The sequence below is a fragment of the Rhinopithecus roxellana genome, chromosome 2, assembly GCF_007565055.1.
Source record: "Rhinopithecus roxellana isolate Shanxi Qingling chromosome 2, ASM756505v1, whole genome shotgun sequence".
NCBI lineage: Eukaryota > Metazoa > Chordata > Mammalia > Primates > Cercopithecidae > Rhinopithecus > Rhinopithecus roxellana.
In genome coordinates this window covers 167656685-167924907 of record NC_044550.1, presented here as the reverse complement: position 1 = coordinate 167924907, position 268223 = coordinate 167656685, and the positions used below count along the sequence as shown (strand labels likewise).

The following is a 268223-nucleotide window of genomic DNA, read 5'->3' as shown; positions in this document are numbered from 1 at the left end:
CCCATGACTGGGGAGGCCTCAGGAAACTTACAATCATGGTGGAAGACATGATGGCAGGAGGGGTGGAAAGAGGGGAGTGTCACACTTTAAAACCATCAGATCTCGTGAGAACTCACTCACTATCATGAGAACAACAAGGGAGAAATCCATCCCCATGATCCAATCATCTCCCACCAGGTCCCTCTTCTGACACATGGGGATTACAATTTGATATGAGATTTGGGTGATGACTACATCACCATGGAACCTGAAGAACACGTCCAAGGAGGAGGGCTGCCAGCCATGAGTGTTGGAGCTCTGGCTAAATGAAGAAAGCACCAAAAGGGGTAGGTCAGTATAGGGTGTTAGATCCAAGGTGAGGAAGGTGACCCCATAGAGATGTCAGAGGCCAGGCAGGATGAGCAGGCATCCATGCATGGAGAAGGCCTAGCACCACCTGTCAGGACCTCAGTGGACCAAGAATAACATCCTTCTAAGGGAGAGAATGGCAATGGAGATGGATGATTATTTATATCCATGGGGATTTATCAGGTAGGCAAATATATTAAAAGCAAAGGAGAAAGATTTCTTGCTGTTGGAGAATCAAGTTACAAATATGGAAAGAGAATCTGGAAAGACCCTTGTGGAGGGGATTGTGATTGGAGGTATTGATAGGAACTCATGGCATTCAGTGTCTAAATAGACATAGAAATATAGATGAAAAATATATGTGCATTATGTATACTTGCAACTGGATGTGTATATACACACATATATTCCTCAGTTTTGTCTATTGAGAGAACCTGAGGGCACTGACACTCCAAAAGCAGTGAGCCTACATTGTACCCAGGTTTTGGATTATAAATGCCATCTCAACTAAAAGGAAGATGCACCCTAGGAGAAATGGGTGATTCTGGGACTGAGACAGAAAGGAGCCTGGAACATCTTGTTACCTAGGAAGTAAGCACCCAAACAATGACGGAACCATGCCAGAAGAACCCAGAAGCCATTGCTGGACATTTCTGGAGTAATCTAAATACAAATAAGTAATAAAGATTAAGAATTATGGCCCACAGAATAAAACAGGAAAACAGGAGTCCATGGTGTCATTAATAACAATACATTGAAGGTTTCATGAGGAACAGGATATTTATATAAAAATAAGTATCAACTGCAGAGGGAAAAACAGTAAAAATAGTAACTTTACAATGGAGAAGGTGGGCCGATGCCACTTTAACCAGGTGATGCAGGTGAACATCATCAGTCATGGGACAAATTGAGTTCTTGTGCATCTGATAGGATGCAACCTAGACAGCACAGTGCCATTTGTGTGATATTTCTGCCAAAGATGCATATCCTAATTCTAATCAGGGTGAAATGTCAGATAAATGCAGATTGAAGGACATTCTATCAAATCATTGTCCAGTCATCTTCAAAAGAGTCAAGGTCACAAAAATCACAGAAACCCTGAGGAAACATTTCAGACTGAAGGAGACTAAGGGAGCTTGGTATCTAAAGGCAATGTGTGATTCCATCCTGGCTTCTTTTGTTATAAAGAACGTTATTGGGACAAAGGATGAAACCTGAATGTGGTCTGAGGACCAAATGGTAAAAATGCATGCTGTAAACATCATGATTTTGATGGTCATTCTCTCTGTTAGTTGGAAATACTCAGTAAAGTGTCCAGGGGTGACAGGCATCATGCTGGCAACTTACTTTCAGATGATTCAGGAAAAAAAAACTATTTGTACCATTCTTGTAACTTTTTTGTAAATTAGAGATCATGTTAAATATATATAATGTATAAAACTTAGATCATATTACTCCACTGTTCAGATTACAATTTGAGATGAGATTTGGGTGGGGACACAGAGCCAAATCACATCACCATGGGACCTGAAGAAGTTGTCCAAGGAGGGGGACACCTAGAGATTGGATACCTTTTCTGGTATGCTTTATATCTCATGTTCCTATAACCCACCCCCTCCCCCATGAGAAAGTCACAATTCAACCAGCACTGACACGTTCCCTCCTTCTAGTAGAGTTAGGCAGGTGATTGAGACATGGTTATGGTTACACTGTAACCTTAGTGCTTCCCTATCACCTTTGATATGAATATAGAGTCCTGATCATGGTCCCTGAGTCCTACATGGCCTGGCCCACCTCCTGTCCCAGCCCCGGTGCCTGGCTGTGTTTCAGCTACATTGGCCTGCTGGAGGTTTCTGGAACATGTCTAGTGCTCTCCTGCCTCTGGGCCTTTGCACTTGCTCTTTTCTTTGCTTGGAGTGTGGACCCCCCAGATTTCCACCTGGTGTTCCCTGTGCAAATGTCCCCCATCAGAGAGGTCTTTGCAAATAGCTCCTCCTCCTGGTCAGTCACCTGCATCCCTCCACCTGCATTAACTTTCTTCATCATGCTTTCACTACTTGATATTTTAAGATGGTAATATGTTTTGGCTGTGTCCCCATCCAAATCTCATCTTGAATTCCCACGTGTTGTGGGAGGCACCCAGTGGGAGGTAATTGAATCACGGGGGCAGGTCTTTCCTGTGCTGGTCTCGTGATAGTGAATAAGTCTCGTGAGATCTGATGGTTTTAAAAATGGGAGTTTCCCTGCACAAGCTCTCTCTTTGCCTGCTGCCATCCATGTAAGACGTGACTTGCTCCGCCTTGCCTTTTACCATGATTGTGAGGCCTCTCCAGCTATGTGAACCTATAAGTCCATTAAACCTCTCTTCCTTTTGTAAATTGCCCAGTCTCAGATATGTCTTTATCAGCAGCATGAAAACAGACTAATACAGATGGGTTTCCCTGTGTGTTTGTTTCTTCACTAGAAAGTCAACTCTCTGTGGGCAGGAACTCTGTGTTGCTTCTCTCTACTCCCAATGCCTAGAAGAGTTCCAGCACTCTGGGGACGGGTCACTGATTACTCCTGAGTGAGGAGTGCCAGGCCCCTGGCGAGGGCCTTCCCTCATCACCTTGCAGCAAGGTGGGCCTACCTATGTTCTCATTTTGAAGATGAGGAAGTTGAGACTCAGAGAAGTGAAGTGATTCACCCAAGGACACACAGACAATACCCAGAGGAAGCAGGATTTGAACTATCAATGAAAAAATTAAAATAAAAAACAGCACATTTGTGAAAGGTGGCAAGACAGGTTTTATTCAGACTCCTGCTTTGGGGGAGATTCCAGGTCAGACAGAACTCAGCCGCAATTAAAGAGGACTGAGGCTTCTGAAGGGAGAACAGAGAAAGAACCAAGAGGGATGCTGGGGAAGTGAAGAAGGGGGAACAAAAAGGGCCTGGGGTCTATGTGGAAATGGAAATTACAGAAGGGGTCACTAGAGAATTCCTGAAAACAGTTTGGTGCAAGCTGGGTTGGGACAATGCACATTTTGTGGTTTGGTAGCATTGCATTTTCTTGAGTAAAGACTTAGTACAAGGTAGGGGTGGGGTCACCTTTAGAGACACAGCATAGAGCAGGTGGAGCCAGCCTGAAGTGTGGTCAAGTCTCAAGCATGGTGTCCGAGGGAGCGATTTGTGCCTTCTGAGAGTTCACTGTTCACAGAACCCAAGCCTTCAAACTCCAGAGCAAGGCACAAGGAGGGGGATTTTGCAAATTATTTTTCAAAGGAAATCTCAGGGGCAAAGGAGAAGCCCATTGTCTATTTCTTTTGTATCTTGTCCTCTCACAGTGCCCATCAGAAGGCTGTGCCCAGACCCCTGCTGAGTAGTTGGCAGGGTGGCCACGCATACTGGAAAGCACATAAGCTTGAAGGCAGGCAGAAGGGAGTTCCAACCCCAGCCCTGCCACTTATCACCAGGTGACACTGAGTAAGTGACTTAACTTTCCTGAGCCTGAGTTTCCTAATCTCAATCGTGTTACCCACCTGGCACCTTGTTGGAAGGTTTACATAAACCAAAATGTGTACGTGCTAAGCACGGTATGTGGCCATAGGCAGTACTCAGCAAGTGGGATGATAAATCCATCATGGGCTGGGTTTTGACACTGTTCACCCGTGCTTAGCAACTAGAGATTCCAAGAGATGAAAGATCAGGGAGGAAGGACCACACCATCTCTGCTGGAGGCCTGGAGGGGAAGATCCTGGTGACAGAGGCCGGATTCCAAAGTGTCTCTTCTTTGACATCGGTACCAGTCCCATTCGTGTTTTGCATGAGATTTGCCCCCAGACCCTGTGGACTAAGCCAAGCCCCACAGGGGTGGTGCTCCTCCCTCCCTGCTCAGTGCCCAACGCTTCTGCTTCAAAGCCTCCATGGAGATAGGCTTTCTCATTTGGCCAAGGCAGCCAATTCCAGTGGAGTATATGATCTCGTCCACAGGCTGTTGGCTCAATGTGGAGAAACACAAAACCATCTTGAAATGCGACTTTACAGTTTTGATTTTGCTTGTTTATAAATGTATACTGTAAGTGGGCTGCCATCGCCTACAATCTGGTCTCTTCTCTGGCATCTAATTACCTTTAGAGCATGAATATCAACATCAAGAAGATGTTTTTTCCCCAGCCAAAGAGCAATTGGAAACATTTGATACCCTTTTCACCATTAAGGATGGATAGGGAGGGGAGGTTATAAAATATGTACTTATTGGCTCGGAGCGGTGGCTCACGCCTGTAATCCCAGCACTTTGGGAGGCTGAGCGGGGTGGATCACCTGAGGTCGGGAGTTTGAGACCAGCCTGACCAACACAGAGAGACCCTGTCTCTACTAAAAATACAAAATTATATGGGCATGGTGGCACATGCCTGTCATCCCAGCTACTCAGGAGGCTGAGGAAGGAGAATTGCTTGAACCCGGGAGGCAGAGGTTGCGGTGAGCCAAGATCATACCATTGCACTCCAGCCTGGCAACAAGAGCAAAACTCCATCTCAAAAAAAAAAAAAAAAAAAAAAAAAAAAAAAAAAAAAAAAAAAAATTTACCTATTGCACTTTTTGATAGTCTTTGCATCTAGCTGGGAAATAAAGCTCCACCGTATTATGTCCTGTCAAGTTACCATCCAATCACTCAACAAATATTTATTGAGCGCCCTCTCTAGGGCAGGCAGCACTCTAGATACTTGGTCAGTGGACATAAGAGGTGATGATCCTGTCATTGACAGCTTGGCACAGGTGGTACTTTCCTCCAGGTTCACCTTTCTCCTTTGCTCTACCTGGTGAATTTCTATTATCCTTCAAGACTCAGTTCAAACTCATCTCCTCTGGAAGGGTTTCCCTGTGTGCTTTCTCTGTGTTGTCGTAACACTTTGTACATATCCCTTTTATTGCACTTCATTACCTTGTTCCCTACATTAATAGACTATTCTGGGGGGCAGCTGTAGTTTTACAGAAAAATTGAGCAGAAAGCATAGAATGACCACATACCGTCCTCAACACCTCCTCTCTCAGACTTTCCCGTATATTAACATCTTGCATTAGTGTGGTACATTTGTTACAATTGATGACTAAATATAGATACATTATTATCAACCAAAATCTATAGATTACATTAGGGTTCATTGCTTGTATTGTACATTCCATGGGTTTGACGAAGGTATAATGACATGTATCCACCATTATAGTATCATACAGAATAGTTTCATTGCCCTAAATATACTCTGTGTTCGACCTATTTATCCCTCTGTCCCTCCCCTGAGCCCCTGGCAATCACTGATCTTTTTACTGTCTCCATAGCTGTGCCTTTTCCAGAATGTCCTATAGTTGAAATTTTGCAGTATGTAGCCTTTCAGATTGGCTTCCTTTACTAGCAATATGTATTTAAGATTCCCCCACATCTTTTCATGGCTCTATAGCTCATTTGCTTTTAGTGCTGAATAATATTCCATTGTATGTATGTACCACAGTTTGTTTATCCATTCACCTACTGAAAGACATCCTGGTTGCTTTCATGTTTTGGCAGTTATGAACAAAGCTACTGTAAAAGTCTGAGTGGAGGTTTTTGTGTGGATGTAAGTTTTCAGCTTCTTTGGAAAATACCAAGGAGCATGCTTGCTGGATCTTATGGTAAGAGTATACTTAGTTTTGCCAGAAAACTTCCAAACTGTCTTCTGAAGTTGCTGTGCCATTTTGCATTCCCACTGGCAACAAATAAGAACTCTACTTACTACTCTTTATTTTATCTGTTAACTGCTCTGCTCCCACCACCACCTACCCTTCAGATTGTGAGCTACCTGAGCACGATGGCCAGGTGTTATCATTGCATCTTCAGTGTTTCACAATGAAATGTTTATGGTATTAATTATTTGTCGAGCTTAAATTTTAAATTGCAGAATGATCTCTCAAGTAATAGCACATACCTCTGGACGCTACTTTGGTAGTGGGGAGGGGATTTAGAGGCATATGTTACGGCCAGTGGAAGGCCTAGCTTTTGTTCTGTGGATATGTTATTATCTACAGCATGTTAACATCAAGTTTAAATAATGTTCAGAACTAGAGTCCAATCACAGTCTTCGAATAACTTATCCTTTATATTTTCATTTTGTAACTTTTACTATTTTGTTAATAAACTGTTAAAGAATTGGCCATCATGACCATGATAACTACACTTATCAGCTGTCACCTAGATCCCACAAAAGACTTACACATCTCAGCCATAGCAATCTTTTGGCAATCCACTAGGGAAGACAGACAATGGAATAGGTAAGGGCAATGGAGAATCCAAAGCTGTAACAGAAGGATGCATTAAGGACCATGGGTGCCCAAGGAGGACTCCTAACCCAGTTTGGGCTTGAGAAGGTGCAGTGGATTAGATTCCTGTTCAGCAAATACTTGCTTTCTCCTTCCCTCTCCTGAGAATAATAATCTTCCTTGTCAGACCCAGCCATGGGACTTGCTACGGCCAATGGAACATGAGTGGTCATGATGCAAGCAGAGGCTTTTAATGTGCTCATGTGGTTTTGTCCTTTTTTGCTCTCCTACTCCACCATGAGGAAAGCATCTCCTAGGTACTTGGTGCTCCCTAGGTTAGGGTTCTGGAAGGAGAGACACAAAAGCAGACCTGAACCCACACCCTAGGCCAGAGCCCTCTCAGCTGACCTGCAGACCTGCGAGTGGGAAAAAAATTTATTAATGTTTGGGAGTTATTTGTTACACAGCATAATCAGCAATAGTGACTAGTACAGAAATCCTCCTGGGGAAGGAGGAACAATAAGAAATGTTATCCAGATGGACAGGCAAAGGTTAAGAGAAAAGCTGGCTTAGTGCAGGGAGCTGTGAGTACAATGAATAATATTTATAACTGGCATGAGGCCACTCGATAATTTGCTACAAATGAGAAGGAGATGGATGGAAGGCAGACTAGAGCTGGTAACAATCACTATGGTAATCACTGTTAGTATCTAAACTGCTTACTCCTTCCGGGCAATGGCTCATTACTGGTGTGCCAATCATGATTATGCTGTTCCTAACTTTCCCAGCCTCTTTGCAGCTAGGGAGTAGCCAGTGACCCAGTTCTGGCCCTTGAGACCTAAACAAAAATGTTCTCATGGATTTCTGGGAAAGGCTTTTCTTTCCTGATGAGAGATGTCAGATGTGGTTAAGGCAGTCTTCCCCCTTTCTCCTGGCTTAAACAAGGATGCAATTGCCTGCGTTCTAACAGCCCTCTTGCATCTATGAAGAAACGTCCAGAATTTCAGAGACATTGAGCCCATCAATTTTGAGCTCCTGAACTGAAACCTGCAACTACCTACTTCTAGACATCTTACTGTATGCAAAAAATAACTCCTTCTCTGTTTAAGCATAAGGAGGACTTTGTGTTAGGTATCATGTTCTGCATTAGCTCGCTTTCCTAACTAATATAATAGCTAACATTTACAAACACCACAAGCCTGGCACTGTGTTAAGCATGTCATAGCTATTATGCCATTTAACCTTAGGAATAATCCTATGGAAAAGTTGTATTATTGCCACATTAGAACTTTTCCCAGAGGTCACATCTGCTAAAGGCTCTGCTACTCCAAATCTACCTAACTCCTGGGGTGCAAACCCTAGTCCGGCTGTACCTACTCCAAAACAGTAAGTAAAAGCTTTACTCCACCTGGATATAGGCTGAGCCAGAAATCACGCTGAGAAACACAGATTTGGCCCAAGGTCCTCAATCCCTTCCAATGACAAGGGAGAAAGTTGTGAGTTGGGGCTGAAGATCTCGGGGTTCTGGGGTCCCCACAATATTTCTGAGCTCCCTGCTGTCAAGTGGGTCACTGGGATGAGTAGAAAGAATGTTGATTCTCCAAATATTTCTGGATCCTGGGGTTAGCCAGCCTCTCTCTAGAAGCTCTGACAGAGGAGAGGGTTGGGTGTGTATGCAAAGGCCTCTGTCAGAGTCAGCTTAATGATACTATTTAAACAAGACTTGTCTCCACTTGCTTCTGCTATTACTGGTTGATTTCACCAATCAGTTTAAGAACCAAACACCTTGGAATAGTTAAGAAGAAGGTGAAGCAGTAATTAAAAAAAAAAAAAGAAGCCGGGCACGGTGGCTCAAGCCTGTAATCCCAGCACTTTGGGAGGCCGAGACGGGCGGATCACAAGGTCAGGAGATCGAGACCATCCTGGCTAATACGGTGAAACCCCGTCTCTACTAAAGAATACAAAAAACTAGCCGGGCGACGAGGCGGACGCCTGTAGTCCCAGCTACTTGGGAGGCGGAGGCAGGAGAATGGCGTGAATCTGGGAGGCGGAGCTTGCAGTGAGCTGAGATCCGGCCACCGCACTCCAGCCTGGGCGACAGAGCCAGACTCCATCTCAAAAAAAAAAAAAAGAACAAAAGCATGTCCTTTGCAACAACATGGATGGAGCTGGAGGTCATTATCCTAAACTAACACAGAAACAGAAAACTAAATACCACATGTTCTCACATATAAATGGGAGCTAAACAATGGGCACACATGGACATAAAGATGGAAACAATAGACACTGGGGACTCCCAAAGGGAGGATCATTAGAGGTGGGGCTGGAGTTGAAGAATACCTATTGGGTATGATGTTCACTATTTGGGTAACGGACACGCTAGAAGCCCAATCCCTCCAGTACACAATTACACCTCTGTAGCATACATGCACATGAACACCTTGAATCCAGAATAAAATACATTTTTTTAAAAAAGAAAAAAATTGAATCAATATGTATGCATCATGAAATCTTTATTCCATTCTGATCAGGCACTAACAGAATGAATTTTTCAAAATGAGAAAGTTTGTCTTCTGAATTTTAAGCAGAGGACACTTGAATTTTGATGCTGATAATAAAATGCAGTATAGTGATATGTAATTCATCACTGTTTTAATTTTCTGACTGGTGGAAATTAGGCCAAAATAAATGCTACTCTCTGCTTTAAAAAATGCAGGTGAGCACTATCCATAATTCACTCCTTAGTATGCATTTCGTTTGCTTCTATTATCTTTGTAATGCCTGGGCAAAAAAATGCTCTAAAACGAACGTTTTGTTAGGGGATGTTGAATAAATGTTGCAGAATGAATAAATGTGTGTATGAATGAGCTGCATTCATGGAAGATTGTTCAGAAACCTATGGGTGGGCTCCTCAGAGTTGTACCCAGGGGTGTGCGTGCAAATACACGCACATGCACACACATACACATACATTTTCAGAGGAGATGTGGAGCTTTCTAGGTCTTCTTGGGTAACAGAAGCAAGACTCAAAAGGTTTGAGAAGTTAAAACAAAGGGACCAGTGTAACAAGATTACATTTAACAAGGGCAGGTGTTGGACTCTGAACATTTGTTGAAAACTGCCCCACACATGGAGGCGATGAGGGAGGTGAGGCTTAACAGACTCACGTGTGAAAAAGACAGGGGTCCCCTAAGTGGCCAGCCAGCTCCTGCACGTCAGGGGTAGGACCTGGCTGCCAAGAACATTAATGAACTCCCAAGCTGCTTTAATACAAGCACGGTTTTCAGAGGCAGAGAGCCGATAGGACGTGAGTCAGACCACACCTGAAGTCTGGGACTCACTTCTGAAAGAAACACGGGCAAAGTGGTGACCAAACCAAAAGCCACTTGACAGAAGAAGGGACAAGGTGGAAAGGCAGGGCAGAAGAGGTGGCTGCAAAGGAGCGAGAATACTGGCAACAGCTGGAGGGCAGGAATTGTGTCTGATTCGTCTCTGTATTCCCAGCTTCTGGGATGTCTTTGAAGCTTTGTAAAGATTTGCAGAATGAGGCCAGGCGTGTTGGTGGCTCACGGCTGAAATCCCAGTGTTTTGGGAGGCAGAAGTGGGGTGGGAGGATGGTTTGAAGCCAGGAATTTGAGACAAGCTTGGTCAACATAGCGAGACACCATCGCTACAAAACATTTTTTAAAAAATTAAAAAACTAGCTGGGAGTGGTGGCACATGCCTGTAGCCCTTTGCTCCTGGGAGGCTGAGGCAGGAGGATCACTTGAGCCCAGGAGTTCGATGTTACAGTGAGCTATGATCACACCACTGCATTCCAGCCTGGATGACAGAGTGAGACCCCGTCTCTAAAAAAGTTGAAAAGAAAATGTGCTGAATGAACAAACTGGGGTGTCCCAGATATAAAGAGCTTTCCCATAAAGGAGAGAGTTCCCAATCTGTGGGGGTATTTAAGTACACAATAGACAGATGTTTGCTGGGGTTGCTCTAGGAGAGTCAAGTGTCCAGCAAAGATAGGGATAGGAATAGATGCTAATGATAGAGACAGGAGGCAGCCAAATGTCCCGGGTGAAACCCCAACTCCAAGACTAAAACAGCCTGAAGTCTGAGAAACCAGATTGCTGGTCCTGGATGAAGCCTGCCCTTTCCCAAATGATTTTCTCTAAATGCGGCCCACCTGCTTACCGGGGGAAATGGGTAGAGCCAGGGGAAGTTCAGGACATTTGCAGGGGAGAGGAACCTGGCTTATGTGGTAACCTGGGATTCAAGTTTGTGAGGAGGGAGGTTGTTGGCAAGACCCCCTCTCACTTTGCTGAGAGTTTTTCTTTCTTTTTCCTTTTCGCCCAATAAATTCTGTTTTCCTCACCCTTCTATGTGTCCAAGAGCCTAATCTTCCCTGGTCGTGTGACAAGAGCCTGGTTTTAGCTGAATTCAGGAGAAAGCTCTGCAACACTAAGTTCTATTGAGTCCCAAGGATTTTGTTCCATAAGGCTAGATATTAAAGCCCTCCCCATGTCTACATCTCTGACATCTATTTCTCTGTTATTAGTGATGTCCAAAGAGAAGGGAGGAGGAAGGATGAAAGGAAAGACAGAGAAGGAAGGAAGAGAGGAGAGGGGAAAGAAGAGTGACCAGCACAAGGGCTTGGAGATCCGTGAAAGCTGTTTTCCTTTCTCCTCACCCTCATAGGGAGGGATCCACACCGTTATGGGGTTTTTGTTGTTGTTGTTGTTTTGTTTTTTTTTGTTTTTTTTGTTTGTTTTGTTTTGCCTTTTTTGCATCCCTTCATCACGGCATTCATTGTAGTGTATGGTAATTGTCTCTGAATGAAACAGCCTCTTTCCTGAGGCCTGGGTCTGTTTGTTTCATACCATCTTGTCCTTAACACAGTGTTTGGTAAACAATACCTGTTAATAAACATTTGTTGAATGAATGAATGAATGAATGAATGAATGAATACTGCACTCTTTTTTTTTTTTTTTTTTTTTTTTTTTGAGACGGAGTCTCGCTCTGCCACCCAGGCTGGAGTGCAGTGGCCGGATCTCAGCTCACTGCAAGCTCCGCCTCCCGGGTTTACGCCATTCTCCTGCCTCAGCCTCCCGAGTAGCTGGGACTACAGGCGCCCGCCTCGTCGCCCGGCTAGTTTTTTTGTATTTTTAAGTAGAGACAGGGTTTCACCGTATTAGCTAGGATGGTCTCGATCTCCTGACCTCGTGATCCTCCCGTCTCGGCCTCCCAAAGTGCTGGGATTACAGGCTTGAGCCACCGCGCCCGGCCCCTTACTGCACTCTTTCGACTTGGTTAGAGACATGTCTTGTAGGCTGGCATGTACTTCACACAGCACTCTTAGATAGAGTTTGTATGTTATTCCTTTGAAGGGAAAAGGACGCCAGACAGGAGAAAAAAAAAAGACATTCTGAAGAAGTAAAAACTACCCTTGTGGGTTTCAAAAATGTCTGGGCTATTACGCCTGAAGCTGAAACATCAGGTCATATTTACTTTTTCTTTTCTACAAACAGCTTATAGGTTTTCTGAAAAACAAAAAACAGACAACAAAACCTGTTGTTACTTTCTGCGTGCCTCCTTTCCATGTTTTCTTTTTGTAATGAAATCTTACGAGCATCTGTCCCTGAAATTCTGGCTCTTGATAATCTCTCTTTTATTTGCATTGCTCTTCAAAGTTTATACAAATTATACATTGATCTTGTACCTTGCGTAAGGTTTTAATTAGCAAAAGGCCTATAAGTATTTGAAAAAATTTCAATGAGGACAGGGCTATCCTAGTCTCTATAACAGTTCTTGCAGGTAGGGTGATGCCTGACACATAGTAGGTGCTCAATAAATACTTAGAGAATGAATAAAATATGTGCTGTCTACCTCGATGAGAGATATTATATCATAAGCACATTACTAACATTACTAGTTAATCTACCAACACCCTTGTGGTTAAGTGTGATTCTGTTCTTAAGATAAACAAGGAATAAGATAAAGGAACTAGCCGATGGTGGTAACTCAATGAGTCAGAATTCAAACCCAGTGCTGCCTGACTCCAAAGCCAGGCTGTCTCTGCATCACAAGCTACTAAGGGGACAGTGGCATGTGGCTTCAGTGACGCTCATCCTGGGCATCTCTAGTAACCTGCCCAACCCCTTCCCTCCCCAGCTGCTCTTGGGGCCAGATCTCTGGCAGCCTGCTTCGAATGACTTTGAGAACAAAAAAGTATGTGTTCAGTGGATGGCTGGATAAAGGGTTAGGTAAATGATAAAGACATGACAGTAAAATCAATGGATGGATACTTAGTTACATACAAACACACGCTCCTTCCCCTGCCTGTAATCCTGGTGTTGGGAGGCAGAGGTAAGGGGATCACTTGAGCCCAGGAGTTCAAGGTTACAGTGAGCTACGATCATACCACTGCACTCCAGCCTGGGTGACAGAGTGAGGCCCTGTCTCTAAAAAACTTTCTTTAAAAAGATTTGCTGAATGAACAAACTGGAGTATCCCCAAATATAAAGTGCTTCCCCTCTTAACAGAGAAAAGGCTGTACCTACAGTATCAGCCTGTCCATTTCAGTCTGGCAACGCATCCTTAAAAACAGATTGGCCTCTAACTCTTCCTTGCCAATTCCACCCCTGCTGCCTGCCCCACCAGGATGATAAAGGCCCTGAAGTCTTGAAAGCAAAGCATACTTTTGTGCTACAGTTTTTGCCCAGACCTCATTAATTCAGGAAGATGATATACTTTAGCCAGTGGAAAGATATCGAATGCGTGCAAAGCCTCTTTAATTGTGGGTTTCCTTTCGCTGTCTGCTTCCTTAATAAATTTGGAAACTATTTTATGTAAATTATATTCTCTAAATGAGGCTGTTGCATTTTCCTGCTCTAGGAGTTGGAGCAGAGATGGGGCAGAGCAGGATGGAGAAAAAAAACCGCCTCATGAAAATGTTCCTTCCCTAGGAGGCGGCATTGCCCCTGCTTTTCGAGTCTTGGCCAAATTCCTCCTAAGGATGCTGCGTGTCAGTGTGAGCCTTGAGGATGGGCAGGCAGGAGAAAAATGGTGAGGCAGAGATCTTGGCACCAGGAGTAACTTTGAGGGCAGGAAGTATAAACTAAGCCTGGAGATGCCTGGGGTGGGATTGGATGGCTTTAATAAGGAAGATGTGTGGGCAAGAGGGAATGAAACTGAAATGGAGAAAAGGAGATGTTGATTCAGCCGGCAAGGCAGAGCTGCAGCAGCAGCCCAGTGGGTGCAGGAGCCCAAAGGGTGAGACGGCTCCCTAAGCTCCTTCTCCAGGTCACACTTGGCCTCAAAGCCAGAGTCCCTGCCCCGCCACTCTACTTTTCCACCTGGCTGGTCCACACACACTTGTGGCCTGATGACTTTTCCTGAGACTTTGGGGCTGAGTTGCCTGGGTTCCATTCTTTTTTGTTTTTGTTGTTGTTGTTTTGTTTTGAGACAGTCTTGCTCTGTCACCCAGGCTGGAGTGCAATGGCGCGATCTTGGCTCTCTGCAACCTCCGCCTCCCAGGTTCAAGCAATTCTCCTGCCTCAGCCTCCCAAGTAGCTGAGATTACAGGCGCTCGCCACCATGCCCAGCTAATTTTTGTATTATTAGTAGAGACGGGGTTTCACCATGTTGGTCAGGCTGGTCTTGAACTCCTGACCTAAAGCAAACCACCCACCTCGGTCTCCCAAAGTGCTGGGATTACAGGTGTGAGCCCCCACATCTGGCCTAATTTTTGTGTTTTTAGTAGAGATGGGGTATCGCCATGTTGGCCAGGCTGGTTTCTAACTCCTGGCCTCAAGTGATCTGCCCACCTCAGCCTCCCAAAGTGCTGGGATTACAGGTGTGAGCCACCATGCCCAGCCTTTTGGGTTCCATTTTTTTCTTTTTCTTTTTTGAGACGAAGTCTCGCTCTGATGCCTAAGCTGGAGTGCAGTGGTGTGATCTCGGCTCACTGCAACTTCCGCCTCCCAGGTTCAAGTGATTCTCCTGCCTCAGCCTCCTGAGTAGCTAGGAGTACAGGCGTGTGCCGCCATGCCTGGCTAATTTTAATTTTTGTGTTTTTAGTAGAGACAGGGTTTCACTATGTTGGCCAGGCTGGTCTCGAACTCCTGACCTTGTGATCTGCCTGCCTCAGCCTCCCAAAATGCTGGGATTACAGGCTTGAGCTACTGCTCCCGGCCTTGGGTTCCATTCTTGCTCTGCAACTTACTAGCTGTATGACCTCAGGTATGTGTCTTAACCATTCTGTGCCTTGATTTTTTTTTTTTATATCAACGAAATGCATATGACAAGAATACGAGCCACATAGGATTGTATCATTTATTCTTCCTCAAGCACTTAATAGTGCTTGGTACTTAATGAGTGCTACATAGGATTGGCTATCATTATCATCATCTTCATCATTATCTATCTTTATCAATGACAGCCTGTCACCCAAGCCAGAAATTTCAGAATATTTTCCGGTGGGGAATGGATTTTCCACTATATTCCCATCCTCAATTTCCTGAAACTTTCCCTCCTCAAGACTAAGACAAATAAAAGACAAACTAAAGAGGAAGGAGGCAGATGTAACATAGAGAAGGTGCTTGCAAAGCTTAGACTTGAAGCACATAAATGAAAGGTCTGACTCGTTGACCCAGAGTCCACTCTGACAACATCACCTGGGGGGGCGCAGCAAATTTCCTTCAGCCCTCGCTTGAGCAACAGAAGCAAAGACAAATGACAACCCAAAGAGGACAGGACCCAGGGGATCTCCAGGGACTTCAGTGGACCAAGAAGCAGAGGAAGGAAGAAGGGAGGAAGAGAAAGAAGGTCTTCAGGGAGGAGATTTCAGTGCTGACTACAAGAGTGGCCACGGCCGTGTGTAAGGAAAAGAGGGCTGAGATTTCATGCTGGCTATGGGGCTGGGATGATGGCTGCTTCTGGGGTAGCTGCCTCTGCCTCTCCTCCCTCTGTTTACCCTGTGTGAGTAGAAACTTGAAGTAAAAGGACTGCTTGCATATTTTTCTGGACTCTGTGGGGGGATTTACTGGAAAAGAACAAGTCTGTTGGTTTATAGATACCATCACCCAGTCCCTCTACAGCAGGGGATCGAGGGCCTTGCAAGGCTGATTCCGAGCCACCAATAGAGGCCTGTGGGTCCGACAGGAGGCAGCCAATATGTGAAAGTCCCTGGGCTATAATCAGGGGCTTTATCAATGAAATGATAGTAAATGAGACATTCTGGACAAAACAATTTGGGGTGTATAGGGGCATATTTAATATCTGCCAACATACAGCCTCTTTGTTGAAGTCCCTTACAAGGGCTAGTTATTCAACTCTAAGTTTATTTAAAAATAAAAATCTAACCCATCATGGGCTACTTTTGGGGTGAGGGTAACCCAAAACTATTCGCTGTGATGCTCACAGTGAGACCTTTGTGTCTTGACTTTGAACTTAGAGCTGCTGCAATTTGCCTGCCTTTTTGATGTACAATTATGAAAACTAGTGGTTGGCTTAAAACCTTCTGAAATTAACAGCTAAAGACTTAGCTTCCCTGGGAGGGTAGGGGAGAACCCCTGCGGTGGGGTCAATGCCCGGTTATTGATAACTTATGCCTACAAATCAAAGGAAGGTGAAGACAAGTAATAATGGAGACCTAAAAATATATCAACAAAAATAAATGCATTGTGAGGAAATTCCAAGCTCTATTAAATGCACTTTTGGTGAAAGAAGCCCTGCAGAGAATTTCTTAATAAACTTCAAAGAGGGGAGGTGTTTGGTCACTGGAGTAGCCTACATAAGCAATCGTGGTATTTGCGGAATGTCAAACTGTAGAATGCCAGAGATAATCATCCAGCTCCTACCACAACCATTTCTTATGCTAGAACAAGGTTTTGGACAGTGGCTTGGGGTTGACTGAGACTCATATCCTCACGTTAGAAGATCCCGTTAATGTCATAGACTCTCCCACTTGGAAAGAGTGTGTGAGTGTAGACACTCCTGCATGGAGCCGAGGCTTCCAAACTTCAAGATCTGCAGCCAGAGAGACACTGTCCGTATTTTAGACACCTTGGTAACTCATTCCAAAGTCCAACAACACCTACATCCAGGAAATTCTTCTTCATGTTTAGCCTTAATCCCTCATGCTTCAATGTAAGCTCATTTCCTCTCCTTCAGTCCAAAACAGAAATAGGGAACAGCTGCTCTCCACCACTGGTTCATGTGCTTGAGGACTTTCATTTCATCCAACCCCCAAATCTTCTCTTCTCCAGAATAAATATTCCAAATCCCAGAAACATTCTCTGAGATTTACCCAAGCCAGGTGCCCGATTACTTTCTAAGTGCTTCCTTTAATTCCAAACACTTGTCCAAGGTACCGTCTCAGCCTTCTCTCTTGAACAACACACATTCGTTGGGTGATACGGAAGACTGAAAGTAACCAAGCTTCCTTCCAAAATCTAAAGAAGACTTCTCACCACCTCCAGATGCCTTGGCACTGCCAGTCTGAAGTTTTTTCTGTCTAGTTTCATCCTCAAAATCCCCATTGCCACAATAGCTGGATTTTTTATGACTAACTACACCAGATGCTGTGCTACACACTTTATATGGATCATCTCATTTAACATGTTGATATGGTTTGGCTGTGTCCCCACTCAAATCTCATCTTGAGTTGCAGCTCCCATAATTCCCACGAGTTGTGGGAGGGACCCAGTGGGAGATAATGGAATCATGGGGGTGGTTCCCCCATACTATTCTCATGGTAGTGAATTAGTCTCATGAGATCTGATGGTTTTATAAGTGGAAACCCCTTTCGCTTAGCTCTCATTCTGTCCTTGCGTGCCACCATGTAAGATGTGCCTTTCACCTTCTGCCATGATTGTGAGGCCTTCCCAGCCACGTGGAACTGTGAGTCCATTAAAGCTCTTTTTTTCCCTTTATAAATTACACAATCTTGGGTATATCTTTATCAGCAGCGTGAGAACAGACTAATACACATGTACAACAACTATGATGGATGTGTCTTTATCGTTTTTCATAGATGAGGAAATAACCTTGCAAGAACTCATTACTAATAAGTGACTGGGATTTGAACCCAAGCTTGTCTGACACAGAACTGAGGCTCTTGCCACAATGCCAGGCTAACAGGTGGTTCCTGCTCCATAGAGTTCCATCAAGACAGAGATAATGAAAGGGCCAGAAATAGACCACAAGGAAAGCATCTCTCCAACTCTATTTCTGGAGTGCTGATCATGTCCTGTAGCTTTTTAATTTCATGCTTTGAAGCTGCTATGAAAAAACAACAAACTCCATTATCACATTTATGTTTAATTATCTCTATACACACTTGTCTGTCCATTACTCCTTGACTTGCTCCAAGGCGGGGACTTCAGCTTTGCTTTTATATTTTCAGCACCTAGCACGTGCCACCTACTGAGTAGACACTGGAAATATGTTTAGAATATGACTCACTGACTGGCTAGCTTAATGGATGAATGAATGAATGAAATACACACAACTCCACACATACTAGTTACTCCAATTCTCATATTTAGAAGGGCTTACAGATACATAGGGATCTCTTTGAATAAATGCTACTCTCCTTACTCCTACTTTCGCCACAAAACTATTTGGGGGACATTAAACAGTTGGAAGATAAACATTCTAATCTCATTTTTCCCTGCAACTCAATATGTGATCTTGGACAAATCATTTGTTTTCTCATCTGAAAAATGAGGGAGTTTGGCCTGGATGATATTTAAGGCTCTTTCCAGTACTAAATTTCCATAATTCTATGGCTGCCTACCTACCATAATCACACTTATCTAAATAATCACAAAAAAACACTACTTCATGCTGGAGAAACACAGTCATAATAAACTAAGCAAAACCAAATGCCCTTCAATATCCTGTTGTGAACTATAAAATGCCCCTTAAAATCACATTTTCCCCTTGAAACAGGATGCAGGAAAAATATTTTCCTATTAAATCCTTTTAAAGTGCAAGGGAAAGCATTTATTCTGTGATTTGCTGTCCAACTCAATAAAAAGTGGAGGATTCAGCCATCTTAATCATGGAAGATACTGTCAAAAAAGCAAAGGTGGTGGAAATTCAAGTTGGAAACCAAGATGCCATGCCAACAAAACAATGCACACGTTCTCTGGAGGGGATTTCCAAGTGTGTATCAAGCAGTTTATTTCTGCCATTATGTGGGGGAAACCAGTAAATGGGGTTTTATGAGGTGCTTTATGAAACTCCTGGGGTGGACGAAGTCAGCCCTGGGAAGAAGTTGCACCAAACTTCCCAACCTGGGGGCCAGGAGAAGGAGGGGAGAGAGAGGCCTTGAACTTTGGTGACTGTTGATCACATTGTTTTGAGTTGATGCCTCTAAAATAGGGTGAACAGGGTGGGATAAGTACCTTAAAAGAGACAGAAAGGACTAGAAGGTTTCAGAAGAACATTGCCTTGTGTTTGGATATTGGTGTGTCTCCTACTAGGTTAAAGCCTCAAAGGGAAAAGGTTCTGTTTTCTTAATTTCTGTAGACCCTTGGAATATCACCAGAGCAGGCCTACAAACATTGTTTGAGAAATGGAAAAGAGTAGGTGGATCGCTCTGTCTTCCAGGAAGACATAAAAGGGGTGTCTACCCAGCTCATAATCACCCTTTTATTGGAGCTACCTCCTTGTGGTAGACTGAATAATGGCCCCCCAAAAATGTCCAAGTCCTAATCCCTGAATGTGTGAATATGTATTTCACTTGGCAAGGGGCACTGAGGTTGCAGATGGAATCTGTGATGTTGATCAGCTAGCCTTCAGATAGGAGCTTATCTTGGACTATTTGGGTGGGCCCAATGTCATGACAGGCGTCCTTAAATGTGGAAGAGACAGGCAGGACAGTCAGTGTCAGAGTGATGCAATGTGAGAAGATGTCCACCTATCATACCTGGCTTCGGAGAAGGAGGGTAGGGCCATGAACCAAAGAATGTGGGCAGCCTCTAGGAGCTGGAGAAGGCAAAGAAGTAGATTCTCCCTTACAGTCTCCAGAATGGAACACAGCCCTTCCAGCTCCTTGATTTTAGCCCAGTGAAACCCACATTAGACTTTTGACCTCTATAACTGTAGGATAACAAATTCGCATTGGTTAAGCCACAATGTGATCATTTGTTATAGCAGCAATAGAATATTAACATATCCCCTCCCCACAAATCCCCTGCCAGAGAGTGTATCCTGACAGTCACATTGGACCCATATGACTCAGATGCTAAAGCCTAGCTGACCAGACCAGGGGAAGGTCTGTCTCAAGCTGGGCCAGTTTGAGACTTGGGATTGAGACAACAAGTTAGACCCTTTCTGTGACTAGGGGTATATTAGTGCATTTTCACACTACTGATAAAGACATACCTGAGACTAGGAAGAAAAAGAGGTTTAATCGGACTTACAGTTCCACATGGCTGGGGAGGCCTCAGAATCATGGCGGGAGGTGAAAGGCACTTCTTACATGGTGGCAGCAAGAGAAAATGATGAAGAAGCAAAAGTGGAAACCCCTGATAAACCCATCAGATCTCATGAGACTTATTCACTATCATAAGAATAGCATGGGAAAGACCGGCCCTCATGATTCAATTACCTCCTCTTAGATCCCTCACACAACATGGGAATTCTGGGAGATACAATGCAAGTTGAGATTTGAATGGGGACATAGCCAAACCATATCATTCCGCCCCTGGTCCTTCCAAATCTCATGTTCTCACATTTCAAAACCAATCATGCCTTCCCAAGAGTTCCTCAAAGTCTTAACTCATTTCACCATTAACCCAAAAGTCCACAGTCCAAAGTCTTATCTGAGACGAGGCAAGTCCCTTCCACCCATGAGCCTGTAAAATCAAAAACAAGCTAGTTAATTCCTAAACACAATGGGGATACAAGTATTGGATAAATACAGTCATTCCAAATGGGAGAAATTGAACAAAACAAAGGGGTTACAGGGCCCATGCAAGTCCAAAGTCCAGTGGACAGTTAAATTTTAAAGCTCTAAAATGATGTCCTTTGACTCCAGGTCTCATATCCAGGTCACACTCATGCAAGAGGTAAGTTCCCATGGTCTTAGACATCTCTGCTCCTGTGGCTTTGCAGGGTACAGCCTCCTTCCCAGCTGCTTTCATGGGCTGGCATTGAGTGTCTGTGGCTTTTCCAGGTGCCTGGTGCAAGCTGTTGGTGGATCAACCATTCTGGGGGCTGGAGAAGAGTGGCCCTATTCTCACAGCTCCACTAGGCAGTGCCCCATAGACTCTGTGTGGGGACTCCAACCCCACATTTCCCTTCCACACTGCCCTAGCAGAGGTTCTCCATGAGGGCTGCCATCCTGCAGAAAACTTATGCCTGGACATCCAGGCATTTCCATACATCTTCTGAAATCTAGGTGGAGATTCCCAAACCTCACTTCTTCACTTCTGAGCACCTGCAGGCTCAACACCAAGTGGAAGCTGCCAAGGCTTGGAGCTTCAACCCTCTGAAGCCACAGCCTCAGCTATGTTGGCCCCTTTTAGGCATGGCTGGAGAGGCTGGGGTGCAGGCCACCAAGCCCTTAAGCTGCACAAAGCATGGGGATCCTGGGGCCAGACCACAAAACTACTTTTTCTTCTAGGGCCTCCAGGCCTGTGATGGGAGGGGCTGACATGAAGGTCTCTGACATGGTCTTGGGGATTAACATTGGGCTCCTTGCTACTTATGCAAATTTCTGCAGCCAGCTTGAATTTCTCCCCAGAAAATGGATTTTTCTTTTCTATTGCAAAGTCAGGCTGCAAATTTTCTAAAGTTTTACGCTCTGCTTCCCTTATAAAACTGAATGCCTTTAACAGCACCCAAGTCACGTCTTGAATGCTTCGCTGCTTAGAAATTTCTTCCACTAGATACCCTAAATCATCTCTCTCAAGTCCAAAGTTCCACAAATCTCCAGGGCAGTGGCAAAATGCCACCAGTCTCTTTGCTAAAACATAGCAAGAATCAAATTTGCTTACATTCTCAATGAGTTTCTCATCTCTATCTGAGACCATCTCAGCCTGGATTTTATTGTCCATATCACTATCAGCATTTTGGGCAAAGCCATTCAACAAATCTCTAGGGAGTTCCAAACTTTCCCACATTTTCCTGTCTTCTTCTGAGCCCTTCAAACAATTTCAATCTCTGCCTGTTACCCAATTCCAAATTCACGTTCAAATTTTCGGGTATCTTTTCAGCAATACCTCACTCTACTGATCCCAATTTACCATATTAGTCTGTTTTCATGCTGCTGATAAAGATATACCCAAGACTGGGAAGAAAAAGAGGTTTAATTGGACTTACAGTTCCACATGGCTGGGGAGGCCTCAGAATCATGGTGGGAGGTGAAAAGGACATGGCAGCAGCAAGAGAAAACAAGGAAGAAGCAAAAGTGGAAACCCCTTATAAACCCATCAGATCTCATGAGACTTATTCACTATCATGAGAATAGCATGGGAAAGACCAGCCCTCATGATTCAATTACCTCCTCCTAGGTCCCTCCCACAACATGTGGTAATTCTGGGAGATACAATTCAAGTTGAGATCTGAATGAGGACACAGCCAAACAGTATTAAGGGGTATCTCATATATTAATAAATGTAGGCGTTGAGTGGGGCTCATGTTCAGCCGTAGGAACAGAGAAGCAGAGAAAACTGACTTGAGGAGATGACAATGACGATGAGGAAGAGAGAAGCAGAGAGAGAGAGTTCTGGCAGCATTCTCGTTTTTAGCTTCCCTCTGAGGTAACGTATGAGTCTGCAGAACACAGTCCTCAGCCAGGTCACTGCCTCCCACTGGCTCTGGTTAAAGGGTGAAGGCAAAAGAGCAAATGTCCTCAGTTGGTAGATTGCTTCAACCAACTGAAAAATGCAGACTGGCCGATGTTGCCTCAAAACCACATGACTAAGGCTGCTTCCATGGAGAGGTATAAAAAGGAAATCCCTACTCACAGAAATCAGGAGTGGTTAAAAGGGTTTGTCTGCATTTTTTAGACAGAGGCTCAGAGAGGTGTAGTAACTTGCCCAGAGTCACACAGTTGGTGGGTTGGGCGGCTGAATTCAAACCCAAGTCTGTCCATTTCTGAATCTCAGGTTGTAGTGGTGTTGTGTTTTTGTTTCCTATTATTCATCCTCTGTTAACTGTTTCCAGGACTTCTGTTTTAACTGGAAAGAACTCAGAGATCTGATAAATATCCCTTAGGTACCCTATAAAAATTCCATGGGTATTACAATACTCCAGGCTACCATTGTCCTGAGAGGAAAAAAGTCAATGTGTGATATAGTTGAGGCTGGTCTAGGCTTACAGTGTGCAGAGGCCTACAAGCCAAAGGCAGGATGGGGGTTAATTGGGCAGTGATGTCCCCTTCTCTCTTCTGAGGGCTTTTGTTCGCTAGTGTCCACCTCCGAGTAGCTCTGGGAGTAGATAGCAGTGACAATGGATGCTCAGCTGCCCTTTGGCCTCCATCTTTGCCTGCTGGCTGGGCTTGTGCGATTCCCAACCGAATTGTGACTCTTGGCTTCAAGGATATTTGTGGAGCTCTAAGACCATCCTGCATGGTCAGAGTAAAGGAATGCTGACAGGATGGTCTTAATTCAGGGTGGTTTTAGTTCTGATAGATTGCTGCCTCCAAAGCCGGACTCTTGGGCTGTGCCACACTGTGTGCACGTCATGCTGAGCTCCCCTGCACTTGCTGGGCTTTGTATTCCTGAATACTAATTTGGAGCAAGAGACAACTGAGTCTTCTTGAGGGCTAGAAGGGAGGAGTGGGGGTCATCCCCAAGGCCATTGCTGATAGCAGGAAACACCACAAACTGAGAAGCAGTTAGTTTTTAACCCTTGTGTCTCACCACAACCAAACACACACATGCGCATGTGCACACACACACACGTCTTCCCATGTGAAAATCAACAAAAAGACATGTCTTAACTTCCTAAGTCAAGCTTCTCATGGTGATTGCCTGAAATATGACAAGTAAGAGTTCAAACCACAGGTAAATGCCCCATCAACTTTGCTCTTTCTAACCTGACCTCTTGAAATTTAGTTGGATGGATTCAGGATGACAAAAGAAGAATCCTTGACATCTTGGCACCTGTTTTGTGCCTGTGCTGACTCTTGTTATCCAGTGGCTCCTAATGTTGAAGTTCTGGAGGCAACTTGTTGTTCACTATCCCTGGGACTGATTTGGCTGTGTGGGCAACTGTCCCCTTCCTCTCTCTGCACTTACTTTAACTGCTTATAATAGAATGGGCTTTCTTTTATTCATTTTTGAGACAGAGTCTTGCTCTATCACTCAGGCTGGAGTGCAGTAGCATGATCTCGGCTCAACTGCAACCTCTGCTTCCCAGGTTCAAGTGACATGCCTCAGCCTCCCGAGTAGCTGGGACTACAGGCGTGCGCCACCATGCCCGCTAATTTTTGTATTTTTAGTAGAGACGGGGTCTCGCAATGTTGGTCAGACTGGTCTTGAATGCCTGACCTCAGGTGATCCACCCACCTTGGTCTCCCAAAGTGCTGGGATTACAGGCGTGAGCCACCGTGCCCAGCTGAATGGTCTTTCTAGACTGAGAAGGGCAACTCCTTGGGTGCAGACACTCCAGATGCCACAGCCACTGCCAGAACTGCCATAAAAGCTCCTATCTTCTGCATTCAAATAGCTCCTAAATAGAGAAGTTGGAAACAAAAGTTGAGTACGTCTACCTTCTCTGAGTCACACATGGAGAGTGAAATACTTGTTGCATGGACACCCTTTCTGCTGCACTTTTGATGAAAAGAGCCCATTTTGGTGTGCTTTTTGGTTAGATTCAGTTCATTCTGGCCTCCAGTTTTCCTTGTGGGACAGGGGGCCTGGAATGGAAGAACATTCCATGCTCATGGATAGGAATAATCAATATTGTGAAAATGGCCATACTGCCCAAAGTAATTTATAGATTCAATGCCATCCCCATCAAGTTACCAATGACTTTCTTCACAGAATTGGAAAAAACTACTTTAAAGTTCATGTGGAACCAAAAAAGAGCCTGCATTGCCAAGACAGTCCTAAGCCAAAAGAACAAAGTTGGAGGCATCACGCTACCTGACTGGTCAGTTGTGATTCTCCAAGGGGAGATCAAAGAAGAGATGGGGAAGGAAAGAAGAGCACCAGGCTAGGCAGCTGCAGGACTTATCAACCACAAGAAAGGTACAGACCCAGTGAAGCTGAAGGTGGCTTACCTGCAGGGCTAAGAACACAAACAGGGGCTGAGGGCCACACCCAGGAAGTAGAGAACAGGTAATTGAGGAAGGATGGGCAGGGAAAAGAGTTAGGGTGCACATTAATTTCCTATGGTTGCAGTAACAAATGACCACAAGCTTCATGATTTAACAGAAATTTGTTTTTTACAGTCCTGAAGGACAGAAGTCCAAAATCAAGGTGTTGGCAGGGCCACGCTTCCTTCAGAGACTCTCGGGGAGAATTCTTCCTTGCTTCCTCCGGTTTCTGGTGGTCATCAGCATTCACAGGCCTGTGGCTGTATCTCTCCAGCATCTGCCTCTGTCTTCACATGGTCTTCTATTCTGTGTGTCTGTTTTAAAGATATTTGCTATTGGATTTAGGGCTCACCAGGATAATCCAAAGTCATTTCTTCATTTCAAGGTCCTTAATTTAACTATATCTGGAGAGAATTCTTTTCCTAGTAAGGTCAGGTTCATGGGTTCTAGGGATCAGGATGTGGACATATCTTTTGGGGGGCCAACATTTAGCTCATTACAGGGTGGGAGGAGACAGAAAGTAGGATAAAACAAGCCAGCAGGCTAGGGCAAAGGGCTCAGGATCCAGAATAAGAATCAGGTAGGAATGAGGTAGTGGCAGCCCCTCCTTTAGGTACCCTCTGTGTATTAGTACGTTTTCACATTGCTATAAAAATACTACCTGAGACTGGGTAATTTATAAAGGAAAGAGGCTTAATTGACTCACAGTTCTGCATGGCTGGGGAGGCCTCAGGAAACTTAAAATCATGGTGGAAGGTGAAGGAGAAGCAGGTACCTTCTTCACATAGCAGCAGGAGAGAGAGAGTGAAGGGGCAAGAGCCCCTTATAAAACCATCAGATTTCATGAAAACTCACTCACTATCATGAGAACAGCATGAGGGAAACTGTCCCCATGATCCAATCACCTCCCACCAGGTCCCTCTCCTGACACATGGCGATGTAATTCTGATCACAATTCGAGATGAAATTTGGGTGGAGTTATAGCCAAACCATATTACTTCAACAGGTAGTTGGCGGACAAAGGCCACACCTCAAAGGGCTGGACCGTGACAACCTCCTCTTTGCTTCCTGCCTTTCCCTCCCTTTTTGTGTACATCTGTTTCAAAGCTAAACTCCTGGGGGCGCTGCTGGAAGAAACCCACCTTGGGCTGAGCTCAATGGCTCATACCTGTAATTCCAGCACTTTGGGAGGCCGAGGTGGGTGGATCACCTGAGGTCATGAGTTCGAGGCCAGTCTGGCCAACATGGTGAAACCCTATCTCTACTAAAAATACATATCCCCCCCAAAATTAGCTGGGCATGGTGGAGGACATCTGTAATCCCAGCTACTTGGGAGGCTGAGGCAGGAGAATTGCTTGAACCCAGGAGGTGGAGGTTGCAGTGATCCGAGATCACGCCATTGCACTCCAGCCTGGGCAACAAGAGCAAAAGTCCGTCTCAAAAAAAAAAAGAAAGAAAGAAAGAAAGAAAAGAAAGAGAGAGAAAGAGAGAGAAGGAAGGAAGGAGGGAGGGAGGGAGGGAGGGAGGGAGGAAAGGAAGGAAGGAAGGAAGGAAGGAAGGAAAGAAAAAAGAAAGAAAAGAAAAGAAAAGAAAAGAAAAGAAAAGAAAAGAAAAGAAAGAAAGAAAGAAAGAAAGAAAGAAGAAAGAAAGAAAGAAAGAAAGAAAGAAAGAAAGAAAGAAAGAAAGAAAGAAAGCAAGCCCAAAAGAAATCCACCCTGAATTCTTTTTTTTTTTTTTTGAGACGGAGTCTCGCTCTGTCGCCCAGGCTGGAGTGCAGTGGCCGGATCTCAGCTCACTGCAAGCTCCGCCTCCCGGGTTTACGCCATTCTCCTGCCTCAGCCTCCCAAGTAGCTGGGACTGCAGGTGCCCGCCAACTCGCCCGGCTAGTTTTTTGTATTTTTTAGTAGAGACGGGGTTTCGCCGTGTTAGTCAGGATGGTCTCGATCTCCTGACCTCGTGATCCGCCCGTCTCGGCCTCCTGAATTCTTTATCTAGGTTCCCTATTGGGAACAAAAGTTTCTTCTTTGAGCTTCTCAACCCTAGAGTCAGAGTCCTTTCCAGAGTCCCTAAGGGGGAAAAATGGTTTTCAATGAATTTCATTAAGTTTACTTCCTAATGTGAAGGCATATGTTTTTGAAGGCCTTTCCTCTTGCATTATAAATTCTACCCTGCCATGGTCACAGTCTTCCAAGGTTTCTGCCACTCCGACCCTGCCAGCCTGGTCTTTTCCACTGGTTAGGTTTAGGCACAACTGTTCTTTCCTCTCCATGCTTCATTCACTGAGGAATAATACTATTAAGATGGTGAGTGTAGAATACATCTAATATTCTTGTTTTGGTAGATACCTCGATATTGGTTGTCATCAGTCAGGACAGGCTAATGATGCTGCAGTTAACAAACACCCACAAATCTGTGGACAATTCTCAATCTTAGTACATGTCTGTGATGGTTAATATTGAGTATCAATGCCAAACAAATGGAAGAACATTCCATGCTCATGGATAGGAATAATCAATATTGTGAAAATGGCCATACTGCCCAAAGTAATTTATAGATTCAATGCCATCCCCATCAAGTTACCAATGACTTTCTTCACAGAATTGGAAAAAACTACTTTAAAGTTCATGTGGAACCAAAAAAGAGCCTGCATTGCCAAGACAGTCCTAAGCCAAAAGAACAAAGTTGGAGGCATCACGCTACCTGACTTCAAACTATACTACAAGGCTACAGTAACCAAAACAGGATGGTACTGGTACCAAAACAGAGATATTGACCAATGGAACAGAACAGAGCCCTCAGAAATAATACCACACATTTACAACCATCTGATTTTTGACAAACCTGACAAAAACAAGAAATGAGGAAAGGATTCCCTACGTAATAAATGGTGCTGGGAAAATTGGCTAGCCATATGTAGAAAGCTGACACTGGATCCCTTCCTTACACCTTATACAAAAATTAATTCAAGGTGGATTAAAGATTTAAATATTAGACCTAAAACCATAAAAACCCTAGAAGAAAACCTAGGTAGTACCATTCAGGACATAGGCATGGGCAAGGACTTCATGTCTAAAACACTAAAAGCAATGGCAACAAAAGCCAAAATTGACAAATGGGATCGAATTAAACTAAAGAGCTGCACAGCAAAAGAAACTACCATCAGAGTGAATAGGCAACCTACAGAATGGGAGAAAATTTTTGCAATCTACTCATCTGACAAAGGGATAATATCCAGAATCTACATATAAACAAATTTACAAGAAAAGAATCAAACAACCCCATCAAAAAGTGGGCAAAGGATATGAATAGACACTTCTCAAAAGAAGACATTTATGCAGCCAACAGACACACGAAAAAATGCTTATCATCACTGGCCATCAGAGAAATGCAAATCAAAACCACAATGAGATGCCATCTCACACCAGTTAAAATGGCGATCATTAAATAGTCAGGAAACAACAGGTGCTGGAGAGGAGGTGGAGAAATAAGAACACCTTTACACTGTTTTTGGGAGTGTAAACTAGTTCAACCATTGTGGAAGACAGTGTGGCGATTCCTCAAGGATCTAGAACTAGAAATAACATTTGATCCAGCCATCCCATTACTGGGTTTATATAACCAAAGGATTGTAAATCATGCTGCTATAAAGACACATGCACACGTATGTTTATTGTGGCACTATTCACAATAGCAAAGACTTGGAACCAACCCAAATGCCCATCAATGATAGACTGGATTAAGAAAATGTGGCACATACACACCACGCAATACTATGCAGCCATAAAAAAGGATGAGTTCATGTCCTTTGTAGGGACATGGATGAAGCTGGAAACCATCATTCTCAGCAAACTATCGCAAGGACAGAAAACCAAACACTACATGTTCTCACTTATAGGCGGGAATTGAACAATGAGAACACTTGGACACAGGAAGGGGAACATCACACACCAGGGCCTGTCATGGGATGTGGTGAGGGGAGAGGGATAGCATTAGGAGATATGCCTAATGTAAATGACTAGTTAATGGGTGCAGCACACCAACATGGCACATGTATACATATGTAACAAACCTGCACGTTGTGCACATGTACCCTATAATTTAAAATATAATAATAAAATTAAAAAAAAACTGAGTGCCAACTCGATGGAAGGATGCAAAGTATTGTTCCTGGGTGTGTCTGTGAGGGTGTTGCCAAAGGAGATTAACATTTGAGTCAGCGAACTGGGAAAGGCAGACCTACTCTCAATCTGGGTGGGTACAATCTAATCAGCTGCCAGCATGGCCAGACGAAAAGCAGGCAGAAGAACATGGAAGACTAGACTGGCTTAGTCTTCTGGGCTACATCTTTCTCCCGTGCTGGATGCTTCTTGTCCTGGAATATCAGACTCCAAGTTCTTCAGCTTTGGGACTTGGACTGGCTCTCCTTGTTCCTCAGCTTGCAGAGAGGCTATTGTGGGACCTCACCTTGTGACGGTGTGAGTCAATACTCCTTAATAAGCTCCCCTTCATATATACATCTATCCTATTAGTTCTGTCCCTCTAGAGAACTCTGACTAATACAATGTCCCTGGTTGGCTATGCTCCGTGTCATATTTACTTAAGGACTCAGGCTGATGGAACATTGGAACATTAGGGGTTGTCACGGCAGAGGGAAAAGAGAGCATGGTGAATCATACATTAGCTCCTAAATTTGCTGCCCAGAAATGATACGTTGGTTTTCACTGGCAGCCTACATCTAGTCTCCTTGTATAGGAGTTTCTGCTGTAGGGAGTAATATTTAGGGATGCCAATACAGTTGATCCTTGATGAGTCCTCCACGCTTCACAGTTGGAAATTCGTGTATAACTTCTGACTCCCTAATGTCTTAACTAATAATAGCCTACTGTTGACCAGAATCCTTATCAATAACATCAACAGTTGCTTAACACATATTTTGTATGTCATACGTATTAGATATTGTATCCTATCCATAAAGTAAGCTAGAGAAAATGGTATTAAAATAATCAGAAGGGAAAATAAATTTACTATCCATTAAATAGAAGTGAATCATCATAAAATAAAGGTCTTCATCCTCACCATCATCACTTCCAGTAGGCTGAGGAGCAGGAGGGGTTGGTCTTACTGTCTTAGGGGTTGCAAAGCCAGAAGAAAGTCTGAGTATTAGTGGTCGCATGCAGTTCAAGCCTGTGTTGTTCAAGAGTCGACTGTGTATTTTTCAAAACAGTGTCTGGCCCGATGAATGTTTGCTGAATGCATAAAGAAAACATAATTTGTGTACTACATCCAACTGGGCAGTTGAGTACTACATACAACAGCCCAGGCATGGTGGCATGCACCTATAGTCCCAGACACTCAGGAGGCTGAGCCAGGAGGATCGTTTGAACCCTGGAGCTGCAGTAGTATACTCTTATATTTCTGCTCATCCTTTTAATCCACATCCCCTCTCAGCTTTATGGGGCTTAATATAGTTACTAGTCAACTGTCAACTGAAGTCACTTTGCTCTTTGAAATTAAAGAATAAACACAAAATTTAAAAAGCACAACCCCATATCCCACGGTCTGTGGAAAGTTCAGCAGCCTCCTCAAGATCTTTGTGACTTATCTAGGAATTTTATGCACTGTGGTCACTTGTGGATTTACAACCTGATGTTTTGAGCTCAACTTGGGTCTTATATCCACCACAATCTTCTCTGCTCTTGCAAATCCAGACAGAAAACTTAGATCTTTGTCCTTACCCTTCTACCCAAAATGTCCAACTGCAAGAAACATGCTGTTCACACAAGGCACCACTCACTGAAGGCTTGATGTAGTTCAGCCTCCCTCCCACTCAAAGATCCTTCCCAGTTACCTACTTTGTACTTTCCTGGCCCCCTCCCTGGGTTCTGGCTTCTCTTTTTCTCCCCCCAATTCAATCCCCCTCACTTTATTACGCAGGGCAATCTCCCTTTCCTTCGACTCTGCCCCAAGCTTAACTGTGCATAGCCAAAAACAGATTAACGTCTGGATTAAACAAAGGGCCATTTATGCAAGATAGAATCATTGGCAGAGGTTTTGTAATTTCTTTCTCTTTTTCACAGTAGGTGGAAGAAAGCTGTGTGGAAATTCATTTTCCTTAAACTGCAGGAAGTGGCTACAGTTTGGGTTTAAATAATCTTTTCCTGGCTGGGTGCGGTGGCTCACGCCTGTAATCCCAGCACTTTGGGAGGCAGAGGCGGGAGGATCACAAGGTCAGCAGATGGAGACCATCCTGGCTAACATGGTGAAACCCCGTCTCTACTAAAATTACAAAAAAAAATAGCCGGGCATGGTGGCGAGCGCCTGTAGTCCCAGCTACTGGGAAGGCTGAGGCAGAAGAACGGTGAACCCGGGAGGCGGAGCTTGCAGTGAGCCGAGATCGCGCCACTGCACTCCAGCCTGGGCGACAGAGCCGGACTCCGTCTAAAAAAAACAAAAACAAAAAAAAAAAAAAAAACAAAAAAACTTTTCCTTCCTCCTTTCTGGTAAATATATACTTTCTTGACATCTATTTCTGATACACTTTATTTAACACAGTGGTTCTCAAACTTTTGGTCTCAACTCTTTTGCACACTTAAAAATTATTAAGGGCTCTAAACAATTTTTGTTTATATTGACATTATCGACATTCACTATATGAGAAATTAAAACAAAAACTTTTGATGTTTTTGAAAATCTTTTTTTGAAGTCTGGCTTAATAGAAAACAGCTGTTCTGCATTTATTCCGTTGCAATATCACAGTCTAGCAAACTCAACTGTATGCAACTCATGAGAAAGTGAGAGTGAAAAGGCAAATAACATTTTAGTATTACGAAAATATTTTTATCTTGATGACCATTAAAACCAGTTTTAATACACATTCTACTTGTGCATCCTCTTTATGAAAAAAAAAATCTTGAAGAAATCAATGACATTTTGAATATCCTTAGGCCAGGCATGGTGGCACGTGCCTACAGTCCCAGCTACTCAGGAGGCGGAGCCCGGGAGGATCGTTTGTGCCCTGGCGTTCCAGTCTGTAATGAGCTAGGATGGCGCCTCTGAATAGCCACTGCAATCCAGCCTGGGCAACATAGCAGACCCCCATCTCAAAAAACAACACAAAACAGAACCATGAACCAAAAATGCAGAAGAAACTCATTGACTGACTTGTCAATTTTAATAGCTATGGCTCAAGACGATACAATTAAAAACTATGCATGAAGGAAGGCATTAGGGCCACTCTTTCACCTTTGTCTCCATCTAAAGTTCCTATTCATCCTTCAAGTCTCTGCACAGGTGACGCCTTTTCTCTACAGTCTCTTCCACCACCACAAATATGAGTGATTATAATAATAACATTATTAACGATTACTACCATTTATTGGCCACTTACTAGGAGCCAAGCGACATCAAAACACAGCCGGCGTCAGCTCACTTAATTTTCACAGTAAACTCCGAGGAGGATGCTGGCTTCACTTTACAAAGAGGTGACTGAAGGTTGGAGAAGAAAAGCCTCTGGCCTCTAGCTCTATGCCTTGCACACCTGCTCTGTGTCAGCACTTATTGCACACCGAGGGTCACCGTCCAAGTGCCTCTGTCCTGCTCAAGGTGAGTCCTTGCAGTCAAAGGTCAAGGGTGGCTCGCCTCCACGTTCCCCGCAACCAAACCGCCCGCTCTCAGTGAGGTAGCCACCAGAAAGGAAGGAGCCTCCCAGCTTCCCGGTACTCACGCTCCTGGAGCCCACACGCCCCAAACAGGCACAGGAGAGCTCGCTGAGCTCTCCACGCTGCTAAACCCTCCAAGCTTTGCTGGGAGACAGAGGTGCCCGTGAGCTCGTCGCGGGGTTCCTCCTCCGCCAGGTGCGCCAGCTGAGGCCGGAACCTTTTTCCTGCCGCCGAGGTAGCCGGGCTCAGGCCGGAACCTTTCTTCTCGCGTAGCAGTTGCCGGTGGGGAGGCGTGCGGAGCAGGACCAGTCCTCCAGCGGCCGGGTTTTCGCCGCGGTCGCCGGCTGCTTACGTGGGCGGGCCCAGTGTGGGGCTGCAGGTACGGGTCGCTATGGCCGTAGACATCACGCTGCTATTCCGGGCCAGCGTCAAGACCGTGAAGACGCGGAACAAGGCGCTGGGAGTGGCGGTGGGCGGCGGGGTCGATGGCAGCCGGGATGAGCTGTTCCGCCGGAGCCCCCGGCCCAAGGGCGACTTCTCCAGCCGGGCCCGCGAAGTGGTGAGCTGGTTGCTATGGAAACGGCGGGTTGAGGAGGGGGCAGTCCTGCGACAGGTACCCCGAGCCCCAAACCAGACCCCGTCCCGTAAGCGTTGTGTGAAGGGGGTGGCCCCAAGGAGGACAGGAGAGTTGGCCTCAGAGACCCGACAGCTTTTTGGGGAAGGAACAGCCTTATTTTGAGGAAGGGGGACGCATATTGGGGAACAGATTTCTCCTGCGGCGGCGGGGGTTGATGGACGAGGAAGGAAACCCTCAGAAATCTCTATCTGGAAAGTGCACGGGCGGCTTTGTGAGGTCATGAGTTCGCCGTCACTGCAGACTTGCACTCAGGGGAAACCTCACTGTCCTTCGCTTCCTGTTGCAGAACTGAGCACACCGTATTTGCCTGTTCTCTTTACTTATCTGCCTCCCATCCCCAGTTGAGATTAAAAACCCTATTCAACCGAACTCTTTCTTCCCTTTGTCTCCGCAATAAGTAGGACTCAGTTCCTCTTGAGACGGGTTTAGGGTCATCTTTCGCAAACACAGTGTTACAGTCATCTCAACTACTTTCTGTTCCCTGATCAGAGCAGGTGTCACTTCATCTCTCTGGGAACAGGAACCTTTTCCTTAAGGGCAGGGACAGTGTTGTTTTCATCTCACAATGCATGACTCATAGCATTGCTTAGTAAATGTTTGTTGAATGAATGAATGAACAAAATGGCTGTCTTTCCCATTAAACAGAAAACTCCATGAGGGGAGAGATGTTTGTCTTGTTCCCTTTTGTGTCCGTGACAACAAGGAGGGATCTAGGTTTTGTGGGGCCGAAAGTTTATATAGTTATGTCTGCCGTCTTTAAGAAATAAAAATCACCAAGAAAGATTCAGAGCTTTGGAAGATGGAAGTGAGGGACCCCGAAGCTAAAGCCTCATTAATTTCACAGTAAATCCTACTCTGCTTGGCATACACTTGGCACTGCATAGACACTCAGATATTTTTGAATGAATGTATGCATGCATGCATTAAGGACAGTTAGCAGAGGATACTTAAACATCAGAAAGGGGTTGGACCAGATGAACACACTCTCCCTATTGATGAACATCTATGAAGCACCTACTTTCTGACCAGCCTCATGTTAGAGTAATATGATGTAAAAGGAGTAGTGGAGTAGACGGACATAGACATAAAACAAGTGCCATAAAGCCTTGCAAGTGTTGTGTAGGGCACAAAGAAGAATGTGGTCAGTTCTACCTGAGGATCAGAAAAGGCTTTATAGAGGTGATGATGCCCAAAACAAATCTTGAAAGAGGATTAGTTGGCTGCAGTGCAGAAGGGCATCTCAGGCTGAGAGAATAGTATGCGCTAAGATGTGGAGGTGTGTAAGAGTCTGACATAAGTTGGTTCAATAAACATTTGAGTGAGACTGGTATGTGGGACTCTCATAAAAATTGGACCGGGAGAGATCTTAAAAGGGCTTTGTATATCACTGCAGAGTTTGAATTTTGCCCTTTAGGCCATCAGATGTTATATGGTAGAGAAACTACCAGAGAAGGAGCCAGGAGACCAGGTTGTTGTCTGAACCCTGCAACTGTTAGCTATATGATTTCATTAAGCAAGTTTTAAGATCTCAGTTTATTTACCTATAAATGGTCCTTTTTTTTCTCCTCCTCCTTTTAAAAAACTACCTTAGTCCTCTATATATAACAAATTAAAGTGGAAGCCTCCTAGGTTGAAATGAGAGGAAGAGAAACAGGACACTCTCCCTCCCAGTTTGGCCCAAGCACTTCCTGCGGTTCCTTTTGTAGAACTGTGGTATGAATATCACAGTATTGGCATTGTGAGGGTACCTTCTAACTCTGAAACCACTGATTTATAAACACTGTGCTAATTTTGAGTCCTGCTCAGGGAAAGGGGGGATTTGGGAATGGTCGAGACAAGAGGCACAGTTGAGTTGGCAAGCCCTTTGGATAGCCCTGTGATCACTTCCACCTCTCCCTGAGTGGTGAAAATGTGCTTTAGACTTTTGAGTTAATGGGCCTCAGGGACAGTAACAGTCCCATAGGGTGCTGAGTTCCCTGTCACTGGAAGTAATTAAGCAGAGTGATGACTGCTTTTCAGAGATGTTTGAGAAGAACTTTGTGTATATGTCACAGGTTTGGACCGCGTGACAGTGAAACTTCCAATTCTGCTATGTATTGATGTGAGTAGGTGTCACATTACCTTAAGTGAGTACATGGGCTGTGTTGTTCAGGGACACTGTTCCCCTGACGTAGAGGAAACATACATTCTTTTAAGCAATTTTGATTTTATGTTGTCATTGCTTTGCGTATTATCTCCTGTTCTTCCAACCGTTCCCCACTCCCCATCTTCTCTTGTGGGAAGTTTAACTAGAAGAGCTAGTGATGGATGTCCTGTGCTTTCACTACGATTAGATGTGTCAAAAGTTTGCCTGTTATTTTGTTCGGCCTGGATTCCTTATACAGAAAAGTCTGGTCAATACCAGAAGCACATATTCTAATTCAGGTTTAGCCCTGGTTGTCGGACTTAATGAAATGTAATAAGTTATAGTATGCCTTTTGGTAAGTGCCTTCCTTGAAGCATTTGCTGTTACTTCTAGGATGCATTTTATTTGGTTCGATTTCTGTTCTTCCATTCCATTCCTCTAATATATGCCTGATGCCAGGTTTCCATCTCACTGAACTGTTGTAAAGGTTATATTAAGTTTCATAAAATTGCATTGAAACTAAATCTTCCTTCCCTACCTCCTACCAATAGACTGATTTCTTCTGCATCATTCTTTTAAACATTTATGTTCAATTTTGCTAAATTTATATATACTCAAATGCATGTCTACCCATTAAATTACAAATGGAGAGTAACGACTTTTCAGATTATTTGGGGGAGGAACTTATATTATTCGAACAACTCCAAATAATAATGAATATGTCACTCTGCAATGGGAATTTGATTAGTTAACTCATTTGAAGTGTGGGACTAATGAGGATGGTGGGATTGGAAAGAGACCTGGGCTTTGGGTTCAAATCTGGCTTCTGCTACTTAGAAATGGGTGAACTTGGACGAGTCTGACTCTCATTTTCCATTTCTATAAAATGGACATGATAATACCCTACCTAACTCACAAGCTAAGTAGGGTAGCTTCTGAGTTACCCTACTCACGTAGTCTATATGTATATATTTTAAGAAACCAGACTAATTATTATTATTCCCCTCAACTACCTCCCCCTCCTCATGTAGGCCATTTAGACATATTTTCTTTAGTGGCACCAAGGTATATTTTCCAAACCACTTAGTTTTCTTGCACTTTCATTCCTTGCTTGTAAAGGGGAGCCAAGTTAAGTGTGTGAGGAATGAGTGAAAATCCTGAGCAGGTACTGATGAATCAGTGATGGTGCAAAGTACTGTCTGCATTTGTAAAAGACAGTAGCATTTCTTTGCCAAGGTGAAACTCTTTCAGTGATGGCAGATGTGTGGCAGGTATGCAGCTGTTACTTTCTTTTCTTCCTTGTAATCATGGAAGCCAATGCTCATTTCTTCATGGATCCCTAAAGCTCGGAATCCTTTGCAACATTGTCCCCCAGGAGTCATTACCTGTTATTAGGCTTGCCATTCAAGTTGAAATCTACTTGGCATATGGTAACAGTAGAATCTGTATGCTTAAAGCAGACCCATGTTGGTTTGTTTGTGTGTGTGTGTGTGTGTTTTTCACTCAAAAGGACCTTGAGTTCATTTTGTTAATAGATAAGAAAACTAACATCTAAATAAATGAAATTATTTGCCTTAAGTCATAGCAGTTGAGGTCATAGGACAGAGCCAGAACTAGAAGCCAGGTCCTTTGACCTGGTTTAATGCTGCTGTCCCCGTGTCCCCTACATCTTCCTATAATTTTTAAACCAGAATTTCTTTTTGGGTTAATTCTGAATACTGAATGGAACTTGGGGCAGAAAGACTTGGATTTGAATGTGTCTTATCTGCTATATAAACTGGGGGAAGCCACTTAATTCAGTTACCGTATGTCTAAAATAGAGTGAGTAATGGCAACCTTATAAAGTTGTTAGATGAAATAAGAAAAGGTATGCAGATGCCTACATGAGTCTGAGTTCTTTTGATTGCAATTAGTAGTAACCTAATGTAAACTAACCTGAACAAAGTGGAAATGCCTTAGCTCATGTAACTGGAAAATCCAGGGATAGAGCTTCTTTCTCTAACTCTTATCTGTAAAGCCCAGGAAGGAAATCTAGTTTCTGCTTGATTCTCAGCTCTCTCTTGTAGTAGTAATTATGGCCAGAGGGATGTTTCTTTAATTGGTCAGGTCTATGTCCACCTCAATCTGTGGTTAATAGGTGGCTTGGATACTATGTAGCCCTCACCAGAACCATGGAAAAGGCAGTGCCCTGTCTGGGAATAGGGAGTAAGGAATGCTGGGCAAGCAAAAGCAACAAAAACATCCCTCACAGTGCCTGGGACAGTGCCTGATGTGCCTTCACCTTGTCTGCCTGGCTGTATTTAACTCCGTGGGGAATGAGAAGCTAGAAAATGCAGGAGTTTACAATGACAGGTTCTGGGGTGAGGATAGGCCTGGAGATGCCTCACAGTGGCAGCTCTTCTGTTCTCTTACTGACTTATAAAGGTTACAGGTGCCAGGGGTGGTTACCACACAGGTAACCAAGAAACCTGTCAGCACCGAACTGCTGTGCAGAGGCAGCAGGGGCTACTGGAGAGCACTGGACAGGAAAGCAGGAACCCATGTTCTAGCCGCAGGTCTGCCAGTAAGTGGGCTGCTCATGTGATTTCTCTGGGCCTCAGTTTCCACATTAGTAAAATTGAGAGCTTAAACTAGATAACTGCAGAGATTTCTTGTAGAATAAGGACACTTTGATTCTAAATAAGGTAATAGTGATCCTGAATTGCTAGGAACTCTATTTTCAGATTAGGCATGCAGATGAGATTTTGTTCTTGATAATACATTCTTTTGTGGAAGCTAAACTTCATTTTTTATTTACTTATTTTTAGGAATTGATTATCTTGAATCTTTGGCTGAAATTCAGAGTTCTTGGAGTGGCCCAAAGCCAGATGATCTGGTTCTGCTACCTCTCTGGCCTCACCTCCTCTCCCGCTCCTTTTGCTCACTCTACTCCAGCTACTCTGGCCTCTCATTTTCTCACATGCATCACGCACATTCCCCCCTTAGAACCTTTGCATCCCTCTACCTGGAACACTTTTCTCCCAGATTCCATATGGCTTGATTTCTCAGTTCCTCAGGTCTCTGGTTAAATGTTGCCTCCATGAGGGCTTCCTTGAATGTCCTGCTTAAAGAGGCATCCTTTTTCTGTCCCTTCCCCTAGCATATCGTATATCCATTTATTTGTTGTTTGTCTACTGGAATATATGTTTTCTGAAAATGAAGAACTTTGTGTTGCTAGCACTGAATCTGTAGCTTCTAGAACAGTGTAGGGATGCAGGTGCTTAGTACATACTTCTTAAATTAATGAATAACTGTTAATCTACTGTGTCTCTCTCAGTTTTTGGGCTAAGTGATCTCTGTCCAAGGCTCATTGCAGTTCTAAAGCTGTGTGATCCTCACATGATTCTTGAATATTACATGATGCACATTTATACTTAGTCCAGTATTAGGAGTAAACATTCAGTATATAGTAGCTTTTATTTTATTACTAAGATTCAGTTCCCCCCTCAGCACGTGTACACTCTAGTGAAAAGGCAGGCACAGGTACACAACAACTCAGGTATGAGTAAAAACTGTAACTTTTTTAGCATTGATTCCCCAGAACCTCCTTGATTTCCTTTTCTGAGGCAGTGTTGAGTTTGTGTGCCAGTGTTGGAACCCAAAGGTTGAGCTGAGACCACCTGGGTTATAAATTTTACCCAAGGGTTGAGTATAATCATAGTTAGGGGATTTCAGTTGAGGGAGCATGATTCAAAGAAGCAGTATCATGCAACAGGTACAATGATTCCATGAGAGGCAGAAAGGACAGGAGATAGGGCCAAACCGTACAGAAGTAGGATCAGGAAACAATGCAGATTTAGAATGCAAGCTGTGAACACAGCATGAGTGTGCCGAATAATACAGATTTCTTTTTAAATGTGGCAGGAACCTTTTAGCTAATGAAATAAGGAGCAACTTTGGTAAAAGCTGGAGTGAGAGGTTTGGGGAGAAAGGTTCATTCGCCAGCCTACCCTTCTGTTACCTTCGCCCTCTCCTTGAGGAACCCCAAGGAACCAACCAGAGGGCCCAGAGACACACAGTTTAAAAACCACTGCTTTAATGCTCTCCAGGGCCTCTTTTAGCTTCATGATGCTATGTTTTTATGGATTGCAATAACTAAGTGTACTGTAAGGAGAGCTCAGCACTGCAGAGTTTTCATGAGATTGTGAGTCCTTTGTGTGGATTACACTTCTGAATTTTGCCCAAAACTTAGGAGGACTGTAAGTTTTGAAATGTATTTATTCAATAATTAATTTATACCATCATCCAATAAACACTGAGCATCTGGTGTGTTAGGCATTGTGGGGCCATAAAAGAAAAGTATGAGGCATATGTCCCTGTTCTTTGAAAATATAGATAAAGGATACCTAAATCTCTTTGGGGGAGAATCAGTGGAAATCTCAAAGTGATCATCAAACTTGGCCTTTAAGGAGAAAAACCATTCCACCAGATGTAGGTAGAAAGGATGGATGTGAGCAAAGGCAGTGGCGCACAACAGCAGGGCAGTTTGGGGGCCAGCGGCAAGACTGGTGTGACTAGAGCCCTTTTCTAGAGGAGATCCGGGTGAGGGTCAGAGTATCAGGGGATGAGGTTGTGCTGAAGTGGGTTAGAGCAGGGGTCCATAAACTGGCCCACAGGCCAAATCTGGCCCACTGCCTGTTTTTGTAAATAAAGTTTTATTGGAATATGTCATTTTAATTTGTTTAAATATAGGCCAAGGATGCTTTCGTGCTATAGCAGCAGAGCGATAGCCTGCAAAGGCCTGCGAAACTTAAAATATTTCCTGTCTGACCCTTTAGAGAAAAATTTGCCAACTCTTAAATGAGAGCATTGTTAGCAGTGCTGAGGAGTTGTACTTTATGCTCTGGGCTATGCAGCAGAGGCATGAATGGACCATGTTTGTATCTTAAACTATCCGCAGTGTTGCTGATGGGTTTGAAATGTAACAAGACTGACCTGTAGAGCTAAGTAGGATGCTGTTGCAGGTGAAACTGAGGGGCTGGTGACAGTAGGGTTGGGTGGGAGAAAATAGATGAAGTAGGTATTTAGTATTTAGTAGGTAGACTCAGCAAACTTAGTAAAACTTAGTAACTAATTAGTGGAAATAGAAAGAGGAGGAGGTAGAGTAATTCCCAGTTTTCTGGTTGGAAAAGTTAAATGGTAGAAGATTACAGTAACAGTGTTTTCAGGGTTAGAGTTGGGTGCCAGTTATTCATGCCTCCTTCTTAATTCTAAATAGTAGAGAATAGATCCAAGGAGCCCAGTGGACACTGAAGTTTTATTAAGACAGCACGTGGTGGATAACTCCCCAGCAGCAGTGCTTACTGATAAATCTGGATTGGAGAACATAGCTGGAACTCAGTGGGGTCCTTCAGCTTTGCCATATTTAGACCTTGGAGACAGTTGAGTACAAAATAGATACCCAGTGCATACATACCTATGCCCAGCCAGTTGCATGGAGATTGAGACCTGTCTCAGCAATACGGCCATCACTAGGCTGGGCCTTATGGTGGCGAGAAGTCCAAGGGGGTAGAGACTCAGGAGGGCCTGTGTGGATGCCAGGTTCTCTCCTGTTATTCTCAGTTCTGCTTTCTTTATTCTTGCATGAAACTCATCTTGGGGGTAGTGATTATATCACATGTTGTAGAAGCATGATTCTCAGGGATAGTTGATTCATTTTCTCCTGCATTCCATGAAGAATCTGGAGTGTGTCAAAGAGTTCCCTCTTTCCTCACTTTTGAGTTGGCAGTTGACCAGTTATTATGTGTATCACCTACTAGGGTAGGGCTTCAGAAACATGTCTTCTCAGTGTGACATTTTTAGTGAATTCTTCCCGTCAGGGGCTGGCTTCATTTTGGAGGCCCAAGAACCAGATTTATTTACATATTGGGTCTAGAACCATCTGTCAGGGCAGATATCAGCCAAGCTCATATCAACCTGTGTGTAAGTCAGAATACCAGTTAATTTGTTGTAAGCACTATAAGTAACGTGCAGAAGGATACAAATTTTGGAAACTCAGTCATTTTTGAGCTTCTGCTATAGGTCAGGAACTCAGTTAAGGACTTTATGTGCCCAATTTCATTTAATTTTTCTCTTTTTCAGGGGATAGAAATATATTATTGAGTGATTTTATAATATTGATTGTATTATGAATAATGTGATTGTTGAATTCACATAAACTTGATGTTTGTGGTCTCTTACTACATGGAAATCCATATGGGCTCCCTCTGGTGGGTAAAGTGTCAGTGAAGTCTACAAATATTAATTACAGCTTATGGTATGAAAACCATTTTATGTTTACAACGTATTACTTATAATATTGACTTAAAAAGAGGCACCTTCAAAACTCCTCTACAAGAAAGTGAATAAACCAGAGGAATGAAAGTATGGTATATTGAATGAACCCAATAACTCAGATATGGAAAGCTTGCAGCACAGTTGAAATTTTAAACTCGGTAATACTTTTTTCTTTCTTATAGACTTTCAGATCCTCAAAGTCTATGAATACTAAAGTTTGCCAGCTTCCACTTATCACCATCTAACATATGTCTGTTTGTCAAAATGTTCTTATCATGGAATTTGTAAGCTGTATTTAACCAAGAGAGAGACACTTTCCATTTCACAATATTGTAACATTTCTATCTAATTTATAGTCAAATGATAAGAAAACTCTGGTGAAATGAACACTTGCCTTTTCTTGGACATTTTCTCCAGCAGTGAATTCTGTAGTCTTAGCAGAAGTAACAGGCTACAGCATGTCTTAATCAGAGGAATTGAGACAGGAATTAAAAAGTGTATGTTCTGAATTATAAATAATTTTGGCCTTTGCCAGTAACTTACTGTGTGATCTTGGAGAACTCACCTAACCTCTCTGGGTGTCACTCTTCTGGTTTTTTAAATGAGAGGTTTTGACTAGATAATCCGTAAGGACCTTTTCAATGAGATGGTTGCATGACTCAGAACTCTTTCTGAAAGTCCCAGATATATTTTTAAATACTTTTTGCAGTGATAACTGCTCATTACCTTGTGATATTTTCCCTGATTCTCTGAAAGAGTGAGTTTTTTGTTTTTTTTTTTTGGTTTTTTTTTTTTCAAAGTTAGCATTTGGTGTGTTTTCACAAATGTATTTGATTCAAAATTGGTTATATAATTTTATAATGGACTTCTATCAGCAGGGCACATTTTTGAAGTTGACTATTTTAAAATCTGATTATAAAATTAGTAGGTGCTCATTAAATAGAATAAGGAAGAAAATAGTTCACATTTAGTACTACTGTCAGGAAATAACCACAGTTAAAATTCTGGTGTTTAACTTTCCAGACATTTTTTCTATTAAATAAAATCAGGATTTTTCTACAATACTGTTATGTAATCCCTCTCCACAGGCCCTCCCCCCTTCCTTGGGGGAGTAGAGAAGGGTTACATAACAGTATTGTAGAAAACAATATATTTTGGAAATTTTTAAATATCAGTATCTATTGCTCTTACCACCAGTTTATTTGGCTGCATAGCTATTAAAAATAGTAACAAAGAATTGATTTATCTGAACCCCTGTTGAAAGCTATTTAGACTGCTTCTAGTTTATTAGTATTTTAAGCAAACTATATTTTTTACTAAATTTGTTTGAAATTGATCATAGCCTCTTAAAAAAGACAAAAAATATAGTTTGTTTTTTCTTTAATCTTTTCTCAAATGTAAAAATTTGAATGTCCTAATATTGATAAAAGGAAAATTATTGCTACATTATTTGAAAGTATTAAATGTTTTAGAACTTATTATCAGTTCTGGTTGAGTATAGAAAAAGGCATGTAATTAGAGGCAGACTACTTAGGAAAGCTTTGACTGACCTGGGAGCAGATCTTTGAAGAGCAAGTCAAGTGGATGGATGGTGAACATGAGCCTGATGTGCTCATTGACAGTAAGGAAACCAGCGTAACAAGGCCAGTGGGGGCTTCTTACTCAGCAGTGTGAAAACGGGGAGGTGCTATGGCCTGAATACAGAGGCTTTGAGAGCCATTGTATAACATTAGTGGGCAAACGTCAATGGTGATCCTATATCTAATTAATGACCATTTAGAATATAATGAAACATTTACAGTAGCAGCCAAAAGAGTTTCTAGTAATAACCTTAAAAAGAAATGTAAATGACCTAGTTGAAACAAACTGCAACATTTTATAGACAGATACAGAAGATTTGGGCAAATAGAAACATGTATTGTATACCTGGAAGTGAAGAAAAGTGTTGTCAACACATCAATTATTACTTTAGTGCTCGCTTTGGCAGCACATATACTAAGACATTTTAGCACCAAAAAATAATATATGCATATGTGAATTTTTTAGTGAAACCCATTAGTCCGGGGTGTGTGTGTGTGTGTCAGTTTTATCCATGCTAAAGGATGTGTTGTAAATCAGTAAGAAAAGGAAGATTTATTCAGTGATTGTGCATAATTGGTTAGCACTTTGGGAAAAAAAATAAATTTTTAGTTCCTTGTTTCATACATACATTAAAGTAAATTTCTAGATGGACTAAAGATTTAACTGTAACAACAAAACTGAAAAAAATGAAGATAAATGTTGACATACTTTGTAGAAGTGGGAGGTCTTTCTGAGTTTAAAAGTTTGGCTGGGTATGGTGGCTCATGCCTGTAATCCCAGTACTTTGGGAGGCTGAGGTAGGTGGGTCGCTTGAGCTTAGGAATTCGAGACCAGCCTGGGCAACATGGCAAAATCTCATCGCTATAAAAAAAATACAAATATTAGCCTGCCGTAGTGACACACACCTATAATCTCAGCTACCTGGGAGGCCGAGTTGGGAGGATTGCTTGAACCCGGGCAGCAGAGGTTGCAGTGACCCAAGATTGTGCTATTGCACTCCAGCTAGGGAAAAAAAAAAAAAATAACGAAGTTTGCAGGAGCAAGGGTTGTTTTCTTTTCTTTTCTTTTTTTCACGAAGCCTTAGAAATGTTCACAGAACAGCAGCAGCCTTAATAATACAATGATAATGATTTTGATGATGATAGTGATGGCAGCTGTCACAAGTGCCTTACAGAGAGACACTAGCATTATTCCCAAGTATAGAGAAATTGTTAGGTAAATGTGATATACTGAAGAGTATGTCATGACATGAGAATTATATATTATTATATGTAATTAATATATGCTTATATTATTATGTTAGCTTAAAAAAATAACTACCCAAACCAGTTACAATTAAAACTATGTATGCAAACCCAAAAAACTCTAGGCATGGAAATGACTGGAAGGGAATACACCAAAATGTTAACCATGGCTTTTTCTGAGTGATGGGACTTGGGTGATTTATTTTTCTGCTTCTATCATCCAGAATTTCTTTAATGAGCACAGATACTTTTGAAATGAAAAGCAAAACAGAACAAGTGAAACTCCTGGCAGACGAGTTTTTATTTGCTGTGGTAGGAAATGGAGAATTAATAGCTTTTGATTAGAAAAATATTATGAGTAAGCAATATCTAATTCTATATTAAATGTGCAGTGAAGGGGGTGGGGGCTATTTTAAGGAAGTCTGTGGTAAAATCTTTTGTAAAGGGAATAATTTTCCTGTATCTCAGCTGAATTTCCAGTCTAGACTTTCTTAACCTATATGAGAAAATGATCCACAAATGTTGCATTGATGTCTTAACTTTCTGGTTGTTATTCTAAAGCATAATAAATGATAATAATGGCTACCACTTGTTGAGCACCTACTCTACCTGGCCCTTTGTTAAAAGCTCTATAATTTATTTGACTATCCTTTCAAGTTAGGCTCCTTTATTCAGAAGAAACTGAGGTTCAGAAGGTTAAGCTATCTCCCAGGATGACGTCCCTGGTGCTGTGAGATGAGTAGTCATGGCACGTGTGTGCTGTGCTTCTCGGGTTGCCTGCTGCCTCCCAGCTCTTGGGCATGCACAGGTGTCCTGTGGCAAGTGTGTCCCAGGCTGGGAACTGTGCTCCACTTGGCATTCCACAGACCAAGCCTCTGGGGACTTGCTCCTTAGTGTGTTATCACATCATCTGCTGTCTTTAAGGAGCATATTTTGGTGCATACATTATATATTTGAAAGTGCTTGACTAGCTTTTGGGGAAATACGGCTGCTTCCAAACCAAACTTTTTCTTTTAATCAACAATTACCATGTGACCATGCATTTTTTTTTTTTTTTTTTTTTTGACACGGAGTCTTGCCCAGGCTGGAGTGCAGTGGCCAGATCTCGGCTCACTGCAAGCTCCGCCTCCCGGGTTCACGCCATTCTCCTGCCTCAGCCTCCCAAGCAGCTGGGACAACAGGTACCCACCACCACGCCCGGCTAATTTGTGTATTTTTAGTAGAGATGAAGTTTCACCATGTTAGCCAGGATGGTCTCGATCTCCTGACCTCTTGATCCTCCCGCCTCGGCCTCCCAAAGTGCTGGGATTACAGGCGTGAGCCACCATGCCCAGCTGACCATGCATTTCTTAAAGATAAGTGTTGAGGTTTACTTTTGGGGAAAAGGGAAAAGGATTTGCGGTTTTAGTTAGTAAAATCATTGAGAGGGAAGGAGACCCAATTTATGGGTTATAGACATTCGAAAAATTGTAATTCCCTTTTCTGTTGTTGGGATACCAGTTTTAAATTTTATTTGTTCATTAAACAGTCAGTTCCATGGAGATCTCTGGAGCTGAAATGGCTTTTTAGAATTGCCCAGTTGAGGCAAAGGGCCAGGGCTTTTTAACCACTGCATTGGCCAGCCATTGTCTGTGGGCTTCTCCCAGGGAAGGGCTCTAGCATTGGGTGAGGCACCTTCCTACTGCTTGAGATTCACTCGGCTGTGAGCCAGCAGCAGGCAGTTCTCCTAGTACCTGGGGGCCTCACTCCAAAAGGTGTGGTTTAGCCACACAACCTGCATTCGTTCATTTTTTGCATTGCCATAAAGGAATACCTGGAGCTGGGTAATTTATAACGAAAAGAGGTTAATTTTGGCTCATGATGCTGCAGAGTGTACGAGAAGCATGGCATCGGCGTCTGCTTCTGTGAAACCTCAGGAAGCTCATAATCATGGCAGGAGTTGAGGGGGGAGCAGGAGTGTCACATGGTGAGAGAGAACAAGAAGAGAGAAGGGGGAGGTCCCAGACTCTTTAAACAACCAGATCTTGTATGAACTGAGCAAGAATTCACTTATCACCAAGAGGACAGCGCTAAGCCATTCATGAGGGATCAACCCCCATGATCCAACACCTCCCAGCAGGCCCCACCTCCAGTATTGGGGATCACATCAAGAGGCTGATGTTTATGGGCTGCATAGTGGGGTTTCCTTACCCCCTGGCTTCTGATAGGGGTCAACTAATGGGAGGCTCCAGCAGGAGATGGGAAGGCTGGAAAAGAGGAGTTGGCTTGGGAACTGGGTAGAGGCTTTGCATCCACAGCCTATGACTGAGGTTAGGTGTCTGTCCACCAGCTCTAGAATTTTTCCCCTGTATAAGTCTAGCATCCTGGGGGTTAGGATGATTTAGCTAGTAGGCTAGAACCAGCCAGCAATGGACAAGGCAGCATTGCAGCCTCACTCAGGGTGACCCTGAAAGACAGTGGCAAAGAGAAGTCTTCCCCATGCCCAGAACTTGGGCCAAATCATCACTGCCTTTTAATTTAAGGTAGTTTTTAATATATATATGTGTGTGTGTGTATATATGTATATGTATATAATTATATATGTGTATACTTTTTTTCTCTACCTCTCTTCCTTAGGCTCAGCATTACAGTGAGAAAAGTCAGGTATTTTAGGCTTACACAGATTTTTCTCTCAGTGATGTGGCAGTTCATACTTTCCCTCCAAATATAACCTGGTAAATGACTGTGTGGCATGTTGACTGTAAATCTGAACTGAAATGGAATCTGTAACCCATTATCAGATTCTGAATCTGATCTGCCTTGTCCTTCTCCAGTTTTTGTTTCAGTGGAAATGTGTGTTTTTATTCTGTCAATGGACAGTTTGCATACCTAATATTAAAAGAGAATTATATAATGAACACTTGATGTAAAAGAGACTAGTTAAATACTTCAACTCCAAAGGTTTCCATTAAAGTAATAAGGAAATTACATTTAATTTTAACTGGTAGGAAGATTTTTAAAATGTTACTGCTATTAAGCATTTATTACCCACACTCAACCCTTTTTTTGCAAGTGAATTCCCAAAGCACACTTCATCTTTATACAGGTAGAAAGGAAATATTCTTGCAAAATATATGTAGTTTGATGTCTTCTTCTTAACTGTGGAGAGAAGCATATTTTTCCAAAGAATAGAATGTGATGGTTGATTGGAAACTTTTTGGAGTTACAGGCTAACTCTACCTCTTGAAATAAGAAAATATATATAAATTGGTCCTCAGATGAAGGCATTGTGGGGTACTTTGCAGCCCTAATTGGCTCCAGACACAGAGGCAGTGATTTGTAAGCAAGCAATGACAAGAGGAAGTTAAATCAAAATTAAATTAAGAGAAGGAAGAAAAAAGAAGAGCTATCAAGGAGAGGTGATGAATTTCCTGAAAGCTTCTAAATACCTATCTGTGGGTAAATGATGGAAAATCTGTGAATATATCTTATTTATGTCAAAAGATGAAATCTGGAAACATTTCAGTCCTAAAAAAATGCCTTATTTCTACCTATCTTTGAAGTCTTTTTTTATTTTTTCAATTTTTTTTTTTTTTTTTTTGGAGATAGAGTCTCACTGTGTTGCCCAGGCTGACCTCAAACTCTTGGGCTCAAGCATCCTCCTGCCTCAGCCTCCTGAGTAGCTGGGATTATGCATATACACCACCATGCCTGGCTTCAGAAGTCTTTAAAAATATTCATTACTTGGCACAGTTCAACCAGTGCAAGCATATTTGCTTCTATACTTTTCCATTGACTCAACTGCAATAAAATCGGCATCTTCCATGGTACACATGAAGTGGTATATTGGGATGGTTGGTTTTCCTGTTTACATTTTGACATTTTGTTGTTGTTCCAGCTTGTGTGAATAAAAATTTAGGAATTTGAACTCACCAGAGAGCTCCTCTACCCTGACTGCAGTTACATCTATCATTCTCCCTTTTCCTGTCCTCCTCTATCCAGTTAATTACCAAGCCCAAAAAGATACACACTGTGTTCCGTTCCCCTCACAGCACAGAGCACAGTTCAGTACATAGTATTTGGAAATGAATTAAGTGAATAAGCACTTGCACTTTCTCTCCATCTCACGCATTCTGCTGCTACCATAGGAGTTCAGACTCCTACCATCTTGTGCCTGAGCTGACACAGTAACGGTGAGCCCTCAGTCCCTCTCCACGCTAAGCCACTGTGCGGAAAATGTTGCTTTCATCATTACTTTGACTCAGAAGCACTCATAGTGCCACTCATTCTCCATGCAAAGATTCTGAGATATTTGGTCTTTATAAAGCTAGCCTAGCCACCTTTCCAGTGTTAAACCCCACACTTCCTCCATCATCCCACCAGTTTTCACCACACTGCTCTGTTAGCAGTCCCCTCAGCTTCTTGCCTCCTTCTTTGGTTCCTGCTGTTTCTCTTGCCTGGACTGTTTGCTGTCCTTCACTTTCTCAAATTCCATTGGTCTTGAAAGGCACATTCTAGCCTATACTAGTCTCCTCCTGAATTGAAAGCATTCACTGCCTGTATTCCTTACTATGGAAATATGTATGGCCTGTGACATCCCTTGCCTTATTATTTTGTGTTTTTATTTAATAATAACATTGTCACTTAACCTTTTAGCTGCTATTGTGTTATCTCTCAAATGATATTGTTGATTTTGGGGCTTATTTTCGGCATGGGGGATGGAAAAGGAGAGAGCAGGACTCTATTTTCCTGCTTCTTTGTATTTAGCACAGTGACTCTTGTACCCAGTAACATAGCCTTTAGACGGAACAGACACCATATTTTCTTGGTCTTTGTATTCCCAGTGCCTTGCAGAGCATCTGGCCCGTAGTAAGGATTCATACATGGCATTTGAATAAATGAACAGAAGGCACATCTCAAATATTTGTTTAGTACTTTTACCCCCAAACTAAAAGAATCAACATAGGTAATTTTCCATCTTTTAAAAGCCATAAAAATCCAGTTTTCCATTTAGTTTTTTTCATCATTAACAGTTCTCCCTCAAGCACTTCTCCTTTGCCTGCCTTGAGCTTCATACTGAAATTTAAATCAATTTCCTGTCATTCTTTTCCCTGTGAAATTGGAGAACAGCTGTTTAGTCACCTCCTTATAAATAACCCTTCAATAAGTTAAATTGCCTCTAGGATTTGCTTTCTCCAGATTAAATTATCCCAAAGTCTTTTCTTTTTTCTCATAAAGGCCTTTTCAAAAAGAAACATTGGGTTTTTTTTTTATTTCTTTTTCTAGCTCTTTATAAAACTTTATTCTTTTCATAAATGTACCACAGGATACCCCTATATGGGCCTGACTGATGCTGTCTGGAATGGAAAGCTTTCTTTCCACATCTGGAATCTCATTCTCCTGTTTGTGTTGTAGAGTACCTTGTTAGCTTTTCTTTTCTTTTCTTTTCTTTTCTTTTCTTTTCTTTTCTTTTCTTTTCTTTTCTTTTCTTTTCTTTTCTTTTCTCTTCTCTTCTTTCTCCTTCCTTCCTTCCTTCCTTCCTTCCTTCCTTCCTTCCTTCCTTCCTTCCTTCATAGCCTATCAAATTTAATTTGCAGTCCACTCTCACCCTCTCCCTGTTTGTCTCCTTTTTCTGTACATTTCTTCAAATGTGTAGCTTGATTTTCTTCCCATAAACACTAACTTGCTTTATCAGAAGTCTTATGGTTATAAGTTACAGAGAACCCAATGCAAATTAGCTTAAGTGATCAAAGGAATTATTGATTTATATCACTGAAAAGTCTGGTGGTATGACTTAACCTCTGGCATGGCTGGATTCGGTGAACCAAACAGTGTCACCACAGGTCTGGTTTTTCTTACTCCCTGTGTTCTTTCTTGCACACACAGTGTTGGCCTCTCCTTTAAGGCACCTCTAACGCCCTTGTGTTGTGGCAGCCACTGAGCTGCAGCACTTGGCAGACCTCACTTTCTCATAATTAATGCCCCTTCTAGAGGAAGAGAGAGGCTCTTTCCTTGACTGGGATTCACTTTCTCTTACGGGCTCAAATTGAGTGATATTCTTATCCTCAATCCACTCCTGTTGCCAGGGAAAGGTAGGACCCAGCTCTGCATCTGACACAGAATATTACTTCCACTCAATACATTTTTAGCTGAGAATCAGGGAAGAATTGTTTCCAAAGGAAATTTGGGGAACTGTTCCCAGAAGGAGGGTAGCAATGCATGTGGGTGGCCAACAAGAGATGTACATTGCATTAAAAATTGTGCCCATTCACTCTGCTTTAGACATTATAAATATCACTTTGAACTGAGGGTATCTCTGAGAATGAATTATTCATTCACTTGTAGTCACTTACTATTAAGCACCAACTATATGCCAGGTATACACCTAGGTTAGGTATTGGGTGTACAAACATGAGTGAGACAATGTCTGATTTTGAGAAACGCATAATCTAGGGAAAAAATAGACTTAGAGGCACATAACTAAAGCATGTTCTAATAAGTGCTGCTATCAAAGTGTATATGGACACAGGTGGAAGTGAAGACCTCAGTGGGAGGGGTTAAAGGGAGAGGGCATAACAGGAGAGGTGAGTTTTGAGTTAAGCCTTGAAGGGTAAAAAGGGATTCCCCTAGAATGGGAAAGGAATGGCATTATCTTGAAGGCCATGGTGAGCTATAAAAAGTTTTCAGTAGGAGACTAACGTGATTAGGTATGTATTTGAGAAAGATCATTCTTCTGGCAGTTGGTGGATTCGGCAGAGGTGAGAAGGACTGGCAGCAAGGAGGAGGACCAGTTGAGCTGTTGCAGTAATCAAGTCTAGTCAGGATACTGCAGGGACCTGAACTCAGCTCATTACTGTAGAGCCAGGGAGTAGACTCAAGATATATTTGACAAGAGCTGGGACTTGTTCAATGTAGGAGATGAAAATCAATGGTTATAGATGACTTTGAGGTTTTCATTGTGGATAACTAGGTAGGTAGTTAAGATGAGTTCCGTTTTGTAGTTTTTGAGGTGCCTGCTGAACACCCAAGGGACACGTTTCCCAGGCAGTTGTAAATATAAAAATGTACTGGAGGAAAGATTTCTAAGCCAGGAATTTAGAATGGAGAAGACATCAGAATGTAAATGGAGATTGAAGCCTTAAGGAAAGAGTGGAATCGCCCAAGGGAAATTTCAGGTGAGAAGAAAAGAGGGCCTCAGAGTAGTCCCTGGGAAAAGACTACATTTGAGAAGCCAGCAGAGGATAAGAAGTCCGAGGAGGCAGCTATGGAGAACTTAGGCCTGTGGATCCCTCCAAGTAATAGGCTTGCTTTTGCTTGGATTAGAAGTAATGTCACCCAGAAAGATTTGTGCCCTGATGGTTAAAAGCATGGACTCTGGGCTCTATCACCTGTGGCTGATCTGTGGGTAAAATATGTAACCTCATTTCCTCATCTATGTAATGGGAATAAAGTAGTACCTAATTTTGGAGGATTAATGTGAGTAAAGCACCTTGAAAGTGCTTAGCACCTAAGAAGTGCTATAGAGTGTTTGATAAACACATGTGCCAGTAAACACGTGTTTGTACATTTCTGTCTCTCTGCACTCACCATAGCTACTGGCCAGTTAATCCGAAATCCAAAATTAGTTTATTTGGACTTAAATAATTTGATTTTCTGGAAACTCTACTAGTTCCAATGCAACAATGCAAGTATCTGAACTTCTTGAAGGTTTTCCAGATTATTTACTAGCTTTTTTTTTTTTTTTTTTACTGACGATTAATTTTTCCTCTGACTTTGATATACTTTTCTTTGTTTCTTCCACACTTCACATGTTTTTTTATTGTTCCTAATACTTTATAGCATACAGCTTTTATTTATTTTTAGAATTTACTTTCTCAGAATTATTCCTAAAGTTCTGCAATGCTCTGTGAGTTGCTCCTTTGCATTTCAGTCAGTTTCTAATGTGTTACTTTTATCAGGCTACTTTTCTCATGCATCTATAGGAATTGGCAGTATTCTCGACTCCTTCCCATTATGGTCAGGGATATGAACTTACTGTCCTCTTCTTTCATTTTCCCAAGTAAATGTCTTGAACCACTGATTAGATCTGTGTGCCCACAATAACATAAGCAGGCACGAAGCTTAAATCTGATATAAAGGAGAGGGCTCTATAGTCTATTACTCCATTATGCTTTTTTAAGTGTCTAGATTAAAATAGAACAGTATTCAGGTTGTGAGTATGTTGCTGAGTCTCTAACACTTATTGAACCAGACATCATGTGTGTTCATTTTTAAATGATGGGGTGGGTCACTTTTATATTTATTATGAACACAAACACTGATGCTAACAACTGACATGTGAAAGGAAAGCAGGCAATAGTGATGAAAACCATTTAATGATTAGTGAGGAAACAAATATTGTTTAATGAAAATAAAAACCATGTCTAAAGGGCCTAATGCTGACTTTTGGAAATATAACCATGTTGCGGTCTTTTGTGTACCCTCTGTCCTGTACAGTAGATATTGTTTAAAATTGCTTGGGAACTGGAGCTTGCAATTGTGAGCCTGGAATGTCCTGCAGATAATTAAGTTGTGGTCAGGCTTTGGAAAAATAAAAAGTTCTCGAACTATGATTTTATAAACATGCTACAATAACATTTCTTTATATTTAACAGTTTCTTATAGAAAGTTGATACTCTCATGAGGCATTGATTAAAGGTAAAACATCAAGAAAGAAAAAATATTAAATTAAAACTTCACTTAGGATGTTGACAGTTGGCTTGTAATATTAAACAGATGTGTATGTTCCTGGGGATATTCTTCTTTCTGAACTGAATTGCTAAGTTGTATTTTTTTTAATGACAACTACAAATTTTTGATCAGTTAATAATTTTAAATACCCTTTCTACAATCTTCTGTATTCTAACTTCATCTGTAGTTTGAGCCCTCTCAATGATATAATGATTGGTGAAAGCTTTGCTGCTTCTTAAGTCTTTCATTTTCTTTCTTTCTTCTTTATCCTCCCCCCTCAAAAGCTTAACTGGGCTCTTCTGATTTCATGATGCATACTTGGAGATTGATTCCTTGAAATAATTTTAGGATCATTGGGTGGAATTCTACCCTCGTAGATTTATGTCTGTAGTTTACTTCCATATAAGCTTCACTTTGGCATTTGAGTGCACAAGTTGACCTACATTGTGGTATTGTGTTTGTGTGGTCAATTGTAAAGGCTTCATAATACGTCTGTATAGCCAGCCATGCAGATCGGCCTGTACCCCATGCTGTGGGGCCAAAGAAATGTCAGTGAGGGGACCTAAAGGAAACCAGGCCTTGGAGTCAAAAGAGATTCAGTAACTTTTTCTTTTTGCTATGAGGATTTTGCCAGACTTTTGCGTTTTACTGGACAAATAACAGAGTCTAGTGAGAGTTGTAGAGTGGGGTGGAGGTGTGGATTAGGTGGGCGAGTAGTCTTTGGTAAATGAAGTCAGGTGGGATTTTATAGGATGTGGTGAAAATGTTTTGCATCTTCAAAGATTGTTCAAGTCTTTTTGGAAGACTATATAAATTCTACAATGTTGTTTTTGGAATGATGAATTTTTTTTAGATACTGAAGATCATTTTGATTGTAAGTCCTCAACATGTGGACATCTTATGTTTTCTGAAAGATGTATTTCACTAGGCAGGAGTCTTTGATTAACCTGGAGGAAGTTTTGTTGCTTTGAGTAGATTTATTTATCTTGGAACTATGTATTGTTTGCACAGTCTTCTTTTTGGAATCAGTGTTTTTTTTTTTCTCTGCAGATTCCATTTGAGAAGCTTTGGTTTGGGGCCTTAAGTATATGGAAGGCGTTTTCAGTAAACACAAACAAAGGCCAGCTAGACTGTCTGAACAAATGCAACGACATATTTTATAATACAAAACTTTAACTTCAAGAATAATGAATTCATTTTTAATAGCACATTACTTAAAACTAGCTATTTGTTCTTTACATCTAATAGTATAGCTTTTTAGGTATCTTATTTCTTAAAGTCTGTATAGAAGCAAAAATATTTAAAGTGCATTTTTATGTGAAAGGATTTGATGAGTACACATTTCATGTCTTCAACTTTTGTTCTCTAGCTCACTGTTTTAGAATTGCACTTACTATATTTTTTGTGTGTGGAAGGAAGGAGACCAAATACCTGTGTACGACATCTTAACAGATTTAATCAAATCACTGTCATATTCTCCTGGAATTTGAGATGCTCCTTAACAGCACCCTATTGGGAAAGAGTTGGTTATTTGAGCTGTATGCAAAAATACTGTTTAATTTCAGCATAATTTGTTACGAGCAACCATTTTACTGTAAGAATCGGAAAAGCAATAAAATGTATCTGTTAAGGTTTGTACCAGTTAGCTTGTTTCCGGGATTCATGTTTATTTCACTTCAATTCTCTTCCAATGTTTTACTGTGAAGGAATGTTGCAAGTATTTTAAATCGTTCATTGTAACTGGAATTTGTAATTATGAACAGGTTTAAGTAGAAAATGCTGTTTCGTTTTACTATTATTACTGCATCATAAGATAAATGATATTCTTTTATAGATATTTTGGCTTGGCTCACCAATCCTAATTTCAGTATCATGCCTGACTTAGCAATAAGCTGCTGGGATCAGCTACAGGGAATTGTATTAGGCAGGCTTTATTTTTCTGTATCAGTGTGGTATTGCGGTTTCGTCCACCTTTAAGTTAGAAAAGCATGGTTTTAGTATTTCAGTTTTCTTGTTCAATAATTCTACCATGGGGAAAGGGAAAGTAGAAAGTTTTCCAGAGTAGATGATGATTCAACAATTACACCATTTGAACTACTCGTCCTTTTAAAATCTCATTTGAGCATTCCCTTTTTTGCCTATATAGCATTCGGTTCTTCGCAGCTATTTTACAGCTAATGATTTGGTTCTGTTAGGGAGAAGGTAATACATGCTTATTTTTGCAGCATGTTAATTCTATTAACTATTCAGTAACTGACTCAGGAGTGGATGGCACCTATTGGTCCCTAGTGGTCTGAAATGGAAAATGCATCTCCTGAAAATTTCGTTAGGACTTTCCATAAAGCTTAACATTTGACTAGAAACAAAAATGTTAGCAGCTTTAGATAGATTGATTAGGTTATTTAAAGTGTTCCTTGAGCTACAGATGAAGTTAATAATTTTCTTAATCTCTTATTAAAAATAGATGAACTATGTATAAAAACTTGAGTCCTAGATTAGCACCTGTATTTCAAGTCACTTAGGGAATGGAGGAAAATTCTGTAAATGCTTGTGTGTTAAGTATATTGAGTAAACTGTCAGGATTTTTCTCTTTGTCATCTTTTTGTCAGCTTTATCATGCTTAATTTTCAAGAAAATAATGTGTTTGTTACTGTGGTCACACTGTGATTTTGCATTGGCTTATGTATGATATTTTATTGTCTCTGTCCTAGAAAATTATAGCAGTTTTTATGAAGAGTGGTTTGTGGGTTCACACAACCCACTTGGAGTGCCATTTACTATAATTCTCTTCTAAAAGGACCATAAAACATCATGTAAATTGTTTAAAAAGGGAAAGACCTTTTTTGAGACAGGCGAAGAAGAAATCTTTCCAGGCTTTCTTTTGTTTCTTATAGTCAGTTTTATGATTTTAAGCTCCGAATTTATTTAGAGCGCTAATGTCATAAAACAAAGTACACGTGTGTATAAGTAAACTGTTGTGAGCTAGAGCTGGGCTAGAACTGGATGTTGTTGATGCAGTTAATATCAAATTCATTATTTTATAATCTTGTAAGATATGTTTTCTGTGACTTTGGAAATGAAATTAAAGAAATTAAGGAAGAAAGGAAAGGAGAGAGGAAGGAAGGAGTTAATTTATAGCTTGTATATCTTTTTTTTTTTTAAACCCTTATGTTTTCTTAAGTAGTGATGTGTTTATAATCTACATTAAGGCACAATTTTTGGTAACCAGTCCTGTGAAACTCACATTTAAATTCACAAATAGATTTACTTAGAGAAATTTTCTTCCTTGGGAGTTTTACCATTTAGATTGGCTTGTTGCACTCAGTTTATATACACCCTTTCGAAGAAAGAATTAAACAGCACAATAACAAGGCCAAAGTTCTGTCATAGTGTTCTATACAAATGCCTTATTCTGATATTATCTTGGCTTTGTACATGAGCTCTAAGGAGAGTAAGAATGGAAATTGTTAATAATTTTCTACAGCATTTACATGGTTCTCTGTGCTTTTAGTCACTTAATACAGGTATGTCTTACGTTTAACAAACCGTTATAAGAAAATCCGTATATACCTGAAATATAAATTGGGGCAGTTGTTCATTTTGCGTAAAGATGTAACACATTTATAATGTATTTAAGTTTTAAAGCCACTTCCTTAGCACATGCGAGATCATTATATTTGCAACATTTTATAAGAACACTTATGGGCCAGGTGTGGTGGCTCATGCCTGTAATCCCAGCACTTTGGGAGGCCAAGGCAGGCAGATCACAAGGTCAGGAGTTTGAGACCAGCCTGGCCAACACGGTGAAACCTGGTCTCTACTAAAAATACAAAAATTAGCCAGGCATGGTGGCAGGCGCCTGTAATCCCAGCTACTCGGGAAGCTGAGGCAGGAAAATTGCTTGAACCCAGGAGGCGGAGGTTGCAGTGAGCCGAGACCGCGCCTACACTCCAGCCTGGGCAACAGAGCGAGACTGTCTCAAAAAAAAATAAAAACTAAAAAACACTTATAAAGGGAATGGTGATTGCTATATTCATGTAGGTAGTGAAATGAACATTTGTCTCTGTAAAATATTATCTTCTTTTGAAATTAGTGGTTTTTAAAAACACAGGATTACCTGTGTGGTTTAGAAACTCTTGGTTTTATAACAAGAAGAGGTTATAAGTAAATCACGTTTATGCATTTTGTAAAGAGTGTTAGTAAAATTGCTAGATTTTCTTGAACATGGTTATAAATTTTTTTGTTTTAATTATAAAGCTTTCTGCATACATGTGTGACTTTATGAAGAATGTCAACTTAGGTTTTAATTATGTGACTATAAATCCCCCTTTTCCTTATGTGTGAAAACACACCACCAACAAAAAACCAACTTCCTAAAATATACAAACTTTTGGGGATTATTCTTTCTTCTACACTGTCTTCATATTATTTTTCTGACGTTGGGGTGTTTCTATTTAGTATCACAGTAGCTAACTGAAGTAAATTTGGGGAATAGAAAATGAAGCTATAATTGGAAAGGAGATTTTGAAAAAACAGAAGCACCTGATGTCATGATGTCGGTGGGAATAAGGGGAAGAATGTACTGATAAGCCCCAGTACCGCTGGTTCGGAACAGCCCTGGGAATTCTATAGCTATTTTCCAAAGGATTATTTGATTGATACAGTCGGGACTTCCTGTGACCAAATCTCAGCCTGAGAACCAACTTTCTGTGATAAAGTATACTAAGCAAAGAAGACTGTGGCATTGTAATCGATGTTACTGAGTATGCCACAAATGTTCATACAAATTTTGTGTATTGTCAGTGCTATTGCATAAATCGTTTTAATATGGGATGTTTGGAAATAAGATAGGCACTACACTGAAGGGACCAAATACTGAATTCTCCAAGTTAGATACTATTTTTCACTATGAATTTATAATATATTGCTATATAATAGCAGCATTATTACTGCAAGTGATACAGAATGTTACGTTTAGAGTTTTTCTTTTTTTTTTAATTGGAAAATAGTTTTAATGTTAGCACAGACAAAATATTTCCTATTTATTTATAGTTATTAAATAAAAATACGTAGCACTTTAGTCAAGAATGCATTGTTTTATAAATTATTCAGTTGCAAGTATCTATCTAAGATTACTTTGCTTACAACTTAAATGCAGAATGTTGATGTTTCCTTGTTTCTGTTTTTACTTGAGTCAGCTAGAAAATATTTTTCATGGACTTTGTATATAGCTAAAGATTTTTTTCTTATGTGAAAATCATCAATATGGCCAATTCCTGTTGGAAAAGAGGCATAATTTTTCAATTTTTTCCTCCAAAGCTGCAACTTCAGAAAATATGTAAGAGATGTAGCAATTAACCTACATGCACATTTATAATACTAGAAAATGGGCAGCTAGTTATATTCAAAGACAGGATCTGATAGGCCCAAATTGCTTAAAACATCACAGTTATTGAAGATATACCCCAGGGAATTTGAGAAACCATTTAACAGATGAAAGTACATTTTGAAAAGTCTGACCTTACAGGCAATCATAAAATGAATCAAAACAGTGCTTTTTTCCCCCTGAAATGTACAGAGCCCATCTGTGTCTAATCCAGTAATTATAGACTGTGTTCAATTACCTTTTCAAACTTGGAGCAGACTGGAGACTAGGCAGTGAACAAACATAGGGTTTTGTCTAGACCTCAATTGACCACAGTCTAAAACTTGAATTTATATCTAATTTTATTTTTTGTTTGGTTTGATAGTTCTTAAAGGATTCATTTTTGCTACTTGGTGTTTTGCCTTCTAGATTTGAGAAACTGCCTTTTCTCGTCACAAAAGGTTTTGTATCAGCTATAGCTTATGCTGTAATCAGATGCTGTTTTCGGAATACTTATTCTTGTCTGCAAATCAATAATTTGCACTGGAGAAAAGACTGCATGGGGTGGGGGAAGGGATTTTACCAGTGAGTAGTATTTTTTTTAAGTAGCCTTTAAAATGTTGCTGCTGACTATAACTCTTTTTTATGTGCTAGGAAAAAATAATTTATTTTCTTCTTAAATTTAGAAAACTATAGGTAATTTCCAGTTGCTTTGTACACTTAATGTCTCCAAAAATATGTGTAGACTGCTAAAGTACGTCTGTCTCTCTTTTATCAAATGTCTTATAGTTTTTTCTGGGTACACATTTTTATTTCATTTACTAATCAGACTGGTATCCAATATAAGAGACAGTGTATGGTATTCAAAGTCCATTTCAAATCATTTCTCTTAATAAAGTCAATTTATGATCTGATGAATCTTTGAGTAAGAATTAATTACCATGAACCACCACAGCCAGTTCAAAGTATTTACATTTTATCCGGGAACCTTGGCTGTTCAAGTTTTTCTTAAAACACAAGGCAAACAAAAGATGACCACAATTTTTAGAACTGCTTATGTGGTAGTCAAAGCCTTTTTTTCCATTATTTAGTATTCGCAGTTATTCACATTACAATTAGCACTGGAAATAAATGTTTTGAGGTATTATTAGAAGTAATCATTGCATATTAAGCCATGAATTTTTCTAGAAATTTTACAACCATTCCTAGTATGTTATATTAATAAGTTTTATTCTTTTAGGTCTCACTATCCTTTGGAACTTTTAAGGACTTTGTCATTGGGGAGAGAAGCAGTTTTATTTGGTTGCATGAGTGTACTTTCTGAGAATTATATGGAGAAAGTGAAACTTAAAGAGGATTACAAGTACCTTATGTTGAATGTTTTCATGAGACGTTTACTTGCAAACACTTGGATAATATGATTTCCTTCCCTCCTTCCAAACTATATTCCAAACAATAGTTTATGGAACTATTGTTATAATTAGCCTCCGTTGTGTGCTTCTTAGGATCTTCATAGAGAAGGCAAAAGATTAGTCTTCCTATCTGAGAACTTGAGAGACCCTTTGAATCCTCTTTCATATACCCCCTTATCTGATCCAAAGAAAGCATTCTCTAGTCTTTCTCTTTTTTTTTTTTCCCCCACAGACCAGAGCCCCCTCCTAGTTCCTGCTTTCATTACCTAATGTATGGGTACTTCCTTTGGTGGTTTGATTTTATATTCGTTGATTCTTTGATTAACCTGTTTATACCACTTCCACTGGATTGTAAGCTCCTTCAGATCAAAGACTAGATGGATGTTATCCTATCCCATTGTGTTACTGCTTAAAACACAGTGCCTGGCTTGTGACAGGCACTTGCTCCTTGTTGACCAAATGAGGACAGAGTGGATCATCCATTTGGGATCTTAGTATTGAAAGGTAGGAGTGAAGGATTTTTAAAAGTTAGTAGAAATCACATCTAAGTAACATATAACTCTCTTTTTCGCCATAACCAAATAACTGAACAATAGAACTTTTTAAAATTTCTCACTTTAAATTTTTTTAATGAGACCAATGATAGAATGAATTTTATTCATGAATAAAATTTATCCATTAAATTTTATCCATTTTCCATGGAAGCTGCACTATCTGTTGCTGTGCTTAAGAAGTTGATAGCTTTACTTACGGCAATTTTTATGCAACTGCTTTCTCCATCTGCTGTGAGAAGACTGAGAAACATTTTTCTGATTCATATATCTACTATATCTTTTTCTTCGTGATTCATAAAGAAGCCTTCAGAAAGAGTCAGTAAACAGTATTGAATACTCACTACTTTCAAGGTGCCGCTTGATACAGTGAAGCCGTAATGTACAAGTCCTGGCCATGTGGATTTTGAAGTGTGTGGTTGATGATCACGTCTCCTTTAGGCTGGATTCTCACCTGCAATGGAAGGTGCCCTCTCAACAGTTCTTTCTCCAGTACTGACTCTTAACATAATTGCATGTCCTTACCCCCACTGAGGTCTTCAGTGTCTTTATCACACCCTTGCCCTCAGGTTAAAAGGGGGAAGAAATCACATCATTTATAAAAGCAGTGATGGAACATCGGTCTTTATAAGAAAAAAACAGAAGTTTGTGATTGCCTGATCACAGTCAACTGGCAATTCATTACTGCCATAGCAAGGAGATATCCCAGACCTCTGGCTTTGCTGTCAATATTGAGTGCTGGGGTGGTTTTGACTCAGCATTAAAAATTTCATCAGCCGTGCTGTTTTGTCAGGTATCTGTTTAAGATGTAGCAGTGTGATTTTTACTAACTTGATTTTAGAGGTTTTCAATGTGTCACATTTAAATAATCTACTTATGACCTTTGAAAATATCACTATACCTTTATGTTGCTCACCAGGGAATGTGGCCCTTAAAAGCAATCATAAGATCCAAGAACAGAGCAGTGAGAGCCATGACCATAAGATGACTTCCACGAAGCAGTCTAACTCTGTTGGTGGAAATCCCCCACACTTTCCTTTCCTTCTTCAAACCTTTTTCTCTGTAGTTTGATTATGATTGGCTCCTGGCTGGATGAAGTGGTGCTGCTTCTGGGATAAAACTGTAATCAGGCACTTGAGTCTACTTCTACTGGAAGATCCCAGATGAATGGGAAACCCTATGAGCTCTGGCTTGCCTAGGCAAAGCTGAGATTTGAGATCCAGACCAGACAGAAGCCCATCCTCTATCTGAATCTCCACTCTCAAAATACAGGTACTTCTTTACTTAACATAGAATCAAATTTCTGAGATTTCCTAAAGAGACAATCAGGGAAGGATTTCCTGTGTCTGTCTCCTCTCATTCTTTGGGAAGTCTTAAAATTTTTCAACTTAGACTGCTTCCTTCTTTAAATTCGAAATTGAATGCCCTTATGTCTGTTTGATATGTATATTATTATTATATTCCTGGATTTTATTCTCAAACCCAGTTGGAGTTTCAAGACAAACAGTTGGTTTTCTGTCAGCCCACAAATTGAGCAATGGTTGGTCAATTATGGTCTTCTGTTGATTGAGGCAGAGTCACATGTTAAAAGTATATTTTATTAATAGCCCACAAAACATACCAACTGCCAGCTTTTTGCCATGTCTAACTTAGAGCAATATTTAGTGACAATATTCCCAGTTTTCATTTGTAGATTACTTAAATGTGTCATCCAGAAAGTCACTTTAAGATACGTTGGTGAAAAAACCTTCAAGCTTAGATATTGTGTAATCTGCTTAGCTACTTACCAACTCATGCTTCCCAGAGTATTGACTCACAAACGTGCCTCAAATGCAGAAAAGCTAATCTAGTTTGGTATTATAAAGGACTGTTAATGTCCTGGCTGTTTGCTCTATGATGTGCTGGTTAATCAGCAGTAGATGATTGTGGCAGATACCTATCCTTGGTCCCGAAACCACCCTTCTGTCAACAATAGTACCTTCCTTCTTCTTGGGAACTGATCCCCCACTCTGGCTTCAATCAAGTGGTTTCAGTACAAGCTGCTGTGTTTCCATAATATCTTCTACCCTCGAGGTCACAGACCAGAGGTAGCAACCAGACTCAAATCAGGCCAATCAGAACCCTTTCCTAAGGTTTTTTAAAGTTGAATTAGAAAAAGGAATTATTGTTAGTCCAGAGGCCTGAATTTCAGCAAACAAAGCTCAGGAGCTGTTGGTGGCCAGTTTTCATTGCTGAGCTGCAATGAGAAAATTAAGGCTAAAATGCAGACAAAACAAGTAGGAGTTAAGAGAGTTCTAGAGGAGTTTTAAATATCTGGTTTAGTTGTTTCAGAGACTAGCAATATCCTTGACCTTCCCATCTTTTGATCATTTAAACTAGTGGCTCTTGCAATTTTGCTTCTAGGGGATATTTGCCAATATCTGGAGACATTTTTGGTTATTACACCTAGGGGGCTGCTACTGGCATCTGGCAGAAAGAGGCCAGGGATGCTGCTAAATATTCTGCAATGTACAGTTCTCCCACAAACACCCTCGCCTCCACCCCCAAACAAAGAATTATCCAGTCCAAAATGTCAGTAGGGCTTAGGTTGATAAAACCTGAACTTTAACCCATCCTTCATGTATTACCTTAGTATTTTTCAAATCTTCTCTCCTTCTGCTTTGGAAAGCTAACTAGAATTAGTTTATGTTTAAGAGGACCTTAACCTAGGGGCGCACACACACACACACACACACACACACACACACAAATCATGAGTGTTGTTTGGTGATTGTACATATTTTCAGTCCCATATTTAAGATTTTTCAGTTTATAGCTGCCCTAGTATACAAATATCCCATCACCCAGGTTTAGAAGGACTATTGATCTCCCTACCATATAGATTCAAATAGATATTTCTAGGCTGCCTTGGCTACCTAAACAATACATATTCCAAACTGTTGAAGCAAAGGCTATTCAGGGATTGCTACTAGAATTGCATCAAAATTATGCTGTCCTCCCTAAGATTTCTTTTACGATTAATATTCAACTCATATATTAGAGATGAAATCACTATTTTTAGGAATGATTATGATAAAAATCAAATATTCAGTTTCATAGAACAAAACATAGCTGTCGTATGAAGTCCTTGATAAAGTATTGCTGGCACAAGGAACTGTGAGGGTCCACATTAGCATAGTCTGGACAAGCTACATTCCTCTTTGAAACTGTCAGAATGCATTGTACCTTTGATTCATTTTCCAACCCACATACAAGCCATGGCATGGATTTCTTGTTTTAAATTTTTTAAATTTTACTTTAAGTTCTAGGATACATGTGCAGAATGTGCAGGTTTGTTTTGTTAGGTATACATGTGCCACGGTGGTTTGCTGCACCTGTCAACCCGTCATATAGGTTTTAAGCCCTGCATGCATTAGGTATTTGTCCTAATGCTCTCCCTCCCACTTGTTCCCCACCCCACAACAGGCTCCAGTGTGTGTTGTTCCCCTCCCTGTGTCCATGTGTTCTCCTTGTTCAACTCCCACTTATGAGTGAGAACCTGTGGTGTTTGGTTTTCTGTTTCTTTGTTAGTTTGCTGAAGATAATGGCTTCCAGTTTCTTCCATGTCCCTGCAAAGGACATGATCTCATTCTTTTTTATGTCTGCATAGTATTCCATGGTGTATATATGCCACATTTGCTTTATCCAGTCTATCCTGGGCATTTGGGTTGGTTCCATGTCTTTGCTATTGTAAATAGTGCTGCAATAAACATACATGTGCATGTGTCTTTATTGTAGAATAATTTATAACCCTTTGAGTATACACCCAGTAATGGGATTGCTGGGTCAAATGCTATTTCTGGTTCTAGATCCTTGAGGAATCTCCACACTGTATCCCACAGTGGTTGAACTAATTTACACTCCCACCAGCAGTGTAAAAATGTTCCTGTTTCTCCACAGCCTCTCCAGCATCTGTTGTTTTCTGACTTTTTAATAATTGCATGTCACGGATTTCTTGATGGACAGATTGATGAAAATAATGTTAGTGAATGAATTGACAAGGAGGATCTGAGACATTTATCAGGTGCCTGCAAGTTAATTATCTAGATTAAGACCCAGATTTAAGATTACTTATATTTTACACACAATCTGTTTTTCTTAACTTTCTTTAATTTTTTTTTTAAAAAAAACTATGACTGGGGATGATCTGTGTTTCTCTTCCTGCCTTCCTCCATTGCTTTGGTTAAACTAAAGTTAAACTAGCAGAGTATTTTGTGAAGCTGAGTTTCTCTTTCTGTCTCTCTCTTTGGCACACAGATGACGCATAGTAGGCACCCATTATAAAATGCTCATAAAATGATACGTGGTGATTTCCTGCAGTCCCCTAGCTCTAAATATTCTCTGTAGTCCAGTAACTCCCAGATTTATATTTCCAGGTCAGACCTCTTTGAAACCCTACACTTGGAAACATCTATAGATGTCTTCCTACCTGACATTATTTCTGTTACCCGAGGATCTAATAGACAATTTCCTTGCTGTTCATCACACATGCTTGATACACACCTGTCTTAGGGCCTTTGTACTTACTGTTTCCTCTACTTGGAATGTTTTTCCTCAAGTATTTGCCTGGAGATATCTGTCTGCATAACTTTTACTTCTCCTCCAAACATTTTCTTGTATGTCATCTTTTCAATAAGTTCATCCTGACCACCCTGTTGAAAATTAGAATTCACTTTTTCCCTACATGCTTCCTAGATTTCCCTTACCTTGCTTTACTTTTGCTTTTTGTCCCGTAACACTTATCACCACTTACCATACTTTGTTAACACACTTACTCTTGATTTTAACATATTGATTGTACTTATTGTTTATTATTTGTCTAAAATATGGCTGGATTGTAACCAAAACCCATGATCATTTAAATAAGGGTCTTTTGATTCCAAGTTAAATTTTTGTTACGAGACAACCTACAGAATGGGTGAAAATTTTTGTAATCTATCCATTCGACAAGGGTCTTATATCCAGAATCCACAAGGAACTTAAACAAATTTATAAGGAAAAAAAACCCTTTAAAAAGTGGGCAAAGGAATAAACAGACACTTCTCAAAAGAAAATATACATGCAGCCAACAAACATATGAAAAAAAGCTCAACATCACTGATCATTAGAGAAATGCAAATCAAAACCACAGTGAGATACCATCTCATGCCAGTTAGAATGGCAATTACTAAAAAGCCAAAAAACAACAGATGTTGGCGAGGTTGTGGAGAAAAATGAATGCTTTTACACTGTTGGTGGGAGTGTAAATTACTTCAACCGTTGTGGAAGATGGTGTGGCAATCCTCAAAGAACTAGAGGCAGAAATACCATTTGATGCAGCGATCCCATTAGTGGGTATCTACCCAAAGAAATATAAATCATTCTGTTATAAAGATACATGCATGCATACATTCATTGCAGCACTATTCACAATAGCAAAGACATGGAATCAACCTAAATGCCCATCAATGATAGACTAGATTAGGAAAATGTGGTACATATACACCATGGAATACTATGCAACCATAAAAAGGAACACGATCGTGTCCTTTGCAGGGACATGGATGGAGTTGGAAGCCATTATTCTCAGCAAACTGACACAAGAACAGAAAACCAAACATTGCCTGTTCTCATTTGTAAGTGGGAGCTGAATGATGAGAACACATGGACACGTGGTGGGGGAGCAGCACTCACTAGGGTCTGTCAAAGTGGGGACTGGTGGGAGGGAGAGTGTCAGGAAGAATAGCTAATGGATACTGGGCTTAACTCCTAGGTGATGGGATGATCTGTGCAGCAAACCACCATGGCACACGTTTACCTATGTAACAGACCTGCACATCCTGCACATGTACCCCAGAACTTAAAATAAAACTTGAAGAAAAAAAAATTTTTTGTTGTTACACAGTAGTTCCTTCTTGTTAACTTCAAAATAATCCTGACATTTTAGAATCTGGCACTCCTGGTCTCCAAGTAACAAACTTCATATATATATATTTTTATATAATCTTTGTGCAACACACACAAAAAACAAGATTTTCACCGAACTTTTGGGATGCTGTCAAGTGAAATACAGGATATGTGCCATAAATGGGAGGCAAGAAGTGACAGTTCAGAGATAGGTTGTTGTATTCTAGAGAAGCAAAACTGGGAGATATGGTGAGGTCCGCATATGACATACTTAAGACACCACGAACAGACAAAAAACAAAAACAAAATAACGGTGGTTTCAGATATGAGCCCTAAGTTGAAGTCCTAAAAGCAGGTGCTTTTCACATGGGCACTTCAGTGTCCTGTGCACTAGGGGGAGTGTCAGCCACGATGCATTTTATTTAGTGGTGATTAATAATTCTCCTGAGCACTGATAGAAAGCTAGCTAGTATTGAAGTTAAAAACATCCTATATTTGGACTCAGAATGCCTTTTACTTTTGTGTTAGGATAATAGCTAAGGTCATTTGTTCTGAGGTTGCCTCTGTGGCATGGTGACCGATCAGTGGTAAGCATGCAGTAAATATGGAATGCTTCCTTTCCAGGCTAGAACATAAGGGACTAGGAGACTTGTATATTTTTCTAGCTAGCTGCCGCTTTGTAACTTTTTTTTTTTTTTTTTTTTACTGTGAATACTGTGAATATATTTTATTTAGTCATTTTTGTTTACAATTGAAACTCTGGGAATTTAAAATTAACATCTTTGCCTGTGAGCTTCTTAGAGACACCAGAAAATGTTTCAACCTGTGTTCCACGTTGTTCTGCTGGGCTTTGTCCAAATGAATCTTTTTGAGCTGGCTGCCATCCAGTTTCACGTGGATTCTCTTGCCCACAATTTCACTTGGGAAGATCAAGTCCTCAAGGATTGCGTCGTGCACGGCTGTCAAGAGAACGCTCCTGGGATGCTTTTGCTTATTTTTTGTGTGGCTCTTTCGAATTGGCTTAGGCAGAATTCTCCTCTGAGTGATAAAGACGATATGCTTTCCACTGAACTTTTTCTCCAGCTTGCATACTAGCCGGACTTGGATTTTCTGAAACGATTTCAGTTGAGGAATGGGAACAAAGATTATGATAGCTTTCTGACCACCACCAACTTCAATTTCCTTGGCTGCCTATATAATATTCAGCTCTGTGAGCTGAGCCTTGAGGTCCGAGTTCATTTCCAGCTCCAGAAGAGCCTGGGAGATGCCGGACTCTTAACAGTACACTGTGAAGTATGGGTTGTTTACCCTCATAATTGCATGGCTGACTGAGAGCTGCTGCCGAGCATCAGGAGGGAGTGTCATACTGCACATTGCAAGCAACGCAGTGTACTGTGTTGCCAGCATTCTTTGGAACTCATCTGGCTTCTCGCCACTGGGCTTCACGAGCTTGGCGCTCCAACCGAACATGGCCTTCTCCTTGCTGAGCACAGGCTTAGGAAGAGCTGCTTTTTTAAAATTTAAGTGTTATTTGTATTAACATACAGTAAGCTTGACCTTTTTGCTAATACAGTTCTATGAATTTTAGCATTTTATGTACAATAGTCCCATCCCCCACCTTATCCATAGTTTAATTTTCCACAGTTTCAGTTACTCGTGGTCAACTGTGGTTTGAATTTTATCCTCTCACTTCATCACAGAAAGAAAGGTGAGTACAGTACAATAAGATACTTGGAGAGAAAGAGACCACATTCATATAACTTGCGAGAATTCTTCTGTTTTATTATTATTGCATTTATTCTCTAACTGTACCTAATTTGTAAATTAAACTTTATCGTAGGTATGTATGTATAGAAAAAACAGTATCTATAGAGTTCAATGCTATCTTTGGTTTCAGGCATCCACTGGGGGTCCTGTACTCTCTCCCTGTGTGTGTATGTGTGTTTTGTATAACCATTTCACAATTAGGATGCAGAACAGTTCCATCTGCCTTCAGAAACTCCCATGCTGTCCTTTTGTAGTCACCGCCACTCCCCTGAACCCACAAACTGTTCTCCATTGCTATAATTTTGTCTTTTCAATAACATCGTATAAATGGGATCGTATATACCCTTTGAAACTGACTTCTTTTAGTCAGCATAATGCCTTTAAGGTTGATTCTAGATGTGTGTGTATCAATAGTTGCTTCTTTATTACTAAGTACTATCCGTTATATGGAGGTACTACAATTATCTATCACCTGTTGAAGGACATTTGGGTTGTATCTAGTTTTTGGCAATTATCAATAGAACTGCTACAAATGTTTGTGTGCAGGTTTTCGCATGAGCATACATTTTCATTTCTCTAGGGCAAATACCTAGGGGTAAGATTCCTAGGTGAGTGTATGTTAAATGGTATAAGAAACTGCCTTACACAAATGTTCATAGCAGCATCATTCATAATAATCAAATAGTGAAAACAATCTGAGTGTTCATCAGCTAATGAATGGATAAATAAAATGTATATCCATACAATGGAATATTATTTGGCAATAAAAAATGAAGTACTGATACCTGCTACAATATGGATAAACCTTGAAAATATGCTAAGTTAAAAAAAAAAAAAAACAGGAACAAAGGGCCACCTATTGCATAATTCCATTTACACATAGTCTCCAACTTATTAAGGTTCAGGACATGATTTTTCAACTTTCACAGTGCTGTAAAAGTGATAAGCATTCAGTAGAAACCATACTTGATTTTTTGTTTTTGTTTTTTGAGACAGAGTCTCTGTCACCCAGGCTGGAGTGCAGTGCTTGATGTCAGCTCACTGCAACCTCCACCTCCCAGGTTCAAGCGATTGTCATGCCTTAGCCTTCTGAGTAGCTGGGATTACAGATGTGCACCACCATGCCTGGCTGATTTTTTTTTTTTTTTTTTTTTTTTTTTTAAGCAGAGATGGGGTTTCGCCATGTTGGCCAGGCTGGTATCGAACACGTGGCCTCAAGTGATTCGCCTGCCTTGGCCTGCCAGAGTGCTGGAATTATAGGCATGAGCCACCGCCCCCAGCCCATACTTCGAGTTTTGGATTTTGATTTTTTCCCAGGCTAGCGATGTGCAGTGTGTCACTCCCTTCTGATGCTCGGCAGCAGCTCTCAGTCAGCCATGCAATTATGAGGGTAAACAACCCATACTTTACAGTGCACTGTGTTGTCAGCATTCTTTGAATATGATTTTGTCCAACTGTAGGTAAATACTTCAATAAGTGTACTGAGCACACTTAAGGTAGGCGAGGCTAAACTGTGATGTTTGGTAGGTTAGGTGTATTAAATGCATTTTTGACTTCCCATATTTTCAATTTATGATGGATTTATTGGGACATAACCCCACCATAAGTGAAGGAATCACTGTATATGAAATGTCCAGAACAGGCAAATCCATAGAGTCAGAAAGTAAATCGGTTGCCCAGAATTGCGGGTGTTGGGGGAAATGGGGAGTGACCACTAATGGGTATGGGATTTTGGGGGTGATGAAAATGTTCTAAAACGGATTGGGGAGATATGATTGCACAACTTTCGAATATACTAAAAACCATGGAATTGCACAATTTACATGGATGAATTGTTTGCTATGTGAATTAGAGCTCAATAAGGCTACTATTTTTTTTTTAACTGCTGTTTATTTTCTATCGTAGCTGTACAATTTTGTGCTCCCACCGACAATGTATGAGAATTCTAGTTATTCCACATTCTCACCAGCACTTGGTATTGTTAGTATTTTAAAACTCATTTTTAATTTAGTTTTTTGTTTTCTTAGTTTTGAGTTTGAGAGTACTTTGTACGTTCTGAACAACAAGTCCTTTGTCATGTGTATAATTTACAAATATTTTCTCTTAGTCCCCCATTTAACTTCACTTTTCCTTCTCTGAAAGTAAATACTTCTTGCTGAGTTTCGAGTGGTATCAGAGCTTTATTGTCTGTGTACTCCTGTGTCCTGAGTGCCTCATAGAGTCTGGCACAGAACAGATATTCAGTTAATATTTGATGGATGAATGAATGAATGAATGAATGAATGCGCTATTTTCACTGATAACAGATTTTTTTTTTCTGAGAAATAATAAATATATAAGAAGTAAATCTGAGTAGATCATTTTCCAGATTAAAACATTTCCTTCCAGGCATCTCTTTAGAAAAAAAAAAATAAGTAATATCTACTATAGATTAGAAAGCATGGCATGATCCAGCTTGATTTGTTGAACATTTCATGTTCTCCTCCACCTCACAGCCTTTACATATGCTGTTCCTCTGTTTCAGAGAGCTCTCATGGTATGCTTATGTTTTTGCTTCATAGAATTTTATTTGTAAATATTTGTTTAGTGTTTTTCTTCCTACCAGGTGTGTAAGTCAGTGACCTTTACACATTTTTATTCATGTATCCCCTAAAAGAATTTTGAAAAAAACCTGAGTAACCTCTCATATGTATCTATCAATCTGACATCTGTAATTCTTCATTGTAAGTTTAAATAATTGCAAAAGATATAATTTTCAGTGCGCTATAAAACTTGACATTTTAAGCGGAACTAAAAAGTTCCACTCTTTTAAATGTATCTCATGGAATCTGAATAATACCATATTTGATATCCACCATCATTTGTTGAAAAAAAATTCTTAAAAAAACTTTACAGTCATCAGTTTTACAACCTTTTTCTCTTTGAACTCACATTTCCATTTCATTTTCCCCACATAATGTCCTATCCCAGTTTATGCTTGGAAATGTTTTCTTAATTTTTATTAAAGTAATTTTTGGGGAACAGATTGTTTTTGGTTACATGGATAAGTTCTTTACTGGTGATTTCTGAGATTTTGGTGCTCCCATCACCCAGAAATCTTTTATTGATCATTTTATCATATTTTTTTGCCACAAAAATAGATATGCAAATTGAAATTTAATTTTCAAAAAAATTTCCAATGATGACCGAAAGTCTCTAAGTGTTGTATGTTGCGTTGTTCCGTGTTGAGTTACCTTTGTAATTATTACTAGTGTATGTGGATTGAACGACAACAGTAAAAATACACTATTTTATCAGTAGAGCCTCTCAAGGTGTTGCATGGGTTTAGTTTTTGCTACCTAGGTTGTGTGCAAGTAGACGAATATCACTTTTTTAAAGAATATGACAAGGTTTATTATCAATTTCATTCTTAGCTTTCATTTCTTAGAGACGTAAGAGCTGAGAACCCTCGTTTACATAAACAAGGAGATAAGAAGGGAGCTTTTGTTAGGGCACTGCCACTACAGTCACTTCTTGGAACTTCCTCTGAATTACATGCCAAAACTGCATTAACTTTTTTTAGTGACCTGTCAGACGACAACTCAGTTAGATCCTCTATTAATTTTGTTGGATGGAAAAAAATTGGGAGCCTTTGACTTGTGAGAGGCTCTGTTGTCCAGTCATTAGAGTCATTCACGTTCTCAGCTTCCCCAAGATTTCTGAGCGTCGTTATGTTTGAGGTTTTTATATCTGGGACGGTGCAGCATAGTGGGGGCGGGTTTGGTGAGAACTCTGTGTTCCGAAGTAGGAGAAGGAGATTGCATCGGGCATGTGGGAAAGTAGAGCCGATGAAATGTGGGTTATGGCAGGTTCTCATGCAGTGCTGCGTAGGAAGAAGACAGATGAAGGTTGGGGATCTAGACATCAGTTCCCTTAAAATTACGTGTGCCCCACACACCTTAGCAATTCAGCCTCCACTTCCAGGGATGCCCATCCCTCCACTGTGTGGACTGCTGCTGAAAGCTACAACAGGGCAAAGAGCTGTGTGTGTGTGTGTGTGTTTTCTTCAACACAATTTCCTCAACTCAAGGCATCTAGTAATAACTCAATAAATTATTTTTTCACTGATAATGAATACTGGGAAAAACTTTTTATGTAAAATTTGACTCCAAACCTGTGAACCTTTTCAGTTTCATTTGAAAAGATATAAAAGGGAAAGTTTTATCCTTGAGTAGTCTTTTATGCCATGAAGTTAATTTTCAAGAACAGAAATATTCTTTTACAAGTAAAGTTTTTATTGACTCCTAGCTTCTTGCTAACTTAGTAACACTGCCAATTTCCCTAAATTCTTTTTCTCTGTTTTCCCAATTACATTGTTTTAGGTAGTTTTTACTGTTTTTCAAGTAGTAAGGTTCCACTCAAATTCTTTACTAAAACAATGTTAGGGTGTTTTTGGTACATTTTATACTAATGTAATTTTCACAAGATTAAAAAATAGTGCTGTTGTTTGTTTCCCTTTGGCCTATAGTGCTTTCGAGGTATCTGGCAGATACTTTTAGGTATATTACACCTAATAGAAGTCTTTGTGTGTACATCGAATGAGTATGTTCTATGCTGTTTAGACATATTAACTGCAGATTGACAGCTTCATCTTTCTGATAATGTGCAGGTTCTTAATGCTTAGGAGTATCCTGGAGGTTTCTGTTTTTCTGAGAAAATCTAATACAGATTTTCAGTTGCCTTTTAAAATGCTATACTTCTCTAGGAAATCTTACTTTAATGTAGCATCTGGTTTTCTGTGAAGTTACAAGTTTGAATCAGAATTTCCAGCTGTGGAATCTAGTTTTATGGAGCCTGAATTGAGAATCAAAAACTGGGTTGTGTATTTAAATACCAGAAGTAAATGTTATCTTTCTTTTTATAAAACAGCATGGCAATTGTATTTAAGTATTTCCAATTTGCAGAATTATTGTTCATGAACTGCTTCCAGAGAAGCAAGATTAAATAACATCTGAACAGCTTTAAGTGAATAGGTTACATTATATTCTTCTGTTAGTGTCTTGTGAACCTAAACTCGGTGTCTCCACAGCAGAAGATAAGAATCATAGAATGTTAGAATGCAAAACAGCCTGAGAGGTCATGTAGTGTGACTCCCCTCATTTTCCAGATGAGGAAACTGAGGTCTTATTTTCCCTCGTGTAGAAAAGATATTAATAATTACTAACGAGTGAAATAATTGGGTTTAATTGCATTGGAATAATCATGCTGTTCACTGTTTTAAAATGCAGTCATTCTGACAGACAGTGAGAGGGAGTTGGCAGCAATGGTCCCAGAGTGTGGCCTGCCTGCCTAGGAGGCTGGGAGGGGTGCTGTGAGGCAAACAGAATGAGAAACCATGTAGCAAAAATGTGGCTATGTTTTCAGAGATGCTCCTAACTTTTAACTTTGTAACTCCTTTTTAAAGCTGTTATGTTAAGGAATGACAAAATCAGACAAAGGTTTAGTGTATAAAAATACTCTGGTATAGTTTGGCAAAAAGATGTTCATTACAGCATAATTTGTCCTTATAAAAAATTAGAAGAAACAAACTAGGTGTCCAACAACAGAGAAGCTGTTAAATTATGGTAAAATTTTTATTGTATTTTATTTTTTTTGAGACAGAGTCTTGCTGTTGTTGGCCTGGGCTGGAGTGTAATGGTGCCATCTCGGCTCACTGCCACCTCCATCTCCTGGGTTCCAGCAGCTGTCCTGCTTCAGCCTCCCAAGTAGCTGAGGGTACAGGCACCCACCACCATGCCCGGCTAATTTTTGTGTTTTTTAGTAGAGACAGGGTTTCACCATGTTGGTCAGCCTGGTCTTGAACTCCTGGCCTCAGGTGATCCACCAGCCTTGGCCTCCCAAAGTGCTGGGATTACAGGTGTGAGCCACTGCTCCTGGCCAAATTATAGTAAATTTAAACAATGAAATGTTATGTAGCCATTAAAGGTAATTTTTTAGAAGAATTTGTAACTTCAAGGGGATGTACTCATTACGTTGTTGAGTATAGTAAGTAAAATATAGAAATTACATGTCATATGGTTTGCTTATGTGAGGGCCATACGCTCATCCCTTGGCATCCTCAGGGGATGGGTGTCAGGACTGCCTGTGGATACCAAACTCTGTGGATGCTCAGGTCACTGATAAAAAGGTGTAGTATTTGTGTATAACCTACAGACATCCTCCTGTTTATTTCTCTGGATTACTTATAAAACCCAATACAATGTATGTACTTCGTGAATAGTTGTTATGCTGTTTTGGTTAGAGAATAGTAACAAGAAAAAAATCTACACATGTTCAGTACAGGTGCTATTTTCCATCCGTGGTTGGGGAACCCATGGCCTCACAGGGTCAAGTTATATGCATAAAATGGAAAAGAATATATTACAGTGATGAAAGAGTTTCTTTCTTGGTGATGTTATTATGGACTGATTTTATTTTCCTCCTTGTATTTTGCATATCTCATAAACTCTCCACTGTAAGCAGAAAATAAGGTTGGAGAAAAGAAATTTTAAACGTAATTGAAGAGCTAAATTTTTTTGTGACACCAAGTGATAGAAAACTCTGAAAATCCCATTGGAGATAGAATCATAGACACATAGTCCCTGATGCCTGTGCTGGGATAGTCACACACAGCTGCCTCACCTCTGCCCCCATGGTGAGGATCCCAGTGGTTAGGGACAGTGACCCATTTGGAACATGAGCAGTTGGGTCAAATCCACAAATAAGTGTTTTAAACAGCAGTCATTTTATTTGAAAAAAAAAAAAAAGTCGGTTTGAAAAGCCATTTCCCCCCACTGAACGAACATTCCTTTATTCTTTCATTTAGCAAGCAGTTTGGAGTGCCTACTAGTTAATTCCTCTGACTTGACGATAACATTCTGCTACTAGTGATTTTTTGCCCAGTGATTGTTGAAATTTTCATAAATCTCCTTGACAGAATGTTCTATTGTATAAGTAACTTGACAGTTCCTGTTCTCACCTGGTTCGGGTTTAATGATTAAGTTGGATTAGCTATTGAATAATGAATGTTTGTGTAGAAGCCAATCAGTGAATACCTGTGAATCCAAAAATGCAGCTTTAATCAGTGCTAGGCTTGGTAGGATCCATATTGCTGTTTCTTTGCAGTACAACATGGGCAAGCAGCTGTGCAAATGAAATGCTGTTTTTCTAAAAGGTAAGTTTTTCCAGAGCACAGTATGGTTTTCTTTGCTTTCAGAATTCTTTGAAAAATCTTTGAATATTTTGAAGTCCTCCATTCCACTTTATAATTTCAAATTAATAACTTCTTACTACTGTAATTTCATACGTTTTATACTACCCCCAGGAAAAAAAGTATTTACTTACTTCACATTTCTGATATTGATTTCAGTTGGTCTCATTCCACATTACAATTATGGCTTTCCATTCCACAAGGTATGGTTTAGAGTTGTGTTTCAAATTTGAAGTGGGTTGTGCATTAATAAAGCTACTGTTTTTAATTTGAAAGAAAAGATCTTTTAAGGAAAGTTTGTTAGGCACTAGGATAAATTTTTGAAATGTTTGTCTTACGTAAATTCATGATAGCCTCAAATTGTTAGTGTTTGTACACCAGTGAATTAGTATCACGAAAGTGTTCTCCTTGGAGAGATTATGAAGTCTTTGATTTTGGATTGGACCAATGATAGCCCAAACACAGGTGCTTATTTTTATTTACTTATTCAGTAAATATTAATGGAGTACCTATTATGTGCCAGTCTTTGGGCTGAGGATTGAAGATACAAAACAAACGAAAACCACCAGTGCTACTGTGTTCTAATTTAGTGTTTTAAGATGTAGCAAGTCTCATAGGGACACCTTTCTGATATCTTGGCAGTAATATTATTTTGGGCAGTTTATTATCATCATTGATCTTATTATCCAGTACTATTTTGCGAAGAAAAGTCACTGCAAATCTACTTGCTTCTTTTTGCTGGCAGTGCCTCCCTTCAGAAAAAAAAAAAAAAAAAAATCTAAAAAGAAAAAAAGCTTTCAACTTTAGGGAAGACATACATACATGAGTTGTAAGTTTTTCTTTATGAAAAACAGCATGCACCGAGTTTCTGTGGAACAAGAGTTCCCCTTATCTAGAAAAGGATGACTAAGTTTGAATTTCCTAATTAATATAGTTATTAAAGTCTTATATGACTAATTTTAGTACATAGGAAAACACAACATCGCCCATTTACATGAATTGGTAATCATCCCTTTCTTTGACAGACCATAGACCTTAGATGGAAACACCTGTGAATACATTCTCTCTGGACAGAGGCATATTATCTCCTTACATTCTTGTGTCTTGGAAGGTAAAGTTGATGTTAGTTTACCTCTGCAGGAACAAGATAAATTTTATTCTAAATACAGTTGATACATCTCAGGAAAATAGGACAAGGTGATTCTGAGGATCGGCGAACAATTTTTTTATCAGCAGATCTTATTTGTGTTTAGGGCAGTGATAACATGGTAGGCAGTATGGACAGGAGTTAGGTGCGAAGATTCTAGAGACAGATTAACTGGGTTTCAATCCAGTTCTACTGTGTACTAGCTGAGGGACATTGAGCACAGTACTTAACCTTTATGGGCCTCAGTTTTCTCCTGTGTAAAATCGGGATAATCAGTTTTCTCATGTATAAAATAATGACAACCTTATTAAGTCATTAATGAGGATTAAATGAGTTAATGTTTGTAGGACAGTATAAAGCTCTGGTGCATAGTGTTACATAAGTGATTTTGAGTGAGTGAATAGACATTTAGTTATTCATTGCTGTTTTCGGTGTTAATCACATGCTGTAATAAAGTAACAGGTTCTAGTTCCAGGGCCTGATCAGTCAGTGATGATTAAGTACAACATTTCTCCCCCTGGTTTTTCTGCCATGATGGTGCATTCTAAGCGTTTGAGAAAACAGAAGTCTGTGCTCCTCCTTGGCATATTGTCCAGTAATCCTGGGAATTCAGCCTGTACTTCTGAGAGTAAACTGGAGGTCGAGCTATCCTGACCCCATACGAAGGAGACCTTCTTGTACTGGGGAGTGTGGGAGTCATCTTGTCTTCCCCTCGCCCCTGGTCCTGGAGCCGGAGGGGGATCCTGGGCAGTGTCCGCCGTGGGCCAGTACAGCCAATCCAGGGCCTAGATTTGGAGCCGTCATCCTCACAAACTGCTCTGGTTGAAACGCCGGCTTTGTGGGGTTTGTTTCACATAAACCATTAAGACGCCCACCCTGACATTGTCTAGGCACTCTACTTAAGTCTTCTTTAGATGCAGGCTAGTTTGTCCTGGCCTTATGAAGGAGTTCTCCCGACCTCCTTCGACGGGTATGTAAGTCGCTGCTTCCCATGCATATCATCTAGTTATTTCAGGCATCTGTTCTTTTTTGCATCCTAAGTGCTTAAGGCTTACAGAATTTTAGTCTCCTGCATGACACCATAGTGTAACATGACTGGTGGCAGTTTTTTCCCCAGACTCATGGTGAGACAGCTGTTTAGCATAGAAAGGATTAGAGAGAAGATGTCAGCCTTTCTACCCACGGTTGGATTGGGCAGCACCATCCAAGGCTTAAGAATGACATGCAGAAGCTCCTGATTATAAAATAGCACAAATATGTTAGGCCTAAACTTTTCCTCCTTAGCAGAAAGGCTTGGGTAAGCTCAGTAGGTGGTGTGGGAGAGTGGATGTTGCATTAGAAAGGGTAGAGACTGCAAACACAGGGCCACAAGTGAGGAATCCAAGAGTGAGGCTGATGGGGTGAGTGAAAGGGAGTGAATTTAGGAGCCCTTAAAGATGTAGAAGCTGGAGGACTTGATGGCAGGTTGGCTGCAGTGGTTCAGCAGGAGACAGTGATCAGCTGTGAGGCTGTTCTCATAACCAAGACACAGGATCTCACTGGACTGTGTTTGGAGATGGGGGATTATCAGGTTGTGAGAGCCTCAGTGATTTTTGGGTGCCAGTTCATCCTGCTGCCTAGGCCTCTCCCTTACCTCACCACTGGCGTTGCTGTTTAAGAAATCAGTGTTCATCTCGCTTATTGGCAACCTTGGCAAGTCCCTCGGACACTCAGTTTCTTCATTTTTAAATGGAGGATCTTATATTATTTGCTTTACCTTTCTCTTGGAAATGTAAAGAATTTATAGAAAGAGAGAAATCTCGTTTTTGAAAGTGTATATGGAAAGTGTAAAGGTGCCTTAATGAAGGTACATTATTTGAGGAAATATAGTTCAACTATAGGATTAAAAAATTGCATTATCTGATAATCATAGATGTTCTTATTCACCTTCCCAGTATTACAAACATGAATAATTTTTAGAGCCTGTAATGGGAATATGGACAGATAGTACCACTGCTCTGCTATTCTATTTTGCATTTTAACTTGTTCGATTTCTTTGCACTAGGATTAAAAACTTGAGTTTACTCAACAAAATTCATTTGCCTAAAAATGAATTTTATTAGGTCATTTTCCTGTTTAAAAATTTGGTCTGGGGGAGGTGCTGGAGATGGACTAATATAAGATTATCTTTTTTTTTTTTTTTTTTTTTTTTGCATTTAAGTATACAATTTAAATATAAAAGAAAGCAAGCCAAGGCAGGAGGATCTCCAGAGGCCAGGAGTTTGAAACCAGCATGGGCAACATAGCAAGACCTTGTCTCTCCAAAAAGAAAATTAGCCAGACACACGTGCCCGTAATCCCAGCTACTTGGGAGGCTGAGGCGGATGGGTTGCTTGAGCCTAGAAGTTTGAGGCTGCGTTGAGGTATGATCATGTCACAGCACAGCAGCATGTGTGATGGAGCAAGACCTTGTCGCAGAAAGAGAGAGAGAGAGAGAGAGAGACAGAGAGAAAGAAGAGAAGAGAAGAGAAAAGAAAGAAGAAAGCTGCCATCTTATGTCTCCATCATTTGTAAGAGAACATTTTAACATTGTTGGCTTACAGAATTCCTTCACTAGACATTCGAGGTCTTCCAGTATTAGTCTAGTACTTACATATGCCAGGCACTTTTCTAGGCCCTTTGCATTTCATCCTCACACACACTCTGAGGCATGTACTATTATCTTTCCCATTTTACAAGTGAGGAAACTGAGGCAACGGCAGGTTAAGTAAGTTTGGAATGCTGTATAGTTCGTGAATGTCAGCCTGTATTAGGTCCAGGCAGTCTGATTCCAAAGTCCATGCTTAGCCACTTTTCTGTGGCTCCTACTTCAGTGGCTGTCAACCCTGATAGTACATTGGAATCATCCGGGGGCCTTATGAGGCAGGATGAGGAAGGGATAAATAACTTCTTCTGCAGGGCCCTATATGAGACCACTCAGATCTTCCCTCCTCTGCTTTCAGGTTAAAAGTTACTCTGTCTCTGTTTTCTAGACCTTTGTAATCTCTTCTTGCCTTAATTTCTTGGCACATGTGGGGCTCCTAATGACCTTTTGCAATTAAGGACACACAGCTTTTTGGTTTAGCGCTGTAAGACAGGCACCATGGAGATAGGGAGATGCTTCCCACCTGTATGTAACCTGTGCACAGCATTTTACACATAACCTGGTGCTTGACTGTTAATTCCTCAGCATGTGATTCAATATATTGTTATTTTTGCATCAGGGGAAGAACATGGATAGTTAATAAGATAGATCTAGGATTAAATAGCAAGTCTAACATATCTGAGCCACACTGTTCTTACCTATAAAATGGGAGAAGTGAGAATATGAGAGGACTGTTGTGAAGATTCAGTGAAATATGGAATGTGCTCTGTAATGTAGTCATCAGAAATGAATGCTAAATACATTCCCTTGTAAGTGAAGCACACCGAGAGGACTTGGATATGAAAAATCACTGGAAACTGTTCAGTCTTCAGTCAGATGCAAGAAGCCAGGGAATTTGGGGAGCTGGAATAGACCTAGGGATCAGGGAATGCAGCCTCTTCATTTTATCAGCAAGGATTGAAGCCTGGAGAAGGAACTTGACCAAGGGTACACTGTGAGCCCAAATAGATATACTGTACAATATGTAGTGTACAAATAGTGAATACATACTTTCTTGGTGCTGTGATCATTATTAGTTTTTACTTCGTAGCATTTGTCTTCTCTGTCACCTCTGTGCTCATGTATATGTTATGTAACCCTCAAAACAATGTTGTAGGCCTAGCTTACCTGGCCCCAGTGTAAGACTTTGGGATGAAATCCTTAAGGACACTACCATGGGATATGGGCCTATGGAGGAACTGAAAATAACATATATTTACCTTGTTGACTTTTCTTGCATGAGAGGGAAAAGAGTTAAAGACACTCAAACCATGCGTGCTTGAAAGCCCACGAACCTCTTTCCAGTTCTTCTGTTTTCCCAAGAAAATGAGCCTGTTGCATCTTCATAATTTCTTGCATGTATAAAGTTAAAAACAGAGGGGAATGAAGATATTCCAACTACATTTCTAGTAGAACACCAACATTTTGTTTTTGTAACCATGTTGTAAAAACTTCAAAACAGCATTATGCTCTGCAGTTATTTTTAAACCACTATTAATATTTTCTATTGATGCTTTAGTATAAATTTTTAGATTTCTATATTGTTGATTATTATAATTTGAATTAAAAGTGAAAATTCATGATATGTACTTGGAGGACCAGTTGCTGTGGAAGTGTGCAGCCTACAATGAAGATAACAAGATGCGTCATTTGAATCAGCATTTCTCCCACCTAACAATATTTCTCCCAGCTAAACAAAAACAATTTTTTTCTATCATAGAGGAATAGTTTTTAGAACTACCAAGGTGAATATGCTGTAGTGTCTATTAAATACAGTGGAAACTACCTACAATTTACAATTCCTAATCACTTTCTGTCTCTTTCTGCAACTCATTACATGTACCACGATGCCTTGATTCCCTTAAGTGCCTAGTAAATTTTCTCTTTGTAGGACTGTGGAATTAGCCATGGGCAGTGTGGGAGGAAAATGCCTTTGCCTTTTCCAAAAATTGAGGTTGTGTAGAGAAAATGATAATGTGTAGCATTTTTAGTGGTGCCTAAACGTGTGTAGAGAAACACCTACTTCAGGCCTCTCCAAAGACTTTGATTGTCTGAAAGCAGAAATATTGCAGTTTGACTTTACTTGGTGTTTACAGTACACTTTCTGAGCACTTTATGGATATTTAATATTTTATGACATGATCAGCAATATCTTTTTTTCCAAATAAGTGGGTTTTTAAAAATATAATAATGGGAATCAGAATGTGGCTAACTTTTAAAATTATTTATTATGCAGAGAAAAATCTGAAGCCATGAATTTTAAATCTCATGTAAGTTAAATTTGGAAGTATGCAGATTTGCCCGGAATCTGAATTTCATAAGCCTTGAAAACTTTGACATTTTCAAAATATTTGAGGAGTTTGTCATTACCATCTCTTAAATACACACATTTTTTTCAGACTACTCGGGAAGAGAGTGGCTAAGCAGAGCATTGTAGAGTGCCCCAGACATCCTCGACTGGTTTCTAAATCTGAAATAAACTTCTTAGTCATATGGTGATAAGCAGAATTCAGAACATGTCTCTTTTTTAAAGCATGTGAAATAGAAAGTGATAGTCATCACAAAATGAAATTTGATTTATGATGTGTTGATGGATCGTCATACTAAGGCACGCTGAAAATTATTTTCAGTTTCCTAATAAAAACAAAGTGAGTTCCCCTATGAGTGATTCTCCTAATTGTTATTGTTAAATGCTTTTCTTTATGCTTTTTTTCTTGCTCACACTCAGATAATCTACAACATTGTTTGAATGCTGTGTTTCACTTTCTTTTCTTACGAAAGGTTTTCAGTGAGTATAGTCCCTGAGCGAATCCCTTCCCACAAAGGACTTAACTTTCTATGCGCACAATTCAAAAGTCAATTAAATGTGTGTGATTCATTGATCACAAAGAGTACCACCTTGAGTTAAAACACTTACACTCTGTGGAAAATTCTTTCTGTTTAAAAGAAGGTTCTTATTTCTAAGAACGAGCTCTGATTTTAATTAAATAAAGAGCATTTTATGCAATTTTTCTCTAAAGCTTAAGATTAATTTCTATGGTTACTAGGAATATAAATCTCTAGATTGCTTTAAAACAAAGATTTTTGTTCGGGAGAGAGTTGACAGCTCCCTATAAGAGAAGCTATTACTTAATTTTTCTTTCCTGAGTTTAAACACGTAAAAATATTTGTAATGATACCCCAAAGGCATCATAAAAATGTAAAATAATTATACTCTAAAATATCTAAAATTACAGGAAATAGACCTCATTTTAAAAAATGAACTGAGATTCATGGCTGGGTAACCGGGGTGTGACATACTTCAAAACCAGAATCTCTTGTCAGGATACTTTTAGTTTTTTAATGGCTAAAAAAAAGAAGTCTTTTGTCAATCATAAAAACTTTAAAATATGTTCATTCTATTAGGAAATCTTACTTTTTAGTTTCATTACCTGTAACTTATATTACACTGTGGATGCACTAGATAGATCCCTTTGAGAGGCACATTTCAGTCTTTAGAATTAGATGGCATCACTAGGCTTGTGATCAACTATATCACAAGACGACCGTTAGACTGTTTTTAATGATTATTTTTTAAAAGTACATAGCCATTTTCTAAGCAGCTTCGAAAAAAGGCAGCATAAATCGTTTCCAGTGTTTTACTTACCCAAAGTATGCTTCCTCTTTCTTTAGATAATGTTAACTGGTAAATTGTTCCCAGGTTAAAGGTTTGTCATATTTTAATAAATGTAGTGTAAAATCTATAGTAGAGACACTTCAAGGAAAAAACCCTCAACATTTTCAGTAAATGAAATTAATATATATCCTTTTTCCTACGTTAGTATTATGGTATAATTTCTTTTGTTATATTTATTTACTAAAACTTTAATTGAGCCTGATATAGTAAAACATCCTCATGTTTTTAGGAAAAGTGAAATTAGATTTATAAAATGTCCAGAGTGAAGTTTTGAAAGAAATGGCGTTTTGTATATAATATGGATGAATGCTGTTGAGGCTAGACATGCTTGTAGTTTAAAACATACCTGATCTGGGAATGCTTTGCATTAAATGAGTTTATATTTTGAGAGCAAAACGGGGAAAGAAAACACTTTCCCGCTTTTTTTTTTTTAAGAGACAAGAAAATTAAGTTGAATGCATATATTGAAAGTGCTATAAGCTGAGTGTTTGGACAACAAAAGTAAACACTGATTATTACAAATGTACATTTGGACCACTTTGCTTTTATCTTTCAAGCAAAACATTTCCCACAGTTTTTGTGGGTTTTTATTTAAGTTGGGAAAACTTTGGAAGTTTGTGTGAAAGTATAAATAAGTTTGGAAACGTAATGATTAGAGTTTGATAATAAACATGCAAAAGCAAATGGGAAACTCTATTAAAGTCAGATGTAACTTTTAATAATGTTTTCTCTAAAAATGTATTTGCAGAGAGAAGAACAGTGATTTATGTGGATTTGAAACAAAGACTTTGGCTGTAATTTAAAATAAAGGTTAAATGTTAATTATTCAGCATGAACATGGATGAAGTTTTTTGTTTTTAAGAGTGTCCTTAGTGATTGTTATAGGAGTCTCTGTGCCCTTTTCCAATTATGGGCACAGAAATCTTGCACGTATTTATAGATTCCATGTAAAAAACAAAATCCTTAGTGTCCAATAAGTTTTAAGCTGCATTTTACAAAATAAGCATCTGTAGAGAATCTTTTGGAGAAAAAACAGGAGGGAAAATGTTTTAGTTTGTGTAATTATTGAAATATACCACAGTATAGAGAATGAATACAAATTTAAAACCTTAATCTGAAATTTGTTTTAAATCTCATTGTTATAAGATTGACCTCACAATTGCAAATCGGCATTTTGTGTTCAGTACAACTCCAATTCTTAAGGAAATTTGTCTGTTCTACTAGAGTAATAGTGTAAGTGTAGGAAGATGCCCCCTTTGGCTATTGTTACATATGGGCTGTTTTGAAAATAGTGGTCATGCTAATATTTGATCAGATAATGCTAACTAATGCTGTAGAGCTTTCGAAAGATTTCTTGAACATTGTGAAGTTTTGCTTTCCTTTCCTAGGTACATGATTATGTGTATCTCTTAAAAGTGTATATGTATTTGTGGGGGGCAGATAGTGTTACATTTTTATTATAAATTTATTACTTACAAATTGATATGTGATTCTGAGTGAAATTCATTGCAATAAGAATGAAAATTTTTTGTATGATGGTGTTTCAAATGCTTTACCTAATTAATTGTCTGAAAAACTGTTAAAGGGGATTACATTGCATGTACTAGTTTTACATGTAAAGCTTTCACAGTGAACTGAATTCAGATACAGGACCTTATTTTTTTTGTTCAAAGAAAGTACGAACTCATGTAGAATGAAAAGATATAATTTGAGTCTCAAAATCAAAAGCTTTAATATACTGCTCAGGACCTATTATTTTTCTAGTAGTTTTCACACATTTTTTTTCTAGCAAATGTTATGAAGTGATTATTTTATGTTAGTTTGAATACTTAAGTAGCAATCCATTTTTAGCAGATGAACCCTCATTTTGTAAAACTAAGCTGTTGGCAATTTGCTAGTTTCTTTAAATTCTAGAAACCACTAAGTTTTACCTTTTCATTTTTTTCCAGGCAAAGAAGATGTTGTTATTAGACCATTCTGTAACTTATTTCTTGAAATAATATTTTCTGGCCGGTGTGGTGGCACATGCCTATAATCCCAGCACTTTGGGAGGCTGAGGCCCGCAGATTGCTTGAGCCCAGGAGTCCGAGACCAGCCTTAGCAACATGGCAAGACCTCGTCTCTACCAAAAAAAAAAAAAAAAAAAAATATTTTGCATGTGTATTGAAGTGCTTTGAGTTTCTTGCCTTGTTTACTCCAAAGACGATCATAATGACTTTCCTTATTATGGGAAAAAGGAAAAAAGGAATCTGTATATTTTTGAGGACAGGGAATGATGAAGCAAGACCCTGGCTTTTGCTTGGAATTTGGACATTTGTATTATTGGTCAAGGCCAACATACTCTGCATTTTATTCCCATTCACTTAGTTGAAAGATGACTTTGGAAGCAAGGCCATATATCTTGTTACCAAACCCTCTTTCTCAGAACTTCAAGATAAAATGAACATTCATTCTTTTGCTTTTGTTTTTGCTAAAAGAGAAAAAATTCAGTTTGAGTAAAGCAAAAACATTTCTACTTTTGGGGTTTAAATGTTAACAAAGCAGTTGAGAGTAAATTATTGACATCTATCAAGCAGAATGGTTGTTGAACGTATGTTCTTGCTATGCGCTGCTCGAAGTTGCTTTTGCTATTCTGTTCGCTGATGTGAAGCAGAAACTGAACAAGGTAACGGTTTTGATGGTGAGATTAGAGGTAGCCAGGCTGACTGTCTCCTGGCTCTTAGAGACCCTTATAAGCTCAGGGCCACCCCCTCCCCTTGTTTAGATATTACTTGCTCTTTTGAGTTTCAGATTACAGAAGCAATTGATCTGCATGACCTATCTTAAGAACTTTAACTTTGCAGTGGAAACTTAAACCAAATGTATATCCTCAAGAGACAAATCATCTTAAAACTAGGCTGTTGTCATTTTAATGTACGGTACTGCTCACTGAGGAACAGTGTGGTGGAGAGCACCACCTAGTGGATGGGACCCATACTTGCTGGGCTGGGTAGGAGATTTCATCTACATTGATGTAACTCTTGCCCTTGTCTTGCAAATAAGTGATTTTTAATCTTCCTAGCACATGTTTTTAACTAGCGCTAGGACCCCAGGAGAATGAGATTGGGAGCAGTTGTGATATGTCGGTTTTCTTTGTAGTTTTCACACTTCTATAGGTGTATGTACTGGTGATTGACATCTCCACGTTTTCTCCTTATAAGCTGATATTATAATTCAAACAAAGCTTTTTTTTTTTTTTTTTTTTTTTTTTTTTTTTTTTTTAATGTCAGTAGGGTAGTATTTAGTCTTTGGGGATTTTGTGTTTTTGAGTGCTCATGTTCAACCTCAGTAGTAAGAGACGGCTTTGGATAGAACCTGTTTGTTGCCACAAACTATGCTATGCTGATAATCTGTTCACCTCACGAAAGGAGGAGTTGCTGCTGAATATAAACTGTAGGTCATAAATTATTGCCTGCTTATTACAGAGACTTTGTGCCTTTTGAGTGTACTAAAATATTTGCAAAAATTAGATGAAACAATTCCACATTTAAAAAAAAAAAAACAACTTTTAACACATAATGACCACAAATTTTAGGTACAGCCATTCCTTGATATTTATTTTAGAATGTCAAATTCTTGATAAAATGTATCACCCCTTCGTTTGTTGAATGTTCCTAGACATTTGTTGAGCTAGGAACTATGCCAGGCTTTGGGAATCCAAAGTGAACAAGACATAGTTCTTTTTGGACTTAGAATTTTTTTAAAGTTTTAAAATTCTTCAACACAAAAAGGAGTGAACATATTCCTGAGATGTGGAATGTACTATGATGGGGTATAAATGCATTTGTTTGCTTAATATTTTCCGACATCTGGCAAATGCTTTTGAAGAAACTGCTAAATAAAATTGGTGGATTTGTTTTCATGGGTTTGGCAGGTAGGAGGCGACAGAAGGCTGCAGATAACACCTCTTTGGTTTCGTTCTTCACTGAGTTTTATCCTCAGAGAGCCCAAGTTTGGAGGCATAGAGTGAAGAATTTAAGAGCACAGGCTTGGAGTCTATTCCAGAGTATGGACCCTGACTTTTCAACTTGCCAGGTGTATGCCTTTGGGCTAGTGTACTCATCTGTTTTCTCATTTGTTGTGAGGATTCAGTGAGATAGTCTATACAATGGGTTTAACACAGTATCCGACACATAGGAAACACTAAATGTTCAGTATGGGTTTAACACAGTGTCCGACACATAGGAAACACTAAATGTTCAGTATGGGTTTAACACAGTGTCCGACACATAGGAAACACTAAATGTTCAGTATGGGTTTAACACAGTGTCCGACACATAGGAAACACTAAATGTTCAATATGATTTATGATGATGATGATTTGGAAGTTTATTATGATGATGATTTGGATGATTCGGTGTAGGTGGTTCTCATGGTGCACTCAGTCTTTCCCCACCACCTGCAGGCCCCAGATCCCTACTTAGTGTGACTGGTTAGTGCGACCATGCAGTCAAACCCCCACTGATGGCCAGCAGATGTCTGCGAGTGCTGAGCTGGAAAGTTCTTCCTTATGCAGATGATGTTTACAGAAAGAGTGTACCCTCGTGTGTCTCGTGTGTGTGTGTGTGTGTGTGTGTGGGAGGGTGGGAGGGGAACACTGTTTACAATCAGAGGTACTTAACCTGATCTGCATGAACCAAAAGCCTCTGAAGCTCAAGATGACAGGCAGAAAGTTTTTTGTTTCTGTGTATATGTTTGTTTCTTTTATAGAAGAGATCAGATTCATAGCTTTTGTCAGGATCTCAAAGGCATTTGTGCCCCTAAAAAGGTCAAGAACTATATTTTAGATGTCCATGACTCTGTGTAAGGCCACTGGAGAAATTTAGAATACAGTCCCCTCTTAGAAAGTGAAACTCAAATATGAATTTTGCGCTATTTGTTTTTGAAGATATGTAAATAATTTTAAAGATAGAGTTGATATTTTGAGGAACTCAAATGTGAGTAAAATGTTTTTTCTTCTCGCCCCTCTCGCCAAGGTTCTGAAGAATTTTAAGAGCAAGAAAGAGTTAAGAATACAGGCTATGGAGTGGACCTAATTTCAAATACAGCTCCGATACTTCCTAATGAGTCCTCAAGCCAGTTAACTTGGCCTTTCTCCTCTGTAAAAGAGGAGTGCTGGGGGTGCCTGCCTCCTAAGTTTCTAATGAGGATTAAATGCAATAATCTGTAAAAAGCCCTTAAAATTCTTCTTGGCATATAGTAAGTACTATAATAGTGCTTGCTGTGATCATTTTTGTTGCATATTCACTCAAAAACATTTCTAATGTATCCACATTAGTTGCCTGTTATGAATTGTCAAGGTAATTCTTTTCTTGTCTGTTTTACCTCCATCTTATTGGCATGTGAATGATATTTTTAATTTCTTATGAGCAGACTTTCCAAAGTTCTGCAGCTGAATTGCCCTAAGTCAGATAGCCTCAGTAACTGAGAATCCCAAATGTACCTGGAGCCTTAGAATGATTTTGGAAGCTTTGGAAAGCATAAAAGTAGAAAGAAACTGACGGGGTTGGTGGTAGGAGCTTTCGAATTGATTGAACACCCCAAAATTATCTAGAATTTCTGAGCTGGAAAGCATTTGGGGGATCTTTCCATCCGACCTTTGAAGCACACAGGTGAGAACTGTGCATCACCCGGTGACTCCAAGGTCATAGAACTAGCTGGGGGTTACCATGTGCCTGGAGTTGCCTTCCCCACCCTCTACCTGCGTGCTGACCATCCACCACTCATGCTTCTAAGAGAGCAAAGGGGATATAGGCTGCTCATGGAATTCTAGTATAAGCAGTGATCCCAGAAAAAGTGTGTGGTGAGTCAAAGACTGTTCCATGCAGGAAAGTACCAGCAGCATCGAGAAAAAGGAAAACTTAGGGAGCAGGAGAAAAGATACGGAGGAGAGCGCGTAGGGGGCAGGGCAGGGACAGGCTGCACGCTGTAGGTGCATCCCACAGAAATCTAGTGGTAAGAGATTAACTGTGTGTGCTTGGCAGAAAAGAAATGCCTGTTTCATCGTGCCTGCCATCCACCCAGCATGTGTGAGCTCTGGGGTGAGGGTGAGGGTGAGGGTGAGATGGGGCTTGCGAATCTGCCATTCCCATCATTGGTTTTGTTCCCTAGGGCCTCTTCTAGTAAGAGTATCTTGCTTACTGCCTGCGAGTCTAGCATTTTCACTGCCATCTTGTCTCCTAAACTCAAACCAGCTGCTTCCTCTGATGCACAGCTGAAGAAATGGCAGTCTTTTCCAACACTGGGCTGGGGGCACTGGCTGCTTTGAACCTATTGCAAGAGTGTGTTGAAGTCCAGAGTGGCCTTGTGGCCTTTTAAAATTGTCACTTGAATTGTGTATGCTTTTCACCTTATGCACTAAAGTTTACCTTGCCCTAGGGGTGAGACTGAAATAATGATGAAATGAAGAAGAAAACTTAGAGTAGTTGAGCACCTACTGTGTGCCAGACATAGTGTCAGACTCTTCACAGGTGTTATTTTCATCAGGGACTTGTAGTCTTCAGAGTTATTATTGTCTCAAGTTTATACCTCAGAGATGAAGACTGGAAGAGGTTAAGCGACACAAGGCCATGTCACTAGTAAGTGGCAGAGTTAGGATCTAAACTAAGTCTTTTTGACCTGGTTTCATCCTGTGCAGTATGGAGACTCAGAAGAATGCAGCATGCATGCACACCCTCCCCACGCAGCCTCCAGACCAGATGGGGTTTGGATTGAAACGCAAAGCAGTGCAAAGTTGGGTTGGATCCTTGGGTTGGAACTTCTTGTTCTGTTCTCCCTCCCCTCTTCCTCTCTTCTTTATTGCCTCCTTCCTTAATGTGCCTGGCCCATGCTGGGTCTTACATATTTGTCAAGTGAACAAATGAAAGAAAGTTTTCCAAGCACACAGAAAAGAAAGTAGTGATTATTAACCAGCAAAGATTCAGAAGCCTGAGCCATGTTCTCCCAGCCTATTGTGTAGTTTTGGATTGGGTTGTTAGGCAGGTAGGGGAGGAGAATATTTGTTTCTAGACGGCAGTAGTTAGCAAAGCCTCTCCATGATGCTTTTGTGGAGGAAATGTTTTTAAAATAGACCCTTAGGGCGTTTGTGACTAGTTGAGCTGGCTGTCTAAGGGAGGGTTCTATGGTTCTGTGCTACTTTTTTTATCCCATTTTCATCTCGTTTTTTGAATGATGATTTTTATTTATAGATCTCTTTAATGGCATAATGAACAGAATTGCAAATGACAGGAAGCCAGGAAAAATGTGCATATAATGAAGACCTAGTTTATCAGCATCACTCATGGAAAAAGTCATAGAGTGTGGAACAAGGGAGGCAATGGGTCGCATTACTGGAAGCCCAGAGTCTGGAACAAGGGAGGCAATGGTTCTGTTTTCCTTGGCACTTCCTGCTGACACAGAGAGTACTGATTCTATTCTGGAAAATGCATTTTATTTGGGAGGCCCATGAACTATATTCAGAGGTAGTAAGTATGGCCAGAAGCCACAGATGTATTTCACATAAAAAATTCCTGAGAGCAAGGGCCGGGCACGGTGACTCACACCTGTAATCCCAGCACTTTGGGAGGCCAAGGTGGGCGGATCACGAGGTCAGGAGATCAAGACCATCCTAGCTAACATGGTGAAACGCCATCTCTACTAAAATTACAAAAAAATTAGCCGGGCATGGTGTGCGCCTGTAGTCCCAGGTACTCGGGAGGCTGAGGCAGGAGGATCACTTGAACCTGGGAGGCGGAGGTTGCAGTGAGCCAAGATCATGCCACTGCACTCCAGTCTGGGCAACAGGAGCAAGACTCTGTCTCAAAAAAAAAAAAAAAAAAAAAAAAAAAAAAAAATTCTTGAGAGGATTGGGAATGATTAGCTTGGAGAAGAGAGAAGACTCAGGTGGGGTGGATCATAGTAGCTGACCTCAATTCAGAGTAAGAAAGAGCTTTGTACTACTGTCTGAGGTGAAATGGATGGCCAGGGAGAGGCAGTGGGTGCCCTATCATGCTGCTCATTTGGCATAGCAGGTGTCTTCTAGACCCTTGCTAGTCTTGAGAATCCAAGCAGGGAGGTAGTCACTGCTCTGTGTGTCATCTAGCCTGTTCTGGGTGAATAGTAAGGTCAGATAAACTGGGAGTGGACAGAGCTTCAGAAATAATGGGAATGTGTTCAGTAATGCCAAATAATTGTAGTTTGGGGAGCTAGAAGAATGAGAATGAGGATGTTTAATTAGAATGAAATTAGTAAGTTGGTGCTGGAAGGAGTGAGGAGGAAGAGTTGAGTACATTTGCTTTTTCTTTGGGTGTAAGAGTCCTAGAACTCTTTTAAAATGGAAGTTGCATTGAGTTTAATGGGAAACTTAAGCACTATATAGTGCCACTCAACTTTTGAAATTAAATCATGAGTTCTTTGTGTCATCAACACTAAGATTCTAGGTTTTTGTTTTTTTAATTTCTGGATTTCTTTAAAGATGATAGGGGCTTAATATTAGAAAAGAAGCAATACATTCCAGGTAGAAAGTTAGTTGCTAATATGAGCAATTAGACTGCTAAATCCACCTACCTAGTGTTAACCACCCGTGTCCCCCTGTTAACCAGCCCCATTGTCAGTTACTTGAGACTCCCTGAAATAAGAAGGTTGGAACTGGAAAAGTCAGTCTCCTCTTTTGTGCACGTGTTTTCTCTCCTCTGTCTCTTAAAAAACATATGCTGAATTCTGGAAGCCACAGTCCCATAAGATTTGTATTGGTTCTCAGCAAAACTCCAGACTAGGTTATTTAGCTACTGATTATACTTTTCCTAAGTTAAGATGGCCTTATTTATTTTTTCTGATAAGATTTCCAGACTGATGGAATAAAGAACTTGATATATTCAGCTAACATTTATCACTTATAGCTTGCCTCAAGGAAGGTGGAAAGTGAACCCAGAATACCATATTTTAAAGCCTACTTGGGCATGCAATTTTGAGTAGAAGTTGACTGATGGGAATGAAGACATTCTGGGCAGAGAGAAGCAGGTGCCAGAGTGCAGGGCAGGAAAGAGGAGGCTTGCTTAAGGAAAGGCTCTGTGGTCTGGCATGCAGGTGGTTGCAGGAAGTGCAGGAACAGAAGCTGGTGGGTGGGGCCAGCTCCTTTAGCCAATGTTTAACAAGGTGAGTGGATGGGACTGACTGACCAATTTCATTTGTGGAGTGAAAAAGAGAGAAGAGTCCAAAATGGCCAAGATATTCTAACTTGGAATCTAGAGAGGATGAAGGCTTTCTCTTCGGGGCCATCAGAACAGGAGGGACTAGGAGTCAGCCAGAGGGTGTGAGTGGCTGCATGAGGATACCGTTGGGACATACAGCTTTTGAGGCATCAGTGGGACACACAGTGGCACTGTCTAAAAAACAGTTGGATACACTCAGCTTGAACACAGGAGGGAGGCAGCAGCCAGGTGGACAATTCATGTAGACAGTAAATAAAGCTATGGATTGGAATGAGTGAGCTCAGCAAGAACATGTAAAGAAAGAGCCAAGGGCTGAACTTATAAGAAGTTTCAGAGATTAACAAAGGCAGAGGGGGAATGAATGAAGGTGAAGAAAAGGAGTCATAGGTTTTAGAAAAGAACCTAGACAGTGGTGTTCTGGAAACTGAGGGAGGCTAGAGCTTCAGGAGGGGACAGGGAAGGAGGGGGCAGGAGCAGGGAGGAGAGCCATCTGAGTTTGGTGAGGCCTGGTGAAGAGTGTCCCCCTCAATAGGAATTAGGGGGAAAGTGATAGGAGATAGGCCAAGCCACAGGAGTTGCTTCCTCAACAACTGCTGAAAGAAAAGAAGAAAGCGAGAAAGGAACAGTTCCTGTATGTATTCCCTCAACAAACTCGCTGCCGTGGTCCCGAGCACAGTGGAGTGTCTGTGGCTGTGCTAGCCTCTTTTGTGGGCGATTGGTCACTGGGGAGCTTCTCTTGCACAGGGATAGGCCTCAGACAGTCCCCACTGTGACCTCAGCAGGTCAACGTGCTCCAGAGGTGTGTTATTTCTAAACTTTTAGCTCTGACTTAGTAATTGCTATTGATGCATTTTTCAATTAAGACTGAAAGGAGTTAGACTCAGAATTTAGTCAGTGGGCTCCAGGTTAAACTTGATCCTTGTGAAAATCACTGTAACTTATCAGTAGTTGGCAAATGTTATACAGCAGTGGGTTTTCTGGCTGTGCCTTTGGCTGCATACTAACTGAACAGCAAGCTGTGTCCACTGATTGAATGAAAAAAAAATAATGATTTTGTGTTACGGGGAACTTTTTACAATATGCCAGAGGGACCCACTGGAGTCTCTTTAATCTTGAACAATGCTTGTTTCTTGCAGAGGCAAATTATGCAAATCAGTACTTAGTGTTCCATAATCAATCAGGTCTTTGTTGGAAGTGTTGTGAGTGCCAGCAGAACAGAATTTCTATCATCCTGGGAAGGGTGAGGGGGGTTGCAAGTCAAACCACTGCTGTGATTGGCAAAGGACACTTGCCGACTGCTTTGAACTCTCCCCACAGTCAGAGTGCAGTCGTTCTTTGAGAAGAATCCCATCATTTTGTACCAGGGTTTTTGTCTTACAGTATATCGTGCTTTGGGTAATTCACAAAACACCCACGAAGGAACAGCTAGCAAGGCTGTTCTGTGGGTGACACATAAAAACAAAGCTGGGCCTGCTGCCTGGGATGGCAGCTGGCAGCCATGCTCCCAGAGCTCCCTTTGTGTGGAATCTGCCTAGAGTGCAGTGTTTCAGAATATTCCTGGACTCAGCTTATCTGCGGTGCACATGTATGTTTAAAGTCAATCTCATTTCAGCTTCATCCTGCACAGAATGGTGAACCTTTATTAATCGTTTGATTCCAGATCAAAAGAAAGAATCAGAGAAATTTTTAAAGTCTTTGGGAAAAAATTGTGCTGTTTTTGAGAGAGGTCCTGTTGTTACTGCTGCTCTAATGCTTGTGTTGCCATCTAGTGGATAATGGGAAGTATGTGGCTGCCTTAGTATGTTTGGAGTTTATTGGATCCTATTACTGATTCTTGAAGGGGATAGAAAATCAATTCAAAAAGTTTTTTAAACAAAGAAAATCCCACGTAGAGCATTAAATAATTATTGAGGAGCCACTTTGGGCTAGGCAGATGCTTCAGCAGCTTATGTCAGACAAGACATGAAAACAATTCAGAAACATACAAGATGGTGACATCTCTGCAAGGGGTATATTTACAAGATGGATCCTTAACCTGGCCTGGAGATAGCAGGGAAGCCTTTAGGAGGTGTAACACCTGAGCAGAGCCTCACGCGTAGGACTGAGTCAGAAGACAGGATTGGGAAGTGGGGAGGACTTTGCATCTGGAGATGGCAGCAGAGCGTAGGGCACTGGTGGGCCTTGGGCATGAGGATGTGGACTTATCCCGGGTTAAAGGGGAAGGTATGTACAGTTTTAGTCAAGGAAGTATGTGGGAAGATTCACCCTTTTTGATTGTTTAATAATATGTTTTATCTGATTATAAAGATTATACATAGTAATTGTAGAAAAATTTTCAAGTGCAAGAAGTATTAAGAAGAAAGCAGTCTCCAAATCTTACCACCTACAATCACTGATACCTTGATGAGCAGTCTTAAATTCCCCTCTACATGTGTATACAGCTCTAGGTATGCATTTCCTGTGTTTTACGCAAATGGATCACACCATACATGCTTTGGGCAACCTCTGTTTTGTCCCAGTTTTTCCCCTCTAGGTAATATGTTTATGGGACTTTCATCCATGTTAGTAGTTCCTGGTAGTGAGTCCATGTCAACTGTGTAGATCCACTTGTAGGACCAGCTCTCACAGGAGAACTGTTTGCCTATTGGGATGCTGTGTTGTTTTGTTTGGTCTTTCCTAGTAAAACCTTTATGTGTATAAGAACAGGTAATGTAAGAGAATCTTTTTTTCCCCTGTCAAATGCATCTCATGTAGGGACCATACTACTGCTGTTTTATAATGAATTTGCTTTTATGGTAGATGGGTTTTATGGAGAATTTCAGTGTCTTGATGATCTAGGGAATTCGCCTCATTAAAATATAGCTAGTTAAAAAGTAAACTTGATTTATCTTTGGAGAAAGAATGGGATGAGTCAAATGAATGCCTGTAGTTTTAGAATGGAGTTTAAATAACTTGTTTGGTTAAGTATTAGCCTAATGAAGGAGCTGATCCTGGATTGTGGCTGTTAGTTCTGTGCTGGCCCATAGCTATAGACAGTGCCTTTTACCTGAACAAGTTAGATCTCACTATGTCCCTTCTACAGGTCCGGTAAATGCGACCTTCAGTGACTTAATTCTACTCAGATAGGACAGCAGGGTCATCTTTGTAGGCAGACTTGCGGAAGCTGAAGGCACACAGGCACTCGGTTTGAGACACACCAAACAAAAATTTATTTTTGAATTTATTTCAAGCCATTTATACAGAATGTGTTAGTTTACTGTCTTCTCATCTGCAAAATGGGGTAATAATGATATCTACCCTAAAGGATTGTTAGGAGAAACAAATGGGATGCAAGGATTTAGATTGGTGCCTGCCGTATAGTATGTAGCACTCAATAAAAATTGACTATTAACTTGTGCCACTACTATTTTTAAAAAATAGTTTTCACTCACTTACCTTTTGTAGTGAAGCCCAGGGAGATTAAGCAATTTGCTCAAAAATTCAGCTGGTAAAGGTTAAAACTTTAGTGGAGCTTGTAAAATATATGCCTTTCTTCCCAGTTCAGCGGAACTACCTGAAAGAAAAATACAGGAGTCAGCAAGAAAAAGCCAAGTGGAGAACCTGGCTTTAGAGTTATGGCCCAATACGAGTGGAGCATGGACCAGAGTATACCCTCTATGCTGGCTGGCCGATCTGAAAAGAGGAGAGGACAGGGCAGCATGCTCTCCCTTCTCCACATCTTAACACAGGTCTCTCCTCTTCTTTCTAAGAAGACTGAGTAAAGGTTGGGAGATAGGCCAGGAAGACTGGTAGAGCTGAAGTCCCTCCACACGATGCATAGCCGTGGGGAATACGGAATCCCTTCACAGTAAGTGGCAAGCAGGGAGTACAACCCAGGCACCTTGGCCAACTCCCTGGATTTCATGCCCATCTTTCTTTTGTCCACCCTGATTCATCTAAGCCCCCCCACAGAGTCTTTTGCCCAGAATTTCTCGTCTGCCCTCTACCCTATTCTAAGCTAAAAACTGGATATAGATTAATTCAAACGGGAGAATGAACAATCCTGGGCGTTGCTTTCATTACTTGTTTAAACCATGTTTTCAGGTGGCTTGATGATTGATACTCAAAACGCACTGGTCTTTCTGACCATTCTTTTTCCTTGCTTGTATTTGTGGACCTTCTTCTCAATGTCCCTATGGGCTTGCCAATCCAAAGCCCTGCATGTCGTAAAACACAAGGAACAGTAGTAGCCAACTTCAGAGGAGACCGATGTCCATCAGTGAAAACATTTTTTTTTTTTTTTTTTGCCGATCTTTCTGTATCCAAGTGTAGTTAATTTTTTTAAAAGTCAGCATATACAAATACTCTCACAAATACTTTCATGAAGTTCAGTTTATTTCTGTGAAGAAAAATTCAGACCTAACTAAGCTAAACAGAACATGAACACTGTGAGTCATACAGATCTGTGATCAATGCCAATTCTTCCATTTATTAGCCTCATGACCTTGCATAGGTTTGTTTCCATGTTTACTAGGTGGGGCAGGAGGAGGTAATCTAATTCATACGATCGTTATAGAGGAGTGGAAACCACAGAGCACACATCAAGCAGTTTATGCACTACCTGGCACACACGTGGAGTGTGCTCTGTAAGTAGTGATCACGATTGGGTAAAGTCAAGCGTGTACTGCATGTTGAATAGAGACGCAGTACAAAAAGAAAAAAACAGGTTGATGTTGATATTGCCTACATGGAGGCTTTTTCTCAGTTCCCAGGTGCTTCCTTGCAAATATAGTACTGGAAAACTATAGTTGTGACTTGCCAGGATTCTGTGTGAATTTGGCAGTTAAGAACTCAAGACTGGTACTTAGACTGGCTGGATTGGATCCAGGCTTCAACCCACATGTCCCTGAGGAAATTCCTTATCTTCCCTCTGACTCAGTTTTCTCGTCCATAGGGCAGCCATGATGCTGTCACTGCCTCCTGGGCATTGCTGGGAGAAGTGGGTGAGTAGCACACGCAGAGCTCTTTTGGATCCGCCTGCCTGGGCGTGAGTTCTCAGTGAAAGTTTTGTTGTTGTTGTTGGTTTTGAGTGGCATTGATCCTGTTAAATGGAATTTAAGCAAAGATTGCAAGTACTTAGAAATAAAGTAGCCAGCGATTGTTGGGATTTAGTTGTTAAGTAAGAGTTGTTCCTAGTTTAGTAGCAGAAAATCTCTACCTCAAAATGACTAAAAATGTTAAAAAGAAGAAAGTACTACATGAGTTTTTTGTTTTGTTTTGTTTTGTTTTGTTTTGAGACCGAGTCTTGCTCTGTCACCAGGCTGGAGTGTAGTGGCGTGATCTCGGCTCACTACAACCTCTACCTCCAGGGTTCAAGCGATTCTCCTGGCTCAGCCTCCCAAGTAACTGGGATTACAGGCATGTGCATCACCATGCCTGGCTAGTTTTTTTGTTTTGTTTTGTTTTGTTTTGTTTTGTATTTTTAATAGAGACAAGGTTTCACCATGTTGGCCAGTCTGGTCTTGAACTCCTGACCTCAAGTGACCCGCCCACCTCAGCCTCCCAAAGTGCTGGGATTACAGGCTTGAGCCACTGCCCAAGCCCCGAGATTTTTTAAAATAACATGTTATTATGGAAGATTTCAAATATATACTTAAGTAGAATAGCACAAGGAACCCCCCATGTAAGCATGTACTCACCTTCAGCCATGAGCAACTGAGGACTCATCCTGTTGCATCTGTTACCTCCCCCTGTCTTATTGTGAAGCAAATCCTGGGCATTGTATAATTTTACTTGTAAGTTGTTCAGTGTATATCTCTAAAAGATAAGGATTCTAAAAACAGAAAGATAAATGAAAACATAATCCTAATACATAATATCATTATAACACCTAAATGAAATTTATTATTTCTTTCTTTTTTTTTTTTTTTTTTTTTTTGAGACGGAGTCTCGCTCTATCGCCCAGGCTGGAGTGCAGTGGCCGGATCTCAGCTCACTGCAAGCTCTGCCTCCCGGGTTTACGCCATTCTCCTGCCTCAGCCTCCCGAGTAGCTGGGACTATAGGCGCCCGCCACCTCGCCCGGCTAGTTTTTTGTATTTTTTAGTAGAGATGGGGTTTCACGGTGTTAGCCAGGATGGTCTCGATCTCCTGACCTCGTGATCCACCCGTCTCGGCCTCCCAAAGTGCTGGGATTACAGGCTTGAGCCACCGCGCCCGGCCTGAAATTTATTATTTCTTAATATCACTAAATATTAAGTAGGAGATTCTTTAGTGAAATAACAACAATATACAATGGACGTGAAAATGACTTCAACATCAAACGAAACTAAAAAACACCAACATAATTTAACAGTACTGAGGGAGCCCATACTAGTTCAGCGTAATGGTTAAGGGTTAAGGGTTCTGGTTCCAGCTCGGTCAGTCTTGAGCTTTGGTTTCTTTCCACTAAGAATATCTGTTTCCACAGGTAATCAGAGTTAAGTGAAATAGCTCATTTACGTTAGTATAGAGGAGACATTAAATAAATATTACATTCCTTTCCTTTTTCTTTTACCTACAGTTCAATTCTTGTTTTAAGCTACACTTTATGTTAGAAATACAGAATTCTCTATTCTTTGTCCATACCCTTCCTCTCTGGTGGAGACATATTTAATATGGTGGGGTAATCAAACCATAGCTCACTGGTGAAAACTCGTTTCCGTGGTAGACCATCAGTCTAATGGAAGACTGTTCACTTGTGAGGACACATGATCTTGTGAAGCTGTTAGGTTGCCCAGTCTTAGTAGATTTCACATGGTGATGCTGTACCTTCTGAACACACCTCACTGACTTCTCTAGGAGAACTGTTTATTTGCACAGACCTCTAGCTTGTCTCTCTTCATTTTTAAAATTCACTCAGTTATCTAGGTGCAGTCTATGTGATAACATTTGATACCTTTTTGATACACCTAGTACATCAGGATGTATCAGATCTTGAAGCCCTTTCTGTTGGATCTCCTTTTATTTTCTCCTCCTCCCTTTTACCCCCCTTTACCCCTTTCCAACATTTAGGCACTAGTGGATATACAGAAATGAACAAGACAGAGATGCCAACCTCAAGGAACTTACTTGAAGTCTAGTGGGTATCACAGATAAATACTTCTAATGTAATGTGGAAAGTGCAAACAGTTATCTACAAAATATAGAGGGAATTATTAGCGAAGGCTGCATAGAGGAGGTGTCATTTAAGCAGAGCCTGGAAGATGGAATGGGGTTGGGATAAAGGAAGGCTTTCCAGGCAGAGGAAGAGCAGTTACAAAGACACAGAGCAGTGAAAATGGTGTGTTCCTCCTGCCGTCCAGGCCTGTGAGGTGCCTCAAAACATGGGTTCAGCATCCAAAGCACTCCCAGTTTTTAGCCCTTGCATCTTGTTACCTACTTGGTCCCACAGACCAAGTTCACCAATGATCCCTTTTTTCCCTGTGCCCTTTCCCCACATCATTCAGTGAGATCAAAACTGTTAGAAATTGACACTAGTCTTAGATCCTTAAAATACACTTTTATTTTACTCTGATTTCCATATCAAACTTTACACCAGAATGGCCTTTCTCTTTTTAGAAGAGACATTCTCTTTATGTATATACTTATTCCTGCTTTATCATATTAGGTGACTCTTCCAAAATTAGCACTACATATGGAAACATTTAAAGTCCAAAACATAGGCCGGATATGGTGGCTCATGCCTGTAACCCCAGCGCTTTGGAAGGCCAAGGGGGTAGAATCACTTGAGCCCAGGAATTGGAGACCAGCCTAGGCAACATAGCAAGACCCCATATCTGCAAAAAAGAAAAATCCAAAGCGCACAACTACTTAACCTCTCTAAAAATGTGAAAATGTAACGAGCACGTCAGAATTGTATGCGCTAAAATATGCTCTCTTTGCCAGTTTATTCTGAAAAATAGGACTAAGCCTGACAGTAAATAGATTAAGCTTGGCCAAGAGTCTTTATAAAGGTAATGGTAGTCATGTGATTAAACAGTCAAATCATTCTCTACAGAGATAATTGTGTTATGCTATTTGGGGACTTAGGTATGCCTATGTAGATAAATCAAAGATCTGTTGAACTTTTTTCTTTGTTGTTGATTTGTCATGATTTTTTTTAAAGAAATTAATTGAAAATTCAGAGCTCTCGAATTTCTAAAGAAATCTTAATGTTCCTTTATTGTTTCGTTCTTAGCATTTAAAATATCATACATTGTGTTCCTGTTAAGTATTGAGTTATTATGCTGATGTTATTTAGTCAGTAATTACTTAACACACCTCTTATCAAGAATTCCATTTAATCCTGAACCAGCTGCACTCTGTTTTAATAACCTCATTTCATAGAAGTTTCCCATTACAGAGCATATGAAGTTGGGATCACATTTGTTAGACTAACTGCAACCTCTTGTATAATAAGTATGTGTTTGTGGGCTCCTGTGGGGCTTGCTTGCTCCTGGCACTCATCCTCAGGCACCATCCCTCCCTTGTAGAATAGAACTAACTAAAAGTAGGGGTGGCAGCTGGATCTAACCTGTATAGTAGATTCCTCTGGACTTTTCAAAACTTTGTATGGAAAACTTTATGACTTCTAAAAAAAAAGAAAAGAAAAGAAAACCTGTTGTGGATAGTAAGGCTCTTAGTTTCTCATTGCTGCTGGTGTATTAGTTTCTCATTGCTGCTGTAACAAATTACCTCAAACTTGTGGCTTACAACAACATAGATTTATTGTCTTATAGTTCTGTAAGTCAGGTGTCCAAAATGGGACTCCCTGAGCTAAAATCAAGGTGTTGGCAGGACTGTGTTCTTTTCTGGAGGCTCTAAGGAAGGCCCATTGCCCTGCCCTTGCCAGCTTCTAGAGGCTGCCCACATTCCTTGGCTTCCTTTCCCCATCTGCAAAACTAGCAACATTGGAATGAGTCTTTCTCACACTGCCTTACTCTCATTCTCCTTCTGCCTCCCACTTCCACATCTACCGAGCCTTGTGATTGCATTGGGCCTACCCAGATAATCCAGGATAATCTCTCTACTTTAAGGTCAGCTGATCAGCAGCCTTAACTCATCTGCTGCATTAATTCCCTGTTGTCATGTAACACCATGTAGTCACAGATTCCAGCGATTAGGAGTTGGACATCTTACAGGGGGATGGGACTGGGGAAGCTGGAAAACCATTATTCTGCCTACCATAGGAGGTATAATCCTTCTGGGATTATTCAGTACCGACTATTTATTCAATATTTAGGAAAAGTTTTTGAGGGTCTGCTTTGTGCCAGGAACTGTGCCTGACAAGCTCTGGGGAAAGAGAGAGGACTCTCTGCCCTCTCCGAGCTTGCAGTCTGGTGAAGGGAAATCCATCTGTGAACTAGTCATTGTTACCATGAAGGAGCAGGTGCTGAAATAGATGCACCTGTAGCATTTTATGCGGGAATGAGATCTGACTGCAGCTGGGAGTGTAGGGTGAGTATGAGGAGGAAAAGAGAATCTTGAACAAGGAGGAAGAATTTGCCTGGGAGAGAATGATGGGTTGGGCATTCCAGGGAAAGGGAGAACCGTATGAATATGCAAGTGAGGGGAAGGCCTGGGACTTGGAGGCCGAAGTGGTGCAGGATGGAGGCTGGAGTGGTGCAGGGTGTGCGGCAGGGACTTTCAAGGCTGAGTTGTGAAGGGCCTTGAGTGCTGCATTTGGGAGTTTGGACTTTTTCCCATTGTTTAGACACTGAGATGACTCATTGGCTGCCCTTTGGCAAATCAGTCTGCAGAGCTGCTTCCTTTAACTGCAGTGTATTTTGAAACCAGAATTCACCACTGTCGAATATATTCTACCCACCCATTTCCCTTGCTTTGCTCATTTATACTGTTCACCTGGCCCCTGGAAGTAGTTGAGTTTTTGACCCCTGGTAGGCAGGGGAGGAGGTAAGGAGATGGAAACCACTGAAGGTTTTAAAACAGAAGAGTAGCTTGGTAAAATCTTGTGTGTGATGCAATTAACCCCTTGCTTGCATATCTCTTAATTTTTTTTCCCAACAGACTTAAAAGTCAGATTTCTGACCGGGCGCGGTGGCTCACGCCTGTAATCCCAGCACTTTGGGAGGCCGAGGCAGGCAGATCGCGAGGTCAGGAGATCGGGACCATCCTGGCTAACATGGTGAAACCCCGTCTCTATTAAAAACACAAAAAAATTAGCCGGGCGTGGTGGCGGACGCCTGTAGTCCCAGCTACTCCAGAGGCTGAGGCAGGAGAATGGCGTGAACCCAGGAGGTGGAGCTTGCAGTGAGCCGAGATCGCACCACTGCACTCCAGCCCTGGGTGACAGAGTGAGACTCTGTCTCAAAAAAAAGGAAAAAAAAAAAAAGTCAGATTTCCTGATGCAGCCTAAGTGGAAAGCAGGAACAGGGATTGTAAGGCAGGCAGCGGTGGTGCACTGGGAAACGCTGAATTTGGACTTAGTCCTGAGCTTTTGAAACCAAGCTCACATACTAAACGTGTAACCTTGGACTAGTCACTTAGCTTTTCCCAAACTGGTTAATGAGAACAGTAGGTATCATAGCACAGCAGGGTTATTGGGAAGAGAAATAGCCCGTGTACGTGAAAGTGTTGAGCAGTGTCAGGGATGGTGGACAGTCTCTCAGTCCTGATTTGCTATCTGTGAAATAAATGAATATTGTGACCATACTTAATTGTTTTTCTTTGATTTGTTTGCTTACAATGCCTTAGGGTATTTTTCTGAATCACATTTATAATAAGAGTCTAGACTATGTGGGAAATTTAGCTGAACCCAAACTGACATATCTCCAGACAAACCATGGATGTTTCTTTTGTGATCAATGCTATTTTGTATTTAGGCATATATTCATTCCACAGTGTTTATTGATCACCTCTGTGCTTCTTCTTGTGCTTACAACTGTAGGGGAAGCTGAGCAGCTCCTCCTTGCATAGTTCTGCCACTGACAAAGAAGTGTGTATTTACAAGTTAGGTCAGAGTACATGGCCATGAATAATTGAGTGCCAAGAGGGTGGTGTGCAGAAGTCCTTTTAAGATCAGAGCAAAGTGAAAATTAGCCTGGGTTGGCCTTGACAGAAAAATTTCCATGGAAGAGACGAAAGTTCAGCAGACCTTGCAAGGCTGAGGCCATGTGTGTTTAAAACGAGTGCAAAGTGTGTGAGTCGGAAGCTGAAGTAAGATGTCGTCAGAGGACCAGCAGGCCACTGGCTAGTAATCATTCTCCCTCTGGAAACGTGTTTGTCCCCGTTGACTGTGGTCTGAGCTTTCTTCCCACCACTTTTTATTTATTTGTGAATTGCTAGTTCCATGCACAGTACCTGACAGGTGCTTTAGAATAGGTTTTTTATTATACTAGAAACAGCCATCACAAACACAACGCTTTGTTCCTATACCTTTGAGTTCTTTTTCTTCATCCATGGAAATAGCCCAGAGGAAAGACAGATATTTGCTATGTGGGGATAAATTGTTACCCCTGAATCTTTGCTTTAACTCTGCTGCTCTGCATGGACCCTATTTACAAACCCAACAGCTTCAGCTTTAGAACTGTCCCTTAGAACACTTGAAAGAAGGAATACTTGCTGTACAATTTTAGCTATAAGAAAAGAAAAGGAATTAACCTTTATTGAATGCATGCTATGTAATTACTGGACATGCATTATCTCATTTCATCTTTAAGTTACTTAGAAATCACCTACTTGTAGTGTCACAGGTCCTAACAATTAGAGGTAGAAGGAACCATCAATGAGAGACTGAGGCCCAGGAATGGTAACTAATTTGTGACTGTAGGAGAGTCTAAAACCGACGGTGCTCAGTTTGTAGCTTCAGAATCTTTCTGCAATTTGCATTTTATTCTCTATTGATTTAAAATTCATTACATGAGTGTAACATATCTATATAAACTGTTGGCTTTCTTTTTTAATTTTAGATTTCTCACATTGGCAAACTGAGAGATTTTCTTCTGGAACACAGGAAAGATTATATTAATGCTTATAGGTAAGTACACATTTTTTTACTAGGACTTTGGTGACTGTGTTCTTTTCTATGCCTGTATTTCTGTTGTGCTTTTTGCCCTCACCTTTTTGTTAATAACTCAGAGTGGTAGTGAGGAAGACCAGTTCGGCAGTGGAAAAATCTCCTCAAAGCAAAAGGCTCTGCTGTACTGCATGTCCTCAAAGTCATGAAATCACAACAGTAATATCTTCCAGTCTATTTGTATCTCTATATATACCATTATCTCCTGTCAAATGAAACTCACTCCATGAATACTTACAGAGCTGTATTTGAAGTTGGGGACACATGTATTTGTATGCCCTGAACCTGTGGAAGAACAAAGTTTTCAAGCCTCTGCTAAGCTATTTTTGCCCATCTCTTGCTGTCCCAGTCTGTGACACCAGTTTTGCTGTTTTGGTGACGTTCTCATGAGCACATTTCAGTCCTTACCCTCATGTCGCTGGGTCATGACTCCCCCACCAATTCCCAGTCCTCAGTCCTGATGGCCATTTTCTTCTTTTGTCCTTCTCCTGGGCTTTTGACACCTGCTAGAGGCAGCTACACACTCACTTTGGCATAACCTTCATTTCTTAGGGCACTTTTGATGAATCCTTCTGTTCATCCCCTAATGTTACTCATGGTGACATTCCTTCTGGTGGCTAGGTCCAGTTTCTACTCAGTAGCCAGTCTTTTTTAGACTTTAATTGGATTATGTCACCACCTGAGTAAACCCACCATGAATACTACGTTGCAATTAGGATTAATACCAGCCTCTACACTGCGGTCTCCCTGCTCCTGACCTAGCCCCTGGCCTCATTTCAAACACCGCCTTCCCACCATGGTGCTCCAGCCATGCCAGCCTTCCTTGAAGGTGCCATGCCCTTTCCTGGTGCAGGGCCCGGGCGTGTGCTATTCCTTCTCTTCCCATGGTGGTTTCCTTTTCAAACTTAAAGGCTCAACTTAATACTCCTTCTTCCGAGAGGCCTTCTCTCACTACCCTTTATAAAATAGGTCTCTTATGTTAGTTTCTCCACCCTGTATATTTTCTTCAGTAACTAAACACAATTTGTAATTATTTAATAATTATAGTTTATTATCTGTTTTTGTCACCAGGCTGTACATGTCATGAGGTCAAGGACCTCGTCAGGTTTCCATCATGTTTCCGTAGTTCCTCACCCATATTTGGCACTCAGTAAATACTTGTTGAATGAATGATTTCCTCCTAGTCCTAAAGTCCATGACTAGCACAGCAGTTCTCAAGTGTGGTAATTTTGCACCCCAGGGGACATTTGCAACGTCTGAAGACATTTTTGTTTGTCCCAAGAGGAGTGCTGCAAGCATTTAGTGGGTAGAGACCAGGAATGTGCAAAACTCTGGACAACTCTCCACAACAGGGACTTACCCAGCCCCAAACTGAGGAGGTGCTGACATTGAGATCCCCTGCTCCAGCTTGACCCCTCACTCCAGATTAAACTTCCTCGTTCGTCACAGGTTTATTGAATTCTAGATGCTTAGGGCACATCGGGGAATAAAATACAAGTGTTCCTGCCCTCATGGCGCTTGCATTCTCGTGGGTTGGCAAAGACAAGCACTACGTATATAGTACATTAGGTCATAGGTCCTACAGAAAGAAAAGGAAGAGTGGAACCAAGGTAACAGGGATCAGGAGTGCTGGGAAAGCTCGTGATTCTTACACAGAGTAGTCAGGACAGGCCCCATTGAGGTGGCATCAAAGCCTACTCCTCTGTGAAGTTTGGAACCTCTGATAGAATCTCTCAGTTCCCTCCTCACCTCACCTCATCACCTTCTTTCCACCTGTCATAGAGAAACCCCTCTCTTTGTTTTTAAGGATACTGTCCTACATGTGTATAAACTAAAGGGAAGAAAAGAGCCAGATGACCAAAAATAGCTGGGAATCATGAGTGCAGCGGTGCCTGAGAAGCAGTGCGAGCACATCCTCTGTCTCATCACTCACACCGCCTCTCAGGTACTACTGTATTCATGATTCCTGGCCAGTTTTCATCATCTGGCTCTTTTCTTCCCTTTAGTTTATATATGAAGCGGTGCGAGTGCATCCTTTGTCTCGTCACTCACACCGCTTCTCAGGTACTGCTGTATTCATGATTCCCAGCTATTTTTGGTCATCTGGTTCTTCCTTTTAGCTTATACGTTTGACCTTGCTTGCTCCTTAAGCCACAGGCACTGTCACTTCATTTCACGTCAGTGCCAAACACAGGGAGAAAGTCTAACCAGGGATCAGCCAACTTTCTGTAAGAGCCAGATAGTATAGTTTAGGCTCTGTGGGCCACGTATGGTTTCTGTCGCATATTTTTTTGTTTTGTTTTTTTACAACCTTTAAAAACCTTTAACCATTCTTAGTTCTCAGACCACAGGGAGCCATGCCTGCAGGGTAGACTTGGGCTACAGACTGCAGTTGACGTGACCTCTGCTTCCTCACCTTTTACTCCGCGCCAACCATATAGCTTGGTTTCCATCATTTTTCTGAAATTTTTCTCCTAATGCTCATCTGTGACTTCCTAATCACCAAATCCAGTGGCTTTTCCTCAAGGGGAATATAAATAGACTAGTATGGGACACACTCTGGTGTGTCTACCTTCTTTTACTCCACATGTTTTTGAGGTTCTTGCATGTTGTGTATACCAGTAGTTTGTTCCTTTTTGTCGCTTTATTATTTGTAATATTCCATTGTGTGAAGTTACCACAGTTTGCTTATCCATTTATCTAATAGAGAATACTGGACTGTTTCCACTTTGAGACTATTAGGAATAAAGCCTTTGTGAGTAGCATCTTCTACAAGTCTCTTTGTGGACATACTGATTTATTTCCTTTGAATAAATACCTAAGGGTGAAATTAGTGGGTCATACAAATGGTAGGTGCATGCTTAGCATTAAAATAAACTACCAAGCAATCTCCCAAAGTGGTTTTTCATTCCTTGTAGCAATGCATGAGAGTTATAATTGCTGCCTATCCTTGCCAGCATTTGGTGTAAATAGGCTTTTCGATTTTAACCGTGATAATGTAACCGAGCACAGGCTCGGCTGCTCACTGCTTGCAAAGCCAATAACAAGGACAAAAGGAAGGTGACTTCATTTCCAGAGCAAGCAGTGGGAAGGCAGGAGCGGTGCTGAGTACTACGTCTGTGTGTCTTTCTGGTGCTTGTCATCTCAGGCTGGCGACATGTCAGCAATGGCCAGGTTGTAGACTACCCGCCTTGAGGTAATCTCTGGAATTTTGCAGTTAGATCTCCATGCTCAGTCTATCTCAAGTTAGCCCCTGGAACTTCCAGGTAAGCCTATAATTAGATACATACAGTTAGGTAAATATGTATGTGTGGTGTTTCAGAGAAAGTATGTTTCAAGGCTGTATTCTTAAGACTAAGCAGGAAAAAAAGGGTTTCTGCAGTAAGCCTTAGGATTACATCTTGAGACTAGGCAGAAAAGAGAAAAAGGAATAAAAAGTTTTAAAGTGTGCTTTCAGGCTATCCTGTCCAATTCTGGTGATAAATGTGAAATGGCAAGTCACTGTACTTGAAGCACATCCTTCTCTAATGAGAATGGTGTTAAGTGCCTTGATGGTTTTTTCTCAGCTCTTCTGCTTTGCCACAGTCTTTGATCCTGTTGACCATCATCAGTTTCGTGAAATTTCCTATTTCCTTGACTTCCACTGCAGTATTTTTTGGCTTCTCTCACCACTCATTTTTGCTTCTTTGTCCTTCATCTATCCTATAAGAACTCCATGGCTCCATTTCAGGCCCTTTTCTTTTATTTGTCTCTACTTTGCTTAGGAAAAAAAGTTCTACCTACCTAGCTGCCCTCCCACCCATCCTCCACCCATGCCCACCTTATGTTTCCATCCTGAATGTTTATTCTGTATTAGGTACTCTGATAAGCACCAGTTAGTCATATTTTATCTCATTTGGTCCTCACATCAACCCTATGAGAGAGGTACTGCTGTTAAGCCTGTGTGGCAGGCAGGCAATGAAAGCGTAGTGATGACATAACCTGAAGATCACAGCTGGTGAGCCTCTGAGCCAGGGCAGGCCATGGAATCCTTGTCCTTCCCCACCACACATTCTTACTACCTACTGTGGCTTCCTCTCTCACCAGTATGCCAGTAATGAAACCACCTTTGCAAGGGTTGTAACAGTGAGAAAATTATGACAGCAAACGAGATCTAACCTAATCAACTCTGTCTTGCCTTTAACCTCCCAGATGCCCTTGATCATTACCGGTCGTAGGCCAAACTGACTTTGGGAGGAAGTTAATTTATAGTTTTAACTTTGAAATAAACACGATAACAGCCCCTCCTGGAAATAAACCTCCACACATGTCACATGTTCACATGCTTCCATCCTGAGAGACCCATTTCTCACCACCACCTTCTCAGTAGAGCCTGCCCTGGCCCTGCCTTCCTATCTGAAAGCCATCTCTCCCACCTCTGAATACTGACAGCTCTTTTTCTGTGCTTTTCTTATGGTACTTCTCACATGTGCCTGGTAGAAGAGTTATTTGTTCATAATCACCTCTACCGCATTTCTTGAGGTGAAAAACTGTCCTACTCATCTCTGTGTGTTTATAGTGCCATGATTTGATCAATTTGATTAATTCATCAGTTTATTCATTCTGCAGTTATTTATTGAGTGCCTACCATGTGCCACAGACTATGCCAGGCATGGAGTATAAAATAGTGAATGAACACAAACACGTTTGTCCCTACCTTCATGGAGCTGCTAAAGTATTCATGCCAACAGGTAACATTGCAGATATGACAGGTACTGCAAAAACAGAGTACAGGTAGCTTTTTATTTTTCCAGCTTTTAAGTTCTGGGGTACATGTGTAGGATGTACATACAGGTTTATTACATAGGTAAATGTGTGCCATGGTGGTTTGCTGCACAGATCATCCCATCACCTAGGTGTTAAACCCAGCATCCATTAGCTGTTCTTCCTGATGCTCTCCCTTCTCCCACCCCCCACCCTCCAACAGGCCCCAGTTTGCATTGTTCCCCACCGCCTCGTGTCCTCCCATTTATAATTCTCATAATTCAGCTCCCATTTATAAGTGGGAACATGTGCTATTTGGTTTTCTGTTCTTAGGTTAGTTTGCTGAGGATAATAGATTCCAGCTCCATCCATGTCCCTGCAAAGGACATGATCTCATTCCTTTTTATGGCTGCATAGTATTCTACGGTGTATATGTTCCACACTTTCTTAATCCAGCCTGTCATTCATTGATGGGCATTTAGGTTGATTACGTGTCTTTGCTATTGTGAATAATGCAGTGATGAACATATAAGTACTTGTCCATGTATCTTTATAATAGAATGATTTATATCCCTTTGGGTAGACACCCAGTAATGGGATTTCTGGGTCAAATGGTATTTCTGCCTCTAGGTCTTTGAGGAATTGCCACACTGTCTTCCACAGTGGTTGAACTAATTCATGCTCCCACCAACAGAACAAAGATACAACATACCAGAATCTCCGGAATGCAGCTAACGCAGTGTTAAAAGGGAAATTTATAGCACTAAATGCCCACATCAAAAGCTAAAAAGATCTCAAGTTAACAACCTAACATCAAAACTAAAAGAACTAGAGAGCCAAGAGCAAACAAACCCCAAAGCTAGCAGAAGACAAGAAATAACCATGATCAGAGCTGAACTGAAGGAGATAGAGACGCAAAAAAAAACAAAAAAAAACCCTTCAAAATCAATGAATCCAGGAGCCACTTTTTTGGGAAAATCCAAGTTTTTGGAAAAAATTAATGAGATAGACTGTTATCTAGACCAATAAAGAAGAAAACAGAGAAGATTCAAATAAACACAGTCGGAAATGTTAAGAGGGGTTTCACCACTGACCCCGCAGGAATACAACTACATGGACATCGAACAACCTGTTCCTGAATGACTCTTGGGTAAATAATGAAATTAAGGCAGAAATCAAGAAGTTCTTTGAAACTAATGTGAACAAGTAGCTTTTGAGGAATTTAGCCTTGTCAGAGAAAGTGTCCTTGAAGAAGTGACATTGGAGAAGAGCTCTGAAGGAGTAGAGTTACCTAGGTAAAGCAAGAAGGAAGGAAGGGAATTCAGATGCAAAGGGGTTGGCACGTGCGTACACCCTGTGGACAGCGTCTGCCCTATTGTGAAACATGCAGAGGTGAAAAAGATAGTTTCTCATGCACTAAATATTTATCGAGCAGATGAAGGAATGATGCGAGTCATCAAAAATGCCATTTGGAAAGAAAAAGAGAAAAAAAACATTCTAACCAACACTTCTAAAACAGTTTCTGGAATAGACTCCAGCTCTCCACAGGCAGTGGCAGTACGGGTGTCTTGTCTGTGTCTCTTCCCCTAGCTCCATTTGCACTGGCTTTAGGATGGCATTTTACCGTAGGACTCATCTTCAAATGTATTATGTAAATTAATGAAAAAGTTGGATTTGACAGATAAGATAACATCATTAGGAGCATCTTTTTAGGATTTCAACTTTATGAAACAAGGAGTGGTTGTATTTCAGAAGCCTTCCTGTCACAAACATAGAGAATATAAAATAAATCCTGCTTTTTTTTAACTTTGTCAATATACGCAAAAATGGAAATACGTCCTATAAATTCTCCAGCAGAGAAAAATAATTATACCCCAGTTGAATTTTAAATAATCCTTGATGCTTTGTCTGCTTACACTTAACATACATAGGCAATTTTATGCTTTTAAATGCATTTCATTTGCATTATTTTGGAATATACTAAATTATATAATTATTCTGACGCATAGTACCAAGAAAACCTTATTTTTAAGTTCTCAGTTAAAATAGTTGGTTAACACTAGATCACAGTGTCATTTTTATTTCTGAAGGTGTGTATGTGTATCAAATACTAATTTGATAGCCTGTGAAAATGGAAGCTACAGGGATTTTGTAAAACTACAAAACTTGTATAAAGCTCTCAATTTGTAGCTTCTTTCTTTAGTATCTGACAACTTAGGTTGATGAGGTGGTTGTAAATATCTTTTATAGAAATCCCTTTTTAACTTCCCTTTTCCTTGAAAAGCCATCCAGCAAAGTAAATGCTTTGAGTGCTGGTTTGATTCACATCACTCCTTATGAACCATATGAATCTGTGAAACTCAGTGTCTTCCTCCAGTACCAGAGGTCAGCAAATACAGCCACAGGCCAAATCTACATTTTAAATGTACATTTAAATGTAGTTACATATTTTAATGTTGGGAAAAATAATAACGATATTTTATGACGTGAACATTATATGAAGTTCAAATTTCAGTGTCCATAATAAAGTTTTATTGGCACACAACCACGTTCATTTGTTTACATATTGTCTAGGGCTGCTTTTATGCTACAACAGCAGAGTTGAGTAGCTGTGATGGGCTACAAGGCCCACAAAGTCTAACATGTTTACTCTCTGGCTCGTTTCAGAAAAAAGTTTGCAAAGCCGATAGTGGGAGGGATAATCACTCAGGAAGCAGTGGAGAGGTTCAAAGCAGACAGTATGATTGAAATGCAATGTGAAAAGAACAACACAGTGGCATCCAGGTGTTCTTCTGGAACTTTGCAGTTGTTTTAAGCTTTCAATGTAATAGTGATGTTAAGGCAGTTATTATACTCAAACAGCAAAAGGACACTGCACACTGTTTTTCGGTGTTCCCAGACTACTGCAGCATGGACTCTCGTCTCAGTACAGTAAAGAGGGCCTAAGCCTTCCCCTTTTCCAGCTACACGGGCAGCAAATGCTAGGACTGAGGATCAGGTTCCCTGGGGGCCAGTGCCAGCTCTGCCACTTACAGGCAGATAACTTCAGGAGATTGAACTATTGTCCCCGAGGCATTCTTCGTCTTGTTAGGTCCATCGCCTCATTCTAGAAACTCAGTCTTTTTTTTTTAAAGGTGGTTTTGCACTGTTGCCCAGGTTAGCTTCAAAATCCTGAGCTCAAGTGATCCTCAGCCTCCTGCGTAGTTGGGACTGTAGGCATATGACATGGTGCTCAGCTAGAAACTCAGGCTTTTACTCATTTTCCCGAAGCCAGTTGTTCATTGCCAACTCATGCACACTGAATTCTACTCCACCCCCTGTTTTGGTCCCTGTGAAAGAGCATGGGCTTTGGGGTCAGTCACACCTAAGTTCCAATCCCAATCCTGCCATGTATTTATCATGTGAATGACTATAACTCACCTTTGTGCTAGTTTTCTTTTTTATAAAATGTGGATAATGTTCTTGTGAGGATTAAATTAGATGGGTGTGCGAGTTCCTGACACATAGAAGTCTCTTGGTGAATGATAATTGAATTGGAACCCCATTTGACCTATGATGCAGTTGCTGGAGGTTGGAGGGTATTGGTTATTGAACAAGACAAAACCCACTTCTGTTTTCTGCCAGAGAGTTGGGAGGAGGCAGAAAGAAAGAAAGAAACAGAGGCAGGAGTCAGATCAACACAGTGGAGACCCTTTATCATTGGTAAAATCTAGGTCGGCAGACAAAGCTTAGGTTTGCAGGCGGGTGGCCTTGCTGATACTCTGCTCCTGAATTAGATACTCACTCAGCCATTAGTGCCACTGAGCAGTCGCAGCCCCGGGAGCACAGACAGCAGGGACAGGCCCCTTTGCAACATAGGAGAGAGAGGAACAGAGCAGAACCTCTGCTGTCTCTAAGTAGGCAAAAGAGAGGAGAGAAAGCTGTGGTGAGGAATGCACACCCCGTGCTTTCTGCCAGGGGGGCCAGAGGGAGGAGGCTCTGGGAGGAGGCAAGGTGTCATTCGGGGAAGCTGGTTCCCACAGAAACATGAGGATTAGGGAATAAGCAATCCCCCCGGTAGCCCAGGTTCTGTCCAGATGGAGAAAGGCCACCCTTATTATCTCTCATCAAGTTCTCCCTCCCAAAGGTAGTAGACAGCTTAAAGCCTTTCTTTTTTACTCTTCTGCCCTCCCAATGCAATGTGCAGGCCTTGACCTGCTCCTAGGAACATTTTATGTGGAGTATGATCATGGAATTGAAAGAGTATGTGTAGAAATATTGCCTTCAGACTTATGAGGCTTTGTTAGTTTGACACAATTAGGAAGCTGTAATTTTTTCCAGAATGTAGAACTCAGACTTTATTGACCCATTTAATTTTTTAAATAATGACATTTTACTAGAGCAGAACAGCATGTAACCTAGATAGCCTCTGGCTAGATCTCTGAGTGATTTTAATTAAAAATAATGTCTTCACTTCTGGTAGATGGACCTTTTCCACAATATCCTGGCAACAAAACAATCTGGGAGAAAAAACTTTCTTGGTTTCTGTTGTTCTTACTAATAGAATAGCCATACTGTCAATTTTCAATTTAGAAGGTTAATATATATATAATGTTTCCTAAAGGAACATTACCTTTTAATTGAATAATCAGTTTTATCAAATTAACCTTTAGACCTTTTCAATTTCACTGAGTTTCCATTAAATCAAAATATAGAGTAGGAGGATGTTAATCTAATGTTCTTGGAACTAGTCATTTCTAGGTCTCTTCTGTCCGCAGGGTACATATTCACTAAGTTGGTACCTTTCTGATTCATTTGTCCCTGACCCCGTTAGCCTCTATTTCCGATGAGAAGGTTCCTAGTAGGGATGAACCTGAGGCTTTGGCCCCTCTGCTTGTTAGTCTGGCTCCTCCCCAGAGGGGAGCCATTCATCTGGGATTGGGGGTGGGCTGGGGTTGGGGAGAGGGGATTGAGCTTGCTGGCTTGGTGCTTTTCTCACTGTTGGGTCTTCCCTTGGACGGAGTCCATTCTCTCATGGTTACCATCCCAAGCCTAAGTAACTAATAGAACAAGATCCTAAGGAGCATTGGAATAAGGAACTAATTCCATGTCACTCTTCAAGTTCCATTGAGAGAGGATCATCTATTCCCTAGGAGGCTGGAGGCTGTGGGGTTTCCTTTTCGACTCTCCCTCAGAAAATGTGGAAGTGGGGTAGGGGTCATGGGGTAGGGGTGACTCCAAGGAAGGAGGGGATGCTTATCAGGTGATTGGGAGTGAGGACTGTGTGCTCATCTCACCCCTTTCTTTTTTAGAAGGGCCTGTCCTCAGGATGGATGTATTCCCTGTTTGTTTGTGCCTTAAGTTTCCTAGAGAAGGCTTTGGGACAAGGATGCCTACCTGTCTTGAGGTGGGGGAAAAAATTGGTTCAGGAGGAACTTACTAGACAGCACAATCGTAGCTGTGTATCAAGCACATTCTCCAACTCATTCATTTGTTCAGTTCATTCAAAAGTATTTGATTACTGATTTATTAATTGATCAGCCTACTAAGAATGCTAGGCATTGCTCTTGATGATGGGGATACAGCAGTGAACAAACAGAAGTCCTTGCCTTTGTGGAACTTACATTTTTAGCGGGGAGAGACAGGCAAGAAAAGAAATAATTACGCAAAATATATGGAATGTTAGAGTGGGATAAGTATCTTTGTGGGGAAGGAGGAAGGGAAGTGGGATAGAAAATGTCAGGGAGGGACAGTTTATAAAGAAGGATTAGGGAAGGCCTCATTCAGAGGGCAACATGGAGTAAACACCTAAAAGAAGTAAGGGATCCATTGATGCAGCTATCTGGGGAAAGAACATTCCAAAGGAGGAGACAACCAACACATGTAAAGGTCCTGAGGTGGGAGTGTGCCTGAAATGTTTCGGGAACACCCTCCACCCTCTGATTCGGTCATTGTGTGGTGTGAGACCCCTCAGTAGCTGCCCCATTGCTCTCAAAGCAGAGCCTACATTCTTCATAGCCCAGCTTATGCTCCAGCCCTCACTCCACGCTCCTTCTCCCTCTCCCTCTCCCTCTCCCCATCTGGCTTACGTCAGTTGGGTCTATTCCAGAGGGTTTTCTACCACACACCTTTCATATGTGTTAGTTCTACTATCTATCTATCTAGATGGTTCTCTCACCTTTTCACCTGGCCTGTTCCTCCTCACCCTTCAAGTCTTAGCTTAAATGTCACTTGATGAGGGAGGCCTTTTCTTCTCTTCCCATCCCACTCAGACTATATTATGTTATCATTTGCTGCTGCCCTTTCCTTTGCTGTATTTTTTTAGCCATACCATGTCTGAATATGGGAGGATGACAGACACAGAACGAGACCAGATAGACCAGGATGCCCAGATATTCATGAGGACCTGTTCAGAAGCAATTCAACAACTACGAGCAGAAGGTAAAGTGCTCTGAAAGATGCAAACGGGCAACCATGAATATAGCAGATAGTTAAACAAGATTCATATGGTGTGGCCGGTTAAAATTCTCTCTTCTTATTTCGATTTAGGTTTTAAAACATAAAAGTCTTTTCTTTCTTATCAGTGTTTTAACCAAAGCTGTTAAAAGTACTGAAAAGGCTGCATCTTTCAAGTTAAATCAATGGGAGCAGGGAGATGGAAAGGACCTCTCCAAACAGAACCAAAACTTTACCTAGGGGCCAGGGACAGTGAAGACAAATTGTGTGTGTGTGTGTGTGTGTGTGTGTGTGTGTGTGTGTGTGTGTGTGTGTGTGTGCGCGCGCGCGCGCACGCGTATGCGTGCCTCTGTTCTGTGTGGCATTTAGTGGGATGGGGGTTGACAGCAGCCTGGGGTACTTAAGCTCTCTACTCGTAATATTCAAGTAAACTTTCCCATCAAACCTTCAAGGTTAGGAGGAAGGCTCTGGAGCTCTGGATCCAGGACTGCCTAGGTTGCACCCCAACTCCACCCGTCCGAGCCATATAGCCCTCTGCAAGTCACTTAATCTCCCTGGGCCTTGTTTTTTTGTCAATGAAATGCAGACAATTAGGGGATGTATCTCTAGGGTTGTTATGAGAATTAAGTTAAATTCCTACAGCCTGCTTAGAACCATGTCTGGCACTAGGGTGCTTATTATCTCCCTTTCATTGATGTTTAATTCTCACTGAGACAATGAGATGGCTTCCCAAGGCACGCCTCTTTCCTGATTCTTTTTTAATTTGCTTAGGCAGATACAGAGTACGTTAAATAGTAAGTAGAGTTCAAAGCTGCCAGATGCTGTTGTGCTCACAACACAGACTTCTGTTCGGGAGGTTTTTATTAGAATGCTGATGGACCACTTGGAGACTCTGATGGAAGCAATAGGCATTCTTGCCAGAAAAATGTACATACACAAAATTCTATATGCAATTTCACAGAGCTCCTGAGTCCCCCACATGAATCTTGGGTTAGGCAGCCCTATAGTAAAGACAGAAATCATGCCCTCTACCCTTAAGGGCATACATATTCATTGAGAGACCTAAAAAATACACAGGAATATTAACAAAACCTACATTTACATATGAAACCATCTAACCTCGGGCTATTTATTGCCTCTGAACCTTAATTTCTTCATGTGTAAAATGAGGAAACTCGGAATTGCTATTTTAGTTACTAGCAGTACATATGTAAAGTGCTAGCAGAGCACCTACACACAGTAGGCACTCAATCTCTCAGTCAGTGGTCACTGTCTTACCAAAACCAGTGGCACAGACTTTAGGTCTGGCAAGGCCTTTTAGCACATTTCTGTGTGGTGGATCCCAGGAGAAAGGCATCTGTGTGGCTAGGAGTCATAGAAGGTTTCCTGGAGACGGAAAGTTTGACTCATTGTCTAAGGGACCCTCAGAATGTGAGTGGCCTGGGGGAGAGGATGGGGCATTACAGGCTGAAAAGCAGCACAGGTTCAGGCAGGGAGGAGTGTGTGATTTCAATTATTTAAACATGTTCCCTGAAGGTCAGCTTGAGCACTGGATGCTGTTAACACAGATAGGGTCAGCATTCAAGAAGTGGCTGCATCAAATACTATCCTTAAGTGTTCTGATAAACCATAAATTATTTGACGATAGTTTTTCTACAAGTTTAATCTTTCACTTTTGTGAAGCCTAATAAATCTTACTCTTTTAAAAATGTAGTGTCTTGACACAAGACTTGTTTTATAGCTGTGTTTTAAAAAATACTCTCAATAAAGAAAGTGTTGTGAGGAAGCTGATGAATTGCTCTTTAGGATAATTGAATGCGAAGACCTGAACATTGTCCTTTTCTGTTACAGCTCACAAGGAGATACATTCCCAGCAAGTGAAGGAACACAGGACTGCTGTTTTGGATTTCATTGAAGATTACTTAAAAAGTATTTCATTTTCTTTTAAAGGTCAAATGTGGCATTTCACAATAGATGTGATGCAGAATTTAGCTTTGCTAGCTGAAGACTATAGTGTCTCATTATATTTAATGATGCCTTTGCCTGAGAAGCTGTTTTTTAAGCAATCTTTCTTCTGGTATTTTCCCCTGCAACAGGAGTCTGTAAACTTTACTCAGAACAGAGAGCCATCCGAGTTAAAAGAGTGGTGGATAAGAAAAGATTGTAAGTATTGCTTTCATTGGTGTTTCTTAATAATAGTACTACTAATAATAGCAGTTAAAGTTTGTAGAGCACTTACCCTATGCAACTTACCATGTTTGAACTTCTTCACAAAATGCCATAGCTAATGCTATGGGGCACTCACTGTGTGTCAGGCACTGTGCTAGTCACTTTATTAGCCCACAACAAACCCTCATGAGGCAGGTACTGATTCCTCCCTCATTTTACAAATGAGGAAATTGAGGCTCAGGAGGCTTGGCCACTCACCCAAGGTCTCACAGTCCCACAGGCTGCATAGCTAGGGTTTGAGCCCAGGCAGGCTGTTGGTCCAAAATCTGTGCTCTTGCCCATTTTGTCTCTTAATAACCTGATGAGGCTGGCACATTTTGAGCCATTTTACCTCTATCTCTTTGACCCCCATACCCCTTCTTGTTGTCCCTGAAAGTGTATTCCTGAGAGAAGAGCTAGGGTACAGCAAGCAGGCCACTGTGAGGCTGTCCTCAGGTCACCTGTGACAGACTTGCTCAATGCCACGTGCTCTGAGTGCTCACCTTCCTCCAGCCCCACTACCTGTTCTGTGCAGGCACTATGAGGAGGCCCATCAGCAGGTAAGGACAGTGACTCTCCAGCAGGGTAAATGACCCATCCAAGGCCACACAGCCAGGAAGCAGCAGGGCCAGACTACTGTATTTCCCGTGGTGCCTGCCTATCTTCCCCTCTGGGCTCACGTGAGCATCTGGAATGCAAGAGCTGTGTCCTCATGGTTGTTCCCACTGCAGCTCGGCCAGTCTTGGAGATTGAATATATCGGTGAACAAATGTCCAAACCTGGACCATTTCTAGACTAACTTTGGAAATGTTTTAGGATGTTCCTACGGAAGATAGCATCACATAATGTTTGGGGACACATTTATTTATTTATTTATTTATTTATTTATTTTTGAGTCAGGGTCTCACCCTATCTCCCAGGCTGGAGTGCAGTGGCATGACCTCCTGGGCTCAAACAATCCTCCCACCTTAGCCATCCAAGTAGCTGGGATTACAGGCATGTGCCACCATTTCTACCTATTTTTAAATTTTATTTTATAGAGGTGGGATGTCACTATGTTGCCCAGGCTGGTGTCAAACTCCTGGACTCAAGCAATCCTCCTGCCTTGGCTTCCCAAAATGCTGGATTACAGGCATAAGCCACCATGCTCAGCCTACATTTTTTAAATTCTCACTGTGTCAGGGGGTCCCTAGCACTACTCTCTGGTTCTAGGAGTCACTTGGAGGTCTCATAGGACTCAACATAGTCCTGCTCCTGTCTATGATTTGTCACACTGAAAGGATACGAAGCAAAACAGCAAAGGAAAAGGCACGTGAGACAAAAGTCCAGAGGAAACCAGTCATGAGCTTCTAAGAGTCCTCTGCCAGTGGAGTCGCACAGCATGTGACCTACGACAGCATGTGAAGTGTTGTCCACCAGGGAAGCTCATTAGTGACTCACTGCCCAAGAATTCTCTTAGGGGTTGGTCACATAGGCACCACACACCTGGCATGTACCAAAACTCTAGACTCCCAGGAGGAAAGCAGATGTACAGCACTGAACTGCATTAAAACTGCATTTTTTTTTGCAAAACAGTTCAGGCACGGTGACCTGTTTTTATCAATTAGGATGGCATGAATTCTGCCAAAGTCCAACTTCTCAGACACCAGGCAAGGGTTAACCTTGCAAGCAGGCCTTTCTCAGGATAGCAGTCTCAGGCCTACTATGTGAACCCTTTTCTGCACATTTGTGAAACAGATATGAAATTGTTAATGCCAACAAATAGAAGCATTTATGGAAGATAGTAAGCAGATCAGTCAAGTTATCTGTCAGCAATAGCTACTATTATATAATGCACTGAGAGAGTAGATTGAGCGAAGCCATAGATTAAGTCTTTGCACTTAGGGAGCTTAGAGGCAGACTGGGTTGCTATTAAACATGAAAAATTAGCTTAATCAGGATATGTCGTAATTAGCAAAGTCAGTAGTAAGCTCAGAGGGGGAAATGGTATGATCAAGTGGCATAGTATGGTGCCTGGGAGCCAGACTCTGCAGCCAGACAGCCTGTGTTTGAATCCTGACTCTGCCACTTTCAAACTATGTGCCTTTGAGCAGATTGCTTAACTTTTCTGTGCTTTTGTTTCCTTACCTATAAAATGGGAAAACTAATAGTACCTAACTTGTAGTGTTGTTGTGAGAACAAAATGAAGATACAGATAAAACACTTACAGTGAGTTAATAAATGTTAATTTGTACTATTAATATTATCTACCATTAAGCATTTACCATGTGCCAGGCAGTATATTATTTTATTTCATTAATCCTCAAAAAGCCACCATATCAATAAATATTAGCATTTCATTTTCTGAATTAGGATACTGGGGCTCAGCAAGTTTGGGTTAGCTGTCCAGCATCACAGCTGAATCAAGATTTGAATCTCAGGGTAATTGGAGCAGATTTCTCAAGCAATGGGATTTGTGTTGGCTGTCAAAAGAAAAATATCTGGGTGTGAATTAGATAGAAAGCAGTCCAGACCTGGGGAAGAGTTTGAGCTGAAGGTCTGGGGCACAGTGAGACCAGTTAGCTCCAAGATGTTATGGAGGAGGAGGTAGGCCTCTGATGATGTGTGATTTGTCATCAAGATGCTGTGGTGGTCACTGGGTCTCACACTCACCTGGGAGAGGAATGCAGATTTCTCCTTCACTATCCCAAGTGGACTTAACAGGTACCCAAGTAAAGGAAGAAGAGATTTTTGCTGCTACCTTAGTTCCTATTTCTCAGCAGAGGCCTTGACTAAAATACACATTAAAATCAGTCAGATGGGAATTGTTCTCATTTAGACAGCAAAGTATAGCCTTGTCTCCTGCCACATCATTAGCTGCCCTGTGCCAATTACTTTGCGCGAAAGACCTTGAGGGAAATAATGATGTGACCCTTCACAGTGTAGTTCATTCAACGCCCTCCGTCTTGTCCTTTCCTCGCCTTTAGGCACAAGGGATCTGACTAAAATGTACGTGTGATTTTATCACTCCCTTGCTTCCATGTCTTACAAAGGCTAAACAGCATGGCATTCAAGGTCCGGGATGCCTGGACCACAGCCACAGTAACTCACCACAGCAGTCTGATAACTCCTGAGCTTGTCTATGCTCTGTCCAGCGAAATGAGACCACTGATTAAATGGCAATGTCAGATTGCTATAAATGTTTCTAGATGCTTACTCTTCACTTTTGTACTTACCTTGTAGCAGACCAGTAACAGACAGTCCATGGTCTGGTTCTGTTCCATGGACCACACTTGGAGTAGCGCTGGGTTAGAAAGTCACCTAGTATGTAGTATATGCCCAGTAAATTGAGTGAGTGACTCAAGTAGTGGTGAAGGTGGCTTCATTGAGGTAGTGTGAAACATCTCCTGCTTTTGGGGTTCACGGTACCTGTGCCTGAGTGGATACGTTTGTCTGAAAGCTAGTTTTAAAATTATAGTACCATGATATTATATATCAAAGGATCTTCTTTCTACCCAGAGCCTTTGTTGGAGGCATAAAAGAAGTACAGGCATACCTTGGAGATATCACAGGTGTGGTTCCAGACAGCAACAAAGTGAATATCACAATAAAACAAGTCACAAAAACATTTTGGTTTCCCAGTGCATATAAAAGCTTTGTTTATACTATAAAGTGTGCAATAGCATTATGTCTAAAAGAGTCATGTGCATACCTTAATCAGAACATACTTTATTGCTGAAAATGCTAATGTTTGTCTGAGCCTTAGGTGAGTTGTAATCTTTTTGCTGGTAGAAGGCCTTGCCTCAGTGTTGATGTCTACTAACTGATGTAGGGTGGGGATTGCTGAAGGTTGGGGTGGTTGTAGCAGTTTTTAAAATAAGACAACAATGAAGTTTGCTGCATCAACTGATTCTTCCTTTCACGAAAGATTTCTCTATTGTGTGCAGTGCTGTTTACCCATAGCAGAACTTCTTTCAACATTGGGGTCAGTCCTCTCAAACCCTGTTGCCGCTTTGTCAACCAAGTTTATGCAATATTCTAAGCCCTTCCTTGTTATTTCAACAGTGTTCACAGTCTCTTCACCAAGAGCAGATTCCATCTCAAGAAACCACTTTCTTGGTTCATCCATAATAAGCAGCTCCTCATCCATTCAAGTGTGATCGTGAGATTGCAGCAGTTCAGCCCTATCTTTAGGCTCCACTTCCAATCTTAGTTCTCTGGCTGTTTCCACCACATCTGCAGTGACTTCCTCTGTTGAAGTCTTGAATCCCTCAAAATTATTCATGAGTGTTGGAACCCACTTCTTCCAAACTCCTGTTAAAGTTGGTATTTTGACCTCCCCCCATGAATCACGAATGTTCTTAATGGCGTGTAAGATGGTGAATCCTTTTCAGAAGGTTTTCAATTTACCCAGATCTGCCAGAGGAATCACTCTGTAGCCTTGTGAAATGTGAGGTTTTTTTGTTTATTTTGAGTTGGGGGTCTCACTCTGCCACCCAGGCTGGAGTGCAGTGGCAGTCATGGCTTACTGCAGCCTTGAACTCCTGGGCTCAAGCAGTCCACCCACCTTAGCCTCTCCAGTAGCTGGCACTACAGGCATGTGCCACCATGCCCAAGATTTTTGGAATGGTAAATGAGCATTGGCTTCAGCTTAAAATCATCTGCTGCATTAACCCTTAACAAGCAAGTCAGCCTATTCTTTGAAGCATTGAAGCCAGCCATTGACTTCTCCTCTGTAGCTATGGAAGGCCTAAATGGGATCTACCTCCAAGAGAAGGCTGTTTTATGTAAATTTAAAATCTGTTGTTTAGTATAGCCACTTTGATCAATTATCTTAGTTAGATCTTCTGGATAACTTATTGCGGCTTCTGTGTCAGCACTTGCTATTTTACCTTGCACTTTTACATTATGGAATTGACTTTTTTTAAATGTCACGAACCAACCTCTGCTAGCTTCCAACTTTTCTTATGCAGCTTCCTCACCTTTCTTAGCCTTCACAGAATCAAAGAGAGTTAGTTAGGGCCTTGCGCTGAATTAGACTTTGGCTTAAGGGAATGTTGTGACTGATTTGATCTCTCCAGACCACTCACACTTTCTCCCATCAGCAATAAGGCTGTTTTGCTTTCTTATCATTTGGATATTCACTGGAGTAGCGCTTTAATTTCCTTTAGTAACTTTTCCTTTGCATTCACAGCTTGACTGACTGACTGGCACAAGAGGTCTAACTTTTAGCCTATCTCGGCTTTTGACCCATCTTCTTCCTAAGATTCATAATTTCTAGCTTTTGACTTCAAGTGAGTGACATGCAACTCTTCTTTCACTTGAACACTTAGAGGCCGTTGCTGGCTTATCCATTGGCCTGGATTATGTCTCCAGGAATAGGAAGGCCCAAGGAGAGGGAGAGAGTTGGGAAAAACTGGGCCAGGAAGCACTCAGAGCACATACAACACTTAAGAAGTATGCCATCTTATGTGAACGGGCTTTGGGCACTCCAAAAACAGTTACAAAAGTCACATCAGAGATTACTGATCACAGATCATAGAAATATAATAATAATGAAAAAGTTTGAAGTACTTTGAGAATTACCAAAATGTGACACAGAGACACAAAGTGAGTACATGTTGTTGGAAACATGGCGTCAATAGATTTGCTCCATGCAGTGTTGCCACAAACCCTCCATTTGTAAAAACAAATGAAAAATGCAGTATCTGCAGAGTGTAATAAAGCAAGGCATACTGAAACAAGGTACAGCTGTATAAGAGCCACACTGAAATCTGAAACAATTACTTTTGTCTAATGACTGTAGCAGGCTGTATTTAAGGTTTGCAAAAACCTCCCACGTATTTTCTTGTCTCAAAACTGAAAAATCTGTCTCTCTTCCTTTCTTCTCTCTCTTTGTGTTCTTTTTAAATTTTAAATAGAAACCTGAGGGTTTTCAAATAAGGGACCTGGAAACAGATGCTGGCCAGGTAGACACTGTTTGATTGCAGTTCTGAAATGTTCAGCCTTCAGTTAGAGAAATCAGTTTAAATAAATTGTGGGGCATAAACCGATCTTTCTGATGGCTTTTTAAAAATTCCTTTCTTTCCCCCAAATTGGCTTCAACTAGTTAATGTGTAATTTCCCTGAGGACTTTAGTAGACATTGTATATAATTAGAATATGTTTTTATCACTTAAAAAAAGAAAGGCACTCAACTTTGAGTCTGCTGCACTGAAGTCTTTGATTCATTTTAAATTGGAAACTCGTACATTAGCATCCTCTGACACAAAGGATGACAGACATTAAAGGAGTCCTTTATTTAAAAGTCAGTGAAGCCTTTTGACTTCTTGAAGAAGTCAGTCCTGAAGCCATGCAGTGAGGCAACGGTAAGGTGGGCGTCTGCAGTGGTGGGGAGCAGCAGTTTTCCAGGGCAGGGTGCCTGACGCAAGCAGGGAGGAGAAGGTGGCTTAGCATGGGCAGTTATAGCCTAAGTCAGGAGAGGGACTGATCAGTGCTGGAGAGGAATGGAGGGGGGTATTAGAGGTGGTTGGTTACATTTAGGAGAATAGATGAAATAATAAATAAAGGAGGTGGCTGGGTGTGGTGGCTCACGCCTGTAATCCCAGCATTTTGGGAGGCCGAGGCAGTTGGATTGCTTGAGGCCAGGGTTCGGGACCAGACTGGGCAATATGGTAAAACCCCATCTCTACTAAAAGAAAAATTAGCATGACCTGTAGTCCCAGCCACTTGGGAGACTGAGGCACCAGAATCACTTGACTCAGGAGGCGCAGGTGGCAGTGAGCTGATATTGAGCCACTGCACTCCAACCTGAGCAACAGAGTGAGACACTGTCTCTAAATAAAGGAGGATATTGAAAGCTAGGTTTCTCACTATAGGAGAAGTGAAAGGGGAAAAGCCCTGTCTGTGGTCTTGGGTGGAAATGAAAGATACTGGCATGAATTCACAGTTTTCAATTTCCAAAGATCAATACAGAAGTACCTGTGGTTGTAAATGTGTGTATATATACACATTTATACACGTGTATGAAAATGCATGCGTGTATTTTCTTGCTCTGGCCACTGAGAAGGCCTGGAAACAGTGACACTGTAATAGCAATAAGCATAGTTAGCACTCAGATCTTGTCTTCTAAATACCAATTTCACCTTCAGGGAGCCAGGCCTCTTAGAGAAATGGCTGATTCTTAAACTGGAGCAGGGAACATATAAAATAAACCTGGAACAAGGAAGGGCTCAGAATGTTAGGATGTGTCTAAAGGACACAGCCATCAATTTGAAGCGGCGTCTACTGGCCAAATTAGAGATAACTTAAGCATAAAAATAAATGACAGTAGCACCTTATAACCCGTTCAATGAGATAGGACATTATGAATCCATCTAAATAGGAGTAAGTAAATGAATAAATTGAAAGATTGAAATTGATACATAGTGTCAAAGCACTCCTCCCCTAGTACTTACTAATTACAAAGCGGAAGAGAATAACTTGACAGCAAGAGAATAACTTGACAGTGGGGAAACCTGGCAGTCACCACCTTCATCAAGTGGGCAAAGTAAAACACACAACCTAATAGGATGCAGCGAGAAGAAAGCATCACTTTTGTGATTTCTGCCAAAGAAGCAAGACTTGAATCCAAACTCAAATTCAGAGATCCTTACAGAATAAGTGACACATGGTTGTGTGCTGAGGTCGTGAAACTCAAGGAGACCGAAGAGCTGTTCCAAACAAAGGAGACTGAAGAGAAGTACTAGTTAGGACCAATGTGTGATGCTCTTGTTATAAAGGATATTATTGAGATAACCGGTCAAAATAGAGTGGGGGGCTGCACACAGTGGCTCACACCTATAATCCCAGCACTTTGGGAGGCCAAGGTGGGAGGATTGCTTGAGGCCAGGAGTTTAAGATCAACCTGGGCAACAGAGTGAGACCCCGTCTCTACAAAAAATTTAAAAATTAGCTTTAAAAAAATTTAAAAATTAGGTGCATGTGGTGACATGCACCTATAGTCCCAGCTTCTCAGGAGGCAGAGGTGGGAGGATCACCTAAGCCCAAGAGTTCAAGACTGCAGTGAGCTATGATCACAACACTACACTCTAGCCTGGGCAACAGAGTGCGACCTTATCTTAAAAAAAAAAAAAAAATGGGGTCCAAGGGAGAAATGGAAGTAATGTAATAATATTTTTCATAAAGTACTTTTTTTTGGTCTACTACTTTTTTAGTGTGGTCTACTACTTTTTTAGCATTTGCAACAACTTTAGTAGTAGATATTGTTGGAAGGATATTGGAAGCCAGGTTTCTCACTCAGAAGAATGAAAGGGATAAAGCCAGAATGAACCCTGGGGTGTTGGGTTGGAATGAAAGATACTGAAAGCCATTTTACAGTTAAGAAAACCAAGGCCTAGAGGTTAGGTGGTAAACCAGAGGAGCACCTACTGTGTGCCAGGCTTCATGCCAGGCACTTTCTCATGAGTGATCTCATTTAATCTTCGAAATAACTCTTTGAGAAAGGTGGTATTTTCTCCATTTTGCAGATGAAGAAAACTTAGACAAAGAGAATAAAATTGGCTGGGTGTGGTGGCTCATGCCTATAATCCCAGTACTTTGGGAGGCCAAGGCAGGTGGATCACGTAAGATCAGGAGTTTGAGACCAGCCTGGTCAACATGGTGAAACACCGTCTCCACTAAAAATACAAAAATTATCTGGGTATAGTGGTGCACACCTGTAATTCCAGCTACTTGGGAGGCTGAGGCACAACAATCGTTTGAGCCTGGAAGGTAGAGGTTGTGGTGAGTTGAGAACGTGCCACTGCACTCCAGCCTGGGTGATGGAGTGAGACTCTGTCAAAAAAAAAAAAAAAAAAAAAGGATAAAATAAAACCCATCCAAGACCACATTAAAAATAGTGGCATTCTAGAATTTAAGCCCTTTGTTTTCTCCAAATCCCATTGTAAATGTGTCTTTTTCAAGGCAGCCAGTCAACCAGTGGTTTAAGGACTCATCTCTAGACTGTCATGGGATTTGTGGAATTGCTGGAGTAATCTGACAGCCAGGACAGCCTTGGAGGGCATCAGGTCAGTCTACTGTGCAATGTGACCAAGGAGAAAGCCCCCCACCACTCGGGTAGCCTTTGGTCACCACCCCAGACCACTCCCCTGCTGCTCTGTCAAGGCTCCTTCCCCCTCCATAGTGACAGCCAGAAGATCAGTAGCTAGTTGGGCCAGCACTGAAGACCCTGCCGAGTCCCTTGTGCAGATTGTACCAGTGTACTCTTTTCTCTGAATTATTTGCATTATTTATGGGTTGTTTCAGCAATTTTCTTCTGTTCCTCCATTGGTCTGCATCTTGTCAGAGGAAAAAAATGTATATTGCTTTAAGACTTCACAAAAAAATTGTCTTATTAAACCATTCTGCCTTTTGTTATTTCACAGTAATAATAGCAGCAGCAGCAATAGTGTAATCGTTGTAGTAATAGTTAATTTTTGAGCTCTTATTATGTGATGTAGACTGTGCTGAGTAAGCACTTACGTATAAACCAGTAACTCTAGCAAGAAAGATAGTCAGAGCCCCATTTTATAGGTGGGAAAACAGGCTAAGAAAAATTGTTATTTGTCGTTTAGTAACTGGAAAAAAATCTGAAAATTCTGGCAGATGAGTATCTTGTCAAGCTAGTTTAAAAATTTGCTCATGTGTCAGGTTGCTCAATTCCTGCATCCCACAAACGAGTATTTGAGGTAAAATATTAAGTCACAGATGCTAAATTTAATAAGCATATGTATATACCTAGTGTCAAACATGGAGCAAATCCTCACTTTATCTTTAAATAAGTTTCTCTTTTAAGTTATGTTTTTAACTGGCTTTGTTTCCTTTGCTTACCACATTTTTTTGAGACTTACCCTTGCTGTGTTCTTCTTCATTGCTGAACGGTGTTGCATTGCATCAAAGTACCTCCACTGGCTTATCCATCCTGTTGGTGGACATTTAAGTGTTCCCATTTTTTTGGCTATAATGGAGAAGGCTGCTGTAAATATTCTTTTATAGGCCTTTGTGTGGACCTATCTTTTCATTTCTTTTGGGTAAACAACCTATAAGTGGGTTGTCATAGTAGAGACTTAGTAAGAAACTGTCTTAAGTTTTCCAAAGTGATAGCACCATTTGACACACTGTCCAGCAGCGTGTGAAAGTTACACTTCCTCCACATGGCAGGACTGGCGTTGGCCGTTTTTTCTAGCCATTCTACTGGATGTGGAGTGGTATTTCATTGTGGGTTTAGTTTGCATTTCCTCACTGACTAATATTGTTAGTCACCTTTTCATGTGTTGATTGGCCATTCATTTTCTTCCTGTGAAGTATCTGTTGACGTTTTTTACTCATTTCTGTATTGGAGGATTGTTTGGCTGTTGATTTGTATAGGAGTTCTTCGTATATTCTGCATACATACACGTCCTTAGATACATGCTGCAAATATTTGTTCCTATTCTATGGTTTATTTATTTTCTTAATGGTGTCTTTTGGTGAGCAGAAATGTTTAATTTTGAGGAAGTTGATTTTTATTAATTTTTAGTTTGTCTACCCCAAGGTCACAAAGACATTCTTTTATGTTTTCTTCTAGAAGCTTTATGATTCTGGGTGGTATGTTTATTTAGGTCTATCATCTGTCTCAGACCAACTTTTTGATAGAATGAGATGGGGTTGAGGTTTATTTTATTCTATATAAATATCTGGGGTTGAGGTTTATTTTATTGTATATAAATATCTATTTATTTTATCGATGTTTGTTTAAACACTTTCTTTTTCTCACTGAATTGACCTGGCATCATCATCAAAAGTCAGTTGACCAAAACATGTATATGTCTGCTTCTGGACTCTATTCAGTATCATTGGTCTGATTGTCCTTATTCTACTGCCACACTGTCTTGATTACTGTGGTTTTATCATAAGTCTTGGAATCAGCTAGTTGTAAATCCTTCAGATTTCTAATTTTTCAGTACTTTTTTTGCTATTTTAGATTTTTGTGTATTTTCATATCAACTTTAGAATCACCTTTTCAATTTCTTCAGAAAATCTGCCAGGATGTTTATAGGGATTATGTTGAAACTATAGATCAGTCTGGGAAGAATGGGCATCTTAACATCTATCCACAAACATAGTATATCTTTGCATTTATTTCTGTCTTTGACTTTATTTTTAAATTTCTTTTTCTCAGCAATATTTTGTTATTTTCAGTGTAGACATCTTGCTCATCTTTTGTTAGATTTATTCCTGGATTTTTTTATTCTATTGTAAATGATACCATTTTGTTAATGTTATTTTCCAGTTTCTCATTGCTAGGATATAGAAATACAATTAATTTTTGTATATTGATCTGTCTACAACTGTGAGTAATTCACATGTAGTTCTAGTAGCTTTTTTTTGTAAATTCCTGTTGTTGTTGTTGTTGTTGTTGTTGTTGTTGTTGTTGTTGAGACAGAGTTTCGTTCTTGTTGCCCAGGCTGGAGTGCAGTGGCTCCATCTTGGCTCACTGCAACCTCTGCCTCCTGGGTTCAAGCAATTCTCCTGCCTCAGCCTCCTGAGTAGCTGGGATTACAGGCACCCGCCACCATGCCCAGATAATTTTTGTATTTTAGTAGAGACGAGATTTTACCTCGTTGGCCAGGTTGTTCTTGATCTCCTGACCTCACCTCAGGTGATCCACCTGCCTCAGCCTCCTAAAGTGCTGGGATTACAGGCGTGAGCCACCGCACTCGGCCTTTTTTTGTAAATTCTATCAATTTTCTACATACATAATCATACCATATGTGAATAACAGTAGTTTTGCTTTTTAATCTTTATGCCTTTTATTTCTTGTTCCTTTCTTGTTTTATTGCACTGGCTAGGGCCTGGACCTCTGGTACCATATTGAATAGAAGTGTTCAGGATGGACATCTTTTCCTTGCTCTTGATTAAGGGACAAGGATTTAATGCTTCATCATTAAATATGAATATTTAATAATATTCATAATTAAATGATAATGCTTCATCATTAAATATGAAGTGTTGGGATTACAGGCATGATTACACCCAGTGCACCCATGTATGTTTGGTGTTTTTTTTTTTTTCTTTTTTTTCCACATTTGTGGTTCATTTTTTTATGTGTATATCACAGAAGTAGGTATTATGTAGCTGTTATGGGATTACAGGCATGATTATACCCAGTGCACCCATGTTTGTTTGGTGTTTTTTTTTTTTTTTTTTTTTTTCACATTTGTGGTTCATTTTTTTATGTGTATATCACAGAAGTAGGTATTATGTAGCTGTTCTTTATCAGGGTAAGGAAATTTCCTTTCTTATTGAGGGATTTCCTACAAGAATTCACAGAACTCAGAAACGTTATTATACTCACAGTTACAGTATATTATAGTGAAAGAATACAGATTAAAATCACCAAAGCTAAAGGAAGCGTAGGACAAAGTTAGGAGAGACCAGGTACAAGCTTCTAGCTGCCCTCTCCCAGTGGAATAGTGTAGATGCACTTAATTCTCCCAATATGTGACTCCCAATACCTGTGTCACCATGTATTGTCAGTCAGGGAAGCTCACCTGAGCCTTGGTGTTCAGGGTTTTCACTGGGGGTCAGTGATGTAGATGTGAAGTGCTAGCATAGCAGGCCATAGTTAACTCAGTTGCCAGCCCCTGCAGAGGTCAAACTGATTGTCATGTCAGACCCCTGTTAACTTCAGTGGGGATGGCACTTGGTTCAGAGAGGCTGAAGAAGAGACCCCAAGCCAACAAACAGAACGGAGTTTGTTTGGGGGAACTTATTTATAGAGCAGTCCAGTGGCAGTGGGCTGCACAGGAGAACCACTACTGCTTGTAAAAAGAATGTAGTTTATATAGCACCTTCACTTAGCCGTCCTCCCACCAAGCAACCTCCACATGGCAGCCCTCATTTCTTCAATTGCCATCAAGTGTGTCTGCTGTGCACTGATACAGTGGCCCAGGCCCCCAGTCATAAATCACACTGTTAGCATAAACTATCTGGAATGTCCCCAGCTATGCAAAGATACTGTCATCAGACAAGATATTCTAGGAGCTTAGAGGTTATCTCCCAGGAGCCAAGCAAGGGCCAGTTTTTTCCTTGGAATGTGCAGAATTTGAACACCACATACATGCTGAATCATCCCTTTATTGCATACCTTATTTTCCTAGTTGGCTGAAAGTTTTTATTATCAGGGTATCTTGACTTTTTCAAATGCTTTTTCTACATCTAATGCAATGATCATGTAGGCTTTTTTCTTTTTTTGTTAAGGGGATGTATTACATTGATCGATTTTCAAATGTTAAGCCAACTTTGTATTCCTGGGTTAAACCCCATTTGGTCATGATACATTATTGTCTTTATATATTGCTAAAATCAGTTTGCTTGTATTAAGGATGCTTTTATGTTCATGAATATATGTATCTAATTTTCTTGTAATATCTTCATAGGTTTCTGAATCTGGGTAATACTGGCCTCATAAAATGATTTTGTAATTGTTTTCTCTTCCTCTGTTGTTCACATCTACCAGGTCCTTACCTTGTTCCTCATCCTAGGGAAAACACTTACGCTTTTATCATAAAGCATGATGCTCACTGTAGATTTTGTACATGTTTATCAGATTAAGGAAGATCCCTTCTGTACATGCTTTTTCCCATCTTATTTGATTGCTCTAGAGCACTATATAAAGGTATACATTCTGTTTTACAGCTCCATAGTACTGCAGAGTGTCTTCCACCAGTTCCATGTTGATGGGCATGTGGATTTTTCCTAGGCCTTCGCTATATTAAAATTGAATTACAAAGTTGCTATAATCAATAACCTTTTCATATTATCATTATATCTTTGGGATAGAGTCCTGTAAGTGGGATTGCTGGATTAGAGATTAAATACATGTTAATTTGCAGGATATTACCAAGGTCCCCTCCATAGGAGTCATACTGTTTGGCACGCTCACCATCAATATACAGAAGTGCCCTACTTCACAGCCTGACCCACCCAGTATGTCTTCACATTTGGGTGTTTTCACCAGTCCCAGTAGGCAAGAAATAATGACACAGTGTAGTTGTTGATATGCATCATCTTATGAGGAGGATTGAGCATTTTTCATGTGTTTAAAAGCCATTTACATTTGTGTGAACTTTCTTGCCTAGTTTACTATACAGCTGTTGGTCTTTTTCTCTTTTTACTTTACCTATGGTGGGTTTGTTTGTTTGTTTTTTAATATACTTGTTATTTTAAGAGCAGTTTTTAAGTTCATAGCAAAATTGAGCAAAAAGTACCAAGAGTTCCCATATACCCCCTTCACTGTCCCCCCACCCGCCAGTACACTAATAGCCTTCGCCACCATCAACATCCCCCACCACTCATGGTGCTTTGTTTTGTTTTGTTTTGTTTTGAGATGGACTCTCCCTCTGTCGCCCAGGCTGGAGTGCAGTGGGTGATCTCGGCTCATTGCAAACCTCCACCTCCCAGGTATAAGCAATTCTCCCACCTCAGCCTGCTGAGTAGCTGGGACTACAGGTGTGTGCCACCACGCCTGGCTAATTTTTGTATTTTTAGTAGAGACAGGCTTTCACCATATTGGCCAGGGTGGCCTCAGACCTCAAGTGATCCACCCTCCTCGGCCTCCCAAAGTGCTGACATTACAGGGGTGAGCCACCACACCTGGTTCACCCTTTTTTTTTTTCACATGTGTGGTTCATTTTTTTATGTGTATATCTCTGATGCATTTGGAATTTACCTTGGTGTACAGTGTAGGGAAAGGGAAAACATTTTTTCTTTCATATAACTACCAGTTATCCCAGTGCAACTTATTAAACCATATCATATATTAAATACACATATGCAATTGAGTCCGGTTTTGAATTTTATATCCTATTCATTGGTCTGTCAATCTTTTCATGCCCTAATACCATACTTGGTTTTTTAGGGTTTTCTTGGCTATTATTCCCTCCCCTTCCTAATCTCCATGATATTTTCATTATAAATCTTTTCAAACATATGGCAGAATTGAATTTTGCAGTGAACACCCCTATACCTGTACCCTAGATTTGAGCATTTACATTTTACTATACATGCTTCTTTTACCTGCCTATCATTCTATATTCATTTAGCCTCTTTTTAAAATAGATTTCAGAGTAAACTTCTAACAGTGCCCTTCCCCTTAAATACTTTCGTATACATATCGTTACCTAGAGTTCAATATTTGTTTACACTTTTTCTGACCATTCTTGCTTATTTCCAGATGAATTTCATAGTTGATTTGTCCAGCTTTAGGGTGGGACCTGGTGATCTTTTTTTTAATTGAGATCACATTACACTTATAAATTAACTTAGGGAGAACTAACATCTTTATATTTCTTTTTCTATCAAGAATGATGTGTCCTTTCTTTCCTTTGTGTCTTTCAGAAATCTTTTTTGGTTTTTTACATATGGGCTTTGGGCTTAAGTTTATTCTAAAGTTTTTGTTGATATTGTTAGTTTTCTATCTTTTGTTTTGTTTTGGCTATTGCAAGTAGAATCTTCTCTTTCATTGTATCTTCCAACTGTAAATGAGGTACATTATGATGAACATATAAGTCATTTTGTTATTGTTGTTATAAGCAGTGCTGTGGTGAATATCCTTATAACTTTATCTTTGTGCATATTTTGATACTTAGAACAGCAGATTGTATTTTCCAAAGAAAACTGCCCCCAAATATATCCCATACCACATGCTCTTCTTAAAAAGTGATGTTATTACTGCTCCGTTGAGAAAGCAAATTGGGGTCTCAGTTTCTTCCCCTTGAACCCTAGTGGACCATCGCAAATGTGTTGGGCAGTAGAATATGGCTAGGATCATGATTTCTGACTTCTAAGGCAAGGTCATGAAAGGCATTGAAGCTTCCACCAAAGTCTTTGAGACTGCCAGCCCTGCAGGCAGCCAGCTGCCATGCACCAGTAACACACTCATGCAGCTCCATGAAGAAGAAATGAGGCTCCCATCAAGCACCAACTTGCTAGCCATGTGTGTGACCTCCTTGGAAGTGAACCCTCCAGCCCTGGTCAACCCTTCAGATGACTGCAGCCCTAGTTGCCTTCTAACTGCACCCTCCTGAGACATGCAGAGCCAGAACCCCCCAGCCAAGGTGTTCCCAAATTCCTGACCCTAGAAACACTGATCAGTAATAAATCTCACTGTTTCAAGGCACTAAGTTTTATGACTTAGCTGTAGTAACCTGAACAATTGAACAGATTGATAACACAGTTACTTTTGAAAAATTTTTCTGTTAAATTTTGTAGAGGAGCATTTCCTAAATCATCTTTTTTGAAAACTACTCTCAAAAAACTCTATGAAGAGAGTCTCTGCAATCAGGTTATTTGCAAAAACCGTCCTTTTTGGAAATTCAGAATGTATTTGAGCATATTAAAGGCTCTGAAAACTTACATAGTGAAATACCTGTCTAGCTTTGACTCAACTTTCTCAGACTGATTTGACCACAGAAGTCCTTTCCCACAGCCCGGGATGGGTAGAATATACCCCACGTGGAGCAGTTGTTGTAAGCATGGGCTTCAGAGCTAGGTTTCCTGAGGTCATGTCCCAGCCCAGCCATTTGCTTACTGTAACCTGGGCAAGTTTCCTAACTTCTCTACGCCTCAGTTTCCTCCTTTGTTAAAAGGTTGTTAATACTAGTACCTACCTAATGGGGATATTCGAAATTAAATAAATTTATCCATATATATTGCTTAGAAAAAATGTCCGCTATATAAGCCATTAACAAATGTTAGTTGGCATTAGTAATATCACCCTAATATGCATTTACATTGTTCCTTTAATTATAGTCTCTCTGCGTAACAATATGGAATTTATCCTAGATCTTTTTAGCACTGACTATAATTTTATAGTGTTTATGTAGATTCTAGCAAAGCTATTACAAAGCCCGTTGTTTTATAACCAGAATTTTTTCTCTTATTAATCATTTACTTGTATTTATAATGCATTCATTCATTCAACATATATTTATGAAACTGAATACCAGGCACTAATCCAGAATCTGGGATCTAGGAGCAAGGCTGACAACCAACAGATAGATAAACAGGGGGATTATAGACTGTGATAACTGCTATGGAGAAAACAGATGCAGAGGAGTGGGAGGCGGCCTTTCCCTGATAGAAGAGTCAGAGGTGGCCTCTCTGAGTAGGTGAAACTGAGCCAAGCCCTGTAGGTGGGAAGGAAGATGATGCCCTGGGAAGAGCCTGTGGGGAAGAAGCAGGGGAATGCCAAGTGCCGAGGATTCAGTCCTGAAGCAAGTCTGTGCCTTCGAGTGGGTATTTAAGGACTTGTGCTTTCAGAGTTCACTTATATTAAGATGTGACTTAGAACATGTACATGTGTGGGTATAGGTATTTATGTGTGTGTATAAGTTTATATGTTGGGGGGGTGTGTGTGTGTATATATATGGGTAGGGGGTATATATGCATGTGTTTGTATGTGTATGTGTATGTGGGGGTATATGTGTGTGTACATGTGGGAGTATATATCAGTCTGTATGTGTGCATATGCATATGTGTGTGTAGGTGTATGTGTGGAAGGGTATATGTGGGGGGTATATATGCATATGTGTACATATAGTGTGTATGTGTGTGTAGGGGGTATGTATGTGAGTGGGGGGTATATATAGTATATGTATGTGGGTGTGTATACATGGTGTGTGTATATATGTGTGTGTATGTGGGTGATTATATATGAATATGTGTATGTGGTATGTATGTATATGTGGGGGATATACATGCATGTAAGTATATAGAGGATATGTATGTAGGGGGTATATATGTGTGTGGGGGTATATATATGTGGTATATTGTGTGTATACATGTGTGGGTATGTGTGTGGTGGTATATATATGTGTGTGGTGTGTGTATATATGTGGGTATACATATGTTGGGGTATATATGTGTGGGGGTATATATACATATGAATATATGTATAATATGTATTATATATTATAATTAATAACATATTCAGCAATCTTTTTGCATTAGCGTCTACTACTGGGTGAGCATCAATCCAGCTTCCTGGGTTTGTTGAGTGCGGTGTCAGTCTATGGAGCATATTCAGCACATACCGACTGTAGCCTGCCCCTGCATGCTGGTCACTGTGCCATGGCTGCAAATGCAGAGGGCGTGCACAATCTCTACCCTGCAGGCAACAATGGCAGTGTTAAGTACCCCAGTGGAGGTGTATCCAGATAGCCACTGGGCCCAGAGGCAGTGACTACTCCCCAGTACAGGGACACAGGACAAAATTGCAGGGTCACATGTGACTCCTGTTGTCAAAAAGGAATCCTGTTATGGAAATAAAATACCTGACTGCTAATTATGTATTTTTAGATCTAAGCTGGAACCAGAACCAAATACAAAGACAAGAGAATCCACATCTTCTGAGAAAGTTTCACAGAGCCCTTCAAAAGACTCTGAAGAAAACCCTGCCACTGAAGAACATCCAGGTACGAATTGAGATGAATATCTTGCCTTGCATTTCTTCCTTGTGACATGTTGGCAAGAGTATACCACAGGAACGAAGTAGCACAGTCTCAGACATGTTTTGGTGTTTGTATTTGCATAAAGCAAAGGAAGCAGGAGGTGGCAGCCTTTGTGTCTGTCACAGTTGATCTTCGTGACTGCCACGGAGGCAGGAGGTGCTTTTACCCAGTCACCTGGGAACTGGCGGGGTGCAGGAGAAAGGGCCTGCTATAGAGGGGTGAGGCCGGGATCTGTCTGCCTCAGGAGCCCTGTGTGCCAGCCTCAGGAGAGGCAGCATTGCCTCCCTGGCAGCCGTGCCCTGCATGTCAGCTCTGAGCTTACAGGCCTGCGCCCAGGTAGAGTGTGCAACCTCAGCAGCCTTTCACAGCCAGTCAAACCAACAGGACAAAATGCAAATCTGTATTGATGTGCTGCCTGTCACCACAGATACTAGACGGCCCATGGCTTAGAACAGTTCCTGATGCACAGGAGATGCAGAAGAAATACAGGGTCTCCATGAAGTCCGAAAATGTGGGGGCACATATACAATGTGGTCATGGATGTCTGCGATCTGTGTGTCTGGCTGGCACCCACACATACGGATGCCTGCATAGTTTGCTGTATCCGAGAGACAGAGTGGAACAGGATTCTTTGCGTGAATCACAGGGTGATGGCATGTTGGAGCCAGGAGAGACCTGGGAGTCCCCTGTGGCATCCTTCTCCATAGTCTCATGGCAGTTCTTATTAACTCGTCTTCCAGATGCTAGGCACAGTCCTGGACATGTCAAAAAAATTACAGGTTGAGTATCTCTTAGATGCTTGGGACCAGAAGTGTTTTGGATTTGGAGTTTTTTCAAATTTTTGCATATTTGCATTATACTTACTGGTTGAGCATCTCTAATCTGAAAACCAAAATCTGGACAGCTCCAATGAGTATTTCCTTTGGGTGTCACAATGGAGCTCAGAAAGTTTCAGGGATGTGATTCCTGCCCTCAAGGAGCTCACAGTTGATGGGAAAGATAATACTCTAGCCCCTGGGAGAAAGTAAGTAGTACCTCAAGAGAGGGCAGAGGGCCAGGGAGACTTCAAGAGGAGGCGGCACTAAGAAGTGAGTCTGGGCCAGGCGTGGTGGTTCACGCGTGTAATCCCAGCACTTTGGGAGGCCAAGGTGGGTGGATTACCTGAGGTCGGAATTCAAGACCAGCCTGACCAACATGGAGAAACCCCATCTCTACTGAAAATACAAAATTAGCTGGGTGTGATGGCACATGCCTGTAATCCCAGCTACTCGGGAGGCTGAGGCAGGAGAATCACTTGAACCCAAGAGGCGGAAGTTGCAGTGAGCCAAGATCGTGCCATTGCACTCCAGCCTGGGCAACAAGAGCAGAATTCCATCTCAAAACAAAAAAAAAGAAGTGAGTCTGGACCTGAAAAAAAAAAAAAATGAAAGCTTAGAAAGTTCTAGACAGAGGCAGCAGCATGAGCAAATGCTCAGAGGCCAGAAAGCCTGGAGCTTGGGTGGAATGTAGTCAGTAAAGAAGACCCCTGGGGATCAGTGAAGCCCATCAGTGGGAGGAGAGGTGGGAGTAAGCTTGGAAGGGTGGGTGGGGCCTTGAATGCCAGACTAGGGAGTCTGGACTTGCCTCTGTGGCACCAGGGTGCACGGGTGGCCTGCGCAGAGGACTGGCTTGGTGGATGCTGGGCTTCAAGCTGATCCTTAGGGCAGCCTGTCAAGAAGGCTTCTGATGACCACAAATGAGCATGCTGTAGAGTGTGAGTTCTGCTAAGAGAACTTTCCCATTCTAGCTCAGAGTTAATTTATGCTTGGTTCAGATATGAACAGGGTTTCTGTTTCTAATTTTGGTGTTTTTATCCTTAAAAAAGAAATCAACAACAGTAAAAGCTTGAAATGGATACCATAATGAGGACAAGTAGGAGACAGTTCGTAAGGTGGGGGTGGGGGGTAGATGAAAGTACAAATGTTCCTACCCAAAGAATGTCATCTCAGGAAAATACCAGATCATTTCTAAAGATACTTTTAGCCAACCTTTTACAAACATGTTTTTCTATAATGACACTTCTGGTAAAAACAGCCATTTTTCTAAAAGCCTGCATGCACTAGGTTGTGGATGACATGGAGACTTTTTTTGTAAAGATATATTTCTAATAAATAACCATAACTTTCAGGCATGGCCTGCCTAGTCAGCTTTCTCTACACTGTTGCTATCATTAAGTTCTCTTCCCCTGTTCAAAGATCTGGACTTGTCGCCATCTCATAGGGCTGAGGTCGACTACAGGAAATTTACTGAGATTGAGGAAAAAAGGAAAAAGAAGCAGTATTTGCCTTTGAGTACTTGGAAGCTCACTGATAAGCCCAGAGACACCACTGAGACACACAGACACAAAGTGATTTCATTAAGGTCTCCCCCAAGGATCCATCCCTGCCATCCCTCTCCCCTCTGCTCCCAACCCCACCCCATTGATGAACTGCATAGGCCTCTTACTGTCATCCTGGGCAGCAGCAGTCCTTTCTAGGGGCCTGTGGTATTGACATGCTTCATGGAGGATGCATCATGTTTTGTTGATCATAATGAAAAAGTTCTCCAGATTAAAATGTCCCTACGCTCCCATTCAGCAGTTCCATGCCCAGGTGTCTGTCCTAGAGAGTCACTCCAGCATGTGCACAAAGCACAGACTGGGACACAGTACCATTACACCAGTGAACAGTCTGAAACCACTGAGGTCTGTCAGTGTAGTTATGGCTGAAGACTAGTGTATCCTCACGATGGAATATCATGCAACAACTTAAAAGAACAAGGTAGATCTACTTGGACGATCACCAAGATGTATCAATAAAGCATACAAAGCAAGTTTTAGAACAGTATGTTACCATTGATATCTGTGTGAAAAGCAAGCAACCATACACACAAAACTGTGTATTACTTGGATTTCATAGGTAGGCAGGGACTCCTATCTTTGTATGTGAATATGTTTAGATAAAATCTATGACGCTACATCAAAGCAGTAACTTCTGGGAGAGGAATAGGATTGGGGAACGGTATATCACTTCCTGTATATATATATATATGTGTGTGTGTGTATATATACATGTATATGCATATGTATTTTTTACATTAAAAATATGTCTTACAGTCTTTACAAGTAGAGAGGTGTGTACTATGTGTCTTGAAGTAAAACATACTTTAAGACTCATTCTGAAGAATGTCCATTTAATTTGCAGCCATTGCTGACATTGGTGCAATATTGAAACCGTGCGTAGGTCCCCTCCCCACCACACACACACATGCATGTGCCTGCACAAAGACAATTTACAGCCTAAATGTTGTGAAAGAATCATGTCTGCAGTTCCTGAATATTAGCCCAGAGATCATGAAATATATGGACAAAACTGTAAGATTCTGTTCCATCTCATGTTTGTGTTATGATTACATCCTAAGCCAGCCTATTCTAAAATGAATATTTGGTCTTCTATTTTCAATTTTTTTTTTAACAGAAAAGATTTTGGCTGAAACACAACCTGAATTGGGAACCTGGGGAGATGGCAAAGGTGAAGATGAGTTATCCCCAGAAGAAATACAAATGGTAATGCTATTCTCTGCCTAATCATTTATTTTTAACTGGTTTTCATAAGACTGTTTCATTGAGAAACTCATCCTCAATGCCCTTGCCCTAATTTTTATACTGAGTTTTAAAAATTATAAATGTGTATCTTATATACACTTTCCCATTTGAGTTCCTCATTCTTAGTGTGCCTTTCATATGCTTTAAATTTGCAGTAGCATAATTAGAGAATACATTTTGCCTTGGAAGAATTTTACTAATAATAGATGTCTTTTCAACAACAGTAAAATAGTCGTCTAGACTAAATAGGTCTTTTATAAATGCCACTATGATGCTTTTTAATTGTTTGAATTGCTAGTGCTATGGTAATGTGAAAAAAAGTAAGATAATGACTGAAAAGCGAAAAGAGTAACACCTTAACTACTGATAGCACCTCCTTTTAGTTACCTGCCCTCGAGTTTCCAGCTGCTTAGCTTATCATCTCTAGGTGGGTTTCAAAAGGAAGCTGATAGGTCTGCCAAGCCCCTGCCAGCTCATGTCCAGCAGTGTCTGTGTGCAGCTCATCTGGACACTGGTGTGACAGAAGCCAAATGGAATATGCTACCTGTGTGTGGGAACAGATGTCATCTAGAGCTGCTAGGATGTGACACTGTCCTGTGCCTAAGACGTGGGGAATGTGGCTACTACACAGCATGCCTCCAGTGACTCTGTCTGGCAAGTGACAGCATTTTAAGTGTGCAGCAGTTTGCAGTGGACAGAACTTTTTGATTCTCATTTTATCCATGACACTCTTAATAATTGCACCAAGAGGTGGTGGAACATTAGCATCTCATTTTAACATTGGCAAAAGGCAGCAAAGGGTCTTGCCCAGAATCCCCTAGTTAATCAGGGAAGAGCTGGATTTCTAGCCCTCAAGAAGGTAAGAAGTGGAGCGTGAAAACAGCTCTGTTGAGGAAGCATGGGATCCAGTCTTTTCCCCAGCCTTGAGCCTCTCAGACTGAGGCATTTGTGTTGCTACTTATGCCACCTGAAATTTCAAGTTCTCTCTGTCTACTCCTGGCATGTCTTACAGGTCTCAGGTGTTTTTTTCCCTCAGAGAGGCCCGGTGATCCCACCTGCAGCAGCTCCCAGATACTGTGTCCCATGACCCTACTTGATATCCCCCCATATCCCCACTAGAGCACAAGCTCTGTGAGAGCAGAATCTTGTCTTGTTTTCCTCACCATATTCCTAGAGCCCAGAACAGTGTTTGGGAATTCTTTGTTGAATACATGAGTGACTTTGATGAGTATAACATAAAAGCTATAGGTTGTTTTCAACAGTAAGACAGAATCATCAGTAATAACTATTAGGATGTTCTAGTGTTCAGTTATTACTAGTATTATGGATACTTATGAATGGCTTCTCTATCCCAAGCCTTTTGCATATGTTGTCCTGTTGAATCTTTATGATAATCCACTCAAGTAGGAATTATCACTATTACGCAGTTGAAGAAAATGATGCACAAAAACTAAAGCCCTACCCAATGTCACAGAACCAGTAAAACAGCAGAACCAAGCTCTGGCTCCAACCCTGCACTTTTTCTCCAGTTGGTTCTGGTGGTCTAGGTGAGTGTTGCTGCATAGGAACAGCGTGGCACACTGACATAGGCCAGCCAGGCAGGAGTCAGAACAGCCATGCTGGCCCACCGAAGTGTCATTGTAAGCATAGTTGTGCAGGCTGGGGACCTCCAGGGATGTCCAGGTCCACATGTCTGCTCTCATGAGCATTGGCTGCCAAGGGCAGAGGACTGGCTTAGCATCCTCTTGCTCTCTGGACCCCCTGTTTCTTCTCCATGCCTGAAATAAAAGACTGAAACCAAATCTCTTTCCTAAAAGTGACGTGAACAAGTGAAGACAAAAAAAACCTAAATTCCAAAAGGCAGCACAGCCTAGTGGGAACAGTGCATTGTCTGACTGGAGTCCACACCTGGCCTCTCATCATTGCAGCCCGGGGCCCTCTCACTGCTCGGGACCTCTGTTCCCTCATCTGTGAAATGGGCAAATAATGGCCACCTCACAGGTGGGGCTAAAGTCTGAGTGAGCTGGCCCATGAGGTGCGTGCAACACAGTGCTTGAAAAATTCTGTTTCCCCTTCCTTTACCCTTCAGAGTGGCAGGTTATACAAAGAGGCAGAACAGCCTCTCCCTGCACAGGGTGGAAGAGATTGGGCACAGCTGCCCGTGTGCCATCAGCAGGGAAGGACTGTGGCGTGTATGCTGTCATGGCAGGGTCAGAGCATGCGGGATGGCAGCTGGAGCTCAGACCATTTTCATATGCCTTTCATGTACAATTCAGTTTCACACAGATTGATCCACCCAGATGAGTGGTTTCCCCTTTAAAATCATGGCCTTGGAAGCTTGAAACTGATTCCAGTGATGGTACTGTTAGTCCTGACCTCCCTGAGACTTGCTTTGGGGGTTCTCCTTCAGAGCCTGTGATATTTTCTTTGGAATACTAAGCAGAGCTGTTATCCTTTATAGACAAAAATAATTCTGAACTAAGGAAATTACTCAAACACCTTAAATTGCCCTGCAAGGTTCTTGCCTTCCTCTCCAGCTTCTTTCCTGTTCCAGAATTCACCTTATGACTTGAATTAAGTGCTCACCAAATCCAGCAAATGGGGGAGCTAGGCCCTCGAGGTGCACATTGTATAGAGGGTGGTTAGAGGAAGACAGCCACAGGAATTCCAAGCAGTCATTGCAGTCAGTCAGGTTGAGAGATGACGAGGGCCTTGAGCCAGGAGTGGCAGTGAAGGTAGTGTTGAGAGCTGTGGCGTGGGAAATGGCCTGCACTGAAGTGTGAGATGAGGAAGGAACCTTGAACTTTCTGCCATGGGAGGGTGCACAGAAGGTGGGCAGGCTGGGGCTGAGCAGGAGATGATGAATTTCATGTAGACAGGTGTGAGTTTGAGGCACCTGTGGGACATTCATGAGAGGTATCTATGGGCTCCAGGGCTCGGGCTAGAGAAACGCATGTGGGAGACATCTTACAGCTGATGTCTGAAGCATGGGCTTGGGCGAGGCTCTCTAGAAACAAGATGAACAGTGAGAAAGGAGAAGGGGTTGTGGACACCACCCTGGGGTACACTCCACTAGAGGGAGGCTGGAGCGGAGAAGCCCACAAAGGAACATAAAGAGGGATTGGATCATATTCCCATCTTACAGCCAAGTAATGGCAGAAGTTTCTTAAAAATCTCTTAGGTTTTCATCAGTTTATATGAAATCCTTTTATTAGTGGAAATGAGTCATTTCCCCAAATATTATACCATTGCCCCATTTCTTTGCTAGAGAAAAAATGTGTACAGCTCTGTCTCTTCATTAAGAAAGAATACATTTGTGTTTAAGAAGAGTTTATCTTCTGTGTTGGGCTTTTTTTTTTTCTTTTTCTTTCTCTTTTTAATTTTTTTTTATGCACTCCACCACTCTTCATAAAGGAAATAGCTAGAATAACAGTGGTGTGGGTTGTCTGTCCAAGGATTTTTGCCTTTCTCTGGGAGGCAGTGGTGAGCTAAGTATGTTAACCTTTGCAGCTGCGTGACTTAGCAGCCTGTAGGTGTGAAAGGTGGACAAGAGGAAGGCTGGCAGTGAGGATATCCATAATCACCTGACGGACGCTCCCATCCCGCGGAGGGATGATGAAAGAACATGGGCTTTGGGACTAGACAGAGTTGACCATGAATTTATACCACTTACTATCTTTGTAAGCTGAGGCTAGAAATCACTGCCATCAGTGATCTCTTCAGAATCAATACCCCACAGAATTGTCTCAAGCGCTGGAGGCAGTAGCACCTGTAAGAGCACCCAGCAGAGGGCAGGGCAGACCAAATGGTGGCTCCCTCCCACCAGAGAGATACTGCCATGTCTGTGCATGGTGGCATGCCCTGCACGTGTGCAGCACGTGATTTAGCAACTGATGTATCAGAGTACGGCTCCTCTTCCCACAATGAGGTTGATGCAGCATGCTTCTGTTTCATTCCACTGTCCTGAGTCATTGTCTAAAGACACTCCCAGTAACACTGGTGATTCCAGCATGGTAGTATCAATGACTAAAGCAATCAGAATCAGCAGACTTCTTAATTTTTATTGTGTTACTGCAAGAGGATCGGGCAGAAGGCTGTAATGTTCAGTACTTTTATGACAGGCTAATTAATGTCCAGTTAACTTCTTTCTTAATTGGGAATAATAGGTAAGTACCATATCTTATAGTCTGACTCACTCCAATCTTGTTTAAAAGGCCTAACTCTGAAAATAAAGAGAAAGAAATATAACACTGTTGGTTTTAAATTGGAAAATGTTGTAGCAAATCGTGGTCATAATTCATAATCACTGTTTCGGAATTTTTGCTCAGGGTAAAATAATAAATTAAGCCTAATATAGCAATATAATTCCTTGTTTCACCCAAAGAAACAGTTATTACATATTCCAAAATGGTTGCAGGGTATTATATGATTTGCATGATAAATTTCCCTGTATAACTCATGATACAGATATATTAATGCCTTTGAGTTCGCAGATGTTTGTGGTCAGGCTGAGTGGAACCAAATTGTTTTCCAAAGTTACATCAAGAAAATACCTCCCTTTCTAAAAACACATTCACTTTACTTGCCTCAGGTAAAACCACCTGCATTTATTGATGTATTCCTTGGGATAATTTTTTAAAACATGAATGTGGCTTCTGTTTCTTAAATCCACATGAAAGGCATCTTCCAAGGCCCTGTCCCCTGAGGTAGGCCCGTAGAAACCTCCAGTGGCTGGCTGGCAGGGCTTGCCAGTTTCAGCTCATGGATCTAGAACAAGGAGTAGTGGAATCTGAATGCCACATAGTGAGAGCTGGACAGACCCTGGGGAGGCTCCAGGTTTATAGGGCACAGCAAATGCTGGCTTCCACCAGAAGAATGTGGCAGGGTCCGTCTACTGTCGCATTATGGGGATCATAGGGGATCGAGGTGAGGGTCACACAGCCAGGAGTGTGAAGGGGTTTGGTACAGAGAAAGCACGTCTGGAAGAGTCCAGAAAGGGCCTGGGCAGGGGACTCCTGAGTTATGAGGGCCAGAGGGCTTTCTGGGATGGTCCCCCTGTGCTCCTCAGTTAGCTTTTCTTGGCTCTTTGTGACACAAATACTTCTCTTGGCCTCATTTTATACTCAAAGGCCTTTGTAGGAGTGATTTTCTTTTGAAAATTAAAGAGGATTAGCTTAGAAAAGGATTTCTGTAACAATATATTCACAATGTGGATTTGTATCCATTAAACCAGATTAGAAACCTTTTAGCAGGGCTTGATTGAAAAGTCTGACTGACTTCTAAATGGGATAAAACAGTCGAATAAATGATATTGCCTCACACGCATGTGACGTATACCATGTGCCACGTACTGCTCTGAGCCCTTCAGCATATGTTCATTTATGCAACCCATATGGAAGAGAGTATTGCTGGCCCCATTTTACAGAGAGCTTAAGTCACCAGCCCTAGGTCACATAGCTCCCAAGTCCTAGGCTGTTCAACATGATGCTGTGCTGCCATGGTTGGAGGGTGGGGGAGAGTGCTCGTCTAGCTGAGGGAAAGCATCGTGTCTTGGTAAGAGACCTTAACAGCATAGAGCAGATGGACCAATGTAGGGAGCCCAGAGCAGCAGCTGGCAACCACCATGCATGGAGGGCCCAACCTGCCCACCATAACCACCATCTCGGCCTCTCACCTTCCTTTGCAATTCCTTAGGAAATGAGAATTTCCTTGATTGTGTTCAGGTTTGTCTTCACAAAGCATCTAGATACCCCTCGTGCTGACCTTGGAGACCAGGTCTTTCATTCAGCACCGCACCTTGCAAAGTGTGACCACAAAGAGACAGATACTAGCTGCTGAGGCTCAGCGAGCTCTGGAAGAAGATGCTGTGGGTGCATTTCCCAGTGCCTGGGAGAGTGAGATAGCTGAAAGCCACAGCGGGCCTCTAGGGTTTGCGAATAGAGGGTAGAAGTGGTCCCCACAGCAGCTGACCACTCACTTTGCATATCCAGAAACTGACACCCAAGAGATTAAATCATGATAGACAGCATTCACCGAGAACTTACTATGTGCCATGCACTTTGGTAGACAACTCACATGTATTCACTCATGTATTCCTTCCGACAACCCCACTAAAGTACTGTTACTATCCCCATTTTAGTGACAAAGACAGAGACACCCAGAGATTGTTACCTCCAAAACAGCTTACTGCTTAGAAGGTGAGAGGCTAGAAGTCCAGCTGTGGCTTTGCAGCCTTAGGGTCAGGCAGAAAAGGATAAGAATCACCACATCTGTCCCCAAAGAAACTGACAGGCCCACCAGAAGCCAGTGACTGGCCCAGCATTGCCCCAGGGTTCCTACAGGGCCCCCAGAACTGGCTGCCATATCCACCTGGTACATGCACCACTGCGCCTGCCACCCGGCAACAGATGAAGGGAGGCACACAGGTTTGCCATTTAGACAGTGTTGGAAGCCATCCTGAAACCTGGTACAAGTCAGTGTTGTCAGCAGCCTTGCTATGACCTAATTGTCCTGGGCCCTGCCAGCCTCCTTAGGTAATAGTGACCTTGTAGTTGTCTGGGAAATAGGCCTTTTGCGTTTTAAACACAGAGGCGGCTCTCCATTAAAACTGGCCATTGGCAACCCTCTCTCCTCAGCCCTTAGCACCTTTGATCCTTGAGGCACCTGGTTCTCTTCCTCTAGGGACTAGGTATTTTTCAGGTGGGGTGGAAGGAAATTAGGACCAGCATCTGATCCCACTCCTGACTGCAGTGGAGGGCGGACATGGAGCTATCAGAAGTAACAATTACGAAGAGGCCTAAGAGGAGGTGCCGCACATAAGTGCCTTATGCCACACGCCCTCATGTTGGGGAGGAAATAAGAAGAGCTTTGTTCCCAAGGAACAGGCCAGGAATAAATCACCCCGAACCACTAATTTTGTTTAGGAACAGTTGCAAAGCATAAAGGGGACTGTGGATTTAAAAGGGCAGGACTGTATTTTGTCATCAGAAAAATTCAAGAAAATGCCCCCCCGTCCCCCGCCCAAGAAAAACTGAGTAGTACCTGAATTAGCCAAAGTGAATTGGTGCCTACATGTTTTAGTAATTACATGTTTTCCTCAATTACTGTCCTTTTAAGTAACTGTTGAAGTTAACAGAGCTGATACTTTCAAACTCAAAAGTGAAAGTTTTATTCTCTTAAATAGCCATTGTCTTGCCTAATTAAAGGGGCCATAAGCAATTCTGTGTCAGCAGCCAGCAAGGCAGCCTGCTGTGGATGAGGTGGTCCTGCAGGGAGCTTTCTGCCCTTCCCAGAGCTTTGCCCCACTCCCCCTGTTTTCTGGCCTGGCAGATCTGGAGTGCAGCAGATGCCTCCTTGTGTTTTGATGAATAGCCGGGGCCGAGAGCTGGTGTCCTGTCATGTGTGAGGCCCTGGGCTGGGCTCAGGGTCCAAAGGAGGACAGCTGCCCTCCACAGAGAGAAGACAGGTCCCTGAACAAGTGTGAGAAATGTCCTTGAAGAGCCAAGTACAGGGGAACTTGGTAACAAGTGTGAGGAAGTAAAAGAAGGTGATTCAGTCTGCCCTGAGGTATCAGATCGCTAGGAAGGTGCCTGGGGTTTTGAGGGACCTCGTGGAGTTCTGCAGCCAGACAGGAAGCTAGCCTTTGCAGAGCAGAGCTGAGGTGGGAGATGTCACGTGGCCAGGTCATGGATAACAGTGTACCTTAAACCTGATCTGTAGGGGCAACGGGCAAGGCCAGCATGAGGCATTCTGGCATGACCAGCACTTGAGATCACTTTGACCAAGGATTGGATAACAGGCTGGAGGCAAGTGAGAAATGATGAGGGTAGAATGTGGACAGTAGGGGAAGGGCTGAATACAGCAAGTGCATGTGTGGGGGCAAAACTGGTGGACTTAGGAAGGGGTGCATGTGTGAAGACCACCTGCATAGAGCACAGCTGGGGTACTTGGAGGGGAGGGGTTCTGGGTGGGAAGGAGACTGCTGGGGAGGCCCTGCAACTCATTTCCGCCCTAGGACAACGGGAACAAGGTCGGGCTGTTGTATGAGTCTGTGCATCCCAGCGCAGGAAGTGCCAACATAGCCCGTGGTGGTCAGCTGCCTCCCATAACCATTGTTTCCCTTGTATTTTTGGTTTACTAAGCAAGTGATAAGCCAGATCTTCAGTCGATTCAGAGCCTCTGGAGGCTTGCTTGTGTTTATTCCTCCCACCCATTATAGAATGCCTCGGAAAACATTTGTGGATTTGATGGCAGCTTTAATTGATGTGAAAGAAAGAATAACTGGAATGCCTTTGCAAAGTTACATTCCACACAGTTCCCACCCTCAGGAAGCTCAGAGTGACACAGGAAGTTTGGGATGTGCACAGTTTATTACAAGGCAGAAAGGGACTCCTATCCGAAGATATTTTCAGAAAATGGTAGGCCAGGGATAGGAATATGAGAAATAAGTTTGAGCTTAGGGGCCCGGGTAGGTCTCCTGGAGAAGTGGGGCCTGCGGGACGCATTACGGAGAAATGCAGGATGCCCCTGACTCCCTGCACATTCCGCGAGTTGAATGGACCCACAAGGACAGGGCTGTGGGGGCCTGCGGTGAGGGCAAGGAGCTATTCCTTGTTCCTGTCCATTCTCTGTGCTGAGTTTCAGGAGCTTCCATCCTTTTCTTTGGCCCATATCAAGCTGGCAAGAATGGCTGAGAGCGCAACTATCTGTGCCAAGCTCACTCAGCTCCAAGAAGCTCCCATGTATCCCTGGTGTCAGGGCACCTGGCCTCACCCAACCTGAGCACTGGGAAACATGCTGGTCTGGCTGTGGGCCTCTGTCCCTGTTGAGCAGTGGAGTGGCCGGGGCATGGCTCTGAGGTCAGAGGGGCCCAGGGGAAGCTCGGCCAAGCTGCCGACCCCCCCCTTCCTCTCCAGACCCTCCCCACACCAGATCCTTCTCCATATTAAAAAATATGTATAGTCCTTCAGTATACTTCATGAGAGAAAACAACAACAAAAGAATTTTTTTAATAATGGTACCAGAGGCGGGAAGCCGGCCGTGGGAGCCCAGGGGAGAGCGCGTAAGTAGATACAGCTACAGCCATAGCAGTCAGCTTGCACCCCTGGAGTGCAGTGGTTGAGATGGAAAAGTCGATTACCAGGCAGCACAGCTGTTTTTAAAAATTTTCTCCTGAAAGCAGGGACATTGTTCATACTAATGCTCTCGGTCATCCAGCACCGGCTGCCATGTTGCTGCAGCTGGAAATGGGGGCTTCGGCAGTGGTTCCTGGAGCACAGGTCCACTTTCTTGTTAGACTCTTGCTTAAGTTCAGTATGATGTCATCCTGAGTGTGTTTGTTTCCTCGCAGTTTGAACAGGAAAATCAGCGACTCATTGGTGAAATGAACAGCTTGTTTGATGAAGTGAGGTATGTTTGTAGCTCCTCTGTGAGCTGATAGCCTGCTTTACAACTGCTCCTCTGTGAGCTGATAGCCTGCTTTACAACTTTCCGGGAACTAGGAGCGTTATTTACCTTGGTGCCCAGGCATCCACATGGGGCCCCTGGGCTGGTGCAGCCCCCCTCAGCCATTTTGACAGGGCTGGGGTAGGCATGTGGCCTGAATCCACAATTCCCTCAGCCTTTGGGCCTGTGGGTTACCTCCCACCTGCTGCCACTGCTGCGGGGACCCAGGTGCTTTCTACCCCAAGAGATGCAAGAGTGACTGCAGATTACCTGCGTGTAATTTCCACCACCATTTGGGCTATTTCCATGCAGTGACTCTGAAATGAAATGGGGCCCTCGTGAAGGACAGCTGACCAAGGGAAGCCCTGTTTTGCAAATGGCTCCACTGGGGTCTGCCTGCTCCCGTACCCACCAGGGGGTCAGGAATGCAGAAGGCAAGGCCTTGGTCACCACACGTGCACCCATTGAACTCTAGTTTCTGTGGGAAGGCCTGCAGCATGCTGAAAGTAAGGCCCAGGACTTTGCAGAGCCTGTTGTATTGTGGACATGTCCCCCAAATCAAATCAATCCTGATGCTGCACTCACACAGCCTGAGGATTTTCTCAGTGTAGGTGTCAGCCTCCAAGGGGCTCTTCGCCTTCTGCCCTCAGATGGACCTCCTAGTCCTCCTCCAACAGCCTAGCTTTCACTGTCCGCCCCCACTACTCCCCCATGCCCAGATACTCACTGGCTTTTCTTCCCACATCTCCTCCCCTGCCCTCCTGCCACTGTGACACTGTTGGGATTCGTCTCTGCTTCCACCTGGCCAGGAGCTCAGCTCCCACCACTTTTCGCCTCCTGCCACTTCCTGTCGCTGCTTTGTGCTGGAACAGCAGTTAACTTCAGCCTGGGCCAGCTTCCGTTTGTAAATAGATGGGCCCCCACCTGTCCCCCAGGGTAGCCCAGGCTGCCCCTGACACCAGGAAGATGGCTAGCCCGAGTGTTTCAGATCCGACAGAACACTGTGTTGCCAAACCAAGATACGGCATTTTCTAAATGAATCAGAGGAGCTTTTTTCTTTTAACAGGGAGTTGGTTTGAGGGTAAATACACTTTTTTCTTTAACCCGCTGAGCAGTAACAAAGCAGGATCATCAGCATATTCTGACCTTCTGAATCACCACCATGTGTTACCATGGTGACAAGGCTAGGCAGAGAACTTACTGGAGACTGCTTTCTATAACTGGGGCATAACCAGACCCTCCCCGGTCCTTGACCAGTGACACAGAATGCAAAGGGCACTGCCCACACCCACCTCTTGGGACTGAGGCTCAGTTGGCATGGTAGAGTGGACTTCCAAAAAGCCCAGCGTGCTAGGCTACACCGGGAGACAGGGAAGGTGACCCAGTAAGGAGAGTTTGCCTTCCTCTCCAATCTCTTTCCCCAGCCGACATGGTATGCCCCCGTCTCTCCCACCTTCATGTAGAAGACAGGATTTCTTTAGAAATGTGTAACAGTCCTGTTAGATTACCAAGTACTAATAGTTAATATGTAATCTATTCTTCTTTTTATGAAGGCAAATCGAAGGGAGAGTGGTTGAGATTTCCAGACTCCAAGAGATATTCACGGAAAAGGTTTTGCAACAGGTAAAAACAAAAACAAAAACAAAGTAGCTGTATGTTTTAACTTAAAGGGGAATGTACTTGAGAGCGCAAGACATTTTTCCCGAAGGCTGCTACTCTGTGCAGCCAGGAGCAGAGCCATGTGTTGCTAGCAGGTGTGTGTGCGCAGAGCTCCTCAGGGAAAAGCTCTCACTACCCAGAGCTGCCCCTGCACATGTGTGACGGAGGAGGAGCTCCCCACAGGGGATCCACTGGCCCCACTGACCGCGCCATGTGGTGGCGCATGCAGTGGCACGTGGGAGGAGAGTCCAGGCCTGGCAGTCAGGGTTCTGGATGTGCTGGGTGAGCTAGGTAGCCCAGCCAGGCTACAGTTTCCCATCTATAGATGGGAGTGACCCCTGCAGGGTTGTTCTCCATTTGAGAGAGAACTACAGCACGATGCTGACGGGCAGTTGCTTTTCCGTCAGTAGAGTTACAAGAGCTCAGACCCAGGCCTCACAGCGCGAGGTCCATGCCACCTCAGGGATGGTGTCTGCGTGGGAAATAGGATTGTTCTTTTCAAGCACACTTTCTGAAATTCTTCCAGCCAATAACTGGCAAAACTTTTAGGGACCTAATAAATTTGCCCTGTTCTTTTTAGCACCCAAAGACTATGGGAACGTTTGAAAGACAAATTTTTCTCCAGTATGTTAAACTAAACTACTTGACTTAAAATACTTCTCTCAAAATGACTTTCCACAAACCACACAGCCCGAGTGAAATCACTGTGAATGAGGTACACGGCGTCTGACAGCAGTTTGGAGGTTCCGGTTCGTAGGAGTTGCTCTTTTTAATGACACTACCCTGCTTCAAACCTCCCAGCAGCTGCAGGGGGCCTGGAAGGGGTGTGCAGAGCACAGGCAGAGCCTTGCCTTGGCTCGCCGGGAGTTTCTTTCTTTTTTTATTTATTTTTTTTGGAGACGGAGTCTCGCTGTGTCACCCAGGCTAGAGTGCAGTGTTGTGATCTTGGCTCACTGCAACCTCCTCCTCCTGGTTCAAGCGATTCTCCTGCCTCAGTCAGCCTCCCGAGTAGCTGGGATTACAGGCACTCCACCACGCCTGGCTCATTTTGGTATTTTTAGTAGAGACGGGGTTTCACCATCTTGGCCAGGCTGATCCCGAACTCCTGACTTCAGGTGCTCCACCCGCCTCGGCCTCCCAAAGCACTGGGATTACAGGCGTGAGCCACCAGGCCCGGCCCACCGGGAGTTTCTAAGGCCTGAGGAACAATGTGTGTTTCTTGTTTTTTTTCATCAGTGTTGCATTGTAGTTCATATTGATTCTCTCATTGGAACCTTGGCAGTGGTCACTTAGCTCACACTTCGAGATTCTCTAAAAAGGGGTGATGACAGGGCAAAGCCATCTCGGTAATATTCATTGCTGGGAATCAGAGGCCACAGGCTGCCTTCCTCCCTAAAATGTGTCAGGTTTCTCTAAAAACCCACACTAGCATTCATTCTGCCCCGACCATGTTAGGATGCAGCTTCACCACCACCAAAAGGAGGAGAGAAGCAGGCACTCCTGCTCATAAGGACGTCTAGCACCGTTGCTGCTCCTGCAGGGCCAGACGCCCCCTGTGTTAGACCAGGATCCCACGCTCCTCAAGCTTTCCAAGGCTTTGTTTGGAGTAAACATTTTCTGTAAGCATCCTGCATCCTATTTTGATTTTAAAATTTAGCCTGTTTTTTTAAAGATACAATGGTAAAACACAAAGCATTGTTTTTGAAGCTAGCATATGTATTTCGAAACACATACATGTTAAAGCTTACTTCTGTGGACTTCAGAAAGAAATGAGAGACTAGAAGGGAAGCCTCTGGCATATGGTGGCTGCTCCACAAACAGCAGCTCTCAGGTTTTTGTCCCTGTCATCAGCAAGTGGCGCAGGAGGGATGGTAGGTGCAGTGAAAGGAGCACTGCAACAAGATGGGGTCTCAGCCCCGTGCAGTGGCTCACGCCTATAATCCCAGCACTTTGGGAGACCAAGGCGGGAGCATGGCATGAGCTCAAGAGTTCAAGACCAGCCTGAGCAACATAGGGAGACCCCCATCTCTACAAGAAAGTTTTAAAATTTAGCTAGGTGTGGTGGTGCATGCCTATACGCCCAGCTACTTGGGAGGCTGAAGTGGGAGGATCGTTTAAGCCCTGTCTCAAAAAAAAAAAAAAGTCTCATCTCAGTCCTGCCACTTGGTTGCTATGTGACATGACTTTGGTCAAGTTAGTAAACTTCTCTGAGCCGTGAGTTTCCCTTTCAGAAAATAGGGGTAATATCTACTTCTTGGGGTGCTGTGAGGATTTGTGGCTGTGCAAGTAAAGCCGTTTGCCCTTGGTGACGGCTGCTGTTCCTGTCATGATATACGCTTCAGGGAGGAGGAAGTTGCTGTATAGGTCAAGCATCCCTAAACTTAAAATCCAAAACGTGAAATCATAAGTGCTCCAAAATCTGAAACTTTCTGAGTGCTGACACGCGACACTCAAAGGGAACGCTTGTTGGAAATTCTCTGAGTTGGAAACTCTGTGAGTTGGAAACTCTGTGTGCCGACATGACACTCAAGGGAAATGCTCGGGGGAGCATTTTGGATTTCAGGTTTTTGGCTAAAGGATACTCAACTTGTATTTATCTTTTCTTCCACAGGAAGCTGAGATTGATAGCATTCACCAGTTAGTTGTGGGGGCAACTGAAAATATCAAGGAAGGCAACGAAGACATCAGAGAGGTAGGCACTGTTTGGGTTCCCCAGGTCCGACGTGGTGCAGCACTGAGTCCGAGCAGTGGGTGTCAGTCTTACAGGCATAGCTGCCCAGGAGCCTTGCTGGGCAGAGCTCACAGGGCAGATCACAAACTTGTGTGACCGTGAGGCCATGGTCCATTCCAACGGAGCTGCGTGTGTTCATGAGACCCACCACCCGTCGCCCACCTTGGCTGCTGAGAGGCAGTGGCTCCCCAGCCTCCAAAGGAACAACCCAGGGTGGGTGGGGGTACTCCTGGCAGGGTCAGGCCAGCTCCCCATGTACAGAGATGCACACAGGTGGACGAGCTTGTTGGCCCCCACTGAGGGGTCAGAGCCTGGCCCTTATGGAGGACACCACAGCCATCTTGTTGAGGGGACTGTTTCTCGAACTCAGACCTCAGGGTTGGGTCACCACGGACATCGTGTTACTGGGAAATACAAAACTTGCGGTCACACTGTGCTCGGGGCCTTTAACCCTGGGACAGAAGGGAGTGATTCTGAGAGTATGTTGAGGGAGAACTGTGCAGGACACAAATGATGGCCACACAGAGGGAACTAGAACCCATTTGCCTTCTGGTGGATCTCAAACCCACTTTTTGGTTTTGCTTAGTAATTAAGCCATCTATTCAAGGTAAGCACAGATGGAGCGACACCCATAGTTACAGCCAGGATCAGGAGAGCACGTGGGAAGAGTGGGGCATTTCAGAGCTGCTCAAACCACACTCCTGTGTGATAAAAACCCCTGTGCTCCCATCCCTGCCCAGGCCATTAAAAACAACGCTGGCTTCCGTGTGTGGATCCTCTTCTTCCTCGTGATGTGCTCCTTCTCCTTGCTCTTCCTCGACTGGTACGACAGCTAGCCTGGGCCGCGGGGGCCCAGCACGAGAGTCCGCGTGGGCGCTCACAGACTGCGTGCTCCATGTACCTCCGGTGCTGGAGCATGGTATGACCAGATTTTATCACAGTGCCATTTGAAGGGAAAGGGGTTCGGACAGACAGACAGACATATTCCCCAAAAAGGGATACCCCAGGCCGATGGTGTTCAGCCCATTTATCAGCTGAAAAAGAAAACAGTGCACACCAATGGGAAGCAGCCTGTGTAGCTATCATCAGGCAAGACAGACTGAATGCGGGAGCTGGTGATGAGCTGCTCCTGAACTTGAGGCTGCCTTGGCAGTGGGGCTGCTCCAGTAGCAGGGGCATAGCAGGCCTTGAGAGCCCCTAATTGTCTCAGGGTTCAAAGGAAGTCACTGACCTTTCCCATCCGGTAGCTTCAGGGAAGAACATAGTTAATAACGTCTCTCAACAAATGATTACTTCTTTGTTTCCTTGTGGCTTCTTGTCTGTCTGAGTCAACCAATACACAGACTTACTGGATTATAGAAAAGAAAATTAACATCTGCCTTGTTAATCTAATAAATACAATTACAGCCCCTTCGTGTGTCGTCAGTGAGTCTAAGTTGAGAAATTCAGTGGCAGCCCAGCCATCTCCTATCAGGGAAGAAATGCAGGGGAGACTGGGGCCCTCAGTGAGGGGCTGCCTGGCGTGCTGCTGCCCCCAGAGCAGGCAGGGGGTGTAGGAGGGCCAGTTTCCTGCCACTGGGTCCAAGGAGCCTTTGTTCAAAGGAGGAAGTGGGCCACAGGAAGAACGGGCCTGCTTCTTTCGTGCCTGTGCATCTGACCTTCCGGGAAGTGTAAACAGAAACACCTATTGGCAACTGAAGGCGTGAGACATCTGGACCACATCTGTACAGAAAGCATCCCAGCGCCCACATGGGCATGAGACAGTTGGTACTGCGCCTGGTGAAATGCGTGTGTGTACAGACAGTCCACTGGGCAGCACCGGTATCCTCGTGTTCTTTATTTGCACAGAGTGAAATGTCAGAAGTTACATGTAAATGAATTCACAGTCAATAAAGTCCACGTCTACTGGGAAATACAGGCTCGGCCTCTGCACTGTGCGCACATGGGCTTCACTTGTCTCTATTCACATGTGCAGGGAAGCTTTGGCACTGATTTATTGCTCTTGAGTCATTTTCCACAGCTTAACAACGCCATTCTCAACACATGCCTCTGTGATGCACACCGCTGTGCCAAGGTCACGGTCTGTCTCTCCAGACACCCTTGATGATAAAATATATTTTCTGTCTTAGAAGCTATTTCAGGAAACAATAGTGGAGCTGACCACGGTCACCATGCCTGTTCACAACACATCTCACACTATCTGTCATTTATTTCTGATCTACTAAAAAACTGAAACTTTTGACATGTACACCAGAAACAACACATTCAAAAACATAGAAGAAACGTCTGTGAATGTCTTTTTTCTATTTAATTGTTTTACACACTTAGTTCATCTAACTGGCAATTTTGTAAACATAAACTTTAATATCAAGATTCAAACTGGAACAATTTTCTTACAAAGATCGTGAGTTGAAATTTGTCATTTTGTTTGCACGGTGCCACACCAGCCCCCCACCCCACAGCCTTTCCTGCCTGTTTCCCACATCAAGGGGTATCAGTTTCATAGAATAAAAATTAAAGGAGCCCTAGTTTAATAGAAATTACATTTCCACTCTTCCCACCCAGCTCATTTCTTTAAAAACTAACGGGGCTATTGGTGCCAATTTATTCATAATAGAAGTGAACGAGCGGGCTGGTGGGGATTCTTTCCTATCAGCTCATCACAGAGCAGACAGACCACCTGCAGGGAGAGAGTTCTGCACCTCCCGGGCCCAGGGCCATCTCTTCCCAGCCCCCTCCCTCACATGCTCTGCCAGTCTACACACACTGGAGCGAACCCCAGCTGTCGCCACCCAGGTGGGTGGTGCCCCTCCCTCCCTATCAAGATGCCAGAGTCAGAGGGGAGAGAGTAGTAAATCCACACCGAGCCTGCCACATTGCAGGGCCGTCCCACCCCGACTCAGGAATCAGCACAGGGAGGGGCAGGTGGGTCTCTTTCCTCATTCTCTATGCCACTCACTACAGTGCATCTTGGCAGCAGTCAACACAATTACCTGCTGATGGCAGTGGAAGAAATGCGAAGTAGGCTTGCTCTTAGCACAGCGAGAGATCACTCTAGATATGGCTATGGAGGAAGGTTTGCAGACAGTAGGGTGGTTTCAAGAAATCAATTCCACAAAATGCATTTATCTGAGTTCCAAACCCTTGACACATCCATTGTAAATTTATTTTTTGACAGCATCCAATAAATCCCAGTAAAGGAGCTAAATGAAGATCTTAACATGAAAAGTGGTGTCAGAGCTCTTTAGGCAATGCTGAAATGCACTTGATTTTATGCCCGTGGGTGGTCGGCAGCAAGTTTTATTTGCAAAGCAGCATTAGCAAACAGAAGCAATTGCACCATAAATGAGTAACCTCTAAAGTATCAGTAATTATATTTAATGAAATGTCCCTCAAAGTCCCTTTGTTACTTGCAAGTGACACATTGTAAGGAACTTGCCCATCCCGCTAAGCTGACTTCTCAGCCGCTTCAGTCTCCTGCTCAGACAGCTTCTCTTCGGACAGAACTGACATCCAGGGCGATACAGAGCGCGTGATGCTCTGCTTGGCCAGGTTGTAGTGGTTTATGACTGTGTAAAATTTCTCCCGGGCACTGGAGTCTTGCTCTGCGTAGTAGCTCTCCAAGCCTTCTGGGATGCACTGGGTGTTCTGAAAGACAAGAGGCCATTGAGAGCACGCATCGGTGCAAGAGGGGCTGCCAGTGTGTCTCCAGTTGGCGGCCAGCAGTTACTGAGCACCTTCCCTGAGCTTGGAGGAACAGATACAGTGATGAGCAAAAACGGGCATAGATCTCGCCCTCGGGAGTGCACAGCACAGGGGAAGCCTGGCCTTGATTATTCTTCATAGACTGGCTGGTGAGTGTCATGGCAGATGGACACTTGGGCTCCAAGGGCTCCAAGTGTAATGGGACAACAGGCCTTACTTCACTGAAGATCTTGCACTAGTTGTCATTTTTAATCAATTGGAAAACAATGACACTTCCGAAATGTCCAGAAACAACCAGTTCAAATGAGGACGGAAGGGAGGTGAGAAGGACTTCCCTTGAGCTAGGTTCTCAGCAGAACGTACCTAGGTGAGACGAGGGTGGGGCAGCACTCAAGGCAAAGGAAACCAGAGCGGAGAGAGGCCTTGGGGCAGGAGTCAGAAGAGCGGTAGTGGAAGGAGCTGGGAGGGGGGCCTGGTGACCCAAGGAGCAGCTGGAGGCTGCTGAGGAGCTCAGGAGGGGTGGGGGTGCCAGAAGCTATCCCCTACAGGCTACAAACCCTGCAGAGGCCAAGGACTCCTAGGGTTGTATGTGGAATTCTGTTGTGTGGGCATTCTGGGGGGAGACCGTTCATCACTGTCATCAGCTTGTTGGGAGTCTAGGGCCAAAAAACGTTAAGGTCCTGCAGCCAAGGCTGGTGGCGTGGCAGTACAGGAGCAGACCTAACCTACTGCTCCACAGTTAGAGCTGGTGTTGGTGGGGCACTAAGTGGGCATGGCAGTCAGTGTGCTCATATAGCTTGGGGATCCCACACCATCCCCCCAAGGAAGGCTTGCAGAGGTTGCTAATTGTCTACCCATTTTCCCCAGGGAGTTGATCAGGGCATGTGGCACCCACCAAAAGACTACATTTCCCAACCTGCCTTGTAGCCAGATGAAGCCATTGACTGATTTCTGACCAATGGGATTCAAGTGGATGTAACCAACCCGGTTCTGCACTGGGCCCTCAAAGGGAAGCTACCTGCCCTCCGCCATTCTGCCCCCTTCTGGGCCAGCTCTGACCATGCAGAGGACAAAGCCCTGGGGGCTGGCAGGGCAGCAAGACACAGGGAATCGGAGCTCTGGGATGACTTCGTGGGTCCCAAACTGCCTTCAAGCTTGGAGTTTAATGTGAGAGCGTAATAAACCTTCCACCTTGTCAAAGCTGCGACTTTTTGTGCGTCTAAGCAACCAAAGCATTACGCTAATAGCCAAGAAGGGTCACTTTATCAAATAGGAAAAGTGAGACTGCAGTTGAGTCAGGGGTCTCCAGCCTTAGCCACCATCACCGTCACCTGGGAAGAATTTAAAAACTCCAGATTCTCAGGCCCTCCCCACAAAAGTGTGACTTGGCAAACTTGTGCTGTAGTAATTGGTATTTTTAAACATCTCCCCAATAAGCCTAAGGTTCAGCCCTACTGAGTCCAGCGTCCAAAGTGGTCAAGGCCACTTTGCTGGTACGTGGCGAAGTCCACAGCACTCACCAACTCCTGGTACTTAACAAGAAAACCCTGAAGTTTCCACCTCTGCCACCGAAAGTGCTGGATTCCTTTCCCTGCCCCAAGTAAATACAGAGTGGTGAACATCTGGCATCTCTTTGATGACTCAACATCTCCAGGTACCTCAGGCCAACGCTAGGATTCCCAGCGGTGGCTGCAGCACCAGTGAGTGAGGATGGGCAGGAGACATCTGTGCCTGGCTTGCCCACGACGCACCAGGGAATCTCCTTGGGGAACCTCCTCGCCCGAGCGCAGGTCTTTCTCCACCTCTGAAGCTAAAGGCAGGTTAACCGGGCTCCCCAACTGAAGGGCCAGCTCCTGAGGCTGTCCTGCTGTGTCTAGGCCCATCTCCTCCACCCCTGGCAAGCAGGAAAAGGGAACTGCCCAGGTTCGCATTTCCCTCCTGACATTCTCGTAGTGGCCGTGTGCAGGATGCTTTTCAGGCATTCTCTCTCTGTGAGGTGAGTTCCACTAGTCCCACTCTATAGATGGGGGAAGTGAGACCCAGACAGGTGACTACAACCTCAACTCCACGACCCCATACCCGTGTCACCCAAGGTACTGATCCAAGACTTCCCACCCAACCCAAAGACAGAAGAGTGAGAAAAGGAAGGCCTTACAATAAGCTGTACCCAGGGGGCGCTGGTCAGAACTGTCTTTTCCACTGGCAGTCTTAAATCTGGCCAACATGCATCCAGTCCCTGCCGTGGGGCACACTGGCCTGAGAGATGGATCCCAGCTTGCCTTGACCATCTCACTCACTGGCGCTTTCACGGAGGTTTCACCCTTCGGTGCCCTCAAAGACAGCAATTACAGAGCTCATTTTATAGAGGGGGGCCTGAGTTCAGGGAAGCCTACACCTGCCCTGTAAGTCAGGGCTGCAAATGGAACCAAGGCTAAGGCCACAGTCTACACAACATCTTCTACCCAACGTGGGGCCACTTTGGGCCCAACGCTCTGAATCCGGAGGCCCCTCTGACGTGCGGGCTCATGTGACACTGCCTGGCTGCTATGTAGTGTCAGGAGCAGACACGGGGCGAAACACATTTCGCTGAGAGAGGAAAAAAGGGGGATCTCAGATGTTCTCACATGAGCAGATTTGGAGGCCTGAGTGTGACCTGGCGTGTCTTGTTCTTTGTCTAAGGGAGTGAGCTCCTGTCTCCATTTGGAAATTCTTATGCTGGATGCCTGCCGTGTTTAGGAAAAGGAATGTCAGGGTGAGGTTAGCAGGTGGGCCACCCATCAGGTTTATCTCATGGCGGTTCTGCTAGGCACCAGGACCACCAAAAGGAGCACGATACAGCCCAGGCCCCAGCACTGCTGAAATCGGCCCTGCTGGTGCCCTTGCCCTGCCCGTGGTCTTCAGTCAGAAAACCCGAGCTCATGCTGCTGTAGCATCAGGAAGTGGCAGGCCTGTGTTGTCCTCTGGAGAGGAAGGGTGGTACCTACCTTAGGTCGTGGCTGACAGATCAGATGTGATGTTCTGTACCCTAGCGCTGGCACACAGAGCCACTACGTGGTCATGACTAGGGGCTGGGAAGATGGCGAGGGGGTGGGGAGGGGCCGTGGGTTGGGGGTGCGCTAGACAGCACTTGGATCTTACAGAGGTTTATCAGGAAGTGGATTCTGGCAGCAAATCCACACCCCCATTCCCTGCAGGCCAGGCCCTGTGGTTCAGGCGGCGCCGGAGGTGTTTTCCCTGTTTTGGCAGCTGTGGCTGCTGCCTGTTCTCAGAGGTAAGTGACTAACCTCCACTGGCTTAGGACAGGTGTACAGGGATCAGCTCCTGATGCCACCCTGCCCCGTGGGGAATCCATTCTCTTTGTTACCAGCTCATTGAACCCTGAAGTCTAAAGATGAGAATACTTTATACCTGTAAGGCCCTTGTGAGCAAAGAGCTATTTTCAGAAGAGAAATGACAAATGGAATGTGCTTCTCACCAACACTGCCCCTCGTCCAGTGTTCAGGGGCTGCCACTGGCAGGAGGGCAGCACTAGAGGAGAAGGGAAGCTTTGGGGCCAGGCCCACCGCACCAGCTGAGTTCACACGGAAGTGCTTTCCCTGAGAATCTCAGGTCCCTCACCTATAAAATGGGGCTAATGAGTCACACCACCGTGTTGCTGAGGACGCAAGTCAATGCATGGTGGTTCATGTTAAGAAGCCGGGATGTGCCTCAGGTCACAGAGTGGACAGAAAAGATAAAGCCAAAAGACACCACCTAAGTACAGCCTTTTTATCACCAGCGTCTTGATCTCAGCCCCCACCAGGAGGTTGGGAAGCACCTGACACGCTACGGAACAAACAGCCCATCAGACCGGCCAAACTCCCCTCCAGCCCACCGCCATGCCCCTTCACACTGTCCTCTCCATCTGCCGCTCATCATCCCTCAGGGAAACGGACCACAGGTTCCCCTCTTCCCTCCCACCTTGGCACCCAGCAGAGCACTGCAAGACCTGATGTGGCCAACACCTGTGGAGTGGCAGCCCCGCTCAGGGCTGGCATACGAGATGGCTCAGAAACGGCCCTGCCCTCCAGGTGCCCCGCCCAGGGAGAAGGACAGATGGGAGTCCCCACATGCCTCCCACACAACGTGGCTACCTGAAGGCAAGGCTGGGGAGGCACCTCGGTGCCTGTGGTGGCAAGCACCCCAGGGGGTGAAGGGCTTCCCAGTGGAAGCAGAACACAGAGGCCTTGTTGTGAGCACAGATGGGCCGGGGAAGGCTCCCTGCGACACTCCCGCCACCTACCTTCCCATCTCATACAGAGCTGCCCTCACCTGTGGGGCGTGCATCGAGGGGCGCGTGGCCCAGCTGGGCCTGCATGTGGAGGAGTTGGGAAGGCTCCCCACCTTCTCTGGGCCTCATTCCCTCACCTGTGAAGCGAAGCTGATGACAGACCTGTCTTGTGAGGCATGGGAGGACTGAGATAGCTAAGTAAGTATGCTCTTACCAGCACCCGGCACTCGGTCAGCACTGGAAACGAACAGCCACTAAGGGCCGGGTGCGATGACTCATGCCTACAATCCCAGCACCTTGGGAGGCTGAGGCTGGATCACTTGAGCGAACCCAAGAGTTCGAGACCAGCATGGGCAACATAGCAAGAACGTGTAACCTGTCTCTACATGAAAACAAAACAAAACAAAACAAAAGAAATGGCCAATATAAAGGGAAGAGTCAGTATAAAAAATGTGGGATTTGAGGCAATTCCCCCATTATGTTTAAAACTTTTTTATAATACACGTGTAGTAATTTCACGGTTTAAAAAAAAAAAAGGCAGAGGTAGAAACCTAGTGTCCTCTCAGGCCACATCTGCCTTTTTGACCCTCCTCATGATATGCCTCAGCTTGGGGCCACTGGGGGTGGCTGCCCAGAAACAGCCTGTCCCCTCCCTACTGTCTGGGGGCTCTGAGTCCCTGCCCTCACAGTGTTGAGTCCAGCGTGCACACAGTAGGAGGCACTTAGTAAATACCACACGTGCTGACTGTACCGAGTGAACTGAAGGGCGTGACCCCGGGCTCCACGAAGAGCCTGTGTATACACCCTCGGCCACTGGTAAAATGGGGATGTAACCATCCACCTCACAGGGCTTCTGGGTGCATTCCATGAGCAACTGGTATAAAAGCCCCACACAAGCTGCCCAGCGTTGACAAGCACACGCACAAATACGGAAGAAAGAGAGTGGGGGGACTTCATGAGCTCACACGTCTCCTTTCTCCAGCTTCGGCCAAGGGCAGCTGGATACAGACCAGCAGTTCCCTGGCCCTCCCAGGTGCCTTCTCCGGAAAGGACACCCCCTCCTTTGATGCTAGTGGAAAATGCCAGAGTCCCACAGGACATCACTCCAGAACAACTTCTCAGGGGACCCTCCATTCCCAAGGCTGGCCGTGAATGGGAATCACCTGGAGGGCCTTTTAAACAACAGGTGCGGGGCCCCTGCCAGTGTGGCCGCCAGTCTCATCTGCAGCCGGGCACAGGACCGGGGCTTCATCTCCTGGGTCCTCTCCCACCCAGGCCAGGTATCCAGCGGGACTTGGGCTTGCAGGATGGGAAAGACAGTTTTAGCCGCCCCCTCCTTCCCGTGGGGAACCTGCTCCAGGCCCAGAGAGGATGAGCCAGGAAGGAAGTCCAGGGCAGCCAGTGAGCCGCTGGCCTCAGTTATTTGTAAGTAGCCGGTTTTGGTGGGGACTTCTGGCCCCCAGGAAGCTGTCCTCTGCTGTCCTCTCTCCTGCTCAGGGCCAGCTCCTGGGCCAGCCCATGCTCCCTCTCCATGACTTCGGCCTCCCTGAGTAACTAGCTCTGCACAAGGCCCTCTCCTTTTACCCCTAGGCCTCCCAGATTAAATCAGTCCTCCAGTCTGTAGTCTCGCCTCCATCCCCAGTGCCCCGGTCTTCTCTTCCCTCAGCCACTGCAGCAGCCTCCTTTGTCATCTCACTGCCCCATCTCTCCCTTCCAACCTCCAGCCTCCCCAGATTACCCAAGAGATCACCCTATCACTTCCCCTCCTCCAGGGGCCTGTGTCTGGCACTCGGTGCACCCAGTCTGGCTGTAAGCTGGTTCGTCCTCCACTGCCTCCCTGTGCCTGCAGCTGGCCCCTCACCAGCACACCCCCACCAGCACGCCCCCACTGCCCACTGTTCCCTCTGTGCTCCTCTAACATCACACACCCCTTCCCGCTGGGTCAGGGCCAGCACTGCCCTCCTTCCCTGAAGCCCACACCCTCTGCTTCTGTTTGTGGTAAAGCCCTGGTGTCCTCTTAGCCTCCAAAACAGACTCAAACTCTTCCAGCCCCAGCCTAGGGCATGGACAGGGGTTTGCTGAATAAAACATGAGTGAAAGGGTGAGGGCTTTCGTCGGTTGGGCACACTCCCCCAAGACCCGCATGCTCCCTGGCTTACCTCCTGGAGACCCGCTCCTCCAATGTGGACCGTCCTTCTAGAAACGACCACCCACATGCCCATGCCCAGCCCCTGGGCCCTCTTTCCTGTCTGACTATAGCCTTTGCATTCAGTGCATGATTGACTTCTTCACCATTCTTCTGAGGATGTAAGAACCTCACAAAGGCAGGCAGCTGCACCTGACTGGCTCTCGCCGTGCTCCAGCGCCTAGAACAACAGCAAGAGCTGCTGGCACGGGGTGGGTGCCACATACATGCCTGTCCAAGGAAGGAAGAGCTGAATGTTGGGAGCCTGAAGGACAGCATGACGTGGAAGGAGAAAAAGGGACTTAGGCTGGACAATGTGAATTCCAGCCTTTCCTGCTAATTGCATAAGGACTCTGTGTCCTCATATCGGCAAAAAACAAAACCTAAACGAAACCCAAACCTAAGTTACCCAGTGACAGCTGACAAGCCAGGCTTCCCTGTGCACGTGCTCAGTGCCAGAAACAGTTGGCTTCTCCTGCTTTATTTTAATCTCAGCAATGCCAAGCCCGGGAAATGAGCATCTCACACTGACTCTGGGAAGTTTAGAGCCAGCTACGGAGTGTACGGATAATAGGAGCCCACAGCAAGCGCGTTTTACAGCCACGTGCAGCCTAACAGCATTTGGGTCAACGATGGACCACGTGCCACGGTGGCCCCATAAGACAAGTGCGAAGCTGAAAACTCCTGTCATCTGGTGACCTCACAGCCACTGTCTGGACAGAACACAACACATGCCTCACGTTTGCGGAGGTGCTGGTGTAAACACACCCCCTGCACTGTCAGCTGTATAAACGTCTTGCACATACAATTACATACAGAACATAATACTTGACAGTGATAATAAATGCCTGTTACTCGTTTACATTACCATACTATACTTTTTAATCAGTATTTTAGAGTGTATGCCTAGTTATTAAAAAAAAAAAAAAGTTAACTCTAAAAGAGCCTCAGGGAGCTCCTCCAAGAGGGATTCTGGAAGAAGGCAATGTTATGTTTTGTTTTGTTTTTAGACGGAGTCTCCCTCTGTTGCCCAGGCTGGAGTGCAGTGGCGTGATCTCAGCTCACTGCAACCTCAGCCTCCTGGGTTCAAGCAATTCTCCTGCCTCAGCCTCCAAAGTAGCTGGGATTACAGGCACCTGCCACCACGCCTGGCTAATTTTTGTATTTTTAGTAGAGGGGGTTTCACCATGTTGGCCAGGCTGGTCTTGAACTCCTGACCTCAGGTGATCCTCCCACCTCGGCCTCCCAAAGTGCTGAGATTACAGGCGTGAGCCACCACACCTGGCCTGGCATTGTTATCCTAGGAGATGACAGCCCTGTGCCTGTCACTGATCCTGAAGACCTTCCAGTGGGACAAGGTGTGGAGGCGGAAGGCAGTGATACTGTTGATCCTGACCTTGTGCAGGCCTAGCTAATGTGTGTGTCTGTGTCCTTAGTTTTTAACAAAAATGTGTTGAAAATAAAAAAAAAAATTGAAAATTTTTTAATAGAAAAAGCACATGAAGAAAAATAATATACAGTTGTGCAATGTGTTTGAGCTTTAAGCTAAGTGTCATTACAAAAGAGTCAAAAACTTTAAAGTTTACAGGCCGGGCATCGTGGCTCACGCCTATAATCCCAGCACTTTGGGAGGCCGAGGTGGGCGGATCACCTCAGGTCAACAGTTCGAGACCAGCCTGGCCAACATGGTGAAACCCCGTCTCTACTAAAAATACAAAAATTAGCCGGGTGGTGGCGGGCGCCTGTAATCCCAGCTACTCAGGAGACTGAGGCAGGAGAATCACTTGAACCCAGGAGGCAGATGTTGCAGTGAGCCGAGACCACGCCATTGCACTCCAGCCTGGGCGACAGAGCGAGACTCCATCACATAAAAAAAAAAAAGGTTTATGAAGTAAAAAGGTTACAGTGAGCTCAGGTTAATTTATTACTGAAGAAAGAATATGTTATGAATCGAGTGTAGCTCAAGTGTCCAGCGCTCACTCCATCTACAGGAGTGCACAGTCACCCCTAGGCCTTCACATTCGCTCACCACCCACTCCCTTACTCACCCACCCAGACCAGCTTCCAGTCCTGCATGCTGCATTCATGACAGAACTGCCCTATTCAGGTGGACCATGCATTATCTTTTATACCGTGTTTTTACTGGACCTCTTCTGTTTAGATACACAAATACCATCGTGTGACAACTGCCTCCTTCATTCAGCACAGCAACATGCTGTCCAGGTTTGTAGTCTAGGAGAAGTCGGCCATACCCTACAGCCCAGGTATGTAGCAGGCTGGGCTGTGGGTGTGTACAGTACACTCTGTGAGGTTGGCACAATGATGGAATCGCCTCATAATGCGTTTCTCAGGACGTATTCCTGTCACTAAGTGATGCATGGCCAGGCCTCCTCCTGGCTCCGTCTTCTCTTTCCACCCTTATCTCCTCTCCCTTTCTTTTCTTTAATCCTGTTGCCTTGCATGCCACTTGTGGGCTTTTTGGAATGACCATTATACATGCAAAGCGAGCATTTCCATGCCTGTAGAGAGCCCAGCACCAGTGTGGCTCCCGCGGTGGGACAGGCAGAAGAGGGACACGGGTCAAGAGGGTAGGTGTGCCCCCCAGCCCTGCTCCCCAGTCCCTGCGTGGCCTTGGGCAAGGCCTTCCTCTCTCTGGGACTTGGCATCCCCCAGTACGTCCTCTCTCTTTCATGTGGCGGACATGGTCCCCTCTCCCTCCCTCCCCCAGAGCAATCCGCTGGGACCCGGTAGGTATCACCCTGGGCATTTCCCATGGCAGCCCCTGGCTGGGCCCACTTTTGAGGAGGGCCCTTCCCTGGACTGCTGAGGTCAGCTCCCAGGGGCCGAGTCCAGGAGTTTCCTTCCTGTGGGTCTCATGCATCCCCTGCCTCCCTGCCCCGCTCTCCAGCTGAGCCTTCCACAGGGACACTCCTGACACTGGCCCTTGGCTGCTCTAAGGCCTGTCCCTGGGCCAGCTGGGGGAGACGGCAGGAGCAGCCTTGAGTTCAAGGGAGAGAACAAGGGGTGCAAAGGCATCCCAAGGCCTCTGGGGGAAAACGGAGCTTTACCTTGAGGACGAACCCATCGGGGCAGGCGCGATCATACTTGTACACCTTGTAGACGACCAGGAAGACGACGCAGGTGAGGAAGGCCAGAGCGAAGAGGACCAGCACAGACACCTGTGGGCAGAGGCGGGACCATCAGGGGTGGTCAGAAGGCAGCAGGACAGACACACACACCCCCGCACACGCAGGCCCCCCAATACACAGCATGTGCAGAGACTGCCTCTGGAAGAACCTGGGGAGGGCAGCTGAGGACAAGACGTTAGGAGCATCACTTTTCACTGGGCAATTTTTTGTAACATTTTAATTTTTCACCATATTAATAAGTGACCTTCATTTTACATTAGTTATTTTTAGTACCCAAGGTCCTGCAGAGAGCTCAGGGTACAGATATGACGAAGCCCCACTGCTGCCCAGGCAGCTCTCGGGCCACTAACACACATGTCTGAGAAGTGGGGTTGGCTGCCCACTGCCCCATCACGGCCATGGTGCATCAGCTACCAGCCAAGCATCCGCTCAGCAAACGTGTCCTGAGCCCTGAGCCCTGGGCTCAGTGCTGGGATGCAGTTTCACACGGACACCAGCCTGCTTTTGTGTGGGGCCAGGAAAGACAGAACCTCTGCAGCCCCATCAGCCTTTGCCCTTGGTGGTTTCCCGTGTGGTTAGTGTCCTCAAGGACAGGGATTTGGTTTTCTTCACCATGGTGTGCTGAGCACTAGACAGCCCCAGCACACAGTAGGTGTTCAGCTGGTGTTTACAGATGAACTCATGGCAGCTGGCTTGGAGGGGGACAGCCTGCCCCAGCTGGAGGGCATGGGGCATGGGTCACTAGATGACACTGGATCTGGACCTTGAAGGCACTCACCCGGCTGCTAGGGAGCCTGGCAGAGATGAGAGTATGTCTCGAAGCCAAAACGGGCCGGGTGTGGTGACTCACGCCTGTAATCCCAGCACTTTGGGATGGCGAGGTGGGTGGATCACCTGAGGTCAGGAACTTGACACCAGCCTGGCAAAAACAAAAATTAGCCGGGCGTGTTGGTGGCCACCTGTAATCCCAGCTGCTCCGGAAGCTGAGGCAGGAGAATCGCTTGAACCCGGGAGGCAGAGGCTGCAGTGAGCTGAGATCGCACCACTGGACTCTAGCCTAGGTGACCGAGCGAGACTCCACCTCAAAATAAATCAATAAAAAGCTAAAACAGTGTGCAGATGGCCCCTCCTCCTGCCCAGAGAGGCAGAGAGAGCGATGAGGCTCCCTGGCCAGGTGGGAGGATGCCAGGCACCAGCACATGGCAGGGCCTCCGTAATCTTAGTCTGAACATGCACAGAGCTGCTTGCTCCCCACCACCCCTCCCAGCAGCCTGGGGGCTGCAAGGGGCTGGGACTCTCCCCTGGCCCACCCTACAGCCAACAAGGGTGAAGAACGGGGAGCTCTGCTGCTTCCTAAGGCTGCAGTCCCAAAGCTCCGCTGGGTAGACCCTCCAGCAGAGTGCCCTCCTGAGCCCTGCCCGCCTCAGGAACTCTAGGCTTGGAGTCCCCTGACACCATGGGGCCCCCGGTTCCCGTCTGTGAAAGGAGACCAAGGGCATTCCCCCAGGTCCTGGGGAAGCAGGAGATGTGCGTGAGAAAGTGCCCTATCAGCCATGAAGCATGGTCACCTATAAGACGGGCGGCCAGCCCTGCCGTGAATGCTGCAGTCACTCTGGGCAACCCTCCTTCTCTTTGGGAGCCCCTAATGCACCCCCTGCAGCCGGCCCAGGCCCCAGCGCCAGGGCCCACGGTGCAGATTCCACCTGCAGCTGCGCCCTTGTAGCTTACCAGCCTCACCACCTCGGAAGCCCCCAAACCTCTCTGAGCCAGACTCCTTGCCTATGACATGGGACGACACCTCCACCACCTCTCCGTCTCTGCGAGGCTGCAGATGCCTGGAGAGCCACACTAGTCACTGCAGCTCATCCCCTGCCTCCACTTCCCAGGGGTCTTCACCTCCAGGCCTCACAATTGTCCCCGAGCCTGCATCTTGACTGCAGGGAGCCCTGGCCGCAGGACCAGCTGAATGGGGTGGCTTAGAGCTAAGGCACGTGGCCTCTCTGCTGTCAGGTTCCTGTCCATTGTGCTGCCAGATTCATCGGTCCCAGGCACGCTCAGCCCAGTGCCTGGAGCAGGACAAGGGCTGCACCAAGACCCTGAGACCCCAGCCCAGGCTGCTCTCGAGCTCCACCTGGCTACCTGCTACACCCCACCGCCCGCCCTCCCGTCTCCCCAGCTCACACCCACTACAGCTCCAATGAGACCTGTCCCCTCTGTGTCCCTTCACCCAGGGAGGGACCCCTCAGGCCCCTGGCAGGCAGATTCACATCCCCTCTGGGGAGGCCCATCCTCCTGGTCCCCAAGTCCTACCAGTTCCTCAGTCACGACTCCCGCCTCCACTCCCCCAACCCCGACCAACCGTGGGTTGCCTTCTCAGGGCCATCACCCTCTCTAAGGGCCAGAGAAACTTCAGTCCACTGGGACAGCCTACAGTGCATATGGAGCCTATGCCTGACAAAGGACGCAGACAGGATGGAGCCAGGCTGCCCCCAGGGCCGCAGCGCCCACAGGGAAAGGCACCGTTTCGTCCGGATCACAGCTGCGGTGCACAGGCCGGCGCAAGGCCAGGGCAGCAGAGCGTGGAGCTGTGGTGAAGCAGGCAAAGCTGGCCAGAGAAAGAAGGCGCAGCCGTCCGACGCATTTGGCAGCCAGAGGCAGTGGCAGGAGCCCAGCCGGGGAGGGCCGCCTGGGGATGACAGCCGCAAGCCCTGATGATGCTTGGGGTCGGGACAGGCTCTGGACAGGGGCCGGAGCACAGACCCTGCGGCTCTAGCTCACTGGCCCGGAGTCCAGCACCTGGCTCCAGCCTGTGAATGGCAGTGAAAGGAGCGCCTCCCAGGGACGGTCCCGGGATGCTGAGGACAGCGCCTGGGCGGCGGGAGCACGGCGAAGCCGTCTGCTGTCACTGCTGTTATCCTCACTCTCATTTCCTCGCTGGCCCCGGGGTGGCGCCTGGCAGGCAGCAGAGCGGGCTCTCAACCCTCTAACCAGCTGCCCTGTTGCATGCTCACCCGGGGCCACCCTGTCTTTCTCCAAGTCTACACTGCAGGGCTGCCTCACTCAGGGTAGTCCAGAGGACTTGGTTCCATCTAACTGGCCTCCTTCGTAACCCTTTATATTTTATTCTGTGCATCTGAAAATACTATTCTGAGAAGAGACCCAAGCCACCACAGGTGAAGATGTCCTGTTAGAAGAGGGTTTCAGGGGCTGGGCGCGGTGGCTCACGCCTGTAATCCCAGCACTTTGGGAGGCAGAGGCGGGCAGATCACGAGGTCAGGAGTTCGAGACCAGCCTGGCCAACATGGTGAAACCCCGTCTCTACTAAAAATATAAAAAATTAGCCGGGCATGGTGGTGGGCACCTGTAATCCCAGCTACTTGGGAGGCTGATCACTTGAACCCGGGAGGTGGAGGGTGCAGTGAGCCGAGATCATGCTATTGCACTCTAGCCTGGGTGACAGAGTGAGACTCCATCTCAGAAAACAAAACAAAACAAAACAAAGAGGGTTTCAAGTTTCAAGTCCTTGAAGAGATGATGAGGCATCATTAAACCTGTTTCTCCAGTTGGGAAGCCACATCAGTTTGGCTCCCCATCTGTCTAGGTTTAGAAAGAACCCCCATTCTCTACTGCACGGCTGTGGGGGAACAGCCTCCTCGGGCGTGTCCTCCGAAACCTAGCCAAGCCTTTCCCACAGGAACCCGGGCCTGACGGCTGAGGAGCCAGCAGAACCGTGCAATGAGAACGTGAGAGTCCCTGGAATAGTCGAGGGGAGAAGGCAAAGAAACACATCCAAGGAGAGTCAGCGAGTGGCCCGAGGTGTGGCAAAGCGCTCCCCTACAGGCTGAGCTCTCTCTTCCCCCTGCCCTGTGCAGACTCCGGGGCTGGGCTCTCCTCTGCCACTGCAGGGCACGGCGTGGGGTCCATGGCCTAAGGAGAGAGAGGGCCACGGGCCTTGCCAGAAGCTGGCTCGGAGTTGAATCCTGTAAGCTGCTGGCTGTGTGATCTTGAACAGGTCATCTGGCCTCTCTGGGCCCCACCTCTCATCGGCCAAGTGGGGGCACCACGCCTCACACCCTGGTGCATCTCAGAAGGACAAGAGACCAGGAGTTGACAGCACGCTGGGCCCCTCAAAAAGAGATGCTGAAGTCCAGCCCCCAGGATCTGTGAAGGGACCTGATTTGAAAATAGGGTCTTTGCAAATGAGGCCATCAGGGTGGGCCCTAATCCAACCAAACTAGTGTGTCCTTCTAAAGAGGGGAAATGTGGATGCAGACAGACATGCACACGGGGAGCGGGCCGCCTGAGGACGGAAGATGAGAGAGCACTGTGTCTACATAGCAAAGCCAAGGACGGTGGCAACCTCCAGGAACTAGGAGGGGCAAGGACAGAGTCTCCACTGCAGGTTTCCAAGGGAGCACAGCCCTGCCGATGCCTTGACTTCAGACTTCTGGCCTCCAGTAGTGGGGAGTAAATTTCTGTTGCTCTGAGTCCCCCCAGTCTGTGGTACTTTGTTACGGGGCCCCTAATAGCAGAGTGACTTCAGAGGGCTCAGGACCGGCTCCCCTCCCCTGCACTTGTTCTCTCTGCCATTACCCCATTTCTTCCGCGCCATGCCAGGCTGCCCTGCCCTCTCTCCTCCGTGCTCTTCAAAGCCCTGGCCAGCCTCCCTGCCCCAGGAAGGCTCTGGAACATCCCAGCCTCTATCAGCACACCAGTCGTGCATGCAGACACCAAGGAGCCCAGCACCTATTTTTTCCTAATTAAAGTGAAATAAAAGTGTGTCACAGTTTGGAGACTTTCCTAAGTCCCTGCCCCCTCCCCATGAGATACTTAGAAGGATTCTGGAACAATGGATGATGTTACTGAGCCAGACATCGCATTTCCTCCAGGACCATGCAGTATCTTTTAAGCTTTCTCTACAACAACATGCCATGATCGTAAGCATCTTGGAGATCCATGACCACCAGCAACTCCATCTTTCAACCAATTGGAAAATACTTAAAAATGGACAAACTAGCCATTCACTGCCAGGGACTAACAGTGAGATAGCCCTGGGTTCCTGGCCTGCTTGGCCGCACACAGTGACCCTGCAAAGGGCATCCACCCCAACGCCTGGTTTCCTGTGAAAGGGGGATGCCGGCCCAGCACCTAAGTCTATGGTGGGGTGTGCAGGAGACCCCATGGCTAGCCAACAGTGGGCGTGGTGAGCTGGGTGAGCCACTGTTACCCAATGGGAGCCCCACTCCCACACAATGTTGCAATCTCCATGCTGGACAGAAGCTGGAGACCGTCCAGTTCAATGCCTTTCTTTACACATAACAAAGGCTTTGTCCCCACTGAAAAGGCAGCACCTTCAAGTCAGCCAACAGGACCCAGGTGATCCTAAGAGGCCGGTGTTGGCTATGCAAAAAGAGAGGTGGTGGTCATTCGCAGTGGCTCCAGCCTGGGTACAAATGGACTCAACTGTGGCTGCCGATGAGAATCATGGGAGGCTCTAATGTCCCCAGCGTCTGGACTCCACCCCAAGTAGTGACAGTGGCATAGCAAGTTTAAAACTCCAGATGCCTCCCACATGCAGCCTAAGCGGGAAGCCAGGGGATAAACAAAGGATTCCACATCTGGGCAGAATTCCTGGGGGCTCTCTAGCTATACACCCCACCGGACTTTATACTCTCACAACAAAACACTACCATTAGGACGAGCTCTGGAGACATCCGCCGCCTTCGGTAGTCTGGTCATCGTTTAAAGTCTGCGTACTCCTTATACGACACCTGCAAGGCAGTATTACTGACCGTGTTTTATAAATGCGGAAATTGAGGTTCAGATGTACATGACTGGGCCCAGGCAAACTGGCTGTCGTTGGCTGAATAATGGCCCTAAAGACACCCAGGTCCTACTCCTGAAACCGTACATGGTAAGGGACTTTGCTGATCCAATCAAGTCAAGGACCTTGAGAAGAGGAGATTATCCCAGATCATTAGGTAAGTTCTAAAGGTAATCACAGGTGTCCTCCTAGCAGGAGCAGAGGGAGGTGCCCCTGCCGAGGAGGCGGCGACTTGAAGACAGACAAAAGAGCAGAGAGAAGCTTGAAGACATTGTGCTACAGGATGTGAAGGCAGAGGATGGGATCATGAGCCCCACGCAGTTCCAGCAGACAGAAGAGGCAGGGAAACAGTGCCTCCCTGATAGCCTCCGGACAGAGCAGGGCCCTGCACACCCCTTGATTTTAGCCCAGTGAAACTGACTTAGGACTTCCGACTTTCAGGCCTGGGGAGAATGCCCATGCATCGTCTTCAGCCATGGCATGGGTGGTAATTTGTTACACTCACTTCTCCTTTCAAGTTCATCTCCCCATAGATGGAACCCCTGAGGGCAGGGCTATGATTCACACATCTGGCACAGAAAAGATGCCTCCTGCACGTTCAGCGCGTGCATGAGTGAGTGAGTGAGTGAGTGAGTGAGTGAGTGAGTGAATGAGTGAATGAATGAATGAATGAATGAATGAATGAATGAATGAATACAACCGGCAGATACTCCATCTCCTAATGAGCACATACTGAGCAACTCTTGGACACCTGGAGCCGACCCAGAATAATGTCTACACATCGAACAGAACATGGATTTAGTTTGCAGGAGGTGCTGGCTGTCTTGGTTTTATTAAGCAAGTGATCTCGCCTGGGAAGGAAGCAGATCCAGGACGGCTCTTCTGTCCACGCCCTGTGGGTTGATATGCAGTGTCTGACTCCCATGCCTGGCTTCTCCAGGTGGGCCAGGCAGTCTCTAGGTTGGGAGAAGCGCATTTCCTTAGAAGCCGGGACTTTCTTCCAGGGCGCATGTCTCCGTCAGGCACAGGAAGCACGGGGCCCGGACCTGGGTCCACAGTGCCTGCAGGAACCCACAAACATGTTCAAGTTTAATTTTGTTTCAAAATCAAAGGAGAAAGGCCGGGTGCCATGGCTCACGCCTGTAATTCCAGCCCTTTGGGAGGCTGAAGTGGGCAGATCACCTGAGGTCAGGAGTTCGAGACCAGCCTGGCCAACATGGTGAAACCCCAACTCTACTAAAAATACAAAAATTAGTCAGGCATGGTCATGGGTGTCTGTAATCCCAGCTACTCAGGGGGCTGAGGCAGGAGCATCATTGGAACCTGGGAGGCGGAGGATACAGTGAGCTGAGATCATGGACTACACTCCAGCCTAAGCCACAGAGGAAAACACCATCTCGAAGAAAAAAAAAAAAAAAATCAAAGGAAAACAATAAGAATAGCAGGCTGGGTGCTGTGGCTCATGCTGTAATCCCGGCACTTTGGGAGGCCGAAGCGAGAGGATCACTTGAGCCCAGGAGTTCGAGACCAGCCTGGGCAACATAGGGATAACTCATCTCTACAAAAAAACACACAAAAAAAACAAAAAATTAACCGGGCATGGGGGTATGCACCGTGGTCCCAGCTGCTCAGGAGGCTGATTTGGGAGGATCACTTCAGCCTGGGAGCTTGAGGCTGAAGTGAGCCGAGATGGTGCCACTACACACCAGCCTGGGTGACAAAGCGAGGCCCTGTCTCAAAAAATCATCATCATCATACTGACGCTGGTGAATCTATACTGAGGAACTCTGCCTAGACTGTATTGATCTTTAGACCAAAGCAGTCAAAATTTTCTCTTTTTTTAATGAAGGAAGGGGCCCATGATGGCCAAAGCACCTCAGTCCCAAAAGGCCCCGCCTTCTTCCTTCTTACAGAATCCCCCGGCAGCCAGGGCACATTCTCAGGTGCTTTGATGTGGCTGAGCAGCCCTGCAGGGCTGTAGGGTCCCACAGCATCACCCTGGTGTTAACTCTTCCCAATACAGGCTGAGAACTGCTAAAGAGCCAGCCCGGCTAACTTTGCTAGGGAAGGCTTCTGGGAGGAGGGGTCCATGTCCCAAAGGAGGAAGAGCTTACCAGGGAGGAGGGAAATCAGAGTCCAGCAGGGAGAAAGGGTTTGTGCCACAGGCCTGAAGCATCAAAAAACCCAGTGTCTATGACCAGTGTGGCTGCAGCATCACACATCCTGCAGGAGAGGGAACACGAGCCCAGCAACAAAGGTGCCTGTCTGCCACATCAAGACACTGGAAGCAGACAGGTCCCGGGTATTTCAGGACCCCAGGAAGCAACTGCTACTTTGTGACAAACTAGCATTCCTAACAGCACAAGCAGTCATCTGAAGGACAGATGCCTATCACTGACGTGCATGCATGTGTGTATTACAGCAGTGTCTACATTATCCCGAAATTTACATCACTTCTGTGCAGCTGGCAGTAAAAGCTCTAAAGCAGGAGCAATGGGATTATAGCTGCTGGGTAGGGATTTGTACTCATTGCTGTGCATCCCACAGCTGCCCCGAGGTGGCCCAGCCCCCACTGCTGTGGGCGTTAAGGGACAGTGCACTGGAGCAGTGGGTGCAGGGCTCCACCAGGTTTGTGTCGTTGACCTCTTTGGCAGCTGTGTGACACCACAAATCCTTAGAATGATGTTTTAAATGCAAAAAACACAATACATACACTTGCAAAGAAAACTGATTATACTGAAATACTGGTATAGAAATATTACAAAAGTATAAATTTTTCATATAATATATATGCATTTATCAACACACTGAACAAGATCTGATACTATGGCTTCAAAGGAACTATGAGCAATAAACACTGTCCCAAGATCACATTGTCCCACAACGGCATTGTGATATAAAAACACCTGTGATTTGCATTGGCGACAAATTCACAAGTACTACTAACACCTCTGTAGTTTACTGCCTACATTAAAAAGTGAAGGAATTTGTACACTGAAAACTGTAAGAAATTTTTGAAAGAAATTAAAGGGAAAGACACCCTGTATTCATAGATTGGAAAACTGAATATTGTTAGGATGGGAACACTTTCCAAACTAATCTACAGATTCAAAACCATCTGTCAACAATCCAAAGGCTTTTTTGTTTGTTTGTTTGTAGAAAATGGAAATTACAAGGGACCCTAAAGAGTCAAAACTGTTTTCAAAACCAGTCTTGAAAACAAAGAACAAACTGGAGTAGTTCTCAATTTGAAAACTTACTACAAAGCTACAGTAATCAAAACAGAGTGGTATTGGCATAAGACGAGATACACAAATCCATGTAATACAATGGAGAGTCCAGAAACAAAACTATGAGTCCATGGTCAACTGATTGTCAATAAGGGGGCCAAGACTATTCATTCAATAAGGAAAGAACAGTCTCTTCAACAACGGTGTTAGGACCACATGCAAAAGAATGGTATTGACCCTTACCTCACACCATATACAAAAATTAACTCAAATGGGTCAAATATCTAAATATAAAAGCTAAGCCATAGAACTCTTAGAAGAAAACACAAGGGTAAAAATCTTCATGTGATTTGGCAATGGTGTCTTAGATCAGGGGTCCCGAACCTCCGGGCTGCAGACCAGTACCAGTCCATGGTCTGTTAGGAACTGGGCTGCACAGCAGGAGGTAAGTGGCAGGTGAGCAAGCATTATTGCCTGAGCTCTGCCTCCTATCAGATCAGTGGCAGCATTAGATTCTCATAGGAGCATGAACCCTACTGTGAACTGTGCATGCAAGGGGCCTAGGTTGTGCTCTCCTTATGAGAATCTAATGCCTAATGATCCTTATTAGAATCTAAAGCCTGATGATCTCGCTTCACCCCCAAACCATCCCCTGCTCCCTGGTCAGTAGAAAAATTGTCTTCCACAAAACCAGTCCCTGGTGCAAAAAGGTTGGGGACTGCTATCTTAGATAGACATGACACCAAAAATACAAGCAATAGAAGAAAAAATAAATGATGCTTCACCAAAAATTTAAAATTTTGTGCATCAGAGAAATGAGCAAGAAAGTGAAAAAAAGAACCTACAGAATGGTAGAAAATATTAACAAAACACATATCTTATAAGGGCTTAGTATCCAAAATATATAAGGAACTCTTACAACTCAACAACAAAAACATGGCTGGGTGTGGTGGCTCACAATCTGTAATCTTAGCACTTTGGGAGGCCAAGGCGAGAGGATTCCTTGAGTCCAGGAGTTTGACAGCAGCCTGGGCAACATGGTAAAACCCCATCTGTACAAAAAATACAAAAATTGGCCAGGTGTGGTGGTGAATGCCTGTAGTTCCAGCTACTCCAGGGGCTGAGGTGGGAGGATTACTTGAGCCCAGGAGGTCGAGGATGCAGTGAGCTGAGATCCCACCACTACACTCCAGCCTGGGTGACAGAGTGAGACCCTGTCTCAACAACAACAACAATAAAAACACACACAACCTGATTAAAAGATGGAAAAGGATTTGAGTACACATCTCTCTGAAGAAGAGATACAAATGGCCAACAAGTACATGAAAAGATGCAGAACATCATTAGCCACTAGGGAAATACAAATCAAAACCACAATGAGATACTACTTCATATCCACTAGGATGGTTATAATAAAATAAAATAAAACAAGTGCTGGTGAGGATGTGGAGAAACTGAAACCACTGTGCATTGCTAATGGGAATGTAAAATGGTACAGCTCTGTGGAGAAGTTTGGTAACTCCACAATATGTTAAATATCAAATTACCACATGGCCCCACAATTCCACTCCCGGGCATATATCCCCAAAAATTCAACAGGTATTCAAACAAAAACTTGTAAATGAATGTTCATAGCAGCATTACTCACAACAGCCCAAATATGGCAACAACCCAAATGTCTATCAACCATGAATGGTTAAACAAAATATGGTCTACTGGTACAATGGAATATTACTCAGCCGTGAAAAGGAATGAAGCACTTGCAAATGCTACAATGTAGCTGAGCTTTGAAATAGCAAGCTAAGTGAAAGAGGCCAGATAGATGTTCACATCACAGCTTACAAGATTCTATTTCTATGACATGTCTAGAATAGGTAAATCACAGGGACACAAAACAGATTTGCGGCTACCAGGGGCTGGGGGAAGGGGCATGGGAGTAACTGCTTAATGGGAATCGGGTCTCCTTTTGGGGTGATAAAAATGTGCTGGAACTAGCTAGTGATGACAGTTGGACAACATGGTGAATATGTTAAATGGCACTGAATTTAATATGGCACTTACCTTAAAGTGAAGTTTTATATTTTGTATATTTTACCACAATTATTTAAAGATCATTCCTTAAATAATGGGCCAGGCAGGGCCGAGATTGTGCCACTGCACTCCAGTCTGGGTGACAGGGCAGGACTCCGTCTCAAAACATAAAAATAAAATAAAAATAAAAAAATAAAGAATGGGCCAGAGGAGAGAGGGAGGAGGCTGAAGGTGTTGCAAACTATTGTGGGGGTGCTGACAAGAGACCGTGAGCCCTAGTGGAAGGCAAGGGAGACCTGAGGCGTGTTTTCTGGAAAGAACAGCTGGTCAAAGAGAAATACAAACAGGATCTGGGCCTCAGGGTGCGTTTATAACAAGTTGATAAAGAGGGAACATGTGTCCTCGAGGCTCGGGGATCCTGGGGAATGGCCGTCACCCAGCATCCCGACCACTCACTGTGTGTGCTGTCACTCACAGAAGGGCCCCACCTGGGCTGGGCGTTACATGGTCACAGAAGTGAAAGGCAGTGGCCCGTGGCCTCGCTCTCGGAACGCTCACCGTCTGGACAGTGAAGCCTGAGCAGCATCAGCACTGGCTGTGCTCCTGTCCGCCCTCTCAGGTCTGGGGCCACTGCCCAGCTCAGGGTCTGCAGGGGAGTCGCCCTACAGGCCCCACTGGCGTGGAGGACGGCACACAGTGGGCTTTGGTGTGTCACCCTCATTAGCTGGGTGACCTTGGGCCTGTTCCTTAACATTTCTGGCCTTAATTCATCACCTACAAAATCAGGACAGCACGGTCAACCATCAGAGACTGTTACTAACAGTGAACGAGACAGTGCTCATGGCACCCCAAGCCCAGGCATGCACTGGGTCGATGGCGCCAGGTCGATGGCACTGGGAGGCTGCTGTCACTCTCCCCATCTTCCTACCCTCACGGTGAGGGAGAAGGAAATGAGCATTTCTGCTGAGTAATGCAGTTAAAAAAAAAAAAGGAAAAAACTTGGAAAAAGAAGATGAATCCCGACATCTTCAAGCGTTTACAGCACTAAATATTTTAGGTAACCCACACAAAAGTGAACACACACACACACACACATACAGATGACTCAACCCACGTGGTATCCGATCCAGCCAAAGCCCCCACACTACAGCTGGCCTGGGGAAGGTGGGCTCTGCAACCACAGCCCCAGGACCCCACAAGATACTCGCATAGCTAAAGGTGAGGGGGCGTCCACACACACTTTCAGGGTCTCCAATACCACAGTCGGGAGAAACCCGACTCCCACTGCTGAATGCCAAGGAAACGGCATCACTGTTCATAAATATTTAAGAAATGCATCTTGAAACACACCGGGGGCTTACTGGAGAGTGTGGAAACAGATGGGCACGCAGGAAGCTCAAGGTCATTAGGGATGTGAAGAAAAGACACAAACCACCCCCAGAGTCCTCTGCGACAGGACGCAGAGGGACACCCCCGCCAGAGTCTGGACTGCCAACCACGAGGACCATGCAGACGAACTAAGTCTCTCCTGCCAAGACGTTCCCCAGCTCTGCCCTGGCGGTGAAAGGTGTTCCTGTGCAAAGGCAACCTTGGAATCTCTCACGGCCCCAGGGTGACATGGTAGCCGGTGAGGGGCAAGGCTGGACCACCCAAACCTGAACTCACATCACAGGCAAACAGGGTGTGGAGACCTCTCCAGTGTCAGCAGCCAGTCATCACCGGAACCAAGAAGCACAAAGGGCTGGCGTGGGCCCTGAGGGAGCCTTCCTGTCACCTGCCTAATGACGGTCCCTAATGACTGTCTCCAGATCGGCAGGAGAACTGCAAGCAGTGGCTCCAGCAGCCCCGACCCGCCGTTCTGCAGGCATCAGTGGGGAAGCACAATTTCAAAAATGTTTAGGTTTGGTTAATTTGAGAAACATCTCAGCCAGTGTTTATTCTCAGCGTAAATATGCCTCCAATTAATTAAGCGACTGCTTTCCTTGTTGACAAGAACCTCTTTGGAAGCCCAAGCTGCTGGCCACCGCTGGGGGAGTCCTCCTGCCATCCTGTGTGGCAGAGTCTCTCAGAACCTTCTCCCAGTCAGCAGTTACCTAGCAACCAGCCTAGCAACCTCACAGCCAAGAGATTAATCCCCAAGTGACAATCAGAAAGCTCCATCCAAAAAGACACTCCGTTTCAAGGATGCCATCCAAAGGCCTATAAAGATGAGGTCTCCTGAGCTACACAAATTAGAGACAGGAGGGAACAAATGATTTACCTATCGCTTCAATGTCAGAAAGGTGGGATTCCATTCCTGCGATTCACACACAGAGATGAAAGAGCTAAGATGATGGCTGGGCCAGGGAGCTGCACAGAAGCTGTCCAGTCACTAGGGGGACGAGGAAGATGCTCTGACCCAACCACAGCTTCGACTGGGCCCTGGCAGGGGGGCACACAAGCCAGGGAAGGCGGATCTCTATTCTGGACCCTCCATCATGCCCATGTCTCCAGCATTGCCTGCTCCCCATGTGCTCCCGTTTCAGAAAGAGAGACCCCCAGCCCTCAACCAGCTGCAGCTTCACACAACAGCAGCACGACTCGTTGTGTGCACACGTTCAGGGATGCCAGAAATCTACCTGGACAATAAAAAGCTGGGAGAACATTCCAGAAAGGTAGGCACCCTTAGCATTCCCAAAAGGCACCAGCCCTCCTCACCCTTCCCCAGCTTCTGTGCCAGAATGGACCACCACCGAGAAGGTTCAAAAACTTGGGATACATTAGGATCACCTGGAAAGCATTTGTTAAAACGCATCACCCTGGGCTTCAGGGTCCCTGTGTTAAAATCAAGCTTCAGCTGATGCTGACAGGAAGATCCAGATACACCTGGGGAAACAGCACTTTGGAGGTTGCCTCTCACATCCACCCCACAGCAAGTGGGCAGGGAGTTAGGTAAATCTCCTTCCCAGTTGAGGAGGGGCTCGGAGCAGGCACAGAGAAGGGACGCCCTTAGAATACAAGTTGTTCAGCTGCAAAAGTCCAGCCTGCAGGCTTCCTGAACAAGCTAGTGGGCCAAAGTATGCCACAGCAATAGGCTTCTAGAGCCTCCTGCCCAGCTCCTACTGTGCCTCTGCCACTGACTGACTGTGTGGCCTTGAGCAGGTCACCTGCCTGACTTGGTGATAAGTGGCAGGCATCACCTGTTAGAGGCTTACGTGCAAGCATGGCCCCGAGAGAGGGCTCAATCCGACAAGCTGCCACTGAACTTACTCAACAAGCAAAGACCCACAGGCAGACCCAGGAAATCTTGCCAAGTCCCCCATTCATGGGAGGCCAGCAGCACGATTAGTCATCCATTTACTTATCAAGCTGTTACTGTGCGTGCAAGAAGCGCCAGGGAGATGATATCAAGGAGCTCTTACCGTGGCTGGCACGGAGCAGCTGATGAGTAAGTTCTGTCTGCACAAAGAGTCCCGAAGACTTCATTTTTGGCTGACATTCTTGGCTCAGGGGGTCTCTATGGCCTTGTTCCCCTCCTCAGGTCACCAGTTCAGGCTGAGGGGCCTGTGCTTGGAAGGGCCACACCAGCGGACCTTGCCAGGACATCTGGTCACAGGTTTCGCACCCAAAGAGAAGACAGCCCAACCCAGACCCTCAAAAGAGGACACCTAGGGGAAGGGAGCCTGGAAACCAGGACTCAGGAAGAAACATGAGAAAAAGAAGCTGTACACTGGGGAGGCTTCCACGTTACCTGACTGCCAGGTCTCTGAAGGCCTTGGGGCTGGGGACGGAGGGCGCCACACATTCTGTGTGGCTCTAGGCAGCAGAGCAAGGGTTTTGAATCAACAAAGGAAAAGGATTTGTAGAAGCGGAATGGCTCAACAGCGATGGCGCCTGGGGTGAGGGCTCCCACGCAAACCCACTTCTCCAAGAAACCAAGGAGCTCTGGTGCCACAGCCGAGAGCAGGCGGCCAAGGCTGTCTGCCTCAGTTTCCCCTCTATGTAAAATGGAGCTATGAGGGTGCCTACCTCCTGAGGTGTTTATGAAGATTAAATGAGGTAATATGAGCATAGGAATGTGAAGCAGAGTCCAGCTCATGCAGCACTCCGTCACTGTTACCTGCTGTTGCAGCCTAGCTACAAAGGGCACTGGAAACAGGATGCTGAGGTTTGTTGCAACTGAGAGGGACCCAGGAGGCTTCCTGGCAGAGGTGTGATCTGCACCTGTCCTGGGAGGAGATGAAAGGGATGGGGTCTGGGAAGCAGCAGGCATCCCATGGGAGTGGGGAGGGATGATGGGAAGGCTTGGCTTTGAAGCCACGGAGTTCCAGAGGGAGCAACCAGCCACCCTGGGGCCACCTGGGGCTCAACAGCCTTATGTGTGAAGGGGCCAGTGCCACCCCCTTCAGGGTGGTTGTGAATCATAAAGAAGGCCAGGAAAACTAAGCAGAGGAACACACCCAGCAGACTTAGTCCAGTACAGTCATGTACTGAGCACCTACTGCATACATTGCCTTCTCAGACGGCCACAGGAGGTGGAGGCAGGGAGACGAGGCAGGGCCTCTGCGGCCAGCAGCCAGTCTACTGGGACAAGCACAATCGCCCATGGTCTTCTGAGCCTTCAGGTTCTGGGCAACAGGGGCCGGGTAACCACAGAGTCCCAGCCAAGGCTGCCAAGGGCCCTGGTGGCAAATTTGCGTCACCCATTCCTTAGGCAAGAGACCTGGGGACCTGTTTCAGGTGGTCATGTGGGAAAAGTACAAATGAAGAACACCACAGGTTGGGGACAGAGCCTGGCACACCATAGACACTCAACAGATGAAGCAATAGCTGTTCAAGTGTCGCACTGCGCCCTGCTCTGTAGGCATCTAAAATGCCGGGGCTGGGACAGCAAAGGGCAAGGCGGGCCTGAGAAACCCAGACACACTCAGACATCAGACAGCATTTAGCCATCAGGACAGAGGGCACTGTGACCTTGAAATCAAGGCCACTCCTGCCTCAACCAGGGGTAGCAGCCAAACCCAGGGTGCAGATGGGGCAAGACAGGTGAGTGGCAGCAGATAAGGCACATGCTAATCCCACTGGCCAGTGCAGAAGACAGGTTTGACCTCGGGTCAATATGTCTTGGCCCTGGCCATGAACCTCAAACGCATATGAACGGCTGAGCCAGGAGCCACCAAAAGAGCCTCTCAGCACACACGACATCCTTACATACCAGCAGGGACAGACACAGACTGCTCTGTGCCTCGACTTCCCCATCTGTAACACCAGTAATACAAATAGTACCTACTATTAGTAGGTAGCAGGCAGAGGGCTGCTGGGAGGATTCGCTGAGCTGACACAAGTCATCGTCCCACAGCAACACTCACGGGACCCGCTGGACCAGGCAGGCCCTGACAGGCAGTGTGTGGCAACAGGAAGGAGGAGGGACTGAAAGTCAGATTACACCCTGGCTTCCCCAGTCACTCTGTGGTTCCAGCTTCATCTGTTAACCAGGGATGGCCCCCAGTCCCGCCTTCTGTGATCCACAAGGTTGTCACAGAGATCAAATATAATGCCATACCCACAGGTGCTCTGGAAACTGCAGGGGTTGGGGGTGGGAGTTCCTGTGCCCCCAGCACAAGCAAACTGCTCACGCTGCCAAGTGGAGGGTGACCAGAGAGCCAGACAGGGCCGCTCTGCAAGGCCTGGGGCCCACCGATGTCTCTCAATTCACCGCCTTGAATCTGGATGAGGCTACTGCTTTACCCCTCTCTCTCATGTTTCCCAAAGAATGAGTTTCCTGATAAACATCCCAGCTTGTTCTTCAACCAACGCGGCCTCTGAAGGCAGCCAGGCTGGCAAGAACGCTCCTCCCACCCAGACAGGCTGGAACCCTCCCGCTCTGAGCAACACCCCTTCATCCCATCAGGATAGGGGGAAGGATGGAGGATACACACAGGCCCAAAGCCAGATCCCCTGCAGATCGGATCCTGGCTCTGCTGTGTAGAGCTGTGACCACTCTGTGCCTCAACCTCTCCATCAGTAAAATGGGTTATATGGATAGTACTGGTGTGCCAGGAGGGTTGCTCAGATGAGCTCACTAAGTAAAGGGCTGGGACCCCCATCTGGCATGTGATCAGTGCTGTGCGTTATCTTTTTGTTATTGTCTGCTTCCTTCCTGGAACTGTTAAGTAAATATTTTAATGTTTGGTAAGTGATTTTTCATATGTTTATAACCTTTGTCTAAAAGACAGTTCGTGGGTGGGTTTTCCCTGTGATCATTTTGGAAGAGGAAAAGAAGAAAGAAATGTTCGAAAAGCACAAGGACAACATCTTGGCAGGTAGCCAGAAGCTACTGGGTGTGCACAGCTGGGATCAGCCCAGACAAATGGTATCATACCCTGGCCCTCTCTGCAGGGTATCTCTGCAGCTCAGCAGACCCCTTCTGGGGGCAAAAGCAGCATCTCCCCCACCACAGGACCACTCACCTTAAACCTCTCGGTGACACCCTCCGTGATGCTGACGGTGAACTCAGCAATTTGGGGAGGACGTGCTTTCCCTTTCTTGCGGTCAGGTTCATACTCGGTCTTAGTTTTCACGACCACCTTATCCAGGAAACAGAGAAACAAAAGTCAGATGCATTCAGACTATCTGCCCAAAGAGGGTGGGTCTGGGAGCTCCCACATTCAAAGTCACCATTGGCCAGGAAGAAATTCACAAGAAGAACGGGAACAGCCACCACTTTTTGGAAATCTCCTCTGTGCCAGGACTTTCAGAGAAACGTCCCATTAATAATCCTGAGAGCAGTCCCAGGAGGGAAACATTGTAACTGAGGGCCACAGAAGGTAAGCTCATTGGCCAAGGTCACGCAGCTCATTGGCGGCAGGGCGGGGATGCAGCCTGGCACCTGACTCCTAACCCAGTGCTCCTTTCACCCACCAGAGCCGAAGCCTGGCTTGGCCCAGGAAGCTGGGAGATTGCACCTGTTTTTTCACTGGCCTTGCTGTGCCACCATGGGCACCAGAAGAGGAGGTCTGAGGTCACTGTCCACAGCCCTCCAGGACTGGCTGGAGAAGCTGGTCGCCAGCCTGTCAGGAAACAGATCCAGGATCAACCTCTTTGTCTCCACCCCTACATCCTCCTCTCCCTCTGCCCCTGCCACAGCCCCCAAAGGGTCTCCCTGCTCTCATTCCCCTCCACCCCCTACTGTGAGGCAGAAGGATGTTTGTCCAACCTGGAAACCAGCCCTTGCATCTCCCTACACCCGAGCAGCTTCAGATGGATCCAGGAAGCCTCCCCACCCGGGACGCTCACAACCCTGGCCTCAGCGGCGCTGTCTTCATCACTCCCCACACCCGTTGCCAGGGACTGTTTACTTCTCTGTCCCACTGGACTGGGAGGTGTTCAAGAGCAGTGTCAAGGCGTTATAGGTCTCTAAGCTCCAAACTTCACTCCCCAAGCTAGGTTCCAGGAGAGGCTGTTGCACTAGAGACAGTCAGCCACCTCCAACCTCTTCTCCCCCGAGAGACAAGGCTCCCTTCACTGGGCGGTCCGTCACCTGCTCTCCACGATGGTGGGGCCCAGGGCAGAACAAAGAGACCCCAGCAACTGGGGATGGTCAGCCCCCGGCGGGCAGCCAGAGGGCCTCTCAGCCTGCGCTGTGACCCCCAAAGCCAGCCTTGGGGAGAAAGAACAGCAGAGCCCATTCCCATGTCACTGAAAAATGATCCCAAGAGCCATAAACCTTGTAACCACACTCTTGGCCCCCCGACCCCAACTCCTTTTCCACCCAGTGCTCCTGTGATGGAGAGGGAGGGGGTGCCTGGCATGGGCTGGCCTGGGCACCCACCCCTGTGAGGCACCCATTTCTTGAGGCAGTGGTTGGGTGCCACCCTGCTATTCTCAAACCCCAACTGGACCCAACTAGCCATGTGACCTTGAGCACGCAGGCCTAGACTGGCCAATGAATGGGAACAAGGCTACTGCTGAGGACGAGGAAACCTACAGAAACCTCCACCCTATGTGGGGGCCCCATTAATATTCTGTCGACCTGGGTTCTATCTGCACCTGCCACTAACAGGCTAGGTTACCTCGGGCAATTCTCAAACTCTCCGTGCCTGCATTTCCACACCTGCAAAATGGGGGTAACATTGGTAGTGACCTCATGACATGTCAACGCATCAAAAGAATTTAAACCTGTAAAACTGGCAGAATAGTTCCTGGTGCAGAATAAGTGCCCAGCAAATGTCAGGGGAGACCACTCTGCTGCCAGCACTGTGACTGCTGTCACCGCTGCACCTCCAGCACCTCAGCACTCCATACATGTTCTCAGAACAGATTCTTGTTTACAGTCCAACTGTGTCACCACCCCTCAGAAGCCATGTCACCTGGAACAGGTGACATCGCCTCCCTGAACTCTGACTGTTAGCAACACGTTGCTGTTGTTCAGGTTAAGAGAGGTCTTACATGAGAGACATCTGGCTCCAAGCAGGGTGGAGTAAGAGGCACTGCCAGAAACTTTTGCATCCTGGAGGACTGTAACCTTCAGCCCAGTGACCTTGGGCATGTCCCATAAATGCTCTGAGGCTCAGCTTCCTCACTGTGACCTTAGAAGCCATCTGGAAAATGATCCCAAAGCCATAACCCTGCACTCACACTCAGTCCTGGCTGAAGTCCTGGCTGGACCTGAGACTGGTTGCCCTTCTTTGGACACTTGCAGAGAGAGGAGACTCATCACTTTTCCAAGCTGCCTAGGCTACGCCTGGTCGACCTGATTAGCTGGTGAGGATTTCATACCTGCCTGAAACCCTCCTCCCTGTATAAACCAACCATGTCAAATGGTTCTGGAATGGAACAGACTGAGGATGAGAGAGGAGGCTCAGGCCAAGTGAGGGGAATCACCTGATAGAGGTGCTGCCTCAGGACACGGAGTTCCTGGCACAGGTGCCACTGCTCCTCAGCCGAGCAGCTGGGGGCCCAGGCAGGACGGGGGTGGGGGCCTCGGGGCCAGGCCCTGATAACTGGACAAGTCTGATGCCTAGACAGGGAGGGGTGGAGCGAAAGCTGAGGCCTCAGGCAACCCTGCCCCTCCTGCAAAGCCTAGCTTGGACCATGGGTGGCCCAGAGTGGCACCACCGGGGCCTGGGGGGCACAGGTGTGGCCAGTTGATCCCCCTTTCTTGAACTGAAACCCCTGCTGCCAGCCTCTTCCCGGCTCCTGCCTCCCTCCCCCGATAACACGCACAATAAAGCTGGGAGGACACCTTTACAGGGGTTAGGGCCCCCACCGGGACACCCCCACCCCACAACACCCGCTCCGTCAGCAATCACCAACTTGCTGCAACGAAGGCAGAGCCCTGACTCGAAGCCCCTTTATCAGGGACTAAATGAGAAAAAAAAAACAGAAAAGCACTTCCGGGAATTATTCGTGGCTGCCGTGGTTTGTAAGCGGCAGCAAGATGCTGAGAACAGATGCTGTGTCTATGGTCTTAGATATGAGTTTTACAGTACAATTGCCTAGACATGCAAAGATCTATTTACATTTTCAAGTGTTAACTCCTGGAAATATTATTCTTAGCAAATAGAAACTAATTAATTGGATGCTATATTCAAAAAGAGGAGATTCTTTAAATTCAGCAGAAAACACTTTGGGGAAAGGTTGATGAATGGTTGTTCCTGGTGATACCAATACTGAGCGAGCCCAGGCACTTATTTGCAGATTTCACAAAAGGAACAAAGAGGAAGGAGACCCTGTGTGGGCGCGCACACCCTCCTGCACCTAGCGCCAGCCTGGCAGGGACAGGCAGAAAGGGCGAGAACAATTCAGCCCTGGGGAGGGGCCATCCGACCAAGGAGAACGCTCCCCCGCCTCGGTGGGGCAAGTCGGGCTAAAACTGCCACACCCGGGAAGGTATAGGGACAGCCTCGTCCGCCCCAAGGCTCACCCCGGATCCAGAGCCCCTGGGGCCACGGGGCAAGGGAGGAGCAGGGCAGCTGCGGGGCTCCCAGGAAAAACGCGAAGGAATCTTGCCCCACCGCGTTCCACTGTCAGGACTAGGATATCATCTAAGGCAGGGCCCCCCCGTCAAGCACCTCCCGATCCAGAATCCCGCGCGGGTACACTGTCCTCGCCGCGCTCCCTTCGGCCTCCCGAGCCCGCCCCCACTTCGCGTACCCAGCGCACGCGGCGCGTTTCTTTTGTTGCGGCCGCCGTGCGAGATTTGGGGGTGCGCACCCGGCAACGTGGAGGGGCGGGGGGGGGCTTACCTTATCCGGGGGCGGGAACTGCAGCTGATTGACATCGAGGGGTGTCATCAGGGGAATGGTGTCGAAGCCATCCTCCAGCAGCGGCTGCTTGGTGCCCTTCTCCGCGAAATTGTTCCCCAACTTCACCATCGTTCCGGGAGCTCCGAGGCTGCAGCCTGCGGAGGGAGGGCCGGGGGGAGTCACCGCAAGCAAGACCCAGGGCGGGGCGGGGGGAAGCGGGCACCCACACCCACCGCCGTCCCGCTTGGTCTCGGGGAGGGGTCGTGGGGACGTGGTGGTCACGGCCCGATGCGGGGGTCGGAGGGTGCTGTGTATTTCTAGACCTTCATCTCGCAGGACCTAAGCGCCAGGCGCAAGGGCGCACAGCGGCCAGGGGAGGGGGCGCCGCCCCTGCCCAGCCCCTCCAGACCCGGTCCCCGGTCCTGGGGCAGCCGCACCCGGGCGACCCGCCGTCCACAGCCCCGTCCCGCGCACTCGGGGAGATGGGCATCCCCCGGGCCCCTCTCCCGGGCGGGCAAGGTTCGGCCTCGGCGAGCCCAGGCGCGGCCGGCCGCACTCACCCACGCCCGGCTCCGGCAGGTCAGCTCAGCGCTCCGAGCTCCGCGCACCGAGCTCCGCGCACCGAGCTCCGCGTCGCCTGCTCCTGCTCGCAGCAATGGCGGAGGCGGCGCCGCGCGCGGACCCGGGAAGGGGAGCGAGCGATTGGGCTCCGCGGCCGCTCCCTCCTCCTCGCGCCGCCGCCTCCCTTCCTGCCGCTCCCGGGGACTGGGTACGCGCGGGTGGGTGCGCGCGTGTGGCCGCGCCTCCGCCTTGACGCAGCGCCCGCCCGGCCGCACAAAGGAGTGCGGGGCTGGGCGGGAGTCTCCCTTGGGACCTCGCGCCCGCCCTGAGCCGGGGGAAGGAACAGGGGACCGGGAGAGGACGCGCCCCGAGGGGGCCTCGGAGCGGCGGAGGGCGTCAGGAGCGGGAGGGCTGCGGGCTGCGCCACCCCGGGCGGCGGCCTGGGCGCGAGGCGCCCAGAAAGGAGAAAGAGGAGGCGGGGACCCTAGGGACACAGAGACCCCCAGGGGTGAAGGGAGGTGCAGAGAGGGTTCCCGCCCGCAGCGCGCCGCGCTCACCTGGGGGTCCTGACGAGGTTCAAGGGTTTGGGGGGGTGAGTCCAGGAGGCGCTGGGTGGTGGCAGAGACCAGAGCAGGGCGCTCTTGAGCGCTGGGTTGGGGAGGGGGCGACCAAAAAAGGGCGCGTCCGCGTATAAAGGGGGCGCGGACCCAAAAGGAGGGGGAGGAGGTTTTCGGTGGTGCGGGAGGCGGGAGTAGCGCTCTCCCAGGGCTGGGGTGCGGGCGCCCAGGGCGAGGCTGCCCCAGGCAGCAGGAGGCAAGTCTTTCCGGGCAAAGAGCGCTCAGTGCGCCGCGCGGAGGGAGGCGGAAAGGTTCCTCCGCTCTGGTCGGAAGAGAAGGCGGAGGTCCCCCCGCAGCCGCCGCCCGAGCATCCTGGGCACAGAGGAGGGGCCGCTGGGACGATGCCAGGACTCAGAGAGAAGGGGGGTGGTTCTAGCCTGACCTGCGCCCCCAAACCCCGAGCGCAGCCGGTGTCGCAGCTTCCCAGAGAGGGTCTTGTTTGCAGACCTCCAACCCGACCTGCCTGCAGGACTCACGGATGAAAGACTATGGGGTGTGGGGGCGAGGCCGAAATGGGAGTGGAACCCGCAGGGGAGGAGGCTGGCTGCGGGGATCGGTGCCTCCTGGGCAACTGGGCCAAGAGCTGGGCCCTGTCAGGCGCTGGACGCGGAGGAGGCATCCCCCAAAGTTGATACTTTTTCACACCGTTTCCGGGGACTTCCCCGTGGCACTACGGAGGGTCCGGGGCGTTTTCCATCAGCCATCTGAGAATCCCGGGATTAAGCCAAGAGCACAGGAGCAGTCACCGCCTTGAGCCCCAGGCACAGCCTGGGAACTTGCCGCGGGTGCCCTGATTTCCAAACCCCCAGGAGGGCTAGCCGACTTTGACAGGTGTCCTCGCCCCAACTCTCCAGTCAGGGTCTAAGTGTGCCTTTGACCACAGGCCAGCCTGGTCTGAACCCGGGCTCTTGGCAGAGGCACCCCGCCCCCAACCCAGGGAAAGCAGGTGTCAGACTCTGGCCCCTGCCGTCGGCCTCAGGGACCCACGGAAGCCACGTTTCTGGCACTTTGATGCCTCCCTGCGGCAGGTGAAGAAGAGATTTCTCTCGCTTCGCTTTAGAAATCTGTCCAGGCATCTGCCATGAGGATGACTCACTGGTCAGGAGAAACCCTTTGGGCTTAAGCAAGGGAATGGCTTTTTCCCCCGGCTCAGGCTCAAGCATTTAACAGAACCCAACACACACACACACACACACACACACACACACACACACACACGGTCAGAATTCCACACCGGGAGGAACAAAGTGGAGGCCCTCCCCCTTCCTCAATGACTCTGTCAACTGAGGAGGACAAAGAGGCAAGAAGGACCTAGGTTGTCCCAGAGGTGGACAATGGACAATCATGTTTCTGCTAGCTGGATCTTGACTGGTGCTGGTTGTTGGGACTGTTTCATCCTGTGGTTTTCTTCCTCTGCTGATTATGTCTGGGCCCTGTGAAGGGCATAGACAATGCAAAATGCATGAGACACACAGCCACCCACAGGGAGCTATGGACAAGGGCAAGTGTTTGCTGGGAGCAGTGGCCCTGTGGGAGGGAGTGGGCTCTGCCTCTTGCCAGGAGGGAGGACATCCAGAGACTGTGGGTAAAGCATCCTACAGGTGGGCCTGAGAGAGGTGCCTGCAGAGGGGAAGGCATTCCAGGTAGGGGAACAGAATATGTTAAGACAGTATATGAGCTTCCTACCGCTGTTGGAACAAATTTGGCTTAAAGCAACAGAAACGTGTTCTCTCCTGGTCCTGGAGGCCAGCCGTCTAAAGTCTAGGTCCCAACAGAGCCTCACTCCCCCTACAAGCCACAGAGGAGAACCTGTTCTTTCCCCTTCCAGCTTCCAGTGGCTGCAGGCATTCTTTGACTTGTGGCTGCGTCACTCCAAACTCTGCCTTCGTGTCACTCCAGTCACGTTGCCTCCTCCTCTTCTCTGTGTCTCTTATAAGGATGCTCATCATAGGATTTAGGGCCTGCTTGAATAATTCAGGATAAGGTCTACCTCTTAAAATCCTTAACTTAATCCTGTCTTTGCCGTGTAAGACAATGTTCACTCTTTTACTATGTAAGGTAAATCACAGGTTCTGGGGATTAGCGTGTGGGCATATATTTTAAGGGTCCTCATTCAGCTCACTACAGGCATTAGGCTTGCAAGGGTGTGGTGATTTGGAGAACCTAAGTCATTCACAAAGGATGGCAGAAATTAGGTTGAAGAAGCCACAGCTACCAAAAGGGGGATGACTGAGGCTGCGATGGTGGTTGCAGGTCAAACAAATGTCAGGTATTTTCACAACATACAAAAAGGAAAGTCAATGCAATGTGATCTCCCCCACGACCGGTTTTATCCCAGCACCAACAATTTAAAATCCAAGTGCCACAGAAGATTGTTGACACAGACTAAGTTTTTCTAAAGGATTTTTTTTTTTCTTTTTTTTTTTTTTTTGAGATGGAGTTTTGCTCTGTAGCCAGGCTGGAGTACGGTGGTGCGATCTCAGCTCACTGCAACCCCTGACTCCCTGGTTCAAGCGATTCTTCTACCTCAGCTTCCTGAGTAGCTGGGATTACAGGCATGTGCCACCACACCCAGTTAATTTTTGTATTTTTAGTAGAGACGGGGTTTCACCATATTGGCCAGGATGGTCCCGATCTTCTGACCTCGTGATCCACCCACCTCAGCCTCCCAAAGTGCTGGGATTACAGGCATGAGCCACCGCGCCCAGCCCTAAATGACTCTTTTAGGAATACTTCCAGAGTTACTGGTCTCAGGCACAGACCATCACTGCCTGTACGATTGTAACTCCTACCCCTTTCCCTCTCTTCAGGGCAGCCAGGCGCTGCTCTCTGACGACCCTGGTACTTCCAGGTCCAAGCCTTTTAGCAACTTCCCTCGTCCCACTGGTTGAAGTCCAGACTGGCACAGCAAGAGGCAGTGTGACACAGTGGCTAAGCCGTGGCCCAATTTTGAATCCTGTCTCTCTCTTCCTAACAGTGTGACTTCAGGCAAGCTGCTTAACCTTTCTATGCTTCAGTTTCCCCATGGATAAAATGGAGATAATGATACCTCCATCATAGCAGTGTTGTGAGAACCAAATGAGCTATTCTTATTTTTTTAAGTGCCTGTTTTAGGTATTACTATTGCTTTGACCTCTAATTCTATACTCCTGTAGTCTCTATTCTTAGCAGCCACTGCTGGAGCCAGGGTGAGGTGATAGACACTTTTCCTGGTGATGTGACAAGTATTCAGAGTGACTAAGGTGACTCTTCCCCTAGAGACCTGGTGAGCCTCTTTGCAGCTCAGAGAAGTCAAATGATGAGCCCCGAGCCACAGGCTTCCCTGCAGAGCTGGGATGGGTAGCAGGCTCTAGTCAGGCCTCCCACAACCAGCCAGATGGCCAGAATGGATGAGGTCCTGCTGCGGGGGTGGCCACCCAGTGCCATCAGCCTATGGAAGTTCAGTGGCAGGTGATCAGCGGAAGTTCTACTCCGTTTTTCTGCAGCCTGACCATGTCCATCCAGAGATGCTTCATCCAAATGTCTTGTTTCTAGATTGAGATGTAATTCATATGCCACAGATATCACCAGTTTAAAGTATACGCTTAACTGGTTTTAGTGTATTCACGAGGTTGTACAATCATCACCACTAATTTCAGAACATTTTCATCACCCCGTAAAGAAACCTGAGTCCTACAATAGTAACTCCCCACACACACCCTCATTTCTGATGGTTTTAAGTTTCTCAGGTCCACTTCTCAATCCACGGGATCAGCCAGCACACTGGGATCAGTCGGCACACTGACACAGACGTGGGAGAGACATTAGGCTCTGCATCTTTCTGCAAATGGGACAATCCATTTGCAGTGTGAAGAATCAGCCCACCTAGGTGAAGTCATCCCTGTTTCTCCTTAAACGCTGTCCTCTAGGCAAATTCTCCATTTCCCCAAGTGCCTGCCTCCAGGCTTTTGCAAATGCTATTTCTCTTGCCTAGATTGCCTTCCCCACTCCTCATCCATTTTGCAAACTGCTCCTCATCCTCCAAAGCTCAGATCCAATGTTGTCTCCACTTTGAAGCCTGGCCCTTCTTTATGCTTCTCTATCCCGGAGTCTGGGTATTTACATTTCTAGATAGATCGTGAGCAAATCAGGCAGAATCGCTTAATCTTTCATTTCTATATTCCCCCGTCTAGAGCATGGCCTGGTAATCAGGAAAAGCTTGCTTAATTGAATAGGCATCCACTTCTTTTACATTCACAGTAAAGTAAGACATGTGAACATCACGGATGTAAAGTCGAGTTCAAGTGCATAGTAAGAAACTCAGGCCAGGCCCGGTGGCTCATCCCTTTAATCGCATGACTTTGGGAGGCTGAAGTGGAAAGATCACTTGAGCCCAGGAGTTTGAGGACCACCTGGACAGCAAAGTGGACCTTGCCAAAAAAAAAAAAAAAAAAAAAAAAAAAAAAAAAAAAAGAAGAAGAAGAAGAAAAAGAAAAAGAAAGAAAGAAAAGAAGGAAGGAAGGGAAGGAGGAAGGGAGGGAGGGAGGGAAAGAGAAAATTAGCTGGGTGTGGTAGCACACACCTGTGATCCCAGCTACTCAGGAGGCTGAGGTGGGAGGATACCTTGAGCCCAAGAGTTTGAGGCTGCAGTGAGCTGTGATCACACCCTGCTCTCCAGCCTCAGCAACAGAGCAAGACTGTCTCAAGTACAAAAAAAAAAAAAAGAAAAAAAGAAAATTCATGGTCTAATTAAAACTGAAGGTAGGTTTTCCCATGACATCACGGTGATACTCTCTTCTTAGAATTGACCTTACTGCAAAATGCTCATTTCTGGAAAACCCCAAATGCTATTATTTAAAATACATAATATATAAAAGAAATCATAAATGCGGTTTCTAGTGCTCTCCAGGGTTTTATTTACCTTTGTATTTCCCAGCGCTTGGCCACATGAGACGCTCAATAAATTGCTAAGGAATGAATGGACTCACTTTACTTCTTTGCTTTTACTGGGTAAATACGATTATGGGGCTCAGAAACATTTGATGACTGATGATGTATTTAAACAGAATTGTGTCTGCGTGTTTAGTTTGGGGGTTTGGGGATTTTGTTTGCTTGTTGTTGCTGTTTTGTCTTATAGTCTTAATGAACCACTCAGCAATTCCTGATTTTCCCAAATTATTTCTAAGATCCATTTTGCTTTGGCTGTGAGGCACTTGACCTTGGGGGAGTGTGAGCAAGCAAAAGACAGCCAAAGGCTTTGGTGAAAAGCCCTCTGTGGCCTGCGTTTCCTCATCTGTAAATTGACAGGAATGGTCACACGTGTTTTCTTCTTTCAGCTCCAGGATTTGGTATCTAAGAAAAGATGATTTACAAATGCTCCCCATTGGAGTCCTATTTTTGGATTTGAGATGAGGGCCTTGCAATGCGGGCTGATCAATGGGTATAAAGGCAGCAGGAGCCGAGTGTTCTTCTGTTGAATACTCACCTCCAAGATACTGGCAGCTCCAAATTTCTCTGGCCTGCTCGTTCTCCTCTCACAACTCAGGCTATTTTCAAATAACCCAACCTGTCCAACTCCAAAATTAAGGACATTAGAGTAGAAAAATATGTAGGTCAAGAAATGTTCTCCCTGTCTAGGATTTTCGTCATGGAGAGGAAGGGCGGGGAGGGAGGAGAAGCAGCCCAGCCCCCAAACTCAGCAGAGTCAGGGGAGGGAGGCATGTGAGGACTTTTTTTTCTTTTTTTCTTTCTTTTCATTTCTTTCTTTTCTTTCTCTCTTTCTCTCTTTCTCTCTTTCTCTCTTTCTCTCTCTCTCTCTCTCTCTCTCTCTCTCTCTCTTTCTTTCTTTCTTTCTTTCTTTCTTTCTTTCTTTCTTTCTTTCTTTCTTTGAAACAGAGTCTTGCTCTGTCACCCAGGCTGGAGTGCAGTGACACAATCTCGGCTCACTGCAACCTCCACCTCCCAGGTTCAAATGATTCTCCTGCCTCAGCCTCCTGAGTAGTTGGGATTACAGGTGCCTGCCACCGTACCCGATTAATTTTTTTTTTTTTTTTTGTATTTTTGCTAGAAACAGGATTTTACCATGTTGGCCAGGCTGGTCTCGAACTCCTGACCTCAAGTTATCCTCCCGCCTCAGCCTCCCAAAGTTCTGGGATTACAGGCATGAGCCACCACGCCCAGCTGCACATGTGAACTTCTAAAGTGTGCATCCAATATGCCTATTTTTGGGAGAGGGTCAAATTCAGAAGATAGAGCTCTATAAAGTCTTGCAGAGGGGAGGGGATGAAATGTGGACTGAGTGAACAATTATGTTAGGGTCAAGGGTTTTTCCGAGGTTCAATAATCTTCTAGTTCACATCTTCATTTTGTACCTGGGCCAGCAGGGAGTAGGGTGCGTTGTTGCCGGCCACTCAGAGGAGAGGTGGAGCCTGTCCCTGGGCTTCTGCCTGTTCAGTTACCCTCAGTGAGCCATGGCAGGGGAGCTCACAGACCAGGCCAGACTCCTGCTGCCACAGCAAAGCCCCCGACCCCCAGGCACCCTCGCGGTTCTGATCCACCAATGGTGCTGTACGGGCCTCTGCCCTTGGCCCATCAGATCCTGTCTCTAGGACAGGAGCTGGGCTGTATGGACTGTGGCCGCTGCAGTGGACTCCCTTGCCCTCTGGCCAACAGGCATTTGCTCCCCGGCTCCCTCAGGCTGGCCCTGTTCTGCAAAAAACAGCCACCCCTCCTCCAAGGCAGCCTCAACCCTTCCAGAACCTGTCATACTCCCTCCCCTCCTCCGGCTGGCCCAGGGATGGCAACAGCTCTCTCTGCAAGCCCGGGCTACTGAACACTTCTTCTGAGCCCTACACCCTGGCCACCTTTGCAGACAATTCTTTGAAATACATCTACTCAAATGACCCCATCTGGCGTGGCCCCTGCAACCTCTTGACATCTTGACTGATACAAATGCTGAGGAGAACACTTCTTGCTCCCTGAAGCCCCCCAGAGCCTCAAGGAGGAAACCCCTCTTTAACCATCCTCCAGGCAAAGAATTAGATGATGAAGATGACCATGAAATACTTTCCCTTTCATTATCTTAGTTTTTTTCAGCTTCACAAAAATTCTGAAGTAGAAAGGACAGGTACTGTTACACCCGTTTTTCAGGTAAAGTAACAATGATCATTGGTGTAAATGACCATACTAATAATAGTATCTGTCGTCAGTGAATACGGAGGGAGCATCAAAGTGCTTTCTAGGTATTTCTTCCAATGCCCTCAACCCACATTCTAGGGCTGTTTCTATTCATAGTCCATCTCTCAGATGAGGCCACAGAGGCTTGGGTGACAGATGATTATTAACAAGATGCTGGGTGTTCTCACTTATAAGTGGGAGCTAAATAAGGGGAACACATGGACACAGGGAGGGAAACAACAGACAGTGGAGCCTGTTGTGGGGGCGAGGGAAGGGAGAGCATCAAGATAAACAGCTAATGCATGCGGGGCTTAATACCTAGGTTGATAGGTGCAGCACACCACCATGGCACACGTTTACCTATGTAACAAACCTGCACATCCTGCACATGTATCCCAGAACTTAAAATTAAATTAAAAATAATAATACAGATAAAAACATTAAGAAAAAAAGAAGATGCTGGGAAGGTATGTTGGCAGGAGGGAGAAAATCAGACACTTCAAGAACTCAGTCAGAGTCCAGGTGTAGTGGCTCATGCCTATAATTCCGGCACTTTGGGAGGCCAAGATGGGAGGATCACCTGAGGTCAGGAGTTCGATACCAGCCTGGCCAACATGGCAAAAACCCGTCTCTCCTAAAAATACAAAAATCAACCAGGCGTGGTGGTGTGCCCCTGTAATCCCAGCTAGTCGGGAGGCTGAGGCAGGAGAATCACTTGAAACCAGGAGGTGGAGGTTGCAGTGAGCCGAGATCGCACCGCTGCACTCCACTCTGGGCGACAGAGCAAGACTCCGTCTCAAGGAAAGAAAAAAAAAAGAACTCGGTCAGAGGAGTGGACTCCGGAGCTGTGATGCAGTTCCCTACTGTGCCCAGGCCCAGCCCTTCTCTTGGCCCATGCTGGTTGACAGGAGACCTACCTATGCCTCTCTTTCCCTTCTTGACTCTAATAAAGCAGGGAGGGAGGATGCCCTAAAGCCGAATCCTCTCCTCCAGTCCTGAGGTGATGCTGGTCCTCATACTAGTCATGTGGCCTTGGGCAAAGCGTGCATCTACTTCCGTTTCCCCTTCCCATGAAATGAGGGGTTTGGACTAGAATAACTTAATTCTCCTCCCCCTGAAAAGTCTCCCCCCTACCCACTGTGTTCACTGTCACGATGGCAAGAATGGCCCAGGATGAATCCGAACCTGATAAATCAGAAAATTATCGAGGACACACTGAGGTCAAGCAAGTGATGACACGTGACCGGGGGGATAAATAATGAAGGCCACACAATTCCATTCTGCCCTTCCCCCGCTTTTTTCATAAGCAGTCCGGTGTCCCTCAGCACCAGCTAAGTACCAGATTTCTAGCTTGTAGCAATAACTCGTATTAAATTATTTAGCCAGTAAATGATTATAAAAGCACTTTGCCAAAGTAAGGAACCACAGAAAGGCCAAATTGTAATAACAGTAATACCACCATACGCTTGAATTAATTATTGAATTTTTTAAAAGCCCACAGATGGATGAATGCAATTCATTTCATGCTTTGTGGAGCCAGGGTCCCTGGGAGAGTGTCTCAAATTCACAGGTTCCCCAGAGTGTGCTGGAGATTACACAGCAAAAGGCTGAACTGCATTGCAGGCAGCGCAGCGATGACCTAATGGGGCTTTTCCGTCTGGAATGCCTCCATCCGTACAGCTGGGGCTGGGGTTTGGTGGCCACAGCACAGTGAAATTAGCACGTAACCCCTAAGTCAGCCCTGATCCCCAGGCCCTGAGCTGTCCTGCAACTTCTGGCCATGACATGATTTAAAAAAAATTTTTTTTTAACGTTCATAATGTGTCACCTTTTCTCCCCTTGTTTCTCAGGCCCAGCTCAGGAATAAGGTTGGAGTCCTCATGAGCAGATTTTCCAGAGATTGAATTTTTATCCCTCTAGGTCTAATTTTCCTCATTTTGGACCAGAGTCATTCTAAAATGCAGGGCACGTTGTCCTGCCTTCCAGAACAGAGGATGTTGGAAAGAATTTAACCTCTTGTTGAAGAATCAGGTCAGTTTCATGAACACCATAGACCAAACGGGGTCGGGTGCTATGGGCTGGGACCCGCACCCGACACTGGCTGTCCACAGGCTGTGGGCTTGGCTAGACTTGCCCCTGCCCTTGTCGCTGCCTCTGTGGCCACCGTTCACACAGGGGTTGCAGAGGCGATCCTCACTATGCACCCCTCACTCTTTCCAGTGCACTATTTCTAATCTGCTATGAGCAGAGAGTCCAAATCGCCGAACTTATCAGAATGACATCCCAAAGAGGCTGTATTGGGTTGAAAGGTGTCCCCCCAAAATTCATGTCCATCTGGGACCACAGAATGTGACCTTATGGAAATAGGTCCAATCAGATAGAAAAGGTAAAGATCTTGAGATGAGAGCATCCTGGATGTAGGGTGGACCGCAATCCAATAACTGGTATCCCTATAAGAAGAAGGGACATGGCTGGGCGTGGTGGCTCATGCCTGTAATCCCAACACTTTGGGAGGCCAAGGCAGGCAGATCACTTGAGACTAAGGGTTTGAGACCAGCCTGGCCAACATGGCAAAACCCCATCTCTACTAAAAATACAAAAATTAGCCAGGCATGGTGGTGCATGCCTGTAGTCTTAGCCACTGGGGAGACTGAGGTAGGAGAATCACTTGAACCCGGGAGGCAGAGGTTGCAGTGAGCCGAGAAAGCACCACTGCACTCCAGCCTGGATGACAGAACAAGACTCTTTCTCAAAAAAGAAAAAATGAAAGGACACAGGGAGACACACAGGAAAAGGCTGTGGGACAAGAGAAGCAGAGACTGGAGGGATGCGGCCACATCTGAGGGATGCTGAGGATCCCCAGGAGCCTCCAGAAACTAGGAAAGAGGCAAGGAACGGAGCCTCCCATGGAGACTTCAGAGGGCACAGAGCCCTGCTGACACCTTGAGTTTGAACTTCCAGCCTCCAGAACTCTGAGACAATAGATTTCTGTTGTTTTAAGCTGCCCAGTTTATGGTAATTTGTTAAAACAGCCCCAGGAAATGAGTACAGAGGTTCTCGAGCCCAGATAGTTTTTCTACTTTTTAATGTGTTTTCCCTTTATGTTTGAATATATTACATATTTGGACATCATATGCATTGTTTAGAGTTTTCGAAGCATTTCACGAGTGTGAATTCCCCGAATCGATTAGAGCTCAGCAGAGGGAAGGTGCATGGTCCCTGCTCAATGCTGCTGTCCCTCCCTGGTGGCCTTTGCAGGACAGGGCAGGGTTGGCTTGCTGCACTTGTCTGGAGCCTAGCCAGCACGTGGTGCTTCTTCTCCCTGAGCAGAGTGCCTCTATGTTGGGTTTTGGAATCATGAACCTGCACTGGAGGGTTGGGGTGGAGCCCAGAAAACGTTAGTCCAGGGCTCTGGTTCTCCAAGTGCAGTGGCTGGACCAGCAGATGAGCTTTTCCTAGGAGCGTGTTAGAGATGCAGATGCTCAGGCCCCACCCCAGACTTGCTGAATCAGGAACACTGCTTTTTAACGAGCCATCTAGGGAGATTCTGTTGCACACTTAAGTTTCAGAATCATCGGTTCTGAGTTTGTAAACTGGAATTCTGCAGGGTGAGCTATACTCATTTGTATACTTTGAAAATTGCCAGCTGGGTGCGATGACTCACGCCTATAATCTCAACACTTTGAGAGGTCGAGGTGGGAGGATTGCTTGAGCCCAGGAATTTAAGACCAGCCTGGGCAACATAATGAGACCCCGTCTCTATAAATAATAATAATAACAACAACCAATCTGGTGAATTCAGTGGTGGAGCACATTTGTAGTCCTAGCTACTTGGAAGGCTGAGGTGGGAGTACCACTTGAGCCCAGGAGGTTGAGGTGACAGTGAGCTTTGATCATACCACTGTACTCCAGCCTGGGCAACAAAGTGAGACCTTGTCTCAAAAAAAAAAAAAAAGGAAGGGAGGAAAGGGAGGAAGGGAGAGAGGGAGGGAAGAAAGAAAGAAAGAGAGGGAGGGAGGGAGGAAGAGAGGAAGAGAGGAAGGGAGGGAAGGAAATTGCCTTTATTGGAAACACTTAAAAACCAGATTTCACAAAACATGCAACTTTACTACCTTCTTCTGAAAAATTAAGAGACCTCACAACAAAGACATTCCCATGTGGCAAAAATCAGCTCCATTGGGAGAATGGCTGCCCACCTCCTGCACCCACCATTCCCTCTCCTGCCTTAGATGTGAGGCTTGTGCCTCACTCACCTTGGCTGCCCAGCCTGCCCGGCCCTGTGGGTGCTTGAGTGTGAGCCCCTCATCCAGTTCAATACCTCAGTTTACAGGTAGAGAAACTGAGGCACACAAAAGGGAATGAGCATATTCCAGGAACCATGCAATGCTACCGATTGCTGAGTGACTGAGCAGTTCAGAAGCCTTTGCAGTTACTTGAGGCAAGCACGAGAAGTCCACAGGAGGACCTGGGAACCCTGAGATCCTCAGGAGCTCAGTTCTGGAATGAGAAAATCTTGGTGGCACCCACAGTCCAAGCTGGAGAAGGTGAGGGTGGAATGAGGGTAAGGCCATGGAGATGGACAGGAGGGAGAGACACAAGAGATGGTCAGAGGATGGCCACAAAAACACCAGTCAATAATAAATGTTGACAAGGATGCAAGGAAATTGGAACTCTCATACGTTGTTGATGGGAATGTAAAATGGTGCAACCACTATGGAAAACAGTATCAAAGTTCTTCGAAAAGTTAGACATAGAGTCACCCTATGACCCAACAGCACCACTCCTAGGTATACACTCAAGAAGACTGAAACACAAGTTCACACAAAAATGTGCACATGAGTGTTTATGACAGCATTAATCATAATAGCCAACAAGTGGAAAGAACCCAAATGTCCATCCACTGATTAAGGGATAAACAAAATGTAGTCTAGCTGTACAGTGGAATATTACTCAGCCATAAAAAAGGAATGGAGCACTGACACATGCTACAACATGATTAAACCTTGAAACCATTCGACTAAGTGAAAGAAGCCAGACAAAAAAGACCTCATGCTGTGTGATTCCGTTTATGCGAAGCATGCAGAAGAGGCAAATCCATAGAGACAAAAAACATGAGTGGAGGGAGTGGGAGGTGACTGCTGTTGGGTATGGGATGTTTTGGGGGGATGATGAAACTATCCTGCAGTTAAACAGTGGTGACAGGTGCATGACCCTAAAATATACTTTTTAAAAGCCCCAGCAAATTTCACGCCTTGAAATGGTGAGTTTTTATGGTATGTGAATTGTTATATCTCAATTTTTTTCTTTTTTGAAATTTTTAAATAAGTCCTTAAAGGACTCTGTGGTTTTGTTTTTGTTTTTGTTTTTGTTTTTGTTTTTTTTAAACAGAGTCTCCCTCTGTGGCCAAGTTGCAGTGCAGTGGCATGATCTCAACTCACTGCTACCTCCACTTCCCGAGTTCAAGCCATTCTCCTGCCTCAGCCTCCCAAGTAGCTGAGACTACAAGCACACGCCACCATGCCCAGCTAATTTCTGTATTTTTAGTAGAGACGGGATTTCACCACATTGGCCAGGGTCTTCTCAAACTCCTGAACTCAGATGTATCTCAATTTTTAAAAAGAGATGGTCTGAGTAAAATGAGGAGGAAGACGAGGGATGGCAGGGAAGAGGATGACTTCGGACTTGCAGCGACTGAGCCTGCTGTGGGCCTGTCCTGTGCCAGTGGGCGGTCTGCAGATTTTCTCTCCTTTAATCTCCTCCCAGCTGTGGGAGTGAGGGAGGCACCCTCATTCACTGCATGTTACCTGTGAGTAAACTGAGGCCCAGGGAGGTGAAGCACTTGCTCAAGATCACACAGCTGGGAGGGAGGAGCTGGGTTTGGTTCTGTCTGTCTCCAGCTTTCTGTGCTCTCTCCTTTCCGGCTTCTGGTCTGTGAGCCCTTGGAGGGTAGAGAGGGAGCTCGTTCATCCCCCCAGGCCTTGGCCTAGTGTGGGGCCTGTTCCCCACCATGTTCTCATTAAATGGTTCTTTTTTTTTTTTTTTTTTTTTTTTTTTTTTTTTTTTTTTTCCGAGACGGAGTCTTGCTCTGCCACCCAGGCTGGAGTGCAGTGGCTGGATCTCAGCTCACTGCAAGCTCCGCCTCCCGGGTTTACGCCATTCTCCTGCCTCAGCCTCCCGAGTAGCTGGGACTACAGGCGCCCGCCTCGTCGCCCGGCTAGTTTTTTGTATTTTTAAGTAGAGACGGGGTTTCACCGTATTAGCCAGGATAGTCTCGATCTCCTGACCTCGTGATCCGCCCGTCTCGGCCTCCCAAAGTGCTGGGATTACAGGCTTGAGCCACCGCGCCCGGCTAAATGGTTCTTTAATTGCATTGAAGAGAATGGAAACAGGCAAGAAATGGGGGATACAGGACAGCGCCATTCACTTTGTTCTCTGGGTCATCTTGGTTTCTGAAGATTGTTTTTAAATCTCCAACAATGACCCCTGAATGTGAAAGGAAAGTGTTGTCCCAGGAAAAGGGGCGTCTGTGCATGCAAAATGGGAGGCTGTACCGAGAACACTCTGCCCGTGTTGCTCCTGCGTCGCCCCGTGTGGAAGGAGATGAGATTTATAAATGATACAGCTAATTGTGTTTTTCTACAAGATTAATTTTATTGTCCCATTATCTGCTCCTTCCGAGTCCATTCAGGGGTGGATTATGTCTTAGCTTTCATCTCTGGAGTTTTCATTAATAATTAGGTCACTTTTAGCCAGGAGCCCTGGATATCTCAGGCCAAGGAAACTTCCAGCTGGAACGGAAACCCTTTGTGTTACAGCGTTCCCCCTGCTACTGTGGGTGCCTCTGTGTCAGAGGAGATGGGCGCTTCCTCCAATATCCGCTGTCAGGAGTGAAAAGGCCGGTGGTTCTTTGGGCTTACTAGGTTCCAGACCCTGTCTTGGGGCACTTTCTTTTTTCTTTTTTATTCTTTTTTTTTTTTTTGAAACCTCACAATTGCCTGTGAGGTCAGGACTGTTGCCCCATTATACATATGAGACAACTGAGTGGCCCCTCTGCAGGATTAGAGAACATGAAGTCACCTAACCACCAATTTGAGCCTAGGTGGCTTACCCCAAAGCCAGTATTGTCCCCACGTTGTCACACAGATAGCTCTCACTCCAGAGTCTAGAGAGTCGGAGGGCGGAGTTCCACTCTCCAGAGATCTTGGAGAATAAGGTGCATCGAACATGTTGACGTCTGCCCCGTATTTTTGGCTGGTGAAGACGTGCAGGAGCTGGAAGGGTTGGAGACCGTTGACTGAGCAGCAACCATGCACCACACAAGCTCTATTTCTTTTTCTTTTTTCTTTTTTTTGAGACGGAGTCTTGCTCTGTCACCCAGGCTGGAGTGCAATGGCGCGATCTCGACTCACCGCAACCTCCGTCTCCCAGGTTCAAGCGACTCTCCTGCCTCAGCCTCCCGATTAGCTGGGATTACAGGTGCGTGCCACCTTGCCCAGCTAATTTTTTGTATCTTTAGTAGAGACAGGGTTTCACCATGTTGACCAGGCTGGTCTCAAACTCCTGACCTCATGATCCGCCTGCCTTGGCCTCCCGAAGTGCTGGGATTACAGGCATGAGCCACTGCTCCAGGCTACACACAAGCTCTATTTCTTATCTCTGGTCCTCACCATCGTCCTAACAGGTAAAACATATTTTCTTCTATTTTCCATATTAAGTAACCGAGGTCCTGGGGCCAGACACTGAATGACTGGGACCCAATGTGGGACCCAACCCAACAAATACATGTTGAACATTTGGGATGTTTAGGATTCTTCACAGTAAGTAAAGCTGTAGTGAACAGCTTTGGGCATATTCTCTGTGCACATCTTTGATAGAAACTGTTGGTATAGGAATTCCTAGAAATGGAATTAGTGTTCAAAGGGTATAAGGATTTTCATCTATTATCTAATAGAGAGGCTAGACAGCTAAATCCTTGGCTTTCCAGACTCCCTTGCAGAGAGGGGTTTCAGGAGATCCCCTCCTGGCCAATGGTACTCTATGCAGTCTTTGCGGGTGTGTGGGAAACCTTTTGTTCTCCTGTGGAAGAGGGACATACAAGTCTGGCATTATTCTTCATCCTTCCTCCTGCCTTCCATGTAAAAATGATACCTGGGCTGGGCACAGTGGCTCACATCTATAATCCCAGCATTTTGGGAGGCCGAGGCAGGTGGATCAGTTGAGGTCCATAGTTGGAGACCATCCTTGCCAACATGGTGAAACCCCATCTCTACTAAATACGAAAAATTATCTGGTCGTGGTGCACACCTGTAATCCTAGCTACTCGGGAGGCTGGGGCATGAGAATCGCTTGCACCTAGGAAGAGGACATTACAGTGAGCTGAGATGGTGCCACTGCACTCCAGTCTGGGTGACAGATCAAGACTCTGTCCCCAAAAAAAAAGAAAGAAAAGAAAAGAATTGACACCTGGAGCCACAGCAGCGGTCTTCCGTCCATGAGGCTACAGATCTGAGGATGGAAACCAGCCCTCAAAATGTGGTCATCTTTGGGCCGACTGCACTGTACCATCGACCAGACACTTCTTACTCTGTGAGAAAAACGAAGTCTTACTTACTTAGGCCCTTTTGGGGCAGGATTTCTGCTCCTTGACACTGAGCACACTCCTAAATGGCATTGGCTCAGACAGGTGAAATAGAGCAGAGATGTGGGTTATCCTCAACATCTAGTCTCCCCTTCTTCCATTGCAATAAAAATTCCCTCTAGGCATGAGTCTGCAGGAAATAAGAGCTCCCTTGTTGTGTCTCCCTTTTGGCAAGGTGTGGCCCTGTAGCGACATTCTGGCAAGAGGGATGAGAGAAGTGCGCAGAAGCTCTAGTGACCTTCCGGAAGGGACACTGGTGCACAGCCCTCTCCTTGTCTTGCTGTCCCCTTCTCCCTCCTGCCACCCATTGTGTGGATGCCATCTTGGACCGTGAGGTTGAGGTTCCCACCCAGGATGGTGAAGCAGGGTCCTGGGAGGAGGTGGGCCTGAGGACCCCAGGGGGCAGCGCCCCTCCCTCTATGACCCCAGACCACCTACAGACTTTGTAACCAATTCTCTCCTTGAAGCCACTGATACTTGGGATTTCCTGTCTCTCTCCGTCAAACCTAATCCCTGCTGTACTCATTCCCTGTTGTCACTGTAACAACCTTCCACAAACAGAGGCTGAACCCAGTACAGATGAATTCTCTTACCGTGTAGAGCTCAAAGCCTAAACTCAGCTTCACTGGGCTGAAGACAAGGTGTCGGTTCCTTTTGGAGATGCTGGGATAGAGTCGCTTCCCTGCCTTTCTCACTGTCTACTGGGTGCACTGATGTTCCTTAGTTGGTGGCTCTTCCCCTATCTTCGAAATACATTGCTCCAATTTCTTTGTTCTCTTTCTTTCTTTCTTTCTTTCTTTCTTTCTTTCTTTCTTTCTTTCTTTCTTTCTTTCTTTCTTTCTTTCTTTCTTTCTTTCTTTTTTCCTTTCTTTCCTTCCTTCCTTCCTTCCTTCCTTCCTTCCTTCCTTCCTTCCTTCCTTCCTTCCTTCCTTCCTTCCTTCCTTCCTTCTTTCTTTCTTTTTTTGATGGAGTCTCACTCCATTGCCCAGGCCGGAGTGCAATGGCGCGATCTCGGCTCACTACAATCTCTGCCTCCTGAGTTCAAGCAATTCTCCTGCTTCAGCCTTCCGAGTAGCTGGGATTACAGACACACACCACCACACCCAGCTAATTTTTGTATTTTTAATAGACATGGGGTTTCGCCATGTTAACCAGGCTGGTCTCGAACTCCTGATCTCAATTAATTTGCCCACCTCAGCCTCCCAAAGTGCAGGGATCACAGGCATGAACCACCATGCCCGGCCAACATCACTCCAATTTCTGTTTTCCTTTTCACATTGCCCTTCCCTCAGCCTGGTTCCTCCTGACTCCCTCTTATAAGGACTCTTGGGATGACATCGGACCGCCCTGAATAGCCCAGGATCATCTCTCTGTTCCAAGATCCTCCACATAATCATGTCTACAAAGCTCCTCTTCCCATTTAAGGAGCCTTTTGTAGGATCTGGGGATTAAGACATGGACAGATTTTGGGGGATATTGTTCAGCCTACCTCACAATCTGGACTACATATTTGTGTCTCCCCTAAATTCCTGTGATGAAACCCTAATCCACAATGTGACATATTGTGAGATAGAGCCTGTGAGGAAGTGATAAAGGTGAAATGAGGTCATCAGGGTTGGGCCCTGATCCAATATGGCTCTGCCCTTATAAGAAGAGGGAGAGACAGCAGAGCGTACCCTCTCTCTCTGTCACAGAGGACAAAGTGAGAAGGTGGCTGTCTGCAAGCCAAGAAAGGAGCCCTCACCAGAAATGGACCCTGCCGGGCCTTGGTCTGGGGCTTCAAGCTTATGCTCCCATGGGCTGGATCATTGCAGTTATATAGAAAACAGGGCCCTGATTTGAACGTTGATAAACTGCCATCACATATACCTCTGGGATATTTGGGAAGTGTGATGGGAATCAGACAGGCCTGAACTCAATCTCAGATGTAGGACTCACTGACTCCCTGCTGGCAAGAAAGTCTCAGTTTCCTCATCTGTAAAATGGGACTGATGATCCCAGTGATGATGTCATGCAAGCTGGCTCAGTGTGGCTTAATGCCCAGCACTCAGTGGGCTTAGGGTATTGCTAAGCCCATGCCCTCCATTGCCACTAACTCTGACTCCTGACTCAGCCACCCTGCCTTGCCCTTATTTACTCATTCATTCATCCAACATATTTTACTGAGGGTCTATCCTTATGAACCAGGCACAGCATGGGGCATCAGGAACACACTGAATAGATGCAGTCTCTGTTCTCCAAGCTCCATCATGGAAGTCCCAGTTTCCCTCTTCAAAGGGCTGACCAGTCCTTCCCCTAGAGAAATGTGGGAAGCTGTCAGGCATTCAAGCTGCATCCCACTCCACCATGGGGCTGGAGCGCTGCTTCCTCATCTGTGATCAGAGGCCTTCCTGCTTCTTGACCCACGCTTGCAGGCTCGCCTCCCAGCTGGAATGGAATGAAAACAAATCAACACTTTGCAAACTCACAAGCACTATGGACACAAGAGGAATTATTTTTTCCCCAAACAATAATAATCATAAGTCTTAGCCTTCGTTAAGCACCCACCATGGGGTCAGGTCCTGTCCTCGGTGTTTGTCTGAATGATCTCTCACGACTCTCAGCTCCTTCTAGGAGGTGAGGAGTATCAGTGTCTCCAATTTACAGGTGAGAACACTCATGTCCAGAGAGGCCCCTGCAGCTCCATGCCAGCCCTCAGTGACTGTAAGGGTGGATGGACCTTTTCAAACCAAGGGGTCAGTGGTGGAAAATGGCTTGACTCTGCGTCAGAGAGGCTGAAGGGAAAAGGCGGGCAGCAGGACGTGTGAACCAAAGCCATGGCCTTGGGGGTGGGGAGGCGGGTTTTGGGGGTGGGGAGGCAGGTTTGGATCCTACATTAAGGAGGTGTATTTCAGGCTATGGGATTTTAAAAAGAGGCATCACCCAGTTGCACTCTGAGCCAGTGTATTAGTTCATTTTCAAGCTGCTGATAAAGGCATACCCGAGACTGGGAAGAAAAAGAGGTTTAATTGGAGTTACGGTTCCACGTGGCTGGGGAGGCCTCAGAATCATGGCAGGAGGTGAAAGGCACTTCTTACATGGCAGCAGCAAGAGAAAAATGAGGAAGAAACAAAAGTGGAAACCCCTGATAAACCCGTCAGATCTCGTAAGACTTATTCACTATCATGAGAATAGCACGGGAAAGACCAGCCCCCATGATTCACTTACCTCCCGCTGGGTCTCTCCCACAGCACATGGGATTCTGGGAGATACAATTCAAGTTGAGATTTGAATGGAGGCACAGCCAAACCATATCAGCCAGTGCGGAAGAAAGGAAAGCAAATCTATTGATTCCCAAACCATCAAGAGAGGCAGGTGCAATAATTTATCAGAGGACTTTGGGAACTAAGAACGTAGTGGGCTCAGGGAAATGAGGGGTAGGAAGTAGGGCTGACCCAAATCGATTCACAGGGAAACATATGCCAGCCCCTTCAAGATGCTGAACACTCCCAGAGATAGATATGTACTGCTTATGAAGAATGATTTCACCCATAATAAACTCTGAGCACAGGCCATACCTTTTGGAGCGGAATTCAGTATTTGCTAATAAAACAGCACTGATCAGAGACTGCCCAATGACACAACTGACAACTGTGCCACCCATGAAGTGTTGCTGAACCTGGCTGTGGCCCAGGTCTCCCCAAGTGACCTGGAGGGATTCTCCGAGGCTCCGCAGGGCTCCTGCGTCAACAGCAAAAGCCACTTCAGTAGCAGTAGCTTCTGTCTTCCAATAAGTTCACAAGCACAACATGTGACAAGTGGCAGAGTGGTGTGAGGAAGATGACTGGGCCAGACTAAAGGCAACACAAAATTCCCTGGGCACTTATGCCAGTTCTATGTTAAGTATTCTAAGGTGCATTATTACCTCATGTTGATGTCACAAAGATGTCATCATCCTTCTTTTTTTTTTTTTTTTTTTTTTTTCCTTTTTGAGACAGTCTCACTATGTTGCTCAGGCTAGTCTCAAATTCCTGGGCTCAAGCAATCCTTTTGCCTCAGTCTCTCAAGTAGCTGGGACTATGGTCTTGTGCCACCACATCTGGCTTCAGTCCTCATCTAAGCCAAATAAAATTTTGTTTCAGGGAGATTAGATGCCTTGCACAGATCACACTGGAATTGGTTGACTATATTTTGTTGATTTTCACACCTATGTTCATGAAGAATTTTGGTTTGTAGGGGTTTGTTTCCTTGTTATGTCTTTGTCTAGTTTTGGCATTAGAGTCATGCTAACCTCATGAGATTAGCTGAGAAATGTTCTTCTGTTTTCTCAAAGAGATTCTGCAGAGTAGTTATCCTCAAATATTTGGTAAAGTTAGCCAACAAAACCATCTGGGCTTGGAAATGTCATTGTTAGATATCTTTAATTTTGAACTTAATGTATTGAATAAATATAAGACTATTCAGATGGTCTAGTTCTTCATGCATGAGTTTTGGTAGTCTGTAGATTTCAAGGAATTGGTTCATGTAAAACGTTTGGTGCATTAGTTCCTTCTCCTGCTGCTAAAAGGACATACCCAAGACTGGGTAATTTATAAAGGAAAGAGGTTTAATTGACTCACAGTTCCTCAGGGCTGAGGAGGCCTCAAGAAACTTACAATCATCATGGAAGAGGAAGCAAACACATCCTTCTTCACATGGTGGCAGGAAGGAGAAGAATGAGTGCCCAGTGAAGGGGGAAGCCCCTCATAAAACCATCAGATCTCATAAGAACTAACTCACCATCATCAGAACAGGATGGGGGAAACCGCCCCCATGATCCAATTATCTCCACTTTGTCCCTCCCAGAACATGTGAGGATTATGGGAAATACAATTTGGGATTTGGGTGGGGACACAGCAAAACCATATCATATGAGACATATTCATTTTATCCTACTAATGTCTGTATGACCTGTAGTGTTTACCCATCTTTCATTCTGGGTCTTGGTAACATATCTTCTCTCTTTTTCCTTGGCCAGTCTTGTTAGAAGCTTCTCTCTCTCCCACTTAGCAATGATGCTCCAGCTCCCAGGCTCCTTTCTCCTCCTCCGGCAGTGACTCTCCTCTGAGCCTCAGCACTTGATGGTTTCACTCCTGTCCTACAGAATTGGAGATCCTTAAGTTGGGAGGGTCCTTCAGTGACCCCTGGTAGAGGCTCCTTCCTAGGTGCTTCTGGGAAGACTGGCTGGTGGTCAGGCTGTCTCCATGCACCTCTCATTGGAAGCTGAGTTCTTGTATCATGTCATTTGTTTCTACTTTTGGCAACTTTCCCATCAAGGGCAATAACTGCTACCACTTACCAAGAGTGGCAACACGGCTATTTGGGTGAGAGTCTCATGTGTGACTCTGGTAGCCACTCCCTAGGCACTCCCCTCTATTGAGTTCTGGCCCCTTGGGCTCCAGGCTTACCTCCATGCCTTCTTCTCTGTCACATCATGCTGGATGGTGCCAGCCCTGGAACCAGGCTGCCTGATCAGAGCCCAGCTCTGCCCTAGGTCAGCAGCTGTGTGACCTTGTGGAAGTTACCGAAACTCTGTGCCTCAGTTTCCTCACCTGTAAAATGGACCTAATACTAGTTTCACTTAGAGATGTTGGGAAGATGAAGTTAGAATCATCCATGTGGCTGGGACATAGTAAGAGCCCAGTGTCAGCTGTGAGTTTTAATCTCGTGCTAACCCATCAGAGAGTGCACCCCTGGCATTTCTTTTCTCCAGGCATTCTTAGCACCTCCAATTGTTTTTACCTACCTGCACCTTCGTGTCTAACCTTTTACCTTCAGGGTCACCCCAGGCAAGACATGTGCTTGTTCATCAATGTGCCCCTTCCAGGGTGGATCCTGAACTGGCCCAGAATTCAGATTCTGCATCAGAGGTGAGATGTGTAGACACGATGCTCTGGGGGTTCCTGAGAATCTCCACAGGGAGGTTATTCATGAGGTCTCCAGACAGAAGGGCCCTGAGGAAGGGCAGGGAGAACATTCTAGAAGGAGCAGCCCCTTGGCACATCTAAGCAGGGCTAGATGGGGCATGTGGAAAGGTGAAGAGCTGATGTTGCCGAGGGAAGCAGAAGCCTTTAATGGCGGCTGTGTTTGGCTGCACCATGGTCCCCAAGGATACCCCCATCCAAATCTGCAGAACCTATGGTTGTTACTTTATATGCCAAAAGGGACTTTGCAGCTGAGACCAAGTTAAATGTTTTTGGGTGTAAAGCTTATTCTAGGTTATTGATGACCCGACCCCTGAATGTAATCACAGGTGTCCCTATAAGAGGGAGGTTTGATGCAGAAGAAAAGCTGGAGCAAGATGTGACACTACTGCCTTTGAAAGTGGAGGAAGGAGTTGCCACCTGAGGAATGCAAGGAATGTGAAGAAAGCAGCTCCCCGAGCTGGAAATGGATTCTCCCAGGGTCTCAGAAGGAGTGCATCCCTGCCAACACCTTGCCTTAAGCCCCATGAAACTCATTTCAGGTCGCTGCCCTCCAGAACTGCAAAAGAATACATTGCTCTTATTTTAAGCCACTGAATACATGCTAATGAATTTGTTACAGCAGCCACAGGACACTGATACACAAGGCTAAGGGATATGTTTTGGCTGTGTCCCCACCCAAATCTCGTCTTGAATTCCCATGTGTTCCGGGAGGGACCTGGGGAGAGGTAATTGAATCATGGGGGCAGGATTCTCCTGTGCTTTTCTTATGATGGTGTGTCTCACGAGATCTCATAGTTCTATAAAGAGACATTCCCCTGCACAAGCTCTCTCTCTCTTTGCCTGCTGCCATCCACGTAAGATGTGACTTGCTCCTCCTTGTCTTCTGCCATGATTGTGAGGCCTCCACAGCCATGTGAAACTGTAAGTTCAATAAACCTCTTCCTTCTGTAAATTGCCCAGCCCCAGGTATGTCTTTATCAGCAGCATGAAAATAGACAAATAAACCTAGGGAATTTTTAACTTCCTCTCAAGCATACATAACCCAGTGAAGAGTTTTGAGCAGGGATGTTTAAAAATACAGTGTATTCATAGGACATCTGAAGGCCCACAGATCAGAAGATGCCTCCATTAAAAAGATAGTTTGTCACTCACAGTTTCCAAGAGGAGGCAGCAGGCCACGCCCGGGGCCATACAGGAAGATGGGCACAGTCAGGAGGAGGAGGCAGAGGGGAGAGCTGTGAGTGGGGACTTTGACTGTGTTGCTGTGGGACAGAACCAGCAAGAAAGGTAGGCAGGCTCAGGATTGGCCAGTTTGAATAACTGAAGCTGCTCCAGGACACCAGGCTGTCCCTACCAGTCTGGCACATGCCCTGGGCTGATGAGGACAGGTAGATGTGGCTGGAGCAGTAGAGCCTAAAAAAGCAGGTGGCTGTAGCATGGACTATGGGTTGGTGGATTTATATTTGAAAAGTGCCTCTACCCAGAAGAGGACTCCTCTGAGGAGTGGGGGAGGTGATGAAGCAGGCAGGAGGTCAGACAGGGTGACTTAAGCCATTGTCAGGTTGTTCAGAACAAGGCCTTTCTGGCCCATGCATGGAGGGTGGATGTCAACAGTGTCAAGTTCACAGAGGCTAGAAACACAGGTGACACCAGGTGTAATGCATTCAGGCATGTCTCAGCAAAATCACCATGGTAGCAGGGTGGAGAGACCCCCTCTGGCGGTTGAGCAGGCACAGACGGCTGTGTGTTCAGTAGGTGCATATATCAACCCTCCTGCACCCTCTGTCCCCTTCCAGCCCCTTCTGGAGCTGCCTTTCCCCTCCCTGCCCCAGTCTGTGCTCTGACCACACTGCAGTCTCGTGGGTGTCCCCCAGCACCCAGCAGCCCTTTCCTTCCACATGAGCTCCTCCCCATCCCTCTGGGCCAGTGCAGATGCTACTCTCCCCTGGAGAAATCAGCCCTGACAGCACCTGCTGTGCAAACACGGTGCTCCCTGTGCATTCACCACGAGCTCCCTGCCATGCTGGGCACTTCTCACAGATCACTGGGTTGACTCTGATGCAACTGCCAACATCCAGTCATTTTTGACCTACAAAAAGTGGCAATTTAATACAGTTCAACCTAAATCCTTCAGTTAATCCTCAAAATAATTGTGTAAGTTAAGGGCTGTTTGCCAGTGATGAAACTGAGACCGAGATGATTTGGGAATTCAGTCACAAAGCTCACATTCATTTTCTGTGGCTGCCATGACACATACCATGGCTTGGGTGGGTTAAAACAACACAGATTTATTCTCCCACAGTTCTGAAGGCCAGAAGTCTGAAATCAGGGTGGCAGCAGGGCCGCTGCCCCCAATGGCTCTAGGAGAGAATTCCTCCTTGCCTGTTCCAGGCCTTCTCTTTGGTCTCAAATCTCCCTCCGCTTTTCTCTTGCAGGGACCCTGTCACTGTATTTGGGATCCACCTGGATGATCCAAGTTGATCTCCGCTGGAAATCCTTCACTGAATTGTATCTGCAAAACCCTATTGCCAAATAAGGTAGTTGACATGGTTAAGCTCTGTGTCCCCACCCAAATCTCATCTTGAATTGTAATAATCCCCATGTATCAAGGGTGGGACCAGGTGGGGATAATTGAATCATGGGGGCAGTTTCCCCCGTGCTGTTCTCACGATAGACAGAGTCTCACTCTGCTGCCCAGGCTGGAGTGCAGTAGCGCAATCTCGGCTCACTGCAACCTCCGCCTCCCATGTTCAAGCAATTCTACTGCCTCAGCCTACCAAGTAGCTGGGATTACAGGTATGTGCCAACATACCTGGCTAATTTTTATGTTTTCAGTAGAGACGGGGTTTCGCCATATTGACCAGGCTGGTCTCAAACTCTCGATCTCAGGTGATCTGCCCGCCTTGGCCTCCCAAAGTGCTGGGATTACAGGTACGAGCCACAGCATCTGGCCTAAGATCTGATGGTTTTTTAAAGGGCTTCCCCCTTTGCTAGGCTCTTACTCTTCTTCTTGCCACCGTGTGAAGAAGGATGTGTTTGTTTCCCCTTCTGCCATGATTGTAAGTTTCCTGAGGCCTCCCCCATCATGCGGAACTGTGAGTCCATGAAACCTCTTTCCTTTATAAATTACCTGGTCTCAGGCAGTCCTTCGCAGCAGCATGAGAACAGACTAATACAGTGGCACTCACAGGTTCTGGAGATTTGAGCACGGATACATCTCTTTAGGGGCCACCATTCAACCCACTCCAGCTCATAAGTGGTGTCATCAGCTGAGCCCAGGGTGTCTCCAGTCACAACGCTGGTGTGTGGTTAGGGCTTGCTTTTGTACCACTTCCCCACCTGACACGCATTTTGTCTGTGTAACACCTGCCCAGCCCCCACATGTGGACTTGGCTTTGGTCATGTCCAAGCTCCAGATCCCAAATCATCTGGAAGCCTCTTTCTTACCCTCCCGAGTGTTTCCCCACATGTTCAACACACACTCAGGGTGGTTTTCTTATGTCTTTAATTTCTCGGCACAAAACAAGTCTAAAAATAAGCATTCACTGCTTCTTGTCAAAAAATTCTGAAAACCATGTGTAGGAAGGGCCTGTGTTGACTAGGGTATGAATATCCTGGTGGCTGATGTCAAATGGGGCAGTTCCATGTGCTGGGTTCTGTGCAGGACACAAAGCTGACACTGGCCAAATCCTGCCGTGGGCAGCTTACCTGTGAGCAGCTGTGCACAGCCCACACAGAATTAGCTGTGAACCCTGAAAATCTGAGACAGGTCTCAGTTAATTTAGAAAGTTTATTTTGCCGGCCCGGCATGGTGTCTCTTGCTTGTAATCCCAGCACTTTGGGAGGCCGAGGCGGGCGGATCACACGGTCAGGACATCGAGAACATCCTAGCTAACACGGTGAAACCCCGTCTCTACTAAAAATACAAAAAAAAAAAAAGAAAAAGAAAAAGAAAAATTAGTCAGGCATGGTAGCGGGCGCCTGTAATCCCAGCTACTCGGGAGGCTGAGGAAGGTGAATGGCGCGAACCTGGGGGGCGTGGAGCTTGCAGTGAGCAGAGATTGCGCCACTGCGCTCCAACCTGGGCGACAGAGTGAGACTCCGCCTCAAAAAAAAAAAAAAAAAGAAAGTTTATTTTGCCAAGGTTGAGGACACACGCCCATGACAGCCTCCGGAGGTCCTGACGACATGTACCCAAGGTGGTCAGAGCACAGTTTGGTTTTATACATTTTAGGGAGACATGAGCCATCAATCAACACATGTAAGATGAAATTGACTTGGTCCGGAACGGTGGGACAACTCGAAGCAAAAACAGGACAACTCGAAGCATGGAGGGGGCTTCCAGGTCCTAGGTAGATAAGAGACAAATGGTTGCATTCTTTTTATTTTTTCTTTGAGATGGAGTTTTGCTCTTATTAGCCAGGCTGGAGTGCAATGGCGTGATCTCAGCTCACCACAACCACCGCCTCCCAGGTTCAAGCGATTCTCCTGCCTCAGCCTACCAAGTAGCTGGGATTACAGCCATGCACCACCATGCCAGGTTAATTTTGTATTTCTGGTAGAGACGGGGTTTCTCCATATTGGCCAGGCTGGTCTCAAACTCCCAGCCTCAGGTTATCCACCCACCTCAGGCTCCTAAAGTGCTGGGATTACAGGCGTGAGCCACCACACCTGGACTGGTTGCATTGTTTTGAGTGTCTGATTAGCCCCTCCAAAGGAGGCAGTCAGATATGCATTTATCTCAGTGAGCAGAGGGGTGACTTGGAATAGGATGGGAGGCGGGTTTGCCCTAAGCAGTTCCCAGCTTGACTTTTCCCTTTAGCTTAGTGATCTGGGGGCCCCAAGATTTCTTTTCCTTTCACATAGCGGCTGTCTAGAGTGAGAGAGCTGAATGGGGAAACCATTTCAAGGACAGGAACCAAGACGTTGTTTCCTCCTGACTTCACTGAATCCCCCTCAGTGCTCTTTCGCAAAAAGTATTATTATTCCCACTTTAAGGAAGAAGGCAGTGGTTCAGAGAGGCTGGAACTGTAATAGGCTCTTTGCCCGGTGCGTGTGGCAAGCCAGCATGCCAGGTCATGGTTGCAGCAGAGGAAGAGGTTCCATTGTAGGACCACCAAATGAGGAGATGGAAGGAAACCTCAAATTCATCTCCCCAGGGAGTTTGGGGCTGAGGTTTTTCAGGGTTTTGGAGTGCACTGATGGGTGGAGGTGGTTGATTGCTGGAAGAGTGCAGGATAAAGCCTTGGAACCTGGACCAGGGAGAGGAACCGGCTGCATTCTCCTGCCCGTCCCCTGGTCCCGCCGCCCGCAATTCCTCCCTGTTCCTCTGGAGGGGGCTTCAAAGTGTTTGCAGGAATTCAAGGTGTGAAAACCATCTTAAGTGATCCTTAAACAAAAGCCTCATGATCAGAAAGCCGAGATAGTGTAGTGTATTAGTCTATTCTCATGCTGCTAATGAAGACATACCCAAGACTGGGTAATTTATAAAGAAAAAGAAGTTTAGGCTGGGCACAGTGGCTCCTGCCCATAATCCCAGCACTTTGGGAGGCTGAGGCAGGTGGATCACCTGAGGTTAGGAGTTCGAGACCATCCTGGCCAACAGGGTGAAACCCCGACTCTACTAAAAAATACAAAAAACTAGCCGGGCGAGGTGGAGGGCGCCTGTAGTCCCAGCTACTCCGGAGGCTGAGGCAGGAGAATGGCGTAAACCCGGGAGGCGGAGCTTGCAGTGAGCTGAGATCCGGCCACTGCACTCCAGCCCGGGCGACAGAGCGAGACTCCGTCTCAAAAAATAAATAAAATAGAATAAAAAATAAATAAAAATAGGGCCGGGCGCAGTGGCTGGAGGCTGTAATCCCAATACTTTGGGAGGCCGAGGCAGGTGGATCACTGAGGTCAGGAGTTCGAGACCAGCCTGGCCAACAGGGTGAAACCCCTTCTCTACTAAAAATACAAAAAATTAGCAGGGCGTGGTGGCCGGCACCTGTAATCCCAGCTACTCAGGAGGCTGAGGCAGGATAACAGATTGAACCTGGGAGGCAGAGATTACAGTGAGCAGAGATTGCACCATTGCACTCCATTCTAGGCAACAAGAGCAAAACTCCATCTCAAAATAAAAATAAAAATAGGGCCGGGCACAGTGGCTGGAGCCTGTAATCCCAATACTTTGGGAGGCCAAGACGGGTGGATCACTGAGGTCAGGAGTTCGAGACCAGCCTGGCCAACATAGTGAAACCCCATCTCTACTAAAGATACAAAAAATAAGCTGTGCGGGGTGGAGCGCACCTGTAATCCCAGCTACTCGGGAGGCTGAAGCAGGAGAATCACTTGAACCTGGGAGGCGAAGGTTGCAGTGAGCTGAGATTGTGCCATTGCACTCTAGCCCGGCAACGAGAGCGAAACTCTGTCTCAAAAAATAAAAATAAAAAATAAAAATAAAAAAGAGGTTTAATGAACTCACGGTTCCACATGGCTGGGGGGGCCTCACAATCATGGCAAAAGGTGAAAGGCATGTCTTACATGGCAGCAGGCAAGAGAGAATAAGAGCCAAGTGAAAGGGGTTTCCCCTTATTAAAATCATCAGATCTCATAAGACTTATTCACAGCCACAAGAACAGAATAGGGGGAACCGCCCCCATTATTCAATTATCTCCCACAGGGTCCCTCCCACAACATGTGGGAATTATGGGAGCTACAATTCAAGATGAGATTTGGGTGGCGACACAGCTAAACTGTATCCTATAGAATCTCTGTAGGGACAGTGGGGATGCAGACGGGTTCTTAAACAGTCTCATGACCCTAATGTCAGAAATCCTACCTCTAGGAACGATGGGTAGTGTCTAGTGCTACATGCAAATGGTCAGTGTCTAGTGCTATGGGACTTCTAACAACAGGGAAGTGAGCCGGAGTGTAGCCTGATGAAAGCTTAATTATAACTAGATTTCTGTGCAGAATTCTTATTAACCCTGTGAGGATGGCTTCAAGGCTAAGTGAGTTGGTCAAGGTCATACAGCCACAAGCAGCGAAAGTGGGTTTTGAACCCCTGTCCCTTTAACTCTACACTGGGTAGGGGATTGAGAGGGGAGGGGACTGAGATCTGGAAAGACTGTCGTGAAAGTGACAATTGTACAGAGCTCAAAGGCTCAGGCTGCTGGGGGGTTGTGGGCTGGGGTGCAGCCCACTTGAGAGGTTAAAGGTTGAAGCTGCAGAGCAGCCACACTCCAGGAGGATGATGTTGTGGATGCTGCACCGTGGGTCAGCTGGGCTGAGGCTGGGGGCTTTTCCCTGCTGCCAGTCCTGTGTTTCACAAGCAGGTGCCCTGCAGTAACCTGCAGCGTTATTGCCTCACAGACAATAAATTAGGGTCTTTAAACCATAAAATTGGCATTTGGACTCTAGTCATGTGCGAAGGGCTCAGCCCGCTTCTGTGAGCTGTGAAACAAAGCGTCCTTGGTTATGAATAAATTAGGTCCTTCCCCCTTGCAGGGGGGACAGGCAGCTGGGGAGATGGTGCATGATTCCAAAGCAGGGAAGAAAGAGCATGAGGTGTGGGATTATTTCAGGAGGCAGCAACCTGAGAGTTTATTTATTTAACAACACTTAGGTAGGACTACCTTCAAGCCAGGCACGTTCTGTGCTTTACAAAGATTAGTTCATTTAATCCTCTGACACCCTGGGAGAAGGAACCGTTATCATCTCCATTGTACTAAGAAGAAACTCAGGTACATAGAAGTCATTTGCCCAAGATCGTGTAGCCAGCGTGTGGCAGCAGGGTGACCCAGGTGGCCTGGCTCCAGAATCCTTGCTCTTCTTCCCCATTGCTAAACGGCCTCTTCATTTTGTGACAGTCTCTAAAGAAGGTTGAATTCATGTGGGAGCCTTGAACCCTGTGTTAGAAGCTTGACTTCGCCCTGGGTGACGAGAGCCTCTAGATGCTAAAATGACTGAATGTGAAATGGTGGAGCCATTGTAGGCAGCAATCTGGCAGTTCTGCACAAAAATTAAGCTTAGAGTTACCCTATGATCCGGCCACTCTACTCCTAGGTATGTACCCGAAAGAGCTAAAAGCAGAGACTCGAACAGACATTAGTACACTCACATGCATAGCAGCATTATTCACGGTACCCACGAGGTGGAAGCAATCCAGGTGTCCATCCATGGACGAATAGATAAATAAAATGTGGTGATCTAGCCATGCAGTAAAGTACTGTCCAGGCCTTAAAAAGGAAGGACATTCTGACACATGCACCAACAGGGATGAATTTGGAAGCCTTTAGGCTAAATGAAAACAGCAGTCGCAAAAGGACAAGCAGTGTGTGATTCCACTCATGTGAGGTACTTGGCAGTCAAATTCAAAGAGGCAAAAAGTAGATTAGAGGCTACAGGGGCTGGGGGAGACCACAGGGAGTTATTGCCTCATCGGTACAGAGTGGCTGTTTGGGGTGACGCAAAAGTTTTGGAAATAGATTGTGATGATGGTTATATGACACTGGGAATGAAATTAATACCAATAAATATAATACCAATAAATGGTATTATAAAATGGTAACACAGGCCGGGTGCGGTGGCTCATGCCTGTAATCCCAGCACTTTTGGAGGCTGAGGTGGGTGAATTACCTTAGGTCGGAAGTTCAAGACCAGCCTGACCAACATGAAGAAACCCCGTCTCTACAAAAATACAAAATTAGCCGGGTGTGTTGGCACATGCCTGTAATCTCAGCTACTGGGGAGGCTGAGGCAGGAGAATCAGTTGAACCTGGGAGGCGGAGGCTGCAGTGAGCCGAGATTGTGCCATTGCACCCCAGCCTGGGCAACAAGAGCGAAACTCTGTCTTGAAATAAAATAAAATTTAAAAATGGTAACATAAAATGATAAATTTTATGTTATATATGTATTTTACCTCGATTTTAAAAATGCAGTGAAGTGAAAGGAGTCATTGTCTCCATTTTACAGATGTGCACACGGGGAGGCAGGAAGGGGTAACACGTCCAAGGTCAAATAGCGCCCTGCAGAGCGCTATCTCCATTATAAAATGTCTCTGCAGCTCCAACTGGACAAAGAGGCCTCTGCCTGGGGAGAGCCCTGAGCAGCCAGGGCTGAGGTTGTGCGGGGGACAGCAGGCAGAGCGAAAAGGCATAGGGAGTGTGGGAGTTATGCTCCTGCCTTCCAGCAGCTCCCAGGGGTGGCCCTGTGCATTGGAACCGCAAGAGCTCTGTGTAGGGGTAGGGTGGGGGCCAAGGGGCTGAACTCTCCAGAGAAGGACCCAATTTACACTCAGGGAATGTGTTCTAAGCAGAAGAAGATCTTGCCACAACAGCAGAGAGAGATATTTATGTGTTTGGCCCTGTCTCCTTAGATTGACTTTTCCTGAATCACAAAGACTCAGGGAGGAGGCAGGAGTGGAGAATAGCTCTCGGGATAAAGGAGGTCATTGGCAAGCAGGCATTTAATGCCCCCCCTTAATCTGGTGAATATGATGCTACAGGCGAGGTGGCCATTTTTCTTGACTACAAAGACAGAGTCCAGCCTCATAGTCCCAAGGAGGCCCCAGACCCTGCATCTAACAGCCATGGACCTGTGTGGGCAAGGGGTGCTGTGGGTGGAGAAGGCTTGGCCAGGGATGTTCTGAGACCCTGGGAATACTTGGTCCACCAGCAGGCCTGGGGGTCCTGCTCCCCCTGAGCTGTGAAGGGGGCTACGTGTCCCCTTCTCTCCCAGCATCCTCCACCACAGGCTCACTGGCCCCCACAGGACTAGCCGTCCACAGTGCTGTGCTGTTAGCAGGCTAGTCCCTTGGCTTCCTAAAGAACAGCTTCCTCCTCATCCAACCACTGTGCTCCTGTGTCACCTTTTCTAGAAATTCCACCCCAGGCCTACAGGGAGAGTTAGCTGCCCCTCTTCTCTGTCTGTCTCTGTCTCTGTCTCTCCTATTGCCTCCTTACAGGGGGAACCATTTCCAAGGGAGGACCCAGGTCAGTTATCTCTGGAACTTGTCAGGCCTGTTACACGGCTGGTGTAAAATCAATATTGATTGAAGTGAATTGGATTAAAATGAAACACTGAATAGAAATGAAATGAATTGAAATGAATTATAAATACACTGACTACAAGTATATGGAATGCTTTGAAAGGTGACCTCCAAAAAGAGACGGCCATGTCCTAACCCTTGGAACCTGTAAATATCACCTTATTTGGAATAAAGATCTTTGCAGATATAACCAAATTGAGGATCTCGAGATGAGATCATCCCAGATGATCCTGAACCCCAAATCTAATGACAGTGACCTTGTAAGAGACACATAGAAGAAAGACAGAGGAGGAGCCCACATGAAGTGGAGGCAGACATTGGAGTGAGGCAGCTACAAGTCAAGAAACACCCAGAGCCAACAGAGGTTGAAAAGAGGCAAAGAGTCATCACCTAGAGCCTTTGGAAGGAAGTGTTAACCTTGAAGAATGAGATTCGGAGAGCGTGATTGAATATAGAGTTTATTCAAGGGCAAAGCTTAAGGATGGCTACCAGGGAAAGCACCAACTCCAAATGAATGGGCTCAGAGTTTCCAACATGGAGGAGTTAAGGTTTCAATGATATCCGTAGAGAAGTTCCAGCAAGGGCCGGGCGCGGTGGCTCAAGCCTGTAATCCCAGCACTTTGGGAGGCCGAGACGGGCGGATCACGAGGTCAGGAGATCGAGACCATCCTGGCTAACACGGCGAAACCCCGTCTCTACTAAAAATACAAAAAATTAGCCGGGCGAGGTGGCGGGCGCCTGTGGTCCCAGCTACTCAGGAGGCTGAGGCGGGAGAATGGCGTGAACCCGGGAGGCGGAGGTTGCAGTGAGCTGAGATCTGGCCACTGCACTCCAGCCTGGGCGACAGAGCAAGACTCCGTCTCAAAAAAAAAAAAAAAAAAAAAAAAAAAGAAGTTCCAGCAAGATTACATCAGTTACTCTACAAGGCCAGGTGCGTACATCACAGCACCTGGTTACAGATTGGTTACAGATTGCTTCATACCAAGGAAGATTACTGTATTACTCCATGAGGAGGGGCAATGATCTGAAGGGACCTTATCTCTGGTGCAGCTTGGGTCTTCTTAATTATTAACAAGAAGAAATAAAGGCAGAAGTTGCAGCTGCAACCCATGTGACCGAGATTGCATAGCCACATTGCTGTCAAGGCTCAGGTTAATTGGAGGTTTCAACAGTTTTAAGCTTGAATTATTTAACTTCGCATTTCCCCCTTTTCATCAAGATCTTTTCAAGAAAGCTTCGTAGATGAACTCAAATGGTTTTGGCTCCTTTTATGTTCAGGACCTTAGTTCCTTATTGCTAGAAGACTCCTTCCTAGAGTGTCGTGTCCATGGCAGGGGGAATGTCAAGCTATCAACCTGATGAGGTAGCAGCCTAATTTAAAGCAATATGGGGGAAGTGACTTTGTGACCTGAGTCAGGCTACACAGCTGCATCTTCAGTTAATACAGTTCTTCAAGTGACCATTAATTTTGTTTCTTCAGTTATGAGTTGACTCCATTGCAAATACATTCTGCAGCAGCAGTGAAGACAAAAAGAAGACAAAACCTGCCAGGCACGGTGGCTCACGCCTGTAATCCCAACACTTTGGGAGGCCGAGACGGGTGGATCACTTGAGGTCAGGAGTTCAAGACCAGCCTGACTAACATACTGAAATCCCGTCTCTACTAAAAATACAAAAATTAGCCAGGCTTGGTGGGGGGCACCTGTAATCCCAGCTACTTGGGAGGCTGAGGCAGGAGAATTGCTTGAACCTGGGAGGCGGAGGTTGCAGTGAACCAAGATCGTGCCATTACACTCCAGCCTGGGTGACAGATGGATATCCAGGATATCCATATTTTGGTTCCATCTCAAAAAAAAAAAAAAAAGAAGAAGAAGAAGAAGAAGACAAAACCCAACAATGATGATAATTTCTAGAACAAGTAATAGCTTTTGCCACCAAGTTTCCCAAGATCCCAACCAGCTGCTTAGCCAATCGTTTAGGGAGGGCATTGGATCTGAAAGGATAATTATTTGGGTTTTCATATCAGCCATTAATTTAGTGATGTTATCTGATTTATCTGGGATATAGATACAGTAACCAGTTTTTATGATAGCATAGGTTCCCCCTTGGGCTGCAGTGAGTATGTCTAAAGCCATATGGTGTCAGGTAAATGCACCTGACAGCAAACATTTAAGCATATCCTGAGACTGACCCTGTGTAGAAGATGCACCTGAATGTGTATTCCCAGCTAGAGAACCTGGGAGTGTATGGCTTCTCGGCCTTTTGGCTAAGATCAAGCGGAGAACCTGGGAGTGGACAACCTGGAGATTCGTTCCTTATCTATGGTAAACATCTGAGTCCTCATCCCATCCCATTGAACATGGGCCATATAGGGCACTAAGGTTCTAAGTTTTGGGTTAAATGGAGGCTGCCAGGTGTAGGTTGTTAAGGGGAGACAGTGTTAAGTGAAAATGCTATATGAACTGCATGCTGTTTGCAAGCATTTGTGGTTTCCCTGCTCAGCCTGCCACTACTAGACCGTTTCTTATTTCTTTTTTTTTTCCGACAGAGTTTTGCTCTTGTTGCCCAGGCTAGCGTGCAATGGCATAATCTCAGCTCACTGCAACCTCTGCCTCCTGGGTTCAAGCGATTCTTCTCCTGCCTCAGCCTCCTGAGTAGCTGGGATTATAGGTGCCCACCACCATGCCTGGCTAATTTTGTATTTTTAGTAGAGACAGGGTTTCTCCATGTTGGTCAGGCTGGTCTCGAACTCTCGACCTCAGATGATACACCCACCTTGGCCTCCCAAAGTGCTGGGATTATAGGCATGAGCCGCCATGCCCAGCCTAGATAGTTTCTATACATAAGGGGGTTCTCTTGTCTAGAGAGATTCTCTCCCCTGTGTGTAAGCCCCTGATAAAACCCTGTGTCTTGTTTGCTGGCTTTGGGTCTCTTAGCCTCTTGAATCTTGTGCCTTCCCTATTGAGGTTAATAGGGGTTCGGCACAACACACAGTTCCGTGATACAGCCTTTCTCATAAGAGTAACTTTGTTGTTTAATAACGAGATGCCCATGTGGCTATGCTCTAGGGCATTTTGTGTATAAATGGTTAGGGCCTCTGCATGCCAAATGACATCCTTAATACCCAGTTGTGGCAGAAAGATGGAAGCTAAATGATCACACCAATGGAATACAGAATGAACCCAATGAACTCAATGATTATAAGTGAGGAGGATTTGTGGGCTTTGAAAGAGTATAAACTATTCAACCTTGTGCCCAGGCATAACCCCAAAAATACTGTCTTAACCATCCTGGGGGTAACCATGGCCATAGTTGGTGCTGCACAGCAAAGATGTTCCATTTGGAGATAACCAATAAATAGCTGGTCACCATCCCCTTTCAGTGGGATGCCAATCAGTGCCTTGTAATATAATGGTGTGGATACACTCTTATCTGGATATCCATCCCATATCTCTAGTGCTACTGGAGCAGGAATCTTTGGTGTGATTATTTTGTTCCCAACATAAATGGGCAAGCTAAGCTGACCAAAACAGGGGGTACACCAGATAAAACCAACCCAAATTGTGTTATATGATCCCAAAATTGAGTTGTCTCATTTCTCAGTTGAGGCAGCACCAGTGTTGAAACTGACAAATGGGCTGGGCGCGGTGGCTCACACTTGTAATCCCAGGACTTTGGGAGGCCCAGGTGGGCAGATCATGAGGTCAGAAGTTCCAAACCAGCCTGGCCAACACGATGAAACTCCATCTCTACTAAAAATACAAAAATTAGCCGGGTGCGGTGGCAGGCCCCTGTAATCCCAGCTACTTGGCGGGAGAATCACTTGAACCTGGGAGGCGGAGGCTGCAGTGAGCCGAGATTGCACCACTGCACTCCAGCCTGGGCGACAAAGTTAGATTCCATCTCAAAACAAACAAACAAACAAAAAACTCACAAATCAGTTTCTTTTACCAAAAAGCTCTTCCCATGCCCTTTGCTTTGTAGAGTATTAGTATGAACCTCATCCTTAGTTACATTAGTGTTCAGCACCGATGACTGTTTTTGAAAAACATGGATATTGGCCGGGTGTGGTGGCTCACACCTGTAATGCCAGCACTTTGGGAGGCCGAGGTGGGTGGATCACCTGAGGTCAGGAGTTCAAGACCAGCCTGGCCAACATAGTGAAACACTGACTCTACTAAAATACAAAAATTAGCCAGGCGTGGTGGTGCATGCCTGCAATCCCAGCTACCCGGGAGGCTGAGAACCCGGGAAACAGAGGTTGCAGTGAGTTGAGATCATGCCACTGCACTCCAGCCTGGCTGACAGAGTGAGACTCCATTTCAAAAAAAAGATATATTTCAGATATTGTATCCAATCTTATCCTTGGAGAGGAGATGCCCACCATGGTAGGTCAGAACCACCAGAAAGAGGTGTGAGGCCGCATACCCAACAAGTGTTCTCTTGAATCTATCAGCATACTCCTAAGCACATTGCAAAAAGGGATTTGCTTCACAGGCAACAGCTGGTGAAAGTAGTGACAACACGTAAGAACTTTATCGACAACTTGCAAAGGAAGACCATTCCCATCTATTAGTGAGTGACATAGTTTGGATATTTGTCCCCACCCAAATCTCATGTTGAAATGTAATCCCCAATATTGGAGGTAGGACCAGGTAGGAGGTGTTTGGATCTCATGGGGGCAGATTCCTCATGGTTCGGTCCACCCCTTGGTGACAAGTGAGCTGTCACTCTGAATTCACACGAGTTCTGGTTGTTTAAAGGGTGTGGCACCTCCCTCACTGTCTCTCAGTCCTGCTTTCACTATGTGACGTGCCTTTCACCTTCCGCCATGACTGACAGCTCCCTGAGGCCTCTCCAGAAGCCAAGCAGATGCTGGCACCATGCTTGTACAGGCTGCAGAACCATAGGCAAATTAAACCTTCCTTCTTTATAAATTACCCGGTCTCAGGTATTCCTCTATAGCAATGCAAGAACGGCCTAATATGAGTATAAATCTTATGCATTCCTTTAGTTGCAGGCCTGATGTGGTGTCTTGGGAAAGTTGACTGCTTCAGATGTCATCCTCTCATTCTTACTGGTTCTGGAGAATTGCAATCTTAGATCACCAGTTTGAGATGAAGTTCAATTTGGTGAAGCAGCTTTCTTTTAATGGGCAACATGTCCATAAATGGATTCCTTTTAGCTTAGTGGCACAGAGTCTGGTTAGGAGCACGTGATAAGATCCCTTCCACCTTGGCTGGAGAGAGTCCTTTAAAAATTGTCATTTCCTAGGCCAGGTGTGGTGGCTCATGCCTGGAATCCCAGCACTTTGGGAGGCCGAGGCTGCAGATTCGAAGAATCTGCAGAGTCAAAGCCATGATTGTACCACTGCACTCCAGACTGGGTGACAGAGCAAGACCCTATCTCAAATTAAAAATAAATAAATAAATGAATAAAATTTTAAAGTAAATAAATAATAAATAAATAAATAAATAATATTTGGGAGGCCGAGGCAGGTGGATCACCCGAGCTCGGGAGTTCAAAATCAGCCTGGCCAATATGGCAAGACCCTGTCTCCGCTAAAAATGCAAAAATTAGCTGGGTGTGGTGGCAGGCACCTGTAATCCCAGCTACTCAGGAGGCTGAGGCAGGAGAATCGCTTGAACTCTTGAGGCGGAGGTTGTGGTTAGCCGAGATCGTGCCATTGCACTCAAAAGCCTGGGCAAAAAGAGCAAAATTCCATCTCAAAATAAATAAATAAATAAATAAATAAATAATAAATAAATAAATAAATATGCCATTTCCAACAGACAAAATCTCCTGGTCGAAGTCCATGGTCCTTGAGTTCTCTATCTTCTCTAAGCTCACTTACAAAGAGTCTTTTGCTAAATTAGTTTTTAGTTACCTGCCTTGTAAGGCTGCTGCAATAACACAACACATCCCCTTTTAATATCTTGGATTCACCATTTCCCAGAGACAATTTCATAGGTCTGCCTGTTACAATTTCAAATAAGGACTGTCGGTGTTTACCAAGAGAGTCTGATCTTAAGAAAACCAATGGAAAAGCTTTTGACCCCCCCAAAATATTGATTATTTATTTACTTTTACATTATATGTATTTATTATTTTTTTAAATTTGAGATAGGGTCTTGCTGTGTCACCCAGGCTGGAGTGCAGTGGTACAATCATGGCTTTGACTCTGCAGATTCTTTGAATCTGCAGCCCTGACCTCCCAGATTCAAGCGATCCTCTCACCTTAGCTTCCTGAGTAGCTGAGACTACAGACGTGTGCCACCATACCTAGATAATTTTTTTTATTTTTTGTAGAGACAAGTTCTCTCTATCTTGCCCAGGCTGGACTCGAACTACTGGCTCATTATCTTCCCTCCTCCGCCTTCCAAAGTGCTGGGATTACAAGTGGGAGCAAACACGCCTGCCCTGACCAAATTTTAAAACTTCAGTTAATTTTACCAATTGAATTTTGATTATTCCATTTGTGCATTCCACTAACCCAGACGACTAGGGGAGAGAGGCACAATGGGAATGTTGAGGAATGGGTCAGATTTTGCATACTGCCCTGGAGAAGTTCTAGAGGGACTCCCCAAGTCGAAATAATTTTTTCTTTTCTTCTTCTTCTTCTTTTTTTTTTTTTTTTTTGCCTCAGAATAATTTTCCCTAAAAGGATTGTACTTACTACTAAGGCTATTGTTCTTCTGTGTGGAAATGCTTCTACCCCATGAGGAAACACACACCATCACTAGGACGGGTTTGTGGCCTTGGAATGGAGGCAGCTGAATCAAATCTAGTTGTCGTAGCTCAAAAGGGGTTTCTGGTAAAGAAGAATAACCTTGAAAACTATGTAAGGGTTTCCCTGGGTTAGGTTTATGTGCAGGTGTGGCAGCGATTTCGCACCTTGTGAGTAACAGCTGGAGAAGGTTCCCAATAATATTGTTTTTCCCAAGCAATCATCTCATCAGGACTCCAGTGAGTTAAGTCATGCACATAAGTTAAGAAAAACGACTGTAAGGTGGGGCACAGTGGCTCATGCCTGTAGTCCCAGCACTTTGGGAGGCCGAGGTGGGCGGATCACAAGGTCAAGAGATCGAGACCATCCTGGCCAACATGCTGAAACCCTGTCTCTACTAAAAATACAAAAATCAGCTAGATGTGGTGGCAGATGCCTGTAGTCCCAGCTACTTGGGAGGCTGAGGCAGGAGAATTGCTTGAACCAGGGAAGCGGAGGTTGCAGTGAACTGAGATCACGCCACTGCACTCCAGCCTGGTGACAGAGCAAGACTCTGTCTCAAAACAAAACAAAACAAAACAACAACAAGACCATTTGGTCCACCCCAAAGCCCAGGCTCAGGAGAGTACGGTCTCCCTTTCGTTTCCCAATTTTCTTGTTCTGCTTTTGGAGCTTTGGATTGAGCTAATTTTATATCAGAATCAAATGTTTCTTTAAAAGCTAAAATGATTTGATTTTCACATTCAGGTACTTTCAGGGCAGTCTTTTTTGGTATACTCTCTGCTAATAGAGTTACCTTGCTTTCTGCAATGTCTGACTTCAAATGGCCTAAACTCTGGATAATAGATAATTATTTTGGTAATCCTATGGCTTCCAATAATTGTAAAACAAAGCGTCTTTTTTTTATGGACTGACCAGAATAGGCTAAAAATTATCTTTGTTTTCATAGCATTCCAAAGTCATGAGCTACTCCAAAAGCATATCTGTTATCCGTATAAATATTAGCAGTTGTTTCTTTTGTCAGTTGACAGGCTCTAATTAATTCTGTTAACTGTGCTTGCTGAGCTGAGGTGGCTCTTGGAAGATAAGCACTTTCTGTTTCTTTAGTCAAAGATGCTGGAGCGTAACCTGCATGATACATTCCAGATTCATCCTTTAAGTAAGATCCATCTGTAAACCAGCTAACATCAGCATGAATAAGGGGAGTTTCTTGCAGGTACATTGTAGGCGAGAGAAGCTGATCAGTTAAGATGGTGCAGTCATGCAGCATTTGATCTGAAGGCAGAAGCAGGAGTTTAGATGATTACATCGGGAGATTGTAATATGGAGAGCCCAAGGAAGAACTTCATAAGAAGCCGGTTTACTGACTGGATAGTGTTGAGAGCGGTGTGAATGTAGATGCACTTTCACTGAGTGTGAAACAAAGAGAGGAGAGATCGCATCTCTGTTTCTTCGGTTGCCCTTATTAACAGGTCAGTAGCAGTTATTGATCTCATGCAAGGTGGCAATTTTTTAAAAAAAATTTTGTGGATATAGAGTAGGTGGATATACTGATGGTGACCATGTGAAATTTTGATATAGGTATGCAAAGCATAATAATCGTAGCAGGGTGATGGAGCATCCCTCACCTCAAGCATTTAGCCTTTGTGTTGCAAACAATCCAATTATACTATTTTAGTTATTTTAAAATATACAATTAAATCACGTTTTACTCATCCGGTATTTGCTAGCAAATGCTAATACTAGGTCTTATTCTTTCTAACTTTTTTGTCCCCATTAACCATCCCACTTCCCCCACCCTACCCCGGGTACCCATCCCAGCCCCTGGTAACCATCTGTCTACTCTCTATCTCCATGAGTTCAACTGTTTTTATTTTTAGCTCCTACAAATGAGTGAGAACATACGAAGTTTGCCTTTCTGTGCCTGCCTTATTTCACCTAACATAAAGACCTCCAGTTCCATCTGTGTTGTTGCAAATGGCAGAATCATTCTTTTTATGGCTGTATAGTACTTCATTGTGTGTATGTACCACATTTTCTTTATCCTTCCATCTGCTTGTTTTTGTTTTTGTTTTTGAGACTGAGTTTCACTCTTCTTGCCTAGGCTGAAGTGCAATGGCACGATCTCGACTCACTGCAACCTCCATCTCCCAGGTTCAAGCAATTCTCCTGCCTCAGCCTCCTGAATAGCTTGGATTACAGGCATCTGCCACCGTGCCCAGCTAATTGTTTTGTACTTTTAGTAGAGACAGGGTTTCCCCTGTTGCCCAGGCTGGTCTCGAACTCCTGACCTCAGGAGAACCTCCCACCTCAGCCTCCCAAAGTGCTGGGATTACAGGCGTGAACCACTGCGCCTGGCCCCATCCCTTCACCTGTTAATGGACACTTAGCTTGCTTCCTAATCTTGGCTATTGTGAACAGTGCTACAGCAAACGTGGGAGTGCAGATATCTCTTTGATACACTGATTGCCTTTCTTTTGTGTATATACCCAGCAATGGGACTGCTAGATCATATGGTAGCTCTATTTTTAGTTTTTTGAGGAACCTCCAAACTGTTCTCCATAGTGGTTATACTAATTTACATTCTCACCAACAATGTACGAGGGTTCCCTTTTCTCCACATCGTTGCCAGCATGAGTTATTCCATCTCTTTTGGATAAAAGCCATTTTAACTGGGGTGAGATAATATCTCATTGTAGTTTTGATTTACATTTCTTTGATGATCAGTGATGTTGAGCACGTTTTCATGGACCCATTTACCATATGTATGTCTTCTTTTGAGAAATGACTTTTCAGATCTTTTGCCAATTTTTTTAGTGGGATTATTAGATATTTTTCCTATAGAGTTGTCTGAGCTCCCTATATATTCTGGTTATTAATCCATTGTCAGATAGGTAGTTTGCAAATATTTCCTTCCATTCTGTGGGTTGTCTCTTCATTTTATTGATTATTCCTTTGCTGTGCAGGAGTTTCTAACTTGAGCAATCTCATTTGTCCATGTTTGCTTTGGATACCTGTGCTTATGGGGTTTTATTCTACAAATGTTTACCCACTCCAATGTCATGGAGACTTTCCCCAGTGTTTTCTTTTAGCAGTTTTATAGTTTGAGGTTTTAGATTGAAGTCTTCAATCCATTTTGATTTGATGTTTGTATATAGTGAGAGACAGGGGTCTAGTTTCATTCTTCTGCGTAGCGATATCCAGTTTTCCCAGCACCATGGTTTGAAGAGACTGTCTTTTCTCCAATGTATGTTCTTAGCAACTTTGTCAAAATCAGTTCACTGTAGATGTATGGATTTATTTCTGGGCTTTCTGTTCTATACCTCCGGTTTATGTGTCTGTTTTTGTCCCAGTATCATGCCATTTTGGTTACTATATCTCTATAGTATAACGTCAGGTAATGTGATTTCTCTAGTTTTGTTATTTTTGCTTAGGCTAGCTTTGGTTACTCTGGTTCTTTTGTGTCTCCGTATAAGTTTTAGTATTGTTTTTCCTATTTCTGTGAAGAATGTCATTGTTATTTTGACACTGATGGCATTGAATCTATAGATTGCTTTGGGTAGTATGGATATTTTAACAACACTGATTCTTCCAATCCATGAACATGAAATATCCTTTCATTTTTTGTATTGTCTTCAATTTGTCATACCAGTGTTTTATAATTTTCACTGTAGAGATCTTTCAATTATTTGGTTAATTCCTAGGTACATTTTTTTTGTGTGTGTGGCAATTGTAAATGGGATTGCTTTCTTGATTTCTTTCAAATATTTTTTGTTATTGGTATATAGAAATGCTACTGATTTGTGCATGTTGATTTTGTACCCTGCAACTGTTCTGAATTTATCTGTTCCAATTGTTTTTTGGTGACATCTTTAGGTTTTTCCAAATATAAGATCATATCATCTGCAAACAAGAATAATTTGACTTCTTCCTTTCCAATGCAAATGCCCCTATTTCTTTCTGTTGTAGGATTGCTCTAGACAGGACTTGCAGAACCATGTTGAGTAACAGCAGGGAAAGTGGCCATTCTTGTTATGTTCCAGATCTTAGAGGAAAGGCTTTCAGTTTTTCCCATTCAGTATACTAAGTGTGGGTCTGTCATATATAACTTTTATTATGTTGAGATATGTTCTTTCTATAACTAGTTTTATGAGTGTTTTTATCATGAAGCGATGCTGAATTTTATCAAATGATTTCAGCATCCATTGTAATGATCATATTTTTTTTTTCCTTCAGTCTGTTGATATGATATGCCTTACGGGTTGAGTTGTGTGTGTTGAACCATCCTCCCTCTATCACTGGGATAAATCCCTCTTGGTTATGGTGAATGATCTTTTTAATGTACTGTTGAATTTTGTTTGCTAGGTTTGTTTTGTTTTGTTTTTTGAGACAGAGTTTCACTCTTGTTGCCCAGGCTGGAGTGCAATGGTGCGATCTTGGCTCACTGCAACCTCCGCCTCCTGGGTTCAACTGATTCTCCTGCCACAGCCTTCCTAGTAGCTGGGACTACAGGCGTGCGCCACCATCACACCTGGCTAATTTTTTTTGTATTTTTAGTAGAGATGGGGTTTCACCATGTTGGCCAGGTTGGTCTTGAACTCCTGACCTCAGGTGATTCACCCACCTCGGCCTCCCAAAATGTTGGGATTACAGGCGTGAGCCACTGAACCCGGCCTGTTTGTTAGCATTTTGTTGATGATTTTTACATCAATATTTAACATGAATCTTGGCCTGTAGATTTCTTCCTCCTCCTCCTCCTCCTCCTCCTCCTCCTCCTCCTCCTCCTCCTCCTCCTCCTCCTCCTCCTCCTCTCTTCTTCTTCTTCTTCTTCTTCTTCTTCTTCTTCTTCTTCTTCTTCTTCTTCTTCTTCTTCCCCTCCTCCTCCTCCTCCTCCTCCTCCTCATTCTTCTGTGTCTGGTTTTGGTATCAGGGTAATACTGACCTCATAGAATGACTTTGGAAGTATTCCCTACTCCTCTATTTCTCAGAATAGTTTGAGTAGAATTGGCATTAATTCTTCTTTAAATGTTTGGTAGAAATCAGCAGTGAAGCCATTGGGTCCTGGGCTTTTCTTTGTTGGGAGACTTTTCATTATGGCTTTGATCTCATTACTTAATATTGGTCTGTTCAGGTTTTGGATTCCTTCCTGGTTCAATCTTGATAGGTTGTATGTGCTTGTGAATCTATCCATTTCTTCTGTATTTTCCAACTTATTGGCATATAGTTACTCATAGTAGTCACTAACGATCCCTTGAATTTCTGCAGTGTCAGTTATAACGTCTTCTTTTTCATCTCTGATTTTAATTATTTGGGTCTTCTCTCTTTTTTTCTCAGTCTGATTAAAGGCTTGTCAGTTTTGTTTAACTTTTCAAAAAACAAACTTTTTATTTCATTGATTTTCTGTATGGGTTTTTCATTTCAATTTCATTTATTTCTGCTCTGATCTTTATTATTTCTTCTATTAATTTTGAGTTTGGTTTGCTCTTGCTTTACTAGTTCTTAAAGATTCATTGTCAGGTCATATATTTGAAGTTTCTCTACTTTTTTATGCAGACATTTATTGCTATAAACCTTCCTTATAGTGCTACTTTTGCTGTATCTCATAGATTTTGGTATGTTGCGTTTCCATTATCATTTGTTTCCAAAAGATTTTCAATTTCCTTCTTAATCTCTTCATTGACCCACTGGTTATTGAGGAGTATATGGTTTAATTTTCATGTGGTTGTATAGTTTCTAAAATTTATTTTGTTACTGATTTCTAGTTTTATTCCATTGCGGTCAGAAAAGATGATATTATTTCAATTTTTAAATTTTTAAAATGTTTTAAAAGTTGTTTTGTAACCTAGCATATGGTTTATCTTCGAGAATGTGTGCTGAGGAAAAGAATGTGTATTCTGCAGCCATTGTATGAAATGTTCTATGAATATCTATTAGATCCGTTTGATCTAAAGTGCAGATTACATCCAATGTTTCCTTCTTGATTTTCTATCTGGAAGATCTGTCCAGTGCTGAAAGTGAGGTGTTGAAGTCTCCAGCTATTGTTGTACTGTGGTCTGTTTCTCTCTTTAGCTCTAATAATATTTGTTTTATATAACTGGGTGCTCCAGTGTTGGGTGAATATATATCTATAATTGTTATGTCCTCTTGCTGAATTGACACCTTTACCACTATATAGTGACCTTTTATCTTCCTATAGTTTTTATCTTGAAAAGTGTTCTGTCAGATGTAAGTATAGTTACTCCTGCTCATGTTTTGGTTTCCAAATGGGTTGGAATATCTCTCTTTTTTCTATCCCTTTATTTTCAGTCTATGTGTGTCATGACTAGTGATATGTGTTTCTTATAGGCAACAGATCATTGGGTCTTGTTTTTTCACCCATTCAGCCACTCTGTATCTTTTTGCTGGAGAATTCATTCCATTTTCTTTCAGTGTTGTTATTGATAAGTAAGGACTTCCTCCTGTCATTTTGTTATATGTTTCCCCATTGTTTTGTAGTCTTATCTTCCTTCTTTCTTCCCTTCCTGTCTTCCTTTTAGTGAAGGTAATTTTCTCTGGTGGTATGATTTCGTGCTTTTCATTTTTTAATGTATTTGTTGTATGTATTTTTATTTTAGGTTACTGGAAGACTTGCAAATACTATCTTATAACCCATTATTTTAAGCTGGTAACAACTTAACACTGCTCGCATCAACAAACTAACAAGCAAAAAGAAAACTAACAAAAATGATGTCTGAACTTCATCCCCACAATCTTTAACTTTTCATTGTTTCTGTTTATATATTATTGTACTGTCCATGTCTTGAAAAGTTGTTGTAGTTATAATTTTTGATTGGGTCTCTTTAGTCTTTCTAGCTAAGTAGAGTAATTTACACACCACAGTTACAGTGTTATAATACTTTCTGTTTTCCTGTGTATTTACTATTACCAGTGAGTTTTGTACCTTCAGATGATTTCTTATTGCTCATTAACATCCTTTTCTTTCTGATTTAAGTACTCCTTTAGCATTTCTTGTAGGACAGATCTGCTGTTGATAAAATGCCTCAGCTTTTGTTTGTCTGGCAAAGTCTTTATTTCTTTTTTACATTTGAAGGACATTTTTGCTAAATATATTATTCTAGTCTGAAAGTTTTTCTTTCAGCACCTTAAATATGTCATGCTACTCTCTCCTGGTCTCTAAGGTTTCCACTGAAAAGTCTGCTGCCAGATGTATTAGAGCTTCATTGTATGCTATGTATTTATTTTCTCTCGCTGCTAATTAGGATCCTTTCTTTATCCTCAACCTTTGGGAGTCTGATTATTAAATGCCTTGAGGTAGTCTTCTTGGGTTAAATCTGTTTGATGTTCTATAACCTTCCTGTACTTGGATATTGATATCTTAGTCTAGATTTGGGAAGTTGTTTGTTATTAACCCTTTGAATAAACTTTCCAGCCCTGTCTCTTTCTCTACCTCCTCTTTAAGGCCAATAACTCTTAGATTTGCCCTTTGAGGTTATTTTCTAGATCCTATAGATATGTTTCATTGAATAAGAATATAGTTTATTCTTTAAGTGTAGGGGTGTGTGACTTAACCCTTGCCTGGCAGGACATTAGGTCCTGTTTATAATTGGGTATCTTATTGCCACAATGTCTGTTCCGTCAAGTTTGTGAGCTATAGTTTACTCACTGGTGAGTAAACTATGATTGGTGCTGGTGAGTTGTGTCTAAACTGCAAAAGGTAGGGGATATAATGAGATGTTTCCAACCTTCCTTCCCATCATGCCTGAAAACTAAGTTTTTAAGATTTTGGGGGGATTCTCTTGGCCAAGAGAGTGTCCATTCATTTGGTGTGGGTCTTAAAATTTCATTTTTAGTTTACACTAAGAATGTTTAGAACTCAGGGACCCCTTTTCTTATGTTTCCTGGTTTATTAGAAAGGATACAGATGAACAGGCAGATGAAGAGTTGGATGCCTGGGGAGGTTTGGAGGGGACAAGGAACTCCTATTGCCCTCTTGGGGCCTGCCACCCTCCCAGCACCTCCACAATTTCAGCACCCTGGAAGCTCATCCAATTTGTGGTTGAAGAGTTTCCTAGAGTAAATCTCCACCTCTCCCTTCCCAGAGCTCAGTGGGTAGGGCTGAAAGATGGCACTCTCTAATCACTTGGTCTTTTTAGTGACCATCCCCATCCTGAGGTTATCTAGGGGTCCCACCCTAAGTTGCCCCTTCAGCACAAACTGAAGGGTGAAGTTGAAAGGGGCTCATTACAAATAACAAAAGACACTCCTATCACTCAGGAAATGTGATCACTCAGGAATGAGTGATCTCAGGAAATGAATCACAAAATACACTCCTATGAATAACAAAAGACACTCCTATCACTCGGGAAATGAGGCTGAGGCAGGCAAATCACCTGAGGTCGGGAGTTCAAGACCAGCCTGGCCAACATGGTGAAGCCCCCTTCTCAACTAAAAATACAAAAATTAGCCAGGTGTGGTAGCAGGCACTTGAAATGCCAGCTACTCAGGAGGCTGAGGCAGAAGATTGCTTGTACCCAGGAGGCGGAGGTTACAGTGAGCCAACTGTGCCACTCCATTCCAGCCTGGGCAACAGTCTGTCTCAAAAAAAAAAAAAAAAAAAAAAAAAATGCTGGGTGCTGTGGCTTATGCCTGTAATCCCAATACTTTGGGAGGCTAAGGCAAGTGGATCACCTGAGGCCAGGAGTTCGAGACCAGCCTGGCCAACATGGTGAAACCCTGTCTCTGCTACAAATTAGCCAGGCATGGTGGCATGCACCTGTAATCCCAACTACTTGGAAGGCCGAGGCAGGAGAATCACTTGAACTCAGGAGGCAGGGGCTGTAGTGAGCCAAGATCGCACCATTGCACTACAGCCTGGGCAACAAGAATGAAACTCCATCACACACACACCCACACATACACAGAAATTGCAAGGGTTTAGGTGCTCTGTGAGAAAAACCAGGAACAAAAACCAAACACACATATTTCATATTGTAGGGGCCAAGAGAAAGTTGCCCCTTGGCCCACTGAAGGTTCCTGAAAATGAACTGACAAAAGGCAGATCAATAGGATAAAAAGATCTACACATTTATTTAACCTGCATAAGCACAGGGGAATTGCAGGAGAATAGTTACCCAATAACCCAATGAAGTCCAGAGGCTTATATATACCGTTCTTCATAGAGGAAGGGGAGATGAAGAAAGTGTGCAATTTGGAGGGATAGTCAATGGTTTTTACAGGGAATGAATGCGCCCAGGAGGCAAACATTATTTTGTGAATGATTCCCCTTGGAAATTGAATGGGACGAGAACAGACAATGGTTTGGGACAAAATTCATCAGAGCTCCAGGTGCAGTGTTTAATTTTGTCTCTTCCTCTGTGATATGAGTTTTAATCTTCTCTGGTTAATGAAACTTTAGAGATGGGGTCAAAGGTGAGAGAAGAAAAATAGCTCAGATCAATCTGAGCTCTGTGAGGTCTGCAGGCCCAGAAAGACACATCAGTGTGGGACTTCAATCGACTCCTATGCTCTGCCACTCCTCTCCCCACCCCTGCATCCATGCCTGACAGAAATTGTTTAAAGTCATTTTGTTCCTGATGAGCTGCCTTTTCCATTATCTTCATGTTCCTAAAATTTGTGATGCAAAGAACAATGTATCGCCAATCCATGACTTGTGTTATTTTCATGTAAATTTTTGCGGAACAACTCAGGAACTCCCTCTTCTTTTCCTTTAAAAATCCACTTGTACCTGTGGATAACTGAGGAACGTGCATTGAGGGCAACTTGAATCTACGCTCCCAGTTGCAATCTTTCAGCTTGGCCCAAATGAACTCTCCACTTATATGAACTTTGCCTCAACGCTGTTTTCAGAAGTCTCATTGGGTATTTCAAGTGAGTTCTCCTGAATTTGGACCTCCCACTCTTTGGTGGAAGGTCTAGACTTTATTTGGGCTTTTCTTTAACCCTGTTGTCAGGTCTCTGAGCCCAGGCTAAGCCATCATATCCCCTGTGACCTGCACGTATACATCCAGATGGCCTGAAACAACTGAAGATCCACAAAAGAAGTGAAAATAGCCAGTTCCTGCCTTAACTGATGACATTCCACCATTCCTGCCCAACTGTAACTGATCAATTGACTTTATGACAATACACCCTCCCCACCCTTGCGATAATATACTTTGTGATACTCCCCCGTCCTTGTGAATGTGCTTTGTATGATACACCCTCCTCGACCCTTGAGAAGGTACTTTGTAATCTCCTCCCATGTCCTTAAGAAGGTACTTTGTAATATTCTTCTCACCTTTGAGAATGTACTTTGTAAGATCCACCCCCTGCCTGCAAAAAGTTGCTCCTAACTCCACCGCTTATCCCAAACCTATAAGAACTAATGATAGTCCCACCACCCTTTGCTGACTCCTTTCTTAGACTCAGCCCACCTGCACCCAGGTGAAATAAACAGCCTTGCTGCTCACACAAAGCCTGTTTGGTGGACTCTTTCCACACGGACGTGCATGACACCTGTCTTTCCTTTAACAGTGAGAGCTTTGGACTCTGTCTTTGGATAGGAGATGTAGGTAGAGAGCTCTGCAGACAACTGTCTTTCTTCTGCTTCTGTCTTAGGACCAGAGGTTCATCTAAAGATTTCTACGTCTCTGTCTCACGACTGAGGTTCATTCAGGTCAAAGGATTGGCAGTTAGGCACCAGTGGCTTCATTTTGTCTAGCATGCTTTTGAGATTGCAGTTGTTGGCTGGGTGCTGTGGCTCACGCCTATAATCCCAACACTTTGGGAGGTCGAGGCAGGTAGATCACCTGAAGTCAGGAGTTCGAGACCAGCCTGGCCAACATGGTGAAACCCCGTCTCTACTAAAAATACAAAAATTAGCCAGTGTGGTAGCAGGCACCTGTAATCCCAGCTATTCAGGAGGCTGAGACAAGAGAATCACTTGAACCCAGGAGGCGGAGGTTGCAGTGAGCCGAGCTCACACCACTGCACTCCAGCCTGGGCAACAAAGAGCAAAACTGTGTCTCAAATTAAAAAAAAAAAAAAAAATTGCAGCTGTTTTCTTTCTTCTTCTTTTTTTCTTTTGTAGAAACAGGATCTCACTTTACTGCCTGGGCTGGTCTCAAACTCCTGGGTTCAAGCAATCCTCCCACCTCAGCCTCCCAAACTGCTGGGATTAGTCAGGAGCAGGCATACCCAACCTGCAGCTGTTCTCTATCAATCGAAAATTGAACTCAGCCTTTCATTTGTGACCAATTCCAGTTTGTTCCTACTGAAAAGTGTGCCCATTTTTTGCTTTTCTGGGTGGGTATGTCTGGTTCCCCCCATACCTTGAGCACTCTACTGCCACCTGGTGGTAAGAAACAGTCCAAACTACATCACACTTTGACCCTAAACACACTCCTAACCTTGGTCACTTTTGAAAAGTTCCTAAAATATGAGAAATCAAGCTTCAAAATCTGAGTGCTCTTTTTGGAAACACCAATTGGATTTATGTATAACACTTATGGGACATCTTTTTTTTTTTTTTTTTTTTTTTTTTGTGAGATGGAGTCTCTGTCACCCAGGCTGGAGCGCAGTGGTGCCATCTTGGTGCAACCTCTATGTCCCAGGTTCTAGCAATTCTCCTGCCTCAGACTCTCCAGTAGCATATGCCACCATGCCTGGCTAATTTGTATATGTTTAGTAGAGATGGAGTTTCACTATATTGGCAAGGCTGGTCTTGAACTCCTGACCTCAAATGATCCGCCCACCTCACCCTCCCAAGGTGCTGGGATTACAGGTGTGAGCCACCATGCTCAGCTGGCATCTTCTTATAAATATCTAGGAAAATGAACCCACCTAACCCAGACAGTCATAAGCAGCAATAACCAAAACAGGAATCCTTTGAAATATCTAAAATAATTCATCTGCATGCACAATTGGAGAAAATAAAAGCTGGCTTTAGGGCCAGGCAGAGTGGCTCATGCCTGTAATCCCAGCACTTTGGGAGGCCAAGGCGGGCAGATCACCTCAGATCAGGAGTTCGAGACCAGCCCGGCCAACATGGTGAAATCCATCTCTACTAAGAATACAAAAATTAGTTGGGAGTGGTGGCCCGCCCCTGTAATCCCAGCTACTCAGGAGGCTGAGGCAGGAGAATTACCTGAACCTGGGAAGTAGAGGCTGCAATGAGCTGGGATTATCCCTCTGTACTCCAGTCTTGGTGACAGAACAAGACCCTGTCAAAAACAAAAAACAAAAAAGCTGGCTAATTTACAACCAGAAAAACTGAATAGGAAACCTACTTTATGTTTGTCCCGGCTGAAATCTGATCAGAAGAGATTTGAAGGCTATTTTTGTTATTGTTGTTTGTTTATTTTTTGAGTGCCATAGTCAGAAGTCAGCTTAATTAAAAGCTGATACTTAGGTGATTTTCTTTGGAAAAGAAAGGCCTTCCTGCTTTTTCCTTTTGGATCCTGTTTCTGGAAAATTCTTTGGTTGACTGAAATCCCTTTTTAAATGTGTTTGATTCCTCTGTTGGCTTTCCATTTCATTGGCGTGATTTTTGCTGAGAAAAATGTAAAACTTTATTGGTCTTTTAGGAAGCTTAAAAACTCCCCAAATCAGCTCCTCTAAGACTTATTCTATTTCCTTTCGCTTCTGCTCCTCCTTCCTTTTGCCATTTTTTGATGCCACATGAAGACATCGAGAAGAGCCTTGTTTGTTTGCTTGAGGAAGAGTCTCACTGTGTTGCCCAGGCTGGGGTGCAGTGGCATGATCATGGTTGTTGATGAAATCAGTCCCTACATTGGGTACCAAATTATTATCCAGAAAAATAGTCAAACTCTGTAAAATATTTGAAGAGATTTATTTTGAGCCAAATATGAGTGACCATGGCCTGTGACACAGCCCTCAGGAGACGCTGAGAACATATGCCCAAGGCCATTGAGGCATAGCTTGGTTTTAGACATTTTAGGGAGACATGAGATATCAAAAAAATACATTGACAATAAACATTGGGTTGGTTCAGAAAGGCAGGACAACTCAAAGTGAGGTGGTGGGGGGAGGTTTCCAGGTTATAGGTGGATTTAAATTTTTTATTTTTATTTTTATTTTTTTTTGAGATGGAGTCTCCCACTGTCATCCAGGCTGGAGTGCAATGGCACGATCTCGGCTCACTGCAATCTCCGCCTCCCGGGTTCAAGCAATTCTCCCGCCTCAGTCTCCCGAGCAGCTGGAATTACAGGCACAGGCCATTATGCCTGGCTAATTTTTGTATTTTTAGTAGAGGTTGGGTTTCACCATGTTGGCCAGGATAGTCTCGAACTCCTGACCTCAGGTGATCCACCCACCTCAGCCTCCCAAAGTGCTGGGATTACAGGCAGGAGCCCCCACACCGGCCAAAAGAGCTCTAATTAGTTGGCCTAAGAAAAAGTAGGCACTTAAATATTTTATCAGAAAAATAGAAACTTGAATGCATTTGAGTTCACATGCCTTGGGTAAATCCTGTAAATAAAACTAGTGTGTTGGTTTAATGAAAGCAGCCACGGCTTCTAATCAGCAAAATACCCATGTATTTAACTGTAGGGTTTCCCAGGCTGCAGAAATGCTTAACAAATAAACACCTTGAGATGATGGTAGCTTTGTTTCGTGAACTATTCAAGCATAATTGTTAAGAATAAATAAATGAATGTAAATGGGATAAAAGTTTATAATCCAGCTTTTCATAGCTTGAAACATAATTCTCAGTAAGTTAGTCATGTTAATGCTAAATTAAATAATAGATAATCATAAAATGTTTAAGTCACTTATACAGTATAAAGAACTAAACATATTTAGATGTGTTAATAAATGACAATCAGAAAACCATCTTTCAGAAATTATGAAATGGCTTCATCTACAAATACTAGTATAAAACAATTCAAAATTACTTACTTCCTGAGTTTTTCACTGGAAACTGGGGTTACTAAGAGTTAAAATTTACCCCACTGGAAATGAAAAAAGAAAAATTAAATTTAATAAATAAAAAAAGTGGCCAGGCACAGTGGCTCACGCCTGTAATCCCAGCACTTTGGGAGGCTGAGGCAGGTGGATCACTTGAGGTCAGGAGTTTGAGACCAGCCTGGTCAACATAGTGAAACCCCATCTACTAAAAATACAAAAATATAAAAATTAGCTAAAAATATAAAAAATTAGCCAGGCTTGGTGGCGGGCGCCTGTAATCCCAGCTACTCAGGAGGCTGAGGCATGAGAATTGCTTGAACCTGGGAGGCAGAGGTTGCAGTGAGCCGAGATTGCACCATTGCACTCCAGCCTGGGCCACAGTGGGAGACTCCAACTCAAAAAAAAAGAAAAGTTAAAATGGTAGTTAATATATGTAACTAAAACTACTAGTTACAAAAGAAACAATTTTATATACAGAAAACAAAAGAAAATTGAAAAGAGAGTAATTTGTTTTCTTCTACGTGAGAGAGAATTTCATGTGGTCAAAATGATACGGGAGAAACAACTTTTTGTCCTAAGGGAGAATGCCAATAGGAAAAAGGAAGTATAGTCCAAAACTGAAGGTTACATGAGCTGTAGAAGGTTTGTGGGAGATACGGCCAGGCATGGTGATCCAAGATAGAAGCACAAAAAGGTAGAAATAAATGAGGAGGCCGGGCGCGGTGGCTCATGCCTGTAATTCCAGCACTTTGGGAGGCTGAGGCGGGTGGGTCACTTGTGGTCAAGAGTTCAAGACCAGCCTGGCCAATATGGTGAAACCCCCATCTCTACTAAAAATACAAAAAATTAGCTGGGCATAGTGGCGCACACCTGTAATCCCAGCTACTGGGGAGGCTGAGGCAGGAGAATTGCTTGAACCTGGGAGGCAGAGGTTACAGTGAGGTGAGATCATGCCACGACACTCCAGCCTGAGCGACAGAGTGAGACTCTATTTCAAAAAAAAAAAATGGTTTGTGGAAGATTAATCTCATGAAAGGAATTTTGTGTGTATTCAAGTTGGCTAAAATTAGAAGGGGATTATTCAGTTTTTCCAAAAACCGAGCAAACTGTGCATTAATATGAAAAGCACATTGATGCAGGGCCAGAGTCTGGGCCCTAGTGTTGGAATAACAGGGTTTTTTTGAATAATCCATCTCTTCTTTAGTGTAAAATTATATGAGTTTATAAAAGTTTTATGGAAATCTTATGTGGTCAAAGCTGATTGAGATTGGATGGATTTGTTGATAATTAGGTTTTATTAAATTACCTTTAGCATTTAATAATGTGCTTACACAAAGGTAGAATTTCGTTTTATCTTTTGAACAAGAGTTTCATATAATATTAATAAGATAATAAAAGACTCATGTTTACATTTTGAGTAAACTGCAAAAAAAAAAAGAGAAAAAAGATTCCGTTTGTCTCATTCTTCATGCTGTCTTTTATTAGGTCTTTTGATTGGAAAACTGACTCTCTTCTCTATCAAAGAGTAAAGGGTGGGCTTTTTGAAATCTTTAAATTATCACTTTGGCAAAATAAATGACTATTATTTTACAGTGACCTGTGATACTATTTTAATTAAGTGTGCTAAATCTTCCCTTTCAAAAAGGAACTCCTGGAAGCCCTAGAGAAACATATTAAGCAACCTTGGTATGTTAAAGTCATACAGGAAGCTTTGTCAAATAAGAAATACTGTTTAAATTTGTTTGAGTTATATTTGTATAGATATGGTATTAATGTGTGTTCTCAAGTTATGTGATTCCTAACATGCTGATACGTCTTTCTATGTTGTCACACATAATTATAGTTATTATATTAAATTGTTGTATGCCACAGAAATAATCAAATTTCCTTGTTAATTACATCTTTATGGCTACCCGAAGTCTTTCCCCATTCGTAGACAATTATTGCTCTATTTTGATTCTTCTCAAAAAGTGATTTACAACGGGTTACAGTTCAAATTTGCTTTTTCTTCAAGGAAATTCATGGCAAAGGACCCTGGCCCAGTCCTCTTGAATACAGGTTTTTGATAACTTCAAAGACCGTATCATTGGACCAAGTAAAAAGTTTCAGAACTCTAATGCATTCATGAAGATTTCTAACCCAACATCAAGCACGACAAGAATTAATTACATGGGACTGAACTGATAGAGGACTGAAATGACTTTTATGATTTTTTTTGTCTGAAACATTGCTGATTCTTTTTATATTTTGATTTCCACAGTCAAGACAGCTTTTCTCTTTTGAGTTATTTGTAGCTTATAGCAACTGGATAAAATATACCTTTGTAAACAAAATGGAAACATTTGCCTTTATCTCTACCTGATTTCCCCAAAACTTGGAAACTCTTCATGAGTATTCTTATTTTATGGCAATCAAGTTATTTGCATTAGTTCAATAAGAATCTGTTTTCTGTCACAGGACACAATTGGAGACACTTTTTTAAAAAAAATCAAGATTCTGACTGGAATGGCATATTTTCAGATACGATAACACTGCTTTGAGGAATTGAAATGGACTTTTAGAGCTGATAAAAAGCCTCTTGGCAAAACTGGCCTACTATCTTCTACTATCTTGTCTACACGGTTCCCTTTCAAAGTTTCTAATCTTGCAGTAAACAAAGAATGTCTCTTTCTGATATGCCCAGGAACCAAAAGATATTTTGGGGACCTTGGGAAGAGAGAAATACACCCAATTTGTACAAGTATTACAGGTGCAGTTTAGCGGTGAATCCTTGGTTTGATCTCCTAGCCTTGAGACTTTTAAAAGTCTAATCTGAAATTCCTCTGAACGTTCCAGCAAAGTCAACTTAAAAGGGTCTATATGGCCAATCACTATTCTTGCTCCACTTTATGCAAATAATCAGGCCAAGTATAATACTAAACTTTGGTAAAAATGGGAACTGGAGAAAAAAGTTATGCTCGTGAAGAAAACTACAGAACACCTATTATTAGATTCCGGCCCCGACCATTGTTTTAGAGTTCTTTTATTATTTTCCTACAATTTGCACTGAATCCCCAGTGGAATAGGCTTTGTTACTATGTATCTCTCATTGTTTTGCTTCTTCCAAGAAAACCAGAAAATGATATTCTGAAGAGCGGAGATGATTCAACAAGCAACGACAGCATTTATATAAATTAGTGGCTTGACTGAGGACTACCCAGGAATGAACCTTCCCAGCACTGAGGGATGAAGGATATCTATCACTGTCACCTAAGCAGAGACTGATCATTAGTGCTGCCATGGGAATAGTTTTGGTCAACAGGGGGGAAATGCGAAAAGAAAAATAGCTCAGAGCAGGCTGAGCACTGTGAGATCTGCAGACCCAGAGAGACATGGGTATGGAACTCCAGTCATTCCCTGTCCCCCTGCACCCAGTGCCTACACCTGGGGACAAGGGTTTAAAGTTATTTTGTTCCTACTGGTTGGGCGTAGTGGCACATGCCTCTAACCAGTGAGAGGTGAAGCCAGCTGAGCTTCTGGGTTGGATGGGGACTTGGAGAACTTTTCTGTCTAGCTAAAGGATTGTAAACACACCACTCAGCACTCTGTGTCTAGCTAAAGGTTTGTAAACGCACCAATCAGCACTCTGTAAAAACGCACCAATCAGTGCTCTGTGTCTAGCTAAAGGGTTGTAAGTGCACCAATCAGCACTCTGTAAAAACGGACCATTCGGCACTCTGTAAAATAGACCAATCAGCAGTCTGTAAAATGGACCAATCAGCGCTCTGTAAAATGGACCAATCAGCAGGATGTGGGTGGGGCCAAATAAAGTAACAAAAGCTGGCCACCCGACCCAGAAGGTGCAAACCCCTGGGTTCCCTTTGCTGGCCACGGAAGCTGTGGTCTTTTGCGCTTAACAATAAGTCTTGCTGCTGCTCAGTCTCTGAGTCCCGTGTGTGTTTATGAGTTGTAACACTCCCTGTGAAGGTGTGAGGCTTCACTCCTGAAATCAGCAAGACCACGAACCCATCAGGAGGAGCAAACAACTCTGGATGTGCCACCTTTAAGAGTTGTAGCCGGGCGCGGTGGCTCAAGCCTGTAATCCCAGCACTTTGGGAGGCCGAGACGGGCGGATCACGAGGTCAGGAGATCGAGACCATCCTGGCTAACACGGTGAAACCCCGTCTCTACTAAAAACTACAAAAAACTAGCCAGGCGACGTGGCGGCGCCTGTAGTCCCAGCTACTCGGGAGGCTGAGACAGGAGAATGGCGTGAACCCAGGAGGCGGAGCTTGCAGTGAGCTGAGATCCGGCCACAGCACTCCAGCCTGGGTGACAGAGCGAGACTCCGTCTCAAAAAAAAAAAAAAAAAAAAAGAGTTGTAACACTCACTGCTAAGGTTTGCGGCTTCACTCCTGAAGTCAGTGTTGTAACACTCACTGCTAAGGTTTGCGGCTTACTCCTGAAGTCAGTGAAACCACCAACCCTCCGGAAGAAAGAAACTCGGGACTCATCTGAAGGAACAAACTCCAGACACGCCATCTTTGAGAACTGTAACACTCACCGCGAGGGTCCATGGCTTCATTCTTGAAGTTGGTGAGACCAAGAACTCACCAGAAGGAACCAATTGTGGACACACCAGCACTTTGGGAGGGCAAGACCAGCAGATCATGAGGTCAGGAGTTCGAAACCAGTGTGACCAACATGGTGAAACCCTATCTCTACCAAAAATACAAAAATTAGCCAGGTGTGGTGGTGCATGCCTGTAATCCCAGCTACTCAGGAGGCTGAGGCAGAAGAATCGCTTGAACCCAGGAGGTGGAGGTTGCTGCAAGCTGAGATTACGCCGTTGCACTGCAGCCTGGATCCCAGAACTAGACTCGTCTCCAAAAAGAAAAAAGTTATTTTGTTCCTGACTGCCTCACTCATTATCTTCATGTTCCTCAAATTTGTGGTAAAAAGAACAGTCTATACCCAATCAAAACTTATTTTAATACAAGTTCTCGATAAACTCAAGAACTGCCTCTTCTTTTCCTTTAAAAATTTGTTTTTAACTGCTGCTAATTGGAGTGTATATGCAGAGAAATTTGAATCTATGCTCCGGGGCTGCAGTCCTCAAGCTTGGCCCAAATAAACTTTGTACTTAATGTTGCCTCAACTTCTTCCTTTTAAGTCAAAAAAGGCAACTGTGTTGCTCACTGGGGGTCTGTTTTCTAGGTAGATAGGGGAGCTTCAGAGAATAGCCGCCTCCTGTGCTTTGAGAGAGACAGAAGGTTGACAGGCAGGAGAGGGATCAGAGAGACGTTGAGGCTGCTACTGCAGGTCCGCATGGAAAGTGTCATATTTTTTGGGAATTGTTTCCTGTGCTCCAACAATAGTATACGACATGGCCCCATATCTGTCCCAGAGAGAGTCCCTTGTCATACTTGGAAATTTTTCTCTTTATGACTCTTGTCATGAGTATCTCAAGTCCTTTTATTGTGCACCATTTGTACACATTTGTGGTCCTACTGGATATACAATTTCGCATCCCTTCTCACTTAGCTGAACCATTCTTCTAAGTTAGCACACATCCTTTTATTTTATCAATGCCTATGGTTAGACATTTAAGCTAGTTTTAATTTGTTTCTGTCACTGTTCCCCCCCCCCCCCCCCCAGATGTTGTAACAGCATCTTTGTATAGAAATTGTGACCATATCGCTGATGATTTCCTTGGGGGAGAGTTTTAGAAGTGGAATCATGGAATCAAACGGAGTGGATCTTCTGGCCGCCCCTGGGAAGCACTATCCAATTGCTTCCCAAAAAGAAGCCACAGCAGTGTAGGAAAGTGACTCTTCAACACAGTTTCCAGCATTCACAATTACCATTTACAAACACTTTCACTGATTTGAAGGCCAAGAAACGGAATCTTACATCACTTAGTATTTGATCACCAGGGGGTGAAAATATTTGCAGGCTTGTTAACTAGTAACATTTCCTCCTGTGGGTTGCATGTTAATTCTCTTTGCTTCTGACCTCTTTTATTTTATTTTATGTCAATAGTTTTTGGGAGTACAGGTGGTTTTTGGTTACATCAATGAGTTCTTTAGTAGTGAATTCTGAGATTTCAGTGCACCCATCACCCAAGCAGTGTACACTGTACCCAATATGTTGTCTTTTATTCCTCACCCACCTCCCAACCTCCCCGATCCCTGCCCCGGCTTTTGACCTCTTAAAAGTACAACAAAAGGCCTGACGTGGTGACTCATGCCTGTAATCCCAGCACTTTTGGGAGGCTGAGGCAGGAGGATCACCTGAGGTTGGGAGGTTGAGACCAACCTGGCCAACATGGTGAAACCCCATCTCTACTAAAAATACAAAAATTAGCCAGGCGTGGTAGTGCATGCCTGTAATCCCAGCTACTTGGGAGGCTGAGGCACTTGAATCACTTGAACCCAGGAGGCAGAGGTTGCGGTGAGCCGAGATTGCACCACTGCACTCCGGCCTGTGCAACAGAGTGAATCTCTGTCTCAAAGAACAGAGCAGAAAAGAAAAAAGAAAAGACAAGAAAAGAGATGCAGAGGCCGGGTGCGACGGCTTATGCCTGTAATCCAGCACTTTTGGAGGCCGAGGCGGGTGAATAGCTTGAGCCCAGGAGTTCGAGGCCAGTTTGAGCAAAATGGCAAAACCCATCTCTACCCAAATTCAAAAATTAGCCAGTCTAATAACCTGGTCTCAAATAAATAAACAGATTAAATTTTTCAAAAGAAAAAAGAAGAGATGCAGAGACAGACACAGGGGAGGAAGGCCACGTGACAACAGAGGCAGAGACTGGTGTGATACAGCTACAAGCCAAGGGGGGCCAGGACCACCGGAAGCGGGAAGAGAAGAGGAAAGGTCCTCCCTTAAAGTCATCAGAGGGAGGGTGGCCCTGCCAACACCTTGACTTTGGACTTCTGGCCTCCACCGCTGGGAGAGAATACATGTCTGTTGCTGAAGGCCACCCAGCTTGGGGTCATTTAGAACAAAAAGCCCCAGGACACTGATGCAGGGCTTATGGCTGTGCGGGGCAGGGAGGATGGTGTTGGCCAGGTGACTGAGATGCAGCAGAGCTGGGTACATGTGGGCATCAGGGAGACGACTCAACCCCAGCTCTGCCACCCAGAGCTGACTGGCTTTGGATCAGCTATGTAGCCTCTCTGTGCCTCGGTTTCCCTTTCTGTAAGTTGAGGATACTAATAAGTGTCCCATGAGGCTGCTATAAGAATTGAAAGAGATGATGCAGCAAAATAACACAGGAACAAAAAAGCCCCGCATGTCTCTCTCACTCATAAGTGGGAGCTGAACAGTGAGAACACATGGACACGGGGGGAGAGCATCACACAGCGGGCCTGTTGGAGGTGGGGGTCTAGGGGAAGGAGAGCATTAGGAGAAATACCTAATGTAGATGACGAGTTGATGAGTGCAGCAAACCACCATGGCACATGTATACCTATGTAACAAACCTGCACGTTCTGCACATGTACCCCAGAACTTGAAGTATACTCAAAAAGAAGGAAAAACAAAATGGAAGGAGATGAAGAATGCCTGCAACACCAGACGCTCACATAGTAGTTGCCCAGATATTGTTATTCCTTTTCTTCTCCATTGCCATTTTAAGCCTGGGCCCCAGCCTCAGACAGTCTGGGTTCAAGGCCAACCTTGCCACCTCAGCAATATGACTTGGCAAGTCACAAACCTCTCAAAGCCTCGGTTTCCCTCAGTCCCCCCATTTGTAAAAGGGGGCTATTAAGAGATCAACTGAGACATTGCATGCAAAGTCCCTCACCTGTTCCCCAGCTCATAGGAAGACCTCATCTGAAAGTGGTTAAGCAGTCTATGGCCACACCCCTCTGAACGTGCCTGATCTTGTTTGAAAGTGGTTAAGCAAGCCCCGGTGGGGGTGGGGGAGGGTGGCTCATGCCTGCTTTGGGAGGCCAAGGTGGGTGGATCATGAGATCAGGAGTTAGAGACCAGCCTGACCAACATGGTGAAACTCCGTCTCTACTAAAAATACAAAAATTAGCTGGGTGTGGTGGCATGTTCCCATAACCCCAGCTACTCAGGAGGCTGAGGCAGGAGAATCACTTGAACCCCGGAGGCTGAGGTTGCAGTGAGCCAAGATCGCGCCACTGCACTCCAGCCTGGGCAACAGAGCAAGACTCCATCTCAAAAAAACCAAAAACAAAACCAAAAAAAAGAAAGTGGTTAAGCACATTGAAACTACTATATGTTGAAGGACTCTAGACCTGCAACACTTTGCCCTTCAAAGCAGGCTCCGTGAACCACAGCATGAGCACTGCCTGGATCCTGGATAGAAACGTGGAATCTTGGCCCATCTTAGAGCAGCTGACTCAGAGTGTGCCCGTGATGAGACCCCCAGGTGAGCTGTATGCACAGGAAGCTTGTGGGAAGTTCAGCTGTGATTTGGTGCTTGCAACCTCTCACCACTCTCAGATTCACCCAGGAAACATGCTTTGATCACAAAGTCTCAGACCTGCACCTAGGACGAGGTCATGTGGATTCACTAGCAACAGAACCTGGGAAGCTGCATGTTCAACAAGCTCCCGAGGTGATTCTTTTCACCTGGAGACCTGGGAAACACCTAGCAATGGACCAGCATGGGGAGGCTGGATAGCCTGGCCAGGAGTTTTGTTGATCATGGTAACCTGGCCAATTGGGTGGGCAGGTGGCCTAGGGAAGGGTTAAAGAGGCCAGATGAGGACGCTTGATCCCTGGAGATCAAGGCTGCAGTGAGCTGCGATTGCACCACTGCACTCTAGCCTGGGCAACAGAGTGAGACCGTGTCTAAAAAAAAAAAAAAAAGGGCTGGGCGTGGTGGCTTACACCTGTAATCCCAACCCCTTTGGGAGGCTGAGGCAGGCAAATTGCCTGAGGTCAGAAATTTGAACGTGGTGGCCAACGTGGTGAAACCTCATCTCTACTAAAAATACAAAAAAATTTAGCTGGGCGTGGTGGCACATGCCTGTAATCCCAGTTACTAAGGAGGCTGAGGCAGGAGAATTACTTGAACCCAGGAGGCAGAGGCTGCAGTGAGCTGAGATCATGTCACTGCAATCCAGCCTGGATGACAGAGCGAGACTCTTGTCTCAAAAAAAAAAAAAAGTACAGTACAGTTAGGAAGCTAGGAGCCACTGATGAGGGCAAAAGTCCTGGAGAGGAAATTCAAGAAACGACGGTGAACCAATCAAGAGTAAAAGTAGGCCTGGCGCAGTGGCTCATGCCTGTAATCTCAGCACATTAGGAGGCTGAGGAGGGTGCATCACTTGAGGCCAGGAGTTCGAGACCAGCCTGGCCAACATGGTGAAACCCCATCTCTACAAAAAGTACGACAAATTAGCTGGGCGTGGTGATACTCACATGTAATCCCAGCTACTTGGGAGGCCGAGGCACAAGAATTGCTGGAACCCAGAAGGCAAAGGTTGCAGTGAGCCCAGATCATGCCACTGCACTCCAGCCGGGGTGACAGAGTGAAACTCTGTCTCAAAAAAAAAAAAAAAAGGCGCAAAAACTCCCTGTTCTGTCAGGATTGTACAGTACAGCTGGCCTCACACATGGCAGGCATTTTGTTGATCACTGTCATCCGGCCAATTGGGAGGACATGTGGCCTGGGAGAGGGATAAAGAGATCAGGTGGCAAAATGTCCACCACACGGAGGAAGAGTTCCCAAGAGATGTGCTGAATGAATGAATTAGCGAGTGAGTAAAGAATGAATGAATGAATGAATGAATGATCAAATGGCAATAGAACCCTAGAAAAGGATGGAAACCTCTCAGGATTCCTGTAAGAGTGTCCTAGCCCCTTGGGGCAAGAGTATCTCCACAGCAAAAGCCTGTGCTTTATCTATCGGCCTGGATTTCCTGCTCAAATTTAGCTAATAGGCGTGTGAGTACCTAACACACACCAGGCTCTAAACTACACACCATGACATCTACCATCACGTTCAAGCTCATATGCCCCATGCCAGCCCTCCCCGAGGTAAATAACCCTCATATACAAGAGGGACCCTCCTGCCACCCTGTTTATTACCTTTGTAGCATAGACTGTTCTCTGAAATGACCTTGTTCATTGTTTGCCTCCTTGTCTGCTCTAGTAGAACATAAACTGCATGAGATCAGTGTCCTGGGTGACACAGCTGGGTCTATAGCTCTGGCATCTTCATCTCTCTCTCTGCTTCCGACATCACACTGCCCTCTTCTTTGTGTCAAATCTGCCTCTGCCTCCCGTTTATAAGGACTCTTGTGATTGTATTTAGGACCCACCCAGATAATCCAGGATAAACTCCCCGTTTCAAGACTCACTCCTTCACATCTACAAAGTCCCTCTTGCCATACAAGGTTCCCTTCACAGGTTCGAGGGATCAGGTCCTGGAAAGCTCCAGGGGCTTGTCCAGATGACCACACAGAACCACACAGGACCTCACAGAAGGCATCCTTCATGGTGGCTGCTAGAAGCCAGGGCCTGATAGGTGTTGTCCGCAGTGATTGCCTGCCAAAGGAGCTGCAAAAGGGAGCCTCCGGTGATTCCGGCAGTGGGGATGTAGCAGGCTGCAAGGAACCCGCTGAATGATGGAGGGCCAAGTGTCTGTGTGGCCAGGGCCATTGCACAGCTAGGAGTGAACTTTAGCGCCACCAGCTATGGAAGACTGTTCTGCGTTCTTTACAGCATCCCCTGTCTTCATCCATTTTCTGATCCTTATAACAGAATGCCAGAAACTGGGAAATTTATAAAAAAAAGAATTAATTTCTTACAGTTCTGGAGGCCGAGAATACCACAGTCAAGGGACTGCATCTGGTGAGGGCCTTCTTGCTGGTGGGGACTCTCTGCAGAGCCTCAAGGTGGCACAGGGTATCCCATGGCGAGGGGCCTGAGCGTGCTAGCTCAGGTCTCTCTTCCTCTTGTAAAACTACCAGCCTCACTCTCTTAACAACCCATTCATCCATTAACTCATGAATGCAGTAATTCATTCATAAAGGCGGAAGCCTCATGACTCCACTTCTTAAAGTCCCGCCTCTCACTACTGCCACATTAGGTATTATGTTTACTTTCTTTATTTTTTATTTTTATTTTTTAGAGATGGGGTCTTGCTATATTGCCCAGGCTGGCCTCAAGCAATCCTCCTGCCTCAGCTTCCTAAAGTGTTGGGATTACAGGTTACAGGTGTGAACCACCACACCTGGACAGGATTAAGTTTCAACATGAGTTTTGGAGGGGACAAATATTCAAACCATAGCACCCTTCTAAATCACAAACACACTGGGGGAGCCAGGAAGAGCCTAGTGCAGGAGAGAGGCCTGCATGGGGTGAGCAGGAGAGAGGAAAAGTCCAGCCCACTCCTCCATGCCCAAGACCTGGGGCAGGGGAGAAGTTTCAAATCAGATGAGAGCTCTCAGGCTTGAGAACCACCTGGACCTGACTTTGAATCCCCAGATAAGGGCACATTTCACACTGTCTCTCCAGAGCATGGCTGGAAAGGCTAAGGGATGTGTAGGATTTCATCCTGAGATGGGTTGAAACGGACAGAGATGAGAAAGAAGAACTTGCTTCCATGACCCTTCACTGTGGCCATTTGTTCAATAAACTGACTTTGCTCTCATCCTCCCTCCTCGGGGACTCGAGTAGGCCTCAGTTTAAGAAAAAGCTGAGGCCAGGCCTGGTGGCCCATGCCTATAATTCCAGCCCTTTGGGAGGCTGAGGCAGGCAGATCACCTGAGGTCAGGAGTTTGAGACCAGTCTGGCCAACATGGTGAAACCCCATTTCTACTAAAAATACAAAAATTAGCTGGGCGTGGTGGGCATCTGTAGTTCCCAGCTATTTGGGAGGCTGAAGCAGGAGAATTGCTCAAACCCAGGAGGCGGAGCTTGCAGTGAGCCGAGATTGTGCCACTGCACTCCAGCCTGGGCGACAGAGAGAGACTCTGTCTCAAAAACAAAAAAAGAAAAAGAAAAAGAAAAAGCTGATGATGACACCAACCATCGCCCTGCCCCCCGATGATGACACCATCGCCCCGCCCCCCGCCCACCCTATAGAGCATCAATTCCTTCCTTTACAAGAGGATTCTCCCTGGGCACGCATGACGTGCCAGCTGTGCCTGGAAAATCAGGCCTAGTTAGCAGCAGCCACATGGCCATGGATTCTCACCAGCCTGACCGTAGCCAGGCTTTTTTTTTTTTTTTTTTGAGACTGAGTTTGACTCTGTCACCCAGGCTGGAGTGTGCAGTGGCACAATCTTGGCTCACTGCAACCTCTGCCTGCCAAGTTCAAGCCATTCTCCTGCCTCAGCCTCCGGAGTAACTGGGATTACAGACATGCGCCACCACACCTAGCTAATTTTTGTATTTTTAGTAGAGATAGGGTTTCACCATGTTGGCCAAGCTGGTCTCGAACTCCTGACCTCAGGTGATCCTCCCTCCTCAGCCTCCCAAAGTGCTGGGATTACAGGCATGAGCCACCGCGCCCAGCCTAACCAGGCTTTTACACAAAGGAGTGAATGTGTTTGTCAACAGCTGGACCTCATGGACAATGCTGTCAGTTTCTGGAACCTCTCTCAGGTATTTTGAAACCAGAACCTTGGCCAGGGGCTGGGGGTCTCTGCTGAGCATCTTTCCAGCGCCCCCCCCCCCAACCATCCTGTTCACACTCATCACGAATGCAGGCCGTTTGCGAGGCTGAGGCTGTGTCCCTCAGAATGGCTGTTCTGCCTTTTGTCCTGGTGCATTTGTATCTGTAAGCACGAACAGGGAACCAACGCCAGGCTTGGCACTAAAGGGCACTGAGGATAACAGTGGCTAACATGCAGCCCCTGCAGTGAGGGATCTCACAGTCCAGTGGGTGAGAGAAGCAAGGAAACCAAGGAGGTCAGGTCCCTGCTGGAGGGAGGGGCACAGGGAGGAGTGGCAATGCTGGCAAGTCCGGCGCACATTCTTGAGCCAGGCCCCAGGGGAACGTGGGCATGATCGTCCCACGCTCACCCCAGACTAACCCTACGAGCTAGGAGTGTGACTCCCCCAGTGCGTGGAGGAGAAAACTGAGGCTCGGAGGAACGTGCCTCCCATCACATGGCAATGGCGAGGGCGGCTGTGTGAACCTGGGCAACTGTCAGTCACACCCGTAAACGCTGTGAAAGTTGCAGATACCAGGATAAAATCACTTTTGTCAGACTTAGATAAAATAGGGCTGGGAAGGCGTGAAGGAGGCTCGCACTTCCATGTCTGAGATAAGAACTGTTTCCAAGGACTTTCTAAAACCCCACCAGAAACCCTTGCTCGTCCTTCACGCAGCTCCTGCTTTGATGAGGCTTACCACTCGACATTCTGCAGGACTGCAGGAACGCAGATAAGGCGCTCTTGGAAGAACATTCGCCCAGCACTGGCATCTCCACCAAAGCACTGACAACAACTCTGGCTTTGAGCCTCAGGAACCAGTGAACTCTGTTTCTAAGCAGCTTATGTAAATCTCTTTTTCCCAATAAAAGCGCCCCTTTACCCTTCCCTCGCCAAATGCACTGACGGCTTGCATGCATTCCGGATTATCATCCTTATTTCTTACTCCCGAGTAAGCTCGACATATTCAGAGATCATTTTCTCTGGTGTCTTTTTTTAGGTTGACCACGATGCTGTTCTACCTAGTTGTGACCCAGTCCCCTGGGTGAAGGTGAGGAGGGCTTATTGTACAGTAATTGCCGAGAAAGGTAGAGGGGATGGGAAGAATGCAGGGATGCCCTGGAGGAGGGACATGAGCAGAGGCATGGTGGTAGGGGTATGGGGGGTCCATGGATGGTGAGATCTGCAGAGATTCAGTCTGGCCGGAGGGAGGGGTGTTGGGAACCGGGTCCAGGGCTCAGCACAGGTGTAGAGGGGTCTGAGTGACCCAGCTTCTACTTCCTGTTCAGCCGCATTGCTGCTGCTTGACCCTGGGCCTTGGGGATCGCCTGGGAACAACCTGTGGGCATCCTGAGCTGCTTCTGATGTCCCACCCATCACCTTGACCTGTTCAGAGCAGAGCATTGTTCTGAAATCTGAGGCATTGCCCTGCCCACTCATCTCTGGCTCCAGGAAGGGCCTAGTGTCTCTGGCCAGCTCTAGGTCACCTCCTCCTCCTGAGTCCTGTAAGTTGCCAGGCTGATGAGAGGAGTGGGGCCCTGAGGACTGCGCTGGATCAGAGCCCTGCTCTCCTTGATTTTGCTTGCACAGCTGGGAGGTCTGTTTGAAAAGCGCGGTTGCATAATTGCATCCCTGGGGTGTTGGCAGGGAATGCGTCAAGATAGTGATTGGAGAGCTTCAATCCATCTCAGATACAGAAGGCACCTGCAGGCTGTCTTGGCCCTGTGCCGGCAGAGGCTAGGACTCTGGCTTTGCTTTTGAGGAGGTTGAGTCCCAGAGGCTCACTTGCTCTTGACCAAGGGTGACAAAAACAGAGAGGAGGGAAAAGGAGAGAAACAGCTCCTGGAAGAATAGACATTAAAGCAGGGCCTGACATTCGCTCCTCCCCACCTTCCAACAGCTCTGTCAGCAACGAATTTCTCCTTGTCTTAACCCCTTTCTGCTTGAAAAAACCTAGAGTGGTTTCTGTTTTCCTGAAGGACCCACGCAAGGCCTCTTGTGTAATGTGCACCCAATACACAAGCATTCTCCTTCCTTCCCGCCCTCGGAACTGTTTTATTGGGATCCTTAACGTGTTGTTCATTGCATGTACCCTTCCCTCAAGGCCCACCTCAAACACCACCTTCCTCCATGAAGGCTTCTCGGATCACCCCAGCTCCTAGTGGTTGCTCCCTTCTGGCAACTCATTCATTCATTCATTATTCAACGGATGTTTATTGGTGGCCCCCTGTGTGCCAGAAAAAAAAGTTAAGATACTCCATAATGCCTCTCAGTTCCATCCTATTTGAATGGACAGTGCTGAATTTGACTTGAGGTTGTGCTCCCGGAAAACAACAAGGATTAGGAAATCCCTTCACCTAGTTCATGTTCCAGGAAACAGCTTACTGCAAAGAACCAATGTTTCCCAGTGGACTTAGGCAAGACCCACAGATGCCCACCCACGACTTGTTTGTTTGAGACAAGCCGGGCACAGAACTTCCAAATTCTCATTCCTTGCCTCATCAAAGATTAGCTAAACTGTGTGTCCCCACGGATCAGTCTGGACTTGTTAATTCATCTGATTGACTCAAGTTTAATTCAGCTTCTCTCCTCTCCCCAGGTCCCCAAACTTTGATCTACCCTCTGCCTGGGCTAGTGGATGCCGCCTCCTAGTGGCACCTCCCAAAACCCTTGGCTGGCCACAGGAAAGACATTCTATCATCCGCTGATTAATCACTCCCCCAATACTGTCCATCCCACTCCCCGCACCTGGTTTTGCCTAAGCCTTGTCTGCTCCTCCCTGGAGAAGAAAAGCCGTTTGTGCCTGGGCTTCAAGATGCTTACAGGTGGTACTGCATAGTCTTCTCCCTATTCAATCATCCCTTCCGTCCTCTTGCAACAATTCTTTCTAATAACGTCTCTGCTTACCCAAGTCCAGATTTATTTATTATTATTATTTTTTGAGATGGAGTTTTGCTCTTGTTGCCCAGGCTGGAGTGCAATGGCGTGATCTCAGCTCACTGCAACCTCTGCCTCCTGGGTTCAAACAATTCTCCTGCCTCAGCCTCCTGAGTAGCTGGGATTACAGGAGCACACCACCACGCCTGTCTAACTTTTGTATTTTTAGTAGAAACGGGATTTCACCATGTTGGTCAGGTTGGTCTCGAACTCCTGACCTCGTGATCCGCCCACCTCGGCCTCCCAAAGTGCTGGGATTACAGGCATGAGCCACCACGCCTGGCCTGTTTTGTTGTTGTTGTTGTTGTTGTTGTTTTTAATATATGTGCTTGTTTTTCTTTTTCTTAAAATTGTAAAAAACATAACATCGAATGAGCCATGTGAACCATTTTCAAGTACAGTTGAATAAAGCACATACGCTTTGTTGCGTGGCCATCAACACCATCCATCTCCAGAGCTTTCTCCTCTGTCCCCAGTAAACACTCACTTCCTGCCCCCTGCCCCCAGCCCCTGGCACGCACCATTCTACTTTCTCTCTAGTGGAATCACAGTATTTGACCCTTCCTACTGACTGATTTCACTTCGCCTGATGTCTTCAAGATTCCTCCGTGTTGTAGAGTGTGTTGAAATTTCCCTCTTTTTTCCAGCTGGATACAATTCCCCTGTGCGTATGCAGCAGAGTTCACTGATTCATTCGTCTGAAAATGGATGCTCATGTTGCTTCCACCTCCTGGCTATTGTGAATGAGGCTGCTGTGAACCGGGAGTGCAGCTTCTCTTCAAGACCCTGCTGTCTGGCCGGGCGCGGTGACGCACGCCTGTGATCCCAGCACCTTGGGAGGCCAAGGTGGGCGGATCACGAGGTCAGGAGTTCGAGACCAGCCTGGCCAACATGGTAAAACCCCGTCTCTACTAAAAATATAAAAATTAGCTGGGCGTAGTGGTGCGCACCTGTAATCCCAGCTACTCGGGAGGCTGGGGCAGGAGAATTGCTTGAACCCAGGAGGTGGAGGTTATAGTGAGTTGAGACCGAGACACTGTACTCCAGCCTGGGCAACAGAGCAAGTCTCCATCTCAAAAAACAAAAAAAAAAAAGACCCTGCTGTCAATTCTTTTGGATTGCTGGTTCTGTTTCTAATTTTTAATTTCAGTACTTATTTATTTGTTTATTTTTGAGATGCAGTGATTTCCTGCCTCAACCTCCCAAGTAGCTGAGATTACAGGCATCCCCCACCCGGCTGATTTTTGTATTTTTGGTAGAGATGGTGTTTCATCATGTCGGCTAGGCTGGTCTCGAACTCCTGACCTTAAGTGATCCTCCCACCTCGGCCTCCCAAAGTGCTGGGATTACAGGAGTGAGCCACCACACCCGGCCTTCATTTCAATATTTAATATAGTTTTTCTTTTTCTTCTTCTTCTTTTTTTTTTGAGACCAATTCTTACTCTGTTGCCCAGGCAGTGGGCAATGGTGCAATGGTGCAATGGTGTTATCTCAGCTCACTGCAACCTCCGCCTCCTGCGTTCAAGTGATTCTCCTGTCTCAGCCTCCCAAGTAGCTGGGACTACAGGCACACGCCACCATGCCCAACTAATCTTTGTATTTTTAGTAGAGACAGGGTTTCACCATGTTGCCCAGGCTGGTCTTGAACTCCCGACCTCAGGTGATCTGCCCACCTCAGCCTCCCAAAGTGCTGGGATTACAGGCGTGAGCCACTGCACCTGGCCTGACATGGTTTTTTAATTTGAATTTTGTGGATGACAAGCCACCCAGGTGCCAAGACAAGAGACCGAGGGACACAAGCTGTTCCAGTATAATAAAGAAAATATATAGAATAAGAATAGTTATACTAGAAATAGATTATAGATATGATTACATATGAATATCATTAATCATTAGTTTGTAGTATTACTCTTTATTCCAATATTATAATAATCTTTGTTCTACAATTATAACCTAGGAAAAACCAGGCCTTACAGAGATAGGAGCTGAAGGGACACAGTGAGAAGTGACCAGAAAAGAGTGTGAGCCCTCTTTTACGCCTGGACAGGATCACTAGAGGGCTCCCTGGTCTAGTGGTAATGCCAGCGCCTGGGAAGTTGCCCGTTACCTAGCAGACCTTGGTCTAGCAGTAGCATCAGTGCCTGGGGAAGGCACCCATTACTTAGCAAACCAGGAAAGGGAGTCTCCCTTTCCCTGGGGGAGTTAGAGAAGACTCTGCTCCACCACCTCTTGTGGAAGGCTTGACATCAGTCAGACCCGCCTGCAGCCATCCGGAGGCCTAACCGTCTCCCTGCGATGCTGTGCTTCAGGTCACGCTCCTGTTCCGCTTTCATGTTCCACCCTGTACACCTGGCTCTGCCTTCTAGATAACAGTAGCAGAATTAGTGAAAGTACTAAAAGTCTTTGAAATGCATAGAAGAAACAATGGCGTAAGCTGTCCTCTCTCTCTCTCCGCCTCGGCTGCCAAACAGGTAAGGGCCCCCGTCCAGTGGACACATGACTCACGTGACCCCCCGTCCAGTGGACACATGACTCGCGTGACCTTACCTATCGTTGGAGATGGCTCACACTCCTTACCCTGCTCCCTTGTCTTGTATCCAAGAAATAACAGTGCAGTCAGGCATTCGGGGCCACTACTGGTCTCCGCGTCTAGGTGGTAGTGGTCCCCCAGGCCCAGATGTCTTTTCTTCTATCTCTTTGTCTTGTGTCTTTATTTCTACACTCTCTCGTCTGTGCACACGAGGAGAAAAACCCACAGACCCTGTAGGGCTGGACTCTATAGGGTGGGGAAAAGAAAGAGAGATCAGCCTGTTACTGTGTCTATATAGAAAGAAGTAGACATAAGAGACTCCATTTTGTTCTGTATTTGAGATGCTGTTAATCTGTTACCCTACCCCCAACTTTGTCCTTGACTCAAGGTTTAAAGGATTTTGGGCTGTGCAGGGTGTGCTTTGTTAAACAAGTACCTGAAGGCAGTTTGCTGGTTCTAGAGCAATGCTGCTCTTTATGCACTAAAAAGGTTTCTGGAGATGTTTACATATGCATATCAAGGCACAGCACTTTTCCTTAAACTTATTCATGTCACAGAGAACTTTATTCATATGCCTTACTGCTGACTTTCACCCTATAATGATCCTATTATCCTGCCACTTCCTTTTCTTTAAGATGGTAAAGATAATGATCAATAAATACTGAGGGAACTCAGAGACCGGTGCCTGCGCGGGTCCTCTGTATGCTGAGCGCCGGTCCCCTGGGCCCACTTTTTCTTTCTCTATACTTTGTCTCTGTGTCTCATTTCTTTTCTCAAGTCTCTCGTTCCACCTAACAAGAAACGCCCACAGGTGTAGAGGGGCAGGCCACCCCTTCATATAGAATTCGTCAAACATTTTGAAGAAACTCCGAGACATTTTCTGCAATGGCTGCAGCACTTTTCATTCCCATCAACAGTGCACAGTTGTTGTGCCCGAAGTCATGAGACCCCAGTAAGTGACCACCAGAGTCCAGAGTCAAAGCCAAATAGCCGGGGTCGCTTTATTACGAGTTCGAACCCGGACCTATCCGCTTTATACAATGGCAGGTAAAGAGAGAGGCCTCGGCTGCTGTTTTAGGGTTTCTTTTATAGCGAGGTACAAACAAGACACAGAGAAACAGTAGTTACAAGCTTATTATTGGTTAACATTTAAAGTTGAACATTCGGCAGTTTCTGGTTGGTTCCCGCCTTTTTCGCAACCTCAAACGACTGGGGGTTTTCCAGATAAGTTGTTTGTGTAAGCCCGGGGGGTGGTCACATGCATGTATGTTTAGAATTTTTCCCTTAGGGGCTTTCTATCTCACAGTGGCCCCAATTTCTTCACGTTTTCACCGACACTTGTTATTTTCTATTTTTACTTTTTATTTTTTTAATAGTAGCCATTGTAATAGGAGTGAAGTCATATTTGCTTTTTATTTGACAAATCAATACATATTCTGAGCACTAAGTGCAAAGCCACAGTGGATATGCAGGCAGGCAGGATGAGAAAGTGAAGGCTGTGCAGGGCTTTGCTGTGAGGGTGGGAAGGTGCCACCTTCTTGGGGCCTCTGCCCTGAGAGCCCCAGGGCCCAGTAGGCGTAAACTTGCAACAGATGCATGAGTGAGCGAGTGCTGGGTGTCAGAGGCTCAGGCTTCCACCATGCATGCACCACAACCTAGTGGGAGGCACAGAGGCACAGCGACCAACTCAAAGACCCAGCACAAAGGCATTCCAGAACACTCCCCCTCCCGAAGGGGCTCTTAAGATGATTGAGTCTGGGGATGCTGGAGACCTTCCTCATTGGTGCAGTTGGTCAGGCTGAAAACATCTGTGGCAGCACAGTGTTGAAGCCTGAGCTCAGCAAGAAAACGCTGCAATCAGCAAGCAAGGCAGGCCAGGGCATGGGTTGTGGGTGAGCAGGAAATGTCTTCGTTATTATTTATTTATTATTATTTTTTTAGAAGGGGTCTTCTCTGTCACCCGTTGTCTAGGCTGCAGTGCAGTGGTGCAATCTTGGCTCACTGCAGCCTCAACCTCCTGGGCTCATGCCACCCTCCCACCTCAGCCTTCCAAATAGCTGGGACTACTGGTGCACAACACCACGCCTGGCAAATTTTTGTATTTTTGTAGAGACGGGGTTTCGCCATGTTGCCCACGCTAGTCTTGAACTACTGAGCTTAAGTGATCCTCCCTCCTCAGCCTCCCAAAGTGCTGGGATGACAGGTGTAAGCCATTGCACTAAGCCAGAAATGTTTTCACAAAGGAAAAAAAAAAAAAAAAACAGCAAGGCCCAGAGAGGTCACGTGCTTTCCCCAAGCTTGCACAGCAGGAAGGGCAGAACACAAATCGCCTGATGGCTCTTCTGTCAGCCAAACGGGCAGATAAATATGAAGCACTAAGTGTCTTTTTCTTGCTTTGTGGCTGCCCTCACCAGCCACATCTGCCAACACGAAGGACAGTCCCTGTAGCACACGTTTGGGAAACAGGGCTGGCCCCAGTCCTGTGGTCTGGCCAGAGCTCATAGCCTCTGCATTCCCATATCAGCTACTTCTCTGGAACGAAAACCAACACTAGCTGCTGAAAGAGAATTGTAAAACCTTAAAACCACAGGGCTGAAGGGAAACTTTAGACAGTTTCCAGTCTACTGCATTTTCCCCCCCCGAGGGAGTCTTGCCAAGGTTGCAGTGCAGTGGCACTATCTCGGCCCAGGGCAACCTCTGCCTCCTAGATTCAAGCGATGCTCCCACCTCAGCCCCTCAAATAGCTGGGACTACAGGCGTCTGCCACCATGCCTGGCTAATTTTTGTATTTTTAGTAGAGACGGGGTTTCATTATGTTGGCCAGGAGGTGATCCACTCTCCTCGGCCTCCCAAAGTGCTGGAATTACAGGCATGAGCCACTGTGTCCAGCTTCTAGTCTACTGTTTTCTAATGTGCCTGATTTCATGGGGAAAAAAAGTCAGTGGTTAAAAAATAATAAAAATTTTAAAATGAGAAAAATGCCAGGTAACATTTATTTTTAAGTACCACCTGGGTGCCAGGCACTGCATTCATCACCCTGGATCTATCCATTTTGATGAGGTTGCCAGCTTAGCCTGCATGAAATGCTGAGATTCCAGTAACAGATTTCCTTCTTTACCTTGCCCACCAGGAGTCTCATAACCGAAGGTGGAACTCACAGGTATTGTTAGGACTGTATGTATATTAGTTTCTGGGGTTGCCATGATGACAAACCACAAACTAGAGGACTTAAACAACAGAAATTGATATTCTTACAGTTCTAGCGGCCAGAAGTATGAGATTGTGATATTGACAGTTTCCCTCTGAAGGTGCTGGGAGGGACCTCTCTTCTAGCTCCTGGTAGTTTCTCAGCCTGTGGCAGCACTGTTCTAATCCTCACATGGTGTTCTCTCTGTGTGCGTCTGTGCCCAAATTTCCCCTTTTAATAAGGACACCAGGCTGGGAGTAGTGGCTCATACCTGTAATCCCAGACCTTAGGGAGGCCAAGGCAGGAGGATCACTTGAGCCTGGGAGTTTGAGACCAGCCTGGGAAACATAGTGAGACCCTGTCTCTTCTAAAATAAAAAATTAGCAGGATGTGGTGGCATGTGCCTGTAGTTGTAGCCACTTAAGAGGCCAAGTCGGGAGGATCACTTGAGCCAAGTTTGCAGTGAGCTATGATCACACCACTACACTCCAACCTGGATGACAGAGCAAGATCCTGCCTCAACAAATAAATAAATAAAATAATAAGGATGCCAGCTATATTGGATTAGGTGTCCATCCTATTCCAGTGTGACCTCATCGCAACTTGACTCATGATATATAGATGACTCTATTTCCAAACAGGATCACATTCTGAGGTCCTGGGGTTTGTGACTTCAACATACGAATTTTTGTGGGACATGGCCACCTTCTCGCTGTGTCCTCACATGGCCTTTCCTTGGTATGTGCTCATGGAAGGTGAGTGAGTGAGGTCTCTGGTATCTCTTCCTATAAAGGCACGAATCCTATTGGTTCAGGGTCTCACCCTTATGCCCTCATTTAACCTTAATTACTTCCTTAGAGGGCCTGTCTCCAAATACAGCCATACTGGGAGCTAGAGCCTCACCATATGAATTCTGGGGGACACAGGCATTCAGCTCATAACAGCATGTTATGCATTTCTATGTAGGAACCATACCCCCTGGCTTCATCTCATCCTGCACCTCTATTTTCCCTTGGCATTTCCATAGTCTTCTTGGAGCAAGGCACAAGTTTATAAACACAAAATAGTGGAACTGTCGAGAGTTGATATATAGAAGCCAGAAGGACAGCACCCCCATGACTGATTGGTCATTTCCTGCAGTCTCTTCTGTCCCCAAGGTCAGTGGTTTCACTGTTGTTCTTTGAAGTTTCTGGGGGTCTCCTGGAGCTCAAGACTGGAGGGGAAAAAAGGATGAGGGGCCAGGCACATAGGGCTCTGGGTTCCCATCCTCCTATCAACTGGATTATCGAGTTTTTCTGTCCTGTGGACTGGGCTTCCACTTAACATGTCACGAATACTTATTTGAAAAGCCTGCAGCCCAACGAGAACCACCAGCTTAGCCAGAAGGAAAAAGTGTCTCTCCGCAAAACTGAGAGTTCTCTCTCTCTCTTCTTTCTTATAGTCAGTGGTCAGGCAGTCTACAGCAAAGGGCCTTGATAAGTTCACCTGGTAATTTGAGGATCTGGGAGATGGAAAATAAAATGACCAGCTTCCATTAGCAATAGGACTTGTCTGTTATGGGCCTCACTGCCCTGGACTCTAGGATTTGAGAATTACAGGCAGCTTCATTTACTGGGCCACTCAGCACTCACCACTGGTGCCAGGCATTGGGGGCACTAGTGCCACTGCCCCACAGGTTTTGAGAGGAGAGCCCCCTGGGCAGGTGGGGCCCCTGCTTGGCAGAGGTTGGGTATGTGTGCAGGATTACAACAGGCCAGGGGGTGGTGGAGGGCAGGGCCAGCTCCAAGGCCTGCAGGAGGTGGTGAGGAACAAGATGCAGACACACCTATGTCTGGCTCTGAGCAAGCTTGGACCCCCGAGGATGGGTTCCCCTGGCTGCAGACATGAGCAGGGGCCGGCTGGGGCCTACAGACCCCGAGTCCTCCAGCCATGATGAAGACTCCAAATTAGGGAGATCACCAATGGTGCAGGGGTGGCTGAGAGAATGAACACTTTCCTCCAGGACAGTTCAGACTCTCAAAAGCTTTCAATTGGATCCCTTTGCTCATTTTTCTGCACTTCCTTGTCTCAGAATTCAGAAATTATCATTATCTGCAGACGCAGGAACAGGGTGAATTAAATTGTAGGATCTTGATATATTGCATTTGAAGCCTTCAAACCTGAGTAACTTCATTAGTTTGCTAGGGCTGCAGTAGCAAAGTATCAGGAGCTCAGCAGCTTAAAAAGAGACATTTCTGCTCTCACCGTTCTGGAGGCTGGAAGGCCAGGATCAAGGCGTCTGCAGGTTTGCTTCCTTCTGAGGCTCTGAGAGGGAATCTGTGCCAGGCCCTCTCCTGGCTTTGGGTGCTTTGGTGCAATCTTTGGTGCTCCCTGGCTTGTGGAGGCCTCACCCGGACCTCTGCCTTTGTGTTCACAGGGCGCTCTCCTCAAGTGCATGTCTACATCCCAATTTCTCCTTTTCACAAGGACACCTGTCACAACAGGGGCCTTCCCCACTCCAGCAGGACCTCATCCAAACTAATGACATCTGCACTGACTGTATTTCTAAGTCAGGCCACATTCTGAGGTTCTGGAGGTTTGGACTCCAAGATGTGAATTTGGGAAGGGGTGCAACTCAACCCATAAAGTAACTAACTTACTTGGATTTTAGGTAAAATCATTAGTGGTCATTTTGACACAAGAATAACGAAATTATTTTGTTTAATACAAACTCCACCTCCACCGTCCGTTCATTAAATAACTCCCGAGTGCCTGTGATGTGCCTGGCACTGTTCTGGGCCTAGAGGAGATGCAGTGAATGAGAAGGACTGGAATCCTGTTCCCTTGGCCCCTGCAAGAGAGAACAACCACGAAGGCCCACATGAATTGTGGATTTACCCCCATCCCAGGCTGTGATCTGGCCCTTAATGGGCCACTTCCTCTGTTCCTCACAGCAGCCGTAGAAGGTGGGCATAGTTATTACTCTCCCACTTCACAGAGGGGAAAACCGAGTCGCAGGCCCAAGAAGCCTGGTTTCTCTGAGCTGCCTCTCTCATCCCTCCAGGTGCCGGTCAACAATCATTTGACCTCGATTGAAGTTGATACTTTATGGTGACAGAATTTTCCAAACAAAAATCAGGCCCCCCAGCATGAATATATTTAAGAAGCAGCTGAACTCATTAGCTGGGCATGCGAGCACGCTCCTGTAATCCCAGCTACTCAGGAGGCTGAGGAGAGAATTGCTTGAACCCAGGAGGTGGAGGCTGCAGTGAGCTGAGATTGCACCACTGCACTCCAGCCTGGGTGACACAGCGAGACTCCATCATAAAAAAAAAAAAAAAAAGCAGACCCAGAACACCAGGCCCTGTAGTTGCTGTTTCCACTTGTGTTTTGTTTGTTTGTTTGTTTTTTGTTTTTTGTTTTTTGTTTTCTGTTTTTTGTTTTTTTTTTTGTGAGGTGGAGTCTTGCTCTGTCACCCAGGCTGGAGTGCAATGGTGCGATCTCGGCTCACTGCAACCTCCACCTCCTAGGTTCAAGTGATTCTCCTGCCACAGCGCCCCGAGTTAGCTGGGATCACAGGCGCCTGCCACCATGCCTGGCTAATTTTTGTATATTTAGTAGAGATGGAGTTTCACTATGCTGGCCAGGCTAGACTGGAACTCCTGACCTCAGGTGATCTGCCCACCTCAGCATCCCAAAGTGCTGGGATTAACAGGCCTGAACCACCGCACCCAGTTTGTTCCCACTTCTTTGACAAGAAGCAGCAAGAAGGGGACTGAGTTCCACTTTGAACCCCGCTCCACAGGGGAGCTGGATTCAGCTTCAGCGCGTGGGCGTGGACTCTGAAAGCAGACACCTGGGCCCCAGCTAACCTCATGTCATCTGCACAGCAGTCTTGTGGGATAGGGCTACTTGGTTGTTATTATTATTTATTGTGGTAAAATACACATAACATGAAACTTATTATTTTCGCCATTTTAAAGTGTACAATTCAGTGGCATTTAGTGCGTGTACAAGGTTGTGCAACTATCCCCATTTTATTAGTCTGCTCTGGCTGATATAACAAGATACCATACATTTTTTTCTCACAGCTCTGGAGGCTGGAAGTCTAAGGCTTTAGGTGCCAGCAGGCTCGGTGCAGGGACTCACATCAGTAATCCCAGTACTTTAGGAGGCCCAGGAGGGAGGACCGCTTGAGGCCAAGAGTTTGAGATCAGCCCAGGCAACAAAGTGAGACCCTATCTCTACAAAAAATAAAAATTAGCCAGACATGATGACGTGTACCTATAGTTTACTAGGGAGACTGATGCAGGAGGATTGCTTGAGCCTAGAGGGAGGCTATGGTGAGCCAAGACTGCATCACTGTACTCCAGCCTGGATGATAGAGCAAGACCTTGTCTCTTTATTAAAAAAAAAAAAAAAAAAAAAAAAAAAAAAGGAAAAAAAGGTGCCAGGAGGGTTAATTTCTGGTGAGCCCTCTCTTCCTGGCTTGCAGACAGCCCAGCCTCCCCGTATCCTCACGTGGTCTTTCTGCATGTGCAGAGAGAGGCAGAGAATCTGATGTCTCTTCCTTTTCTTATAAGGACACCAATCCTATGGAATCAGGGCCCCACCCTACGACCTCATTTAACCCTTATTACTTCCTTAAAGACCCCAGCTCCAAATACAGTCACCTTGGGGATTAGGGGATTCAACATGTGAATTTTAGGGGGAGGGGGACACATTCCAGTCCATAACAACCACTCTCTAGTTCCAGAACTTTTTCATCAACCCTCACAGAAACCCAGTGAGCAGCCACTCCCCATTCCCTCTCCCCCAGCCCCTGGTCACCACTTACTTTCTGTCTCTATGGATTTGCCTGCTCTGGACATTTCATAAAAATGGGATAATAGGCCGGGCGCTGTGGTTCATGCCTGTAATCTCAGCATTTTGGGAGGCCAAGGCAGGCAGATTGCTTGAGGCCAGGAGTTCGAGACCAGCCTGGCCAACACGGCAAAAACCTGTCTCTACTAAAAATACAAAATCTATCCTGGTGTGGTGGTGTGTGCCTGTAATCCCAGCTACTCAGGAGGCTGAGGCTGGAGAACTGCTTGAACCCAGGAGGTGGAAGTTGCCGTGAGCCGAGATTGTGCCATTGCACTCCAGCCTAGGTGACAACGCAAGACTTCATCTCAAAAAAAAAAAAAAAAAAAAAAGGATAATATAGTATGTGACCTTCTGGCCTTCTGGGCATGGCATCTTTTACTT

General features: G+C 44.6%; 2 protein-coding genes, 1 long non-coding RNA gene and 1 pseudogene across 8 annotated transcripts; 1 reads left to right on the top strand and 3 right to left on the bottom strand.

Moving 5' to 3' along the window:
* Window positions 1-24673: 24673 nt before the first annotated feature.
* LOC104657713 lies at window positions 24674-32771 on the bottom strand. Its single transcript, XR_004055145.1, has 3 exons — window positions 32277-32771; window positions 29966-30135; window positions 24674-25203 (listed from the first exon to the last, which is right to left on the bottom strand). It is a non-coding gene; the product is annotated as an uncharacterized LOC104657713 (long non-coding RNA).
* Window positions 32772-32842: 71 nt separating this feature from the next.
* Window positions 32843-154916, top strand: STX18 (syntaxin 18). Of its 3 annotated transcripts, none has more exons than XM_010357578.2 (11): window positions 32843-33106; window positions 104044-104111; window positions 115198-115313; window positions 117180-117257; window positions 117425-117491; window positions 135896-136011; window positions 139542-139630; window positions 149019-149077; window positions 150667-150736; window positions 153384-153464; window positions 154244-154916. In XM_010357578.2, the coding sequence occupies exons 1-11, from the start codon at window positions 32939-32941 to the stop codon at window positions 154337-154339; spliced, it is 1008 nt and encodes a 335-aa protein (XP_010355880.1). In that variant the 5' UTR covers window positions 32843-32938; the 3' UTR covers window positions 154340-154916. The 3 variants fall into 3 exon arrangements, with proteins under 3 accessions (XP_010355880.1, XP_030779850.1, XP_030779848.1); XM_030923990.1 differs by lacking the exon at window positions 149019-149077 and adding an exon at window positions 121035-121087; XM_030923988.1 differs by having other exon boundaries at window positions 32852-32926.
* LOC104657714 lies at window positions 67157-67881 on the bottom strand (annotated as a pseudogene).
* A 409-nt stretch (window positions 154917-155325) lies between the features above and the next one.
* Window positions 155326-189643, bottom strand: NSG1 (neuronal vesicle trafficking associated 1). Of its 4 annotated transcripts, none has more exons than XM_030923996.1 (6): window positions 189242-189643; window positions 188124-188278; window positions 184347-184463; window positions 167591-167731; window positions 166732-166842; window positions 155326-157151 (listed from the first exon to the last, which is right to left on the bottom strand). In XM_030923996.1, exons 2-6 carry the CDS (start codon window positions 188250-188252, stop codon window positions 156951-156953), a joined length of 699 nt encoding a protein of 232 aa, XP_030779856.1. In that variant the 5' UTR covers window positions 188253-188278; window positions 189242-189643; the 3' UTR covers window positions 155326-156950. The 4 variants fall into 4 exon arrangements, with proteins under 4 accessions (XP_030779856.1, XP_030779853.1, XP_030779867.1 ...); XM_030923993.1 differs by lacking the exon at window positions 189242-189643 and adding an exon at window positions 188684-188928; XM_030924007.1 differs by lacking the exon at window positions 167591-167731.
* Window positions 189644-268223: the final 78580 nt, after the last annotated feature.

Coding starts and splice junctions, on each gene's coding strand:
- STX18 (XM_010357578.2), top strand. CDS start 32,939: ATGGCCGTAGACATCACGCTGCTATTCCGGGCCAGCGTCAAGACCGTG. Junction 115,314..117,179: donor TCAACAACTACGAGCAGAAG/GTAAAGTGCTCT, acceptor TTTCTGTTACAG/CTCACAAGGAGATACATTCC. Junction 136,012..139,541: donor TGCCACTGAAGAACATCCAG/GTACGAATTGAG, acceptor TTTTTTTAACAG/AAAAGATTTTGGCTGAAACA.
- NSG1 (XM_030923996.1), bottom strand. CDS start 188,252: ATGGTGAAGTTGGGGAACAATTTCGCGGAGAAGGGCACCAAGCAGCCG. Junction 167,732..184,346: donor GTGTCACCGAGAGGTTTAAG/GTGAGTGGTCCT, acceptor TGTTTTTGCCAG/GCTGGTGTCAAGTTCCTGAC. Junction 166,843..167,590: donor CCAGGCTCCCTAGCAGCCGG/GTGAGTGCCTTC, acceptor CTCTGCCCACAG/GTGTCTGTGCTGGTCCTCTT.